A 270,232-nucleotide genomic window follows, 5' to 3' on the forward strand; every position below is an offset into this window, starting at 1 on the left:
GTCTGACTCATGGTTTCCGCTCAGGTCAGGATCTCATGGGTTGTGGGTTCGAGCCCCATTGCTGGCTGGGCACTCAGCACCCAGTGTGCTGGTCTTCTACCCCTCCCTTCTACGACACCAGCTCCCCTCTGGCTGACACAATCTCTCTCTCTAAAGTAAATAAATGACTCTTAAAAAAAAAAAATTCTAAGGGGGTTAGTACTCAATAGCAGTTTCAAATACTAAAGTGAAAATTTACTACCAATTTAAGAAAAACAGCAACCTGCCCAAAATAAACCTGAAAAGAGAAACCGAATCCTGGACTCTTCACCCACTGCCTTCCCTTCCGGCCACGATTTCTTTCCATGAATAATCAGAACAACATCCTCTAGGAGCACGGGTCTGGGGTGGGACCTGACTGGCTGTTGCCGCCGCCCGTGTGTCCCTGCAGCAGCTACGTATTAAAGACGATGTGTGGAAGCTTCTTTCTTGCAGTGGCTGGCCACCATGATGATCCAGTTTCTGAAAGGGAGTTTTTGCCGGCAGGAAATCAGAGTCCAAAGATGATCATCGTCATCTGAACCAGTTCCTAGCTCACATGGCTCTTGACCTTGTAGATGAGAAGATGTGGCTTGTCAAACAACATGCACTTGAAAACCACGGAGTAGTTCAAGGAGTGGTTTGTTTCAGCATTTCTGACTGCAGGTCATAAGAGACTTACTATGCTTCATGACATAAGGCAAGAACACGGAATAAAAAACTTCTTTACTGATGTCTGTGATTTATACATAAAGTTTGCAATGAATCCGTTTTAGGAACCCAATTCTCCTATGGGATCAAGCGCATTTAGCAGAAACGTTCAGTTTCTCGGGAAGAAATACCTTTTAGGTTGAATGCAGAAAAAATTGGACATAAACAATGTCACGACAATGGGGAATTCTCAGAAATGAGTACAGGGCAAGTAGCTTGATTAAATAGCCTGGAAAAATGGAAGAAGGAAGGAAGGAAGAAGGAAAGGAAGGAAGGGAGGGAAGGAGGAGGAATGGAGGGAGGGAAAGAGGGAGGCAGGAAGAAGGAAGGGAAAGAGGAAGGGAGGGAGGAGGGAAGGAATGGTATAAAGCCATTAAGGCTGAAGGCATAGCGGGACGTACCGTATGGGGTGTGAGTGTGCCAAAGAAAGCTTAGTCCCTGTCAAGGCTTTACCATCATCACACACACCGTCCGTGATTTCAGTGGAAATGAACCTCAGCGGGCTTCTTGGGGCAGACTCACAAAAACCACAGAGCAAATCCCTTTGACTCAGATTGCTAAACATCCGGGTGGTAGGGCGCCTGATTGCATGGGAAATAAAAGGGGTAATGAATTATCCTTTGGTATTTGTGAAAAGTGAGGACTAAAAACCTGCAAAGTCTCCCCGGGCAAGCCATCTGACTTCCCTCTACAGGTTTCCTCCTCTTTATGAGGGATCCTCCCCCTAGCGCTGAGCTGTGTGAAATAGGAAGGCGACACTCCATCCAGCGCAGCCCTGGGAGGGAAGAGGTCGGACGGGTGGAAGGAAGCAAGCCCAGGGCCCGGCGACGGACAGAAGCAGGGGCGGTGGGCAGCCCGGTGCTCGCGAGCTCCCCCCTGAGGCCAGGCACACAGTGTCAGGCTGTCCCCGGAGATCGCAAGGGTGGGGAGGATTCCTTCTTCCCACTTTTGTAAAGACTTGTTTCTACTGGACACCCATTTTTAAAGCTTTTTCCTCCCTCTACACTCCATGCTGCTGCCAAAAATTCATTCAGGCAACTTTTCGGATGCCTTCGTGGTGCGCCTGTCTGGGCAGCTGCCTCGGGTGCCGGGTGCCGGCTGCAAACCTGCCCAAACTGGGCAGTACTAAGGCCGCAGAAAGGAATGAGCGTCGGATGGGATGGCGGGGGAGGGCCAAGCACGGACTCCCCAACAGAGAGGGACGGGGACATCCACAGCCAGGAACCCGGTTCCTCCCGGCACTTCTGCAATCAATGGCAGACCTCAGCCGCCTGGAGTCACGGGAGGCTCGATTTCACTGACCTTGTATGTTTCCCTTTCCCTCTGCCCGATGGCTTATGGGTGCGAGAAAGACACCTCCCGAAAAGTCCTGTCAGAAACCATGGAGTCCCGCATTTTCTGTAGCTGAGAAGCATCATCGCTCAGGGCTCCAGCTCTGGGGTCAAACAAGCCTGAGTTCTTACCACGGTTTCATCACTTGCTACCCACAGGAACTTTCGGCGGCACTGGACCTCTCCAAACCTCTATTTTCTCACCTGTAAAATGGGACGATCTGCTGAAGTTTGTGTCTGGAAAGAGAAAATGGGGAGGCAGCGAGGTCAGCTTTTTCATAAGCCTTATTGAAATACCTGACACTTTAATAAACCATGTCCATTTATCATTTTGGTTAAAAGGCAAAAATGATTTTAAAATATTAAAATACTTCAAGAAAGAAAAAGAGAAAGAAAAAAAAAAAAAAAACCCTGAAGGCTGGAATAAGACATTTCTTTCTAACCAAGAAAAGAATATACACAGACACATGGAAATGAAATGGGTATTTGCATCCCTCAAAACAGGTTTTCTCAATTATGTTATGAGGAAAGTGAGAGTAGAAGATAAAATAGAGTGTTAATATTCACATTTCATTTTCAACCTGAGGAGCTCACTGGGCTTGAGCCAGCCTGGGTCTGTTACCTACTGTGTGCTGGTTAGTCATTTCTCTATTACATCTCTGCTTTTCATTACACATATATTTATTTTCTTTATGAAAATGATAATTTCTACACACAGCAAAATATCCATTTTAGTTCTCCCTCAGGTCTCTTAATTCTTTTTTTTCTGAATATTAAAAAAAATCTTTATCAGAAAAAGTTGATTAGATTTGCTTATTAGATGAAAACAAATCCATTTTCCAAGTGTAGAATGAATTATAGTATGAAAAGAGTTATTTGTAAAAAATAGAAATATCAACTCTAGATTTGTATAAAATAGCTTCTACTGCAATTTACTGTGAAAAGAGATTTAAAAGATGGAATAACATCACAGTAACTGAAAATTTCTCTGGGAAAATATTCTCTTGTTCTGAAAGAATTTTGATAAACAGCATTTCAGAGGTAAGTTTGAGTCACATTATAGGACAAAAACAGTTACATGTCCGCAATTTTGTATGATTGAATGTAATGAAGGAGGACTCAGGAAAGTGTCATTACTTTTCTTCTTCGTTATGATGAAAATCCTACTCAGATCATACACTTAAAATGTGTGAATTTTATGGTATGTAAATTATGTCTCAATGTTATGGACTGAATGTTGGTGTTTGCCCCAAATTCACAAGTTGAACTCCTACTCCCTCCATGTGGGCTTTGGGAGGTAATAAGGGTTAGATGAGCCCATGGGGGGCAATGTGTTCATGAATGGGATCAGTGCCCTAAGGAGGGGAAGAGAGACCTTGCTTCCCTCTGCTTCTGCAGGAGAACCTTTCCCAGGACTCTGCCCCTGCCGGCACTCTCGTCTGGGGTTCCCAGCCTCCGGAACTGTGAGAAATAAATTTCTGGTGTTTATAAACCACCCAGTCTGTGGTACTTTGTGATGGAACCCCAAACTAATTGAGATATTCAATAAAGCTATTTAAAAAAAAAATCTACTTATTCATTCATTACTATTTTCAAAACCCTAATCCATAACTTATTGGTGGGAGGTCTCACAGAGTTTCCACGAAGCTAAATGACTTGTCTAACTCATTCAGAGACAGGGAGAAAACCAGGCCACAAGGAAGAGCCCAGACCTTGTCCTTCTTGGCTCAATCCCCTCATTCATGAGACTTGGATATGAAAGGGCCCAGCCTACTGCCAGTGTTTGCAGTACTCCAAGACGAGAGGATAATTAAACCAAGGCCACGGAAGTTTGTAGAAAAAGAACTAGAAACTAAAGTCCACAGTTTCAACTGCTTCTTTCTCTATGGTAGGTTAACCATTACCTGGAGACCAAACAAGGATCTCGGATGCCTCCCTCCTTGACTCTGAAGCACCTGCTTTACCCCAGCCCTACCTCCCAGCTGGCTGCGCTACATGTTATCAGAGGACAGACAGCCTCACTGCAGAGTCCGACTCAACCCAACCAATCCAGGCTGGGGCACTGAAAAAAAAAAAAAAGGAAGAAAGAAAAAGACAACAAGATTTGGGTAGCAACATTCAGAAAGCCTTTTTTGGTGGTTAGTAGCCACATTGCAGGGCTCGAGTGCGTTCCTGGTAGCAGAGAGGACCACTAAGTCTACAGGAACCCCCTAGGTGCGGTGCTTCTCAGGGTAGCACGTGCACCTGAATCACCCGCGGACCTGAATAAAACAGAGTCTTACTCATTAGGTCTGGGGAGAGCGCTGAGATTCTGCATTTCTTTTACTGTTTTTTGTTTTGTTTTGTTTTTAAGATTTTATTTATTTACTTGAGAGAGAGATGGATAATGACAGAGATAGCAAGAGCACCCACGAGCAGGGAGAAGAAGGAGGAAGCAGGCTCCCTGCTTAGCAAGGAGCCCAATGGAGCCGATGGAGCCCCATGGAGCCCGATGCAGGGCTCAATCCCAGGACCCTGAGATCATGACCTGAGCTGAAGGCAGATGCTTAACTGCCTGAGCCACCCTGGCACCCCTGAAATTCTGCATTTCTAAGAAGCTCTCAGGAAATGCTGATGCTGCTAGGATTGGGACCACCCTTCAAGCAAATTCTAGGGCGGCTCTGTTTAGTAGAAGAGTTGGCTGCTGCAAAAATGCAAGCCACATACATGATTTTAAATTCTCGGGAAGCTACATTAAAAAAGCAAAAAGAAATAGAGAAAATTAATTTTAACAGTACATTTTTATTTAAGCCAAAAATTCAAAATACTGTTTCCATGTGTAACTAAGAGGGGAATTTATTTATGAGATGTTCAGCATTCTTTTGTTCCTACTAAGCATTTAAATTCAGTCTGTATTTTATGGGGTGCCTGGGTGGCTCAGTGGGTTAAGCCTCTGCCTTCAGCTCAGGTCATGATCTCAGGATCCTGGGATTCAGCCCCGCATTGGGCTCTCTGCTCTGCGGGGAGCCTGCTTTTTCCTCTCTGCCTGCTTGTGATCTCTGTCTGTCAAATAAATATATAAATTTTTTTAAAAATATATAAATTCAGTCTGTATTTTAGACTCCAGCACATCTCAGTTCCTGCTGGGCATGTTTTGGGGGCTTGGTAGCCCATGTGACCTGGGGCTGCTATGTAGGACAAGCCAGCTCTAGGGCCTTCCTCAAGGTGCTCTGGAATGCCTAGAGAGGCACACCACAAGCTAGGGGAAATTATCCTCACCCTACTCCTTCCTTTTCTAGTGTGAGGTCCGCTAAGGGGTCCTACAGACTAAGAAATGGAGACAAGAAATGTCTAGTCTGTTGAGGTCTACTTACCAAGAACAGGAAGGGTCATGATGGCAAGAGAGGGAAGAGGGCATTTGCAAGGAGGAGCCTTCCCATGGGGAGTGTAGCCAGCACCGTGGGAAGCTGGGGGAGGCCGATTCTGATGGGCGAGCGGCAGGGCAAGTGAGAGGCCCCAGGGCCCCTCCATCACACGCTTGTCTCTGACCCCTCACCACCCATCCCGGACCCCAGACACTTCGGCCACAGCCAAACTTACCAACCCCGTGGCTTGCATTTAGTATCAAAAATGAAGTCAAAGAGGGAAAGGAAAAATATATATATTTAAATGATAATGTAAAGATTTTATTTTTTTTTAAAGATTTTATGTATTTATTTGACAGAGATCACAAGTGGCAGAGAGGCAGGCAGAGAGAGAGAGGAGGAAGCAGGCTCCCCGCTGAGCAGAGAGCCCGATGCGGGGCTCAATCCCAAGACCCTGAGATCATGATCTGAGCTGAAGGCAGAGGCTTTAACCACTGAGCCACCCAGGTGCCCCTATAATGTAAAGATTTTAAAAGATAAAAAATGGAAGGTGAGACAGGGTACCTGGGTGGCTAAGTTGGTTGAGCAGCCAACTCTCCATTTTGGCTCTGGTAGTGATTTCAGGGTCATGAGATGGAGCCCCGTGTGTGGCTCTGCGCTCAGTAGGGAGCCTATTTGAGATTCTCTCTCCTTCTCCCTCTGCCCCTCCCCACCCCCACTCTCTAGAACAAATGAATAATCTCTAAATGAAAAGTGAGGTTAGCGGGACACAACAGAATTCCAAGAAGAAGAAAAACTCTTCTAAACACTTAACCCCTTCTGGTTTCTCACTCTCAGTTCCCAGGCTATAAACAGCAAGATAAATTTGGGAACTTGATTTTCCTGCCTTCACCTAGAGACAGGAGGAGGCCTGAAGCCACAGCCTTTAGCCCTCATAAAATCAGCACGAGAGGCTCACTCTTGTCTCTTCCCCAGATTCTGCTTATGGAAGTCACAGAACCGGAGGGCTGTTGACTCCCAACTCCCTTCCAAGCAGGAATTATTTCAGAAACAAGGACAGCTAGCTTCTCCCTGAAAACTTCCACAAAAGGCTTACTACCTCAAGAAGACAGCCTTTTCCATTTTTGAGAAGTCTTACAAAGTCATTTCTGTCAAGCTGAAGTTTACCTTCATTTAAAGTTCATCCACAAAATAAAAATTAAATAAAAAATAAATCAAGTTAATCCACTAATCCAAGTCCTAGTTCCAGAACTACGCAAACCACTTGTCATCCTTATTCTTTAAGTAATTGAAGACAGCTGTTTAGGCATACTGCTCCTAGATCTCTTGCTGTTCAAATCTGCCAACACCTTTATATCAACCCTAGACCTATATGTGTAAGGTAATTGTCCAGAAAGAGGATTGGTTAACTAAACTGCTGTACACCCACACAATGAATTATTATGCAGCTATTTAAAAATGATAATGGAGATGTGGATTTATTGACACTGGAAGACTTCCTCCATATGTTAAATAACTAAAAGGCAGGCTAGAAAACCATATGTATAGTAGAACCCTATTTTTTTTTTAAATCTATAAGTATAGTCTTACAGTGAGAAAAATCTAGAAGAATACACACTAAAATGTCACGGAGGTTATTTACGAATGAAGGCATTACAGATGTTTTTGTCTTTTTGCTTCACCACATTTTCTAATTCTTCTATGTGAGCATGTGGTACTTGTATAATACTGTTAAAGAATGTTCTGCATAAATAAATAGAAATCATAACTAGTCTTCATAGCAGATAGGGAGCAATGACAAATCATTCCTTGGTTCCCTCAATGAATGAATACTTGCCATATGCCAGACACCGTTTTAGATGCAGCTGTAGGTACAAGACGGAGAAAAATCCCCGCTCTCTGGAACTTACATTTCCACGAAGGAGACAGATGTTAAAAAATAAATTAGTAAAACACATTGTATATTAGTAGTGACAAGTGGTAACAAGAAAAAAAATCTAGGTAGGGAAAAAGTAGCAAGTATTGGGGGAGATTGAAATTTTAGGTAAGATTGTCTGGGAAAACCTCACAAGAAGTTGCCATTTTAGTAAAGACCTGAAGTCGGTAAGGGGATGATCTATATCTAGGTATCTGTGGGAAAAGAGTTCCAAATCAAAAGAGATTTAGTACAAAGCCTTAAGGCAGGAGCATGGCCCACATTCTAGAAGTACCAGAGAACTCAGCACAGCCCCGGTGGAGGGCGTCAAGGGAGTGTCCAAGGTCAGGGTGTTGGCCAGACCAGCCGAGCCTTGCATCAACCTGAGACAGGCAGCCACACAGGTTTCTGAGTGGAGGACTTACGTGATCCCACTTAGGGTCTTAATAGAATCACTCTGTCCCACCTAAAGTGGGACAAGGACAAAATCTGGGTGACCAGGCAGCCACTGAAATAATCCAAGCAAGAGTTGACAGTGGCTTAGACCAGTGTGGTAACCAGTGGAGGTGGCGAATCAGATGAACCACTGGTAGTAGCCAGACTGTATTGTGAGAGCAGAGCCCCCGGGATATGCCCATGAACTAGATGTAGGGGATAAGAGAAAGAGGGGAGTAAGGATGATACCAAGGCGTTAGGTGGGAATAATGAGACAATGGGGTTGACTGTGGAGAGGTCCAACGGGTAGACACCAAAAGCTCAGTTTTGAACACTGAATTTGAAAACCTCTGGACAATCAAAGGCAGATGTCAAAAACACAGGTATATATGTCTAGAAATCAGAAGAAAGGTACTGGATAGAAACGTTAAAAAACGAAATCCAACCGAGTAAGTCTTAAAGATCTTACTGGCTTTATTCAATGACTCATGAATTGGGCAGCATTCAGTCTAGCAGGCAGAAAGGAGTTCCAAGTTGCTGTACAACATGAAAGATTTTATAGGCAGAAGGAGGCAGGAAAAAGGAAGTTACACTAGGCAACACAGTGAATTGGTTATTGGAAGGTTACTTTCCTTGGATGGAAGAGAAGGGACCTAGCAGGCAGATGACCTAACTAGTGGTGACCAGGCAACTCTTAACTGGTTTAAGATGCTATTTCTGGGAGAGCCAAAACTGTAATTAAGTTAAATCCCACTTTGGTGATATGGGCTTAGCATAACCAACTCCATTTGGGGCCTGTTGTCTTGTTTTTTGGGTTTTTGGTTGTTTTTTTTTTTTGTTTGTTTGTTTTTGTTTTTGTTTTTGTTTTTTTACCAGATATAAATCAGGAGCTATCAAATAGATGGAACTTAAAGCCCAGAGATTAGAGAAGTCATCAGATATGAGTGTGGAGAAAAGAGCTGCAAGGTTTGGGTTCCGGGGCATCCCGTGTTACAGGAGCAGAGAGAAGAAGAGGGTCCAGAGAGAGACTGAGAAGCATCAATGAGTAAAAAGCCCAAGAGAATCTAGCATCCTACATGTAAGAAGAGACAAATATAAGAAGAGTTTTAAGATGGCAGGTGTGGTCCCCTATGTCTAGTGCTACTGCTAGGCTAAGTAGAGTGAGGAGCAAGGGCTAACTTAGCAACACAGAAGTATAAATGACCTTGAAAGGACAATTCTGTGGCCCATGGGGGCAGGAGTCAGTGGTGAGGGTCTCACAGGAGTAGGTTTGAGAGGGAATGGGAGATGAGAAACTGGAGATTGCAAGTACATACGATTCTGCTCCAAGGAAAATAGAATAATAACGAGATAAGGAGGCAAGAGAGGCTCTTGTTTTGTTTTGTTTTTTCTTTTAAGATGTGAAACATAGCCCTGTTTGTATATAAGTGGAAAATGATCCAGTACATAAGAAAACAATAGGGAAGTGAAGGGAAAGTTCCTAGGGCCATGTCTCTGGGTAAATGAAAGGAGATGGGATCCAAGTCCAAGGGGAGGGGGAGGTCTTTGCTAAGAGCACAGACACATCACCTACGGTACCAAGAAAGAAGGGGGAGTAAATGAGAACAGAGACATCTACCAATGAGTGGAAGTGTCATAGGAGCATGTTGGACTTGTCTTTGATTGCTTTACTTTTGTTAGTGAAACAGGAAGCAAGGATATCTGCTCACGGTGAGGATGAGGTATGAGGGTTCAAGGACAGATGAGAAAGTATGAACCTGTCCTCTTAGGAAAGGGAGAAGCATAAAGGGAATACTTGTTTGCTAGGCAACATTAAGAGTATGCTTGAATTTAGTGACTACAAGTCATGTTTGAGACCTACTATTTATGATTTCATTTTTAAGAATAACTAGGAATCAATAAATGAAAATACTGACTTTCACAGCTAAAATCAGAATATCCTAGACATTCTGATTTGGAAGTTACTTTAAAATACTATCATTCTATTTCTTTCTTTCATAGAGACAGAAATAGAAGACCAAGGAGGTTAGGACATTTGCTAAACAAGGTCCCTAAAAGAGATCAGTGGCAGAACCTATATGTTTATTGTGAAGAAGAGAATGAAAACTTGATAGGCGTGTCCCCCAAGTATAGAAGACACACCAATGACTGGAATGTATAGGGTTTAACTATGTATGGAACTGTCTTATGAGAGCTGCACAATAATAGGAGGGGTTACCTGGGAGGGGGGGGAAGGTGGAAGATGTCTTTTAAGTGTAGTGAAGAGTGGTTCCTATATTAAGGTGTTCATCTAAATTACCCTTCCACTTCTGATATTCTACACTTCAAAAGGAGTCTTCAAGAATATTGTGCACAGGGCGCCTGGGTGGCTCAGTGGGTTAAGCCGCTGCCTTCGGCTCAGGTCATGATCTCAGGGTCCTGGGATCGAGTCCCGCATCGGGCTCTCTGCTCAGCAGGGAGCCTGCTTCCCTCTCTCTCTCTCTCTCTCTGCCTGCCTCTCCGTCTACTTGTGATCTCTCTCTGTCAAATAAATAAATAAAATCTTTAAAAAAAAAAAAAAAAGAATATTGTGCACAGGGATGCCTGGGTGGCTCAGTCTGTTAAGTGTCTGCCTTTGGCTCCGGTCATGATCCCAGCATCCTGGGATTGAACCCTGTGTCGGGCTCTGTGCTCAGCGGGGAGTCTGCTTCTCCCTCTCCCTCTGTCCTACCCCCACCACCACCCTGCTCATGCTCTCTCTCTCTCTCTGCTCTCTCTCTCGCAAATAAATAAATAAAATCTTTTCTTTTTAAAAAGGAATATTGTGCACAGGCTATGAGAAAAAGAGTATCGGGGCAGCGTTGGGATAACTAATAACTAACGCCCACAGCCCACTTAAAAAGCCTCCTCCAGGGATGCCTGGGTGGCTCAGTCGGTTGAACAATGGACTCTTGGATTTGGCTCAGGTCACCATCTCAGGGTTATCAGATGGAGCCCACGCTCAGCGCAGAGCCTATAGGAGATTCTCTCCCTCCTTCTCCCTCTGCCCCTCCCCCACTCACATGCTCTCTAAATAAATACGTAAACAAAATCTTTTTTTAAAAAAGCCTCCTCCCTTAAATTCTTCAGTTACAACTCTTGACCTATCAGAACCTACTGCAGTGCTCGCTTCCCCTAACCACACCGGCGCTGTGCACACATGCTCATACAGCTGGAATCGTCTGTGGGACCGGTCGCTGGACCAAGAGTAGGGAGACCTCAGGAGCTCGGATAATAAACAGAACAGATAATTAGTCCTTGAATAATTGATGAACTTAGGCTTTAAGGCTATTACTCCAACAAACATTCTTAATGGCACTAAAACTAATCCAAACATCTTTCCAATGCCAACCAGTGAATGGATTATAAATTTGCTCCAAAGGAAACACTGTTTAGAGATCATGCGTGTGTTGCTATTTCGACAAAATAGAATTGCCACAGCAGAGGAGGTGCCTTTAAAATGCAAGCCGGGAAAAAAAACAAAAAACAAAAATAAAAATTAAAAAAAAAAAAAAAAAACCACTCTCCAATCTAGTTTGTGCCATAGCACCTTCGTGCTTTTTTTAAATTCTTCTGCAGCATATTTGGGGACAAATTGAGCGACTAAGCAAGGCGAGATACAAGGTGTCCACAGATGTAGCTGCTGTGTGTCAAGCAAGAGTGCCAGAGGCGGCCAGTAGAGAAAGCAGTGGCCCTGTTAGATTTCGTTTGTTAATTTATACAGACGGCGAAAATGAGCAGGAGCGCCAGCCCCCCATGTCCTCTGTCCTGCAGGCCAGTCCTGAGACAGAAGGCCCTCTCACCTCATGCGAAGCCAGGAAGCAACAAGAAACTCTCAGGGCTCCTGGGTGGCTCAGTGGGTTAAGCCGCTGCCTTCGGCTCAGGTCATGATCTCAGGGTCCAGGTATCGAGCCCCACATCGGCCTCTCTGCTCAGCAGGGAGCCTGCTTCCCCCTCTCTCTCTGCCTGCCTCTCTGCTTACTTGTGATCTGTCTGTCAAATAAATAAATAAAATCTTTTTTAAAAAAAGAGGGATGCAGACTCAGTAAAAAGAGCCAAAGGGCTCTGAGGGGGTAGCTGGGGCACTGATTCATCTGCAAGGGAAAGGGCTCGCAGGTCTAGAGGTGGGGCCTGGGGGAGGGGGGGGCGGGGGGCAAAGAGTTAAGGAAAAACCCATTGGACACCACGTAACAGGAGAGCCCGATCGTCCCCAGTACCGGGATCCAGAAAACCACTTAGAGAGACAAAACCAAAAGCAGAAGCGGTTAAGACTTTCAGAACAAGGAATTTTTCCAAGCTAACAAAACAACATACTTTGAGAATACTATCACGTTAGGGTACATGAATATGCATTTGAAGAGTTTCCTCCGCGACGTGATAATCCCTAATTACCGGACTCAACAGACTTCGTTAAAATTTGGATCTTCCTAATCTTCAAGATTTTACAAAGCTAGAATCTGGTGGCATAAGGAGGGAAAAGTATGATTTAAAAAAAAAAAAAAAAAAGAATCCAAAACAGTTAGCTTGGCATATCTGTACTTCATAGCAAAGCTATTATTTTCAAAACAAAAAAATAAAAGTTGGGGCACCTGGGTGGCTCAGTGGGTTAAGCCTCTGCCTTCGGCTCTGGGGTCATGATCTCAGGGTCCTGGGATTGAGGCCCCCATCGGGCTCTCTGCTCAGCGGGGAGCCTGCTTCTCTGCCTGCTTGTGATCTCTGTCAAATAAATAAATAAATAAATAAATAAATAAATAAATCAAATCTTAAAAAATAAAAAAATAAAAGTTGTTAGAATTTCAGATTTGGAAGGAGACACAGAGACTGTATAATCTGAAGATATACAAACATTTTAAATCTCCGGCTCCAGAACTCACTGGTCACACAAAACTCATGAAAAAAGGAGGGGGAGCGGGGAGCCTTGATGATCCCCTCTCTTCCACGTTGCAGTCCCAACCACCACTCCAAGGGGCCTGGAGGACCTCCCAGAGCAGAGTTCAGAAACCACTCATCTAGCCCAGTGCCCTGTTTATGGGCAGGGACACTGAGGGTGAGTTTATTTTCCCAAGGTCAAACCTCTAGTTTAGAGAAGCTCAGACCCCTGAGCTCGCCTTTCCCATACCGGACTGTTTGCTGAGCAAAGAAAAGGGTTTCTGGAGAGGGAACCTGCTCCCTGCAAAGATGCTGTGAAGATTGTTGAAATGGCAAGAAGGGATTTAGAATATTACAGAAACTCGCTTGATCAAGCAGTGGCAGGGTTTGAAAGGTCGGGCTGCAACGTTGAAAGAGGTTCTGTGAGTGAAATGCTATGAAGCAGCGCCACATGCTACCGGGAAATCGAGTGGGAAAGGAAGACTCAGTCAAGGTGGCAAACTTCACTGTTGTCTTATTTTAAGGAACTGTCACTCCCACTGTCAGCAGCCACCACCCCAGGCGGCCTGCGGCCATCAACACCAAGGCAAGAACCTCTACCAGCAAAAAGATTGTGACCCGCTGAAAGCTCAGAAGATGGTTAGCGCTTTTTGTAAGCGACAAAGTATATTTTAATTAAGGTCTGTACGTTGTCTTCTTGCACATAATGCTATCGCACACTTAATATATTTCACTATAGTATAAACATAACCTTTACAGGCACTGGGAAACCAAAAAATACATTTGACTCGTTTTATTGCAATATTCACTTAATCGCCATGATCTGGAACTAAACCACCAGTATCTCCCAGGAATGCCTGTATGTGGTTTTAATGTTTCAGTACGTTTTCTAGCAAGGTTTTTATTTAGTCTTAGACCCGAAACACTTCCCAAAGGAGAGCATCTCCAATTCGGTAATTTATGTCAACAAGAAAATCTGATTAATTAGTACAGATCAGATTTACTGCCAACTTTTCAGGAATAAATTTATTTTGTCAAGAAGTCTATTAATTAAACAAAAATATGGTAAGAGAAACATGATAAAAATAAAAATACATGATAGCCCCCCCAAGTTTTTTATTATTTTCAGAAAGAAATATTTTATTTTTTTTTAAGATTTTATTTATTTGTTTGACAGAGAGATCACAAGTAGGCAGAGAGGCAAGCAGAGAGAGTGAGAGGGAAGCAGGCTCCCTGCTGAGCAGAGAGCCTAATGCAGGACTTGATCCCAGGACCCTAAGATCATGACCTGAGCCGAAGGCAGAGGCTCAACCCACTGAGCCACCCAGGTGCCCCAGAAAGAAATATTTTAGGTAAGAGCCATGAATGGAAAAAGATGTTATACTTAATTTTTTGTTTGTTTGTTTGTTTGTTTGTTTAAAGCAGGCTCCATGTCCAACATGGGGCTTGAACTCACAACCTCGAGACCAAGAGTTGAACGCTCTGCTGACTGAGACAGCCAGGCATACCAAAGATGTTATATTTAAATATCAAAATTCAAATACAGCTTTAGCACTGCTAGTCCATCGGTATATAAAAATCAAACAAAACCAATATGATGTGCTTTTTAAATGATTACTACTCTGCACATATTTTTTAAAAGATCTTATTTAAGAGAGAAAGTTTGCGGGGTGGGAAGGGTTAGTGGGAAAGGGAGAAGACCCCGCTGAGCAGGGAGCCAAATGCAGGGCTCGATCCCAGGACCCAGAGATCATGACCTGGGATGAGGGCAGACGCTTAACCAACTGAGCCCCCCAGATACGCCACTCTGCATATATTTTGAGGGAGATAGGACATGGATAAGTGAAATGCTGACAATCTAGCATATGCTGCGACCAACGACCATTAGAGACTAGATCCCCAATTTTCCTTCCCCCCCCCTACGCAAAGAGCTCAGCTGTATTATTTAGCTTCCACTGGCGTGATAATGAGCAACAATTCATTGAGGTTCTTCTGTAGGCATTGGGCCACATCCCAAGCAATAAAGATTTTAAGAAGAGAAGTCATTACCCTAACTAATGTTGCTCAGTCTTCCGGAGGAGGCAGTGGACGTAGATAACTATCAGTCAGGGAAGCATGATGTGTAGCAAGTGAATGCTCCGGGCAAGGAGTGTTGCCAGGGAACAGTGACTCAGGGTTCTCTGGAGGCAGAAGTCTTCCTGAGGGCAGAAAGGCTTGAAAGCAGGCTGGAAAGAAGGTAGACTTGGATAAGCAAAGAGACGGTCTACATAGGGGTTGGGTATACCCGGAAGTGCGTGGAGAGAAATTTGGCTGGAAGAGGGGCTGTGAAGGGAAGTACGTTTGCTATCGATGATCACACAACGAAACTGGGTTCAAGCAGGTTATAAAAAAAACATTCTGAGGAACCTTGAAAATCAACCCGTGCTGGGACCCTCCACGAGGGGATGGGAGGAGATTGAAGGAGGTTTAGATCTGAAATCATAAATTAGTCCTGGCTGATTTTGGAGGGTCCTGGGAAGATCAGTCTGGCGGGGTGTATGTAAAGGGCCAATGGGAAGAAGGAGAGGTTGGAAGTAAGGATACCAGCTGGGAAACTACTCTGCTGGTTTAGTCACCAAGTGATGGAAAGCTGGGAGAAACTGGGAGAAATCAGGATGACTGGAGATTCTAGTGTGGGTAACTTGGAGTCTTTATGTTTGCTGAATGACTAAGTTCACAAATGAACAAAGGCAAAAATTCAGGTGAGAACTGGCTTAAAAGGGAGAGATGAGGGGTGCCTGGCTGGCTCAGTGGGTTAAAGCCTCTGCCTTCGGCTCAGGTCATGATCCCAGAGTCCCGGGATCGAGGCCTGCATTGGACTCCCTGTTCAGAAGGGAGCCTGCTTCTCCCTCTCCCTCTGACTCTCCCCTCAACTTGTGCTCTCCCTCCCTCTCTCTCTCTCTCTTGCTCACCACCCACTCTCTCTCTCAAATAAATAAATAATAATATCTTAAAAAAAAAAAAAAAAAAAGGAAAGATGAGCCACTCTGGAAAACAGTATGGAGGTTCCTCAAAAAGTTGATAAAAGGGACGCCTGGGTGGTTCAGTGGTTAAAGCCTCTGCCTTCGGCTCAGGTCATGATCTCAGGGTCCTGGGATCGAGTCCCGAGTCGGGCTCTCTGCTCAGCAGGGAGCCTGCCTCCTCCTGTCTCTCTCTGCCTGCCTCTCTGCCTACTTGTGATCTGTCAAATAAATTTAAAAAAAAAATCTTAATTAAAAAAAAAAAGTTGATAAAAGAGCTACCTTATGTTCCAGTAATCTCACCACTAGGTATTTACCCAAAGAATACAAAAATACTAATTCAAAGGAATACATGCACCCGGACGTTCATAGCAGCATTGTCTACAATGGCCAAATTATGGAAACAGCCCAAGTGTCCATCGACTGACGAGTGGATAGAGAAGATATGGAGTACACATAAATGGAATATCACTCAGCCAGAAGAAAGAATGAGATCTTTCCATTTGCAATGACATAGATGGAGCTGGAGTGTATCATGCTAAGTGAGATAAGTCAGTCAGAGAAAGACAAATACCAAATTCACTCATATGTGTAATTTAAGAAACAAAACAAGCAAGCAAAAGTGAAAAAGAAAAGAGAGAGAGAGACAATCAAGAAGCAGGCTCTTACTACAGAGAACAAACTGATGGTTACTGGAAAGGAGGTGGTGGGGGATGGGTGAGACAGGTGATGGAGATGAAGGAGGGCACTTGTGATGAGCACCAGATGATGTAAGGCAGGGCTCAATCACTATATTTACCCCTGAAACTGATATTACCCTATATATGAACCAACTGGAATTTAAATAAAAACTTTTAAAAAGGGGAAAGATAAGTTTGGATTTAGACAAACTAAATTCATAGCGATGGCCAGCTCTGAAGGTGGAGGTCATCAGGAAGCAGCGGGAGAGGGGAGGCTGAGGTCTGAGACCACCGGAGCTATGGATGTGGGTTTGGAGTTCGTCTCCAGGGAGTCAGAGTTTAAGCCACGGGAGTAGAAGGATCCAGCAGCGGGAGCCTGTGTGCAGGGGAAGAACAACCGGGAGGGCTGAAGAATGGGTTGGAGACGTGTTCAGACTGAGGTCGGAGAAAGAGAGTTGGAATGAACAAGGAACCCAGAAAAGACGTGTGAGAATTAAGTGGAGAAACGGGACAATGGCGGGTTGTCAGGGCTGACTGGTTGGGAGAGGTTAGAGAGAAGGACAGCAAAGGTCACTGGTGGCCCTGGCAAGAACCAGCTTCGGGAAGATGACAAGCTGAAAGCTAAATTGCAGTGGAACCACGAGTAATGGTGGAAAGAGCAAGTACGGTGTTTAGCAGTGGAGAGAAGTTGAAGGGAAAAGGAAGCGCAGGGAAGATGTTAGTCTTAAAGAAATAACCGTGGTCAGGAGGGTCAGTACTGAGGGCGGCTTGTTTAGCTTCCACAGACTGTGAAGGTCATATATGGACTGGCTCTTTATTTTTTTTCTTTTTAAGACTTTATTTATTTATTTGAGAGAGAGCAAGAGAGCATGAGAGTGGGGAGGGGCAGAGAGAGAAGCAGATTCCTTGCTGAGCCAGGAGCCCAACGTAGGGCTCGACCTGAGCCTCCGTCCCAGGACCTGGAGGTCACGACCTGAGCCGAAGGCAGACGCTTAACCATCTGAGCCACCCAGGTGCCCCAGAAACACAGGAGAATTTTTTTAAAGTTACAAAGCAGAAGGCAAAGTTGTATTGCAGTTAACTGGATTTTAGTAACTGATTCCATCCTAGAATATTTTGGAATGTGATTGAGTAAAAGTAACCCCATCTGTATTTATGTCCTCTTGTATTATAAAAATCAACACCCCTCGTCAGAAACTTCTTGCCTAAGCTCCTTATCTATCCCTATCCTCCCCCTAATCTTTGTTCGTTTTCCCCTAGACACTTATTTTAGGAAGGGGCCTATGTTGTTTGTATCTTATCATTTCCTCTAGTTACAAAATGAGCATAACATAAAATTTACCAACGCTCAGTAAGTGCCAGGGACGATTCTCTGTGCTCACCACGGGCTGTGCCCAGGCATCCTTGCGGTGCACTCTACAGAGAAGGAAACCAAAGCAGGGAGAGGTTAAGTGACTCACCTGAGATCACACAGTTCTTAAACAATGGAGCAAAGTTAGAACTAAGGAAGTCCTGTCCAGAGTCCACTGCAGTAGCCAGTCGTGGCGCCACCTCTCACCAGAGGCTCCCGAAATCTGCATTCCTTCTGTTCACAAACGTCCTGAGATTACTGACTCCCTTCAGAAATGTGTACAACATACTGTGGGCAAACACGCCACGCTTGGGGCCGGCGTCTCGGGAGCTGACACTGTAGGCACTGGAGCATACCGTCCGGACGGGGAGGCAAACAAGAAGACCATGGTTCAGATGGAATGTGGGGGTGAGCGCACACCCACAGGCTGGGATCGGGGCATGGGACTGCTGTCCCTCAATGCCGTCGCTCCTGGGGGTGTGTGAAGGAGGCAAGTCAGCTCGCTAGCCTATGCATACCAGCTCCACGTTCCCCGGGTGGGAGACTGTAGGGAAAGTGTTTGCACTCTTTCTGGGCCATAAATAAAATACAGTAAGAGACTGCACAGAGCTGCTCTCCAAAATCTGTCCTTTGCTTTCTTCCTTGATCATTTACATCTGGCTTCCACAAGGAACTCTCTGCCCACAACGTTTCTATCTCTATTTCCAGCTCGAGCCTCCCTTCTGAGCCCTCACCGCACTGCTGGTTGTCCGTGCCCACTGGACGCCCCTGCTTGCAGCTCTGACCTTGTAAGTCTACATCTCACTGGCTCAGGGCACCTGGAGGGCTCAGTCAGTTGCGTGTCCAACTTTGGCTCAGGTCATGGTCTCAGGATTGGGAGGTCACGCTCCCCACTGGGCATGAGGCCTGCTTGAGTCTCTCTCTCTCTCCCCCTCCCCCACTCTCTCTAAGGTATCTATAAACTCATTGGTTCTCTCAAAACCCTTGGCCTAGAGTGGTGCCCCCCACTTTGCCGCTGGCAACAGCACTCTTCTAGAAGCCTGGGGGAGGTCTCTTTCGATTCGATTCCTCATGCTCCCCAGCCTCGCCATTGAATCAGTCTGTTTCCAAGTCTTTGAACTCCTCCCTCCTTTACATTTTACTGCCATGACTAGTTTAGTTTCCACTTCAAGGAGCCTGACTTGCGGGAGCCTCCTCCTCGCTCACCTCTCTACCAAGAGTCTTCCCGAATCCCAGCTGGCCAGCCGTCTTGTGCCCCTGCCTGTTCCGCCTTCCACGCTCCCTACGCAATCACCATTGGCCTCTCCCTCATTCCTCTCCACTCCTTCACGCGTCTCACACCTGTCGAATTCAGCTGCTCCCTGCTCTCCCACGAACTGCTTACACGGCTCCTCCATCTGGAACACTCTGCATTTTCCCAACACGGCTCATCCTTGAATGTGCACACGCACTGTGCTCTACACGTTTTTCTCTCCTTTGGTTGGAAATCATCTCTTTCTGACACAAACGTACAAAGCATGTTATCTCTCTTCTAAGCACTTGGCAATTTCTACCTTGTTTGTATAGCGACGCATCTTCTCTCTTCCACTACATGGCAAAGTCTTTGGCTGTCAAATCCAGGCATGATTCATTTTCTGGTGTTCCACTGCCTCTAACACCAAGTGCTCAGAAATCTAAGTAGGTGAATAAGAAAAGGAGTAGAAGGCCTGAAACACAGAAGACTGGAAAGATGGAAGAACAGAAACGGCACTCACATGCCACCATGGGCTCGACTGAATGCTGAGCGCTAAGCCATAGACATCCCTCCATCACAGCGATTTCAAGGAGCAAAAATAACAGACTACAGTCACATGTCAATTAAAGAATTTTCCAGGAAGCCAGTTAAGTGAAAGGAACAGAATAGTAACACCTTAATGTTCAGATCCACACACTGCGGAAAGGTACAAATTAATGCAGGTAAGCAGATTTTTAAGTAATGTAAGCTTTCCCCCCATCCAAGAATTGATGAGGGCACTGGCTGGCTCAGTCGGCAGAGCAACTCTCGATCATGAGTTCAAGCCCCATGTTGGGCAGGGAGCTTACTTTAAAAACAAAAACAAAATAAAACATATAAAATGAAACAGAGAAAAGAGCAAGGAGGTGAAGACATGCCAACAAAGAGTTAAGAAAATAGGTTCTCCTCTAAACTGAAAATTGATTTTCTAAACTCTATTTTTGCTTTCACTTGGTGACCATAGGCTCTCAACACCAAGATTTTGAAGATGCGGCCTCAACCCAAACATTTCACTCATGAGACTGTCTCCTTCAGGCTGCTCTTCTTAAAAAAAATCAACCAAGTGGGGTGCCTGGAGTGGGGTGCTGGGACTCAATCGATTAAGTGATTGACTCTGGATTTTAGCTCAAGTCATGATCTCAGGATGGGGAGATGGAGACCCACGTGGGGTTCCATGCTGGGGGTGGAGCCTGCTTGGGATTCACTCTCACTCCCCCATCTACTCCTCAAAAAAAGAACTGAGTCAGCACAATCTCCAATTTTGTGATTTCTGCAAGTATTTAGAAAAGGAGCACCCTTAAAAGACATGACAAGGGTTTAAGTTAACTGTCATATAGCCGAAGAAATGGAGTGACCGATTCCAAGCATTCTTCTTCAAATATTGTCAGTTTCGGAAGCAGAGCCTGGGATGGAGGCAGCTGTCACCGCAGGCCATTTTCTTAGTACTGTGGGTGGGCACCTGCTTCTAGTCTCAAAATGTTAACTTCTTTTGGAGAAGCAAAACCAGTCTAAATGCCCCACAAAAACAAATAGTAACTAACAAAAGGAATGTGATTAGATTACTAATTTTTCCTTATGAATTTTATCCTAACCTCTATGCATACCACAAAATCCTTTGGCAAAAGACAGCACAGGAAATGAAAACTTCCAATCTGCATATTAAAAAATAAAGTAACATTTCAATTCCAAGGAGATACAAGGAAGACACTTGGCAATGCTTTAAAGGAAAAGAGTGTTTCTTCGAGGTGTTTTGGCTTTTTTTAAATTTTTGGTTATACAGCATGAAGTTCTATTTAAATAACGAAGTGGGGGAAGGCGCCTGGGTGGCTCAGTGGGTTAAGCCTCTGCCTTCGGCTCAGGTCATGGTCTCAGGGTCCTGGAATCGAGCCCCGCATCAGGCTCTCTGCTCGGCAGGAGCCTGCTTCTGCCTTTCTCTCTGCCTGCCTCTCTGCCTGCTTGTGATCTATGCCTGTCAAATAGAGAAAATAAAATCTTTAAAATAAATAAATAAATAACGAAGTGGCGGGGGGGTGGTGATGGATTTGCAGCTTCGATCTATATCCAGGCAAAGGAAATCGTACGCAAAACAAGGCTACTTCACAGCAAGATTTATTAATACATCCAAAAGAAAGAAAGAAAAATCATTTTGTCACACTATATACAGATAATACATACAGTGTTTTATACACATATTACATCAGTTTTTACACAAGAAAAATATACATAAAAATGTAAACTTTTGTATACAAAAACCCTTAAACAAATTAAACAAGGACCAGATAACAAAAGGAGACCAATCCATTATTATTTCATCAAATTTTTAAAACAGTAATACAGTACATTCATTGAGATATATATGGAAAATGTGAGCCATCTCTTCACGTTTAAAGGGAAATTACAAACCAACAGCCTATCACCTCCCAAAATGTGGTCCCCCCCCCCCCAGCCACACCACACTCAATGCCATAGACCTGCCTTTCTGTCCGAACTGGGGGGGTTCTTAACCAAACCTGCCGACATCCTCATCTGTCTGATGTAGTCTGTGCAGAAACGGGTGGCCCCTTAGCTTTTGTGCATATAACTAAGCTTCTAGCCACTATTCACACAAATGCAGACAAGATTCTCGGTTTGTAAGTTCCCTTTAAGCAGCTTTTTTTTTTTTTTGTAAATATTTTTAACGTATGGCCTGTTAAACATACTTGTGTGCCAAGGTGAATGAGAACACTGAAAAAGAAGGGCTCTGAGAACTGCTAGTCCTTGCTACCGTGCAGTTACTTCGTAAGAAGAGATTTGAAAACTGTGCAACGTGTCTGTCCCTTACTGGATCCAAAGAAGCTACCGCCTCACCTCTGATTTCCCACTGCAACTTGGTTTCAATTTACACCTCTGTACTCCAGTTAGTACGGTAACATGGCCAAGAGGCTTCGTTAAAGGCTGCTTCTGATATCAAGTTCCAGCTCAACTACTCTACGAAATCACTCAGACCCCAACCTCTCTGTTCTGGTCTTCCGGGGGCGGGGGGTTCTCTTCCTTCACTGGCTTTTTTTTTTTTGTAACGTCTTACAATTTAGGATTGTCCATCTACGTTCCTCTCTCTGTAAGGTCTTGAAATGTCATCTGTTGCCAACTCATCACAAAATAAAATATTTCATGTTTCCTTCTTCATAGTCTTTCCTTCAGTGTGCCAAACTGATGTACGGATGAAAACATCTGAAGCTGTAGGGACTAAGAATTAAATCTGTGGCAAGTGCACGCCGACTTGGAATTTTTTAAAAAGAAAAAAAAAAAAAAGTCTGGGAAGACCTTTAACTAAATAAATGCAAAATACGCTTAAGACAAGCTTCATGAGAGCTGCCTTCTCACAAAGTTGAATTTTGAACAAGGCAGAATAACAATTAGGTGATAGATTTCCCTGCAGCTAGAGAGTAGTTAACTTCCCCCAGGCAAAATGATCTCAAAGATCATTATTTATTAATGAAAGGAAGAGGCAAATTGGTGAATTAAGTTGATCTAGAAGATGGTGGTTGACATGCACTAATGGAAATGATAGGATTGTTTTATAACTGAAATAAACAGGCTGGTTTGTGGTACATCTCCATTTCAGAGAGAGGACAAATGCACAAGGTTCCTCAAGTGAATCCCCAGCTCTTTCTCCCATGGGACAGATGGCATTTTTAAAAATGACAGTCTCCCTTTCAGTTAAAAAAAAATGTAACAATAAAAAGGAAAAGGAAGATAAATAAATAATGTGTGGATGTCTTTAGATGTGACTTTTAAATTTTTTTTTTTAAATAATTTTTGATAATGTATTTTTAAATCATTACATACAACTGCCATTGCAGTGACAATATTCCAGTAGGGGCAGCATTTTGCTAAATGTAAAAGATTGCCATTTAAAACTCATACATATACATGTGTATATACAGTATATCAACACTATTTATATACATATATATCTAGAAAGCAACATTTCATTGCCTCTGAATATCTATATATTCACTCCCACAATATATACGAGACATACTGTGTGAGTATATATGAAAGTATATGTACACATGCTCAGACATGTATATATACACTTTTGTCTTGTGTGTGCATAAGAGCTTTAAAGGCACAATATATAGGGATGCAAGTTTTCTAGAGAGCTGCAGCGAAGTTAAAACAGAATGTCACAAATGTGGGAAAAAAGTCGAAAATATAGCAAAGTTCGTTATGTAAGAACTGGTTAGAGCAGGGTCATCATGAGTAAAGTGAGTTACTTCTAGAATTCAGGAGGCTTATGTGTGACTTTGTATGCCTTCCATTAAAAAGAAAATGGTAAATGGATAATTAAAGACACAAAGTAAACCACATTTTTAAATGACAAATTGGTGAGGATAAATGAGAAAATAAAGCTAACACTGTTATCAGTACTAAAATCAGTTATGCTCTTTTCCATTGTGAGTGAAATGTCCCCAAATTATCCAGGTAAAACTTTCAAATTAGTCTTGTTTGAATGTTGGTTTTTTGGTTTGTTTTTGAGACAAGGATGAATGCCCAATCCTCAAAATTACTATACAAACTATTACCCAAAGTGACACCTTCTGGAAAATATCAGAGACAAAGATCTTTAGAAGACAAGACTGAGATGTTAATGAACTATGCTTAAGCCAAACACTTCTGGCTAGAGAGGACATGATAAAGGGGGAAAAACCTACAATAATGTGTGATGAGAGATTGCTTGAGAAGGCAGTGAAGATGAAGGGCAGTGGAACTGGCAAGAAAGAACAGTTCTAGCAGGAATTCACTTATAATAACCATAAATAAGACTATTCATCCAAAGGACTTCCATCTTGGTATGCACCGATAATGGACTCCAGACTGTCCCCTCCTCTTGCTTACAGAATCATTGAGTTTTCCATAGACGTATAATCTTAACAAAGGCTGTTAATCTATTACACACACACATTTTTTAGGGAAATATATGTATATAGCTTTATCTATACACACACATATACATACGTGTATATATAGATTTATACAAATGTATAAATAAACATAATACTTTTCAATCTTTCCATTGACAAGGCAAGTTCACATTCAGCAAAGTGCCACCACATCCCATATACACATCTCTGTACAGATATACACAAAAGGGTCTATTTTCACCCTTCAATCAGGGGGAATTTATTCTAGCAAATCCCATTGAACCAGTTACTGAAGGGAGAAATGGCACCAGTACAAACTCCCTTCTTTCACTTGCATGCATATGTACAAGAAATATGCAGATTTTTTTTTTAAATCCATAAAGCAAGAATGAATGAAACTGGGAGATGCAGAAACACAACTATAAAAGGAACGACCTGTAGAGCTTTCCTAGGTCTTGGCTATACTTAAGATGAATGAGGCTTCAAAGAACTACTAATTCTGGTGTATTCTCAGAAGTTGTTTTGACATATACCCAAGCACATGATCTTTTCATATTAAAAATAATTGTGATTGGAGCATTTAATAACAACTCTAGTTTTGTCTACATTAGACCACCAGTTACTCCAGTAATGAATGTATAGCAAAATGACAAAACTCAAAATACAGGAATGTATCTTTTAAAAATTCCCTATGAATTAGGTAAAAGTCAAGGGTAGCGTAATTTTTCTTATAACCAAAATACGGCGGTTGGGGGCACACTAACTTCATGAGTAATAGCACAACTGAGTGACTTTTTAAAAAAAAATTTGGAAATAACTGAAATCATCCCAGCTTTGAAATATGCATGGTGAAATGATCCCACCAACTCTTCCAAAAAAGCAGTCCCTTCAAAAAAAAAATGGCATTCTCTATAAAAAGCCTTTAATTTTCTTAACTTCACCAAGAAAAGATGATCACTAAGATTTACTAACTTACAATATGAAGAAATCTATTACTAACATAAAAAAAAAGTTTGAAACGTTTCAACTGGTCTGGTCCCATCACCCCAGTAGATAAACACAGCTTGTGTCTGGTTTGTCTCTCTCTTATTTTTATGCTCAAAAGTGAGAGGCTTGTCTTAGAACCTGTTTCTCATGTCATTTGAAAAATATAGCATAATATGTTAATCAAAAGGTTAAAATTAAATGCACATGATATCAGAGCTAGCCTTTTACCATAAGATAGCATAATGAAGAATTTGGTGTATTTATACTACAGAGACAATGAGAAAAAAACTCTGATAGCCTCATCTAAATAAATCGTATTTCTACAATACATTCTGTTACCTTCCTCTATTTTTACCTAAGCACACATTCATCTCTCTCACACACGTGCCCCCAATGTATATTTTTGCATGTGTGTAAAAACACAGACGAGACATGCACACAAGTAATTTAATTCTATTTTTAAGTCACAGTGGGAATTCCTTAGTGAGGAGGGATAAAAAGTTCCTGAATAAGACACTGAGAACATCTAGATTTATTATTTTCTCTATTTTTACTTCCCAACTTACAGAATAAACTGTAAATTAAAGAATAAATCCATAGGAACTAAAAGAGGTCTGAAAAACTTAGTTTACAAATTCCAGCTACAGTAGTTGGGGGAGTTTTTCTTGATCTATTATGTATTTCTATTTACCCTGTAACTAAGCTTCTAGCCATCTTAAGTGTAAACCACAGATCATTTACTAAAGAAACACGATTCCCAACAGTTCTATGAGCAGTAATAAATGGTCTAAAGGTGTTCTACATTTTGAGGCCCCAGGATATCCTTTTATTTTATATATCTGCAAGGTAGCAAAGGATAGCTATACACCTTGACACGGCAGAGATCCAGTGTAAAAAGGTGCTTCACTAGTTTGTTTTGTCAAAAAAAAAAAAAAAGCTCATATATAATTTTTTAAGCTATTAAAACACATAGGCAACATAATTCATTACACTCAATACAGCTTTAGTATAAAACTTATAATTTATGAGGTGATGTTAATAGTATAAATTAATATACCTTTTCTCTTAAAATCTACAATAAGTATTCTGAAAGCTCATTGGGGAAGGAAACTTTTAAATAAAACTTTTAAAGCTGTGCGTGATGGGAAAGGATTCTGTTTGCTGAAGCGGAGATGAGAGCCTGAAGGAGAAAGGAAAAAAATCCTACGCGAGACACGGTGGGCTATGAAACCAAACGTTTTCTCTTTCTTGTGCTCTCTTCAATGATGAGTCACCTTTAGTTACTTTTAAAACTATTTTCTTATTTTAAAAACTGCCCTAATTTCCACAAGGAATCCCTGAGACATACTCAACACTATACAGTGAAAAGAACAATCACTGTGAAGAGGGACTGATTTCAACCCTTCTGAGCAGATGAAGACAATGTCACAAGCATCCAACGTCCCATCACTTGCACACTCATCTGCTGGAGCCGACGGGGTCTTAGCGACACCGGGTAGAGTCAGGTCAGGGCAAATCAGTCTATTCCCCAAGCGAAAGCGATGGTGTGGCATTTCGCTGCACTGAATGGTGAACATCTTTCCAAGGGGAACTCTGGGTGCACATAGAGCTTACTTCAGTGGTCCCCAGCTCAAAAAAAAACAAACAGAAACAAAACAAAACAAAAAAACAAATGAAAGAGGCAGCTTCTATTACTCTTAGGCCTGGATCAGGGCAGATCAGGGGTGTGTGTGCAGACTTGAGGACCTGGGTGGGGGGCAGGGGGGCACCGAGGCCAGCAGGCAGGAGGGAAAAGGGGATGGGGAGCTGGGCTGCCCGACAAAGGTTACCAAGAGTTAGAAAGCTTTTCTCTTACAACACTGTTTTTCAGACTCAATTTTAGATCCCCCCAAACTCCGCCGCTCAAGTAGTCAAACATTCCCAAGATATGGGAACCTAGTTTCCGGTAAAGAAAGTCATACCAAATTTGCTCTCTCTGAAATGCCACCTGTCCTTTATTGGCTCTGTATCACAGTGCAGAGAGAGGGAAGCGAACAGAAATTAGAGCTGAAGGGAGACTTTTTGCTATAGAAATGAGGCTCTCCAAGTCGGCCCCACAATTTTTGCATTAATGACACTGGCTATTCGGAGACATAATTATTCACCTGTATTTTAGGGTTTTTTTCCTAACTTATTGGTCAGGGGGAAATGCTTAACAGACAGATACTCAAATAGGTTCTTCACTGGTATTTTATTTCAAATCTCTTTCAAAATCAAATAGATTTTTCAAATCTATTTCAAATCAAAGATAGCATTTAAAATGTTACTTTAGTCTACTAAGCATGGATTCTGGTTCCCTCCAGAATAGGATATTGGAAAGCTCACAAGGCTCCAGATACTAAGATGTCATTCTTTAACCTTTCTACAGAATGCCAGTGAAGATTCCATATTTTCACTGTATTGCGAGAGGAAAAAAAAAAAAATCTATGTTCTGTCACACATATATTTCCACCTCCCACCTCACCCCCAAGAAATGTATTTCTCATCAGGAATAGATCCTTGGAACGATGTAGGTGTTGGTGACAAAAGGGATACAGATGAAGACTATTCAGTATGACCACATTTTCTTCTAAGGAATCTTTGAAATCGCCTCTTTCACCTGCAGAGTTCTGCAGACCATGGAGAAGACCACTGTATTAGATTAATCTATATATACCAGATTAAAAACAGAATTTAGTAGAATGTTAAAAGGCTAAAAAGAAAGAGGTTGAAGAATCTGAAAACTAGATACCTAGAAATTTTTTAAGTGAATTCCAAACCTATTAAATAATTAGTTTAGTGTTATGAATAGCCTCATCTTTTTGTAATACCAATCCACAACCACCTACAGAACATGGAGAAAAGGTGATCGATCGGCTCACAAGAACACTGCTGACGCAGCCTACCACGACCGCCATCACCACCCCCATGACGCGAGGGCGCAGGAAGGACTGCAGGCAAGGGACATGAGCCAATGGTGTGGGAGTTACCTACACAGGCTCCAAGTCTAGGGCCAACTGATACAAACTGAATGGTACCAGGGTATGTGGCTGGTTCAACCGGTAGAGCATGTGACTTTTGATCTCAGGGTTGTGAGTTCAAGCCCCAAGCTGGGCGTGAAGCCTACTTAAAATATAACACCAAAACAAAACTGAACAGTACAGGTCAAGAGGAACATAAATCCTTTCACATAAGAAGAAAGCTTACAGACTGGGCATGGGGATGGATCACAGACACCATTTCCTTCCAAATCAAAGCACTGTCTTTGCCTCTGGGTTGGGATCATGGATTGCGAATGAGCTCTGATAAGGAAAAGCTTTAGTGTTAGTCACAGAAAGTGAGGATTCTTAGCTTGCAGTTGAGACTGGGCTTGTTGAAGAGATAAATCTTATAAATAATTATTTGGCAAGGATAAAGTATTCACTTTCTTTAGCCTGATGCCACTCGAGACGGTAACTACAATTTTAAGGAAAAGAAACACACACGCGCGCACACACACACACACATTTTCCAACTTTATCTCCATCTCTATTTGCTTCTCATTAAATTATCATCTTCTCGTGGAGGGACACTAGACACACTGCAGTGCCTGCCAGCATGAAATTGCTCAGGAAGTCATTTATAAAGCAGTTCTATCTCACATGGTAGGTTACTAGAGGAAAAAAAAAAGTCCTTCACCTTATAAGCTATGTGACAATAATTACAAAATTTTCCCATTGCATAGTCTGTCATTTGGTGGGTTAAGTGTAATTGCTATTTACTATTGTGAATTGTTTACTAGCTACATAACCTACGCAGATGTGCAAATTACTAAGCCATTTTTACAGAGGAAAAAAACAATGTCTTAAGTACTTTAATTAAAATAATATTAACAATTATGTATAGAGAGTAAAGGAGAGAAAAACACTTCTTCGATGCTCTAAGATCACAGCCAGTATCATTCCTCAGAATGGAATTCAGATTCTCCGAGCAGAGTGTATCCATGAAACTGCAGCAACTGTGTAAGTAAATCACATTAACACAATCTAACTGGCCTTTATATATGGTCCCAAAGAACTACAGAAACGGAGTGAACTTCTCTGCCACTATTTCTCCTGAATTTCACACTAGCATACAAGCTAGTTTCCACCAAACCAGGACCTCATGTGAATTTTGTTTGCGATTCCAGTACTGCCTTATGATAGCGTAAGTGCTACTTAAAGACATGAATTTTCGTATTTCCAGAGTGAAAGATGCTTCATTCCTTTCTCTACACATGAACAGCAAACCTACTACTAACAGACTAGAATTGCCCTGCGTTTGCTAAAAGAAAAACGTTAACAGGTTATCTCTGGGTTCACAGGATGTTCTTCTCTCTTCCGAAAAGGGATTCACAAGAAGCCGCGAGAGCAAAGTAAATTGCAAGCTGGGATGCTGGTTTTGAAGGAGATAAAACGAGAAGACAAATTTGTTTTTTTGCTAATTCCTCAAACCTACAGTGGTACTTCCTACGGGAGCCCCTTCTTCAGCTATCCCTGTGGGCATCTAAACAAAAATGAACTGACTCGAAGTTTTTGGTGTGAAGCTGAAACTGGCAACATTCCTGATCATTTCATGCCTCCTTACTAGAAAGCAGGAAAGGGCTTTTCAATGCACATAAAACAGAAAATTGCAAACAAGAAAATGTGCAACTTACTGCAAACTCAGTTTTGATAACTGAAGAGTTTTAAGCAGCTACCACGAGAGACGAAGAGCCAGAGAAGTTCAAACCGACTACCCAAGACGTTCCCTTTGCTGTCAGAGAAGGGCTGGTAGGTTAAGACAGTCGGTGTGCTGCTCTGCTACAACCTTGAATTAGTACACCATGGAGACTAGATCGGATTGCTGGGAACGGGATGGTTATCTAGGGATGATGAGAACAGGAAGGGAAAGAGTGGAGGAAAACCAACTAACTGATACTTTTGAGCAGAGGTAACTACTCGTAATCACTTCATTACAGTACATTAAAATAAAAAAGCTTACGAACATAGGTTCATAGGTGAGAAATACTCAAATTATCTGTCCTCACCATTCAGAATAGAAATTTATGGTGATACCAAATATAATTTTGCTTTGTGACATAATTTATAATTTAGAAATTTCTCAATCTGCAAAAAAGGCAAAGCTATTCAAAAATAAATCTTCCAATCAATTATCGTGATTAAAAAAAAAAAAAACTAAATATATTACAAATGTATTTTTGGCCCACAGAAAAAAAACGTCAATAAATACAAAACAGGGCATATAATGATTTCATACAGTCATGTGACATTTCCCCCTCCATAATCTCAGGCACGTCGTATCTGCATAATGCCTGCTGATCACCATTATTCCTTTAAAAAGCAGAGAAAGAAAGCTTTCAAAAGAAGGGACTGGTTAGAATTAGCATGGCATAAAGAGATTACATATAGGAAGTAGGAAAATACATCCAAATCTTTACCTATTGAAAAGGAATTAAGATCAAGTATTCCCTGACAAATGAATTATTATATCACATCCTAAATAGATATGTTCTCTCTACTCATCTTTTAAAATATATATATGTAAATTAGACTAGACTCGGGTATAAATAGCCAATGGTATCTCAGGGGACAGTGAGGCTTCTCAGCAAAAGCAGAGCACAGACGCCTTTAGAATCTAGTTCCACCCTGGGGGACGGGGCCGGGGACAAGGCAGGTAAAAAGAAACCTCACAGATTTATTTCATAGTCACCAACTTACTAAACTACCAATATGATTTTTGAACCCTAAAATCCTGGTACTTAAAAAAAAAAAATTTCCCCAAAGTTAAACCTAATTACTTTAATTATTTTAAAAGTACCAAAGGGTGGGTATTCCATATTCTGCTTTGAAAGAAACTTTAAAATGTGTATCCTTCAGATATTACACATCACTTCACAACTGGTACATTGATTCTACAAGTGTCGCCGACATCTTACAAATCTTACCGAAGAACCACTACTGTAAACAGGAAAAAGTCAAAAGGAAAAGACACACCAAGGAGTTCAGAGATCCCATCTTTCCAAACCTAGCTGACCTGTCCTGCTCTTCACATCAAAATGTGGTCTTTCTGTAATTACATCTCGGGAAGGTACTCCGCGAGAGAGGGATGGAGACACCAAATGCGCGTCTAAAAAGGCCGAGTGACCACCAGACCTTGCAATCTCAGCAACCGCGCGGTCGGTGCACGCGAGCTCGCGTCTCGCCGTGATGTCCCCAGAGCCCCGAAGTGAATTCGGCTTTCTGCGTTCCCCGATCACCGAGCACAACGGGGTTGTGCAATTCGCATCATCAGCCTGCCACTCTCTCTATGCGGGAGACCTCACTAATTCAGGGGGAAAGAATGACCAACCCGATGAGGGTTCTGAGATGTGGGAAAGGAGAAGTCAGAGCCTTATCCTCATTAGGAAAAAAAAAAAAATAACAAAACAACAACAACAACAACAACAACAACAACAACGGGACAGCTGCTTCCTGCCCTGCACGGACACACACATGGGCGCGCGTGCGCACACACACACACACACACACACACAGGCGGTCAAAAGACTAATTTTTTTTTTTTTTAATCGAACATGATCACAATTCGGAATGGACTCCTGGCCTCATGTGGTGTCTAGCAGGTGGTGCTGGATCAGAGCCCCGCCCCGCCCCCCACACACCATCTGCTATCACTTACACAGGAACTCAGTGAATAGGACCATTCTATCTAGAACCACCTCCGTCAAGACCTGTTCACAGAATGGAAAGCATTGATCTGAATACTAGGAAATAGTAAAAGGGCACTGGTAATCTGAGGTATCTTCCACTTCTAGGACTTGCTGCTAAAAATCGATTCTATCCAGTCACTGTGCTGAGCCACGAAGGAAACCATCAGGGGAGGGTGAACCTGCCAGGAGGGAATGAGCACCAGTGCGAAGGAGCACACGTGAACACTGAAGCGAGGTCCACCGCAGGCCGACTTGTTGAACTGGAAAAGGGAGTTCCCCTGTAGTCCCCATCTGTTATTTTTAAAATCTCCGTTAGGAAAAGGGGGAGAGGGATGATAAACAGGAAACAAAGATAGAAAATGCCAGACTCCCCACCTGCCTGCAAACACACAGACACGCTCAGTTAGGGGAGGGAAAGGGAGAAGATGCATTATTGGTACTTGTAGCTGTGGCACCTGTTACTGTGAAGCCTGTAGGAGGGGCTATGGAGCTGTGGCTGGGCTGCAGGTCCTTAGGAATGCCACTGTGAGAACTCAGCTGGTGGCCGAAGGCTGCGCTGAACTGAGGGAGCTGCTGCTTGGGGGAGGTGGAGGCCATGAGTTCAGCAGAAGGCCCCATGCCACTGAAGCTGGTCTGCGGTAACCCCGGGAGCACGCTGGAGCTGCTGGGGGTCACAGTGGCGAAGGCAGGCTGTGTGGTCTCTGAGTTTGAAGTGGTGGGTGGCGTGGAGAGGGAAGTGGAGAGAAGATGTCCATCTGCGCCGAGAAGGTTGCTAAATGGAGAGGGCTCTCCGAGGTTGACAGGGAGATTGCCCCAGTGAGTTCTGGGGTTTACGACTCCTCCAAGTGGCACCTCGAGTTGGGTTGGGAGCAAGTGCTGCGCCATGATGGGCATCTCTGCTGAAAAGGTAGCTGCCATATTATCACCAGAGAAAGATGTCGTGTGGGGAGAGGTGATATGGTCACTATAGGGAGACGGCACGTGCTCACTATCATAATGGCTTCCGTGGGGCGAGGAGTGTGAATGATCACTGCTGTATTGCTGTCGTGAGGTGATTAGGTCATCTGCCTTGCTCAGCAGCTGGGCAGGATGTGGCCTCTGGGAGGCATGGCTGCCATCATGTAGTCCATGAAACTGTCCTGGGAAGGCTCTCTCCCCAAGTGCACTCTGGCTGATCAGAGTGGCAGAAGTAAGGCCAACGTTGGCTGGGGCAGAGAACTGCCCCTGGATCTGCCCTGCCAGGGGTGTAGGTGGGTTAGACAAGGTAGCAGAACGGAGCAGGTTCTCATCCAGCTCTAGACTAGAAAAATTATCATGTACTATGCGCCCATTCAATAGCTCCCCTAGGTCCGTGTTAACTTCTCGACTCAGGGACTGAATTCCTGAAGCTCCACTACCTGTGGAGAACACCCCTATTCCTCTATCGGACAACTCCTGGACTGGCACACCATCTGACTGGGTAAGTACCCCAATGGTACTCAGGCACTCAAGAGAAGTTACAGCCTGCAAGGCCCGTTCGAGTTCCTCGGCCTCTTCGGTAGTCGGAAGGAGGTCTCCATTCTTTCCTGAGGAAAACAAAAGCCATCGAGAATGAGCAGAGCTTCCGCTGGTCCTATATTACAAAAAGTAGATGCCTGTATTATTTTTCAACAATATTCTATGTTAAAGGGGCGCCTGGGCGGCTCAGTCAGTTGAGCTCTGACTCTGGATTTCGGCTCAGGTCATGATCTCAGGGTCATGAGATCGAGCCCCACGTCGGGCTCCATACTCAGTGCCCGAGTCTGCTTAAGTCTCTCTCTCCCTCTGCCCCTCCTTCCCACTGCATGCGCTCTCTCTCTCTCAAATAAATAAACAAATAAATCTTGTATAACCTGGATGGCTCAGTGGTTTAAGCCTCTGCCTTCGGCTCAGGTCACGATCTCAGGGGCCTGGGATCGAGCCCTGCATCGGGCTCTCTGCTCAACAGGGAACCTGCTTCCCCCTCTCTCTCTGCCTGCCTCTCCGCCTACTTGTGATCTCTCTCTCTGTCAAATAAATAAATAAAATCTTAAAAAAAAAATCTTTTAAAAATTGGGCCCCTGGGTGGCTCAGTCAGTTAAGCGTCTGCCTTCAGCTCAGGTCATGACCTCAGGGTCCCAGAACAGAGCCCCACATCAGACTCCCAGCAAGGAAATGTGCTTCTCCCTCTCCCTCACCCATGTGCATGTGCGCGCTCTCTCTCAAATAAATAAATAAATATAATCTTTTTAAAATAAATAAATAAAATGGCCACCTGCATAGCTCAGTTGGTTAAGCATCTGACTCTTGATTTCAGTTCAGGTCCTGATCTCAGGGTTGTAGGATCAAGCCCCACATTGGGCTTCATGCTCAGCAGGGAGACTGAGATTGTCTCTCCCTTTGTCCCTCCCCTACACACGTGAGTGCTCTCTGATAAACACATAAATCACTGAAACCAAACCAGTGTTCTAGTAAAGAGGGTCCCTGTGGAACAGAGAAGCTTCCAAGGACTGGACTGGAACCTGTGTCACATCTTCCATTTATCCACAGCACCCTCTACACCCAGCTCATCAAAGCATTAAATTCTTAAGGATTTTGAGCAATACCAACTTAAAATGCACGGTGACCAATCTGACTACACCTATGTTTTTACGTAAAGTTAAAATCATTAAAATAGGAAACATATCCATTCAGACTGGAGACAAAAGGCTGTGTAGGAGTCCCCCTTGGTTCTTCTGCTCTTGAACTGGTTCCTCCAGCAGGAGGGTGGCTGTGGACGACTGGACACAAACTCATGCCTGCGCGTGAGCACCCCGCATTTCCCTCCACTCACACACTATCTTTTCAAATGCTTTTTGTGACCTGCTAATCCTGTTCCTCTCCTTCTAACTCACTTTCACAGAATGGAAGCCCCTGGGCTGCTGCTGATTTCACTTCCAATATAAAAAAATCGAGGGGCACCTGGGTAGCTCAGTCATTAAACATCTGCCTTCAGCTCAGGTCATGACCCCAGGGTCCTGGGATCGAGCCTAAAGTAGGGCTTCTCGCTCGACTGGAAGCCTGATTCTCCCTCTCCTGCTCCCCCTGCTTGTGTTCCCTCTCTCGCTGTCTCTCTCTGTCAAATAAGTAAATCTTTAAAAAACAAACAACAAAAAAAAACTACATAGTTGGGAACTTGACTAATCACCACAAAAATATCCAGTTTTTTTTTTTTTAATGGGAAAGAAACATTCTAAGCATATAAAAGGTTTCCCCTGAAAGCACCAGAGACCTGGTGAGATTAAGCAAACTTTGTTTTGGAAAAATGCACTTCAACTGACATACAGGTACTACGATTGGGACAAGTTCCAAAAGGCTTCAATAAAATCAAGTTTAAAATGTTTTTGTTGGGACGCCTGGGTGGCTCAGTCGGTTAAACATCTGCCTTTGGCTCAGGTCACGATTGCAGGGTCCTGGGATCGAGGTCCTATGTAGGACTCCTGGCTCAGTGAGAAGCCTGCTTCTCCCTCTGCCTGCTGCTTCCCCTCGTTGTGCACACTCCCATTCTCGCTTTCTCTCTCTCTGACAAATAAATAAAATCTTTAAAAAAAAAAAAAGTAGTATGTTTTTGTTGAAAAATAAAGTAAAATGACTCATTGTAAAGCAACAAAGTTAAAAACCTAGCAATCAAATGATCAATCTATTAAGCCTATATAGCACAGTGAGACAAACCACACAGCTCTCACCTGTAACAAGGTAAAGAGCTTTAGCAGTGCTGAATTTTCTGTGAGGCGGGGTACTTCAAACACATCTCAGAAACACTATTTCCCTTTTAAAAAGCTCATTAAAAAAACAAAACAAAACAAAACAAAACAAAACAAAACAAAACGGTCTTGAATCAAAATGTTGACCATACCTTCAAAAAAATCAAAATCTTGTAAGTCATCAGGTAGCCGTGGCAGGACGTCTGAAAAGTCCTCCTGGTTCAATTCCAAGTCATGTGGAATGTCAGTGATCTCATTGGCAATGTCATCCGGCAACTCATCAGCACTCAGCTCTGGCGTGGACGGGCTCCTGGGGAAGAGGACATGGTTGGCCCCACCACTCTCCTTGCCCCTCCACACCAGTGTCCCCAAGACAAGTTCGTCAAACACAAAGATGGGAAATCCTAACCCAAACCTCTACTTTCAGAGAAGGACATGTGAAAGCAAAAGGAAGACCTCGCCATCCACAGTCAGTATTTCTGCAGCTTCTAACCAGGTATTGACAGAAGTTTCAAGATAATAGTTCTACTTCAAATTAGTAGAATGAATTATAATTTTGGGCACTGATTTCTGGTAAATTTCAAATCTAGTCGAAATAATAATTTTTAGAAACGACATAAACAGATAAAGTGGAGATGCTTAGCTGAAACTCTGAGAAGCCTCATTCTTTAGGTGAAAATGCTAAGCCCTGCCAAAACTGGTAGTTCATCAGGATTCTGATGGAATATTTCTGCTGAAGCATATATGGAACTTCTGTTAAAGCAGGAAAATCTGAATGGAAAATTAAATGCTCCATTTCAGCATCTGCTTTCTGCGTTGTAACAAAATGTTTTACTTCACATCTCTCACTCAAACATTCGGTAAAAATTATACTGGAAACTACAAAGCCGAGGCTGATCTATCAGATGGCTTCTGGAGCCCAGGCACAATGCTAGAGAAGAACGTGAAGTTACACGTTCTGAGAACCATCCAACACTAGAAGGAAACGGGAGCTTCCGCGCCGCCACTGACCGGATCTGAACAGCCTCCACTGGCAGTGAGACGCTGGTGGGCATGCTGAGGTTCCCTTGGGGTACTGCAGGGGGGATGGGTTTTTGGGGTCGACGAGGTCCACGCCTTCTCTTCTTCTTGTGTTTTTTGGTAAGTGCAGGAGGCTTGGTTTTTTTCCTGGGTTTCCTCTGCGGCTGGTGCTGAACCTTACGGGAGCTATCTCCTCTCAAGAAATTATCCTTCGGAATGAATAAATGGTATTTTTAAACTGAGACGGTTTGGGAAAAACCTAACAGCTACCTGAAAAAAAGGCATCGCTTAACATTCTATGGAAGGCCTAAAGCATCCTGCATGCCTACAGCTGTGCACAGCAATAAAGGAACGAATAAAGAATTCATGTTTTAATTTAATTCAAATCAATTCAATATACACGTACAGTTCATCCCATACTCATACCCAGACACTGTGAGACCGTGGCAGGCCAAAGGGGAGGTGCAGGTGGGTAGAAGAAACACAGGAAAAAAGAAGACATTGGGATCGGCGTTGTAGAGTAAAAACATAATGAATGAAATGTAATGCACTCTCAAAGAACTTACTCTTCCACAGGAAAAATAGGAATGCAAGTATACATAAATACAGTACAGAGAAAACAAGGTAATAATGATCTTCTATGGATATACAAAAGGAACATCAATTATTTTTAGTTGCATGATTAAAAGGAAATGGCAGAAAGAAGAAAAAAGAAGAGCAAATAACCAAGTATGACTTGTGTTTGGGATGTGGCATATGGAGGACGGACTAGGAAAGTAAGCTGTGAAGTTTAGCACCAGATCATGTATGACTCTGAATGCCGTTAAGGATTTTCAACTTCATCTTCTAGGTAATGGGAAATGATTTTTGATGAAAGGATTAACACAACCTGACAAATGTTCTGAAAGGAGTAACTAGGCTCGTAGCAATATAAAGGGACAGACAGCCAAGGCAAGTGGAGGGAGGCATTATTTCCAATCAGAGGCCTACTTCAACGGTCAATACAAGATAAACGACTACGGCGATGTGAGTGGGATTGGAAAAACAAAGCCCTGTAGGGACAGAATTCTTAAGATTTGACAGCTCCTTGGATGTGCTGTGGATGAAGGGAAGAGAGCACCTGAAGAAGTCTCTAGGGTTTCTAGGGTTTCTAGGGTTGACTGTTAAATGATATCATTAGTGGGAACAGAGCACAGCAGAGTAAGGATTCAGAAGAAAAGTTAAGGAATGCAGTTTGGCTCACAATTTGAGGTATGAACATGTCCCAGGAGATAGGAAAAAAACAGTGTAAGGGATAAAGAATGGGGTGGAGATGTAGCCTCAGAAATCATGACATGGTAAAAGTCCTTCCAGTAATTGACATGGGCCAGGGAGACAAGGTAAAGAGAGAAGGCCATGGGACCGCAGCATTATAGAACTGTTCCAATTAAGTGAGTAGACAGAGGAAGAACCAGCCAGGAAGAACAAGAAATTGACAATATAACCAGCCTTCTTCAGCAGCCACCCTTCCATCTGAATACTGCATTTCATTAGTTCCAAGATACACACTGGAGTGTCTCTGCAACTCAGGTACATCTTACAATAATGGCATCTTACAATTGCTGTTGACCCAGTGATGGTCATGATAGTTGGCATTGCCTACATGCGTGCAAAGATGGTAACAGTTCTTGGTACTGTGGCTGTTAGAGTCTAGGTATGTACATTGTTGCTTTTACATGAAGAAGAAAAACCAAGTGTGCGAAAGCACAAAAAGAAATAGCATATACAACTGTCAGTACTGAAGCAAATACTCATTATTGAAGATCTGACCACAGTTCCTTTTTCTTTCTTTTTCAAAGCAACAACCAAATGATAAAGGAATATAACCACAAAGTAGACCAAACTGTGTTCCAGCTGATGTACGTAGAAAACACTGCCTTTCCCGGTCAAGTAATACAGCAGAAACGTTAGACCAGTAGGATTAGAAAAGATAGAAATTAGAAAAGATAAAAATCTATGCCTGTTTAAGTCTAAAGAAGCTATTTTGATAAATATAAATCAAAAAATTTTAAGTGGTAAGAAATGCACCGTGCCCCATTTTTAAAATCTCTTGGTGGTATATAAAACAATCGTGGCTTTTACAATGGATGCCACCTTTCATTTAATGAATTCATTAATAACTCATAACTAAATACATAAAGAGTACAGACAACAGTATTTGAAAACTAGTAACTAAAACTAGTTATTAATACTTAAACAAATTTAAGACAAGAAAGAATAAGATTAAAGTATCAATTCAGGAAATCCAAAAGGTCAACACTAGCCAAATATTTGGATCGAAACACAAATACAGACTCCAGTCACAAATGTACGAATTTATAAAACAAACAACAAAAAAGAAAGGCTGTTTCCCAGCGTCTACAGTTCTTTGACTCAATATTTGAGGTCTACTTTGACTAGATCCAGTATTTAATTCAACAAACAGTATCCAAGCGACCACTGGTACCCACCAGGGTGCTGGGCACCCATCCCAGTCTCTCCCTCTAGGACCAGTGTTAGGTAGGAGAAAGTCTGTCTAGCCCAAGAGCTACATGTCCACACTCGGTACCACCTAGCTCTGGTTCTAGGTGTGTGTCTTATTCTCCTAAGCTTATGCCTTGTAGCCCAACAATGTCGTTGGTCATGTGCTAGGTACTCCACAGAGAACTGCCCCTGACTGAGGCCCTGCCATGCTCCTGGTAGTCCCCCACACAGCTCCTCTGGAGCACTGGCACCCCCAGGCCCTGGAGGCTTTCCTCATGCCATCTGTTCACTGCCTACACTATTCACTCCCAACTTGTTCACGGCCTCCTTCTACCATGTTCTGTGTGTCAGCCTGGACTTCCTGTAGCTTGAGCTGCTTCTACCAATGGCTGTTCTATCCACTGGTTGAACCTAATTCTTCATTTCAACCCTTCCCAGCCATGTGTCTTACTCAACAGTGACTTCCTGGGCATCTCTGTTCTAAGCACCAGGGATATAGCAATGAACAAAAAATGTTCCTGCCTTTGTAAAATTTACATTCTAATAGAGGGATACTGGCAACAGACAAACTAACTGAAAAATAATATAGGCTAATGCGGCCGGAACTCCAGAGGTGAAGGGGGTACAAGGTGCAGCTGCAAAGACCAGATCAGCAAGTCTCACAGGCCAGGTGAGAATCCTGGATTTGACTCTGGATGTGATGGAAAGCCACTGGAAGGTTCTGACTGGGAAACTAAAATGATCACGTGTACATTCTCAAAGGCCTGCTCTCATAGCCGCATACTGGAGGATTCCAATTATATGACATTCTGGAAAATGTAAAAATTATACGGGCAGGAAGCCATCAGCGGAGACAGCAGAAGGGGCAAACTGCAGGGGTGGGTGCAGCCCAAGAGAATGTGGGAGGTTAGTGGCACATCTGGATTATGGCGATGGTTACAGGAGTGTATGTGTTGTCAAACTCCGAGAACTGCGGACCAAAAAGAGTGAGTTTTACTGCATATGAACTCAAATGTCTGTGGGGCAGGGGAGGGCCACAGCAAGAGGAAGGGAGACCAAAGTCATCCGGGCAAAGGTGAGGACAACTAAGGCTAGAATGGTGGCAGCCAAGCTGGCACAATGTGTTTGGATTCAAGACCGTTTGAGAGTAGAGCCAAGAGATTTGTATATCATCCACCGTGAGCCTCTCACTGTGGGACTGATGGGCTACAAAAGTTTGCTATACTCAGTTGTGACTTTTAACTTAAAACAGTCCTTGATACACATTTAGTGCATGGCAACACCAGGAGCACAGCCTTGTACTGTTACATCCTGGTCCAGTGGCCATTCGGCTACCCTGATGAACCCCTGAAAGTGCAAAATGCTTACAGAGAGAAAGAATGGTCTTACTCAGCTTTTTAATGCATTATACCTTGCATACTACCTAGCAAATAGTGGAACTCAGCAAGTATCTGGGTAAAAACAAAACAAAAAAAAATGTACTTAATTACAGAAAAAATTGGCTTCTGGCTAAAATTTCATCAGGTATCTATGACATTCACTGAATTGTATATATAAAAAAGCAAAAATCTAGAAAAATGGGGCAAATAAAACTTGAAAAATCTGTTAATCTGTTAAGTGTACGAAAATGTACCTTGAGGGGGAGGGAGGTATGGAATAGGAATAAATAGTAAACAAAATAACTGTATATAAGTAACGACTAAATACCTTCTGGAAAAGTTTTCTTTTAAATTAGGCTATGAAATTAATCCAACTGATCAGGACCAGCATATATATATTAACATTTTATATACATATTTATGTATTAACATATTTATTTACGTACACACAGTTTTTAACTAATGCAAACAATACTTTTTACTGTGGATTGCTATCAGAGAAGCTTGAAAGTCTCTGCTGCAGAAAATCAAATCTGAACTCACCATTTTTTTGGCATGTTCTTCACACAGCGGGGTCTGGTGTGTAATGTCGAACACGGGCACAGAGCACTGCTGTCCGTCTGCAAACTTGGCTGTGCAACTTGAGAAAAGCTGCTGAGAGCGGTTCAAGAGGATATCTGTGGTTTTCAAAGTTAGGAATATAACGCACTGAAACTCAAATTATTTAAGTTTTCAATTTTTATATAAAATCTGCTTCTGGGGCGCCTCAGTTGGTTAAGCGCCCGACTCTTGGTTTTCGCTCAGGCTGTGGTCTCAGCGTGATGGGATCGGACTCTGCTCAGCGGGGAGTCGGCTAGAGATCCTCTCCCCTTCTACCTCTCCCTCACTGCATGCACGCACATGCTCTCTCTCAAAATAAATAAATTAGTCTCTAAGGAAAAAAAAAAAACCTTCTTCCCTTATTTGTGTTTCCTAAGTAGTAAATTTTCTTATCTATAAAAGCTGAAGAACCAAGCCAACTACTGATGTGGGAAATGGTAACTGTTGAATTTATCAGAAGATACTTCTAAAGGAGTCTACTTTGCTCAAAGTCTCCTAATAGGAGTCTCCTTTTTAGGCATTCTGATTTTTGTTATTCGGAAAAAGCAGGGTCATTTCATTCTTAACACACTAACTCCTAGAAATTCCACTATAATGGTTAGAAAATACCACTTTCTTTTAAGGAAAACTTTCATATATAATCCTCATCAAGAAGAATAAAAATTTAAAGATATAGTTACAAAAGCTCATCTATCCAAATTTGATTTTTCATTTCCCATTTTCAACATGAAACTCAAACTCACAACTTACAGAAAGTTACTTTTAGATCAAAACTTTATCATTAAAACTAGAAGATCAGCTTTACTTGATCAACATTTTTAAACGTCCAAACTTTTAGCCCCTAGCTGCATTTCCTCAAGACATACTTCATACCTATCAAGGGACTACCTTTGTTTTTCCTTTATACTTTAATAGTTGAGGCTATTTATAAAACCCTGACTGCATAGAAAGTGCTGCTGAAAAAGTTGTGAAAATTTGATGCCAGGTACGAAAGGAGGGCAAAAAGTCAAAGATAATAAAGAAGAGCAAGTAATTGCTACTGTATAAATTTTTTAAATGCTACTCAATTTTAAATGTTTAATAAAAGTGAGAGTAATAAGATTTCAAAACCAGCCTGAAGCCCTTTACCGCATGTTTTCCTCAAGTATATTCTGTCTTAATGTATCTTCTTTCCTAGTCAGTGATGTTTATCTTTCTTCCATTTCAAATCAGCACTATGTTCAATACAAAATAGCAAATTATTCCCAGGGCAAAAGGGACACTGTAAAACTACGTAACTTTCTGGGAAGACTAAAATCAGATTTTGAATAATACAATTTGCCTTCTCCATGAACGGGTGTTATAGTTGCCTCCTAGAAGCTATGCAGAACCACGGCAAGCACAAGATTTCTTGCAACGGAGTGACCGCCACCGGAAGAACCTGCTACTTGCTATCAATTTTTCAGATTCTGATATAATTCTTGAATAAAGAATCACAACAACAGAAGTGGAAAAAAATTACTCGGGAGACTTCATGAAAAAAGTTACACAAAAATTTTAAACATTACAATAGTTAAGATTTCAAAAGTTATCCACTCGGCTTAAGAATGAAAATACCAGCCCTGAATGAGTTAATACTTTTCGGTGCACACTCCATTCAGTTAAGAGGATACGCTGGAAACAGTGTCTGGTGAATGGAAGGGCTTTGTTAGGGCATCGTTCACCCTTCACGGTTCCACTGCATGCGGCTGGCTCTACTGCTCTCAACTTGGTCCGGCTCATGCTGAGAAAGCAAAGAGACAACATTCATTTTTAAAAGAATGCTGGGAGAATCCAGGGCAACTTTACAACACCAGGCTGGCAGGTTGTAACACCAATATTTTACCTTCCTACGTTCATTCAGTAAAAAGGTGACTATGAGGTACAATGACCAGTTCCAGTATTTCCCCAATCTACTGACAAAACCAGTAATTATATATTATCATCGATCTCCACGATGCCTATTTTTTCTTTTTAAAGTGGTATTTTGGTTCCTTTGACGTCAGAAACAGCCAGTGAGGAGACAAAAAGGGATAAAGAACAGGAGACTGGATTAGCAGACCTAATTCGGAATCTCAGCTCTACCTCTTCCCAGCTGTGTGACCTTGGGCAAGTTACTTAACCTCACTCAAGCCTCAACTTCCCCATCTATAAAGTGGAGATAAGAGTACCTTTGGGGGACAGGTAAGCACCAAAAGATATAACACATCTAAAATACTTATCATATACAGTGGATAGTTTAATACCTAGTAAATAGTTAATGGTTGTTAGTTCTTGGTATTATTATCCTCATTAGAGTCTGGTCATGTGAAGCTGCTAAACAGTGAATGTGCAAGAAACTTGACCTAATATAGAAGAAAGGTGTAATGACATGGAGAAATGGTTGATTTGCTCTCATCTTCCAAAATGAACTCATTTTGGATATATGTTTTAAACTTTTCAAAATATGTACAATTCCATCTTTCATTAAATGTTACCTCCCCTCTGTATATTCAAAATTTAAATATTTGATTCTTACTTTTAAATTCATGAGTAGGCAATGTGTTCACAGGGTCCCAGAAAAACCAAAGAATAAAAAGCTAGGCAACAAAGAGTCTACTTTCAGGGTGCCTGGGGGGCTCAGTGGGTTAAGTATCTGCCTTTCGCTCAGGTCATGATCCCAGAGTCCTGGGATCAAAGTCCCGCATCAGGCTCCGTACTTGGCTGGGAGCCTGCTTCTCCCTCTGCCTGTCACTCCTCCTGCTCATGCTGTCTCTCTCACACACACAAATAAATAAATAAAATCTTAAAAAAACAAAAACAAAGAGATTTTTATAAAATAAATAAAATGTTTTAAAAAGTCTTTCTAGCTACCCTTGTCCCAATTTTCCAGTTCCCACTCCCTCTATAGTAAGTATTCGTTTGAATAGTTTGTGGATCTTTCCATAGTTTTTTTTTTACAAACATTAAAAATTAAAAATACATAATATTCAAGTTCTTAGAAGTACAAAATTGTCCTGAGATAATCTGACTCTCTGAAGCATCACAAACTGGTAGGACTTTATACCTATCTGAGGGTAGACAAGGAAATCTACATGATATGCTGAATCACATGTCAGGCATCACGAATAAAATAGCTTTTGAACTGTTTCTATATCTAAGGATGATTTTTTTTAAAGATTTTATTCATTTATTTGACAGACAGAGATCACAAGTAGGCAGAGAGGCAGGCAGAGAGAGAGGGGGAAGCAGGCTCCCCGCAGAGCAGAGAGCCCAATGCGGGACTCGATCCCAGGACTCTGAGACCATGACCTGAGCCAAAGGCAGAGGCTTTAACCCACTGAGCCACCCAGGCGCCCCTATATCTGAGGATTTCAACAGAATGATTTACACTAATCAGAAGGTCATTCAGATCCCAAAGTACATACGAATCGAAAGAAAATCTAAATAAAATTTCTACTCTAACTTTCATATAAAAAGTACATACAAATAGAGAACCAGGTACTGCCATCAAAGGCATTTTAATTAAGGGTTCTGCCAGAGGTGTCAGAGTCACAAGAGTGGGGAAGGGAGCCATTAACTTATGTCTATAAACCGGACAGACAATTTCAAATAAATGAAGCCGTACTATTGTGGCAGCCTACCCCAATTCTCTTGGTCTAGATTTAAATAGAAGGCATTTCTCTATATCGAATAGATTATTTTTGTGGAACACTTCAAGAATCTGCTCAGCCATTCACCAAGCCTCGGATACACTACAGTCCCTCGTTTTTTCTTTTTCCTAGACTTCGAAGGGAACTACCGGTTTCATTTTGTAAAATTGCTGATATGTTCCAACTCGCCAAACCTTCTCTTAAACAGTAACATAAACTTAAAGTCAGAATTTCAATACCCCCCCGGATGATTAAGGTAAAAATGCCTGATGTTAGACAGATTTTTATTATCCGAATAATCTCAACAAAAGGAGAATTACCAAAACATTTTGATGTTTTTAATGTAAAAACACCTACTATGAGTTTCCCTTCATCTAATCTATGATTAGATCCCCCTTTTATAACTAAATTTCTACACAAACAACACTAGTCTCTGCAGGATTGTGGCTACAAGATAACTAGATCTGAGTTTATATACTTAAGCTATTTCAGTGGTTTAGTCCACATATTCACCAATATATATGACAAAGCTCTTAGATGAGAAAGAATAATGTTATTCAGTTTAGATCCAAACTGTATGTTAAAGGATATCTACTAAAAGGCAGTCATCAAAGTTTTAAATTCTAAAACATTTAAAGCCAACTTTTTAAATGTCTTTTGTGGAACCAGTCTTTGAAAGCAAAAACATCAAACAGAGGACATTATCCAACTAACAGCTAATTTTTTGTGAGCCTGAAATACAACGTAAGTTAAGCAGTAAACTACCCATCACCAACAAAGGATTATGGCTCACTGTTATATGATTATCAGTGAGGCACTGACTAATAAACTTTTTACTAATCATGAGTGACAGAAACAAATGACATCAAATTAATAATTAGAGTTCGTCTTTGTATTTGTTTAGTAATATTTAATTACCACGAAATTTTTTTAAAAATCACTAATGAAGGTTTGGGAAATGTTCTGGGAAAAAAAGGGGGGAGTGGGGGGATTCTGCCAGTTAAAAATCATAGATAGATACAGTCTTCTACACAAATACTGATTGTCCCAAACTCAGAGTACAGTCCCTTAGATCTTTGACAAGATCCTAATAATATACTAGATTCAATGTATACAATGCTCTACACATACAGACTGCTTCACGCCAGACAAAACTGAAGTCTCTACTGAAACCGTACACTTGAAAGCATTATCTAATGTAAATGTTAGATATCATTATTTTATTTTATTTTTTTTTTATTTTATTTTATTTTTTTTTTTTATTTATTTTGACAGAGAGATCACAAGTAGACGGAGAGGCAGGCAGAGAGAGAGAGAGAGGGAAGCAGGCTTCTTGCTGAGCAGAGAGCCCGATGCGGGACTCGATCCCAGGACCCTGAGATCATGACCTGAGCCGAAGGCAGCGGCCTAACCCACTGAGCCACCCAGGCGCCCCTAGATATCATTATTTTAAAACCTATGTTAAACCAAGTGAATTCTTTCAACAAATAGAGAACAGACATCTCTTCACTTGTTTAATTCTATCCATTCATTCATCAATACCAGAGACTTAAGAACAAAATGTACATTGTTCCTGCCCTCGCAAAAATGACTGTCTAGCTTGGGGCGCCTGGGTGGCTCTGTCGGTTGTCTGCCTTCGCCTCAGGCCATAATCCCAGGGTCCTGGGATCCAATTCTGTGTCCGGCTCCCTGCTCAGCAGGAAGTCTGCTTCTCCCTGTCCCTCTGCCTCCACTGCCCCTGCTGCTTGTGCTCTCTCTCAAAATAAATAAAATCTTAAAAAAGAAGAGACTGTCTAGCCTGACAGAAATATTAGTATACAACTGGACAGTGAAGCAGAGTATGGAGCACAATAAGCATATGTAATTGGGGACCTAACATAGTGGAAGCTGGGAATGTTTCTCTGAGAAAAGTTAAGTCTATGAGTACAGAAGCTAAGACTTAAAGGACGTTCTAGAACGGACACTACCTCTCCCCTACACAGGAGTCGGGGCTCTAAGAGTGAGTAATATACTGCAGGCAGTGGTCGTTACGTAGTATACGAGACACACACACCAAGTTTCAAACAACCTTAATGTCCTAAGCAGCAGAAAACTCTTAGGGGCAGAGTATCTTTCTGATAAATGCAACTGAAAAATAGGTTATTTTTTTATAACCGATATTAACGAAAACCAAAATATGTAAAACCAAAATGACATTTCAAAAAATATATAGGTACGTAAGAAATATGATCAGAGGCTATAAATAAAGGTTTTTTCTAAGTTTTGTTTTAAACTCCTTTTCCTCAGTGACTCATGATCACTACAGGGAAATTTTTTTAAACTTTCATTTATCAATTATACTACCCTTTTGAGATAGCTACTGCTAATATTTTGATAAACAAACTCATAAAATTGTGTGTGTGTGTATTTCAAGGTTTTATCTGAAAAAAATAGTAAGTAAAAATTGTGAAATAGGGACACCTGGGTGGCTCAGTGGGTTAAGCCACTGCCTTGGGCTCAGGTCATGATCTCAGGGTCCTGGGATCGAGTCCCGCATCAGGCTCTCTGCTCAGCAGGGAGCCTGCTTCCCTCTCTCTCTGCCTACTTGTGATCTGTCTCTGTCAAATAAATAAATAAAATCTTTAAGAAAAAAAAATTGTGAAATAATAAACTCCATAAAAAGCTATGTCTTCTGGGGCATCTGGGCGGCTCAGTTGGTTGAGCATCTGCCTTTGGCTCAGGTCATGATCTCGGGATCCTGGGATCCAGCCCTGTCTAGGCTCCCTGCTCAGCGGGGAGCCTGATTCTCCCTCTGCCCCTCCTCTCCATTTGTGTGCTCTCTCTCTCTCAAATAAGTAATAAAAAATCTTAAAAAAAAAAAAGAACTATGCCTTCTAATCTGAAAATTATTTCCTTAATTAAATGTGAAGATAGGGGCGCCTGGGTGGCTCAGTGGGTTAAGCCGCTGCCTTCGGCTCAGGTCATGATCTCAGGGTCCTGGGATGGAGTCCCACATCGGGCTCTCTGCTCAGCAAGAAGCCTGCTTCCCTCTCTCTCTCTCTCTGCCTGCCTCTCCGTCTACTTGTGATCTCTCTCTGTCAAATAAATAAATAAAATCTTTAAAAAATAAATAAATAAATAAATGTGAAGATATTTTGGAAAATTTTAATTCAATTAAGCTAGTTTTCTAAAAGATTTTATTTATTTATTTGGCAGAGAGAGAACATAAGCTCGCTTGTGGGGCTGAAGTAGAAGCAGACTCCTTGCTGAGTAGGGAGCCCAACCTGGTCCTCGTTCCCACAACCCTGGGATCATGACCTGAGCTGAAGGCAGACGCTTAATGACTAAGCCACCCAGGCGCCTCTTAAGCTAGTATTTTTAAAGGTATATAACCTAAATAAGTAATTATGATTAAAGTTTTCATCACCTAAACTGATTTCCAAAATGATAACACCACCACAATTTCTTCACTGAAGTATTAGGTAACCTCTACATGTTCAATTTATGGATTTTCAGTCAATAACATACTACGCACACATTATAAACCGTGTTTTCGAAACAAGTTTCTGAGAATATAGGTGAATGGCTATATGATATATTTTTAAGGGAAAAAATGGGCACATTGCTTTTAAATAACATAGACCCAATTTTACTTAAATATATACATAAAACAGAGAAAGCCCAAGGACTGACATCTGTATTACAAAGCCATTAAGAGCCGTGTTTTAAAGAATTAGTATCATGAGAAAACGGTTATAATTCAATGTTACATGGGAAAAATTAGGAAATACAATATACCTAGGGCATGATCTCAATTTTGCTTTTTAATACAAATACATGGCTCACTGGAAGATTTCATACACACACAAACACACACATGTACACACACACAAAGAAAAAAGACTACAAGGAAATAATCAAAATATTCACAGTGCTCATTCACTGTTCTGTGCACGGTGATATTATGGAAATCCCCCCCCATTTTTTTTTATATTTTTCAAATTTACAACAAACAAATACTTGGACTATAATGTAAACAGAAAAGATTTTTCCCCCCCAAAGAAATGCAATGTAATGAAGTATTCTGAAGACATAATATGCAGGATAATGGAGATACTAACAGAAAATATGCTGGAAACAAAATTTTTTTAAAAATGTAAGTAAAAAATATAAAATACTATTTCTGTAGTAAAAAAAAACAACCTGTAAATATCACTTTTAAATAATATATGAAATTTCTAAGCATTGTGATTGTTTTAGCATTCTCAAATACTTTCCCGAATAAATTCTCGTCAAACTCGGGCAAAGTGACGGTAACACTTTTACGGACAGCTCGTGGCGATGTTCTCTTACCACGTGATGTTAAATTTTCTCTGAGCAAGGAAAACAAAATGCAACGCTCAAATATTTCAGGCTTAACCGCCCACTGTCCGCTGCGCCTCAACGAGCCCGTCGCAACCCAGAGAAAACGGAGCGGGAGGCCGCGGCGCCGGCGGACCGCGGGGCGCTCACCTGGTGCGGCTGCACGCAGCCCGCTGCAGCTCCTGCATCAACTGGCCGGCGCACTCCGGCTCGCGGCTGGCCGCCTGCAGCAAAGCTTTCCTAAACGTGTGCCGGCATTTCTTTTGACGAGATTCTGCCCGCTCCAGGCGGCAGAGGTGCTTATATTTCTGCTGAAAGTAAGTGCAAAGTTGGGTCACCCTGGAGCTCCTACTCTCCGTATCATCGTCATCGGACCTGGAGAGCGCAGGGAGACAAGGGAGGAACTGATGAAACGTGAGGCTCGGTGTAGAGAGGGGGAAAGCGGGTCAAGAAGCGGGTCGGAGGCACAAGGGTCACAATGTGGGGCAGGTGAGCACATCACAGAATTCGAGGAGAATTCCGGGAGGGCTGAAAGGAAGTACCGGATTTCGACAATGAAGAAGGCAGCAGGGCCCACCCAGCGCTTTCAGACGCTTCACCTTTCCAGCATGTCAAAATCGACACAGTGCATCAGGGTCTTTTAAATGTTAAGGGACTTGGGGGTTCTCGGGAAGAAAACAGTTTCTTTACCTTTACTTACTAAAATGTCTGAGTAAATGACACGGCAGTTCTGAGGAAACACTCAGTGTAATTTCATAACAGATAGGTCATACCAGAAACAGAGCTTTATTTATTTGGCAGACAGAACACAAGTAGGCAGAGAGGCAGGCAGAGAGAGGGAGAGACAGGCTCTCCACTGAGCAGGGAGCCCAATGTGGGGTTCGATCCCAAGATCCCGGGATCATGACCTGAGCTGAAAGCAGCCGCTTAACCAACTGAGCCACCCAGGCGCCCGCACATGTACTGTTTTTAACTCTCCTTTACCTGCTCAACACTTAAGAGAATGTGGATTGTAGGGGTCACAATCATTCTATAATAATTATTTTTAAAGATTTTATTTATTTATTTGACAGAGAGAGAGAGAGGTCACAAGTAGGCAGAGAGGCAGGCAGAGAGAGAGGAGGAAGCAGGCTCCATGCTGAGCAGAGAGCCCGATACGGGGCTCGATCCCAAGACCCTGGGATCATGACCTGAGCTGAACGCAGAGGCTTTAACCCACTGAGCCACCCAGGCACCCCCTTTCTATAATAATTTTTATTATTTTCTTAACATGAGATACCATTTTTTTTTTTTAAGATTTTATTTATTTATCTGACAGACAGAGATCACAAGTAGGCAGAGAGGCAGGCAGAGAGAGAGAGAGAAGGGGAAGCAGGCTCCCTGCTGCGCAGAGAGCCCGATGCGGGGCTCGATCCCAGGACCCTGGGATCATGACCTGAGCTGAAGGCAGAGGCTTTAACCCACTGAGCCACCCAGGCGCCCCATGAGATACCATTTTTAAAAAAGATTTTTTAAAAAATTTGAGAGAGAGAGAGGAAGCAGAGCAAGCGAGAGGGGAAGGGGCAGAAGGAGAGGGAGAAGCAAACTCCCTGCTGAGCTCAATCCCAGGACTCCAGGATCATGACCTGAGCCAAAGGCAGACACTTTAAGGGACTTAGCCAGCCATGAACTTCCCACTTTGCAAATTTCTGGTCTAAGAAATAAGTCCTAAGAAACATGTTCTCTTCAGTATAGCAGCTACTACAAAAACACCAAGTGAAGGATCTTACTTCAATCTTTTCATTTACTTAACATTCAACATTTGCTATTATGTCTATTACACGGAGTCCTACAGGAGAAAAAAATTTAAGCAGTTTGCAATGCAGTTGTACAAGATAAACAGATCCCCAAAGTTAAACAATTCAAAAGACAAAACAATAACTAGTAACAGTAACAATAACTAAAAACAATAACTAAAACAATGGGGCAGGCTGACCAATGACTCAAATATCTGACCTCCAATTAGAAAAATCTAGGAGTTTTTCACATTGAGATCCCAAGACCACCCTAGATCTACTGAACCAGAATTTCCACGGAATGGGGCCTAGGAATCTTTATTTTGAATTGTTCCCTGAAGTCCCACACCAGGTTTTCATTTGGGAGTCCCAGTCGAGCCGGTAGATACTATAAATATCTTCAATGTGAGGCAGAGAACATACGGAGGTCTAGATATGGCTCACGTGCTATTAAAGTTCACGAGCAAGATTGTTGGATAAGAGGCTCGGCAGAGGAGATGCCAACAGAACCGAACTGTGAAGAAAGGGTAGAATTTGAAGAAAAAGGGTACCTCACAAGGATAAATAAATACAAGCCGGGCTTCAGAGATGGACAGGATAGAGAACAGCAAGTACTAAAAGTAGCTTGCTTTGGCTAAGACATGGTGTACATAGGGGAGTGCAGTGGGTAAGGCAAACTTTCTAAACCTAACCTTTATTCTACCAGCAGTGAAGAACCTCGTAGAGTTTGAAGAAAACAGATAACAATAATAGAACCATGCACAAGAAAGACTGCACTGACAGCAGGCAGAAGTGAGGAAGACGGGTGCCTGAGTGGTCATGATCTCAGGGATCTCTGGGATGGAGCACCGCATCAGGCTCTCTGCTCAGCGGGGAGCCTGCTTCCTCCTCTCTCTCTCTGCCTACTCGTGATCTCTGTCTGTCAAATAAATAAATGAATAAATCTTAAAAAAAAAAAAAGAAGAAGAAGTGAGGAAGTGATAGGGAAGAGGGCAGGGAGGAAATTAGTATAAAACTCCAGGAAACAGGTAACAAGACCCCACACGAGGGCAGCAGCAGCCGGACTGCAGAAGAGGAAAGGGATCCTGCATGTATGAAAGGCAGACCTTGTCAACTGGGATGGGAGGATGCAAGGGACACTAATCATGTGGCCATTTCCGTCAGCCAAGACCAGGGAAGAGGAACACGAGCAGACCCGGGGCAGGAAATACATCGCATTTCAGACCTGAAGAAGGTAGAGTGCAGATGAGGTGTCCAAGGCAGCAGTGGGAGAAACTGTAGGAAACGATAAAGAGGAGCACAAGAACGAAGGGACAGACTTCTGAGCCAACAGCTGGCCAACTGAAGGACGGGAGGCACTGCAACTGAAAGGCCACAGAGGTAATAGAAAGAACAAGACCTATAAGGCCATTACCATAAAAGAATTAGCTCAATTTGGTGCCTGGATATGAAGGATAAAAAGTCGATAATGGGGCGCCTGGGTGGCTCAGTGGGCTGAGCCTCTGCCTTCGGCTCAGGTCATGATCTCAGGGTCCTGGGATCAAGCCCCACATCGGGCTCTCTGCTTGGCGGGGAGCCTGCTTCCTCCTCTCTCTCTCTGCCTACTTGTGGTCTCGCTCTATCAAATAAATAAAATCTTTAAAAAAAAAAAAGTCGATAATGACTCCATGACTTTGAACTTGCATAACTAGGAGAATGGAAGGGCTATTAATAGAAAAAAGAGAGGAGAAACTGCAAGTCTTAAAGGGAGAGTAAAGCTCAGGTAGATAATCACTTGCCAAAGCTGTTATTTGGAAAGACTCTCTTACGGCGGGGAGGACACACCAGATCGGCAGTTCTCAAGTTGACAGTGAATGTACAGATGCACCTGGATGTTGAGGCATGCGCCATGATTGTAATAAAAATTTTCAGGGGCGCCTGGGTGGCTCAGTGGGTTAAAGCCTCTGCCTTCGGCTCAGGTCATGATCTCGGAGTCCTGGGATCGAGTCCCGCATTGGGCTCTCTGCTCGGCAGGGAGCCTGCTTCCTCCTGTCTCTCTGCCTGCCTCTCTGCCTGCTTGTGCTCTCTCTCTGTCAAATAAATAAATAAAATCTTAAAAAAAAATAAATAAATAAAAATAATAAAACAAAGCTTATGCAGAAGTTCCACGCTTAACACGCAGTCTGCAGACCCGCACAGGTCCACGGACTGTCCCCGGCATGTCCTTAACTAGAAAATCTCCAACATGCCTCCCACTTCCAAGATGCTCTAACACTCGTATTTCACACCTGGTTGTGGAGGAAGAGTAGCATTCCAGGCAGAGAAAGGCCAGAGGCCATTGTCTACCGGCAGTGACAGGCCTGCCACCTACTGCATTCTCAGTACTCTGTTTCCCCATCTGTGATATCAAGGAGAGCTGGCTCACCTACCTCCCAAGGTTGGGAAGAGAACGAAAAGAAATGACCTATCTGAAATCACAATATAAGCATAAGTATTATTATTAGATACCGAACCCGTATCTATTATCTAGAATCAAATCACTTATTAAATACATACATGCAAAAAACTCTTGGCCTAAACACTTTTACCATGAGCTCTAGCAACAGTCAAAGAAAAAATTAATTCGAATCACACACAAAATATTCCAACTGTCCAAAAAGAGAGGAATATTCTTTTTTTTTTTTTTTAAGATTTTATTTATTTATTTTAGAGAGAGATCGAGCATAAAGCAGGGGAAAGGGCAGAGGGAAGGAAATCTCCAGTTAACTCCACACTAAGCATGGAGCCCAATGCCAGGCTCGACCCCACAACCCCAATATCATGACCTGAGCCACAATCAGGAGTCTGACAATACACCAACTGAGCCACCCACGTGCCCCAAGGGAATATTCTTTTAATTAAGCTAACCTAAACTTGACGCCAAAAACTTATTAACAAGGGCAATATAACAAAAGGAAAATTATAGGAAAATCTTATTAATAACTTCAGAGGCAAAATGTATTAATAAGTTGAATCTAGCAGCGTAGAAGAACAAGAAATATCCAATCTGGGTTAATTAATGTAGGAATGCAACAATTATTTTTCAATCTGATCTTACTAGATCGCTCTCCTGCAGAAAAACAATTTATTCTTCTTTCCTTTCATTTTCCAACTTGCTACTGCCTTGCTTCCTCCCGTTGTTTTCCTCATTTTCTTCTCTTTCTCTCCCCAGTCCTCATGTCAGTATGGAAATTCTTCATGTTCCTAACTTCAACAACACTTAAATACTGAAGACACAAGTTTGTTCTCTAGCCCATACATACCTCACAATTACATTTCAGACACAAGGTATTTATCTGGCGTGCTCATCCACATCTAACTAGCCCAGAAATGCTGGAATTAGGACAGAGAACTGGGGAGGAGGGGCACAGAAGGCAGCACTCTGAAGACCTACAGGGGCCTCTCAGTTCTTCACCTGAGTACTGATCAGTACAGGAAGTGTGTGAACTGCCTGGAAAGAGAAGGCCAGACTCCCACAGAACAGGCATAGTTTGTGTTTTCATCATTCAAGGGGAAACACCTGCAACCTGCCGGGCACTGGGTAGGCCACTCAGGAGCAGACCGCCGCAAAAGTGGGGGTAAAATGAGCCCTCCGCTAAAGGCTGCTATGGCCCTATTTCATGAAATCTAAAAAGCAAGACTCACATTTATTTCTAAGTATTTTAACTATGTCCCCAAACAAAGCTCTTAAAGGAAGACAAAATACCAGAATCAAGTAAGTGAAATTAACAATGTCTGGCATCTAATAAGAAATTATCACATTCAGGGGGGCCTGAGTGGCTCTATGGGTTAAAGCCTCTGCCTTCACCTCAGGTCATGATCCCAGGTTCCTGGGATCGAGCCCCGCATCAGGCTCTCTGCTCAGTGGGGAGCCTGCTTTCTTCTTTCTCTCTCTCTGCCTGCCTCTCTGCCTACTTGTGATCTCTGTCTGTCAAATAAATAAATAAAATCTTTTTTTAAAAAAAATAAATAAAATAAAAAACCAAACCAAACAAAGCAGGAATAGACCCATAAATACAGAGGACAAACTGGTGGTTGCCAGAAGGGAGAAAGGTATGGAGATGGGCAAAATGGGGTAAAAGGGAGAGGGAGGTGCAGACTTCCAGTAATGCAGTAAGTCACGAGAATAAAAGATACAGCCTAGGGAATACAGTCGATGGTAGTAGGGTTGTATGGTGACGGACAGGAGTTACACTTGTGGTGAACAGAGTATAACATGTAGACTTGTCAAATCAGTGTTGGACACCTGAAACTAATCCAACATTATGGGTCGATTATACCTCAATTAAAAAATTTTAAAAGGCATATAGGGACACTTGGGTGGCTCAGTCAGTTTAGTGCCCAACCCTTGATTTCAGCTCAGGTCATAATCTCAGGGTTGTGAGATCAAGTCCCATGTCAGGCTCCATGCCAGGCTCCCTCTCCCTCTGCACCTCCCCCCAACAGTGGCATAGTCAATTATACCTCAATAAAATTTTTTAAAATGAAGGCAAAATAAAGACTTTTCCAGGCATAAAAGCTAAAAGAATTCACTACCAGAAGAGTGACACTACAAGAAATGTTAAAGTGAACCATTCACACAGAAAGAAAATGACATCATATGGAAATATGGAACTAGTCAAAGAAGAACAAACCCGAGAAATTGTAAATTTATGGGTGAAATACAAGAGTATTTTTCTTTTAAATCCCCTTAAAAGACAATTAACTGCTTAAATACAACAGCAATGCATTACGGGGATTATAACACACGTAGAGGGGAATGTACAGCACCAAATGTCTATGGTAGGAAACAAGGAAGATCCCAGGTTTATGCTATCCCCTCAAAAACTTGAAAAAGACAAACAAATGCAACCAAAACAAAGAAGGAAATAATAGAGATAAGAACAGAAAGCGATGAAATAAAGCTGAAAGAGAATCAATGAAACTAAAAGCTGGTTCTTAAAAAAGACCAATGAAAAAGAATAGAAAATGAACAAAGAGACATACACATTCATGCCAAGGGTTCCAATGCAAGATCAACAGTGTTTTCAATAGCGCTGATTCAAGAGAAGATCCACATGGGAAAAAATTATCCTTAGCACCACACCTCACATTATATACAAATTATACAAAAATAAATTTCTACAAAGATTATCAGCAAAACAATAAAGCTTCCAGAAGATAGTATTAGAGAATAGCTTCATGACTGTGAAGCTGTGGGGTAAGCAATGATTTCTTAAATGGGTCACAAATACATTACCCATAAAGAAAAAGACCAATAAATTGTACTCATTAAAATTAAGAACTGGGGTCGCCTGGGTGGCTCCACTGGTTAAGCGTCTGACTCCTGGTTTTGGTTCAGGTCATGATCTCATGGGTCATGGGATGGAGCCCTGCATCAGGCTCAGCACAGAGTCAGCTCCAAGATTCTCTCCCTCTGTCCCTGTCCACACTCGTGCGTGCCCTCTCTCTAATAATAAATAAATCTGGGTTCCTGAGTGACTCAGTTGGTTAAGCGTCTACCTTTGGCTCAGGTCATGATCCCAGCCAGGGTCCTGGGATCGAGTCCCTTGTTGGGCACCCTGCTCAGTGGGGAGACTGCTTCTCCCTCTGCTTCTGCCCGCCCCCATGCTAGTGCACCCTCCCTCTCCTCTCAAATAAATAAAATCTTTAAAAATAAATAAATAAAAATAAATCTCAAAAAATTTAAGAACTATTCTCTATCAAAGACACAATTAGGAATATGAAAAGGTAGGCACCTACTAGAAGTAATTACTATTCATAATATACTTAAGATACCAACTTATTTCTGCTCTTGAGATAGAAATAAGAGCCTGCGAGATCTCCTTCGGTACATGCATCTACAGCTAAACTAAGTAAGCAAGAAATCTTTCCCAAAACAAGGCCAGGGGTGCCTGGATGGCTCAGTCAGTAGAACATGTGACTCTTGAACTCTGGGTAATGAATTCAGGTCTTTTGCTGGGCATAAAGCCATACTTGGGGGGAAAAAAAAGCCAAACTTTCTCCCTAAAATTTCTTCAAGCATAATCCTGGTTTAGCAAGAAAATTCATGAAAAGCACAGGTTTGGGGGGAAGCAGGTGGCAGAGAATGGTGATCAGACTGCTATCAGTTTTTCTTCCAAAAACTGGATGAACTCCTGGAGGAATTTTATTTTATTATGTTTAAAAGATTTTATGTATTTATTTGAGAGGGAGAGAAGGAATAAGTGAGAGGACAAGAGCAGGAAGAGAGAGAAGGAGACTCCCCCTCGCTGAGCAGGGAGCCCAACAAGGGACTCGATCCCATAACCCTGGCATCATGACCTGAGCCAAAGAAAGACGCCTAACCAAATGAGCCACCCAGGCCCCCCTCACAGAGGAATTTTAAATGGTAAAACCTTCTGAGAAATTTTAAATGGCAAAAACTTCTTGAAGATATAATGGACAGGCTAGGTGGGGCCCATTTTCTATAGCTGTCCATTTTCGGCTACACTTCAGCACAAGGTAAAATAAAAGACAGGTAGCTTCAACAAGAAACTGAAACGTGTTCCATGGGTGGTTTCAATACAAGACAAAAGGTTCCCATGACAGGGGCACAGTGGCGGACACAGACATGGAGGCGCAGACAAGGAAAGGATCGGGAACCAAGTCAATCCACGTTTCACCCAAGGGAAACAATATGGCGTGCCCCGTGCCTAGCACGTGAGAGTTCAACGAGAATACACTGAATGAGTGAATAAATCAATGAATAAATGAAGGGGAAAGACTAAAGTGACAGCGGGACAAGAAGTAAGGATAGCCGTGTAAAAAGAGACAAATACCCTGAAGGAAAAGAAGAACTAGGGAAAGTGCATCGTGGTAAGGCAAAGAGCAAGTCAGTTGGCAGAAGCAACCAAGAAAGCAAAATGCTACAGGGAGGAAGGAAAATGAAATGGTTGAAATCTTCTGAAAGTCTGCAGGAAGAGAGGACAGAAACAGAAACTACATCGCTCCTAATAAGAGCAAACCCAACCCATACCGACGTTCAGGTCATCTGAGAATTCCAACGGGAATCTTCGCTACCATTTACATTCATTTCCTAGGTGCCAGGTACTGTGCTAAGCTAAGCTATGTTTCCTCAGTTACAGCCATTTGTAGAATTAACTCAAAATATCCCAAATCATGCTGAGCTGACACGAAGCACCACCTGAGGAAGCATGACTGATCGTATCTGTAACTGTGGGAGTGTTAAGTTCAACTGTCCTTTATCTGAAAAAAAGAATTATGCTAATGGTAAGGACACAGTCTTGACTGATACAAAAAATGCAACCTTGGAGAGGGAAGAAAACGGCAGCATTCTCCAATCCTATCTAGGAGACAGGGGAGGCCGGGCCACCTGACCATTAGTAAATCCAACTAACTCTTCTTCCAGGCCCTAATGAGCTCCCTGTGTAGTTTTGCTTAGTGAACATTTGTACTATTTAATGATTATTTCTGACTATAAACTGGCATTTTGGTGTTTACATTAGTCTCTAGAGAATCAGTTCTCTGAGCCTCATCAGCTCTGGGTGTAATAACGAATCATATTTTAAGCCTAGAAACCAAAACACCGGGCTCTAGAGAATTTATGTCCATACAACGATAGTGTGAAAGTCTAGGAGTCGGCTTGGGGCAGAGAGCCGGTCTCCCCTCTATCTTGCCTAACATCTATCCAAACCACAATAAAACAACAACAACAACAACAAAAAACCAAACAAACAAAAAAACTAAAAACAAACAAACAAACAAAAAAACAAGCTGAGTCTGAGGGCCATCTTTTGGCTCCACAGACAGGGATCTATCTCGGAATGGCCCCACTGTACTAAGTGAATCCCTAGGACAGTTCCCTGAAACAGAAAGGGCTTTCTCACCGTCGCGGAAGGGGTTGTGTATTCATTGATCCACAGCTTTCGGATAAGGCAGATACCAAGCACCTCTAATGACACGATCTTGAAAACCATTTGGCACATTAGAAATACTCAGCACTTAAGAAATGATTAAAGAGGGCGCCTGGGTAGCTCAGTGGGTTAAGCCTCTGCCTTTGGCTCAGGTCATGATCTCAGGGTCCTGGGATCGAGTCCTACATCGGGCTCTCTGCTTGGCAGGGAGCCTGCTTCCTCCTCTCTCTCTGCCTACTTGTGATCTCTGTCTGTCAAATAAATAAATAAAATCTTAAAAAAAAAAAAAAAAAAGAAATGATTAAAGAATGGCTCAATCTTGTAGAAGACAGAGCTGAAGGAAACTGTTCTAGCCACTGCAGGGATCATGCCAAAGAGGATCAAGGGAAGTCAGGCCACGGGACTCAAGTAGCCCTGGGGCCACAAGCCAGTTCCTGAGACTGCCTGGCCCTTGGGCTCCTCTTCTGTAAAATGAAAGGATGGGACTAGGTATCTCAAAGGTCCCTTTCCATTCTAAATTCTATTCCAATCGGTTCCTTCAGTGATAAATGGGAAAAGTACAGAAACAAATTTACCAAGAAAACTGAAAAGTAGCTTTCCTCAAACAATATAGTACATTTCTTCCCAAGTGGAATCTGTTTTACCTCCATTACAATAAAACTAGATCCAATGAGATAAAAGAATTAGCATATAGAGTAAAACATCAGGCTACTACAGGCGTAACTGGAGAATAAAAACAAAAAGGAAAACTTACGTATGTCTCTCATATCTGAGGGTTTCTCGGATGGACCATGCCACCTGGTATGGCGAGGCCTGCTCTGAGTCCTCTGGTTCCTCTCCGCTCTCTTCTGACCAGTCCAACCCTGGGACATATGAGAAGATATTGCAAGTTAGAAAAAAATGCATTTTTATTTAAAATTTAGGAAAAAAAGCTACCCTAAATGTATAACCCAAAACCTACAGTGCATACTACCACTGTATGAATAAATGCCTCCCTATTCTGACAAAGATATTAATAATAATGTGTGACATAGACTCAGGTTTAAAAAAATGACACTGTAACAAAAAAAGCTGTATTGCAAGGATGAACTTCTTTGTCAGACACTTCACAGATGGAGTAGAAACATAAGCAGAGAGTTCAAGTCTTTCCTCCCACCAAAATATCATACATTAAACATTACACGTAAAGTCAGAAAAACTATAGAACAAGAGTAATGTATGCTCAGATAAGAAAGAAGTCGAGGGCGCCTGGGTGGCTCAGTGGGTTAAGCTGCTGCCTTCGGCTCAGGTCATGATCTCAGGGTCCTGGGATCAAGTCCTGCATCGGGCTCTCTGCTCAGCAGGGAGCCTGCTTCCCTCTCTCTCTTTCTCTCTCTCTCTCTCTGCCTGCCTCTTCATCTACTTGTGATCTCTCTCTGTCAAATAAATAAATAAAATCTTAAAAAAAAAGAAAGAAAGAAAGAAAGAAGTCGAAATATACTGGTGGATTCACGCTACACTTCCACAAAGGAGGGCCCTAGGATAAACTGCCAAAGGCAGACACTTCATCCATCCCCTTTCCCGACACCTCCAGAGGAAAAGGACTCCATCCACCAGGCAGGGCCATGCCCCGCTCTTGCCCTCTGCAGGAAGAGGGAAGGGTAAGAGGTCAATATTCTATTTCTACTGTGGCCTGGGCTTTCTTTGAATTCTTTTAAACAAGAGCTGTCACATTTTGCGGCATTTTGAAAGACAAGTTTAGAGAGGAAAACAGAAAAATATAGGATGAACAATGCTTACTTATTTTGTTAGATGCTACTAATTCTAACGATTGGATAATTATTAGCTTCCAACATAAAGGTTTTACCTTCTTGGAAGTTTTGTATCTTGAAAAGGCCTCAATAAGTACCGATGTTGCAGTCTAACATGTGTAACTTTAATATACTGATACTGCTACTACACTTGAATTTGAGAACTAGTAATCAGTTTCCTTCTTGAGACCCTCAAAAATCAAAAAACCATCTTCATTAGACAGTTATGTTAGAAGGGACCTCACAGGTTGGTTCTATAATTTAAATGAGTCTACATGTGCCAAATAGGGAAATTAAGAAAAGGGGAATCGAAATGCAAATTATAAATGCTTAAAATTAAGTAACACATTGCCACTGGCATAAAGAAACCTCAAATCTAGTTCTAAGATGACTATCCAAATGTTAGGTCACCTTAAAAAGTAAGTTTCTAAAAAAAAAAAGTTACTTTCTCTTAAATAATTAGTGGTAAAAAAAAAAGTAAACAAGTAATCAGAATAGCATTAGCTTCAGGACAGGATATTGAAAGGGAAGTCTTTCAAACACAAAGTGACACCTACGGTAGCTTTTAAAATTAGGATATGAATTATTTTTTTATCATTTTTGTGTAATTAATAATAATTTCTACTAAGTCACCTCTATCTTCTCTGAAAAAGTCAAGATCTAAGTTGTAAAAACTAAGATGGAAGTGTTTCTTTTGTGAAATTAACTGTCCAATAAAGCAAACCTTTGATCTTGGCTTCATTATCCCTAGTTTTAATATAACTAACCGAGATAACCAGTGCAGATAAGACTGTAAAACCTGGTTACAAGACTGCATTTTTCTTCAAGTATTCTTTGCTGACATGAAGGCAGACTACACTTGGTCATAACAGTGCATTACAATTTCTGGCTTCTCCAGAGTAACCTTTGTTTTGAAAACCTAGGACACTATATGCTTGAATTAAAATAATTAAAAATAAAAGGGGGGCTGCCTTCAACTTAGGTCATGATCCCAAGGTCCTGGGTTGGAGCCCTGTGTGGGACACCCTGCTGCTCCTCTCCTTATGACTTTCCTCCCTGCACATGCTCTCACTTGCTCTTTCTCGCTGTCTCAAATGAATAAATAAAAATTATTAAAAAAAAAAAAAGACAATACATTTTCTATAAGTTTTCATTCTGTTCAAAATGACAAAAACCAAACCAACAAAACAGTCTGTTTCAAAAGCTAAAAAAAAATTACCAGCGTCCATAAATACACAAAAGTATAAATACTTAATAGATGACATGGGTACATTGTAGACTAAGAGGCAAACATTTGGGAAGAAATAAAAGTTAGAATTTGCCCCAAAACTAGTACCCAATGAATTCTAAATACAGGACTATAATGTAAATAATCAAACAATAAAAGGACTAAAAGAAAATATGGGTAAATTGGGGCGCCTGGGTGGCTCAGTGGGTTAAGCCTCTGCCTTCGGCTCAGGTCATGATCTCAGGGTCCTGGGATCGAGCCCCACATAAGGCTCTCTGCTCAGCAGGGAGCATGCTTCCTCCTCTCTCTCTGCCTGCGTCTCCGCCTGCTTGTGATCTCTCTCTCTGTCAAATAAATAAATAAATTCTTAAAAAAAAAAAATGGGTAAATGTATTTCATTGGAGCCCAAACAAGTAAGAAACAAAATAAAGCAAAACAAAAGTCTGATTCAAAAGGAAAAAATTCTAAAAAAACAGAATGCATAAACACTTTTAAATCCTAAATTCCAGAATCATTATCATAGATATTTAAAAGCAAATAATAGGGAGGCCTGGATGGCTCAGTTGGTTAAGCGGCTGCCTTCGGCTCGGGTCATGAGCCCAGCGTCCCAGGATCAAGTCCCGTATCAGGCTCCCTACTCGGTGGGGAGCCTGCTTCTCTCTCTGTCTCTGCCTGCCACTCTGTCCGCCTGTGCTTGCTCTCTCTCTCTCTCTCTCTCTCTCTGACAAATAAATAAATAAATAAATAAAAGCAAATAACAAATAGGAGGAGAGGCTTTGCAACAAACATGAAGTATGTATAAAAAGATCTTACCAAATCAATTTAAAAAAAGCCCTTCAATAGAAATGAGTGAAAAAAACTCAAAATAAACAAAAAATACAAATGTCCAAAAAGCATTATCAACACATATTCAAAGCTACATTACTAATTCAAAACAGCAATTTTCATTTAAAGAATGGCCCATAAATCCCCAGGGGTCCCAAAAACCCTCTTAGGGAGTTCCTTAGGTCAACACTATCCTCAAAATAAGACGACATTATTTGCTTTTTTCACTGTGTTGGCATTTACACTGATGGTTTAAAAAAAAAAAAAGGGGGGCGTCGGGTGGCTCAGTGGGTTAAGCCTCTGCCTTCGGCTCAGGTCGTGATCTCAGGGTCCTTGGATTGAGCCCCAAATCAGGTTCTCTGCTCAGTGGGGAGCCTGCTTCCTCCTCTCTCTCTGACTGCCTCTCTGCCTACTTGGGATCTCTGTCAAAATAAATAAAGAAAATCTTAAAAAATAAAGAAACAAACAAACAAACAATACAGCAGGTAAACCTGCTGGTACCTCAATATGAATCAGGGCGGTGGCACCAAACTACACAAGCAGTCACTCTGTTTCACACCATGACGTGCAGTTACACGAATAAATAATAAGTAAGTTAGTTTTAATATTATCCTGAGGGCGCCTGGGTGGCTCAGTCACTTAAGCCTCTGCCTTCAGCTCGGGTCATGATCCCAGGGTCCTGGGATGCAGCCCCGCACTTTGGTGGGGAGCCTGCTTCTCCCTCTGCCTGCCGCTTGCCCTGTTTTGCTTTCTCTCCCTCTCTCTGACAAATAAATAAAATCTTAAAAAAAAAAAAAAAAAGAATATCCTTGAAAATCTTGGTGTATTAAAGACTGTTTATTTTATTAAATCTTAGTTCTTGACAACACATCCTCACAGCAGTCTTTGTAACCCCGTGTGAAGTCAGAAGGCCCCCGTGCTGCACCCCGAAGGTGTATGGTGGTTGTCTTGAAGGAAAGCACTGGCGGCACTGGTGTAACTGTGACCTCAACTAGCTGTTTTTCCCATTCAACATCATTTTTATTTGAAAGAGCGACTGACAAGCGCTGGTTATTAAGACTTGGATTTTTCTAAAATGAACACAGTGAAACTGTCACTTCAAGGAAAACAATGGACAGGATTTGCTGCCAAAATTCAGATTTTCACTTGAACGCTTGATTTTTGTTTTTTGAAAACTTGGAAGTCATCACTGAGTCTATGACAACTTTCTCACAGAGTTTTCCGATGAGACTGCTGACAGTATTAACGAACGTGATTCTGTTCTGTTTTTGAGTAGGCTTCACACCTAGCATGGAGCCCAGCCCAGGGCTTGAACTCACAACCCTGAGATCAAGACCTAAGCTGAGATCAAGAGTTGAATGTTTAACTGATGAAGCCACCCAGGGGTCCCACGAATGCAGTTTTTAAAATTTTGTATAATTAAGTATGTCCACATTTGGAACATGTGCTTAACTAGGTAAACCAATATTTTCCAAATTACCAGTGTATGGTGTTACAAAATCACGCGTGGGTAAAAAGACCCATTCAAAGTGCAAAGCAGATCAATGGATTTTAATGTAATGGCTTGCAAAATTCCTTGACATGGTTTCAGATTTCACAACTGATCTTTAAGAAACTACCATTTGTCATATTTTGGCGTAGGATCAAATAAGAATATCCACAATTATTTTTAAAAAGCTAGTAAAATATTCTTCCCTTTTCCAACTACAACGTGTAAGCCATATTTTCACATATTAATCAAAACCACATATCATGACAGATTGAATGCTGAAGCAGACAGGAGAATCTAGCTGTCTTCCAGCAAATCACACATTTTTTTAAGATTTACAAAACAAGGGGCACCTGGGTGGCTCAGCTGTTGAGCGTCTGCCTTTGGCTCACGTCATGATCCCAGGGTCATGGGATCAAGCCCCGTATCAGCTCCCTGCTCAGTAGGAAGCCTGCTTCTCCCTCTCCCCCTGCTTGTCTTCCCTCTCTAGCTGGGTCTCTCTCTGTCAAATAAATAAATAAAATTAAAAAAAAAAAAAAAGATTTACAAAACAATGTAAAATAATGATGCTCTTCTCATTATATTTCTTTTCAGAAAACATAGCTATTTCATAAAAAGAACATGTTACCATGTTTAAAAATGCATTAACATTTTAAAAATTTCTCAGTTCGGGGCGCCTGGGTGGCTCAGCGGGTTAAGCCGCTACCTTCGGCTCAGGTCATGATCTCAGGGTCCTGGGATCGAGCCCCGCATCGGGCTCTCTGCTCAGCAAGGGAGCCTGCTTCCTCCTCTCTCTCTGCCTGCCTCTCTGCCTACTTGTGATCTCTCTCTGTCAGATAAATAAATAAAATCTTTAAAAAAAAAAATGCCATCCTTTTAAAAATAAATAAATAAATAAATAAATAAATAAATAAAAAATAAAATAAAAAATTTCTCAGTTATAACTTCTAATTCAGTACATATCAACAAATGTAACTCACATACACAAAGGCTCTATGGTGTCCTCAATCATGTTTAGGTGTAAAGGGATTCTAAGGCCAAAAATCTGAGAAGCACTGATCTAAGGTATGCAAATTAAAGCTAATTTTCTATCATATTTGCAAAGGTACAATAATAACCAATATCCAGTACTGTGTAAAGATGTAGAGAAACTGTCATTCTCATACCCTGCTGAAAGAAGGGTATTGTGACAAAACAGTTCTGAGGGAAAATTTGACAACATGTATCAAAAAGCTTTTAAAAAAATGCAAAAGCTTGGAATAGCAATTCTGCTTCTAAGAATCTGTTTGAAGGAAAAATTAAAGATGTGACAGTAATTATTTTACTATGAAGCTATACAGCTACAACACTTTATAATAATATAAACTGGAAACAACCTAAATTAGAGAAAGAATTCAGCTGTGACAAATTACACTGTGTATGAAAAATTACTACCTTCACAATACATCATGAAAAATTTTAAAACAGGTTATAAAACGTATGTATAGCAGGAACCCAATTTTACAGATATGAAATATACTAAGGCATTAACAAACGGGTATTAATAAGATTTGGGTGTTTTACTTCTTTTCCTCTATACCTTTTCTCTAATTTTTATTAGTTGTTTTAATTATCAAAAGTCACACATGGTTTAATAACAGGTGAAACAATATAAAACTCTAATATCAGAAGAGCTGCCATCCCCATCTCCATAAAAGCACATCCAGTCTAATTCTGTCTTCCCCTTGATAGTCAGTGTTAACAGCCTGGTCGTGTATAACCACTCACGCTTTAGAGACCTGTGATTATACCCAACAGGCAAACATCTATCTGTCCATATGCCTGATCGATAGATAACACTGATGTCCCTTGTTTTTTTATTTTTTTTAAGATTTTATTTATTTATTTGACAGAGAGAGAGATCACAAGGAGGCAGAGAAGCGGCGGGGGACAGGGGGGAGCAGGCTCCCTGCTGAGCAGAGAGCCCCATGCAGGGCTTGATCCCAGGACCCTGAGACCATGATCTGAGCAGAAGGCAGAGGCTTAACCCACTGAGCCACCCAGGAACCCCTTTTCACTTTTATTTTTATAAAAATGGGGTAATACAATACCTATGGATTTTTTTCTCCTTGGTAATATAACATGTGCACATCTACTTATATTGTTTGAGGATTTTTAAATACCACCAGCAATGCTACAATAAACATATCCTTACATTCTGGTATTTTCTTCACCCATAGGAATAGAGTCCCAAAAGTGAGTCTGTTGGCTATATACACTCTTAATTAGTAAATAATGTCACATTACTCACCAGGAATGTAGACGCTTCCTCAACACTGGATATAATTTTTGCCATTCTGATATTAATTGTTAGTCTAATTTGCATTTCCACACCTGCTATGGGGATTGAGGTTTTCATTGGTTTACTGACCATTTATATTTCTTCTTCCTCTATTCCCATCCTTTTCCTATTTTTCTATTACTATCATGTCATGCAAATGATTTTTCCTAAAGTTAGAATCGTAGCTTACACCATAATTAAAGGTTGAAATAATCAAACACAAAACAATCAAACTATCAATAAGAAAATATAAAATACCTGGATAAACCTGGGATCAGACAGATTTTCTTGAGTAAGAAAATTCAGAAGCAATGAAGGAAAGACATTTCACTACATTAAAGTTTTACCTGTATTTTTTCACTTTTAAGTCATGAATAGGTATTGCTTTGGGAAATTTTTTATTTTTTTACAAGTTTTTTTTTTTTTTTAAACTGTCAGCAGGTATTAACAATGCTATCATTATTCCAAAGTCCTAAGATAAGACATGTCGAAAAGTTCATCAGACACAGGTGCTGAGTTCACAGGGGCAGAGAACCACACAACTGCCTTTTAATACTGCTGGTGCTACCACTAACTTAGAAACTGTGATTGAGGTTCCAAATTTCCCAACTCCTACTTCCATATCCTGTCCACCAAGGATCATCCTCTCCCCCTCAGCGTATTGCCTTTATGATGGCCTCCCCAAACACAGTCCTTCCCAGGACCATGGCGTCTCAGGGTCCCTCCAGCCCCGTGACATACACGGCAGTTCTCAACACAGAGCCTCCCGTGGAAGGGGAGGCACCTTCCGTGCGTGCAATCAGGGAAACGAGAGAACTCACCTAAATGGGGAAACAGATCAGTGTCCAACTGATGTTTCTGGGTGCACAGTTTCACCAGTCTCTGCAGGCGACTTATACAGGAGAAGTGTGGCGAGAAGGCTGTGGCTTTCATGAGGACCCGGTCAGTCCTGGGCGGGTCCGCAGCAGGAGCCCTACTGGATGGCAGGAGGGGCAGCGGCCTCTTGTGGGACAACTGCCTTGCTTGTGCTATAGTGTGCGTGGTGGGGGCCACTCCCTGCATTGGTAGGCTGGTGTTCGGAGGTGGAGGTGACTTGCAGACTAAACCCTGCGGTGGCGGTGGCGCTGGAGGTTTCAAAGAAGTGGATAAAGGTGACAGGTGGGAGTGCTGCTGCGGGGGCTGCTGCTGTGAAGGCGCAGGAGGGGGACTAAAGTGCTCTTGTCGGACTTTCAAAATCTCGGTCTCTCTCTGGCGCTGCCGATTCTGGGCCAACTTGCTCTGCAACTTCTTTCTCACAGTTGCCCCTTTCTTTAGGTCGTCATCTTCCTCGTTGAAAGCGAATGGGTCTTCCAACTCGGTTTCCAGGTAGTGGAGAGGGACCCTAGCCCCGGGTGGAGAGAGGGACATGCCATCCAGTCCATTGGGCATCTTCAAGGCCAACGGGGGCACCGTCAGGCTAAAGGCCATGGTATCCATCTGGTGCCTGACCTTCACCTCATCTATAGGATCATTCTTTTTCTTCCTCTCTTTTTTCGGGATAAAGCCAAGTACCTGCAAGTGGCTGTTGCAGTACCTTTAAAAAGACACACACACACGGGGAAATGTTCATGATGTCCACTAAGAGAAGTCGAATGTAAAACTACGCAGTACAAAATGTAAATCCTACCTAATATATTAAACAGGCATGACTAGAGGAACTTTTGGCACTCACAGATTTAATACCAACCACCTGCACTACTCTCCAGCACGCCTCCATGTCTGCAATTTTCCTGAAGCAAATAGGGGAGTTGTGTGTGTGCAGAGGCCGCCCGACAGAAGCCAGTCGGGCAAATACTGAGCGGCCCTGGATAACCATCCAGCTGTGGCTTCTCACTCTGCTTTGTGACTTTGTATGTGCAGCACAAAATAACTCATCAAGTCTAAAGGATCTCTAAAAACTCTTGTTATGGGGAGGGGGGAAAATATGTACATATATATATATTTATACGTATATATATACTATATATATATATATATATATATATACACACACACACACACACATATATATTCCAATGTCATTCAAGTATTTGCAGATTCCCAACGATCTTATGACATAACCCCTAAAAATATCAAGTGTCTACACTATAGTCTACACACACAGACAAACTGAGAGAGAGAGAGAGAAAGAGAGAATAAAGAAGGGAAGGAGATGGTAAAATAATAAAACTAATTAGAGGCATTATAGATGAAATGAGTTCCTCAGCAGCCAGAGAAGTACATGTTTTCTACCTGCAGCAGGTACTAAAATAATGCCCTTTATACAGATGAGGAAGCTAAACTTGATAAAAATTAAATAACTTGCCCCAAACCCCCATCTGGAAACTGACAGAGCTGAGACTCAAAGGAAGAATCAAAGCCCAGAAGACTCTCCCTAGTCTTCAGCAATGAGGTTACTTTTGTAATGTCAATGGTATTTTCAAAATACTAAAAAGGACAGAATCTTCTACTTAATAAGAAGGCAGAATGCATGTTGTTCCCATAAACCACACTGAAAACCTAAGGAGGCTTTTAACCGGTAGAAAAGTAGTGTTTCCCAGACTGGTACTCTTTACACAGTTCAGAAGGTCAGCAAGTATGCCGTAAAAAGACTAGTCCACACTTAAATAAATTCGGAAAATGCTGGCTTCAACAGAATTAGTAATTTTGTTGTTTACTTCTGCTGAACAACTTCTCAAAGCATTTTGTATGATAATGTGCATTATGCTTCAAGGTGGCAATATACCTGTCTGGCAGTGTTTCCCAAACTTATTTGAAAATGCCATCTATTTTTATTGTAGTGCACCTGTGATATCTCTACAGAACAGGGTCTGCGGGAAAATGGCAATGAAGTAATTAAAGTCAATCCTCAAACTCACTGGGCTGTATCAGACAAATTTTTAAATATTTGTTCAAAATACATATTCACCAAGGAATCAAGAGACACATGGTTTTGTTGGTTTATCTTAGAAATCAATCTCTCAGAAACACGCTTCAATTTTAATAGGACTATTAAGAAAAAGCTTTCAGGGCAGTCAGGAAAATCTGTACCACGTGTGTGTGCACATGCCTGCACATACACACGTAACAGGTTGGGGTTAGGTCTCAGATAGACCTTAAAACAGAATAGATTTATAAAGCTGTAGCCAACAAGGAAAAAAGGTTTCAAGCGGTAACTGCATGATTTTTGTTGTTTTTTCAAGTCATTTTTAAATTAACAAAAGGATTAGTAGAGGAGAAATGAGATGGAATTAAACTTGGAAATGGAATTTTTCTGCTCATTACACGTGGGCAGCCCCCACGGGAAACGGCGCTTCCTCCGTGCCACCGACGGTCACCGGGCAGAGACCTGCAGGTCCAGCCCTCCTTCCACCTCACCCTGGACTCCCGCTCCAGCTGCGCTCTCAGCACTACCACCACCGAGCCTGAGCTGGTAGAACACTTCCTCCTCTAGAAGGGAAGAGCTTTCACAGCTAGAATTACAAGAGCTTCCTTCATTATGATCAGCGTTTAAAAGAAGTACGCAGGGTGTACTGGGTGGCTCAGCCGGTTAAGTGTCTTCAACTCAGGTTACGATCCCAGGGTCCTGAGATCACACCCCATGTCTGGCTCCCTACTCAGCGGGGAGTCTGCTTCTCCCTCTGCCCTGCTCATGCTTTCTCTCTCTCTCTCTCTCTCTCAAATAAATAAATAAAATCTAAAAAAAAAAAAAAGAAAGAAAGAAAGAAAGAAAGAAATGCCCTTTAAAAAAAAAGATATGCAAATATGACTGAATAACTACACAGGGAAGTGACTGCTAATGGGTTCTTTCGAAGGGATGAAAGTGCTATAAATCAGACTGTGATGATAGTTGTACAACCCTGTAAATATACTAAAAAATACTGAATGGACACTTCAAATGAGTGAATTTTATCAGATGTGAATGATATCTTAATTTAACCATCTAGGAAAATAGTAAACATACAAGAAACAAAAAACTTCTTGACGAATATACACTATTAAAAGTATATAAAATTATAGCAAACATATTTAAAGTATTATGTAAAATAACCAATTTAATATAACCACTTATCTCTCTGAGAAACCAAGGCCACAGTAATAAGCCTTAGCTTCCTACCGTATAAGTACATTAGAAAATGAACTTTACTTTTTTTTTTTTTTAAACATTTTTTATTTATTTCACACACAGAGAGAGATCACAAGTAGGCAGAGAGGCAGGCAGAGAGAGAGAGAGAGGAGGAAGCAAGCTCCCTGCTGAGCAGAGAGCCCGATGCGGGGCTCGATCCCAGAACCCTGGGATCCTGACCTAAGCTGAAGGCAGAGGCTTTAACCCACTGAGCCACCCAGGCACCCTGAACTTTACTTTTTTAATTATACCAGTACTCCTACTAAACATAACACGATTCTACTCCAAAGAGGCAGAATCCCATAAGTTAGCATTTTTAATACATACCAGAAGTTAGACATCAGATACTAAAAAGCTTCCTTTAGCTGACCACCAAAATTAGACAATTTTATCAACTAAAAGTCCTTGGGAAATGTTTTCTAAAATAATACATAAAACCATCTCATATTCCTAAGTGTCCGAAGAGTAACTGCATTAACAATAATGAAGGCTTATTTTCAAAAGAATATCACCCTTTCTACGTTATGTCATACAGTGTAGTTATTAACTATCAATATTTACACACATGCTAGAACTTATAGCAATTCAACCTGGATTTCTTGAGGCAACATAAGAACATTACCTCCTACTGACGTCTACTTTAATCTATTTCCTAACAACCCTACAAATAATAAAAATATTAATACCATTTGCATTGGTTTGAACCAATTTTTTTTTTAAAAATTTCTGTAACTTCGTACTTCAGGGTAGTTTCTCTCAACATAGCCACACAAAAGTCCTCCCCCTTCTTTTCTTGTTCTAAAAAGAGGAAGTTACTTTGAATAGCAAGGTGAAGACCTATGATTCAGAGAATTAATATTGTGGAGAAATTCAGAGCAACTCTTATTTTACTTCTCCCTGCTAGCTAGTAAGATAGTACTTGCTTCTGCTAAAACAAAAACAAAAACAAAAAAACCCCAAGGTGGACAATTGCAAAGGTGGTAAACTAAATTTAAGACAAAATTAAATTTTTGTCTTAAAAATTTAATGTCTGGCTGGCTCAGCAGGAGGAGACTGGGACTGTTGATCTCAGGGTCATGAATTTGAGCCCCACATTGGGTGTAGAGATTACTTAAATAAGTAACTTTACACACACAAAAAAAAGATAAAATTATAGATGTGTTTACAGTGGAGCCTGGAGTAAAAAATGAATCCAAGTTCATCAATTCTTCAAATTAAAAAAGGCCAGGGCTGGGGCGCCTGGGTGGCTCAGTGGGTTGAGCCTCTGCCTTCAGCCCAGGTCATGACCTCAGGGTCCTAGGATTGAGCCCCACATCAGGCTCTCTGCTCGGTGGGGAGCCTGCTTCCCCCTCTCTCTCTGCCTGCCTGCCTACCTGTGATCTCTGTCTGTCAAATAAATAAAATCTTCAAAAAAAAAAAAAAAAAAAAAGGCCAGGACTAAGAAATGGACAGGTTAAGTCAGCTAGAAGCAGCTAGACAGGTATGTTTAGCCAAGTACAGTGGTCCCTTTCTCAACAGAGATTAAAATTTTATTCCTTGCCTCACTGAGCAGCTGCTTCTAACTTTCAGGTACTGTAATGTGAAGCTTTAAGTGCTCATTAGAAATTCCAAGGGAGTATTCCCAAATCACCACATGATGCTATCTATACTCATTTTGGTGGGAGCTCTATGAACACAAATTATTTCTTTATTTCACTGTAAAAGTGTAAAAACTGCTCACCATGACATATACAAAACATGACCTCTTTTCAACCAATTTATGCAGGTGACATCTGCTTACGCATAGGAACAAGGACTAAGGTTGTACATACATATTTGAGAGATAAAGGTAAAAAGTTCCCATTTTCTACCTAAAGATAACAGTATTGGAAACTTTTGGGAAAGTAATTGTGCATCTGTCTGTAATATCCTACAATGACCCACATGGTTTCTGGAGAACTGAAGAAAAAGAAATGAAAAAGAGATTATACATGAATTTTCTTGAGAATATGAAAGATAAGTATCATAAGACTCTCTAAAAACATCTCCATGTTTTTTAATTCAGCCTAGTAAAAATTCATAATCCTAGTGATAAAGCCTACTCTTACTATGAACATACCATTTCTCAATTATGTTAAACATACTTTATATGGAACTTTTTTAACCAAAAGAGGCAAGATTACAGAGCAATGCCAAATACTGTTTCAAAGTCTGATAGAACGTACATCATCTTAGTAATTCAAGTAATCATTTTTCTGAATAATTCTTTTTCAGTAAGTACACACCCTTTGCTACCTTTCAAGCACAGATTAAAAAATTCCAAAATCATTACCATTAATTGTAACACCTAAGTAGTTCCTGTAATTTCTGTTGTGTAAGCAGATTTCTATCGTAATCAGGAACTACTTTTTATAAGACAGCAAACCAAACACAAGCAACGATTTTGAGGGGAAAAATTCTTTTCAAGTCTATTAAATCAATAATTTAAAAACAAAAAAACACACTCAAACTTACTTTTCAAATAACTCTTCAAGTTCTCTACTCCATTTTCTAGAATGTTTCAATTAGCCCCATTAAAAAAAAAAAAAGAGAGAGAGAGAGAGACAAAAAAAGGACAATTCCAAGCCTATGGATGAAATCAAAGATGGATTCCCATGATTAGTCTTACCTACGATCCTCTGATTTGGGGATGGGGTTGGTGCAACGTTGGCTGTTATACTTGGCCACATATTCACATTGCTTGAAGGGGGCAGTCTTGTCCTCCAGAACGTGTCTGATACAGAAAGCGTACCCGTTCAGTCGCCGCTGCTTGCACAGTTTGGGGCTATATGAGCACAAGGGCTTATTGTCAACCTCAGAGAAGTGTATATGTTTCCCTTCATACATCACGTGACTCTATTCCTTGTGAACATCAGCTAAAAGACCACCACAAAAAAAGAAACCCAAAGGATAAATCAGAGAGTGTAAGGCACATTTAAGCTGAGAATTTCACTGAGGGACTTCTGGCCCCACAGCCATACCTGATTTTAAATCTTCTGCACCATAGCAATGTTAAGAGAACCCCAAGGATACCACAGTTTGGAATGCTGCAGAATCAAGATGAAGCAGATTGTCTACAAAAATATCAAAAGGCCTAGTTAACAAACAGAAACGAGAAAGGCTTGTTCACCTGGGAAGTGAAATAAATACGAGGATATCACCCTTCCTAACGAGATGGATTCTCCTCGGTAATCCATCATCCCGATATTAAATTAAAATAATAAGAGACATTATAACGTATCAAGTTACCTCACCCCTCCAAATTGCAGGAAGTAACTTTTACTCTGGGAAAGGTCTGTGAGTACCTCAAAGCAGCGGGCTCTTCCACCAAACCCTTGTCGGAAGGCGGCAGGTCTCTGTATTTCATTACTGGCGGCTGAACGCTACCGCTATCTTCGGAACGCACAATCTCTTCACAATACCAATGCAATGAACCTATAGACCTAAAATGTCCCTCAGAAGTTTGACATTTTTTGATGTCAGCAAAATATTTGGCCGTTTGCAACAAACGTTTCTATGAAACACCAAAAAAGGGGGGGCAATCCCTGTTTTAGAAGTCCTTTCCCCCTTATTATTTACCCACGTCGATCCCACCCAAACTGTAACTTCTCGGGCCCAAAGACTAGTCACCCAACTACGCTTCCGCCACCCAGGGCGAGGCTCTACACCACATGCTGCATCCAATGACACTAAATAGTTTAGCAATCGGGAGTGAAGAAATGTTTGGAGTTTTGGTAACAAATGGAAGGAAGAAACCGTGTTAGCACCCACTACTTCTCTCTGCACACAGAATGGCCAGCAGTAACGTTTACATATTTTAACACCAGACAGTCTACCGTGAAAACTGATTTGTCAAGTCAGGCTACTGGGGGTGCATGTGATTTAACCCGCTTTCTCCAGAATCTACAAGTCATCCAGATGGGCTGATGGAATAGCTTGAACACATGGCGACAGAAAACCCGAGAACACACTCCTCTTTACAAAGCTGAATATGAAATTCCTTACATCCATAAATGTCAAGACACATGCTTAGAGGAGTCAGAAGACAAGTTTGCCAAAATCTGCCACTTAGTGTTACCTTGAATAAATAATACCACCTTGGTTTTCTCACCTACAAGGGGATAATAGCAACTGTTATCAGGTTGCTCTAAGGTCAAGTGATACAAGGTGCGCAACGCACCAACTACCTTGCCTGGTGCATGTTAAGCACCGAACAAATGAAGTTATTAAAAAATGTTAACCTTATTACTTTCATTCTACCTGTTGGTGATAAAGGTAGAGAATTTGTATTGCTCTTAAGCATTTCACTGCAGCAGAAAAAACTGTGAAGTATTAGCTTAGTTAACAAACCTAATTAGAGATCAATGTAAATAAAAAAAATAAGAGCTTTCGGGATGCCTGAGTGGTTCAGTCTGTTAAGTGTCTGCCTTCTGCCCAGGTCATGATCCTAGGGTCCCGGAATTAGTCCTGCATTGGCTCCTTGCTCAGCAAGGAGCCTGCTTATCCGTCTGCCTGCCATTCCCCGTCGTGTTCACTCTCTCTTCCTCACAAATAAATAAAAGCTTTAAAAAAATCAAAAGTAAGAGCTTTCCCTTTTTAGTTTATTAGGATATAAGGAAAAAAGTTGTATTAAAAATTTAACTGCCTGGGGCGCCTGGGTGGCTCAGTGGGTTAAGCCACTGCCTTCGGCTCAGGTCATGATCTCAGGGTCCTGGGATCGAGTCCCACATTGGGCTCTCTGCTCGGCAGGGAGCCTGCTTCCCTCTCTCTCTCTCTGCCTGCCTCTCTGTCTACTTGTGATCTCTCTCTGTCAAATCAATAAATAAAATCTTAAAAAAAAAAAAAAAAAGATTTAAAAAAAAAATTTAACTGCCGGGGCGCCTGGGTGGCTCAGTGGGTTAAAGCCTCTGTTTTCAGCTCAGGTCATGATCCCAGGGTCCTGGGATCCAGCCCCATATCAGGCTCTCTGCTCAGCAGGGAGCCTGCTTCCCTTTCTCTCTCTGCCTGCCTCTCTGCCTACTTGTGATCTGTCAAATAAATAAATAAAGTCTTAAAAAAAAAATTAAAAAAAAAAAAGACTTATTTCCTGTTATGTTAAGGAAGTACCAAATAATTCGTTTTATTCAGTTGTTTCTTTAAAAAAACAAAACAAAAAACAAACAAAAAAAGACCCTCAGAATTGATGGTTAATTTTACCAAATTCTTTTTCAGCTTCTTGAAAAAAAATGTTTTTTCTCTTTTGTTCTGTTAAAAACATGGCATTTAGTACTTCCCAATACTGATGTATTAATATTTCCTGATAGTTCATCCTGAGAATGTGGTCATCGTGTATTATTCTTTGCTAAATTACTTTTGCTAATTTTTAGGATTTTTGTAATTTGAAAATGGTCTAGAGCTTGGGTTTTTTAATGTTTTTTCAGAATTTGGTATCAATGGGGCACCTGGGTGGCTCAGTGGGTTAAAGCCTCTGCCTTCCGCTCAGGTCATGATCCCAGGGTCCTGGGATTGAGCCCCACATTGGGCTCTCTGCTCCACAGGGAGCCTGCTTCCTCCTCTGTCTCTGCCTGCCTCTCTGCCTACTTGTGATCTCGGTATGTCAAATAAATGAATAAAAAAAAAAAGAAAAAATCTTTAAAAAAATAAAAATAAAAATAAAACAAGAATTAAAAAGAGAATTTGGTATCAAAATAATATTTCAAAAAATAACTTAGAAAATCCTTTCCCTTTTTCTGTGTTCTGGAAAAAGTGAAAAAGCACTACAGTTATAATGTTCCTTAGCAGGTTCCTGGGCCTCATAGTGTTTTGTGCACATCAGGTTTTGAAATTACCTGTGCACAATTTAGCAATATGATCACTTTCATTTAATTTTCTAAGTATCTGGGATTCATTCTCATATTCTGTGTGCGTTCACACACAGAATTTTTGTGGGGTTTTTTTGGGATATTTGTGTTTTCTCCCTTTGTTCATGATTAGGCTCAACAGGAGTTTATCTGTTTAAAATTGTTACTAACATCTTCAAAAATATAAATAAAGAGCCCAAATCTCTTGGATTTATTAGTACCTCCATGTATATTTTCTAAATTCACCAATTTCTGCCTTTATATCTGCTAATATCTTCTTTCTGCTTTCTTTCCGTTTTTTGTTTTTTGTTTTTTTTGGTAACTTCTTGGGCTGAACTACTTTACTATCTCATTCTTTTCTTGGTTAGTAATTTATTTATATTTATGAATTTTCCTCTGAATACTGCTTTAGTCATATCCCAGAGGTACTAACACAGATGTCTGGCTATCAGTACTTTCTAGTTAATCTGGATTTGACTTTTCAATTTTTCATTTGGCCTGAGGGTTATTTAATTTTCTCAGATAGCAAAGTTTTATACTTTCTTTTGCTTTAGTTCTAGTTAAGAATAAAGAGCACAATCTGCATATATCTCTGCTTTTTGGATTTGACTGATATTTTCTTTTGAGGTCTAAGAGGTATGCTTGAAAAAGAATGTTTCCAGGGTATGTTGTTATTTCATGTATCATGCTATTATATTAACCTTTTAAAGTCTTCTGCTACTGGGTCAGCAAACTGGCTTTCAGGACAAATGTGGCCCACTACCTGTTTTTGGAAATAGTTTCATTGGAACACGGTCCTGTTCATTCATTAACATGTTATCTATGGCTGCTTTCCCACCGTAACAGTAGAGCTGAGTACTTGACAAAAGAGACTATATGGTCACGACACCTAAAAAATTCACTAAATAAGTGAATAAATAATAAACTCACTAAAATATTACTTGCTGGAACCTTTTCAGATACCTCTCTTAATGCATTTTTTTTTGCTCCAATCTGTCATTTTCTTCTAATAAATGAGTTTATCCATTTTATAATTTTGTATTTGTTTATATGACAAAGAGTTTGTCATAATTTTATCTTTTAAAAATCCTTTTAGCTTTTAATTTTTTATAACATATTTCACTATATCGTCTGTTTTTTGGGAAGATTTAGTCTATGTCCTTTAGATAACATCTCTTTACTCCACACTAAGAAAATTAGTATATAGTTTACCCCTGAACAATGCAGGAATTAAGGTGCACCAACACCCTACATAGTCAAAAATCGAAGTATATCTTTTGACCTTACTTACCTACTAAGAGCCTACTGCTGACCAGCAGCTTCACTGATAATACAACAGTTGATTAATACAAATTTCCCATGTATACATATTATATACTATATTCTTACAATAAAGTAAGCTAAAGAAAATCATAAGGGAAATACATTTACACTACTGTATTTACAGAAAAAAATCCAGTTTGGACCAGCACAGTTCAAACCACGCTGTCCAAGGGTCGGCTGTACTTAGCGTTACTGTTAGTGATCTCATGTTATGAATGATGAGAAAAATTTTCATTTTTATAACCATCTACCCAATCCCCAATTCTGAATTTTTCCTTCTATTTCTACATTACCACAATATTAATATTAGTTCTACACTTAAATTTATTTAATGCTAATCACCAATTATTTTAATTCATATTTTTTTCAAGATTTTATTTATTTATTTGACAGAGAGAGAGAGAGACCGTTTGCATGCACACAAGCAGGGGGAAAGGCAGAGGGAGAGGGAGAAGCAGGCTCCCGGCAAAGCAGGGAAAGCCCAATATGGGATTTGACCAGGACTTTGGCATCATGACCTGAGCCGAAGGCAGTGACTTAACCAACTGAGTCACCCAGGCGTCCCCAGATTTTGTCTTTAAGATTTTATGTATTTATTTGACAGAGAGAGAGACAGCAAGAGAGGGAACACAAGCAAGGGGAGTGGGAGAGGGAGACGCAAGCTTCCTGCTGCGCAAGGAGCCTGATGTGGGGCTTGATCCCAGGACCCCAGGATCATGACCTGAGCCGAAGACAGACACTTGCTTAACAACTGAGCCACCCAGGCGCCCCTTAACTCAGTTTTCAACTCATCTCTTGATTCAATAGTTTATAATTACCCTCCCTTCTCCCGCCCTACCACCCCCAAGTCCCCACCTGCAGGGCTGACTTAATGAGCACCAAGCCCTGGCTTTTTTTGGAAATATGTGTCAATTCATATTAAGCTATAGCTTGCCTGGACATAAAATTCTTGGGTCATATTTTTTTCTCTAGTGACTGTGTAGTTTTTTCCACGTTAGAAAAATGGAAAAGTCTTGGGGCGCCTGGGTGGCTCAGTGGTTAAAGCCTTTGCCTTCAGCTCAGGTCATGATCCCAGGATCCTGGGATCGAGCCTCACATCGGACTCTCTGCTCAGCAGGGAGCCTGTCTCCTTCTCCTCCTCTCTCTCTCTCTGCCTGCCTCTCTGCCTACTTGTGATCTGTCTGTCAAATAAATAAAAATCTTTTTTTTTTTTTTTTTTTTTTTTTAAAGATTTTATTTATTTGTCAGAGAGAGAGAGGAGAGCGAGCGAGCACAGGCAGACAGAATGGCAGGCAGAGGCAGAGGGAGAAGCAGGCTCCCCGCCAAGCAAGGAGCCCGATGTGGGACTCGATCCCAGGACGCTGGGATCATGACCTGAGCCGAAGGCAGCTGCTTAACCAACTGAGCCACCCAGGCGTCCCAAATAAATAAAAATCTTTAAAAAAAAAAAAAAAAAGAAAAATGGAAAAGTCTTTAAGTCCAGCCTCTTTTATTTTATAGGAGGCTTGATTTTTTTTTCCCCATTTGACCAACAATAGTCTTTACATTGAAAGACTAGAAACCATTCTAAAATATCAAGTCTTTTATTGTGGTAAACTCTTACTGTCTTGACAAATTCTTTCTGCATCAATGATCCTATATGTCAAGGATATCAATTATTGGTATGCTAAATTCACTGTGTTTCATATCTATTACTCTCTAGTCTTTCTTAATTTTTACTTTTTTCCATTTTGGGTTGCTCAAATCTCTCAAGCTTACCTCCATGATTCCCAGCTAGAGTGTGTATCTGCCGCTTTGAAAGTGACCTTCATTTCTATAATGATTAGATTCTTTTATTTTGTAACCTGGTTCCATCAGTTCACTCTTATCTCTTCCTGTTGTCTTATCATTGATTTCTTGAGCTTTTGGGTCTCATCTTTGGTTTAGACTCCTGCCTCAGGAGCCAGATCTCACTCCCAACCTCATATGCCACCTCCCACCATTGGGAACTCTGTTCGTAATCTTCACTTGCTGTGCTGTTTCTGAAAATGACTCTCAGCAACACTCTTCCCTTGAAGCTTGACTCAGTGTTGAACTCATCGAACTCATGAACTCATCTCCCCAAGTCACAGAGGCCCACATGCCACAGATTTTCGGGGGATGATAATGTAGGCTTTATTTCTCTTCAGTTGACCAAGACTGGCCGCTGTATGGCGGCTTGCTGTCAGTTTCTCCTCCACTCTAAACTCCCTGCAAAATTCGTATGACTGCGCAGTCCCTAATTCAGCCCTACCTCTTACCACTCAGGGAGCGCAATGTACACGCCAGCTTTGCCACTACACATATGCGGCTTATTGGTTTTGTTCCCATGTGGGTCAGCCACTTGGGAGAAAGCTGCGCCCTCGGGAGTTCATGTTCTCCTGTCATCCTCCTGTCTTGGTTTAATTTCCACTGCACTTACCTGCACTAATTCACATACTCTGGTTGTAAGATTTCGTTAGTTATCAAAGAATGAGCTGCTTTTCTGTTTCTCATGCTCCTTATTATTTCTAGTTGGTTTAGAGAGAACAAAGATGTCAGTATTCCACCATCATTAACCAGAAATATATTTTAAAATTCTGTATAGTAAAATATATCAAAATAAAACCCAAATTATAAAACAAATGTATAATCTAATTTTTTACAACAAATACATTACTTTTGTAATCTACTTTTTAAAGAATCAATATGCTATTAAAAAAGTTAATAAACTTGACTCAATTTATTTCACTGTGAAATCCACAAGACTCTAGCTTTCATGGCAAGTGTTTATTAAGCACTTCTGAAAAGCCCATCATTTTCTCAGAGACTGTGAAAAATTTAATAGCAAAAGACAGAATTTTAATTAATGTGTTAAAATTAAATTAATTAAAAACTAATTTTTAGGGTGCCTGGGTGGCTCAGTGGGCTAAGCCTCTGCCTTTGGCTCAGGTCATGATCCCAGAGTCCTGGGATCCAGCCCAGCTCGGGCTCTCTGCTCAGCAGGGAGCCTGCGTCCCCTCCTCTCTCTCTGCCTGCCTCTCTGCCTACTTGTGATCTCTATCAAATAAATAAATAAATCTTAAAAAAAAAAAAAAACAACTAATTCTTAACTGTGTGTTAACTGGAATTTTTTTTAAAAAACTTGAATTAAAAAAAATTTAAATTAATTAAAAAACCTGGAATTTAAAAAAAAAAAAAAAGACACAATTTTCGCCTTTAGAAGATACAGTCCGTAAGATGCATTCGAAAGGAAGTGCACAACTGGAGGACCTCACCCCAGCTCAACACCCAGGCTCCTCTAGTCTCATCAGATCTAAAAGGCTGCCCTCTCCACCCAGAGCAGTGGACATCTTCCCTGTTTGTGTACCCCCAACCTCTGGCCAGCCCAAGGCCAATACTGCAGGACCCAGCTTAGTCATGGCCACAAGCAGATCCCAAAGGCTACGTTAGTTCCCTGCTCCATGCTTTTCCCCATTTTGGCAATCATCACATTCTACTGTAATTGCCTATTCTTCTGTTGTCTTCCCACCTAAAAAAATAAAGGTCCCAGAGGGACAAGCAATTTTCTGTTTATCACTATATCCCAGGGCCTAGCATGGTGCCCAGAAGTTAATAGGTGCTCAACAAATATAGCCATTTACATAAATAGCTTCTGTGACAGTAACTCTTAATTCCAGGTGGTCTACCTAAAACAAATGTTACTAGATTCACTCAGGGATCATTAAATATTTTTCTAAAAAATCGCTAAATTGGAACTTCAGACAGTCTATACAATAATTTCTAAGAGCCACAGTCACACAACAAGAGAAAGTATAATTAGAAACTTGAAAGTTTCTGAATATTCCAGTACATCTCATGAACATCAAACAGGTACCATATAATGTGGTACCCAATGCCTATTCAGCAAATAATGTGTAAAAAATATACAAGAATGCAGGGCGCCTGGGTGGCTCAGTTGGTTAAGGGATTGCTTTGCTCAGAGCCTGATCCCGCAGCATCCGTCCGACTTCCTGCTCAGACTTCCTGCTCAACGGGAGTCTGCTCATCCCTCTGTCCCCCCACCACCCATGTGCGCACACGCTCTCTCTCATAAATAAAACTTAAAAATCTTAAGCTAACTCTGTATCAGTCTTTCCATCTTCCTTTTGAACAAGCAACACTTCATTTTCAAATCCTCTTTTAAATGCTCGATTTAGGGGCACCTGGGTGGCTCCGTCAGTCTAGTGACCAACCCCTGATTTTGGCTCAGGTCATGATCTCAGTTAGGGCTGTTAAGACTGAGCCCCACATCAGGCTCTGTGCTGGGTGTGGAGCCTGTGTAAGATTCTCTTTCCTTGGGGCACCTGTGGCTCAGTGGGTTAAGCCTCTGACTTTGGCTCGGGCCCTGATCTCAGGGTCCTGAGATCGAGCCCCACATTGGGCTCTGTGCTTGGCGGGGAGCCTGCTTCCCACCCCACCCCCCCCGCCTGCCTGTTATCTCTGTCAGTAAATAAATAAAATATTTTTTTTTTAAAGATTTTATTTATTTGTCAGAGAGAGAGGGAGAGAGAGCAAGCACAGGCAGACAGAATGGCAGGCAGAGGCAGAGGGAGAAGCAGGCTCCTGCTGAGCAAGGAGCCCGATGCGGGACTCGATCCCAGGACGCTGGATTTAATCATGACCTGAGCCAAAGGCAGCTGCTTAACCAACTGAGCCACCCAGGCGTCCCTAAATAAAATATTTTTTTAAAAAAAAGATTCTCTCTCCTTTTCCTTCTACCCCTACCCCTGCTTGCGTTCTCACACTCTTAAAAAAAAAAAAAGCTCAATTTAATCTTCATACTTAATATTTCCAATCCTGTAATGTATTCAGACTCACTTAGTATACCATAAAAAGTAACAAATGTTGGAAGAAAATGGCCCTCTGCCTCAAAATCGAACTTCCTACTAAACGAGTATTATTTAATATCAAAATCACTTCATGTATAAACTGGAAACAACTATTCATCTGGTCTTTACGTTAATGCGTTTTTTTTTTTTTTTTTTTTTTTTTTTAATTAAAACAAAAGCACTAAGGCAGATCTCAGGGGGGAAAAAAAAAAACCACAACTTTTTTTTCTTCATTAGTTCATGTAGCTTCCTACAACTGAAGTTCTTTACCCCAACTCCAAAGGTGAAGTTCACAGAGCCTCCTTCACTCCTTAACATTTGTTGTAAGACATAAAAGAGAGGAGAGGCTCCTGGGTGGGTTAAGTGTCTGTCTCCAGCTCGGGTCAGGATCCCAGTGATCGAGCCCTATGCCGGGCGCCCTGCTTAGCGGGGCGTCTGTTTCTCCCTCTTCCTCTGCTCCTCCCTCATCTCGTGCCCTCTCTCTGTCAAATAAATAAATAAAATCTTTATTTAAGAGAAAAAGATTTTATTTATTTATTTGACAGAGAGAGGGAGAGAGAGAGACAGTGAGAGAGGAAACACAAGCAGGGGGAGTGGGAGAAGCAGGCTTCCCTTCGAGCAGGGAGCCTGATGTGGGGCTCCATCCCAGGACCCTGGGATCATGACCTGAGCCAAAGGCAGATGCTCAATGACTGAGCCACCCAGGTGCCCCTCAAATAAATAAACAAAATCTTAAAAAAAAAAAAAAGATATTGGGATGCCTGGGTGGCTCAGTAGGTTAAGTCACTCCCTTAGGCTCAGGTCATGGTCTCTGTCCTGGGATGGAGCCCCGAAATGAATAGGGCTTCCTGCTCACTAGGGAGACTGCTTCTCCCTCTTCCTGCTCTTATCCTCTCAGTTGTTCTCTCTCACCCTCTCAAATAAACAAATAAAATCTTTTAATAAATAAGTAAATAAATAAAATACAAAGATATAAAGAGAAGAAACATAATGCCCACATGATTTTAGTCAAATAGTATTTAAACACTATTACATGGTCTAATCCATGAAGAAGAAAAGCTATACCCTACGCTCTACTTTTTTTTTTATTTTTTAAAGATTTTATTTATTTATTTGACAGAGAGAGATCACAAGTAGGCAGAGAGGCGGCAGAGAAAGAGGGGGAAGCAAGCTCCCTGCTGAGCAGAGAGCCTGCTCAGATGTGGGGCCCGATCCCAGGACCTTGGGATCATGACCTGAGCTGAAGGCAGAGGCTTTAACCCACTGAGCCACCCAGGCACCCCCTAAGCTCTACTTTTTAACACATGATCAGCATCACTTCAAAGAAGAAAAAAATCCTAACCATACTCAACTTATTAACAGCAACTGCAGATATGATCTTCAGCTACGGAAATAACTTGTTGGGAACATAAGTGGATCTATGCTCCCTTAAAGAGAATGCAAGCAATTAAGCACTTCCGAGCAGAGCAGAATACACACCCTTATTTACTACCAAAAGGCAAAAGTAACCATTACTGAGAGTAGTCTCAAAGAATGAGTATTTTCACAGCAAACATGTCCATATACTGGAATTCAAGAGCAGGAAATAATGGACAGGTGTAAGATCTTAAAAACTCCTTCCTAGGAGCATCTGGGTGGTCAGTCAGTTAAGTCAGTTACACACCTGCCTTCGTCTCCTTCAGGTCATGATCCTGGGGTCCTGGGATGAAGCCCAGTGCTGGGCTCCCTGCTCAGCGAGAAGCCTGCTTCTCCCTCTCCCCCTGCTTGTATTCTCGCTCTCAATCTCTCTGTCTCATTCCAGGGTCCTGGGATCAAGCCCCGCATCAAGCTCTTTGCTCAGGGGGAGCTTGCTTCTCTCTCTGCCTCTGCCTGCCACGTTGCCTGCTTGTGCTCTCTCTCTTTCTGACAAATAAATTAAAAAAAAAAAAAAAAAAAAGGCAACCTATCGTTTATTATAAAAAATAAAAATTATTAAAAATATCTGTCTCTCGGGGCGCCTGGGTGGCTCAGTGGGTTAAGCCTCTGCCTTCAGCTCGGGTCATGATCTCAGGGTCCTGAGATTGAGCCCCGCATCAGACTCTCTGCTCGGCGGGGAGCCTGCTTCCCCCTCTCTCTCTGCCTGACTTTCTGCCTACTTGTGATCTCTCTGTGTCAAATAAATAAATAAAATCTTAAAAAAAATATATATATATCTGTCTCAAAAAATTTTTTTTTAATTTTGAAAAAGTTAGAAGAAAACTTAAAAAAAAATCTGTCTCTCAAATGAATGAATAAAATCTTAAAAAACAATAACGATAGTAACAACAAACCTTCCTTGATATTCTATGCTGAATTTAATTGGAAAATAAAATGATTCCTTTCCATAGTTTTTTTCTTTGCAGATACGGAGGAATAAGACATTAGCAGGGAGAAATGGAAGACAAGCTTTTAACAAAAGCAACCTATGGCCCTTTCAGTCTCCCACAGCAACACATAAACCAATCTGACCAAAATATGAACATTATTCTCTTTGGGACTGCCACTGTACCACATCCATGTGGAAACTCTGTGTGTTCTGACTGTTCTTTTGAGTCTCGTGTTTCAGAAGCATGTTCATTTCACTGCCACAGCATTTTCCCCTAATTGCTACCTGTAATTTTATATTCTACCCCCTTTTAAGAGCTAGACCAACAACATACCTTACAATTTTTTAAAATCCAGCACCTAAATTCCCACAATGTTAGCTTTCTAATATATTTAATACAATAAAAAAAAAAAAATTACTTATCCCGAGTCATATACTCGCAGGTCTTAAAAAACTTGTCTCCCCATTTTAACTTACTTCCGAAACAAGTTTTAATTCAACTTCTTGGAGCTCAAACTCATAATGAGATACTAAATAGCTGAGTACACTCATTAAAAAAACAACAACAAAAAAACTAACATCCCACATACCAATGTAAAAAGTGGTAAAATTAGACTCGGAAGTGATGAAAATCTGCCTATTGATGTGATCTGAAAACAACGATCAGGGAGAAAATTGCCTATCACCTGTAAACATAGATAATACTCAGCATAATTAAAGTTCAAAATAAAATATTTTAAAATAAACCAAGTGCTTACTGAATATATGTTTTGTGACAAATACTGTGCTCCAACAGCGCTGTACAAATAAGTCTGCATAATGAACTGAAATTAAATAACGGCCTGTACACTAGTTGAGTTCCTTAGCTGATTCATTAGAAAGGTAAGGACAGTTTCTGCAGCAGCTGGGGAGGGCACTCTTCGGCTCTAGTGGGGATCAGAGATGGTGCTCCAATCTGGTTCTGCTAATTACTAGGTGTGTGACCTTGGGCAAATTATTTAGGTTCCAGTTTCCTCCTATGTAAAGAGAGAACTGTAACAGCATGTACCTCATTGAGTCGTTTAGGAGAATTAAATTAGGTATTTCATGAACCATACTTAGCATGGCACCCAGCACATAGTAATCACTTAATCTTAACTACTATTAAAAGCAGTAAGTAGTAGTTTATTGGTATTATCATTTTAATCTAGAATCTGCTCTCTCCAGCGGCTAGTGCTTTTCTGAATGGTACAGGGTAATTCTCCATTAAGTCAGGCCCTCCCACCTCCTTGGGGCTTGAGTAACAGAACCACTAAGAATTGTTTCCTATAATCTATATTAGGAACCCAATGTTAAAAGTATATTTTTTACATTTTATAGAGCATCTATATAGTGATGGTAAATACCAATGAGAAGCGCTTGATTCGGTTACAGCATTGATGAACTCCATTTAACTATCCTTTACAACAAATGCTGAATTCCTATCCATGCCACAGTCACTCCCCATCATTACCGAAACCCTGTACTGCAGGACCAGAGGAAAAACTAAGTTATAGCTTTAGTCCTCAAAGTTCTTTCCTTCTAAGAATCTGAAACTAATGGTTTCTTTGTTGCTAAATTTCACATACACTTTTCCATCCTTATCTTACTTAACCTCTCTGCAACTTTGACACTGTTGACCACTTTCTCTTTCTTGAAAATCTCTCCTTTCTGGCAGCTCAGTGGCTTCCTTCTTCTTGCTTGCACCCTTAAATGTCCCTGTTCTGCAAGATTTTCTTCTTCTTAGTTTGTAGGGTTGCAAGATGAAATGCCTAAACGTGCCACAGGGGCCGGCCAGAGACAGACCGGCAAACTTTGCTCATCTAAAGGAGGCTCACTCAAACCAGCTCCAGCAAGTTGTCGGGATTAAAAAAAAAAAAAAAAAAAAAAAAGACAAGACAGAAAAAAGGGAAAAAAACACAGACCCAAGGTTTCTAAACCTTAGCCACTTTTCAGAAGTAGAAATCCAGGTTTCCACACAAAAATGCAAGCAGTCCATTAAACTGTTAAAACAAAGATGCCTGACCTTGACCAAGTAAATCTATTTCCTCATCTATGAAATGGCAGTGATGAAGTCACAAACATATAAAAAGTGAATCAAGCAAAACATTTCTACAGCCTTTCATTTGATCTTCCACTCTACATCTACCCCAAGACTATAGGTTATGAACCCAAGTTTCAAGCCACATGCAGAACTGTAAACATGCAAAAATGCATTCTTCTGGAGAAGAATCCACAGAGTTCATCAGATTTCCCCAGAAGATTAAGAACCAGACTAAGCCAAATGTTTCTGCTTCTACGGCTGCAGCTGTCATCCCTGTGAGGGTGATTCCCCCCAACAAGCCACGTCTGGCCAACCTATGCAGACCACTTTACCTCTGCGAGCAGCCTCTCCACTGACTTCTCTCCATCTCCACTGTCAATGCCATGGCCTCAGTTCAAACCTTCCATCTCTCCTTTGCAGCTGCCTCACTGGCCTGTTCCTTCCACTCTGTACAACTTGGATCCTCTAAAACGCAAATAATTTACTTGACCAAAGGCCTTCAGGGTCCACGTAGGAACATAAAAGGAATCCAAACTCCCTTGCCCACCAACACTCCTTAAGATGGGGCCTGGCAGACCTCTCCCCTCCCACTCTTTATTCCTATTCCTACTACTCCTACAATTTGCAACACAGAATACTCTTTTGTCCTCAGGCATTTATTCATAGGAGCAGGTCCCACCTCTTGGAATGCTTAACTCCTCCCATTCGCTTAGGGCAGAAACCCTTATTAAAGTCCAGAAATCCTGGAAAGTCCTTCTCCTCTTTAAGGCTTACCCCTAGGCCAGAATAAATAGGCTTTCTCCCTCCAGGCTAATCTATCCCTTATCATTCAATGATGAATGTCAGCCTTTTTTTTATCCCACTAGACTAAAAACTCCTCAAGGGCAAAGAACGTGTCTTTGTATAACAAGGCCACAGTGACCAAAAGGAAACTGATCTGGTGAGTGAATGGAACGGCCCTGGTTCTGGCAACTCCCATCATGCCTCAGGTAAACATCCCACCCTCCCCGGGTAGGCTGCCAAAGTCAAGAACTAGGGCTTCCTCAAAGCTCTGCGGCTTACACCCTAGCAGGCCTAGAACTCTCAAGTGTCAAAGGAGCAACTAACTACAAGTAAACCCGCCTTTCTTCCCCACGGCACTTACCAATCCTTTACATCTGCCAACTCACAGAATTCAACAGCTAGACCACCATGAGCTGCTGAGACTTCTAGGAATACACTGCCAACTTTTTACTGGCACAAAAACAGTTATTTGCCCCCATGAAGGTAATTATACTATTCTATCTGTACTCAAATACTTACTAGTATTAGTAATATCTGTGGAGCTAAGAACTTACTCACATTGAAAAAAACCTCACACCCAGAATAGTAAAAATCTTTAGAGGAAAATATTATATAAAAGTCATGCACCAGGCACCATTCTAGAAACTATGTATGATTCCAATCATTCAATGGCCACAGCAACCTAATGGAAAAGGTATTACTATCACCCCTTTTCACAGATGGAGAAACTGAGACTTAGTGAAATTAAGCAATTTGTCCCATCACAGGAGCTACAAGGCCAGCAAAAGAGCTTAGCCAACAGAAAACTACACAACACTGTTAAATGGGAGATCCTAAGATTGTGTTGCATGTACACACAATCACACTGAGAGAAAACACAATGAAATATGTTAACAGTGGTGAGTTACCTTCTGAGTGTGAAAAACAGGTCTGAGTGGGATGAATATGAGCCTGTATTAGTCAGAAAAAAGCAAACAAGCCAATAAGAGAGATGGTATTTAAATGGTTTTAATTAGGGGCGCCTGGGTGGCCCAGTGGATTAAAGCCTCTGACTTTGGCTTAGGTCGTGGTCCCAGGGTCCTGGGATCGAGCCCCGCATCCAGCTCTCTGCTTAGCCGGGAGCCTGTTTTCTCCTCTCTCTTTCTCTGCCCTGCCTACTTGTGATCTCTGTCTGTCATAAATAAATAAAATCTTAAAAAAAAAAAAAAAAGATGTAAATTCTTAAAAAAAAATTAAATAAATGGTTTTAATTAAAAAAGGGTAAGGTGGATTAGGGGAATCGTTAACCAGGACCTACTAAGAGCCAAGTTGCACATGGGCTATCTCATCTAATTCTTGCATCACAAATGTTGTATTTCCATTTTACAGATAAAGAAACCTATGATTAAGTAACCCACCCCCGTGGAAGAGCTGGGATCAGAACCCAAAGCCCAGTCCTGATGTGTCTGACTTCAGGATAACACCCTACAAATAAAATTTAACTGAGAAGTTGTTTAAAAACAAAGCACATTCTGGGAAAGAATCAGCCCAGGAAACCTGGCGTATTAAGTGAAGGTGGGAAAAGATAGAGAGGCCTAAGTTTTTAACTTTAAGCTTTAGTTAACTCCCGAAGTGTCTCAAAAGAGCGTTCTCTAGAAAATCAGCCATGACAGTGAGGACTCTGGGACAGACTCGTACATGAGGGGAGTGGGAAGGAGATTCCACTGCTGTTTGTTTTGCAAAGCAGAATGGCATTAGCATAAGTTACAGGGACTTAAATGTGACTCCATTGTATAAACTGCAGAGTATCTGCTTTGGGGACAATTGGCGGCCTCCAACCCAGTCTCACCTATTCATCTATTGTCTACAAGTCACCAGGTGTGTGGGGGGAGAAACGGGGTGTAGCGTGTCCGACAATATTGCTAACTGTATTCAGATATAAATGAACTCTCATTATTCATAACTGCTGTTCCAAACCTGGATAGTGAGAGCTATGAACTCTTGGGAAACATCTCAGGTGAGAATGAATGGATCAGCAATTTTTTTTTAAATGACATATTTAATTTTGAGTGCTCTGACTTCGAAATTTTAAAATCCATATAAACTAAAATCTCATTTCTCTAAAATAGTAGTGTTTCATTTTTCTAAAATGATTTTCTGAGGAAAATAGCTGGGGTGGGAGTATACAAATTTCCTTATACAATCTTTCAGAGGAAATAAAATGATTATTTCAGACTTATAAATTAAAATAAACATCTACTTTTGAAACTAAATATTTAATAGTGAAAAATACATTACCTTTGCAATTTAAAATTAATTCAGTATTTGCCCTGAAAGTCTTAGTTTCAAATAAAATGTAACTTAGAGGGGCGCCTGGGTGGCTCAGTGGGTTAAAGCCTCTGCCTTTGGCTCAGGTCATGATCCCAAGGTCCTGGGATCAAGCCCCGGGATCGAGCCCCGAATCGGGCTCTCTGCTCAGTGGGGAGCCTGCTTCCTCCTCTCTCTCTGCCTGCCTCTCTGCCTCCTTGTGATTTCTGTCAAATAAATAAATAAATCTTTTTAAAAAAAATGTAACTTAGAAAAATATCAAATCCTCCATTCCCTCAGGAGTAAAGTAGCCCACAAGTTGATTAAATTAGGAAATTATGTAGGTTTGGGAGAGGATCCTTTTGAAAGCTTAGAAAACTGAAGTCGACAATATACCTTAAAGATCTTAATTTATGGGGCAAAGAGATCTTCTTTTTAAATCCTAAAATGTTCTAGGAAAAGAGACTCACTGAATCATTTCTTCTATCCAACATGCTCTAAAAATAAGGGCGAGCTATAACAGAAGTAACAATTCTGGGTACACAAGCCTATGAAAATGTCTGAGTCAATACGCAATTTCAATTCATCAATAAAGTTAAACAACCATTAAATGTAATTTGCATTTTTGAATGAAATCCATACAACCTCAAATATCAAGCTTTCCTTAAGTAAAATGCTAACTGGCTGGGTATCTATCATTGTGGAGAAACAGAAGGAGTTTTATTTTAGGCAGACAAAAGGAAAAGAAAGCCACACTTAGTAAGAATCACAGAAGGAGTCTCACTTCCACGCCTGACAGAAGTCAGACCAAGTCATGGGTTATCTCTTGCTCTGCAAGGGGCAGCTTTTCACTAGGTAACAGTGCTCTAGGGTGTGTGTGGTCAGAATGTGGAACACCTCTGCCAGCGAACTACAGCCTGATACCAGGCAGGACACACGCACATACACAGCACATAATACCATAGGTCCACTAAAAAAAGAAAGGGGGGAAAAATAAAAGTGAAAGAGGAAAAATAACCTCCAAACTTGCCCACACCAGGGGCTGGTAGTGGGGCCAGAGGACATTAACATTTCCACTTCCATACTAAAGAACAACCAAAAGGAGGTTAAGTGTAACCACAGGAAACATCCCATCCCTGAAAACCAGGAAATCTAGATTTGGAAATTAAAGTTTTTGACTTTTCTTTTTTTTTTTTCTTTTTTGCAACTTTCAAAGCTCAAGGCACCAAAATAAAGCTAAAATTAAATCCGTTTAAACATAGAAAAAAAATTACCAAAACCACACTGTGTCAGCTATGTTCAGTTCCCTGAGGGGCTCTTCCACCGACCCTTCCGAGTTGTGGCAATAACAAGTTTCCTTAAAATCCCCATTTTCTATCTCTAGGGTCAAATATAAGAATATCACATAAATTCAAAGAGTTATTGTCAGAATAGATAAACTGCTCATCCTTAAACTGTAGACCTTGTTTCAGGAGCTGCCCTGCCCACCTCCTCTCCCTCCTCCTAAATTTTAATGCTTCCAAGCGTGCTGACAACCAGGGTCTCCCCCTTGGGTTCTGTTCGTGTGTCTGATTTACCAGACACTGACCAAATAGGGCAGGAAACTCCTACGTCTGGGGGCTGCTCCAGAAATCCAGCCCCCTCTAATGACAGTCTCCTCGCCGTTCCCTACAGTCTTTCCCTCTGCGGGGACCGTCCAGAAAAGGGGGCTTGAGACCCAAAGGAGTCCGGGAAGAAAGGAGGGGGGACGCTTAATCTGAAATGAACACCCCCGGTTTCTGGAGTAAGGGCTAAAAAGGCGATTAGGAGAGCCTACCCAGGAGAAATACCACCTGAATTTACCTCCTCCTCTCCCGCAGCAAAAGCCCAGTCACTAACTAATACGCTAAGAAAAATCCCTGGAAAACTTTTCCAAACGGGCAGAGAAGGCCCGCTCCCCAGCCTGTGGGGGCTCCAGGGGAACGGGCTGGAGTTTGCAGCCCAGGAAGGGCTCGCCGGGGAGTGGGGTGGGGCGCGGGCGAGGGGTACAGGGGCGGAGTACCTTCAATGGACAGGAACTGGCAAAGAGTTGCAAAATAGCCGAGTGCTCTCCCCCACGCCCTCGGGGGTCGCGGGCGCTAGGACCAGGGCTCCCCGAAAGGAGGGCAACCCCCAATTCGGGCCTAAAAGGAAACTTTCCGGGCCGCGGCTGCACCTGACTCCTCACCGCCCCTCCACCCCACCCCACGCCCGCCAGGCCGCCCGCCCCGCCCCGGCCTGGCCGCCCGGAGCGCATAGAGGGATAAATAAATTCAACTATTACCGGAATCGAGGGGGATGGGGGCGTCTGCGAGAGACCAGGGGAAGGGGGCGGAAGGGTGCCCATTCCCCACTCCTAGGCCCTGCCGCCCCCGTCCCGGCAACCCGGGCCTGCCGCCCCGCGGGGAGCCTCCCGGCCCGGCGCACGATCCGGCCCCGCAGCGCCGCCGTCCCGCCCGGAGGCCCCGGGGGAGCCGGAGGGGCGCGGGGAGGCCCGGGGTGTTGGGGCAGGGCGCGGCAGCCGCGGGGCCCGCCGGCCCGAGGCCTAGCCGGCTCCCCCCCAACCCCAAACGCCCGCCCCGGCCCACACCCCCACCCCGGCCCGCGCAGGCCGCGCTGCTCTCCCGGCTCGGGCCCCGGCCGGACCCCCGCCCGCCCGCCAGCCACCGCCGCCCGTGGGCGCCCCCAGGGCCCCGCGGCCCCCAGCCCCCGCCGCCCCGGCGCCGGCCCCTCTCACCCTTTCATTCTCTGCCCGGGGCCTGACGCGGGCCGGCGAATCCCCGGCCTCACGTAAGCGCGCTCGCCGCCCGCCCTGCCTGCGCGGCCCTGCCCGCCGCCCTACGGGAGCCCGGGGATGTGGGCCGGGCCTGGGGCCGCCTCTGCTTACCTTTCAGCTGCTTTTTTTTTTTCCTCCTTCCCCCCTTTTCCCTCGGCCGGGCTGACAGATCAGAGTGAGAGGCGCTGGCAGTGGACTAGGAAGCTCGGCTGCCGCTGCTACTGCTCCCCCCTGGGCTCCGGCGAGAGCCTTTCCCTGTCAAGCAAGAGGGGTGAGGATCATATTTTTATTTTGGAAACTAAAAAGTGCTCCCAGGGTCGGTGATTATTAAGGGGAAATCCCTGAATATACTCTCCAGCCAAGAAGGCAGGGCTGCCGGGGCTGCACAGAAGAGGCAGCAGCCTCCTACAGCACCACTACAGGCACTGCGAGGACATAACACCAGAGAGCCGCTCCTCTGCCCTCCGAAACGACAACTTTCCTACCATCTTGGAGGCAGAGGAAAGGGGGGCCGGGGGGAAAAGTGCACCCGCTCCCGATAAAGTACAAATTTCTACTTCTCATCTCTGGAAAAAAGTCCACACCGGCCGTCTACACCGGCGCCTGGGGGAAAAGGCGGGGAAGAAACTGGGGGTGCTTGAGAAACGTTTTCATTTGCACCACGGGGCAAAATGTTTCTGCATCTTCTGATGGAGAGAAATCTTTACAAGACACAGGTTTTCCGGTGATTATTGTTTTCTCTTGTCTATTTAATTTTTTTTTTCTATGTCGGGGGCAGTGGTATTTTATTTTATTTTATTTCAGGCTGATCGTGATTTTTCTCCATTGCAGATCCAAGTTCTGGGGCTGGTGGTCTGTTTATAAATTTGTACTTCAAGCGACTTCATAGCCACTTTATCTTCATTTGTCTGTTTATATTTTTTTCATGTATATTTACAGGTTGCCTTATATATAAAAATGTGTGTTATTTATTCCCCTCAAAACTGAGATTGCGAAAAGACAATTGTAAAGGGATGTCTTTTGTCTCCTTTTCTCAAAGCAATGTAAATAAAACCTATTGAGTGTCCAGAAAGGCTGGATACAGCTGTTTATTTTTCACAGTGCAAATAAAGGCAGAGATCACTGAGAGGTTAAATACAACTTAAGGGTAACTGACCAGATTTCTGGAAATAATTCTAATTCTGTTATGGTCTCCCCAGGAAGAAAGGTTACTGTAAAACTGGAAATAGATTTGGATTTAGCTTTAGATTTTCTTTAAGACTGCTTATTAAGAAACTGCTTATTATACCTAGATACTGGATTTTCTCATTGGATTCTTTAGATCTTTGGTGACTTGCACGTGTTGCTGCCCACTTTCTGTGTCACAGAATGGGAAAATGTGTGTTTTTGTTCAAGTTGCTGTGTTGTTCGTTTATAACTTCTAATGTGCTGCCGGCCTCTATAAATTACTTTTAACATATTGCAGTGGATGTCACGGGTCTACTTTTTTTAATGAGCAAAGCTTCGTAGGTAAGTGGGATCAGAGTTGCACAAAGCTGAGGTAGCACAGAGGTGAGAGAAGGGATCCGCCCCCTTGCAACAATTCCCACAGAACTCTTATTGGAGGAGAATAAATTCCAGAGATATTTTTCTATTTTTGCCAAGAAAGGGGAGAGTACCAAAAAATGACTAAAGGATCTTTTTGTGGGTTCTACTGGGAATGATGAATTGAATCTTAGACTAAAAGTTATTTTTCTGACATATGTTTGCTAACCTAGTGGGAATGGATTTGTAATATTAAGTGCCTCGAATCAGCAGAATATTTAATTTCTTTCATTTAAAATGTATTGCAAAGCACTTAGAAATAACTGATGACTCCACTTAAAAATGTTTCTTCTTTTGAGCGTCCAAATTTAGAAATTCCCATGTTAAAGTGAGTTCAGATAATGCATATATCAAATACTTATTATTTTCATGTTTATCTTTATCATCTTTACCATCTTTATCATCTAAATTTGAATACAGTACCTGAATAGTCTGGGTTTTCTTTTGTGGGCTGCTTTTTTTTTTTTTTTTTCTCGTTAGTAGAAAAATCAAAAGTTGTGGGGCCTGGGTGGCTCAGTTGGTTAGTGGCTGCCTTCAGCTCAGGTCATGATCCCGGGGTCTGGGATCTGCTTGATGGGGAGCCTGCTTGGAGCCTCTTTTCTCTCTCCCTCTGCCACCTCCCCCTGCTTGTGCTCTCTCCCTTGCTCTCTTACTCTCAAATAAGAAAAATCTTAAAAACAAAAAAAGTAATTAAAGTAAAATTAACTGATTCTTATCTTGGAAACCTCACTGGGAAGTTGTATTTTATTTACAAGTTTTTAAAAAAACATTTGGAGATCAAACACATTGGTCATGACAAGGAAATTACTTCCCTTAACATGGAACCCTAGTGGACTTGAAAAACGGGTTTCGAACTTGTTCTTCTATATGATGTGACTTTATAGGTATGCTTTGCATTTTTCAAGAAATTAAGATGTGTTCACTTTAAGCTGACTGCACCCTTTTATGCAATCCCTCTTGTGTCCCATAAACTTATTTGCACAATAGGGATATGGGATATGATGCATAATCTTAGTATTTCAGTGTCTTTCTCTTTATAAAGCTTGACTTGTACATGGCTATAATCCATGATACTTAACCACCAGCTGCAGACTTGGGGAATTACAGCCTGACCGAGAAAGAAATCTCATTATGTTTGCAATATCGGTGAATTTGATTGGTCAGTGTTTCAGTTGCTCATTGAACTTGTATTAGGAGGTGTGTCTCCGTAATTCCTAGTAGCTGCAGGTAGTAACAAAACTACTGACCTAACTGGGGCGCCTGGGTGCCTCAGTCAGTTAAGTGTCTGCCTTTGGCCCAGATCATGATCTCAGAGTCCTAGGATACAGCACCCCCCTCTTTAGACTTCCTGCTCAGCAGGGAGTCGCTTCTCCCTCTCCCTTTACCCCTCCCCCAGCTCATGCCCACACTCCTGCATGCTCTCTCTCAAATAAATAAGTAAAATCTTAAAAACAAAAACAACAACAACAACAAAAACTGGGCACCTGGATGGCTCAGTGGGTTAAGCCTCTGCCTTCGGCTCAGGCCATGATCTCAGGGTCCTGGGATGGAGCCCCACATCAAGCTCTGCTCAGCGGGGAGCCTGCTTCCCCCCCCACCCCGCTTCTCCCTCTGCCTACCTCTCTGCCTATTTGTGATCTCTCTCACTCTGTAAAATAAATAAATAGAATCTTAAAAAAAAAAAAAAACTGCTGACATAATTAACCTTAAATAACCCTATTTTTGTGCCCCCCCCAAAAAATCCCAAAACTCAAATTTGGCTAATATTATTGAGCCCCAACTGCATTTTGGTAACCTTGCTGGACACTTTATGTATGTGCTCTCATGTAATGCCCCCAAAAGCTACAAACAGCGTTATTTCTCCTTCTTTGCTCTCCTCCTCCTCTTTCTCTTTTCTTCATTTAAATACAGTTGGGATAACTGTCTATACTTTCAAGGGGGTGTAGACCTTCTTGGCCTTAAAACTTTCTAAGAAGATTTCAAATTCTCCTTGTGCTCTAGAATTGCTGAGGTGCCTACCACAGCTCTGTGTTCTGTATCTGGAAATGCTAGATTTCTGTCCTATGCCCTCTGCCAAAACCAAATTTTGAGTAGCCAGCAATCGGAACCCTCGTTAGTGACAACCAGGGGCCTATTTCACTTTCCTGGGGTCTAGTAACTAAGTCTATGTTATTTTGAGGAATGCAAGTTGTCAGCGAAATAGCACTGTGAATAAGAGAGGAAAAAATTAACAGTGTATGTTGTGAAGTACTAGCATAATTAGAAGTGCTACCTATGGTTATAAGGTTATGCTATTTATTTTTTTAAGATTTTATTTATTTGACAGACAGAGATCACAAGTAGACAGAGAGGCAGGCAGAGAGAGAGAGAGGAGGAAGCCGGCTCCCTGCTGAGCAGAGAGCCCCATGCGGGGCTCGATCCCAGGACCCTGAGATCATGGCCTGAGACGAAGGCAGAGGCTTAGCCCACTGAGCCACCCAGGCGCCCCAGGTTATGCCATTTTATAAAGATCTAGTTAATGGATGACAGTGACCTGCAGGCATGAATGAATGCCAGAGTTTGACCAAAATGATAGTTGAAGCAGTAGTGTCTTATTTATTCTGTTACTGTGCCTTCATTTCACAAGCAGTTTGGCCTCTCGTTGAAATAGAAAATGTTTGACTTAATTTAATATTTTTGCTATATTAGAGTCTTTAACTGATCTATTTAAGTATTAATTATTTTAACCTTGTAAAAATTAGCCACCTTATGATGAACACTTAACTGTGAAGTCATTACAAAAATACCACCTATATCCTTAAAAGGTCTCGTCCATAGATTGTGTGGATTTAAAATGAAAGATTTATGCATGTTTAATAATATTACATGTCTTTAAGCAATAAACCTATGCCTTTGTTGGCAAATGTTTGCTGACAGAATCAAGTATTTAAAAAGACACTGACAGCAGACGTGGTTATACAAATTATACATGGGGTTTTTTTGTGGGGGGGATAAGGGCATGTATATAAACCTCCTCTCATACATTTCCAAAGACAGACGCTAAAGTCATCAGGAGTCCCTAGCCAGTGTAAAAACTCCCAAGGAGGTAAAAAGGTAGAAGTAGGCTATGTGTACAGAGCCTAAAAGTTTTCAAAACCACACTATTATGATGGCCATAGACACAATTTTTTTTTCACTTTAAGCATTTCTGTTTTGGAAACATTTGTTGGTAATGTTTCTATCTAAAACAAAGATCCAGTTTTATTGTGGTTACGGTGCCCTGCAAGAAAATGTTTCTGAGGCAAGCGTAGTTGGCAGACATCCAGGTCATGGTTTTAGATTATTTGAGTATGAAATTTCTGTAATATAGATTTAGCTGTAGTCAAAACACACACGATCAGGTCGTCTTCACGTTCTAACACCTAATCCAGGGGCACTGAGACCTGGAAATTCCTACCTGATGCCAAGACAGAAACCAAGAAAGTCTCCCCCTTGCCCCCCGACAAGCCCCAAAAGATACCCCCTCCAGGAACCCATTGGTCACTGGCAGCACCAGGGGCGGGGTGTGTCCCTAGTGCCATCTAACTGTCTTCTCACGCTTTCGGCGAAGAATGTAACCTCCTAGCCCAGGCTGTCGGCATTCTGGAGACGTTCCGTGGACTACCAACTCTAACCAGAGTTGTGTAAGTAATGATCAGTAAAAAAGAACATCCAAAAGCAGTATTAATAATTGGATTTGAGTACAATTATAAGTGATTATCAACCTTTTCTAGAATTAACAATGAAAAACTGTTCCAAAAGTGCTGGTTAGTTAAAACATCGTAGTAAGAAGAGAAATCCATTGAGTCCTCAGAATAACAGGCAAAGGTCAACACAAAGATTACAGTGTTCATTTCTGCTACATTCCTGGTAAAGCTAGCTTTTGTAGACCCACTGGGAACTTAACCACTATTTCCATGGGAAAATAAATTCTAGGTTCCAAACAGCTAATGGACAGTGATGTTCTGGAACACGTTCATTAATAACTTTGAACTTCCTGTACTGTATGTGATGTCTTTGCCATATATTTGTTATAGACGGCCAGGGTTCAATAGTGAGGGTGGGAAAAAAGGGAAATTCTCTCATTCAGTTAAAGTAAGGAATTACGATTTTTTTTTAATATTTTTTAAAAGATTTTATTTATTTCTTTGAGCTAGAGATCACGAGCAGGAGGAGAAGAGTAGAGGGAGAAGCAGACTCCCCAGTGAATAGGGAGTCGATGCGGGACTCATCACAACCTGAGCCAAAACAAGAGTCAGTCACTTCACCACCTGCGCTGCCCAAGGCACCCCACTAAGGAGTTACTCTTAACACGATTCAAATAGCTTGATTCAAATTCGGGTGAGGAAGATTATCAAATTCTAAAGGGGTAAGGCCAGTTGTACACCAGGAGAGAAGACCTCAGTAACCAAAAATTATACTTTTTACCTTAACCGTATACATTGCTGTTTCTGTTCTGTGCATGTCTGGGTGCTATATGAGCTTACAAGTAGGTATTTGTATTTTTGCTTTATTTACTTATTTCTTTATTGAGAGAAAGAGGAAGACGAGTGAGAGAGCATGAGAGAGGAGGTCAGAGGGAGAAGCAGACTGCCTGTGGAGCTGGGAGCCTGATGTGGGACTTGATCCTAGGACTCCGGGATCACAACCTGAGCCAAAGGCAGAGGCTTAACCCACTGAGCCACCCAGGCGCCCCTGCATTTTGCTTTATTAAGGAAAACCAGAAAGAGAAAGAAATGAGGGGACAGAAGTCGGTAAGATTCTACTAAAAATGATCCAACCTCGTCCTTCTGTTACGCTGATGCTGTTCTTTGCCGCACACAGCAAGTCGTGGCCATTCTTGTCTGGATGCCCCCGTTCCCACTCTGCTTTGATGCCTTGCTCAGAATCGTGTCCCCAAAGTTTTCTGATGCCACCTGAGTCTACAGTGACCTTGTTGTTATTTTAATGCCTTGAGTTGTTTTCTAGGATTTGGGGGGTTTTGTTTGTTCATTTGTTTCCACGTGTGTTCCTCTGGTGCAAAACAGCGTGAAGTGGTTAGGAGCCCAATCTCCTGTCAAGGCCATCTGGTTCGGGAACTTGGCTTTACCACTTTCCTTGGTAGTGTGATGCTGGGCAAGCTTTTAACCTCTCAGTTTCCTCATTTGTCAGAATGAGAATAATAAGAGCACCTACGTTACTGTATTATGGTAAGGATTAAGTGGCACAGTACATGGAAGGCCCAAGGCAGGGTCTCCAGCCGTAGTAAGTGCTGTGTAAAGTCAGCTGCCCTTTTTGGTTGCTTGCCAGTAAACACCTTACCCGCAGTATGGCTCCAGGTCAGGGAGTACTGTTTTGTTACTGTTTTGTTTTGAAACACTACCAAGACAGTGGGTTTAGCAGCACTAGTTACAAGTTGACCTCAACATAGGAAAAGATGAAAGGAGATTAAGATTATGGCATACTAAATATCTACGTTAAAACAGAAATAGTCCATTGATTTTTTTTTTCCAGGTAATCTCCATACCCATCGTGAAGCTTGAACTTACAACCCCAAGATCAAGAGTCTCGTGCTGTAACAACTGAACCAAATGGCCCCTCCAGGTAGCTTTGAATACCCAGATAGTTGACAGTCTACAACAAAGAATTTTAAGTTTAGCTGAGATCTTGGTGTCCCTCAGACTCAATCAAGGTGTTAAATATAAAATGGAGTACAGGAAAAGTACTCACACAATGCACGACAGAATACTGTGACCAGTTAAACCCTCTTTCATTAGCCATTCTAAAGAATGAGAAATGCATCTAAGTTTCAGTATGAGGTATTGAAGAAAGATTGTTCTGACAAGGAAGCATAAAAAAAAAAAAAAGAAAAAAATTTTTTAAGATTTATTTATTTTATTTGAGAGAGTGAGCTTGGGGGGCATGGGCAGAGGGAGAGAGAATCTTCAGCCGACTCCATGCTGAGCCCGGAGCCCCAGGCAGGGTTCAGTCTCATAACCTAACGACCTAAGCTGAAACCAAGAGTCGGATGCCCAACCGACTCCACCACCCAGATGCCCCTGATTATGAAATATCTTCAGAAAGGGCCATCCCATAAAGGAAGCAGTGGATGTTTGACACGTATAACATTTCCAACTAACTGCATTATCAGACAGCTATTAGTTAATTGTTTTTAAAATGCAAATACAGGGGGGCGCCAGGGTGGCTCAGTTGGTTAAACAGCTGCCTTTGGCTCAGGTCCTGATTCCAGGGTCCTGGGATCGAGCCCCGCATTGGGCTCCCTACTCAGCAGAAGGCCTGCGTCTCTCTCTCCCTCTGCCTGCTGCTCTTTTTACTTGTGCTCTCTCTCTATTCTCTGTCAAATAAATAAATAAAATCTTTAAAAAAAATTTCAAATACAGTGTTAGGTTAAAATGTGGGGCTCAGGAAACCATGTGTGACTCCCATAGCTAATATTTGTTTTGTAGCTATAAAAATGGGCAAGTTCCCTAGACTGTAAAGCGTCAGTGCCCTCTTTCTTTTTTTTTTTTTTTTTGACAGACAGATCACAAGTAGGCAGAGAGGCAGGCAGAGAGAGAGGACGAGGAGGCAGGCTCCCTGCCGAGCAGAGAGCCCGAATGCGGGACTCGATCCCAGGACCCCGGGACCACGACCCGAGCCGAAGGCAGAGGCCTTAACCACTGAGCCACCCAGGCGCCCCCAGTGCCCTCATTCTTAAGACAACTGCTTGAATAAGAGAATTTATAGGACCATATGTAGTATACTGTCTGACACTTAACAGCCATTCCATAACTGAACATTTCTGTTTCTTTTCTCTGAATTCATAGAAAGTGACTTTAATCAAAGTAGGCCTTTAATTAGAAAACTGAGAAGGGGCCTTGCTCTAGAATTGATTTTGAAAGTATTGAAGAACAAATAACATATTAGTTAAACCCTATTTACATACTTATTATTTTCTTGGAAGATTTGTGTGAGATTTCTCTGTGATTGAAGAGTACTTGAGTAAATGAAAGTTTAATTTTTAAACTATATATTTTTCCTGTAAGACAGCCTTAGCCAACACAGAGCCACAAGCATGTAGTCACTGTGCTATATGCCCAGACTCCTAGCACTTGGCTCTAACCGAAAATGATCACAGGGGTCTTCTTGTACAGGGTGCTAGGTGATACCCTGCCCGGAGAACTGACCTCAGCTCTGTGGCATATATTGTGTTTGAAACAGGGAACTTAAGAAATCAACTCAGCAGCTAATCACCTACTAAAAAAGAACAGAATGCTATAGAATAGAAAATATCCAGAGTCATTGTGGTCAAAGTTTATTTCATGAAACCGTTCTCTTCAGTTACAAACACATGTATGTGCCTTTATGGCGGCTTGGGACAAAAATTTGAAGAGCTCCCGGTATATCTTAATCAGGCTGAAATTTGTAGGATCCTGCAGTGGTTAAGGAGTGAACCAGAGAGGCCTTGTCCTCTCATTGGCTTTACAGTTGAGATATAGGATAAAGGTCTGAACTGGCCTGGTGGAAGAGGTAGAGCCCAAGCAGAACTTAAGACCACTGGGCTTAAAAATGTTAAGTTTCTTATTTTTTTCTCAACTGCTGGCCGAGCTAAACATGTTGAGGGCAAATCTGGCTGATGAGAACCCATGACGCTGGATCAGTTATGAAAACGCAGGTTTTCTGTGCAAGTTTACCTTGTCATACCTCAAAGGCGTGAAGAGGCCATTGTGTGGTCAAAGAATGAAAGAAAACCAGGAAACAGTAGGACTTCTGTAGTAGGAAAATAAACTGAACAGGGTTTTCATTAAAGTCAATGAAGGAAGTAGATCAGCTTGAACATTAAATTGTTTACCTGTAAGTCAAAGACGCTAAAATCTCAGGTGAGGTATTCAAGATTAAAGGAAGTATTTTTTCACAGCAGTAAGTTCTGACTGTGTAAAACTTAATTCAAAAGCTGAAATTTGTGGGGCACCTGGCTGGCTCGGTAAGTAGAGCAGGTGACTCTTGATGTTAGTGTTGGGAGTTCAAGCCCAACCTTGGATGTACAGGTTGTACTTGGATGTACTTTGAAATAAAATCTTTAAAAGAAAGAAAAAAGATGGAATTTATTGCAAAGATTAACTTGTAACAGTTGAAAATAGGAGACTCAGCCCAAATTGCTTAGCCTTCCTTCAGTCAGTGAGTGCTTGCTGGGCATGGCATTCAGGCTCTGTGGGGAAGTAAAATAGGGTACCCAGCTGGGTACAGGGAGGTAGAGTCTAGCTGCAAGGTGAGTAAGGTCAGGGAAACCCTGGGGAGCAAGCAAGGGCTCATAGTAGGGAACCGAAGGGGCAGAGCAAAGAGTTAAGCTGCTTTGGGTTGTCGTCGAAGCCCGCCTGGGTCGCTGAGGGACCCTGGGCCCCTCTCAGAGCCTCTTTCGCGCCTTCCGAAAACTGGTGAGAGTGCTTGTGTGGAGTCAAGAAGATATGTGGGAATCTCTAGCAGTCCTGGCACAAAGAAGATCCTAGATCAGTGTTTGCTGAATCTAAACGGAGGTTTTTACTTACCTGGGGCAGAGGAAGTGGTGTGAGGTAAAGCAGGAGTATGTCTTCTCTGTAGAATGACAGCGTATGTGCTGGAAAATAGTGGAAAATAAAGAAGTGGGGTAGGGCCCAGTTAAGAGAACTTTGAAAGCCAAGCTGAAAAGTTCGAGCAGATACAACAGGCAATAACCACTATTTATACTTAAGCAAAAAGGATCTGCTACTTAATTATTCAAGGAGTACCTATGAATCACTTATAGAGTGCTAGGCCCTGCAGTTAGGATATTGGGGAAACAGTAACCCCTGCCCTCAAGTGGCTTCCATCTGGCAAGGGAGAGAAGAATTATTGTTTTAGAGATGTTTTATTTTATACAAATCCCACTTTAAAAAATAAAACTTCTGCGGCACCTGGGTGGCTCCAGCCCTATATTGGGCTGGGCATAGAGCCTACTTAAGATATATATATATTTTTTCCATACATATATATTCCATGAAAGCTAGGGGCTTTTTCCTTTTTTAAAAAATGTTTTTAATTTTAATTTTTTTTTTAAACTAGGTTCCATACCCAGCATGGGGCTTGACCTCATGACCTCGAGATCAAGAATCAGATGTTTTACCAACTAAGCCAGCCAGCACCCTTCTTTTGATTTTTTTTTTAAGATATTTTATTCACTAAGCATCTAGAATAGTGCTTGCCGCAAAATCTGCACCGTATTTGTTAAATTAATGAATATTTAAGATTTTGAATTCTTAACCAGTTTAATGTCTTTGAGATGATTTTATAATTAGGATATGGCTCTTTGGGGCACCTGGGTGGCTCAGTCCATAAATCATCTGCCTTCAGCTCAGGTCATGATCTCAGGGTCCCGGATTCAAGCCCTGCTTTGGGCTTTCCACTCAGCGGCAAGTCTGCTTCTCCCCCTCCCTCTGGGATCTCTCCGGCTTTCATTCTCTCTCAGATAAATAAAATCTTAAAAACCAAAAAAAAAAAAAAAAAAAAAAAAGATATGACTAGTCTATAGGTTAAATGAGAAGCGTTCCGAGGAAGCAAATTTGGACTTTCTGTCAATCTCACTGAGAGTCTGAGGTGATTAGTAAAATAATACGTGTACAATTCTAATCATGCTAGTCCCTTGAGCATTATATTCCAACTGTCCATATTATAGTCTAGCTAAAACATCCGGGAGCTGTGCTTTTTCTATTGGCTATTTCTGTGGTACATTCTTTATTACTAAGACCACTTAAAGTGTATGCACACTGTATTTTTAAATGACTAATGTCACTTAATATTGAAAACTCTACAGGTTAAAAAGCAAAAAATACAATACAAGAGAATAGCCTGAGGTAAAAGCAAACATACAAGAGGAGAGAAATATGGTTTTCATTATAGCCTTTTGTGTGGAAACTCTGTAGCATATTTGAGGAAATATCTTTAAGTAGTCCCTCCCCCCATTATGTAGGACATGATCAATTATACCATCTGCTCCTCTAGGTAACTTGGCAGCTGTTAATTGACTAACATTATTCCCTGAGTTTTGCTGTAGCCATGGATGGTTCTAGAACATAAAAACGAGATTTGTGATACGTGATGGGGATAAAGGAGGGCACCTGTTGTAATGAGCACTGGGCAATGTACGGAAGTGATGAATCACTACATTGTACACCTGAAACTAATATTAAACTGTATGTTAACTAACGAATTAAAATAAAAACTTCAAAAATAAATAAGTAAATGGGAGGAAAAAAGAATAAATATTGACTGACTGGGAAGAACAAAGTAAATATTTACATAGTCATAAATCATTTTTGTTTTCCCAGAGGTTTTATGATGTTCTATATATCTGAATGTTTTCATGTATTAATGTATAGAGCAGAAGCAATTAAGTAATTTAATACCAACAGAATTTATACTTCAAATGGCGAAAGAATGGATCATCTCAGTTTGTGGTAAGATACCCAGATGCTTCCTGTTACTCTGTCCAGAACGATGTTAACATTAACCTCAGAGGAGGCCGTTAAGCCGGTCTTGAGCTAGAAATGGCAAAGCATCATGTTTCTGTCTGTGGAGGAAGGGGGGAAGAATCGTGTTACCCAAAATGTATGAGCAGCAAAGTTAGCGTAAGTTATACAATAATCACTGATGATGTGATAAATTATCATTCAGTCCCTACGGTATATGTCCATCTCTCTGAAATAAAGCTAACGAGCAATTTTAAGGACAGAGACTGCCGATACCATTCTTAGAATGCTCATGCAAATACCCCACAGGCCATTTGTCCGTTTCTTTTTCTTCTATTGGAAGAGGATTTCTATCTTTTCTGAGTCAAACTCTTTGAATGGTGTGTTACTGAATTCTTTTTTGCTCCCCTCTCTTTAACCTGACTGGAGTTCAGAAAATATCTGAAATGTTCATTCTTTTAAACTACAAAAGGGGCTTTTGTGTTTGTTGTTTATGCCAACTCCTTAATTTAAAGTAAAAGAAAAAAAGCAAACAGCAAAGCAGCAACCACAAAAAGCCTCCACAATGTGGGGCGCCTGGGTGGCTCAGTGGGTTAAGCCGCTGCCTTCGGCTCAGGTCATGATCTCAGGGTCCTGGAATCGAGTCCCGCATCGGGCTCTCTGCTCGGCAGGAAGCCTGCTTCCTCCTCTCTCTCTCTCTCTCTCTGCCTGCCTCTCTACTTGTGATCTCTCTCTGTCAAATAAATAAATAAATAATAAAATCTTAAAAAAAAAAAAAAAAAAGCCTCCACAATGTACTAAGTTGTCCAGATTTTCATTTTTGGATTATATCCATTAATAGTATTTGGTTTAGGGGTGCCTGGGTGGCTCAGTTTGCTAAGTGTCTAACTCTTGATTTCGGTTCAGGTCATGATCTCAGGGTGGCGAGATGGAAACCCACTTCTGGCTCTGTGCTGGGCATGGAGCCTGCTTAAGATTCTCTTCCTCTCCCTCTCCCTCTGCCTCTCTCCCCACGAACTCCTGTGCAGGCACCCTCTCTCTCTCTTTAAAAAAAAAAAAAAAATAGTATTTGCTTTCATTAATCTGTAACACTGCATCAAAATCATTACAATACTGAAGCATACTAAGTCTTCCAAAACACACCAACTCTTCCAAAATTGAGCTATCTTAAAAGAAAATAAAATGTGCTTTTCGTGTTACCTAACAATTAGAAAAACCAAGTTCTAGGCAAGTAAATTGCTTATAGTTACATAGACTAACCCAATTCTACAGGGAAATAGCTCCAGGTGTTTTGTCATATTTTTTGTTGTTGTTAACTATGGACTTTGTTCAGATTTCATCGGTTTACCACTTATGTCCTTTTTCCACTCCAGACACTCACTCTTTCCTTCTCTTTATGACCTCAACCTTTTAAAAGAGTACTGGTCAGTCATTTTGTAGAGTATCTTCCAATTTAGGTTTCATTTGGGTTTTCTCATGATTAGATGAGTTAATGTAGTTTTGGCAAGAAAATCACAGACACGATGTGTCCTTTTCAGAGCATCCTGTTGGGGCATGATGTTGAGATGTGTTATGGCTAGTTGTATAGTTTTCTTCTGCCACCGGAGTAAATCACCATAGACCCATTTATTATCTTTCCATTTCTAGAGGTGAGAAGTCCAGGCACAGGGCGGCTGGGCTCTCTGCCTCAGGGTCTCCCAAGGGTGAAATCAGGGTGTTGGCTGGGCTGCATTCGGATTTGGAACTTGTAGTCCTCTTGTTGGCTCACTCGGGCTGTTGGCAAAATTCAGTTTCTTGGTTATAGGACAGAACTGTTTCCTGGCTGTCTGGCAGCCAGGGATTACTCTCATTTCCTACAGGTTCCTCTCCAGTTCTAACTGATTGGCACTTCCATCTGTAAGGGCAGGTAAACCTCCTAGATAGCCCCTCTCATACCTCGAGTCTCCGATTTCCAGGCCCAGGTGTAAAAGGCCCTTATGGGACAACGGGGTGGCCCAGTCAGGTAAGCATCTGCCTTCAGGTCATGATCCCAGGGTCCTGGGATTGAGTCTCACATCAGGCTCTCTGTCAAATAAATAAAATCTTAAAAAAAAAAAAAAGGTAAGGAGGATGGAAGGAGTGAACAGGAATCTTAGAATTTTGCTTGCCACACTAGTGATTATTAATCTTGATTACTTGGTTAAGCTGGTGTCTTCAGGGTTTCTCCACTGCAGAGTTACTGTATTGTACTTGTAATTACAAAGTATCCTGGGAGACATACTTTGAACTATGCAAATAGTCTGCTTCTCCTCCAACTTTCCCATATTAATTTTTTAAGCGGTTTTATTTATTTGTTTTTTATTTAAGAGAGTGAGCACGAGTGGTGGGGAGGGGTAGAGGGAGAGGAAGAAGCAGACTCCTCGCTGAGCAGAGAGCCAGCCAGACTGGGGCTCCATCCCAGGACCCTGAGATCATGACCTGAGCTAAAGGCAGGCGCTTTACCGACTGAACCACCCAGGAACCCCTTTCCCATATTAATTTTAACATTCTTCAGTGGAATCGTCCATTCTCCTCCATGTATGTATGTATTTATGTATTAATTTATTTCATTGTGGCCTCATGAGAATACATATTTTATTTGAGGGGTTATAATCCATCATTATTTTGTTGTTCAACTTGTTCCAGCTTTAGCCATTAGTAGCCTTTTCAGATTAGTGTCTGTACCCTTTTGACATGCCCCCCAATCCTTGAGCACTTACTTCTTCACTTTCTGATATCAAAAGAAGCTGTGGATTCATCTTATCTTTTTTCCTGACCCAAACCCGAATAAATCGCTTTTCCAAGGATAACTCCAGTTGTAATCCAAGAGAAGTAGAGGTAAAGTTGCGTTTGTATTGACTTCAGATTAGGGCCTCCATAGGTTTGGTGCCGATTAACTAATGGATTAATTGAAATTTGCTTCCAAACAAAGTACTACAAATTTAGTGACTTAACACAGTTTATTATGTTACAGCTTTGCAGGTCAAAAGTCCGAAAGGGGTTTTACTGGGCTGAAATTAAGCCATCAGCAGGGTTGCATTCGTATGGAGGCTCCAGGGGATAAACTTTTCCCTTGTCTTTTCCAGCTTCTAGAAGCTACTACCTATGTACCTTGACTTGTGATGATCCCCTCCTACATCTTTAAAACCAGTGGGCACAGTGTCTCCTAATCTCCTCCAACTCCTGTCCTCCCGCCTCGCTCTTATTAGGACACTTCTGATTACATTGTCCCCAGCCAGATAATCCAGAATAATCTCCCCAACTCAAGATCCTTAACTTAATCCTATCTACAAAATCTGTTTTGCCATGTTGGGTAATATGTTCAGGGAATTAAGACATGGACATATTTGGGGGCTACTATGTAGTCTACCACATGAATATATTTAGACTAATATATATGGATTAGTGGGACAACCAGTCCACGTTAATCAGGCAAAAGGGGAAAAAAAAACATACACACACACACACATTTTTTTTTTTTTTTTTTAGAGAGGGAGAGAGAGAATCTCAATGCTCCATACCCAGGGCGGAACCAACACCCAGGTATCCAGCACAGGGCTTGATCTCACAACCCCGAGATCATGACCTGAGCTGAAATCAAGAGTCAGACGCTTAACCGACTGAGCCACCCAGAAGCCCCAAGGGAAATATCTTTTATTTATTTATTTATTTTTTTAAAGATTTATTTATTGGACAGAGAGAGACCACAAGTAGGCAGAGAGGCAGGCAGGCGGGGGGGGGGGGGGGGGTGGTGTAGCAGGCTCCCTGTGGAGCAGAGAGCCGGCTGCAGGGCTAGATCCCAGAACCGTGAGCCAAAGGCAGAGGCTTTAACCCACTGAGCCACCCAGGCGCCTTGGGAAATATCTTTTTTTTTTTTTTTTTGCCCATATGTTAATAATGATTTTATTTAACTTGTTATTAATGAGGGAACTTAGTAGGGTTTTTTTTAATTTTATTTTTTATAAACATATAATATATTATTAGTCCCAGGGGTACAGGTCTGTGAATGGCCAGGTTTACACACTTCACAGCACTCACCATAGCACATACCCTCCCCAGTGTCCATAACCCCACCACGCTCTCCCTATCCCCTCCCCCCCACAACCCTCAGTTTGTTTTGTGAGATTAAGAGTCTCTTATGGTTTGTCTCCCTTCCGATCCCAGGGAAGTATCTTTTTTTTTTTTTGGTCAGAGAGAGGGAGAGAGAGCAAGCACAGGCAGACAGAATGGCAGGCAGAGGCAGAGGGAGAAGCAGGCTCCCCGCCAAGCAAGGAGCCCGATGTGGGACTCGATCCCAGGACGCTGGGATCATGACCTGAACCGAAGGCAGCTGCTTAACCAACTGAGCCACCCAGGCGTCCCGGGAAGTATCTTTTTAATACCAGGTCCCCTTTTATTTTTTCTTCATAGCGCAGTAAGTCACCTTTTTATTATTTTATTTTATTTTAAGATTTTATTTATCTACTTGACAGAGAGAGACACAGTGAGAGAGGGAACACAGCAGGGGGAATAGGAGAGGGAGAAGCAGGCCTCCCACTGAGCAGGGAGCCATATGCAGGGCTCGATCCCAGGATCCCAGAACCCCTGGGATCCTGACCCAAGCTGAAGGCAGATGCTTAACGACCGAGCCACCCAGGCACCCCAGTAAGTCACCTTTTTAAAAATTGTAGTATGTTTGCAAATTTGTCTAACTCCTTCATAAAAATAAATGTCAGCAATCTTCCATTGGTAGGACATTGGTTTTGATTTGTCCTCCAGCAGGAGTGAAGAACTCTTGCTGATTTATCTATCCTGTGGATCTGTCTGTCCCCCTCCTTCCTTTGTCACCAAGAGCACAGAATTTTACAGGATCATACCCAGTTGTACAAGCAGTGATTATAATTTCCCGTGACACATTACTCTACGGACCAAAGAGCTCAGTTTATATAAACTGTAGGTACTTTGCTGGTTGGGAATTACTTTGCTGGAGCTAAATGAAAAAAATTAAATATTCTCTTCATACTGTCAGCTGTATCTGTGAATTTACTTTTGATTCATTTATTTATTGAGCAAATGTTTGAATACCTGACTCTGCAAGATAACTCAATAGATATTGGTGATGACTGTTACTGGGCATGAAATAAATTAGGATTCAAAAGAGGGTTTTTGTTTTTGTTTGTTTTTGTTTTTTGTTTTTTTTGGGACATTGCTTTTAGTAGCTAAACCTCAGGGAGCAGTTCGAGTATCTAATACTTATATACTTATTTTCTCTCTGGAAGCATATTTCTAAAGCCAAGCTTTTCCCATTCTTATTACTTTCAACTGACTAGAAATAAAATTTTTGATGTCAAATATTATGTGGAAAAAGCCATAATGCTTTCTATTCTAGTTCTAAACTATAGATTGGTTGCATACAAAATCACAGGTTACTAGGTACACATTTTATTTTTAAGTCATCTCTACACCCACTGTGGGGCTTGAACTCACAACTTCAGGATCAAGTTGAATGCTGTATCAACTGAGCCAGCCAGGCAGCCTTGGGTATACATTTTCAATCTTTCTTTTTAAAGGTGGAAATAACAATAACTAACACTTACTATGCACTTTATTCATGCTTAGTGCTTTACACACACTATTTAGTTAACTCTATGAGGCAAGTGTTATTATTATCCCCATTTCTTTTTTTTTTTGACAATTTGTTTTTGTTTTTGTTTTTTAATAAACATATAATGTATTTTTATCCCCAGGGGTACAGGTCTGTGAATCGCCAGGTTTACACACTTCACAGCACTCGCCATAGCACATACCCTCCCCAATGCCCATAACCCCACCCCCCTCTCCCAACCCCCTTCCCCCCAGCAACCCTCAGTTTGTTTTGTGAGATTAAGAGTCACTTACGGTTTGTCTCCCTCCCAATCCCATCTTGTTTCATTTACTCTTCTCCTACCCCCTTAACCCCCCATGTTGCATCTCCTATCCCTCATATCAGGGAGATCATATGATAGTTGTCTTTCTCCGACTGACTTAGTTCGCTAAGCATGATACCCTCTAGTTCCATCCACATCGTCGCAATTGGCAAGACTTCATTTCTTTTGATGGCTGCATATTATCCCCATTTCAACTGGTAATAATTATAGAGATGACATAGCTGGTAAGTGGTAGAGTCAGGATTTAAATCTGGGGAATTGATTCCAGAACTTTCTCCCTTAACACACAAAGCAGCGTGTACATTATCACATGGTGTTGCCACTCAGTAAATAGTGTTGGATATAATGATTGCCCCAATCCTTCTCATAACTTGATCATTTTTCCCAAATTTGGAATATAGTTAAAAAATTATAATCTCGGGGCACCTGGGTGGCTCAGTGGGTTAAAGCCTCTGCCTTTGGCTCAGGTCCTGGGATCAAGCCCCGCATTGGGCTCTCTGCGAAACAGGGAACCTACTTCCCTTCCTCTCTCTCTGCCTGCCTCTGCCTATTTGTGATCTCTGTCTGTCAAATAAATACATAAAATCTTTAAAAAATAATAATAATCTCAATGGGTTGTAATATGCACAGTGAACAGAACTTTTAGGAACAGCCTCAATGGTGCAAAGACTTAGTAAATCAAAGTCCTGTTGGGTGCACATACATCAACTAGAACCTGGGATCTGGCCAACTTAAGTTCATCACTGAGTTCATTGTCTCTTTGATAGCGTGACTTAGAGACAGTCTATCTCCCAGCACAGTTGCTCAGAGTACAGTAGAACTATATATTAGTATCCGGGGATTGCCACTTGCCACTGGCGATTACTTTCCCGTAACTGAGGAGGACTGCTGTCGATTTAAGTATTTGTTATGATTTGAATGTTTGTGTCCCTTCAAAATTCATATGTTGACATCCTCACACCCAGTGTTGATGATTTTAGGAAGTAGAGCCTTTGGGAGGTACTTTAATTAGGAGGATGGGGCTTTTCATGAATGGGATGAATGCTTCTATGACAGCAGGAGACAGCAGTGTGCAACCTAGAAAGGGCCTTCGCCAGACCTGACCACTCTGGCACCCTGACAGTGGATTTCCAGGCTCTGGAGCTGTCAAAATTCATTTATAAGCTCCCCAGTCTGTGGTATTTTGTGATAGCAACCCAAATGGGCTGAAACAGCATTATTTTTCCAGTTCTTGGAAGAATCCTGAAAGGAAACTCTTCACTAAGTAAATTTCGGCTGTTGACAAATTCTTAAAAATATATACTATTCACACCTAATCAGAAAGAATGTTTTTGGGGCGCCTGGATAGCTCAGTCTTTAAGCCTGCCTTTGGCTTGGGTCATGATCCCAGCGTCCTGGGATCGAGTCCCGCACTGGGCTCCCTGCTCAGTGAGAGGCCTGCTTCTCCTTCTCCCACTGCCCTTGTTTGTGTTCCCTCTCTTGCTGTGTCTCTCTCTGTCAAATTAATAAATAAAATCTTTTAAATAAAAAAAAAGGAATGTTTTTCACGTTTACGTCATTTCTACATTTGACTGTGTACAGGTGTCATTCACAGAAATGTGTAGTTATTCTATTCCAGGACACCCAAGAATAAAACATATGCATATATTTTTTAATATTTATTTGCCAGAGAGAGGGCGTGCCCACAAGCAGGGGAGCAGCAGGCAGAGGGAGAAGCAGTCTCCCCACTGAGCAGGGAGCCTGATGCGGGACTTGATCCCGACTCTGGAATCATGACCTGAGCCAAAGGCAGGTGCTTAATGACCAAGCCACCCAAGTGCCCAAGACTCAGATATTTTCATGTTGAAATTTGTAGATATTTCTCAATCAAGTTTACAAAACATATAAATCTAGGGGCACCTGTCTGGCTCAGTCAGTAGAACATGTGACTCTAGATCTCAGGGTCGTGAGTTTGAGTCCCATTTGGGCGTAGAGATTACTTAAAAACAAAACAACAACTATATATATATATATATATATGTGGCAGAATTGCTGTCTGCCATATATATATATATATATATATATATATATATGGGAGAAAAATGGATTTAATTTATATCCACATTTGTGCAAGTCTGAAATATAGGTATATTCAACAAGAAGGGACATTATTCAAGATAATTGAAAGTTTTAGAAGATGAAATTTATGAAATGTGACTTATATAGTCCAATAAAATGCACATAATCTAAAATATAATTTGGAAGTTTTTGTCAGCAAATATATGACAACATGACTAATTTCTACTAAACAGCTAATCACTTGGAAGTGATTCACAAATACCAATGTCTATCAATAATTTTAAAGAAATAGAAGATAGTATCTGAAAGGACCAATAAATTATACAGCATAAGGGTTACTAATCAATAAATGGATTATTTTCTACATTTCTGTATTTTCCAGATTAGTAGAGAGGCAGTTACTCAGCATATGACAAACTAGACAACTTCGGACTCTGCTCTGCATGATTTGCTTATTAGTTTACCCAAGATCAAATTTTAAGACCTTAAGCCATGTTATGAACATAGTTCTAAAGAAGACATAGATATTCATTATTTAGGGGAAAGATAAAGTACAAAAAATTGTCTTTCGGGGTGGCGTCTGGGTGGCTCAATCGGTTCAGCATCTGCCTTTAGCTTGGGTCATGATTCCAGGATCCTGGGGTGGAGTCCCTCGGCTCCTGTTCTGCAAGGAATCTGCTTCTCCCTCTGCCTCTGCCCCTGTCCCTGCTCATGCTCGCTTTCTCTCTCTCTCTCAAATAAATAAATAAAACCTTTAATTAAAAAAAAAAAGAATTAGCTGGATTCAAATCCCATCTCCACAATTTAGTAGCTGTGTGATCATGAAGAGATTACCCCACTGTGCTTTTGGTTTGCCCACCTGTAATGTGGAGCTAATAACGGAATTTATTTCACTGGGCTGTGATACTTAGAACTGCACCTAGGGCGCCTGGGTGGCTCAGTGGGTTAAGCCTCTGCCTTCGGCTCAGGTCATGATCTCAGGGTCCTGGGATCGAGGCCCGCATCGGGCTCTCTGCTCAGCGGGGAGCCTGCTTTCTCCTCTCTCTCTCTATGCCTGCCTCTCTGCATACTTGTGATCTCTTTCTCTCTGTTTCAAATAAATAAATAAAATCTTTAAAAAAAAAAAAAAGAACTGTACCTAATCCATGGTATAGGCTCAATACATTTTAGTTATCGTTATTGACAGGGGATTGGGATACATTTTGGCAGAGGTGCACAGTGGAACACTAGGTAACTATTTTAAACAAAACGCTCTGTGTACTCTACTTAACCAGAAAGCAATCTCTGCCAACTTGTGTGTCTCCTTCCCTCCAGCACCCAAGACAAAATTTGGCTAAACTTAACTTGGCTAAACTTGGTGCATATATATTGAAGAAAAAAGAGCAAATTCTTTGAATTCTGGTAGAAAAGGCGTTTGGGGGTCTTGGAGTAGGAAGGTGAAAGGCTTGGGAGCATCTGGAGTGTGAGAGTGAAGGAGGATAGCCAACACTTCTCACTTCTTTGTGAGTGCGTTCAGGGAAAGAACGATGGCCCCAATGGGGAACAGATCTGTATCTTTTTGGTTACTAGCTGCGTCCATGTTCTTTCCTGCATCACAGACAATAATTTCTCAACCATTTATTGTGTGTAATCGTGCTCAGTCAGAGGGTGAGTCAGTGCAGCTCTCTGGGAGAGAGGTACTCCCACAGGGACAGGAATGACCTCTTCTGGGCAAATGGACCAATTTAGGAAAACCTTGCCCAGTGTCCTAATCATAGTATCTTGGAGCCCGGAAAAAATTACTTGTTATTCCCAAGGATGAGCAGTTGACTTGATCTACTCAACCTTGAGCATCAGACATAATAACTTGAGTTAACATCAGAATGTTCAAATATAGAGAGCATGGGGCACCGGGGTGGCTCAGTCTTCTACTTGGGTCATGAACCCAGGGTCCTGGGATGGAGCCCCACGTGAGGCTCCCTGCTTGGGGGGTAACCTGCTTCTCCCTCTCCCTCTGCAGCTCCCCTTGCTTGTGTTCTCTTTCTCAAATAAATAAAATCTTAAAATATATATAGAGAGAGAGCAGGTTGGGTACTGCTGTGGGAATAAAATTGAATCGGCATAGCCCTTGCCTAGTAGCCTTAATCATAAAGCTACTAAGGATATTAGGAGGTGGCTGTTAAAAGCATACAAGCTCCTAATAATCTCTTTGGTGGTTCACCTAGCAGAAAGGTTTCCTACCGTCTTAGGGTGTTTTTCATTTTCCTTCTTAAAACTGCTTTTCTTGTACAGGGACTTAATGAATTAAACCATAAAATATGAATGGAAGAACAAATTCCAATCAGAACGTTCACAGTGGAATAAGATATGGATTCTCAAGACTCAAATATATTATTAAAAATGGTTAGGCATCTCTTTTTTGGCCATCAATTGATTGATACATGGCACCACACGTTCCTAAAACAATTCCCGATTATTGTCCTAATACTCCAGCTTTGAATGAGAATTGTCCTAGTTTTGCCAAAGGGCAATGCAGTGAGTCACAGTGAAGAAGAGGTAGAGTCCATGGGAGGACAACGATAAATTCGAACTGGTAGGAAATGTACCTCACCAATGTGTGGAAATGCTGTGAGAGGGAAATACTAGGTAGAGCTAGAGATAGAGAGAGTGAAAGGAGTAAGGAACACATCTCATCTTCGGTGGAACAAAAGGTTTCGACAGATGGACACACGCATTTGGCTAGGAAGGTGGGTAAACACGGGGAGGGCATAGGTCACAGAATGAGGACCTACACAGGTGTTACTGAGGAATAATCCCCACTTCCCAAGGGAATGCTGCTGCCCAGGGATACACTACCCTTCCCTCCTCATTCCCTCTGGGTTGGCAGGTACAAAACAAGCCCCATCCCATGATGGGGTGTGGCTGTTTAGTTCCTGCTACTAAGCAAACAATACATTTCCACTTCATGCTTTATGGGAATTGTAGTTTGGGGTTTGGGGAGCTATATAGGAAGGCATATGTTATCCTATTATTTAACTTTATCAGGGCGCCTGGGTGGCTCAGTGGGTTAAAGCCTCTGTCTTCAGTTCAGGTCGTGATCCTGGGGTCCCGGGATCAAGCCCCGCATCGGGCTCTCTGCTCGGTGGGGAGCCTGCTTCCCTTCCTGTCTCTCTGCCTGCCTCTCTGTCTACTTGTGAGCTCTGTCTGTCAAATAAATAAATAAAACCTTTAAAAAAAAAAAAAAACCTTTATCTACATAATGTTGTACCTCAGACAAAGACCAGGTTGCTTCTAGTCTTTTTTTTTTTTTAAGCTTTTTATTTATTTGACACAGTGAGAGAGAGAGAGAGAGAGAGAGAGAGAGAGCAGGGGCAGCAGCAGGCAGAGGAAGTGGGAGAAGCAAACTCCTCACTGAGCAGGGAGCCCAATGCAAGGAGCAATCCCAGGATCCTGGGGTCAGCAGTCAAGCCAAAGACAGACGTTCAACTGACTGAACCATCCAAGCACCCCTACATTGCTTCTAGTCCTAAAAAAGAAACAGAAACAGGCCAAATAAATAAATAAATAAATAAAATGTGGCCTTTATTCTCCTTGACAGGGGCAATTGAGATTAATGAAATTTAGTCACGCTTCATTGCTCCCTTTAGGCTTTCAACATTATCCCAGGACTTCCCAGCAGCAAAGTGGATGCTGCTGTTCTAGAGCAATGGGACAAGGTCACCCTACCCCTAGGAACATGAGGAAAATCCCAAAATCTTGGGAGAGTTTAAAGATCCCAGTAGGCTCAGTTCCTGTCCAAGTTTTCCCTTGTAATTAAAAAAAAAAAAAAACAAAACTTACTTTTTTTTAAAGGTTTTATTTATTTATTTGTCAGAGAGAGTGAGCACAGCAGGGGGAGCAGCAGGCAGAGGGAGAAGCAGGCTCCTGGCTGATCAGGGAGCCTGATGTGAGGCTCAATCCCAGGACCCTGTGATCATGACCTGAGTTGACGGCAGACACTTAACTGACTTGAACCACCCAGGTGTGCCCAAAACCTTTCTTTTTTTAATTCAGGAAAAAAAAAAACATATTAATAATGTACAGTACATTGTTTGACAGGGAGGTTACTTATCCTGCTGAATAATATATTAAATTTTATAAAGCGGAAATGGAATGGAAGACCTTAGAGAACTAGTTTGGGTACCACTATGGTACTCAAACTATGATACTAAATATGTTCCATGAGGAACACTACTTTGTTAGGACCTAGTGGTTACCCAATCTATAGCAACCCAAGCTGGACAATCGGTAAGCAACCTACCAGAGACTCATTCCTCCTGTAAACAGCTTTAATCCCACAAAGAACATTTCCCTTCAGGAAGGGCTTCAGCTCTATCCTATATATGATAAAGGTCTTAGCAACTCTATTCTGGATACAAAAGCAGTGGAGCTGTGTATGTGGCAATTAGAAAAAAGCTACAGATTAACTGGTATATTATAGAAACTTCCATCTGGGCTGCCTGAGTGGCTCAGTCAATTAAGCATCCAACTCTTGATTTCAGCTCAGGTCATGATCTCAAGGTTGTGAGATCGAGCCCCAAGTTGGACTCTATCCTGGGTGTGGAGCCTGCTTGGGATTTTCTTTCTCCCTCTCTCTCTGCCCCCCTCTCTCTCAAAAACAAACAAAATATATATAGATATATATTCTCTCTCTCTCCCTCCCCCTCAACCCTGTGCTCTCTCATTCTTGCTCTCCTTCCCCCTCTCTAAAAAATAGTAATAATAATAATATATTTACATATAATAATAATTTAAAAATAAATCAATAAAAAAATTTATAGTTGGTCTGTCTTCTTTTCTCTCTGTGTCTCCTTCTTCGTTGCTGTGGTACAGATAAAGGGCCTGTGGCAGAAACTAATTGTCCCCCAGTATCTACCCTTGCAGTGGTTTTAATTCTTCGACACTCCTCCCATGGGATATATGTTTCCTCCCCTTGAATCTGGGTGGGCTCTGGCCAGACTGACTTGACCAGTAAAGGATAGTGCAAGTGAAGCTATATAAGTTCCAAGGTTAAGTATTAAAAACCTTCCTCACTGGTCTTGCTCTTGGAGCCCTGAGCACTCTGCAAGCACAATTGTCCTGAGACTGTCCTGCGGAATAGGCCACAAGTAGATGCTCTGGAAGACAGTCCCCTCTGAACCAGTCTTTCTATCATTCCAGCCCAGGAGCCAAACGGGAGAGCAAAGATGCTATCTGGGAACTGGATCTTCCCACTAACAGCTGCTCCAGGCCCCAGCTGTCTGAGTCAACCTCCAGTACCGCAGCCATCCAGCTGGGGTTCTGGCCTGCCAGAGATGACTCACTCCCATCTCTGCTGTGTCCTTTCTGTATCTTGAATCATCTCCTGAGTGTAATAAGACGGTTGCTGTTTTACACCATTACGTTTTGGGTTAGTTTCTTACACAGCAAAAACAAAACTAGAGCACTTCTCTTAGAATCTGTTTCAGTTAGTTGGGTAGATGACTACGTGACTAGAAGGTCCATTTCCCAGCTTCCTCTTTTGCAGGTGAATGTGGCTGTAATTCTTACCTATGATATTTGAGTGGAAGTGACGTAATTTCCGAGTCATGTCAATAAAATGTTTAGAGCTTGTTCCCTGCTTCCTCTCGCTCACGAATGTCTTGCTGGCCGAGACAGTGATATTTGGAGTAGCTCTCTAGGATACATAGATGTTCTGGATGGTGATCACGGATTGGATTCCCCAGGTAGCAGACTCTGAGAAGAGTGTAATGTACAGAACATTTATTAATGAGTTCCCTGGAGGTCGACACTGTAAGGGAGGGAAAGAAAGCAGGAATGAGCAGAGGGAAAGCTAATCTGCGATTGCAGCCCCGATGACAATCTCAGCCAACCCCACAGAGAGCTTAGAGCTCAGACAGCCTTCCAGAGTTGTCGCCCAGTGGGTCTAGAAGGTCAGGTCTTTGTATTCCCACATGGATCAGGCATTGTATGCGGGTCATCCTGCCACATGCTTTTGCTGTTATAGTTATCTATTATTACATAACAAAATAACCCAAAACCTAGTGGCTAAAAACAACAAACATTTAGCATCTCGGTTTCTGTGTGTCGGGGATCTAGAAGTGTACGGGTTTGAGTCATCTCAACGGAACTGGGGTCAAAGGATTCAGCTCGGTCACATGGTCGCTGGGAGGTAGTCCTCTTCCTTACCACCTGGTCCTTTTCCGAGGCTGCTTATGTGTCCTCACAACATCCCAGGTGGTGATCCGAGAGGGAGAGAATCAGAGAACGTCCAAGATGGAAGCCAGTCTTAAAAACCCAGCAGGGACATCCCTAATGATTACGAGTGAATCAGTAAGTCCAGCCCACACTCCAAGAGAGGGGATTACATAAGGGCGTGAATCCCAGCGGGCAACCATCACGCGGGCCATCTTAGAGGCTGCCTACCACACGTAACATACACAGAATTTTGTATCCTGCTATATTTAGTTTTCATCAGCCTATATATTTTGGTTTGCTACATAGTCATTTAAACAATGTGTTTACAAATTATAAAAGCAAAATATTCTTGCTGTAAAAACTCAAATGTTCAAATGATACAGGTGTAAAATCCTGTTCTTTATCCTCACTTTAGCTGAACTACCCAGAGGTCACATTTTTTTTTCTGCTGAACTACTTTTTACATATAGGTAAACATATATATCTAAGTACAGATACGTATTATTGCCACGTAATGTTCTTAATGGGGGCGCCTGGGTGGCTCAGTTGGTTGGACATCTGCCTTTGGCTCAGGTCATGATCCCAGAGTCCCGGGATGGAGCCCTAGCAGGAGTGCTTCTTCCTCTCCCTCTCCTTCTGCCCGCTGCTTTCCCTGCTTGTGCTCTCTCACAATTTTAAAAATATTTAAAAAGATTTAAAAGAAAATCTTTTTAAAAAATTAAAGTTTTTAATGTATCTTGCAGTTTTTTCCATAATAGCAAGTGGAGATCTAGCTCAGGCTTTTAACCATGTGTATATATATATATATATATATATATTTAAAGATTTTATTTATTTATTTGTCAGAGAGAGAGAGAGAGAGCGAGAGAGCGAGCGCAGGAGAACACAAGCAGGCAGAGCGGCAGGCAGAGGCAGAGAGAGAAGCAGGCTTCCCACTGAGCAAGGAGCCCGATACGCTCAATCCCAGGACGCTGGGATCATGACCTGAGCCGAAGGCAGCGGCTTAATCAACTGAGCCACCCAGGTGTCCCACCATGTGTATATTTTATACCAAAAATATTTTATGTCCTCCATTGATGGACATTTAAATTTTTTTCATTTTATTTGATGACCAATGTGAATGTGCATTCTACTTAAGTCTTTGCAAATTCCTGCTAGTAATCTTTGCGGTAAATTCCTGGAAGTGGAATTGTTTGGTCTAAGAAATGGGCATTTAAAATTTTGATGGGGTGGTACCTGGCTGGCTCAGTCACTGCAGCATGGGACTCTTGATCTCAGGACCGAGTTCGAGCCCCATGTTGGGTGTAGAGATTATTTAAAAATAAAATCTTTAAAAATGTTTTTGGGGCATGTGGGTGGCTCAGTCGGTTGAGAGGCCAACTCTTGATTTCAGCTCAGGTCATGATCTTGGGCTCCTGAGATCAGGCCCAGTGTTGGGTTCTGTGCTCTGCAGGGAGTCTACTTGAGGATTCCTTCTCTCCCTCTGCCTCTCCCCCTCGCACTCTCTCAAAAAAAAAAAAAAAAAAAAATCTTAAAAAATAAATAAGAATAAAATTTTGATGGATATCATACAGTGTATGAGTTTATCTGTTTCTCCAGATAATGGCTAACCCTGGGTATCACTAAGCTTTAAAATTTTGTCAGGTTCAATCATGGCCACCACTCTTATGTATACCTGTATTCAAATGTTGACATTACTATAATTGATGTTTACAGATCTTTTACTACACAGTTAGCTTCTTGAGGACACAAACTGAAGTGCATTTCTCCTAATATTACACTTGGCACACAATACTCTGCAAATGTTTCATAAATCTCAAAGCTGAATTTAAGGCTTTGAGATGTCACTGAACCAGGAGTCAGAAGAGCTGGTTCAACCCAAAAAACCTGCCCTAATTTTTCTCTAATTCTCTCTGGCTTCCATTTCCACAACTACAAAATGCACATGTAACACTAGATTTCTTGGGACACCCGGCTACCTTAGTCAGTACAATGTCTAGCTTTTTTTTTTTTTTTTTAACATTTTATTTATTTGAGAGAGAGAGACGGCGAAAGAGAGAATACAAGCAGAGCGAGTGGGAGAGGGAGCAGCAGGCTTCCTGCTGAGCAGGGAGCCCGTTGTGGGGCTCCATCCCAGGACCCTGGGACCATAACCCAAGCTGAAAGCAGACGCCTAACAACTGGGCCACCTGTGTGCCCCGAGTATCTGGCTTTTTTTTTTTTTTAAGATTGTATTTATTTATTTGACAGACAGAGATCACAAGTAGGCAGAGAGGCAGGCAGAGAGAGAGAGGAGGAAGCAGGAGCCCTGCTGAGCAGAGAGCTTGATGTGGGGCTCGATCCCAGGACTCTTGAGATCATGACCTGAGCCGACGGCAGAGTCTTTAACCCACTGAGCCACCCAGGCGCCCCGAGTATCTGGCTCTTTTTTTTTTTTTTATAATTTTTTTTATTTTTATTTTTAGTATCTGGCTCTTGATCTCAGTTCAGGTCTTGACCTCAGGGTTATGAGTTCAAGCCTCATGTGGGGCTCCATCAGCATGGAGCCTACTTAAAACAAACAAACAAAAAAAAACACACACACACAGAAACACTAGGTTTCTTTCTACGGTCCTTTTCAGACCTCAAATTATATGCTTCTAAGGACATTAAATTTTTTTAATTAATTATTTTTATTAACATATAATGTATTACTTGCCCCAAAGGTACAGGTCTGTGAATCGTCAGGCTTACACACTTCACAGCACTTACCGTATCACATACCCTCCCCAACGTCCATTACCCCACCTCTCTCTCCCTACCACCCTTCAGTTTGTTTTGTGAGATTAAGAGTCTCTTATGGTTTATCTCCCTCCTGATCCCATCTTGTTTCATTTTTTCCTTCCCTAGCCCCCAAACCTCCCACTCTGCCTCTCAAATTCCTCATATCATGGAGATCATATGATAATTGTCTTTCTCTGATTGACTTATTTCGCTCAGGATAATACCCTCTAGTTCCATCCACATAGTTGGCAAATGGCAAGATTTCATTTCTTTTGATGTCTGCATAGTATTCCATTGTGTATATATACCACATCTTTTATCCATTCATCTGTTGATGGACATCTAGGTTCTTTCCATAGTTTGGCTATTGTGGACATTGCTGCTATAAACATTTGGGTGTACATGCCCTGGGAAGGACATTAATGTTTTCATCTTGTGATCTCTTTACATACCAATTAAAAATTCAATACTGTAGGGGTGCCTGGGTGGCTCAGTGGGTTAGGCCTCTGCCTTCGGCTCGGATCATGATCTTGGGGTCCTGGGATCAAGCCCCACGTCGGGTTCTCTGCTCAGTGGGCAGAGAGCCTGCTTCCCCCCTCTCTCTGCCTGCCTCTCTGCCTACTTGTGATCTCTGTCAAATGAATAAATGGACTATTAAAAAAAAAATTCACTAATCACTAGTCCTAAACCACACATTCACCATTTTCCAGTACCAACATATGCTTTCCAGTATAGGTTATTTTTCAAATATTAAGATATCGAAGATTTTGAATGTCATAGGCAAATCAATCTTTAGAATTTTTTAGTAAAATCTACAAACACTTCAAGTAAAAGGTATTTGGTTTCAAGATCCTATTCTCTTAAAATCTGGACCTGAGTTCTAGTCATAATTTTCTCATTGTCTCTTGGGGCTAAATTAAATAAGCAAGCTAATTAAAGTACTATGCAATTATTAAGATATTTTAAAGTCTCAGTTATTAAAAAATTATTAGGGAGTTATCAGCTACCTTCATCATTATTAAATGGTGGCCATATATATGTCTATACACAATTTTTTGTTCCAATAGATCTTTATCAGATTATTTTCCTTAGAACCCAACAGACTCAGTAAATCTTCCTACAACCAGTAAAAGTTCCATCAAAATATTATCCTAAAGATACAAACATAGTGATTCGAAGGGGCACATGCACCCGAATGTTTATAGCAGCAATGTCTACAATAGCCAAACTACGGAAAGAACCTAGATGTCCATCAACAGATGAATGGATAAAGAAGATGTGGTATATATACACAATGGAATACTATGCAGCCATCAAAAGAAATGAAATCTTGCCATTTGCAACGACGTGGATGGAACTAGAGGGTATCATGCTTAGCGAAATAAGTCAGTCGGAGAAAGACAACTATCATATGATCTCCCTGATATGAGGGAGAGGAGATGCAACATGGGGGGTCGAGGGGGTAGGAGAAGAGTAAATGAAACAAGATGGGATCCGGAGGGAGACAAACCATAAGTGACTCTTAATCTCACAAAACAAACTGAGGGTTGATGGGGGGAGGGGGGTTGGGAGAGGGGGGTGGGGTTATGGACATTGGGGAGGGTATGTGCTATGGTGAGTGCTGTGAAATGTGTAAACCTGGCGATTCACAGACCTGTACCCCTGGGGATAAAAATATATTATATGTTTAAAAAAATAAATAAAATTTAAATTAAAAAAAAATTCCATCAAAATAAGCACAGAGTTCTGCTTAATACATTTTCACAGCTTTGGTGGATGTACATATATATAGTAGCAGTGTTTTGTTGATTAGGTTGACCTTGAATAAGTCATTAACTCTTTGGAGCCTTAAGAAAGGAATGCATTTCATTTTATTTATAAAAATAAAAGCTGGTGGGGCGCCTGGGTGGCTCAGTGGGTTAAGCCGCTGCCTTCGGCTCACGTCATGATCTCAGGGTCCTGGGATCGAGTCCCACATCGGGCTCTCTACTCAGCAAGAAGCCTGCTTCCCTCTCTCTCTCTCTCTGCCTGCCTCTCCGTCTACTTGTGATCTCTCTCTGTCAAATAAATAAATAAAATCTTAAAAAAATAAAAATAAAAAATAAAAGCTGGAGGTTTTATTAGGCATGACTTTCCCTCACAACCATAGTTTGAGTTTTTCACTTCATTTATTTAGAATGGGGACTTTTAATTTTAGGATCAGGAACTCCCTTGGGGGTGCCTGCCTGGTTCAGTCAGTAGAGTGACTGCTGATCTCTTCTGAGTTTGAGCCCCATGTTGGGTACAGAGCTTAGTTTAAAAAAACAGTAACAAAACTCCCATGGATGGTTCCCTGCAACCCCGAACTGTTAGAAAAATTTTGAATACACATTTCCCTATAATGATGGTCTTGTTATTGAGCACATTGAACATGTACTGTGTCAGGAAGTAAGCTAAGAGTTTCATAGGTTTTCTGACCTAATCCTCGTAATAACAGTATGGGGTAGAGGTAAATATAAGTATTCTATTTTTATCCCCATTTTACAAATGAAGAAATAATCTTCAAATTTTTCTTAGTAACCTTTCCAAAGTTCTGGCCCAGCAAGAAGTGGTGTTTAAATAACTCAGCAACAAACAATAACAAATGACTGTATACTGGGTATTACTAAGAGGGCCTCACACTTTTTATTAATGTATTTGTTATAATACAATTCATAATAAAATTGGGAAGCATTTTGCATAGAGCTTAGGCTTTAAAATCTTTCTTGCACATCTACTCAATTTTCATAGCTGTCCGAGAGGTTTATATTTGAGGCAACGTGGGACAATCAGATATCTCTAATTAAACTCCCTTGCCTTTGTCTCGAACTCTGCAGCTTTAGGCAAATTATTTGGTATTTCTTAGGTCTCAATACCTATTGTTTGCAGGGTTTTTGTGAAAATTAGACATAATGTACTTAAAACTTTAGTGATACATATTTAGGTCCGCTTTAAATGAGAGGGTATTTCCACATTGCCTTCTTCACCCAAAGGAATCTTGAGCTCTGTAACTTTCTCATTGTTTCATTACTTAGAATCATAATTATATCAGCCAGGTTATTCTCACCTTTATGTATTTTTCTTCTATTTGGGGGCTCTTCTTCAGAAAGCCTTTTCCCCCCTAGCAACCACCTTTAATGTTTATGTTCACAATAACCTTAATATTTAGTTTTATAGGATTAATAAGTGCCCCATTAGACAGACTTTCATGTTTATTTTATGTAAAAACCAGCCAATTTTACTGGGCACTACTTACAGCAGACAAGGTATTCTTTATAGAATTACAAGTTCAACACATGTTGCCTAGATGGCAGCCCAAGGATTCTGAACCATCTTGGTCATATAATCACCTTTTCTCCATTTGAACACAATATTCCGTCACCAACAGGTCTATGAAGTCTACACACATTCACTGAAAATTACTGTGTAGAATACAAAACTGGCAGCATATGGCCCCTTGAGGTCAGCTACAGTGCTAAGGGGTAAAGAAAGTAGAGGGGGACAAAAAGTTTGTACTGAATTCAAAGACTTTCAGAAAGAATTTGTACAATTTCAGGCAACTTAGAATTTTAAGTACTTTAAGCAAAATATACTTCATAATGTATCTCTATTGAAAAAATAAACAGTTTGGAAAAAAATTACAGGTGACATTCTGTACAGTTTATCTTTTTGAAGATAAAGCATCAAAGACCTACTACTATTTGAAAAATCTTATTGTTGTATCAAGAATATCACATCCTATAATTGGGCTAAGTCTTTAGGGAAAGCAGGAATAAGGGTTACAGAACAAAAGGATTAGGATTCTGACCATAGATTTTGAAAAACATTTAATATGGCTTTAAATTATCTCCTGATTAATTATAAACGTTTACCTCCATTTTGTTTTAACAACTGAAAATTATAAAAGCTGTTAGTTTTGTGTTCTATTACTGGAGTAATTTAGTTGATTTAAAACTGCAGATGGTTAATATAATGAATACGGAACATCAACAAAGACCGAAATTATATCCCTTAACTCCATCACTCCAGTGGTACGTGTGTGATAATCTCTTATACAAAGAAAAATTTCACAGAAATCACCGTGGCATATAAACAGGTTCAAGAGAAAACATGAAGATGTACTATCCATTAACCTTCTCACTGCTAATTCTTAGAAATAACAACCTAAGATCTGTATTAATGGGAGGGAATTATGTGTAGCAGGTAAGAACAATGAGCTCTGGAACCACACTAGAGTCCTTAACTATTTTTCTGTGACCTTGGGCAAGCTACCAAATATCCCCAGGCTTCAGTGTCTTCGTCTGTAAAATGAGATAGCACTACCTCACAGAGTTGTAGCAAGGACAAAACAAGATAATGCATGTACAACCAGAGTGCTCAGCACATAGAAAAAGCTGAATAATCATTACCTATCATTATTATGATTATTATTAGTTATAGCTGTCCAAGATACATATCTGATGTGTGATTATGTTACACATACTTTTTCTATTTACCCTGTTTGACAGAATGCTCAAATTCCTCCTTGAGCATTAGAAGCCAGTGGGTTCTGATGGAAGCTCTTCTTATTTCATCCATTTTTACAAACATAAATACCAACGAAAATAAACAAAAACTCATATTTTAAGAATTTTCTTTTTATGTGTCACAAGGACTGCCAATACTTTTATGTGAAAGAGCATCTGTATACACTTTTTATTGAACAATTTAACAATGTTTACACACAATACATATATGTCTTTGAAACCTCAAAGTTCACTGATAACTGCAGCATCATTTTCAAATAAGCAAGGTACGACCTTGAGTATTACATCATTCAGATTATTTTTTAAAGAGATAAACCTGTAGGAGATCACTCCAACATAACTGTCCATTAATTATCTGTAAGAACATGGGGCTCCTAGCAGAAGTTTCAGCATATGGATGGTTCCTCTACTGCCTGGGCACCCTCCGTGACAGCTTTGACACATTTGGCCATTGTCTGTGAGGCTCTGCTAATTGAGTCTGAAAGATATTAAGAAAATGTGCATTTTGATAGCACAATTTTTAAATAAGCACACAGTATAACTTTCTTGTTACACACATTCAGGAACAACAACAAAAAAGACTGTAAAATTCTATGTAACTGTATCTAATGTGAGAACAACAAATCCAGAAAATAAGCCCCTTCTATGCTAAATGGTTTTAGTAAGTACTCCTAGGAATGATTAAATAATTATATACAGTTCTACAATATGTCAGTATACAACCATTACAATTATAATAGAGAAGTACTAAAGATAGGACAAATATGCACACAATACTATTACTGAAATAAAGTTTATAAAATAGTATGTGTACTAAAATCCACTGAATCTAGGGGTGCCTGGGTGGCCCAGTCAGCTCAGGTCATGATCCCCAGGTCCTAGAATCTAGCAACAGGTTGGGCTCCCTGTTCAGTAGGGAGTTTGCTTCTCCCTCTGCTTCTGCCCTTTCTCCCCACTCCTATATGTGCGTGAATGCACTCTCTCACTCTCAAATAAATTCTTTAAGAAAATAACAACAAAAATCCACTGAATTCAGTGAATTTTATGGTGTGTAAATGGTATTTCAATGAAGCTGTCAACCCCTCCCACCCAATAAATGAATAATCATATATTTTCTTTAAATATATACGTGTATATCCCTGTATGACAAAATCTTAGGAAAATGAAAGTAACTATTTCTGGATAGGGGGATCATAGTAACTATTCTTTGCTCGTTGGGCTTAGGTATGTATTCTACAACAAACAACTTTTATAACATAACTAAAAAAAACCCAAAATAATCTCAGATTAATAAGCTTAAAAAAATTTTAAATATACCATCTGCTTTTAGATAGAGTATTATTTAAAATCATCTGTCAACTAGCTCAGAACACAGATGTTATATATCAACTGTTATATTACATTATAGCAAATGTAAGATCTTCAGTAAACAAGTTTCAGTAAGTCCACATTCCTTAAAATCATCCCTAACAATGTCCATCAGAAGCACTCTTTAACATACTTCACATTTAAGTGTTTTGATGTTTCTACTGTAATTCTCAGAAAAACCTTCACAGCTGTCACTTAAAAAAATTCTCCCTAAATTGCTATATGGTGACTTTATACACAACAGTAAATTTTATACTTAAAATCTGCTTACATTTCAGAAAGAAAAGAAATTTAGAGTCAAATCAGAAAATATAAATTACATTACTTCTGATGTTTCAAAGTCTTCAAAAATTAAATAGAAAATATCAAATATTCTCATAAGCAGGTTGGAATCATAATGCTAAACTAGGTGATCTTATTCCCTCCCTCCCTTATACCTGGCAGTGAGCACTAACACATGCATACCTGTCATGTAGAAGTCTTTTATTGTTAGCTGAGGCGGAACAAGCGGATCAGCAAGAAGTTGCTGGTTCACCAGCTGCAAAAAAGGATTATGAGGTCAATAATACAACTGAAAACTAACATCAGTGAATACGCTAGTATGAAAACTGAACACAGGCAAATTTTTACCTTAGAAAGCTCATTTGCTTGTTGGAAATAATTGGCTCCTTCGACATCATCATATCGGACAAGATTCGGAGAGACTTCTTCCAGTCTGTTCCTTACTTGATCCAGAGTATCATATGGAAGAGTCATACCTGCAATCTATAAATAGGTCTTCAGAATCGACATAAAGCTTTAGTACTGAAAAAAATTAAAATCAGGGCGCCTGGGTGGCTCAGTGGGTTAAACGTCTGCCTTCAGCTCAGGTCATGATCTCAGGGTCCTGGCATCAAGTCCCACATCGGGCTCTCTGCTCAGTGGGGAGCCTGCTTCCCTCTCTCTCTCTGCCTGCCTCTCTGCCTACTTGTGATCTGTTTGTCAAATAAATAAATAAAATCTTAAAAAAAAAAAAATTCAAATCATACGTAACTGCTACTATCCTGAAATAATGTGCTAGTGTAAGTTCTACTGGTACCCATCCGCATGTACGTTAAGTGGTTAAGTGGAAAACCCAACTGTCAAAAATTCTAATTCATAAGGAACTGTCAGTACATTAGTAATTTCTCTTCAGAAATTAGATTTAGTATGAAATAAATGAATAAAGAGATAATGCTATGCTAAATCTGAATGTTTTGCTAACCCAATATTGATCATATACAAAGTTTACAGAAAACTGTATATTATTTTAAATCTCATGCTTTTTTTAATAATAAAAATAGTTAAAATAAGTGTTTTTAGGAAAAAAAAACAAGCCAAAAATAAAACTACCAATATCTAACACGTATTTTCTGAATACATTTGTCTTAAAGAGGTTATTCAATTACCTCTCTGCACATTAGACTTGCATCCTCCTTGACTCTGAAAATCATTTTGACAAGCTAACAAGGCAAACATCCCATTAGCAGCATCACTTAGAATAAATACCTCAGAGAGGGCTCTTAGAATTTTCCAATCTTCTCTTGCCAAGCCAGGAGGTGTCACTGCTACTTTAGTCTGCTGGGCTCGACCCTCAGTATTGACATAAGTAGCAGACTTCTCTGTGTAAGCAGCGCCTGGGAGAATAACATCAGCTATTGGAGCGCCGATGTCACCATGATGTCCTGAGAAAAGATGGAAAATGGCAAACTATATTTTAGCAAAAAAGTGATTAGGTTTCATACATGAACATCAGATAAAAAAATAAAATCTTTAAAAAAAAAAAAAGCCTACTACAAATTTATGGTGTTTGTATAAAATGAAGTGGAGAATTATGTAATACTCTTCTTTGTAAAATATCCAGGAATATTCTGGACTCCATTTATTCTAAGGAAACTTTATTATATTTACAATGAGTGAGAGTTCAAAAAAAAGGAAGTCAAACACAAAAAACCTGGAGAAGTACTATCAAATATATTTCTTTTCTTCTTTTCTTTAAAAGATTTTATTTTTTATTTATTTGACAGACAGAGATCACAAGCAGGCAGAGAGGCAGGCAGAGAGAGAGGGAGAAGCAGGCTCCCTGTTGAGCAGAGAGCCCGATGTGGGGCTCAATCCCAGGACCCCGGGATCAGGACCTGAGCCGAAGGCAGAGGCTTTAACCCACTGAGCCACCCAGGTGCCTTATATTCATGATTTTAAAACTTTCTACCATTTATGTAAAAGTGCTTTCCTCTGATTATATAATAATGCCAAATATTCTTTGAAAAGTTGAATTTTAATAACATAAACTAACATTTAACTGTATAAGTAAATCATATTACATAACATTTAACTGTATAAATAAATCATTATTTAACCATTCCTATTACTGAGGTATTTAGGTTTCTTCTCAATCTTTGTTATCAAATATCATCAGGTAATCATTCTTTTTTTTTTCCCTTAGATTTTGTTTATTTATTTATTTGAGAGTCCCCATGTATTTGGGCGGGGGCAGAGGGAGGGGGAGGAACCGGCTCCCTCTGAGCAGGGAGCCCGATGTGGGGCTCGATCCCAGGACTCTGGAATCATGACATGAACCATGAAGGCAGATGCTTAAAACTGACTGAGCCATGCAGGCACCCCACCAGGTAAATTCTTAACAGCACTATCAGCTATATAACTAATAAAACCTATGATTTAGTTTAAAAAATACTAAGGTGTGTGTGTGTATAACTCCTGAATGGAAAATATTCATTTGACTAAATGTATTGCCGTACAGTTTCTAATCTACACAATGTAGGATTCTTTTCTGTTTCTAGTGTCACAGACACTACTTACCTTGATAAATAATGAAACAATCCTTTGGCAAATCCTGCCGAGTGATACAACCTCCATCTGCTCCCAGGAGAAATAGCACTTTGGGAGGGTTCTTACGAATTGCTTCCACCCCAGGTTTATAGCCAAGGTCCAAAGCAGCTACCTGGCTTGCAATCCTGTTAAACAATTACGGATTTTTAGCACACCTGTAGTCTTATCGTTATAAAAAAATTAAATGTGACTCTTGATACTTAATCCCTTTTCAATTCAGTGCTGACAAAGACCTTACCTCATCATCTTTTTTTTTTTTTTTTTTAAAAAGATTTATTTATTTATTTATTTGACAGACAGAGATCACAAGTAGGCAGAGAGGGAGGCAGTGAGAGAGAGAGGAGGAAGCAGGCTCCCCGCGGAGCAGAGAGCCTGATGTGGGGCTCGATCCCAGGACCCTGGGATCATGACCTCAGCCGAAGGCAGAGGCTTTAACTCACTGAGCCACCCAGGCGCCCCCTTACCTCATCTTCTTAACCCATTTTAAAATAGATGTCAAAACCAGAAATAGCAATATTTTAGTTTTAAGGGTGGGAAACAAAGAAAGAAAATGCTCAGAACACTGTCTTCATGAAATATTTACTTATTTATTTGTTATTTATTATTTGGGGGGGAGAGGCAAAGGGACAGGGTGAGAGAGAATCCTAAGCAGGCTGCATGCCTAGCATAGAGCCTGACGCAGGGCTCAATCTCATGACCATGACATTATGACCTGAGCCAAAATCAAGAGTCAGATGCTTAACCAACTAAGCCACTTAGGCACCTCACTTCATAAGATAATGGTTAATGGAATAATTCTGGAAACTTTAAGCCAGTTGAAATTGTCCTAAATTGATCTTATTCAATACAGCAAGATATGAAACGTAAGGCAAAAACAGTTATTAGAGCAAAGTCATATGATTTTGAAAACCAAAAGGGAGAAATTAAAACACTGGTCATAGGGACGCCTGGGTGGCTCAGTTGGTTAAGCAGCTGCCTTCGGCTCAGGTCATGATCCCAGCAACCTGGGATCAAGTCCCGCATCGGACTCCTTGCTCGGCAGGGAGCCTGCTTCGCCCTCTGCCTCTGCCTGCCACTCTGTCTGCCTGTGCTTGCTCTCTCTCTAATAAATAAATAAAATCTTAAAAAAAAAAAAACCACTGGTCATAAAACTGTAATTTGGAGAAAACAGTAAAATTAGTACATACGTGTTCTATGAGCATATATTACTCTTATAAGTAGAAAATAATCCTTTAAAAAGAGGTCTGGAGGCACCTGGTGGCTCAGTCGGTTAAGCGTCTCCCTTTGACTCAGGTCATGATCCCAGTATCCTGAAATTCAGCCCTGCATCAGGCTCCCTGCTCAGTGGGGATCTGCTTCTCACTCTGCCCTTCAGCCCGCTCATGCTCACTCTCTCTCTCTCTCAAATAAATAAGTAAAATCTTAAGAAAAATAAAAATAAGGGGTGCATGGGTGGCTCAGTGGGTTAAAGCCTCTGCCTTTGGCTCAGGTCATGATCTCAGGGTCCTGGGATCAAGCCCCGCATCAGGCTCTCTGCTCAGGGGGGAGCCTGCTTCCTCCTCTCTCTCTCTTTCTCTCTGCCTGCCCCTCTGCCTACTTGTGATCTCTGTCTGTCAAATAAATAAATAAAATCTTAAAAATAAATAAATAAAAATAAAAATAAAAAAGGAGTCTGGAATAACTATACTCTGAACGGAGAATCTGGTGCAGTTCGCTATTGCTAACTTTCTAGAAATAGCCATTCTGAGTACCTACTGTATATAAAGCAAGTTGGTGTTTTACCTATTTGTTAGGGGAAAAGAGCAGGTCAAACCAACTCCTACTAGATGCTATTATTCTGTCAAACTCTGGATAATATCAAAAGCATAAAATGCTTTTTTAAAAAAAGTAACAACATAAGATTTATATAATGAAAACTGCAAAACAACTTTGAAAAAAATTAAAGAACTTATTAAATGGAAAGATATCCCAAGTTAATGGATAAGAGGACTTAATACTGTTAAGATGGCAATACTCCCCAACTGAGCTTACAAATTCAGTATGATCCCATCAAAAATCACAGATGAATACTTTACAGAAATGGACAAGCTGATTCTAAAATTCATATGGAATGCGAAGAACCCAGAATAGCCAAACCTATCATTTAACAGTGAACAAAACTGGAGGACTCATACTTCCCAATTTCAAAACAAATCCCTCTGCCCCCAGTGTTTTTTTCCCTTAATTTCCCTCAGTTTAAGTCTTGACATGTCTCTCTCAAAGATCTGTGCAGAGACTCACATTAACTTATAACACAGTCCTCTTCATCCTAGAAAACAAATTGAGTATGCTTAAGTTTGCCTTTACAATAAAAGGTATGTCCTGGGGCATCTGGATGGCTCAGTTCATTGAGTGTCTTGACTCTTGGTTTCGTCTCAGGTCATGATCTCAGGTTTGTGGGATCGAGCCCCAGGTCAGGCTATGCTCTCAGCGCGGAGTTGCTTATCGCTCTCCCTCTGCTTCTCCCCCTGCTCATGCACCCTCTCTCTCTCTCTCTCAAGTAAATGAATAAATAAAATCTTTTTTTTTTTTAAAGATTTTATTTATTTATCTGACAGAGAGATCACAAGCAGGCAGAGAGGCAGGCAGAGAGAGGAGGAAGCAGGCTCCCTGCTGAGCAGAGAGCCTGATGCGGGGCTCGATCCCAGGACTCTGAGATCATGACCTGAGCCGAAGGCAGCGGCTTAACCCACTGAGCCACCCAGGTGCCCCATAAGTAAAATTAAAAAAAAAAAAAAAAAAAAAAAAAGTCCTGGTTCGCCTGGGTGGCTCAGTGGGTTAAAACCTCTGCCTTTAGCTCAGGTCATGGTCCCAGGGTTTTGGGATTGAGCCCCGAATCGGGCTCTCTGTTCGGCAGGGAGCCTGCTTCCTCCTCTCTCTCTGCCTGCCTCTCTGCCTAGTTGTTATCTCTGTCTGTCAAATAAATAAATAAAACCTTAAAAAAAAAAAAGTCCTAATAAACTAACATGAACTTTCATAAAAAAGAAATCTTTTAAGAATGAAATGACAAACAGGGCTAATAAATTAAAAATTGTAACAATGTCATGCTCTCCAGAATGAAAACTCACAAAATGATGGAACATAGTTTAAGAAATTTTCACTAAACCCAGAAAAAAGGATATGAGAAAAATTATGAGAGAAGAGCCAAAAGTCTGAAGGCCTATCAATGCATAACAAAACAAGTTTCTGCATAAGAGCAAAGAACTAAGTAAAAGTAAAGCAATAACCTTTTCTGAGCTTAAAAGAAAAAAAAAATCAAAACATTTCAATTTGATAATGGAGAGTATCTATGATATTCCCAGGTAAAAGTAATGACATCTAAGTGTCACCTACTTAAAATCTGACAGAATTTTAAATTTTAACACCAAAAATAAGAACCCAAAGGGTGGGGGCACCTGGGTGGCTCAGTGGTTTAAGCCTCTGCCTTCGGCTCAGGTCATGATCCTGGGGTACTGGGATCGAGCCCCGCATCGGGCTCTCTGCTCAGCAGGGAGCCTGTTTCCCTTCCTCTCTCTCTGCCTGCCTCTCTGCCTGCTTGTGATCTCTGTCAATTAAAAAAAAAAAAAAAAAAGAACCCAAAGGGTGAGCAGGCTGACACTGATACATATACAAAGTCAGGTCATCCTCAGTGACAAAACTGAGAATACATTAGATCCTCTCTAAAATATCGAATGAAAATGGGGTGCTTGGGTAGCTTAGTTGTTAAGTGTCTGCCTTCGGCTCAGGTCACGATCTCAGGGTCCTGGGATTGAGCCCCGCATTGGACTCCCTGCTCAGCAGGAAGCCTGCTTCTCCCTCTCCCATTCCCACTTCTTGTGTTTTCTCTCTCTCGCTGTGTTTCTCTCTGTCAAATAAACAAATAAAATCTTAAAAGAAAAAAAAGATTAAATGAAAGAAGGATGCAAAAATACTTAGTATTAAAGGAAAAAAGACTATCATCTTTGTACCACCCAAGTAGTCATTTGTGAGAAGGAAATAAAAAATACAGTATTAGACAATTGGGAATTTTTAAAAAGTTATTAATTTTGGTACCCATTCAGAAAAACAAAACTGTATAAATAAAGACACAGATGGAAAAGTGAACTAAAAATACATAAAAATTGTGGCTAGAAAGGATCCAGAGGCGATCAATGCAAATAAACTCTACCTAAAAACTATAAAGTTTTAAAAAATGTTTTACATAACGATCTACAAGGCCAAATTAAACCAATCAAAGAGAAACATAACACCGAAACTGAAATTAATGTTTAAGAATTTATTCAAGGGCACCTGGGTGACTCAGTCAGTTAAGTGTCTGCCTTTGGCTCAGGTCATGATCCCAGGGTTCTGGGACCAAGTCCTGCATTAGGCTCCCTGCTCAGTGGGGAGTTTGCCTCTTCCTCTGCCCCTGCCCCCACTTGTGCTCTTTCTCTCTCAAATAAATAAAATCTTAGAAAAAACAAGTATTCATGGGTACCTGGGTGGCTCAGTTGTTAAGCATCTGCCTTTGGCTCAGGATGGAGCCCCCATCAGGCTCCCTGCTCAGCAGGAGGCCTGCTTCTCCCTCTCCTACTCCCCCTGTTTGTGTTCCCTCTCTCACTGTCTCTGTCAAATAAATAAATAAAATCTTTAAAAAAAAAAAAGTATTCAAGTATTTATAAATTTAAAAAATTTGCCTATCACATTTAAAAGTACTTAGCCTCAATCCTTAAACAAATCTGAAAAATAATACTTTTTTAAAAAGATTTTATTTATTTATTTGAGAGAGAGAGGTGGGGAGAGAGGCAGAGGCAGAGGGAGAAGCAGACTCCCTGCTGAGCAGGGAGCCTAATGAGGGGCTTGATCCCAGGACCCTGGGATCATAACCTGAGCTGAAGGCAGATGCTTAAATGACTGCGCTACCCAGGCACCTCCGTAAAAATAATTCTAAAGGTAGAAAGGATTATGGGAAATGGGAAAACTCATTTACTAAGGTAAAATTGTTACATTTCTTTTTTCTTTTCTTTTTTTTTTTTTTTTTTAAAGATTTTACTTGTTATGGGGTTATGGGCATTGGGGAGGGTGTATGCTATGGTGAGTGCTGTGAAGTGTGCAAGCCTGATGGTTCACAGACCTGTACCTCTGGGGCTAATAATACATTCTGTTAAAAAAATAGAAGATAAAAAAAAATTTTTTTAAAAGATTTTATTTGTTAGAGAGATAGAGAAAGAGAAACATGCAGGGAGCAGCAGGCAGAGGGAGAAACGGGCTCCCCACTAAGCAGGGAGCCCAATGGAGGACTCAGTCCCAGGACCGAGGATCATGACCTGAGCCGAAAGCAGATGCTTAACGGACTGAGCCACTCAAGCATCCCTGTTACATTTCTAAAACAAGTTGGAAATATGCACGGAGAGCCTCAGAAATGTTTATCCTGTTTACCTTAAGAGCTCTACTTTTAGAAAGCCACTGTAAGAAAATAATCTAAAGTTCATTAAGTATTTGTGGATCATTGCATTACTTATACTTTACAGACTAGTATCAATTTACATGTTAACAAGAATGAAATGACTAAAAAGCTGCACATATTCATGATACTCAATTGCCATTGAAGTTTATATTTATATGAAATTTCTAATTACAAAAAGAAATTTTATCTGGTAATGAAAATTGATTAAAAACAGGATAGAAAACTGTTTACACAGTAGGATTTCAACTATGTAACTAAAAAAATATTTACAGAGGAAAAAGAGAACCAGAAGAAAGTAGCAACAGTAATTACTGTAATTTGTAGAAGAATAATTTCCATTTCCATATTTTCTTCTCTTTCCAAGTTCCTAAAATAAACGTATATTGTTATATGTACATATATATTTTAAAGAGAAGTATACGCAGGGGTTGGTGGGAAAGGTAGGAGGGGGAGAAAGACCTCAAGCAGGCTCCACACCCAGCATGTAGCACAAGAGGGGTTCAATCACTGACCTGAGCCAAAATCAAGAGTCAGACATTTAACCAACCGAGCCACCCAGGTGTCCCAAATTGTATTATTAATATGGTCAGAAAAAAACTTCCCTTACATTGAATTCTCCCGTTAGCTTATATTTTTATCATTCAGTCAGAGGCCTTGTTGCAATTTTTGAACCAAGGTATACTAATACACTACAGATTTTCAAGATTTTCTCAGCACTATTTCAAATTTTTATTTTATTTTTTTAAGATTTTAATTTATTTATTTGAGAGAGAGGGAGAGAACATGAGCAGGGGGAAAGGCAGAGGAAGGAGCAGATTCCCTGCTGACCAGGGCGCCAGACACAGGCTCTATCCCAGAACCCTGGGATCACGACCTAAGCTGAAGGCAGACACTTAACCAACTGAGCCACCCAGGCACCCCTCAAATATTTTAAATATTATCATCTTTGGTTCTTTTCACACAGAAAATAAAGGTATCTCTCACATCTACTACTGAGACATTGCTAAATATGAAGCTATTTGTATATGTAAACGTGACAGTGTAACAGTAACACATGTACACGGAATTACTTGAATCTTACAGTATGTAGAACAATGACTCAACATACCTATGAAGGATATTCATAACTTTCCAATCGCCAGAAACAGCACTACTCATCCGAACCTGGTGGGCGATGCCGGAAACAGACGCAAGAACCGCCGCGCCGTCGTCCCTCTGCAGCGCAGGGCTGCCTAAAACCACCATTGGTTTCTTAGCTTCATGTAATACCTGTGCAAAAACAGAACTCCAGTGAAAAACTTTTTAAAATGTGCATCTACAATATGTTGTCCCAAGTTTTAGTTTTAATGCAGACTATCTTTGATTTTTAAGAGTCAACATATACACATTTATACAACCAGATTTAACTTAAAAAAACACCTTGCCAATGCTCTTATGAAATGGCTAAATGAGTTATCAGATAAAATAGATTTTCTAAAAGTAAGTACTGAGAATGAAAGCCTTTCCCAAATATCCTTTGGTCAGAATGATTATGGGTATGTTCCAGGAAAATCGGGCAATGTCCCTACAGAGATTGAGTTGGTACTTTCTAACAGAAAAAGCCACATTCAACTATCATGTCTATAGTCTTCTAGCTACTCACCATGCTCTAGACAAGGAGGAACAGGTAGGGAAAACAATGAACCTAGCATTACAACAGAGAATACCTAAAACTTTAAGGGCTCTGCTTTAAATCATAGTAACTTCTGAATGCCTAAACCGGAGGGGAGTGCATCTCAAAATCAAAGGAAACTACATATTTAGTGGAGGATGGAAAAATTAAAAGTAAAGAGGAAGAGCGTAGAGCTCACTCTCTTAACCACTCTCTGCATCATTCTTCAATAAATAACTGGCCCAAATCAAGGAATCCACCTGAGAGTTATGCCTATACACTACAGAGGAGAGTAAACGTCCTCCTAGGGAATTGCCCAAGAAAATGTGAAGAGTTCAGAAAAATGGTTTTCTTTCTTTCTCTATAACACAGTTTATTTATTTATTTGACAGAGAGAGAGAGAGAGCACAAGCAGGGGGAAAGGCAGAGGGAGAGGGAGAAGCAGGCGCTCCACTGAGCAGGGAGCCCGATGCACGGCTCAATCCCAGGACTCTGGGATCATGACCTCAGCCAAAGGCAGATGCTTAACCAACATGGCCACCTAGGCGCCCCTTGTTAGGAGTTCTTAATGAAGAGACCACCACTTACTAACTGAAAATACATTTAGGGGCGCCTGAGTGGCTCAGTGGATTAAAGTGCCTGCCTTCGGCTCAGGTCATGATCCCAGAGTCCTAGGATCGAACCCCACATCGGGCTCTCTGCCCAGCAGGGAGCCTGCTTCCACCTCTCCTCTCTGCCTGCCTCTCTGTCTATTTGTGATCTCTGCCTGTCAAATAAATAAATAAAATCTTAAATAAATAAATAAATAAATAAATAAAAAATGAAAGAAAATACATTTAAATCTAGTACAGAAAAAAACTCCCGAAAAACACCGATCATTTTCTGGGGCATAGAGATGGGAATTAGAAAAGAAGAATACTTTTCATTAAGTTTTTTTTTTTTCTATTTTTGATCACTGCAATGAAAATGTTTTTCCTATTCAAAACAAAGGAACTGGGCTTAGCTATTTTGTACCACATGATTACACCTAGGGCCACACCAACTTGGAACCATAAGGAGAAGCTCACTCAAACACATGGGAGCAAAGACACTGAAGAAGTAAAGCAGTAAGGAATAGCCTTCCTAGATGACATCCTTGGACATTTATCAAACTGCCTATCCTCCAAAACTGTTACGTGAAGAACAGAAACCTCTTACATTTTTTAAATAATCAGCATTCCACCACACAGGCACAAATACTAAAATAAAAAGAACCTTGAATTTTCACAATGAATGGCACACCATGTCCCATAAAAAAGTGACAGAGAACCACCACCATTAAGACATATTCTGAAGTTATTAAATTTTAAAGATAAAGAAGCTAGTATAAAGGTTCAAAAAAGTACCTAGATAGTAAAAAAAAAAAAATCAGGACAGGGTTGGGAGAAAATATGACTGACATCAGGCTTCTCCATAGTAACAAAAAGCAGTGTCTATAAAGTTCAGAGAGGAAAAAAGGGTGACCCCTATACTTTGTATTCTGCCACGGCTCTCTTCAGGAATAAAACAGACATTCTCAAGCAAGCAAGAAATTAAGGAACAGTGTACTTATGAGCCCCTCTTGGAAAAGTAAATAAAAACCTATAAATACCAGACAGCAACGAAGTGAATGTAAATAAAGTACTTGGTAATGAAAATGTCATTAAAAGGACTGGTGAAATTGAAGAATAACTCTTGTAGTACAGAAAGATTTCCTTTAACTTCAAATTCCTTCAGTTTCACTTCAGCTTGGAGGGGCTTGAACTCATGACCCTGAAATCATGACCTAAGCTAAGATTAAGAGTCGGACACTTGGGGCACCTGGGTGGCTCAGTGGGTTAAGCCTCTGCCTTCGGCTCAGGTCATGGTCTCAGGGTCTTGGGATTGAGCCCCACGTCGGGCTCTCTGCTCAGTGGGGAGCCTGCTTCCCCCCACCTCTCTCTGCCTGCCTCTCTCTCTACTTGTGATCTCCCTCTCTCTGTAAAATAAATAAATAAAATCTTAAAAAAAAAAAAAAAAGAGTCGGACACTTAAGGGATTGAGCCACCCAGGCACCCCTTATATCGATTTCTTTTCTGGTAATTTCAAGTAAAATTAAATTCTGGTACATAAAAATAGCACATATAATAAGATCTCATTTTTGTCTATCTATTCATCCATCTTGCTCTATATATGAAGAGAGAAATTATTATGATATTTCATCAATATTTGGGGGCGCCTGGGTGGTTCAGTTGGTTAAGCCTTTGCCTTCAGCTCAGGTCATGATCCCAGGGTTCTGGGAATGAGCCCCTGCATTGGGGTCCCTGCTCTGCAGGGAGCCTGCTTCTCCCTCTCTCTGCATGCCCCTCCCCCTGCTTGTGCACATACTCTGTCAAATAAATAAAATCTTTAATAAAGTAAAAAATAAATTCTTGTTTGGGTTGGTGGAACCTGGGGTAATGTTCTACTTTTTTCCATTTTTCTTTTATTTATGTATTTGAGAGCGAGAGAGATTAAGAGAATGAGTAGGAGGATGAGCCGAGGGAGAAGCAGAGTCCCCACTGAGCAGGGAGCCTGACATAGGACTCCATCCCAGGACCCCGGGATCATGACCTGAGCTGAAGGCAGATGGTCAACCAACTGAGTCACCCAGGCGCCCCCCCCATTTTTCTTCTCTATAGTGGTACAATTTTTAACAGCAATCATATATTATTATGACAAAAACAATAACTCTCAAAAATAGTAATACTTAGGGGTGCCTGGGTGGCTCAGTGGGTTAAGCCTCAGCTCAGGTCATGATCTCAGGGTTCTGGGATCAAGTCCTGCATCGGGCTCTCTGCTTGGCAGGGAGCCTGCTTCCTCCTCCTCCTCTCTCTCTGCCTACTTGTGATCTTTCTCTGTCAAATAAATAAATGAAATCTTTAAAAAAAAAATTAAAAAAAATAATACTTAAAAATCAACAAAAGTGGATACATAGAACTTGAGAGCACCTGGCTGAACGGATGGCTACCGGAAGCAATGTCTTGAAGAACTTTGGGAGAATCTCCCAGGTGGTCATATTTATAAGTGAGATCCACTGGGCTGCCAATAAGGGCCACTTTTAAGTCATTGTGAAGCCAGCTGAAATAAAAACAACAAAGATTTTAGAGTTAAATTACTAAATTAGCATAGCCACCAGTCTTAACAATGTAGCCTAGAGGCTACATCTATTTATGTTACAAATGTTAAAGCACAAAGCAGTCACAGAACATTTGGCCTTCACATACATAATTTACTGTGTACCTTTCAGAATAACAGTGTTGTAAAAATGCACACCAAGGTAAGTCAGTGAATTAATCTGCTGTGTAAGAATGCCAAACCTAAGCAAGCTACAAAAACTTTAATTTTAGAATAAATGATGTGTAATTTTTATTTTACCATATTTACATAGCAGAGTCAATTATCTCCTAATTATCCACTAAGGTGATTTAAATATAGTTAATGAAAATAAACTACATCATTCAAATTTATTCTCTTTGCCAGGGAAGTAAGGATCCAGCTCTTCTAAAACTAGATACAAACATGGTGACCATATATTCTGTTTGAGACAGTGCTGGTTTTCATCTGCCTCCTGCGGCATTAACAATTCCCCTCTCACTCTCAACAGTGTCATAGTATAGACAATAAATTATACCACCCTATTCTAAGTGTCTAAGATATGAAAAGATGGAGGTATTCTACAAAGTAACTGCCCGTACTCTTCAAAAAAATGTCAAAAAAGAAAACTGAGGAGTAATGACACTAACTGCAGTATATGACTTGAGACTGAATCCTGAGCAGGAAAAAAAATCATGATAGACGAAATTATGGAAAAACTGGTGCATCTTGAGTTATTTCAAAATAAGAGGACGAAGTATTAAGATCAGCAGCGAGGGAGGGAGGGAATGGACCTTTGGACACTGCGTTCCAATTATCTTTTGGAGTCTCATTCCCACTAACACTATTAGGAATTAGCTATTTTTCAGACTTAAAATAAATTATTATATAAACATTTTTAAAACCCTGAATATTACTACTAACCTCTTTCGAATTCTAGCATTAAACAGTGGTGCCTCAAAACGTGGATTTGTACCAACCAGAAGGACAAGATCTGCCTCTTCCACACCAGCAATTGTAGTATTAAGAAGATAGTTGGAACGCAAATCTGTGCTAGAAATACAAAATTAAAAATGCAGGTTTACTTCAAAACTAATACATAATGAAAATCCAGGCAATATTTTCATGTCAGCAAGCCCATGGTATTCCCAGACAAAAAAATTCCTATGAAGTATTTCTAAATTACATCAAAGTTTCAGATATGTTTTTTTGTAAGATTTATTTATGTGAGAGAGAGAGAGAGAGAGAAATCATGTGCATGTGAGCAGGGGGAGGGGCAAGGGAGAGTGAGACAAGTAGATTCCCTGCTAAGTGGGGAAGCCTACTCAGGGCTCAATCCCAGGACCCTGAGATCATGACCTGAGCCGAAATCAAGAGCTGGATGCTTAACCAACTGAGTGACCCAGGCACCATTCAGATACTTATTGATCACTGGGATTCTCGAATAGTTCCTGGGTTGACTTTGGTCTCTGTGTGAAAAGAAACTGGTGGGTATGATGGAAAATCCAAGCTGTCAGTCATCACTTATTGATGCCACAGATGTACTTATTTATTTAAATTTTTAAAAATTAAAAAAAAAAAAAAGATTTTATTTATTTGACAGAGATCACAAGTAGGCAGAGATGCAGGCAGAGAGAGAGGGAGGAGGAAGCAGGCTCCCTGCTGAGCGGACAGCCCAATGTGGAGCTCGATCCCAGGACCCTGGGATCATGACCTGAGCCGAAGGCAGAGGCTTTTAACCCACTGAGCCACCCAGGCGCCCCCTAATTACTTATTTATTTAAGTAAACTCTACCACCAATGTGGGATCAAATTTAGGACCCCGAGATTCAGAGTCAGCCACTCTACCAACTGAGCCGGCCAGGAGCCCCAGATGTAATGATTTATACACAACTTTATAACCACAACAAAGCAGGCCTAGATGCTAGCTTCGTAGTTCTCACCCAGCTCCTGCAGTGGGGAAGACCTCTTCCGTGCACAGGGTGTCAGAGTCCACCCTATTAAGCAAATCCTTGAGAGCTACCAGGGCTTCAGCATCCACCAAGCCACCTGCAACTGCTGCCACATCACTGCCCTGAAAACTTTGCAACTGGAAATGGATGAAAAGGGCGTCACCAAAAACCTCCATTCGGCAAAGACCACTACTCAGAAAACAAAACAAGTCATTTTAAAGTATTAAAAAAGCAACAAACCTTAGACTAGAAAGGCTTACACTAACTATTAACTAGAAGTGACAAAGGTGTCTGCAAGGCCAAGGCTAATAATACCACCAGCTTGGAGGGAAGGTATTTGTTTTAAATTAGAAACAAAGGGGGCTCATGATGAGGTTTGGAGGATGAAGACTGAATTATAGTTAAATTTGACTTCTTCCAAAGTATCTACTACTCCCTCAAGCCCTTTGCGTACATTTCTCGGACTAGAAAGCCACTCCCCCCCATCTTTGCTCTGGCAAGTCTGCATTCATTCTTAGACTTTGCCTAATTGACCTTATATAGGAAGGCATCCTTGACATGCTAGCCTGGTTAGGCACCCCTCCCATGAGCTCTTTCGTATTCCTGCACAACTACCTGAGCACATGATACCTGACTGACTACGGGTCTTTCCCTACTATAAGATTGTGGGAAGTAGGGACCATGTGTTAGCGGTCTCTACATCCCTACCTCCAGCGTGAATATCTAGCATACGGTTCTTAATATATGTTTGTTAAATGAAAGGCAATCATGACAAGAAAAAATGAAGAGAAACACATTCCCCACTTTGCTACAAAGATGTTCCTTGAAAATCACAAATACTATTTATTCTATACTTCAATGTTTTACCATTCCAGCTACACGAGAGAGTGCATCCTCCCAGGAGGTATAGGTTAAAAGCCCCTTTTCATTTCTGACCATCGGCTCCGTAAGTCTTTGACGTTTTAGCCCATCATAGGCAAATCTAAATAACAGAAATTACACCATTTGTGGAATCCTGCTGAAGAGGCAACTAGTTTTCAAGTTCAAAATCTAAAAAAAAAAATGCTATTTAAACATTGTACCAGTTACAGTGTCAAACAGACTGATGAACACTTGGATACAAATACTTACTCCCGGTTTTTGGAAGATGAATAAATATTTTATGCGCATCATCCAAAACTAAAACATTATCTAAAGAGTTTGAGTTCTTGTAAGTTGTTTTCAGCTAAATGAAATTACAACACAAAAAAATCTGATAGCTGAAGAAGCAAAGCCATTTTTATTTATAAAACCCGAATACTTTTAGATATTTTATCAAAATTATGATGTACAGGCCCTAACTTACATGTAGCTTTTCTCTAAAGAACAAACTGGAGTAGATTAAGTACCTTAATCCACTTCAAAATTGTAGGATGGATATTTGTCAGTTAATATGAAAACCAGTGATATACCTAGACTACTGTTAATTTTCTCCAATTCTCCATATTAACAGTCTAGATTTTCAGTAGTCTACATTTATTAACTAATTTGCAAGTATAAAAACTATTTTAAAATTAAAATTACCATAAAATATACTTCAAATCAAGTGCAAAAGTTAAGAAAAACAATGCCGCATATACCTGGTTTTATCAGAGATCCACTCTTCATTGATGTCCTCGTGCATCCTTGGCAAAATCCTCATCACCTCTCCTGTTCTTGTGCTTACCACAATATTACTTCCAACTGCATCCATGACATCAATGGATTCCGTCTTTCTGAGAAAATAAGCACATGTATTTACTATGCTGATTTTGGCAATAAGGACAAAGTTTCTGCTATATGATTTATCCAAAACAAAAAATTTTACAATGGGGACGCCTGGGTGGCTCAGTCAGTTAAGCCACTGCCTCCGGCTCATGTCATGATCCCACGGTCCTGGGATTGAGTCCCCCATCAGGCTCCTTGCTCAGCAGGGAGCCTGCTTCTCTCTCTGCCTCTGCCTGCCACTCTGCCTGCTTGTGTGCTCTCTCTCTGATAAATAAATACATAAATAAATAAATAAAATCTTAAAAAAAAATTTTACAATGACTTGCCTTTCTGAATTTCTAAAAATAATGGCACCCAGAGAAATTGCAATAAAATAAAAATACCCTCATGTGTGACTACTTCACACAAATTCCTACTGTAAAAATAAAGCTTTAGGGACACCTGGGCGTCTGACTGTTGATTTCGACTCAGGTCATGATCTCAAGGTAGCGAGATCAAGCCCTGTGTAGTATGCAGAGTCTGCTCTCCCTATGTTCCTCCCCGCAATCGCACATGCATGAGCTTGCAAGCTCTCTCCATAAATAAAATCTTTAAAAAAAAAAATAAATAAATAAAGCTTTAGAGACTGTTAACTAATATAAAAGCCAACGGTAAGGGTTCCAAGTGGCCAAATCTGGGAACTATGATTATCAAAATAAATAGCAAGAAGGTAAGATTTCTGGGTATGGCTGATTAAAAGAGCCTGAGAAATCCTCCCCCCAAAAAAGCAAAAATAAAGCTGAACAAAATTAACAAAAATAACCACTTTGGGGGCACCTAGGTGGCTCAGTGTGTTAAAGCCTCTGCCTTTGGCTCAGGTCATGATCTCAGAGTCCTGGAATCGAGCCCCGCATCAGGCTCTCTGCTCGGCAGGGAGCCTGCTTCCTCCTCTCTCTCTGCCTGCCTCTTTGCCTATTTGTGATCTCTGTCTGTCAAATAAATAAATAAAATCTTTAAAAAAAAAATGTAAAAAAAAAAAACCAAACCCAAAAATAACCACTTTGGAAATCTAACAAAAAGGGACACACCATCACAAGAAGCTTTTATGCAGGGAAAAACTACCAAACTTCAAGTAAAAAGGCTGGAAATCAGTGGTGATGTGAATTGGCCTGTTCTCATCCCCTTGCCCACCACCTTGAACAGGTTCTGCCAGGCTGAGGTAAGCTGTGGAGATGGAAGCTTCTCTGCCTGCATTATGGGAGTCTCAGAAGAAAAACAGAAAAATCTCTACTTACGTCATCTCAGTTATGTACTGTGCCTTATCCCCCAAATCCTTTTTATACATAAACATATGGTTTAAAACCTAGAACTGTAAAAAACTCCCATATATTCTAGTGGAAGTTTAAAAATGGGAGGGCAATTTAATGATATGTTTCTAGAACCTTAAAAACACTCAAACTTATTGCAACTACCTACTCCATTTCCCGGTTTAGTAAGAAAAATCAGATATATAAGAAAAAAAATTCATTTGTAACAATTTTTTAAAAAGATTTTATTATTAATTCACTTGAGAGAGAGAGAGAGAGAGAGAGAGAGAGAAAGTGTATAAGCTGGGGGGAGAGGGAGAGAATCTGAAGTGAACTCTTGTGCTGAGCACAGAACTATATGTGGGGCTTGGTGATTTCACGACTCAGATCATGATCTGAGCCAAAACCAAGAGTTAGATGCTTAAGTGACTGAGCTACTCAGGCATCCCAATAACAATTTATATCATAGGTTTACAACTATACAGAAACAAACTAAATGCCTGATAATAGGAACTAACAAAATAAAGTATGATATATCCACATGGTTGAAAACTTAATATACAATGAGAGGAGACTATAAATCTTAAAAAATCAAGACAATTTTACTCTTTGGAAATACAAGTGACTAAAATAATTATATGCTTAAGTACTTTGGAATTAATTTCCAAGAAAATCGTAATTAATTTGCACAGGTTCATCCTATCCTTTAATCTATCTTCTTACTTTCCAGTAAGAGGGCTTAACTTAAAGCAAATACCTAAAAACTTAGCAGACCAAAACAATTAGAATACAGCAAGAACACGAATCTTCAATTTTCTTCAACAGCAGTCAACTAAAGGACAGAAAACAAACTGTCAGAAAACACAACAATGAATACCTTGTTTCCCAAGGGCGGGCAGTAAAAGCATAGGGCTTAGAGGTCAGGGCACCTACAGGGCAGATATCAATGATATTTCCAGAGAGCTCAGACATGAACATCTTTTCAACATATGTGCCAACTTGCATATCATTCCCTCTGCCTGTTGTTCCCAAATCATCTACTCCTGCAATCTCACTTGCAAACCTGCAAGATAAAAATGTACTGTCAAATGGTCAAATCCAGCAAAATTATCTCCTTTCCTAACTATGCTCACAAGAAATGATTTTCAAAACACTAAAAAGACATGAGTATATTTTCAATGGTGAGCATAGTCCTTGAATAAAAGAGTTCAATAAATGTTTGCTTTTAAGTTAATTGCAATGTAACACACATATAGAAAATGGCACAAATCATGTGTAGCTCAACAGGTTATCACAGAGTTAATGCTTATAGATTTTGATTTGTAAATTCAGCGGAAGTTGATATTCACTGAAAGTGAAAAATTTCATTTTATTCGTGTGTGCAGACAACGATAAAAACATCCCTTTCCTACAACCAAAAAAAAGTTGCCCTTTCTTCCAGTGTTATTATTCCACCAAATTTGTGAGTATTAGGTAAGTATGTGAATGATATTCCAGAAGAGAGGAGGAAAAACATTACCTGATGCAGCGAGTACACTGTATACATCTAGTCATGATGGTCTTTACCAATGGCCCAATGTTCTTGTCCTCCACAGCACGTTTCCCCTCTAAAAATCGGCTCCTATCACTTCCGAACATCATGGACTGGTCCTTAAGTAGATTAGGAGAGTTAATTTAATGCTGCTAGTAAAATTAAAACTTGAGACCGCCAAAAACGATTTATGAAGTTAGACTACATACCTGCAGATCACATTCACCTCCCTGGTCACAAATAGGACAGTCCAGTGGGTGATTTGCTAGCAAGAACTCCATCACACCTTCTCTGTATGGATAATTTTAATATATAAAATGATATAAATTTTTGGCACTCAAAATGGTTTGGATATAGGCTATCTAGATAACCTCCAGAGATGTATCCTTTCACAGAGCATTAATTTTACACTTATTATCAGAAATGCCAATGCAACCATCATTCTAGTATTAGACACATGATCTAAAAAAATGTTTATAGAAAACTAGGAATAAAATATCATTTATAGAATCTAGAAAACTATAACTTTTAATAATACAAAACAACCAAAAATTGCTAAATGATCGTCAGAAAACATTCACATTAATTCAAAACAAAAACAAAAACAAACACACAAATGCACAGCAAAAAACAAGTAACAGTGCCTGTATAATATAGTAATACGTTACTGAAATAATCTCAGTTCAGTAAGCCCCAGATTCACTATTCATCACAAGTTTAACAAGTTACTGAAGAAGAGCTTGTAGTGCTAATTCCATTCTAGGCTCAAAACCATAAACCTCTGACTTCACCTCCTCAATGTGTACTTACTTCTACAGCTCCCATGAGCTGAACATGCCAACTTTTTCAGAGCTTGCTAGAGTTCCTCCTCTAGGAGAGGTCTAAATACTGAAATGAGCAATTTTCTGCTCTAAGAAAAGTTACTATGCTAAGTTGCACTAAAGTACCTGGCTTTCTTAGATTTCTCCGAGTTTGTCAGGATATTCCAACCTTTCATCACTGGCATGGCGCAAGCAGCTACAACCTGCAATTTCAATGGAAAAATCTTTAAGTTCCTATATCTATAAGCAACCCAACATATGAAAAGATCAAGTCAGCCATCTAAAAAGAAACAAAGAACAGTATTTTTGAAGACATAATTTTTCAGTTTTCATATTCACAATATGATACCTGACTCTTTCTCTTAGAAAAAAATAAGATATCAAAAAAAAAAAAGAAAAAAAAGAAAAAAATAAGATATCATACTTCTAAATTCTATTCTCATAGTTAAAGCAACTTTAGACTCAGAAACAGAACATCAAATAACTCTGTTTTGATTAGCACGTACTACTGAATTAAAATGACATGAGGCAAAATGAAATTAAACTGAAAGTGAACCTCTTCATTACAATCCTTCTCTAGTGAAACTGGAACAGCAGAAGAGCTTTCAACATGATGCTTGGCAATTCCACATCCTAGCTGTGTGTCTTATCACATGGAAATACTGGCAGGTGTAAGAAGTCACCTTTAATTTCCAAATCTATTACATTTATATAGTGCTTGCATTTATAAAGCACTTTCATCAATGCTTTTCCAGTTTTGAAATGAACAGACTTAACTGCACACAAAAAAATAAATTTCTAGAAACAATTAAACAGGTCTAGGTTTCTCCACTACAATAATGATTCTAAATAAAGTTTGCTGCAAGATTTAAAGTTTTCTACCTTCTACAGCATGGTGTGGAATTTTAGGTATCAAGTACCTTAGGAGCTTTCTCAATTTCAACCAGGCACATCCTGCAGTTTCCAGCAACAGACAATCTTTCATGATAACAGAATCGAGGGATCTGCATGCCAACCTTCTCACAAGCCTAGAAGACAAAGTAAACATTTTTTTGCATTAGGATAACCTAATCTAATCCCTTTCTTGCCTAAAACACAGAAGAAGAAAAAAGTCATCCCCACCTACCTTATTACACCTATCTATAAATATCTATACCTTCATTCATTCTTACTCCATTCCTGAACAGATTTCCCTCCTTCTTTGCTCTTGATTACTACCCCTATCTACTCTTAAGCTGCTTCTTTAAGAATCCTCAGCATACCTATACCTTATGTGGAAGAAACGAATGAACCAACCTCTCAGATTGTGCTAAGGGTTTGACTCCCCATTTCTACTCTGAACTGCTGTCTACAAAGACACCCCTTCAAACTCTGTCCCAGTGGTTTCATACTGGGATTTCTTCTTTGCTTAGGTCTCCCCCTTTGATTTGACTTCAACTCACACTGTCTAGTTGGCTATGATCTGCTTCTATATTGGCTCCATATTCCCTACCTAGGACTCATACTCCCACTGTCATTGACACTCTCCTCAGTTCCCATTTACCTACTAAGGGGGATTAGCCCAGCTCTCCTAATTATCACTCCTTCTTCTTGAGGCCTACAAACCTATTCAAATTTCCCCTGGAGTTAGCTCTTCCATCTTTAGCCCTTACCTTAAAGCAGTTTCCTCAAATGCCAATGTTTCAACTACTTAGCAAAAATGTATTAAGTCTTCCTGTGTGCTACATACAGAGGATATAGAAAGTAACAAGCAAGATCTGGTCCCAACCTTTATATGAGGCCACATTCCAGACAATGATTCTATCTAAACCCTCATTTGTAGCCCTGAGAGTCTACCACTCCTCTAAGCTTTAGACTTAAATAGGCATGCACATGTGTGTGCTCTATAGACAGCTAAAATTCAACCTTTTTCTGTCTCCTATGATACATCCCCAAATAAGCTAACAAAGCCAGAAACCACAAAAATTCCCCTGCTCTTCACTGTTCCCAAAGGCCTATATCTTACTCTCCCTGAATCTATCCTCTTACTTTCATTCCCATTGCTACTATCTATTTTAGGCCTTTCATTTTCTGCTCTACTAATGCAAGATATTTCTCCTTTGTCTCTCACACTAGTCTTGTTATTCTCCAAACCAACCTCCTCTCTAGTCACTGTCATACTGCTTAACTGCCATGAAAACTGCTGACAGGTCAAACTCCAAGCTCTTTAGCATGACACATATCTTCTTTCGTGACTGGACCTCTCTATCAGAGTAATGTGAGATCCTGCTATCTTACCTTCTACATATACCTTATGTCCCAACAATACCAACCACTTGAAGCTTCTCCAAATATAAACACTTACTTGGCCTTTAAAATCTCCTCAGGGATCACCTGAGATACCCCTAACATCTCTTTCTATCACCTCCTGTACCTGGCAAAAATACTCTCCACCGCAAGTCTGTGCTTGGCAAATAGACTAGAAATGACTGCTAACATGAATGAAGAGCATTTTAGCTTTCGATAACTTGCAGATGGAATGAAGCTTCAGTTCTCCATGACCAACTCTGTTAGTTCTGAAGGAATCTGGAAAAATTACATGTTCCAGGCACAAATTCAAGAACAGACTACCTGCTTTGTAGGACACATTCCTGGAAATATTACTAAAAATTGATAAGTTACATGAAGTGAAAAGCATCAAGCAGGTTCACAACAAAGATTACCTTTTCCCCAAACTTACCCATATTAATTTATAATTTATATTTGGTAACTTCAAATTTCTAGTAGGTATTTACTTGGAAAACAGAAGTAAAACAATTTACTACCATAATCACTAAGAAAGTCAGAGACAGATAAATGATAGCTCACTTTGAAATGCCAAGATTTTAAATCCAATTTATTTTCATATCATTTTACTATCTATAGTTCTTTTATGAGCATTTATCAAGGAATCTTAAAATTTTTAGAAGTAGATAAACGGTATAAAGGAAGCAAATTGATATTCCTTAAAAAACCAGAACATATGCAAAAATAAAGAATTAGAACATATGCCTACTTGGAGGACGGTAGTTCCTGGTTCCACCATGACAGACTGACCATCAACAAATACTTCAATTAAGTTGCTTGCTGCTGTGGCAGTTGTTCGAACTGACCATGAAAAATATTGAGAGAAATAAATTAACAGAGTTAAATTTATTATAGCAGAGGATAGTGGATTAACTCTAACCTACGAGCCTAAATGTTTGCTCATTTTATACTATTCCCCTCTACTTCTCTAGATGCAAACCTATGAAATACAGAATTAGACAAAAGCTTTTCCAATCTTAAATACCAGCTAGAATATGGCTATCCACTTTTAATGGTAGTTTAAGTTGAAACTTAATACAACTGCAAATATGTTCATGGAAATACCATTTTTCAAAAGCAGCATAACTGCTTTTTCCATTCTGGCATTGATAGGCAGTTCCTACTACTTTCTATTTCATGACACCTTCTAAAAACTATTCAGTTATATTTTAAAAATTACTCTAGGGGTGCCTGAGTGGCTTAGTCAGTTAAGTGGCCTACTCTTGATTTTAGCTCAGGTCATGATCCCAGGATTGTGAGATCAACCCCTGTGTCACGCTTCCTGCTCAGTGGAGAGTCTGCTTCAAATTCTTTCCCTTTGCCCCTCACCCTGCTTGTGTGCTCTTTCTCTCTAAAATATATAAATAAATCTTAAAAAAAAATTATTTTATTTGACTAGGATCATTTGTTTCTATTTTACTTAAAACAAATTACAGTTTAGGGTCTTTCAAGAAACATTCCATAAACCAATGAATTTACAGAGATAAAAGGCTAGTACCCACAAGTGCAAAAAAAAAAAAAATACTCACCACATCCTTTGGAAGACTTATTAGAAAGGCCTACTAAGGCCCTTCTTAGAGGTATCCTTAACATATTGCTAAGAATAAAACAAAGAAGAGTTACATTATCATAGGAAAAAATAAAACCCTAATTACAAACGTTTTGGTAATAGTTCATAAGTTTTAAACACTTCACAAACATTATTACATTGAACATTCATGAGTCCTGATTTTTCCCCTCAAATTCTAGAAATGAGAATACCCAGTCTCAGGAGATTAACTGATTTGTACAATCCCAAAGAGCTAAGAAGGAACGGCTAGCGTAAAAATCTATGTAAAGGGCAGTTTTGTGTTGTTTTTAACTATCAACAGATGATCAAATATAAAACACTATGGAGTGGGGCACCTGGGTACACAGTGGGTTGAGCCTCTGCCTTGGGCTCAGGTCGTGATCTCAGGGTCCTGGGATCGAGCCCCACATGCATCGGGCTCTCTGCTCAGTGGGGGGCCTGCTTCCCCCTCTCTCTCTGCCTGCGTCTGTACCTACTTATGCTCTCTCTCTCTCTCTCTGTCGAAATAAATAAAGAAAATCTTAAAAAAAAAAACACTATGGAGTAAAATAAACTCGAAGAACAACAGTGAACTTACCATTAATACTATGTAAAGTGACATCTACCTTCCTGCCTTCATTTCCTGCCAATACTCACTCTAACATTCTATGTGCTACGCAGTGATCTACTAAATGCTCCTGAGATTCTGAGCTGGCTCACAAGTTCAAGCCTTTTAAGCGTCTGGAATGCCATTTTCTGTGTTTAGTACATTTATCTTGCGGATTTGCAATTATATGTCTGTTCTACCCTCACCGTATTATGAACTGCTTAAATTTTTCCATCTTTAGGGCCTATTTCCAAGGCTGGTACGTAGTAAGCTCTAAAACAGTGGTTTTCGACCAGGGACAGTTTTGCTTCCTATGGAACATCTGTCAACATTTGGACACTGTTGTCCCAACTGGGGGAAAGCTACTGGCCTCTAGTGGGTAGAGGCCAGGGTTCTGTTAAACATCCTACAATGCACAGGACAGTCTCCTATAATAAACGTTTGCTGAATTACTAAAAGAAAAATGGCAGTGAATTACATAAATAACACCAATTAAAGATATACACAAGCAAAGAGAAAAGCTATCTGAACTTTTAGAGTTTTCATCCATTCACTTGGTCATAAGGTCTAAGCACTGAGCTTTTTGTCTATTCACTCGATCAAATGGACTAAGCATCTGAATTATAATTTTTCACTTAGAAAGTCTAAAAATGGAAATTATGGGATCAGACTGTATCAACGTAATGACTTTCAAAGGTAGAGAGTGGAAGACAGTCCATATACCTAAGATTTAAGCATGAAGTTTCACTTACTTATTACAGAAGAGGTATAACAGAAAATGTCCTTAAATCAGACTTTAGTTAATTCATAACATTCATTAATTCAGAACTTGTGATTCTAAATTTGCAGACATGAAGTCTATCACCCATAAGTGAGTGATTTTTGGTAAATCGAGTTTCTGCTTCTCTATCTATTGATAAGGAAGGAAACAATACTTCCTAGGCTATGCATTATTAGTAGTAGTTCAATAAACGTCAATTAAATCTAAATTCAGTTCAAACAGTACTAGCCACTGAAGAGCAGTTTCAAAATCCTCTTCGTTTGTACTTCCTCTGTACATACTGTGTATACAGCTTTAGTATTCCACCTACTAAATTACAAGTTGGTCGTCAATTTTAGTACCTACTGAAGTGTAAGCTCCTTGAAGAAAAATGGTATAATTTGGTCATTTCCCTTTTCTGAAGACCTAGCCCTTGAAAAAAATAACCACCAAACAATCTTATCACCAAGTTCCAAAATGAGTAACATGTCTTACTAAATTCTACTGATGATATAAAGGTAAATCTGAATTTGCTGAATCAGTGCAATGACAGACTGAAAATCAACAATCAATATTTCATACAACAATGTAAACACTTTCTTATATTTTGTCTCCAATACAATCTAAAAGTACTGTCCACTTTAGCTAGGAAATCAACCAGAACTAGACTGTCTCTTGAAAATCCAGCATCAAAGGGAGAAGACAGTTATACAAAATTTCAATGTGTACTTTACACATATTTATCTATCACATAGGAATGGAAATAGTCATCTTTAAATGGGAAAATGTTAATGACCAAACATTTCTAAAACCAGAATGGACACTTTTTAGAATGAGAACAGTACTATTCCACATTCCCCACCGTATATCCTGCATCATGCACTTCTCTCCCTCCAAGGTATACCACTCTACTGTATGCCACCATCATCTATCCTGGACTATTACAACAGCCCACCTACAGGTCTCCTAGCTTCCACTGTCCCCACAGCTTCTCCCCTCTCCTCACAGGCTGTGGCCTCAGATTGAAATGCTTTTCCTTCAGATCTTTCTGACTTCTTGCCCTTGAAATTTGGGCTTAACAGACATTCCTCAAAGAGGCTTTCCTTGATCAGCCTATCTTAAAATTTCCTAACTACTCCCCAGTCATATCACCCATTTTATTCTTCTTCGTAGACTCATTCCTCATTTATAATAGACGTTCAATAACTATTTGCTAAACGAATTTGATCTCGAATCTCTGGCCCAAACTTCCACTTCCCTGGAATTAAAAAGGGCAGGTGCTCTGACAGCCCTGTAACACCCTGCTTAACGATGCACATGCAATTCGGTGGAAAAAAGAACACTCTCTAAGGAAACAACTTGGGATCAGGAACAGTTCAAGCTACATTTGCAATGTCCTCAAATCGTTCTGGAGCAGAGCTGTGTCCGATCTACGGATCCCATCTAATGGATCCCCATTAGATCCCAACATAGCTAAACAACGTAGCTATGTCATTAGCAGTGCGACCTTGAGCAAACTTTTTAAACATCATTTTCTTCAGTTTCCCCACCAGAGAAAAGAATAAAAAATACTGCCCAATGCACTCAACGGAAAAAACAAAACAACAACAAAAGAGAGGTGTGGATGGTTGCTAAGGCAACAGGGGCCAAACAATGTACTGTACCAAGGACATCCTAACTTGGGGGGGAAATGCTCAGTCTTTAGGCCTAAGTCACTTGACATACGTCCTCTCCCAGGGAACAAAACGGCCTCCGCTCCACAAAGGGGAATGTCCTGCATTTCCCCTGCAGAATGAAGGTCACCCACAAGCCTGCCACCGGTCCAGCGCTCCTAGGGCCTCCAGGTTCTCCACCTGATTTCCGCTCCAAGAGACCTGAGACCACGGCCAACAGCCCTCACCTACCGGCCCTAGGGGCTTTCGGGGGAGGCGGGGTGGGACGTGATGTCCAGTCAAGGACAAGAGTAGAATAAGTCACCTGGGCCAAAAGTCTCATCAAGAAATCAACTCCTATGGCAAGAGGAATGTCAGTCTTCTCACGCTATTCACGGCCTCACCTTCTCCTCGGAGCCACCGAAGCCGCTGCACAGAACTGTCTGTACCGCAACAGCCCCCTCAAAGGCCAGATCGCTTATTCAATATGGCGGCCTCGGCTCATCTCGCCCGCCGGGCCCGGAGAACGGGAAGCCAGGAGGGACTAGAAACCCCGGATTCGACAATTTCCGTTCAGCAAGAGTTCGGCAATTTCCGTCGCCCGCACAGGGGGCGGGGCGGAGGGCGAGCCGCCTAGAGCGGGCGGGGGCGGAGGGCGGGGAGACAGTTTGGAACCGCAGTTCCGCCGGAAGTAGCTATGCGCCTGAGGCCGAGCGTCTTCGGTCATCTCCGGCGCTTCGAGGGGTGGTTCCTGTGATGTTCCGGAGCCGCGGAGGTACTAATTTAAGAAATACCCCTTTTATTAATTTATTTGCAAACACAAAGAGGCCCGCAGACAATCGGTGGGCAGTTCAGTTCAGAGCCCCGGAATTTTTCGTGGAGGAATGAGGCGCTTAACGTACTTTGACCTTTAACCTTCGACCCGGTGCGGCAGAGGGAAACGCCTCTGTCTCTATATAAGGCATTTTCCGGCCTTTTGCGGCCCTTTTTTTTTTTTTTTTTTTTTTTTTTTTTTTCCCTCTTAGCTCTAGTCCGCGGCTCCCTCCTCTTCTCTTTTCCTTCCTTGCCGCCGGGTTCCTAGGATCAGCCGACGCCATGGGTTTTGGAGACCTGAAAAGCCCCGCCGGCCTCCAGGTGCTCAACGACTACCTAGCGGACAAGAGCTACATCGAGGGGTGAGGACGGGCCCGGGATGGGGCCGGGCCACGTGGCGCGGCCTCTGCCGCCGCTGGGGGCAAGGCGGCCGGGCTACGAGGGGCGAAGAGTTAAACGTGCTTGCTTTCCCCGGACTTGATGCTCCCAGGTTATCCCGCGAGCACTCGGTTTGTGGAAGCAAGCCTGTAGGTCTTCGTGAGATACTGCAAAGTTTGAGGTCCACGAAGTGGCAGGGATTCCCAGGGTGGGGCGGAACCCCAAACGCATGGTCCCTGATCTTGAGCTTATTTTAAAAAAGAAATAAGTACAGCAGCTTAGGCTTCCCAGTAGCAAATGGGCCATTTCGCAGTAATTAGTTTGACAGAGGTGCCGTTTGTCATTTATTTGCTGGTGTTTGTAGATTTCCTCTTAAAGGCGTGTGCAATTTTGGTATCCTCGGCAGGTATGTGCCGTCACAAGCAGACGTGGCAGTATTCGAAGCAGTCTCCGGCCCCCCACCTGCCGACTTGTATCATGCCCTCCGTTGGTATAATCACATCAAGTCTTACGAAAAGGAAAAGGCCAGGTAAAATCACCTTTGTCTTTATCTGCAGAAGAGAACGTTTTCTAAGCTTAAACTCAGGGTTTTCACATGACAGAATTGGACCCAGGCTACTTTAGTTTTGTTTGGGATATTGTGAGCTTAATTATCTTTGTGACTTTAGAAGGCCGAGAGACTGAAGCCCTCCATTTTTTCACAGAACAATAGGTAGCACATGGACAGCAGCAGTTCAGCTTTTCCCCATAGTGCCCTGACAGTGTGCCTGGACCCTGACCTGAGGGGCCCACCTCTGGGGTGAGAGGGTGGCTCTTTCCCTCAGTCCTTGGCCATTCTTCTGAAACTGCCAGCAAGGGTGGAAGTTTGGGGAAGTGGACTCCAGTTCACTAAGAATGGAACTGAGCATACTTAATGAAATCTCAAAAAGAAATACTCATACAGAAAGAGTAAATCATAGTGAATATTGAATGTCACGTCTCACGTGCTCCTAATGCTTGTTGGGTGAGGAGTTAAACGTGGAAAAATATTTGCCTGGGAGTGTTTAAGGGTAGATTCTTAGTACAAAAGGGATCTGTTGGTAAAGAGTGATGGAAACACATTCTCATGTGCTGTTCAAAAAAGAGCATACTGACCTAGGGGTGGCTGAACTTAAATTTTTTTTCTCAAGCCTTCCAGGAGTGAAGAAAGCTTTGGGCAAGTATGGCCCTGCCAATGTGGAAGACACCACAGGAAGTGGAGTTACAGATAGTAAAGATGATGATGACATTGATCTCTTTGGATCTGATGATGAGGAGGTATGGCACAAATTAATATGTGTATCAGTGAGCTTAATCATAGGCTCTGTGGTGAAATTGCCTGGATTTGAATTCTGGTTTCACCACTTTATTACCTGACTTTTTAAGTTCTCACTGGTTACGTGATGAATAAAATCAAATCACCATCTTTCGGCTGAGCCCCTGATGGATTTGCTTTTTTCTGATGAAACTGGTCTTTGTTGTGATGGTTCCACTAGCTATAAGCTAAGACACAACCAACTTTGTGAAACGTACTTAATTTTTCTTTATAGGAAAGCGAGGAAGCAAAGAGGCTAAGAGAGGAACGCCTTGCACAGTATGAGTCAAAGAAAGCCAAAAGTAGGTCATTTTATAATTTGTGCTGCTTTATTTCATAATAATGTGAGTGATCTTTTTTGATTTCTAAAGTAATTGCCTCTGCATTTGTTGACGAGGTCAGTATTTAAAAACCTTTATAGGTGGTTCTTCCTAAAACTTCCACAGCTACTGGTCTGCAGCTGTTCTTCCAGTAGCAGTTGTGGCATTCCTCTGTGGGACAGAAACTGTTATACAATTAAAACACCTCTTTCTTAGCACAACAGAAAGTGGGCATGTGAGTAACAAACACAAGATGTATTCTGTAGTTTTGTTTGGCTGAGGAGATGATCCATTAGGAAACAGATTGAGATTTCACAGGTTTTAGCAGTGTCTGAATAATGCTGGCTGTTCCTTTCCTTAGAACCTGCACTTGTTGCCAAGTCTTCCATACTACTAGATGTGAAACCCTGGGACGATGAGACGGATATGGCAAAACTAGAAGAGTGCGTCCGAAGCATTCAGGCAGATGGCTTGGTCTGGGGCTCTTGTGAGTTCAATTTTTGCTTTTTCAAAGTGGCATCTGGAAGTTGCATAGTTACAATGTTTGTCAATCAATAGGACTTTGCTAACTAAGACTTTTCTTGTTCTTTTCAGCTAAACTAGTTCCAGTGGGATATGGAATTAAAAAACTTCAGATACAGTGTGTAGTGGAAGATGATAAAGTTGGAACAGATATGCTGGAGGAGCGGATCACTGCGTTTGAGGACTATGTGCAGTCCATGGACGTGGCTGCTTTTAATAAGATCTAAAAAAACTACATCATAGATCATTGCCCTTAAATAAAAGCTTAAAAGACAACTGTTGGCTCTAGACTCTTACATAGGGTGGTTTCCATTTTGAGGGAAGAAATTCAGTGGACATTGTATAATCCATAAAAATAAATTTGGGTGTCAGCATTGTTAGATATTTATCACAAATAACTATGAATACAGGTGGGTGTTGAGTAGATTTTATAAACAAATTCATTGAAATGGACTCAATCTTAGTATAGTTTCTGTACCCAATGCGCAAGGATACATACATACCCCTTGTACCACAGCATTTCAAGTTTTGTATTTGCTTTTTTTTTTTTTTTTTTTTTTTTTAAGATTTTTCTTGACAGAGACACAGCAAGAGCGGAAACACAAATGGCGGGGAGTGGGAGAAGAAGAAGCAAGCTTCCAGCTGAGCAGGGAGCCTGATGTGGGGCTTGATCCCAGGACCCTGGGATCATGACCTGAGCCGAAGGCAGACACTTAACCAACTGAGCCACCCAGGCGCCCCCATATTTGCTTTGTTTTCAAAAGAAATCAGATAAGCTTTGCTTGTGGAAATTTTGGATTAAGAATTTTCAACTAGATTTTTAGCCCTGTAGATTTAAAATGGTTCAGACCTTGGGCTTTTTGCAAGGAGTAACAAGCTAATACCTGGACTGGTTTTCTGCAATGGAAATGTTCAAAGTACCTTGACGAGAAATGGGTCAATATATGTAAAGTGCTTAAGATAACTGGACACAGTGAATGTCCTTTATTTACTGGACTAGTTCATGAAACACTGGGGAAAAAGGGAGTTAAATGTTGAGATTGACCAATGACTAATGAAGTAATTTGTTGTCACCTATGGTCTTCCAAGTTGGGGGTTACTCCAGGATGAAAAATCACACGAAAATCCCACTTTAGGGTCCCATGGGCGGCTCAGTCGTTAAGTGTCTGCCTTTGGCCCCTGTTGGGATCCTGGGGTCCTGGGATCTAGCCCTGCATCCATCTCCCTGCTTGGCAGGAGACCAGCTTTTCCCTCTCCCATTCCCCCTGATTGTGTTCCCTCTCTTGCTGTCTCAAAATCTTTTTAAAAAATTTTATTAAAAAAATCCCTCTTGAAAGCAATATATGAAATGGGGTGTGCAACCTTACTAAAGGACACCTAACCCAGAGGAGGAAAGTTAGGTCAAAGAAAGGATTCCCAAAATTTGTTTGGGGCTTCTAGGTGGCTCAATTGGGCCTCTGCCTTCAGCTCAGGACTTAATGGGTTGGGAGGAGGTCCTGGGATGAAGCCCCTGCATCAGGCTCGCTGCTCATGGGGAGTGTACATCTCTCCTCACACTGCTTGTGGGCTTCTCTCAAATAAAACCTTGGGAAAAAGAAAAAAAAAAATCACAAGGGGGAGGGGCAGAGGGGAAAGTAGACTCCCTGCTAAGCTGGGAGCACCACTTGGGGTTCAGTCCCAGAACCCTGAGATGACCTGAGCAGAAGGCAGATGCTTAACCAACTGAGCCACCCAGGTGCCCTGATGGAGAGAGCTTGATTTGTGTTTTGGGGAATGCGATTTTTGAGTAGCACTGTGTCATGGAAAGGTTATAAGGTAGTTGGTTCCCAGGCTATGGTTCATAAACCTGGCTAGGGTGTGGAGGTGGGGACTGAGTGGGACATTTTACTTGGATTTGGATATCAGAACCTATTGGTGAAGAGACTTCTATAATGGGTTTGCTGCAGGTAAGTAGGCGAAGCCTGCTTTTTGTTTGAGTAGGTCCACACCAAAGTGTGGAGCCCAACAAAGATCTTGAACTCAAGATCCTGAGATCAAGGCCTGAGCTGAAATCAAGAGTCAGATGCTTAACCAACTTAGCCATCCAGGCGCTCCAGGAATTACTGACTTCTAAAAATCTTATTTTGCGGTTTATAATCTGTAGACCAGAGATTAAATGATTTGTTTGAAGTCAGAATTTTCCCAGCCAAACCAGACAGTACTATTTTTTTTCCTCTCAATGTGACTTTGTTTATATGGGAGAGTACCTTAAATGTGGGAAATTGTTTAAATCTGAGATAAAACCTATTTAATTGGTGTATGTATGTACTTACAACTATGATCATCTTAATTAAGCAGTATTTCCAACGTCATGAGAAATTTTCCGGTTGTCAGCGTCATGAAAGCCGGCAGAGGGCAGCACTTCATTTTCTGTGGAACAGAGCTGCGGGATTCTGGAAATGTTGCCATGGAAAGATCGAGATGTAGCAACTAGTGAATAGCAGCCCCAAATTACTCACAATGATCGACATGTTAAAGGGACTGAGCACCAGATAGCTGGAAGAAGTATTAACAAAAATGATAAACTGTTGATTAAAAATGTGGTTCAAAGTAAAAGGAGCTAAAAAATTTAGAATGGTCATTTCAAACCACAGCTGTCTTATAAATCTTAAAATGATAAATGAAGCACGTGACTTTAAAAATCTTGACTCCACAGCCTCCTATAGATATATTTAGTGGTATATTTTCATTTTATATTTAAAAAATAGACAAAACAGTAACATAGTACAAAACGAGAGGCTATACAGTGAAGTCTCTGTCTTCCCCGCCCCTCTTCCCCCTTGCCCTGGCTTCCCATTTAGCTCCATAAAAGCAACCATTATCAACAGGTTCTCAGCAATTTCCAGAACTAGTGTGAGCCAATGCGTGAAGTAATTGTAGCATACAATGCAAACTGTTCTGCACCTTTTACTTTGTCCTTAAAAATAGACTAGGATGTCTTGGAAATTATATCTTGAATATTCCATGGCAGTACTTATAAAGCTTTCTCATTTTCTAACAGTTACACAATCCATTGTCTCATATCTTATTTAACCATTCTATTTATTGGAGCTTTAGATTGCTTTCCGTTTTCCGCTGTTATAAGCAATGCTCACATTGTATACCGAATAACCTGTTTTTGAACCAATGGGCTGTATATATATACTGTATATATATGTATATATATACTGTATACCGAATAACCTGTTTTTTTAACCAATGGGCTCAGAAGGCATGGGTAGACAGGGAGAAAGAGAGATTTTTTTGGTTTGCTTCTGACTTTGGAGTATTAACAAAAGATAAAAGAGGCCAGGTTTGGGGTTTTTTTTTTTTTTTTTTTTTGTATGCCCATAAATGATTACAGTAACTCAGACCATACTTATTTTTCATTATTTGGCATCCCTCAGACAAGGCTGAGAACAGTGTGGGAATTAAAAATGATTCATTCAGGGGCGCCTGGGTGGCTCAGTGGGTTGGGCCGCTGCCTTCGGCTCGGGTCATGGTCTCGGTGTCCTGGGATCGAGTCCCGCGTCGGGCTCTCGGCTCAGCGGGGAGCCTGCTTCCCTCTCCCTCTCTCTCTGCCTGCCTCTCTGCCTACTTGTGATCTCTGTCAAATAAACAAATAAAAGCTTTAAAAAAAAATAAAAATAAAAATGATTCATTCAGTATCACCATGTTAGAAGCTACAAAAATACAAAAGAAGAGTTAAGAAAATTACAATAGGGAGGTGGCTCAAACACACGTAAAATTGTTAAAAATTAGTCATTTTGTGATTAAGCAAGTAATCCAAAAGTTCAGAAGGTTTGGGAAGGCTAGAATTGAAGAAAAATTTTTTGGAGAAGTTGGGACTTGAGCTGGGTGGACCTTGACCGGTAATTTGTTAAAAGAAAAAAAAGAAAAAAAGAAAGAAAGGAAAGGAAAGAAAAAAAAAAGAAAAAAGTATTCCAAGAGGGGATAAAAGGCAGGAATAAGAATAGACAAAGCGATATTTACCAGGCGACCAGATCAGTTGGGCTGGATTTTGCAGTGTCTGTTTGGGATTAGATGGGGTGGGGCCAGGTTGCACATCCAGGCTGGCTCCTTCAAGGGCAGTGTGTGTGTGTGTGTGTGTGTGTGTGTGTGTGTGTGTGTGCGCGCGCGCGCGCGCACGCATTGCGGGGTGGGGAGCCTTGTAGGCTTCTGAGCCAGAAAATGACACAGGCTGACAGCTCTGACCTGGAGGTGTTATGGATGGAAGCATGGGACTAAAAGGATTGTTACAGTCCGAACATGAATGGAAATGGCTAAATTATGGCACATATACTCAATGAAATACTTTATAAACAATATAATTAAAAAGTGACAGACTAGAACAACGTTAGAAAGTGCTGGAGTTTTTCCCTATTATGAAAAAATAAGCTTATGGGCAAAGACAAATACAAAAGGAGTTGCATTCATGTTTTGGGATCTCTGTGTTGCCCCCCCCCCTCGCCCCCCGAAAAAATCCAATTTGGCTGTTATCGTCCTTAGAATAAAAAAGTAAAAAAATACAAAAATACACGCCTCATACACATTGTCCATTTTTTTTTAAAGATTTTTTTTTTATTGATTTGTTTGTCAGAGAGTGAGCACAGGCAGGCAAAGGCAGAGGGAGAGGCAGGCTCCTTGGGAGCCAGATGTGGGACTTGATCCCAGGACTCTGGGATCACGACTGAGCTGAAGGCAGCCAATTACCCGACTGAGCCACCCAGGCATCCCTCACTTTTGGACACCATGATAAGCTATGAGATAAGCAAAGATGACACTGTTATCCCCATTTGGATAAGAAAACTGAACTCTGAAAGATGATTTGCCCAATTACTCACCTAGAGAGAGAGAAATGAAACCCGGGCCCTTGGCCAGGTAATGTTGTTGCCAATAGAATGGAAGAAGTTCTTCATCCCCGCATTTAGACAATTTAATCCTATTTTATCAGTGTAACCCTTGCTTCTTACCCTCAATTAGGGAACGTGAGAAGATAAAGTCACATACGGGTAAATTTAAAATGTTATTAAGACTGATAAAAAACATTTTCTCATTACACACACTGTATGGATGGTAACAGATGCATTCAAGAAATGACCCAAATGAACATCTGTTGTTTGGAATGCCATTGGCCTGCCTAGCTTTCAGTACATTAAAAATCAAAAGAAAATGTTCATGGACTTCTTAAACTCATACCCCGAGAGACCTGCCCGTATGTAAGAATATTGAGGAACTATGGAGTACTATTCAAGCTGGGCTCCAACTTGTGAATCTTCTACCCTCATTCTGTCCCAAGGAAATGGGACTATTTTTCTTTTTTTCTTTTTTTTAAGATTATTTATTTATTTATTTGACAGAGATTACAAGGCAGAAAGGCAGGCAGAAAGAGGAGGAAGCAGGCTCCCTGCTGAGCAGAGAGCCAGATGCGGGGCTGGATCTCAGGACCCTGAGATCATGACCTGAGCCGAAGGCAGAGGCTTTAACCCACTGAGCCACTCAGGCACCCCTGGGACTATTTTTCTAAACAATTTTTTCTGATCATAGCCTGTTTCCCTTTCGTACGTTTGCCCTTCCTGGGTCACCTACCTGAAAAGCCTCTTTTCTCACCTGCACTTGTGAAAATGGGGGCCATTCTTCAAGATGCACTTCAAATACATCTTCCGAGAAAACTTTCATTCTGCTTCACAGCCTCTAGGCACATAGTCTTTTATAGATACTTATAAATTATCTTGTTTTAAGCTTTTCTGTGTAGCTCCCTTATTCTTCCTATGTTGATACAGGAGGAAAGGAGCTGACATTTTATAAGCAATTAGTAGGTTGGAAGATGCCAAGAATTTCACTGATTAATACCAGCCAGGATTGGTCAAGTTGTTTCTAAAGCCAAGTACCCCTCGAAGTGCTTTTGCTGCATCTCCTTTAATTTCCACAACAGCCCTGTGTAGCATGTACCACTATTGTTATCCCCATTTTGCAGATGGGGTCTAGAAATCTGAATTGATTTAGCCAAGGACACAGACCCAGGATGTGTGGGAGCCTTAGTTCAAATCCGGATCTCCTGCCTCTGGAGGTCTTGGGACTTGCCCCCTTCAAAGAGCTGTTTTCCATTCAAGAGGCAGGTTTGTCTCCTCGTGTCTGTGCCCCAGTCCCTGAAAGCCTGGGATTCTTCACTTTTCTGCCCACTGGGCACTGAGCTCCCTCACTCCTTCCCTAATTGCTCCAGCGCTGTCTGCTCTTCCAGCCTCGGTCCTCTTGGTCTTGTTATTTAGTCATTCATCCCGCTCTTCTTCAGGACACCCCTGGAAAGCCCCACTAACCAAATTCCAACTGTCGGGGGAGGAGGCTTGGGGTCCCCAGTCCTGGACCCAATGCTACTCTTGGGATCTTCCCTCAAACTGAGAATAAAACATTAACTCCCATCCGTGCTGGGGAGTACTTGTACTGGCAGCTACTTTCCACTAGCAGATTTCTGTGACATCCCCACTATCGGCTATTTTTTTTTTTTAAGATCTTTGTTTATCTGAGAGAGAGACAGCAAGAGAGGGAACACAAGCAGGGGGAGTGGGAGAGGGACAAGTGGGCCTCCCATTGAGCAGGACTCTGGGATCATAACTTGAGCCAGAGGCAGACTGAGCCATCCAGGCGCCCCCCTACTATCAGCTATTTTAAAAGCCACTAAAACTAGTCTTTAGCCCAGGGTCTAAGATCTCTCTGATATTTTATTTAAAAGCACGTTTCTAGGGAGGGGTGCCTGGCAGTCACATGTGATTTGAGTCTTGATCTTGAGGTTGTGAGTTTAAGCTTCAGGTTTGGGCGGAGACTGATTAAAAAAAAAAAAAGTTCCTAAGGAAAGGACTCATAACCTTCCTTAGATTCTCAAATGAATCCAGAGTTTCTTTAAGATTTGTAGACCTTGGGTGGCTCAGTCGGTTAAGCGTCTGAATTCGGCTCAGGTCATAGCAGGAGCCTGGGATTGAGCCCCAAGTTGGGCTCTCTGCTCAGAAAGGAGTTGCTTTTCCCTCTGCCTGCCTCTCCCCCTGCTTGTGCTCTCTCTCTCTCTCTCTGTCAAAGAAATAAATAAGATTTTTTTTTTTAAGACCTTTGTAGACCTTCCTTAAAACATTTTTTTTTTGTCTTGGAACACTGAAAAAATAAAATTAAATTAAAAAAAATTTTTTTGGAAGCCTCACTCCTCATATCAAACACTGAAACACATTGAATGTCCATATTAAGTATAAGCTTTTTTTATAACTATGAAATATTTCATTTGACTCATTGACATAAAGACGTATTTTATAGACATGTGATTAAGTATTTATTAATTTTGACTTTTCAAGTTTCCCTTTCTGTATTCTAGACCCAACAATATTTTTTTAAGATCTCAAATATTTTCATAGGCCTTTGGTAATCTCTTGCTTCCTAGGTGGTAACACCACCTGCTCCATCATTTCCTTCTGCCCTTGGTTGCTTAATCCCCTTCTTGCTTCCTCAGCCTTCCTCTTTCCCCAAAGCCCTGAGAATCTGTCCATCTGCTCAAACTAAGGATGAGCCTAAGATATTCTCTTTGTCTTCCATCCTCCAGCTTTTCTCCCGAACCTGGGAAATCAGAGCCTATCCCTTGAGGGTGACGGGGAACCCAGAGTGGAATTTCTTTTTTTTTTTTTTTAAAGATTTTATTTATTTATTTGACAGAGAGATCACAAGCAGGCAGAGAGGCAGGCAGAGAGAGAGGAGGAAGCAGGCTCCCCGCTGAGCAGAGAGCCCGATTCGGGGCTCGATCCCAGGACTCTGAGATCATGACCTGAGCCGAAGGCAGTGGCTTAATCCACTGAGCCACCCAGGCGCCCCCAGAGTGGAATTTCTTAAACTCTGGTCATGGAGGGACAGACACACGCAATGAGCCCTTCTCTCCTTGCCTTCCCTCCATACTGGGTGTGGCAGAAGCCATGAAATTCAGGGATGACCAAAGTTTGGGACATAATGAGTGATGCCACGCATTTTTGAGGAATAATTTCCAAAATCAGATCTGACTGTTGCTATGGACTACTAGTAAAGAACATAGCCAGTAAGCGATCAAAGATTGGCATTTCCAGAAGCTGAGAGATGAAATTGAAAATGGATACTGATTCAATAAATAACATGGCTCCCTTCCCAACTTTCAAAATAAGATTAAGAAATTACAGAAAATTAAATGTTTTTTAAAATTGAAGAGGTTACTGACTTAAAGGCATACTTTATTATTCTTGTACTGGTGTCTACATACATGTACACAGTTAGAGGAATAGAAGGTAGAAATATATCAATGTCATATGTGCTTTCTTTTTCTGAAAACATTCTGAGATTGGGCTGGCCTATCCACCATCTAGATGCCAGAGTTTTATGTTTATAGCCATCTTATACATACTTGCACATACCCAGAATTTTCCAAGAATCTTGATATTTATAATGATTTCATGAGGGATTAGGGATAGGAGCATATCCCCATTGGCAGGTGGGGTCTATGTTGCCTCCCCTTAACCCTGAGCTGGACCAGGACTACTTTGACCAAAGAGTACAGTGATGTGATACCGTGTCAAGGGTGGGCGTAGGCTTTAAGAGGGCTAGAAATGCCCACTTTGGTCTCTTAGAGCCCTAACCTGCCATGTAAGAAGTCTGGCTACCCTGAGCTACCATACTGGAAGAGCTGTGTGAAGAAAAAGAAAAGAAGGGACAGTAGGGCAGAGGAGACCAGCTGTTCCAAAACTCGGCCATTTGGGACATCCCAATCGAGCCCATGCTGCATACCTGTGAGGCTGACAGAGATGAACCTCCATTCTGTGCCTTGAGTTTCTGACTCAGAACTGTGAGATGTTAGGACAATAAATTGTCATTTTAAGCGACTAGATTTTGGGACACTTCACTAAGCATGAAGAGTTTACAATGTTTTAAACTACTGTAATCAACTATTACTTTAATTTATAAATGTATGTACATAGATTTCATGAAATAATGAAATTAAGTACATGTCGCACTTCAAAAATATGTCTAATAGGTTACTGGTGCAAAATAAAAGTGAACTTAAGCACATATGTTAACATTTCTGAAATGAATTAATCATCTACTTAACATTAAGATCTAGGACTTCAGAGTCATTAAGATTAAAAAAATAATAGCTGATATTGCATCAACAGTGGTGACTAATCCACTGCAGTATAATTAGCAAGGATGACAGATAATTTAATTTGCAGGGGAAAAAAATGAAGATCTTTCCTACATTTCAGACCCACACAAGAATGTAAAACCACCAAACCGCTTAACAAAAAAAGATGGTTATTACCATACCTGGGAACCAAATAATCGAAAGCGTGTGTCGGGCCCCTTACCCCCTGCAAAAGCCTTCTATGGATAACTCACTGAGCTGTTTCCAGCAGACACAAGTTCTTGGTCTCAGAGTTCCTGAGCTGTTCGCTCACTGTGCTGGAACAGCTGACCTCCCACAGTGTGTGCTTTAGGATCTCAGCAACTGAGGCCCGAAAGCGAGTTTGGAACTTCTTACTAATGAGGACGTAAAGGATAGGGTTTAAGCAGCTGTTGAGGAATGCCAAGCCAGTGGAGAGGGGGATGCCGGCCTGAAGCACCTGGTGGAAATAGCTACTGTGGTGGATTGTGAGCTCCCAAATGTTAAACAGGTGATAAGGAGTCCAGCAAATCAAAAAGGCCAGGACCACAGCTAGGATGGTCCAGAAATGCTTACTGGAGACCAGGATGCTTCGCTTCTTCACCTTGAAGATGAGACACAAGTAGCAAATGCTCATTGCTAGCAAGGGGAAGAGGTACCCGACAATAAATTTCACCCAGGTCAGAACATGGTGCCTCATCAAAGTAAGGTCAGGATCATGCTCATGGAAATTGTTATAGCAAAGAGTGTGGTTATTGAACTCCAGAGTGTCCCGGAAGTAGAGGGCGGGACCACCCATTAGAGAAGCCAAAAACCAAATGGAAACAACAACAATCAGGGAGTTCCTTAGGGTTCGGTGCCGATGAGATACGACGGGATGGATCAAGTGGATGTAGCGGTCCACGCTGATCACCGTCAGGAAAAAAACACTAGCAAACATGTTCAGCTGGGCAATGAAGGAATTGGTCTTGCACAACCAGATGCCGAAGGGCCAGTGGAAATTCATGACCACATAGGAGATGTACAGAGGTAGGAAGAGAAGAAAAATGAAATCTGCGATAGCCAGGTTGAGGAACCAGAGAGTGGTGACTGTCTTCTTCCACTTGAACCCTGTGAACCAAATGACAGTGGCATTTCCTGGAATGCCCAGAATAAATGCTAAACAGTATAATACCAGTGAGACCCAATGAGCAACTCCCAGGTGGGCTTTCTCCTCCAAATCGGACTCTGAGGAGTAATATTCCAGGTTATTGGAGTAGTTCTCGAATTCTTCAAATACTGTTCCCTCTAGATCTTCCATGACCTTGTCAAGTGGAGGATGAGGATATCTATAGAAGCAAATTTAAAAAGAAAGAAAACAATTCTTAAAAGAGGAAATGCTCGGTGAACAAGGAACATTAGGATAAAAATATTTCATTTGATGAACTGATTGGAAATAGTATAATTTTTGGTAAGTTCTGTGATTATATTCTAGATATCCAAATCTTGGGGGTACTTCAGTTTTGCTCTGGTTACTCTCAAAGCTGTGAGAGCTCATTTTTGCAAAATATTCAGTAAGTGCTAAATTAAAATGATTTGACTCTACAGGTGCAATTCCTCTATCCATAAGGCTTGTAGACCTGACTAGAGAGAATCTAACATTCAGGGCCACCTGGGTGGCTCAGTGGGTTAAAGCCTCTGTCTTCAGCTTCAGGTCCTGAATTGAGCCCCGCATCAGGCTCTCTGCTCAGCAGGGAGCCTGCTTCCCCCTCTCTCTCCGCCTGCCTCTCTGCCTACTTGTGATCTCTGTCTGCCAAATAAATAAAATCTTAAAAAAAAAAAAAGAATCTAACATTCAATAGGCACTGATTAGGTTCTGACTCTGCATTATTATTTTATGGAAGATACAAAAGAAAACATGAATACTTATGTGGTGATGACTTCAAAGCCCCTAGTTATACTCTGACTTTCTTTTTCTTTTTCTTTTTTTTTTTTTAAGATTTTATTTATTTATTTGACGGACAGAGATCACAAGTAGGCAGAGAGGCAGGCAGAGAGAGAAGGAGAGAGGAGGAAACAGGCTCCCTGCTGAGCAGAAAGCCCGATGCGGGGTTTCGATCCCAGGATGCTGGGATCATGACCTGAGCTGAAGGCAGAGGCTTTAACCCACTTAGCCACCCAGGCGCCCCATACCCTGACTTTCTAAGCCAGACAAGAGTCCCAAATATTTCTTCAAACCACACCTCCAGATGTTACAGGCAAGCACTGGAGGTTCTGACACACTGTTTTGCACCACAGATGTTTTGAGTCTATGTGTATAAAGGCAAACATGTTTGTAAGAATTCTATCAGTGTGGAAGACTTTTAAACTGAAAGGTATCCTTTGGAGTAAAATCGACTCTGACCATTTAATTTCTGTATCAATTTCCTATAGAGTGCCACTAAATTTTATTTCAATATTTATCTCATTGAAATTCCTTTGTTTTGAATTAATTTGGATTAATTATGTTCCACATTTACAACAAAAGTGTGATTTATTAATCAGCTTTATTTTGTCTCTTTTTGCCCTACCAAAATTTATCTATTATAATTTCACCCAAAGTTAAGTTTTCTTTTGTGACCTTTTTTCTCCTTCCTATCAGGACCAGTTTTTCTGGGTTAAGAAGAGGTAAAAGTCATTTTTACAATTAAAAAAAAAAGTTTACTGGGTACATTTTTATTTTTTTATTTTAAAAAAATTTTTTATTTTTTTATTAACATATAATGTATTATTAGCCCCAGGGGTACAGGTCTGTGAATCTCCAGGTTTACACACTTCATAGCAGTGTCCCCAATGTCCATAACCCCACCATCCTCTCCCTGCCTGCCCCCCTCCCGCTAGGTACAATTTTAATTACATCAATTTTATTTCATATTGTTTCTGTTTGTTAGTATTCAAAATCAAGAAGAAAGAAGATTAATAGTTATATTCATTTCATGGAGCTGTAATAATTAATGGGGCAAACATACAAGATACGGGATTATAAGGAAGCCTGGGTGGTATGGTCAGTTAAGCTTCTGACTTCAGCTCAGGTCATGATCCCAGGGTCCTCGGATTGAACCCGAGTGTGTGGAACTCCCTGCTCCCACGCTCTCTCTTGCTTTCTTTCTCTCTCTCTCTCAAATAAATAAATAAAATCTTTTAAAAAATGAGATTATAGTAAGGGTAAAATGAAAAGGTCAAAACATGTAGTGTTGCTCAGAGACATCTCACATTCAATTCTACTAACACTGAATTCATCATCCTACCTCAAAGTGTTTGAGGAACCTGGCAGGGCATAATTAAAAAATAAAAGAAATTCATTAGCCTCCTCCCAAACCCAGGCCCAGCCACCTTCTCTTTGTTTTTCAATATTCAGCTTAAATGCCACCTTTTCCTGGAAACATTTTCTGACATTACCTTTGCCCAGATAATTATACTAATAATCACTATTATTATCTTTTAAAAAGTCAATGTTATTGGGAATTATCTAGGTGCCAGGCACCTATGGTCTAATTTGATCCTCATGAGAATCTTATAAAGAAGGTAAGTAGTACTATTATTCCCACTTACAAGAAAGGATACTGAAGTTTGAGGAAACTTTGTGACTTGCGCAGGATCACACAGCCTTTAACTGGAGTCAGGATATGAACTCAAATCTACTGGACCCAGAGCTTGGACTCTTAGTTACTATGATTTCGTATGACACTGTATTCTTATTGTACTCGATACACTAAATTGTCATTGGTTTATCTTTGATTTCTGCCCTACCAAATTCTTTCTTTTTTCTTTTTTAAGATTTTATTTATTTATATGACAGAGATCACAAGTAGGCAGAGAGACACGCAGAGAGAGAGAGAGAGGAGGAAGCAGGCTCCCTGCTGAGCAGAGAGCCCAGTGCGGGGCTGGATCCCAGGACCCTGGGATCATGACCTGAGCCGAAGGCAGAGGCTTTAACCCACTGAGCCACCCAGGCGCCCCTGCCTATGACCTTTCAAGCTATTAGGAATCCTGAAGCCAAATGGCCCAGGTGGCAGTTTAAATCACCTTACAAAATCCTAAGCAGTAAGTAGAAGGACCCTCATTCTCCAAGCACAGAATGCCAAAGGAAGACCCCGAGTTACACTAGAACCATTAACCTGACCAAAAGTCAGAAACCTCCCCCTTCTAATGCCATTACTGACCCTGCTGGGCCAGAAGGATCACAGGGCCTGCTGAAGGACACCAGCCACCAGTCTTCTCTGTTCTTTTGGTAGGGGGGAAGGTACCGCAAGGATGAGTGATCTAGTTTGTCCGTTTCAGAATCCCTTCAAACAGGAAACCCCGTATCAGAGAGGTCCCCAATCTTTCAGAGAGCAGATGAGGTGATTAGACACAAGATCCAGTTAGCTCAAGCTTGGAGAAAGATTGTGAAGAATTGCTGAATGCTGCCCAGCTGAAACCTTCACAGGAAATATAATCTAGGAATTCCTCTGTGACTTAGAGCAAATGTTTTTGTGTGGTGGCGACGGTGAGGGATATGGGTAGGACGGAGAAAAGAGAGAAGTAAGGCAGAATTCAGCAACTGTCCCCCCTAGTCCTTGGACAAGCACAGTTAACCTTTAAGGACATAGTCTCATTTAATTATCACAGCTTGTTTATATGCTCCTCCGGATCTAATTAAGTTTCCAGATCTCATACTTACCCACCTACCTAGAGGCTAACTATATTAGTTTCATAGGGCTGACGTGACAAAGCACTCTAAACTTGAAATTTCTTTTTTTTTTTTAAAGGGTGGTTTTCTTTCTTTCTCTCTTTTTTTTAAAGAGATTTTTATTTATTTATTTGACAGACAGAGATCACAAGTAGGCAGAGAGGCAGACAGAGAGAGAGGAGGAAGCAGGCTCCCTGCCGAGCAGAGAGCCCGATGCGGGGCTCGATCCCAGGACCCTGGGATCATGACCTGAGCCGAAGGCAGAGGCTTTAACCCACTGAGCCACCCAGGCGCCCCAAACTTGAAATTTCTTAGTAACAGAAATTTACTGGCTCACAGTCCGGAGGCTAGAAGTCTGAAGTCAGGTGGGAAGTCAGAGGGAAGTCTTTGAGGGAGACTCTGTCCCGTGCTAGCTTCTGGTGATTTGCCAGCAAACTTTGGCCTTTCTTGGCTTGTACATGTGTTATCCTCAAACCTGCCTTCATTGCCTCATGGGGCTCTGCCTGAGTGTCTGTCTCTGTGCCCAAATGTCACCCTTCCATAAGGACTTGTATCCTACTGGATTACTGGTGGATTACAACCCACCCTAATGACCCTGTTTTAACTTGATGACCTCTGTAAAAACCGTAATTCCAAATAACATCACACTGTGAGAGGCCGAAGGCTTAGATGTCAACGTACCCTTTTGGAGAGGCGCAATTCCACCCGCAGCACAAACCCGGAGCCGGCAGCCACCTCCGAATTGTAATCACTCATTCATTTAGCACGTGTTCAGTAAGTGCCTGCATTTCTCAGGCGCTATTCTAGTTAATTGTGCTTCTTCACTAAATGAGACAATTATTTCTTCCCTTTTAGATTTTAGAGTCTAGCAGGAGATAGTAAAAAATAAACGTAATAGAAAAGCAAATTACATAGCGTGTTAAAGTGTGTTAAAAGCTGGTAAGTGCTGCAGAAAAACGGGGGGCGGGGGAGGGAGGAACGGAATAAAAGGGACAGGAGAGCAGGTTCTAATTTTCAGTGAGGTGGTCAGAGAAGGGCTCACTGGGGGGCCAGCAACCACAGTCGGAGGGACGTAAGGGAGTTAGTCATGTGGATATTGTGGGCAGGAGGGTCTAGGCAGAGGGAACAGCCAGTGCCTTAGGGCAAAGTGTGTCTAACGTATTCCAGAAATAGTGAGGATACCAGTATGTCTCGAGTAGGGTGAGCACTGAGAACAAGGGGAAGAGTAGAAGGAAAGAAGCAGCAAGGTTGTGTGAGAGGTCAGATATATAGACATTTGTAGGCCACTGAAGGACTCTGGTTTTCACTCTAAGGGAAATGGGATGCCCCTGAAGGATTCTGAGCAGAGGAGAAAAGTAATCTGTTTCTATTATCGTATAGTCCCTCCTTCTGTTAAGTTGAGAAGAGACTGCTGTGGGTAGTGGTGACGGCGGCGGTGGGGCACCCAAGTGTAGAAGCAGCGAGACTGATTCCAAGATTACTGGAATAATCCCGGGCGGAGATGAGGGTGGCTGGGACCAGAGCGGTAGCAGAAATGATGAGAAAGGCCTGAATTTGGGGTACCTGGGTGGCTCTGTCCATTGAGCATCTGACTCTTGATCAGGCCGTGATCACAGAGTCGTGGGACTGAGCCCTTGGTCAGGCTCTGCGCCCAGTGGGGAGTCTGCCTGAAAGGCTTTCCCTCGGCCCTTCCTCCCACTCACGCACATGCGCTCTAAGTAAATAAGTAATAATAAAAAAAAAAAAAGGACAGACTGAATTCTAATTTATACGTCGAAGACAGAATCAATAGGTTTCTTAGAGGATCTGACGTGAAAGAGAAGAGTTAAAAATGACTCCCAGGCCTTGGGGTCTCCTGTACCAGGTATCTCCTGATACCCCTTGTTCCGTCTAGTCATTGGCTCGAATATAGATACAGCCATGAGCTATCTCGCACTGCGTGGATGAGGAAAACATGTGTTTCATAAGATAGAAGAAGCTTGGGTCCTCCTTAGCCCTCGTTGAGCACAGCTGCCCTACCTCTCTGGACTTCCTCCTTCTGGATTGCTTAGTGAGAACATATTTGCCCTGCTATTCTTTGGGGCTTTTGTTAAAGCAGCAGGACCCGTACCCTAACTCACTTAGCTTCCCTGGGCCTTGCCTTTAAGCACTGTGGCGGACCCCTGGCCATGCCCACGTCTTGTGAGAAGATGCCATGAGAAACCCTTGAGGAAGGAGCTCTTCCTACCAGTGGCCGTGGCTTCAGGAAGCTTACTGGGGGAGAGAGTGGGGACCTTCCCCTGGGGACAACAGAAAGAGAAAGAAGTTGACCTTGTAAGGGAAATCTCTGTACCCCAGCAAGAGTCATTTAAGGAACACCCTTCTCAACCATGGAGGCCAACTATGAGGGGGGTTTTGCAAGTGACCATGGTAAGCTGATAAGACTCCTACTTTATAAGGAAATGGGGGGCAGACCTTGAGTTGCGCTGATATTAGACCTATACTCTTTTGGCAGAGGCTAAACATCCTCTGCCCTCTATTTCACATTTAAATGTCCCAGGGGCAGGTAACCATAAGAGGTTCAGTAGTTCAGGCTGGGGAGACAATGGGATTCAAGGGAACGGAGGAACAAGAGGGCCGCCCCCAGTGGGCAGCAGCTCCTCTGTCCTAGCCAACTGTTTCCATGCGGGAAGTGAGGACTTAGTGTTGCCAGAGTTTTTGAAGAATGGCTGGATATCTATATTATTAATGTGAAAAGCTTCTACTTTCTAAACGACTGTTTCAGGACAAAACAGCTGCAGACCACATTCAGCCTGTCCACAGACCTGTGACCCCTGGGGTGGGCCAACTCTTGAAAAGTTTGAGCTTTTAACAGTGAAGGAGGAGGCTGTGCATTAAAATGGAAATAGGGGCGCCTGGGTGCCCCAATGGGTTAAGCCTCTGCCTTCAGCTCAGGTCATGGTCTCATGGTCCTGGGATGGAGCCCCACATCGAGCCCCACATCCTGCTCTCTGCTCAGCAGGGATCCTGCTTCCCACCACCCCACCCCACCCCCGCCTGCCTGCTGCTCTGCCTACTTGTGATCTCTCTGTCAAATAAATAAATAAAATCTTTAAAGAAAGTAAAATGGAAATAGAAACTCTGAATTGCCTCTGCAGATGACTTGCCCCTTGGTCCCTGGGAGGCGACTGTGATTCAAGGCTACTCGAGGCCTCTGCAGAGACCCTCACTTTAACTTTCTACCAATTAATACAGCAGATGAGCTATAAGTTGGGACAAAGGAAAGGGAGAAGGACAAGCAGACTTTGCGCTGAGTGCGGCGGAGCCTGACACAGTACTCTTATCTCACGACCCATGAGATCATATGACCTGAGCAAAAATCACAAAGTAGGACGCTCAACTTACTGAGCCTCCCAGGTGCCCCCAGAGATGACTTTTTAATTTTTTTTTTAGAGATGAATTATAAAACTTGTGAAAACTGATATTCTGCTGTATCATCAATCGTGTTGTGTTAAACTTATCTGTTCATCTGTGGTGGGATAAGAGAAAAAGGGCAAAAAGGAGATAGAGAAAGAAAACATGAGAAAGTGTGTCCTCAGTTTAATCATGTGGACACAGTGCACACACACACGTGCTTATATACACATACACATATGGCTCGGAGAAGGGAGGGAAGGATGGAAAGCAGACGTCGCGGTGAAACTAGAGAAACATCTGGGCAAGAGAAATGAGCCTTGCTGGGCAGTCGCCCGAAATGAAGATGAATGGCAAGCGAATTAAGTCCTTCAGCCCAGGCCCGAAGGAAACCCTGTCATTTATTAAACAGGCAGAGTCAATCCGCGTTGGCCGGCAGTGACTTTCCATCGGGACCTCATGGAGCTTTCGTGATGTGGAAGTGCTTGCGGAGCGCAAGGGCAGCGCCGGGATGAGACTTTCAGACTTGACGGAAAAGAGGAAAGAGCTACTGTATTTGTCTTAGACCATATGTGCTGCTGAAAGGCAAATAAATTATTCTGACTGAGATGAAGACTAACAGAGGTATACGTGACCGTAACCGCTGTTGAGGGGCCCCTTAAGTAAGCACCAGGCTGTGCCCCGTGTGAGAACACACGCAGGCTCCCCCAGGCCAGGTTAGAGACGCGTGAAAAGCCCCCGGTGTGGAGCAAAGGTCAGAGCACTGTCCTGAAGGGTATGGTTTGTTTCCAAAGAATGTGAAGAGGTTTGTTTACCACAGGGATTTAGATTTCAGGGGGGACACTCCCGTTATCACATTCCTGGGTTATGGCTACTCGAGTGGCAAATGTCGAGTCCGGGTGCACAGAACTGTTTTTAAAAGTAAATAAATTGGTTTCTGAGCCATCCAGATTTAATAGATCGTAAAGCCTAAACCCGTCTCTGAATAAACAGATTTCACTGCGAGAGTTCTGGTGGAAAGAGTGATGATAAATTGTCTGCAAAACCCAGATGACTTTGGGGAAGGACATCTGGTAGAAATGTGTATCATTAAACTTTTAAAGGTGGCTTTCAACTTTTAAACTTTTAAATGTGGCTCGGCTATAGAGGGAAACATTTTGTTCATCTACCTTGACAAAACACAAAGATTCCTTCTGGCAGAACATTTGGTGAATGCAAAGGGGTTTCATTTAGTTCCATAGTGAGGAGTTAGATGGATTTTTATGGACAATCACAGAAGTCTTAAGAAAATGTAGTCTCCACTCTACTTGGAACAGAGAGAAGGATTTGATGTTGCTGATCTTTGTGTATGAGGATTGCCTGTGTAGAGCTCCCCCGTAAACCATGGTTAAAAAATTCAAGAGCTGAATGTGCCTCTTGAGAGATCCTTGTGGAAACTTGAGGGAATGTGTATTTTGCTTCAGAATGAATGACAGAAATGAGCAGAAAGAATTGATAGACATGACGGAGAAAACCTGGTGAAAACCACAGATCCGTGACCCAGCAAACTTGAATTTCCAAGGGCTGTCTTCTTAGGGAAGAGAGATTTTTTTTTTTTTTTAAAGAATGTGTGTGTGTGTTGTTGCGGGGGAGGTTGTTTGGAGGCATTGCTCAGTATTTTCCACTAGCTATCAAATATAAACTCTATACCACACCCCAGACTGTTCTCAAGATCTTTGACACCAGCAGAGTATTTTGCTGCCCTCTGGATGAACAGCCTCTACTTGGAAGCTATCACAGTACAGCAATGCTTATAAAGATACTCTATTGATTCAGTCAAGGGAAGTAAAGGAGGTTTAAAGAACGAAAGTTTGGGTTGTTTCAATGTTCCAGCAGATGCTTCCTGCTGGTTGGGAGGTGATGGAACCATGACTGTCCCATCGCTTCTCCTGGCTTCACTTATCCATTAATAGAAAAGCATCTTGCCTATCTACAGTTCCTATGTCATTTATTACTTAATTTCAGACATTAAGATAAATAACAACAGTCCTTGACATACTAGAAAGGTGGAAGTATTTTGGTTTGGCTCAAAAAAGGCAACAAAAAAAGGGGAGCGCCGGGTCATGAAGCCCTTGAATGTCATGTTCAAGTATTTGGATTTTATTCCATTGCCAGTTGGGAGCAAATAAAAATGTCTGTAGCAGGGAGGGACACCATTGAACCTTTGTTTTTGTAAAGATCATCTGGGAGTGATTTGGGAAAATGTTGCCATGACTGAAGCCAAAGATGGAAGGGCCTTAGGCATGAGAGTGAGAATAAAGATGAGGGAGATATCTTTGACAGATATCATCTAGGAAATTAATAGACGCTTTCAGGAAGCTTAGCTAAACTGAGTATAACCTTCACAATAACTTTTTTATTGAGTTGGCATTAAAATCAACCTCAGGAAAGCTAACTAATTTTAGGCATACACATGTTTTGTTCACTTTTAAAGGCGATGGGGTTGGGAGAAAGTTCTTCCCCATTCAATCAAGTGGTAATGAAATGATACCTATTTTTCACTCTGTTGGGGTCAAGGTCTTTTCATTAAAAGGCACCTGCAGGCTGATTGCGAGTCTTAAACCCCGGGTTTCATTTGAACAGTTGGAAAGGACCCAGCACGTATTTGCAAAGTCAACACCTACTTACGCTTCAGTTGTTCCAGTGCTTCACTCAGAAATTAGGGTCCGGGTTTGTACAATCTGTATGGCTCTGTGGATTGCTGGGAGAGAACAGTGAATGATTAACCTCGGGTCAGGGAGCAACCTTCAGGTTTCATTTGTTTGTGAGACTTTGAGCTAATGAACACACAGGTGTAATTGAAATATCCAGCAATAAAGTGGTCCATGGCTCTGGAATCACAGTGCCTGTTATCAGATCCCAGTCCCACCTCTTCCTGGCTGTGGATTCTTGGACAAGTCGCCTCCTCCCTCAAAACCTCAACTTCCTCGCTTATAAAATAAGTGTAGTAATAGCACTAACTCGTAGGGTTGCTGTAGTCATCACATAAGGAGATCTTCAAAAAGTGGTTTATTCAGGATCTGGCCCATAAAGCGTACTCATGATTTGATTATTGATTATTACCAGTTCAGGACTAAATGCGGCACACGATGGAGGGGAAGGTAGAATAGAAGAGGACTTGTTTGTGTTACTTCATGAACAGTGTGAGAAGAGGGGCACCTGAGTGCCTCAGTTGGTTAAGTGTTCGACTCTTGATTTTGGCTCAGGTCATGATTTCAGGGGGCCTGCTTAAGATTCTCTCCCTCCCTCTCTCCCTCTGCCTCTGTCTCTAAAAAATAAAATAAAATAAAATAAAATAAAATAAAAATTTGTTTTGGGGGTGCCTGGCTAGCTCAGTCAGGAGAGGAAGCCACTCTTGGTCTTGGGGTCATAAGTTCAAGTCCACATTGGGAGTAGAGATTACCTAAATAAATAACTTTTAAAAAAATTCTTTTAAAAAAGATTTTATTTATTTATTTGACAGACAGAGATCACAAGTAAGCACAGAGGCAGGCAAAGAGAAGGGGGGAAGCAGGTTCCCCGCCGAGCAGAGAGCCCGATGCGGGGCTTGATCCCAGGAACCCGGGATCATGACCTGAGCCGAAGGCAGAGGCCCCAACCCACTGAGCCACCCAGGCGCCCCCTAAATAAATAACTTTTTAAAAGTATAAATAATGGGGCGCTTGGGTGGCTCAGTGGGTTAAGCCTCTGCCTTCAGCTCAGGTCATGATCTCAGGGTCCTGGGATCGAGCCCCGCATCGGGCTCTCTGCTCAGCAGAGAGCCTGCTTCCTCCTCTCTCTCTCTGCTTGCCTCTCTGCCTACTTGTGATCTCTCTCTCTTTCTGTGTCAATAAATAAATAAAATATTTTTAAAAAAATAAATAAAAGTATAAATAAATACTTGCTTTGCTTTGGGAGGCCTGGGGGCTCACTCGGTTAAGTGTCTGCCTTCTGCTCAGGTCATGGTCTTAGGATCCTGGGATTGAGCCCCACATTCGAGCCCCACAGCCAGCTCCTGCTCAACAGGGAGCCTGCTTCTATTTCTCTTCTACCTGCTTGTGCACACACACTCACTCTCTCTCTCTCTCTCAAATAAATAACTAAAATCTTTCTTTAAAAAACTTGTTTTGTGGGCTTCATATTTTTAAAAAGATTAAATCTGTATGGGGTTCACACATTGTTAGATGCTGCCTTCTGACGGTGTTTGAGTCGGGGGGCCCCTGTGTCTAGCCCTCAGATACCATTATTATCCCCAGATCTGGCCAAGAGTGGTGAAAAATGGAATACTGTAGAGCATTTTAGTCTTCTTACTTCTCTCCTTTAAATAAGCTACTTATTTATTTTTGAATAAGGATGTGGTATAGGCCTTTTTACTTTTTTCTTTCTTTTTAAATGTAAGCTTTATGGCCAACATGAGGTTCGGACTCATGACACCAAATAAAGAGTTCCGATCAAGACGCACATGTTCTACCAACTGACCCAGCCAGGAACCCCAACATAGTCTAGGTCTTTATTTCACTTCTTTCCATATTTTACTGAGTCTGGGAAAATCACCACCATCAACAACGTATGTTTCAAAGCCTTGGTCATAGCAAAGAGAAATCCCCAAATCAGCATTTCCTTGAAAAGAGATTTTTCAAGGAATTTTTTAGCAGAAGGGATGTGGGTACTGAATTTGAAAACCTTGATGGCACAGGACTTGTGTGACTTTATTTTTGTAGGGCATATGACCGCACAGCTGCTGGAGATCCGAATTTTTCCAATTTACTTTCTGAATATTTTCATTCATACAAATGGTCCACACTAAAGCTTTAATCCTTTTTGATGTCTCTGACAGTGTTATGTCTCCTGAAGAACTGATTCTGGAAGCAGGAGTCACAACAGGGACTTCACCGATTACATGACTTCTCAGAAGTAGACACCACCCATGGTTTAAATTCTGAAAAGCCAGGGGCACACAGTATAATGCTGTGCAGCCTACCATAGCGTACCTGTTTTCTATTTCATCATTACCTGGACTGAAGATGTCTTGTTTCTCAATCATATTTTGTCCATGACATTTACAGAAGTGTAAGGGGGAATAGCCGATTTAGGGTGAAAACTGCATGGGCAGCCATTTGAGTCTTACTTTAATTTATACTAAGACATTTCCTTTGTTAAGGAAAGAGAAGGCCTGGGTGCCTGGGTGCTTCAGTCGGTTAAGGGTCAGGCTCTTGGTTTTGGCTGAGCTCATGATCTCATGTGTCCTGAGATGGAGCCTTGCATCAGGCTCTGCTCACAGTGGGGAGTCTGCTTGGGTCTCTCCCTTTGTCCTTGCCCCACTTGCGTGTTCTCATGCTCTCTCTCCTAAATAAATAAATCTTAAACAAAAAAGAAGAAGAAGAAGAAGAAGAAGAAAGAAAAAGAGAGAGAGGCTATTCTCCTAAAGGGGAAGTAACAGAAGTCAAGGGACTTGCAGAATAGACTGAATTTGTAGCCACTTCACAAAACAATACTGTGTCTCTCTCAGAGAAGTAGTAAGTGAACTTGGTCAAGGAGGTGGAAGGGAAACTTGTTTTGGTTGCAAGAGTAATGTTTTTTCAACACAGCAGCAAAAATGTGCGGGGTGGAGGGAAGGGCGACAATTCTAGAACTTCCTCCCATTCATGTAAGATTATGCTTGACAATGTGTTTGCCTTTCTCCAGCCCTGGGAGGACATGGGAGGGGGTGTGGTCACAGAAATGTAGTCACAGAAGATAAAACAAAGCCTAAGTCGAAAGTCTTGCCAATCGATCATTATCAAACAGTTGAGTGCCAGAACCATTATTTTGATGGTTTCCAGCCTTTCATCATGAACATTTAAAATTATTTTATGGTAATGGAAACAAAGCTGGCAGCTTCATCTCCATCTTGTCATGGTCAGTCTGCGTCAGGAATAGTTTGTTGAGGTCGTCCAAACAGATTTTGAGAAGACCACTGGGAAGCGAAAGCAGTGTAAGGGAAGGACTCAGGGGACTGAAATGACTTGACGTTGTCTTTGTTGACATGTTTGAAGCAAACCAGCGAGAAAAGGAACACTGAAGGTGTTTGATATCTGTCTTCAGATACTCAAAGATGAGGAAAAAGTGAGACATTTATTCTCTGTGTTTCTCATGTTGGAGCTATGGCAAAAAAAAAAAAAAAAAAAATGTTGGCATCGCAGCCAGGAAAATTTTGGCTTAGTAGAAACAAGAATTTATAGCTGTTCAAAACGGAGAATGTTAAAAACCAGCAGCCAACAAATTGAGCAAACAGATGCATAACATTGGGTGGGCACTGAGGGGGGTTCAGGCACAGGCTGGCTGCCGGATGGGGAGGCCCCAGAAGGCACAGAAGCACGCGCGAAGGGGGTCTTAAACTTGGTCTTCTAAGAGCAAGAATCTATCACAACTTTTTTTCAGATTACTTTTGAGCCCTTATTTTCTATCTACTTGATTAGGAAACTGAAGATGAGGAAAATTGCAAAACTTGGAAAAACCATTTGGCTGGCAAGCTGGCATGGTCCGAATTCTTATCCAAATATGTGACTGTGCGTGCTCTTAACCTTTAGGCACCCAAGGCACAAGAAGCCTTTCTCAAGCAGGAGATATTCTTTTTTTTTTTTCTTTTTTGATTTTATCTATTTATTTGATAGGCAGAGATCACAAGTAGGCAGAGAGGCAGGCAGAGAGAGAGGAGGAAGCAGGCTTCCTGCTGAGCAGAGAGCCCGATGTGGGCTCGTGGGCTCGATCTCAGGACCCTGTGATCATGACCTGAGGCGAAGGCAGAGGCTTTAGCCCACGGAGCCACCCAGGTGTCCCTGCAGGAGAGATTCTGAGAATGACACCTACTTAGAGAATAATTCGACGTTCCTGTACTAGAGCTATCCCCGTGGTTAAATGAAAAACAAAACAGAACAAAAGGAAACAAAAAAATGAAGCCCTCTTCCCTACACATGAGGACTCCTAGCTAGGACCAAGCTGAGAATGACAGAAGAGAGCTGCTTGGGCTCTTTCTTGGACTTCCTCACCACTCACCACCTGCCACCCGCACCCCTTGGCCCAGGGGACGCCCCTGTGAGCACAGATTGTAACTCTGAGCTCCCGTCACAGAGGCGTATTAATCCTGCTTCATAGGCCCCTGTTTGCCCAGAACCTATTCTGTTCCTGGCGCTGGTTCTGACTCTGCTGTTAAAGTCTCTGCAAAATGTAGAAAAGTGAAGAACCAAACTGTCTGACCAGGACCCTAGACCACCTCCTATGTAGCTTTCCGGCAGCTGGGTTTGCGAGGACATTCAGACAAATGCGTATTCTTACTGCTCTGGAGCAGAGGTCTGCCTTGGTGAACTGGACCACACGTGAACCTGGAGGACAGAATTTGCCAAAGGCTTCTCCTTTCCTCCTGGATTCACTGGGATTTCTTCTTGGCTTCCTAAAGGCAAGGGTACTTTCAAATAGTATATACGTATCCAGGTCCTAGCTTACCACTTCGGGCATAGGACATGGATGAGAGAGAAGAAAATCAGAAAAGGGAAAGAAAACTTTTTTTTTTTTTTTTAAGATTTATGTATTTACTTGAGAAAGAAAGACAGAGAGAGCACAAGCCAGGAGAGAGGCAGAGGCAGGCGAGAGAGAATCAGACACCGTGCTGAGCTGGAAACCTGACGTGGGGCTCCATCCCAGGACCTGGAGATCATGACCTGAGCCAAAAGCAGATGCTTAACCATCTGAGCCACCAAGGCACCCGGGGAAGAAAACTTTTAACCCAGTTTCTACTTCTGATCAAAGCCCTCCGACTAAACCTCATCTAAAGATACAAGCGTATTCACTTTGAGGCTCCATTTTGTCCAGAGCCTTTGAAGGGAACCAGGTTCATTATGGAAACAGTGTTCTTTAGAGATTAGCATGACCCACTGTCACATCTCGAGTTTCCCCCATGCTCTTGTCTCTTTCTTTTTTCTCTTTTAAAAGATTTTATTTGTGTTGCCTGGGTGGCTCAGTCGGTTAAGCTGTCTGCTTTCTGCTCAGCGGATGATCCCAGGGTCCTGGGATCGAGCCCTGCATAGGGTTTCCTGCTCAGCAGGAAGCTTGCTTCTCCCTCTGCCTGCCACTCCCCCTGCTTGTGCACTCGCTCACACACTCTCTGACAAATAAATAAATAAAATCTTTAAAAAAAAATAAAACAGGGGCGCCTGGGTGGCTCAGTGGGTTAAAGCCTCTGCCTTCAGCTCAGGTCATGATCCCAGGGACCTGGGATCAAGCCCTGCATAGGTCTCTCTGCTCAGCAGGAAGCCTGCTCCCCGCCCCTTCTCTGCCTGCCTCTCTGCCTATTTGGATCTCTGTCTGTCAAATAAATAAAATCTTTAAAAAAAAAAAAAACGTGAGCCATTTTGCCTCAATATACTACTGTGGATACTTTGTGATCTATCTCTGAACATCTGGGCCTCTCACTCTATATATTCAATGATCCCACTACAACTTACAATTATAATAATAATTTGCTATTATCCCAGACATGGGAATTATTTCCTTACTGTTTGTCCCCTTAGCTCCCCCAAGAGTCAGATTGCATGAAGGCCCAAGATCAGGGTAAGGCAAGTGAGGCAGGGTTATATAAGAGCAAGGCCGTATCCTGACTTTGCTTAAAATTTTGGTGTTTTGTTTTTTTTTTTTTTTTGTCCAGCAGATGTTTTACATTCATTTTGATTAATGAGATTTTGGGTACTTGTGACAATTTTGTGTCAATTGCCTCACCCTAGTGTTGACCCTCCCATAACACTTGACCCCATCTTAGTCCGCAGGTAACTGAGTAGCTGGGTGTGTTGAACAAGTTTCGGAACTAATTACAGGTGGTTCTAAGTCTTAGTTCTGCATGTCACTACTGCACGTCTTTGGATGAGTCCCCTTCCTACTGGGACCCCATGGGTCTCCTCTGAAAAACACAGGGGACATTTAATTTTAAACTTTTATGAGAAGCACCAAGATGGCAGGACAATGTATTCTAGCTCTTTAACTATCCTCCCTGCCTCCAAATAGCACCAAATCTGGTGCTTTGCACAGAGTGGGTATTCAAAAAATATCTTCTAGTCAATGCTTTTTGCACATTGAAACAAAATTATAGACCAAGGTCCCAAATGAAAAGCCTGCACAAATTAGAAACATTCTGCAAACAAAACAGAAACCTCCCCAAACAAAAACACTGTCCCTCCCTCATTCTTCTCAGAAAAAAAAAAAAAAAAAAAGAATTTAAAATCCTTGCTCTCTGATTTATTTAATTATGGCAAATTCTTTTTTTTCCGGGAAATATTCTATTCAAATATTTCAGGTTTTGAGTGAAGCAGACTTGTGTAATCACCCAGCCCTCAGGGATTTCTTTCCATCTAAAGATACTAGTACCACCCTAATGAGTCAGATTTCATAAAATGTAACATCTGTGAGAAAAGGTTATAAACATGCGATGGTGCCCAAAACAGCTGTGGAACTTCCGAAGAAATAGAATCTCCACTTCCTAACTAGTTCTTCATATTTTAAGTTTGCATAACTAGAAGGTAAGGAGAGAGCGTATTCATATGCTCCCCTCTTCTTTCCTTAACTAAGAAAAAAAATAAATGAAGGAAGAAAGGAAGGAAGGAAGGGGGAAGGAAAGGAATATCGTCAGATCCTGGTTCAGTGGTAAAACATCGGACTGTATTTTAAGAGCTTTCTTTTATTCTTAGTTCATTTTACAATAGGCATCTTATCCATTTACCTACTGTCTATAGTGGTAGCAATGAGAGAGAAGAGCCACTTCTGAGACCTCTTAACCATATTATTTTGTAAATTGGTTCTGGACACAGTAACTATACAATAAAATAATCTGCATTTATTTAATATCTTTCTTTCATCTTTGATACGATTCACCTTGTCCCAGAGGCAGAGGTCTGGTACTTGATGGAAAGGAAAGAGATCTTGTGAAAGTCATTAAATACAGTGGTGCGGGAGAAAGAATGGATTTTTGCATATACCGACCGCACTGCTTCTATCGCTTTCGTACTTGGAGAACTCAAAAGCCAAGGGCTTCACCAGGTGCTCAAATTAGAAAATATCTCGGCATCTACACAAGTCCTATAATATATCTTCAGATAAACATAATATAAGCAGTTTGCTTCCTCTCAAGGAAGTTGGAAGGAACTCAGCAACAAACCACTTGATAGAAGAAAAACAATTTTTAGTTTTACTTTTAGCAAAAGTTCCTGCATCTTTTCTGTTCATCATAGATTTCCACGAATGAGGCAAAGTTAGACAAACCGTTTTAAGCCTAAAGTCCAATTACAGAAAGTTATTAAAAGCAGAAAAAGCATATGCCTGGGTGGTGGCTCAGTCGGTTAAGCCTTTGGCTAAAGTTGTGGTCCCAGGGTCCTGGGATCAAGTCCCACATCAGGCTCCCTGCTCAGCGGGGAGTCTGCTTCTCCCTCTGCCCCTCCCCCTGCTTGTGCTTTCTCCCTCTTTCTCTCTAATAAGTAAATAAAATACTTAAAAAATATAAAAATAAACAAATAAAAGCCAAAAAATGGCAATTCTAAAATCATCTTTAAAACCACAATACAGGGGTGCCTGGGTTGCTCAGTCTTTAAGCGTCTGCCTTTAGTTCAGATTCCAGGGTCCTGGGATCGAGCCCTGCATCAGGCTCGGCAGGAGAGCCTGCTTCTCCCTCAGCCTCTGACCTTCCCCTTGCTTGTGTGCTCTCCTCTCTTTCTCAAATAAATAAATAAAACCTTAAGACAAAAATAAACCACCATACAGAGTCATATTAAAAGTAACCATAGAGAGCTTGAGTTGAAGACACTTTAGTTTTGCTTGCATTCAAGATAATCAAGTTTTGAAAAAAGATATTCAGAATGGCCTTCCTATTACTTCTTAAAAAAAATCTAATTTCACCATACTAACCTGGAAAATAGGACTTCACGGGAGTGTCCAGAATGTTCGTTAGAAATTACCTGTCTTCTCTCACTTCAGAATTCACTTGTTAAGCAACATCTGCATTGAACTTTATGCCAGTTACTGTATAAAACAAATCATCTCCTGACAGGTTCTCCTGGTTGGTAATGTGCTTAGGCAGCAATTACAGGCCTTGAATTTTTTTCCTAAGATGGATTTGGTAAGCCTACATCAAAGAGATACAGAAGATGGGCTAATGGCTTACTCAGTGCCTTTTTATCATCCAAGAGAAGGGTATTGATGTGGTCTGCCTGGGCAGGGTCCCAGCCCACCACCTCCACTCACATTTCCATGATGTGCACTCTTCAACAAAGGCACTGTGACTAGTGTCCTGTGGCAATCTGTTCTTAGGTTTAGATGTGCTAAAATTTCTGCACCAAAGTAAGACTTCTCCTTGACCATGAGCTCTATGTGAGTCCACAAAGGGATGTGACTGCTTTAAAAAAAAGGAAAGAAAAAAAAAGGTGAATTTGTCCTTGAGCTGTTCTAATAGAAAGAAGGGAGTGTTTGTCCAACTCTGCTTGAACCGGTCAGATTGTACCTGGGAGTGTTACACTGTTTTCTGAGAATTACAGTTTTGGAGGAACAATGATAAACTAGAGCACGACCAGAAGAGAGACAACAGGACAGAGAGAAGGCTTGAAATTATATCATGTGAGGAACACTGAATGAATTTGTGGAAGCTATTTATTCCAGAAAAGAAAGGACAAGATAATCTTTTTTTAGAATTTATTTTTTTGGTAATCTCTGTACCCAACATGGTGCTCGAACTTATGGCCCTGAAATCAAGAGTCACATGCTCTTCTGACTGAGCCAGCCAGGTGCTTTAGGGGAGGATAAATTTTTTCAAATGGCTCATGGTCTGGTATGCAGATGAGGGAGCTCTTACCTGACCAGAGAGCAAAACTAAGGAGAGAAAGACACATTGTACTTCCAAAAAAGGCAAAATTTTCTAAAGATGAGAGTTGTTTAAAATCGGGGTTTATTTGTTTAAAAAATATTTATCAAAAAATATTTTAGAAAGTATTTATTAAGCATCTACAGTATGTTCTAAGCCCCAAACAGTAGTAAGTAGCAGTGAACAGAACCCACGCAGCTTTCCTTCTTGTGCAAAGCTATGTCAGATAATGGCCCACTTCTCATGAATGGAGGTGCTGAATAAGGCAACCGAGAACTGAAGGTTTTTATAGGAGGAAATCAGGAATTAAGTGTGACCGGGCTTGATGTTGTCTAAAGTTCTGCTAACTCTGAAACTCTACTATTTTGTTTTTTTTGTGGGCACCTGGGTGGCTCAGTCCTTAAGTGTCTGCCTTCAGCTCAGGCCATGACCCCAGGGTCCTGGGATCGAGCCCCACATTGGGCTCCCTGCTTGGCGGGAAGCCTGCTTCTCCCTCTCCCACTCTCCCTGCTTGTGTTCCTTCTCTCGCTGTCTCTCTCTCTGTCAAATTAAATAAATAAAATCTTAAAAAAAAAGACTTTTGTTTATTTATTTGACATAGAGAGACATAGCGAGAGAAGGAACATAAGTGTTGGCAGCGGGGGGTGGGGGTTGGTGGCAGTAGGGGCGGTGGGAGAGGGAGAAGTAGGTTTCCTGCTGAGCAGAGAGCCCAATGCAGGGCTCAATCCCAGGACCCTGGAATCATGACCTGAGTCAAAGGCAGATGCTTAATGACTGAGCCACCCAGGAGCCCCTGAAACTCTAATGTTATACCTGTTACAGTTGGCTGGCTCTTCTGGCCCCTGGTCAGGATGTACAGTCTGATTCTGTGGCTTAGCCATAATGTCCTACCAAACCGTGCCTATACGCAGTGCCTGCTTCACTAGGGGTTTTGGAAGGATGGGGTGCATGAAGGATAAATGTATGCCATATAATGTACTGTGAAGGGAAACAATTTTCACTCCCAAAGACATGGCAGCCATTTCTCCTCATTTTCATCTTTTTCAACTTGCCTTTAGTTGGGGGAAGGGGAGTTCTCTCTTTACAAACCGATTTCTATTCTTTAATCTCTTTGAAAGAGGGTAAAGTTAGTATGGCCAAAGATTATGGAATTATTGGGGCGCCTGGATGACTTAGTTGGTTAAGTGCCAGACTTTTGATTTCGGCTCAGGTCATGCATAGTCTCAGGGTCGTGCTATCAAGCCCTACATCGGACTCTGTGCTCAGGGGGAGTCTGCTTACGATTCCTCTCCCTCTCCCTCTGCCCCTCCCCCTGCTTGCACACGAGTGCTCTCTCTCTCTCTCTTTCAGACAAATAAATCTTTAAAGACCATAGAATTATAGTCTGTTAAAGTGAAATGGGATGTCAGAGACAACTTAATCTAGTCCCTTCATTTAATACATGAGAAAGAGAGTTAGGAGAACACATAAATACCTGAATACGGAGTGGTGGGGACAGGAAAGAAAAAAGAAAAATCCCTGAATACCTAAGACGGAAGCACTAATAATTACTAGCATTTTAGGCAAAATATCGACTTTGGGCCCAGAGAGTTTTATAAAGAATCATGCAGAATTTCTAGAAATTACAAAGTTGATATTGGAATTTATTTTACTGGATGCATAAAATAGTAGCTTAGACCCAGTCAAAGGGAGAATGTAAACTAGAAGATCTGAAGAGGATAACTAAAATGTAGCGCAGCGAGACAATGAGATGGAAAATAGGAAAGAAAGCCTAAAAAATAAAGGACAGAGAGTAAAGCAGTCTAACATATTATCAAATCAACATGGCAGAAGGGAATAAAGCCTTGTGCTAACTAGGTGGTTAAAAGTAGGACCCCAATCAAAGTCTAGTTGATATGTGGGTGTTTTGAGCATCTAAAAATAGGACTATAAAATAATGAATGCCCATAATATCCCTTTTTTAAAAAATGTTTTTCTATTTATTTGCCAGAGAGAGCACAAGCAGGGGCAGTGGCAGGCAGAGGGAGAAGCAAGTTCCCCGCTGAACAGGACCCTGGGATCATGACCTGAGCCGAAGTCAGACACTTAATGAACTGAGCCACCCAGGTGCCTCCAAAATATTCCTGATCAACACAGAGGGTGATTGATTTGGGGATCATTCAATCTGGTGATTCTGAAGAGGACAGGGACACCTTTGCTCTGCTTTGACATGGGTAATGTTCGAAAACAGGATCCCTTTGGCCTTGACCAAATATGGAACAACTCCCTAAGAGAATAAAATTGGAAGACAAAAACTCATTCTAGAAAGAAATCAAGACCATGCTTCTAAGACCTTTTGTAAAATTATGGAATGCCTGGAAATTTTTCATACTGATCGTGTTTCTAGTATCTACTATTCTCCCCTGGTGATTAGCAGTAAAAGATTTAAGGTAAAAATAGATGTTTGTGGAGCAAAGAATATGGCAGTTGGACAGATGCACAACAAGAGAAGTGGGTAGAGTCAGCTACTGGGGGAGAGGGAGGTGTCTGAGTTCCTGAGGCCTCTCACGGATGAGGAAAGAACACAGGAGGTGCTTGGAACCTCACTCTGGGGTTGAATAGCAGAGAGAGACAAGTGGGACTCTCCAGCAAGGCGGTCAGTGGAATCTACATGACTCCTTGCGCCTGCCTATCTATCACCTATCTATCTATCATCTATCTATGTATCTATGTATCTATCATCTATCTATCTATAAACGACAGTGTATGTGGATCCCTCCTAATAGCCCAAAAGCTGGGGGGAGTTATGTTTCTGGCAATATGGTACTCTAGATACTCTAGATATTCTTTAAACATCTTTCACTACAAAACCTTGAAAAACACTGGATTAAACATAACAAAATCATCTTTTTAAATGTATGGCTGAGGTGGCAAGAAGGTAAGGAAAATTCTTAGAGACTTGAACGGAAATCGGGGGGGGATCAGGAATACAGAGAGACATCAAAGCCATGGCTTATGCAACCTTTCCTTTGTTGTTACCACCATGCAAAGCTCAGAAAGTATAATGTAGGACCTGAAAATTTCCTTAAACTCCTGGAACCCGTAAGTCTCCCAGTTCCTGGTGAGGGGCGCTGATGCATGCTGGGAGCACACTTTTAACTCAGCCTTAGCCTTCATTTTCTGCTTGCAGAAACTTCAAGGTCATCCAAAGTGAAAGATTAAGGCCTTTTCCTGCCTCTCTTGGCAATGCACAGGACCCTGGGCACCAGCACAGCTCTATACTTATTCTTAGGTATATGTCAGAGCTTTTCAAAGCCTCTCTGTACGTCTTATTCCTCAGTCTTCCTTTTAAAACTTTTGCTTAGGGGCACCTGGGTGGCTTAGTCAGTTAAGTGTCTGACTCTTGGTTTTGGCTCAGGTCATGATCTCAGGGTCTTGAGACTGAACCTGGCATTTGGCTCCCTGCTTAGAAGGGAATCAGCTTCCTCTTTCTCCCTCTGCCCACTCCCCCATGTGCATGACTGCACACACGCACGCTCTGTCTCCCTCAATAGGTAAATAAATCTTTAAAAAAATTTTTTTAGTAAAGCTTTTGGTTAGTCTAATGCTTTCCCTTAACTGGTATCGACCTCCTCAGGCAGCTGCAAAGCTACTAACTGCTGTTACTATTTTCGATAAATGCTTACGGGGGAAAAGCTGTTCACCGTAGGTGAGCGGACTCAGGTCAAATACAGATGTTTTGCAAGTGAGGCTTTGCAGGAAGCCACCAGGCAGGACACAATAATTTTCTGGGAATGAAGCTTTTAAGGAGCTCCAAAGCTATTTTCTGTTCCTTCCAGTTGCTCCCAGGCTGCTGGTCTTCACGGGGAATGCAGGTTGTCAGCTTTCTAGAAGACTGCTCCGCTGGGTAAGACTAGAGCAAGTTACAAATGTCACACAGCTCACTTCTTTTACTGAGATGAAGCCGTTTTAAATTTTGTTTTTTTAAATATTTTATTTATTTATTTGACAGAGAGAGAGCACAAGTAGGTAGAGAGGCAGGCAGAGAGAGAGAAGAGAAAGCAGGCTCCCCGCCAAGCAGAGAGGCCGATGCGGGACTCAATCCCAGGACCCTGAGATCCTGACCTGAGCCGAAGGCAGAGGCTTAACCCACTTAGCCACCCAGGCGCCCCTGTTGTTTTTGTTTTTGATGAACACTCCCAGATTGTTGCAAGCCTTTGGATAAATATCAGAGTTCTGGAGAAGTGGATTCAGACCATTTTGCCAGCTTCTTGTTGCTTTGTGGGGGAGAGAGTTTTCTGAGGTCCTTGCTCTGCTAGTTTTGCTCCTGGCACCTGGATGGGGAGTTTGACTAGGCATATTTTGCACATATAGGAGCCTCGTGGCTCAAGCAGCATGTGTTCTTTAAAAAATTAGGCTTAGGGGTGCCTAGCTGAAGCGTCCAACTCTTGGTTTCAGCTCAGGTCATGGTCTCAGGGTTGTGAGATCGAGCCCCGGGTGAGGCTCTATGCTCAGCTTGAGATTCTCTCTCTCCCTCTACCCCTCTTGCTTGCCCTCATTCTCTCTTGCTCTAAAATAAATAAATCTTTTAAAGAATTAAAAACAAATTAAAAATTACGCTTATTGGGGCGCCTGGGTGGCTCAGTGGATTAAGCCGCTGCCTTCGGCTCAGGTCATGATCTCAGGGCCCTGGGATCGAGTCCCGCATCAGGCTCTCTGCTCAGCAGGGTGCCTGCTTCCCTCTCTCTCTCTCTCTGCCTGCCTCTCCATCTACTTGTGATCTCTCTCTGTCAAATAAATAAATAAAATCTTTAAAAATTACGCTTATTAAGTCTAAGAATAGCAATATAGCTCACATACTAATTAAACTCCTATGGAAACACATATATTTTCCCAACACCTTCTTCTCCTTCCTAAACATGCTAATGGTAGAGACTATAAAAGTGAATGAATGAATGAATGAATGAGTGAATCGATCAGTCAGTCAAATTTGTGACTCATCAAAGGGTCTAGTATGGGACTTAAACACAATAAATATTCAAGGAATGGTGCTGAATCAAAACATATTGGCTCCAAATAGGCAAAATCAACTGATACGCTATTATATTTTATCCTCACATAACACTAAATTTTTTTTTTAAGATTTTATTTATTTATTTGACAGATAGAGATCACAAGTAGGCAGAGAGGCAGGCAGAGAGAGAGAGGAGGAAGCAGGCTCCCTGCTGAGCAGAGAGCCTGATGCGGGACTCGATCCCAGGACCCTGAGATCATGACCTGAGCCGAAGGCAGCGGCTTAATCCACTGAGCCACCCAGGCGCCCCACATAACACTAAATTTTTAGCTTTATATTTTTCTCATATAAAGTTGTAAATTTTATGTTGATGATTTCCCACTTCCCTTAATGTTTATGGGATATATCTTGGTTTGGGTGAAAAATAAGTACTAGAATAAAGTTTTTTTTTTAAAGATTTTATTTATTTATTTGACAGACAGAGATCACAAGTAGGCAGAGAGGCAAGCAGAGAGAGAGAGAGGAAGGGAAGCAGCAGGCTCCCTGCTCAGCAGGGAGCCCGATGCGGGGCTCGATCCCAGGACCCTGAGATCATGACCTGAGCCGAAGGCAGAGGCTTAACCCACTGAGCCACCCAGGCGCCCCTAGAATAAAGTTTTAACAATAAATTCTTTCCATAAAAGCAAGGAAAAAAAAAAAGAGAGGAAGGATGGAGGAAAGGAGAGGGGAGAGAGGAAGATCCTCCTGGCCCTTGTCAAGGTGGTGGCCACTGACAAATTTGGAAAGTATTTGACTAATACCTAGCAGAGATAATTATTTTCCATAAAAAAACTTATAACTAGCTCAATTGAAGGACATTAGTTAAAGGAGCCTGTCTGGAAATAATCTCGAAAAGATCTTTGTGTCTCATGTCTTCCTTAATTTGTTATAATGAATGAGTCATAATATTTTAAGAGGATTAGAGCTGCTTATAATGAGTGCTACATTTAAAGGACTAAAGAAGCTTTAGTAACAATATAATATAATATGATTATGGTACAAGATAATATGATGGGACAAGATAATATGATTCTTTCATTTCCTGTTTTCACTAGCAAATTACCAAAAAAAAAAAAAAAAAACCCACAAAGCAGGTTTTTGTTTTGTTCTTTGCTAGAGAAGAAAATGTGAAGGTTAAGTAGTATCTGGCTATGCATACACACTCACACACACATAAATACTGAGTTAACTCAATTTTATAAATGTGTAATAAAATTGGTGTCATAAATCATTTTATCTCTTTACTTCTCTATGACTCTCCTTTATTAATAATGAATATAAAAGCAGGCCTTCAATGACTATGCTAGCGAAGACAGTCCACATCTTTGAAAATTGTTTTATCTGTATTAATACTTAAAATCATTGCATTAAAAGCAAATCATATTTTCCTCAGTTCTTGTGACATTAAGTCGCAAGACTCAAATTTGAAAAACACTGAAAAAATAGGAAGGTTCTTCAAGACATCAAACCTCTCCCATTTAGCCTTTGTCAAGGGAGTGCAAACAGAAGGGTAGTTCCAGATTAAAAGGGACAAGAGGGTGCCTGCCTGGCTCTGGATGGAGCATCCAAGTCTTGATCTGGGGTTACAAGTTCAAGACCCACGTTACATGTAGAGCTTTCTTTCTTTCTTTTTCTTTTTTTTTTTTTAAAGATTTTATTTATTTGACAGAGAGAGATCACAAGTAGACGGAGAGGCAGGCAGAGAGAGAGAGAGAGGGAAGCAGGCTTCCTCCTGAGCAGAGAGCCCGATGTGGGACTCGATCTCAGGACCCTGAGATCATGACCTGAGCCGAAGGCAGTGGCTTAACCCACTGAGCCACCCAGGCGCCCCTTTCTTTTTCTTTTTTAAAGCTTTTATTTACTTATTTGAGAGAGAGAGAGCACAAGGGAGAGCATGAGCCATGGGGAGGGGCAGAGGGAGAAGCAGTCTCCCCGCTGAGCAGGGAGCCCACACAGGGCTTGATCCCAGGACCCTGAGATCATGAACTGAGCTGAAGGCAGATGATTAATCCACTGAGCCACCCTACATGCCCCTAGAGCTTGATTTTTAAAAAAAAGAAAAGAAAAGAAAAATGTAATCTGTGACGATTGGTTAGATATTGATTTTTTGTATTTATCTTTTTTTTTTTTTTTTAACTGAGGTAGAGTTAGTGCATAGTCTAGATCCCAAACTTGTTGCCCTAGCTCGAGGGAGAACCATCAAGAGACGGTGTCTAATTAGCAGCCCTTCAGAGGCTCCCGCTACTACACAGAGCTCCCTTCCTGGGGCCTTGCCTTCGAGAGTGGTTCACCTCTAGTGAGGACTGGAATAGAAGCAGAAAGGCCTGGCCATGGTGGCCCAGTGGGGGACGATTCTGATGGGTCCATTTTAGCTTCGCGGGTCTACCTCTGGCTAGAGTTGCCGGTCCTCCCTTGCAGCTCAATTTCTCCCCCTGCCCAGTTGTCTTTCCACCTTCCATACAAAGGTATTGATCCTAAGGGCACAACCTAATATCCGATTATTAAACTCTGTCTCTGAGTTTTCTTCTAGAAGAACTCAACCTGTGACTCAAGATGGATACCAGACAACCTCTAAATGAGGAACTTTTATTTTTTTTAAAGATTTATTTACTCATTTATTTGACAGACAGAGATCACAAATAGGCAGAGAGGCAGGCAGAGAGAGAGGGGGAAGCAGGCTTCCTGCTGAGTAGAGAGCCCGATGCGTGGCTCGATTCCAGGACCCTGAGATCATGACCCGAGCAGAAGGCAGAGGCTTTAACCCACTGAGCCACCCAGGTGCCCCCCGCCTTTTTTTTTGAAGTTCTGTTTTCTTTGAAAATGTTAATGTCATCAAAGACAAAGAAAGGCTATGGAAATGTTCCAGATTAAAACAGACTGAAGACACATGGTAACTAAATGTACTATATGATGCTGGACTGCATCATATACGAGAGAAAAATAAAAGGCCAAAAAGAACATTATTGAAACAATTGACAGAATTGGAACAAGGATTAGAGATTGATTAAATATTGTCTCAACCTAACATTTCCCTTGATTATTAGGTATACAGCAATTATGTAGAAGAATGTCCTTGCTTTTAGGAAATAGGCAGTAAAGTATATAGGGAGAAGAGGGCATGGGGTATGCAGCTTCCTCTCAAATGATTCAGAAAAACTACATACACACATACACAGGCAGAATATCAATACAAAGTAACAAAAATTTAACAATTGGTGAATAGAGGTAAAAAGGGATTTGAGAGGATTCTTCAAATTTTTCTTGTAACTCTTTTGCAAGCTTGAGATTATCTTCAAAGATTTTATTTATTTATTTGAGAGAGAGACAGTGAGAGAGAGCATGAGCGAGGAGAAGGTCAGAGAGAGAAGCAGACTCCCCGTGGAGCTGGGAGCCTGATGCGGGACTCGATCTCGGGACTCCGGGATCATGACCTGAGCCAAAGGCAGTCGTCCAACCAACTGAGCCACCCAGGCATCCCTTGAGATTATCTTCAAATAATAAATTGAAAATATATAAATATTACAGGTCAACCAGCTATGGTAAAATGTTAATAACGGTTGAGATTACAAGTATGTAATTGTTCTCTGCACTATTCTTTCAACTTTTTTGAACGCTTGGAATTTTTCATAAAAAACTTTGGAAAAATACATAGGCCAGGATATTTGCTATGTTTTGACTCTTTAAGACTTGCAAGACTACCCTTTGGAACACTGGACCCTGATTTCAGGTAGGGGCCACTAATTTAACTGTTACTTTATCTGTGATTAACCGAAAGCATATATTAGCATACCAATTAGCCTCTGAAAGCTTCCCCCTTTCTCAAGGAGAGCTCTTTTTTTTTTTTTTTTACAATTTTATTTATTTATTTGACAGAGGTCACAGGTAGGCAGAGAGGCAGGCAGAGAGAGAGGAAGGGAAGCAGGCTCCCTGCCGAGCAGAGAGCCTGACACAGGGCTCGATCCCAGGACCCTGGGACCATGACCCGAGCCGAAGGCAGAGGCTTTAACCCACTGAGCCACCCAGGTGCCCCAAGCAGAGCTCTTTAAATCATTAATTATTTACCTCCTCTCTCTACGAAACCCCATTAGACGTACAGTGTAAGCTCTGAGTACCCAAATTTGATCTTTTTTAGTCTCTGCTATATCCTTAGTTGCTAGAACAATTCCGAGAACATGGAATATGACCAATAAATACCTGTTTTAAGAACAAGTGAGGAAGATCTTAAATTAATAAAGACTTGTGTGTAAGTCAATAATTTCACCTACGAAACATCAACTTCTGTCATTATCGTCAAAATTAAATTTGGCTTTACTTTTTTGGCTTACTTTCTCTTTCTTACTGCAAGTTAGGAGCATCAGAATTCTGGAATTATCAGCAACCAAGTAGTTTATCTGGACAAACCTGAGCCAGGAAATAGCTTGAGGTAGTGCTGCTGGGCTCCTGGAGGGAGCAGCAGAGCCTTGAGGAAGCAAGCCCGCCAGGGCATGAAGTGTACAGTGACCTTGAGGAAGGAGGGGCAGCTGCGGCTCCTGGGGACCCACAAGGGGAGAACTCACCACGCAGGACAGAGCGAACTCGCATCCCAGAGAACCGATGTGCCACCACATGTGGAGGCATGAAGGCAGCCAGTGAAAGGAAACCACGCGTCCGAGAAAGTAGCTTAGTTATTAGCCAAGAATCGATACTCACTCAGTAAGACCAGAAACTAATAAAGCTGCCGGAACTGGATCGGCCAGAAGTCAGAAGGCAGAAATCAGGACTGGAGCAGGAACTGAGAGAAACCTAAACAGATGTGGAAATAGCAGGAGCCTGCCCATCGGTTTTGTCTCATTTGGATGTTTGCCCACACGGAGCTGGCTGGAAGTGTTAACCACAACACAACAGCCTCCCCATGATCACGTCCCCCTGGCAAACCACTGGCACTTGCTGGTGGTGCGGTGGCTAATGGGGGCTCGGTCCCAGCTGGCAAAGGTCACCCTGGGACACACGACGCTGTTGTTCCTGGGCATCCTCTCAATTCTACTTGACTATACGGTACGGACTATTTCTACTCCCAACTCAGAGTTAGAACCCACTCAGCAAAGTATAACCAAGAGCCTTCAGTGTTTCATCCTTTATCCCCCTGTCCAGTCCCCACCTTCTCATTTTCAAATCTAGAAAGTTGCTTGCTCCCTCCCTAGGCAACTTTTATTTAAAATAATTTGTTTAGGGGCGCCTGGGTGGCTCATTGGGTTAAGCCTCTGCCTTCGGCTCAGGTCATGACCTCAGGGTGCTGGGATTGAGCCCCGCATCGGGCTCTCTGCTCTGCGGGGAGCCTGCTTCTCCCTCTCTCTCTGCCTGCCTTTCTGCCTGCTTGTGATCTCTCTCTCTGTCAAATAAATAAATAAAATCTTTTAAAAAAATAATAATTTGTTTAGGGGCGCCTGGGTGGCTCAGTCCGTTAAGCGTCTGCCTTCAGCCCAGGTCATGATCTCAGGGTCCTGGAATCGAGCCCCATATCAGGCTCCCTATTCAGTGGGGAGTCTGCTTCTCCCCCTCTTTCTGCTGCTCCCCCCAAATAAATAAGTAAAATCTTTTTTTTTATAAAGATTTTATTTATTTATTTGTCATAGAGAGAGAAGCAAGAGTGAGCACAGGCAGACAGAGTGGCAGGCAGAGGCAGAGGGAGAAGCAGGCTCCCTGCCAAGCAAGGAGCCCGATGTGGGACTCGATCCCAGGATGCCGGGATCATGACCTGAGCCGAAGGCAGCTGCTTAACCAACTGAGCCACCCAGGCGTCCCTAAGTAAAATCTTTTAAAAAATAAAATAAATAATTGGTTTAAAATTTTAATTAGTTATTTTACACTGAATAATAAAGAATTATCCATTTAGGGGCGCCTGAGTGGCTCAGTCGGTTGAGCCTCTGACTTCAGCTCAGGGCGAGATCCTGGAGTCTTGGAATCAAGCCCTGCGTGGGGCCCCTTGTTTAGTGGAGAGCCTGCTTTTCTCACCGCCTGCTGCTTCCCCTGCTTGTGCTCTCTTACTCTTGCTCTATCTCAAATAAATGAATAAATAAATCTTTTAAAAAAATTATCTGTTTAACTGAAAGACCCAGTAAATATCTGGAGTGTTTTCCAGGTGACATCTTACCATACTATTTACAAAAACACACACACCTACTCCTCAACCTCTTGACACATTGAAGTGGAACACTGGAATTAAAATCTAATTAGAATTTAAATTAGTGAAAAAAAATCAGTACCGTGGGCTTAATACAGAAGTATAATGTAAGACATGCTTTATGATATGTAGGTGTCCTGAAAAATATGATTGAGTGGTTGTTGTGGGTTTTTTAAAGATCTTTTTAAAACATATTTTAAGTAATCTCTCCACCCAACAAGGGGCTTAAACTCAGAACCCCAAGATCAAGAGTTGCATGTTCTTCTGACCGAGCCAGCCAGGCCCCCCATGCTTGGGTTTTATTTCAGATATTTTACCCTTCTACAGTGACAGTACTACATAATGTTTCTTTGATCTATTTCATTAGAAAATACTCAGCCTATTGGCCTGTAAGAGGACTTTCCTAAAGATGTCATCAGTGTGACCAAGAGCTGAGTTGTTGTGGGAGGAGTTATTACTCCAAAAGCAGACAAAGTTAGTATACCTGCAAAACAGAGGTAGTAAAACAACAAAACGGTTTAACTTCTATGGATTAATGTATAATTTTGCAGTAAGAAAACTCTGGAAAAAAACCTATTTTACTTTCATTAATAAATTTATGAGTTTGGTTTAGTATATATATATATTCTTTTTTTTTTTTTACATTGAATTACATATGAAGAGGGATATAATGTCTTCAGTATTTAGGGTCTGTCAGGAAAACTTTTGAAGATACTGAAAGGGGAAGACAGATTCTGAGTATCTTACCTAGTGTGTGTTTTTGGGTTCTCTGCCTATTACTGTCTGAATATTTCACAATGGTGCACATTGTCGACAACTTATAATAATGCAAATGATCCTTGTCCACAGAAATATGAATGAATTGTGTCCAGTGGAATGCAACTGATTATTGCCCTGTGAATTACTAACCAGTTTCACCAATTTTGCAACTGTTTGTAAACTCATTTCAACATTCCTGGTGGCCTATATATGTGTGTGATACTTTGATTCTCTTTTTAATCCACGGTAACATCTTACTGATTCTATCATTCATTACTGAGTTAAATAAGACCTTTGAGAGGGGCGCCTGGGTGGCTCAGTGGGTTAAGCCGCTGCCTTCGGCTCAGGTCATGATCCCAGGTCCTGGGTTTGAGCCCCACATCGGGCTTTCTGCTCAGCGGGGAGCTTGCTTCCTCCTCTCTCTCTGCCTGCCTCTCTGCCTACTTGTGATTTCTCTCTGTCAAGTGGATAAATAAAATCTTTAAAATAAATAAATAAATAAATAAGACCTTTGAGACATGTCAATTTTATATTTGTATGAGAGTCATGATTTATCTGTTTGAAAAATTATCTTTTAACAGATCATTAGTCCAAAAGTGTTGGTCTTTTTTTTTTTTTTTTAAAGATTTTATTTATTTATTTATTTCACAGACAGAGAGTACAAGTAGGCAGAGAGGCAGGCAAAGAGAGGAGGAAGCAGCCTCCCTGCTGAGCAGACAGCCCGATGCGGGGTTCGATCCCAGGACCCTGGGATCATGACCAGAGTTGAAGGCAGAGGATTTAACCCACTGAGCCACCCAGGCGCCCCCCCAAAATTGTTGGTCTTAACTTGAGAGGACAATGAAGACGGGGAGAAGGATGAGGGTGTGATAAGGTTTTTAAGAAAGATATATGAAGTTTCTTTCTGGTCCTCTCAATTTCCAAAACCTAAATTTACTCCTAGAGTAATGATGGTGTTCACATCAAGATGGGGAAACAGTCCCTCAGAGGAAAGGAGGGCTAAGTGGAATTCCAGACAACCAGGGAAGGGCTTCAGGAGAGAAAATTTCTAATGGCACCCCAAGTTTGGTACTGCGGATGCAAATTCCTTCTTGAGGGATCCCAGACTCTCTTCCCTGAACCCCTACCTGTCCTCTTTAAGGACTGTGTGTTAGAAGCTCAGGTCCGTAATAGGACTGTTGGAATCGAGAGACCAATAAGCAAGATTAATAGAATTGCTTTGCACAGCCAAAACCTTAACACACTATTCAAATAGGTTCAAATATGTACGGCTTTCCTTTTATCTCTTTTTTCTTTTTCTTTCCTTTTTTTTTCCCCCAGTCAGACTGAGGCTACTTTAATCATTGCTGCAGCTACTCAAACAGAGGAAGGGGCCAAGCCCATGCTCTAGCCACCCCCAAACTCCAGATAATTGGTTAGATGTGCGTTTTGCCTGATGGACACTGCGGTTCCAGAACAGAGAATGTCTTTCTTGGCCCAAGAACATGTATCTGGCTCTCCAGAGTGGGATGAAGAGAAGTCATAGCAGCCCCCCAAACCCTCCAGTTATGTTTCACTGTCACCCCCCCTGTTCCCTACTCTCCCTTGAGATATCTAAATACATGTGGGATATTTACGAAGAGTTGAATTTTATTTTAGTTTTGTTAATTTTTAAAAGGTTTCATTTATTTATTTTTGGCTCAAGCGCATGAGAGCGAGAGAGTGAGAGAGAACTGGGGGAGAGGGGCAGAGGGAGAAGCAGACTCCCAGCTGGGCAGGGAGCTGGATGCAGGGCTTGACTTGGGGACCCTGGGATCACAACGCAAGCCAAAGGCAGGTGCTTAACCAACTGAGCCACCCAGGTGTCCTGAGTTGAATTTTAGTTCTCTGTTTCCTTTCCAGTCTTCTATGTTTGTCTTCTCTGCCACCTTTGTCTCTTCTGCTGTTAAACTGCCCTCTTTCCCACCAGCCCATCCTTACCAAGTGCTTGGATGAAACCCACAAACAATCACAAGCATTTCTGGGTGGTATTTTAAGGTAACGAAGGACTAGAGCCCGGGAGTCAGGCAGACCCTGGTTTCAAATCGCAGTTCCACTTATTACCTACCCGTGTGGCCTTGTGAAGTTAGTCAGAAGCTCCAAGCCTCAGTTTCTCCATCTGTAAAAGAGGGACAATAATAATATCTACTTGATATTATGAAATGAGGCAGTCAAGTGACACTGAGCATCATGGACACAGTCATCTGCTACTATTGTAATTTTTTTTTGTGCCTCCAGACTCTCGTTTCTCATTTTCCCTCTATTTCTAGTGTACTTCTATTTCCCATTGTCTTATTTGTAGGTACCATTTCACACTTTTTTCTCAGTCTACCATAAATAAGGCACAGGACATGCTACCCCGCAAGATGGCACCTCGGTATATTGAATAGTTTAAGCGGAAGGAGTTTGAGAAACAGCAGGTTCAAGAAGGACTCTCTGACCTTCCTGGTCTCCTTGAAGCAGGTCCTATGAGTCTCATGTGAGAGGCGCCCTCCACATACCCCAAGGAAAGTATCCTTACCTCCGAGGAAGGTAAACAAGCCTTGCTGTTTCCCACACTCTACTACTCTCTGCTCATAAACTTTTGTCCTAGCACATGTTCCACGAGTCCCCATTTTTGGTCAAACATGGTATAAAAACATTCAGACTTAACTGTTTCCTTAGGTCATTTCCTTATGAAGACTCCTATGTCATGTAAAATTTACATTAAAAAATCTGTACGCTTTTCTCTTGATACTCTGTCTTTTATGACAAGGGCCCCAGCTGAGAATTTAGAAGAGGAGAAGGAAAAGGTATTTTTTTCCTCCCCTGTAATGGCAAATCAAAGACAATGATCATACATATCACATCGTTTTCTTATTACAATTGACTTCTGTTTCTTCCTCTGTGATCTGGAGAGAAAGCCCATCAGTAAACCATTGTTGGGTTGTTCTAAGAATTATACAAGATACTTTCCATACAGCACTCTCACAAACACGGTGACCGTTCCTAAGACTGCCAGACTTTCTGTAAGAAGGGTGGCAAACACTGCCCCTACAAAGTGACACATTCCAAGAGGGGCAAGGAGTCTCCGTATGCCCAGGGAAAGCAGCGTTATGGCAGGAAGCAGAGTGGCTATGGTGGGTGGACAGATCTTGTGGGAAAAAACTAAAACTATAAAGAACATTGTGTTGAGGCTTGAACGTGTTGATTCTAGCTGTGGATCGAAGAGAACGCTAGCAATTAAGAGAAGAGAGCGTTTTGATAAGAGAAAGGGCTAAATGATCTAGTTCTAAGTGTCCAATTTTGTTTTATTATGAAGACAATATAATCTTGAGGTTATGTTTCACTTACAAAACTGATGTAAGATACATACGTAAATGTCTCTCACAGCGCCTGGCTTATAGGAGGAGCTCAACAATTGTGAGCTTTTATTATTATCTTACTTTAATTAATCTTTTTATTAGGGTGTATTATGAAATAATTCACATAACATGGCTTTGTTGAAAGGTAGCAAATTTGTAGGCTTCCAGCTCATGTAATGATCGCTGGCTATAAGCAGGGAGCTCATTTGATATTTGTGATTAGTTTAGCTAACATTTTGGATTTATGCTTCATTCTAAGAAAACATGGGCTGAAACATACCACTGTGAGCAAAAAAATAATGGTTTCCTGCTGTTACTGTAAAGCTACATTGTGTTCATTCCTTCCTTTCCAAAGTAGGACATTCTGATCCTGTGATAATGTTCTACTGAAGGAATTTATTTATTTTGCACCAAATGATTCGTGTAGATGAGTTCATTTCTTGTGATAAAAATGAGTACAACATAGCTGGGCTTCTTGCTGTGATCTCACTGACTTGCTATAATCCAACTGGCTAGAAAACAGAGTAATTGCCTGGCTCAGCGAGAAGAAAACCAGCTTTTCCAAAGAAATTCTTTTGGGGGATTCTCTCAAGTTTGATGAACAAGTTACTTACCGTTTGCTTGAAAAAAATGTAAAAGGAAGAAATGGTCTTTCTTTAGGAAATTACCAAAGAACACTCAGTGGATTTGAGATTCCACTGGACCTGGCAAACAATAGAGCTAATTTTTAAAAATCAAGCTTTTGTTTATTTGAGGCTGAAATAAATGAATGTGAATACTCTTTTTTTTTTTTTAAATGATGTTTAAGTAATCTCTTTACCCGACATGGGGCTCGAACTTGTGACCCTAAGATCAAGAGTCACATATTCTTCTGATTGAGCCGGCCAGACACCCCAGGATGTGAATATTCTTGGAAATATGTTGTTTGTTTGGGGGGAGGAGGGGGAGAGGAAGAGGGAGAAAGAATCTGAAGCAAACTCTGCACTGAGCGCAGAGCCCGACGCAGGGCTCGATCCCACAGTCTGAAGATCATGACCTGAGCAGAAACCAAGAGTCCACTGCTCAACTAACTGAGCCACCCACGTGCCCCTGTTAATATTTTAATAAAAAGTTAAAATGGACAGACACTCTCTACAATCATTCCCCCCCCCCCCCGGTGTTCTGGGAGCCACAATACCTTTCTTTTTTTTTTTTTTTTTAAAGATTTTATTTATTTATTTGACAGAGAGATCACAAGCAGGCAGAGAGGCAGGCAGAGAGAGAGGAGGAAGCAGGCTCCCCGCTGAGCAGAGAGCCTGCTTCTCCCTCTGCCTCTGCCTGCCATTCTGTCTGCCTGTGCTTGCTCTCTCTCCCTCTCTCTCTCTGACAAATAAATAAAATCTTGAAAAAAAAAATTAAGGATGACATCTCTGTAATCACCTTGTTCTAACTCCAGTAATACAACTTTATATACAAATTATTTTGCACGCCCTTGAAGACAATGTGGTCTTAACGAAAATTCAACCCCAAACATATTTATTAGACTTGACTTGACATTTTTTCTAAGCTGCCAGTTTGCATACTTCCTTTCAAAAATCCTTCTCCATGAAGTCTTCCCTTTTTTAGTAGCAACTCGGCCTTTATCCCAAGCCCTGATACACCCCCTAGTGTTCCTTAAACACTTTTGTAATGATTACATTACATGTGTTTGTAATGATCACTTTTTGTTGAATAATGAGGTCTTTTGCATGCAATTATGTAAAACATTGGAAATGGCAGAGCTAAACCCAACTGATTCAGTTATTATACTAGATGACTGACTGGTTGACCATAGACAGGTCTTTAATAACTTTTTTTTTTTGCATAAAAGGAAATGCAAAATTAAAGCTTCGGAGAGTAACCCTGGGAGCCATTTTAAGCACAAGTGAAATCTGTTTGCTTCCTCATGATTCCTGAGGGAACACTATGACCTCTCTTCACTGAATTCTTTATGTGTGAAACTTTATGAAATGAATTACTTTCTTTGTTTCACCTCACTTGGAACTTTGTAATCATGAGTGTGCCTTTCGACAATAATACCAACAAGGCCTCTATGTTTGGTGTTCTAAAATGGCCGCCTAAACACTGATGGGCCTGAATCCTTTTCCTACTTCCACCTTCAGTTTAAAAAAGTACACTCAAGGGGCTCTTCGTTGGCTCAGTTGGTAGGGCGAGCGACTCTTGAAGTTAGGGGTGTGAGTTTGAGCCCCATGTTGGCTGTAGAGAGGACTTAAAAAAAAAAATAAAATCTTAAAATAAATAAAAGGTAAAAAAAAAAAAAGTACACTCAAAAATAAAAATTCCGCTTGGGAATCTCTTGGTCCCAGTTGGGATGGCCTGACTTTGAGCCCAGCTATTTTACCGGAATGGCTGAATTCCGAAATACTTCACACAGCTGGGCCACACTGGTAATACAGGTTTCCAGGACTTAAGGGAGAACCTTCAATGCAGAATTGAGTTAGATGTGGATTCCCAAGGACAATAGTCAGCAGTGTTGCTGAAGATAGTGAAAAACATCAGGTGTTACCTAAATATATTCCTACTGTAACCTGGAAACTTCCCGAGTGGACAGTGGACACAAACGGGATGGTATAAGCTTTAATTCAGGATTCACTGGGGTGTCTTCATTGACTGATGTGGAACCTACTGTGTTTGCCCACTAAATACATCCCACGTGAGAAGAGTTCACCAAAGAGTATTTCCGCGGCCTCCCGGAGGTGAATTGCACGTGTTTATTCCAAGTTTGCACTTCCAGGGTGCCGCAACTCCCTTAGGTGTGGGGCCAGAGCCCAGGGCCGCTTGCCCTGCCAAAGCTGGGTGGAGCTTTGCCATGAAGTGAGGGTAGTGGGACGGAGAATTCTCTTTCATGAGTATTTTTTTCTTAGAGGAGATCCCAAATAGGGCTGCTATGTCCTGACATTTTAGTGGAAACAGCTCTTTGTTTTTCACTTGCTGCTGCTCTCATACGCCTTCTCCTCTCAAGGGTCAAAGGTCTGTGCTCTCCCTCCTAGAAAGTTCTTCTGCAAGCTCCTCAGGCTAAGGAGGACTTCTGGTGGGTATACCCGTCAGTTCCTCCGTCAAGGCCAAATCTAGTCATCTCACTTCGACTCATGATGGGACACGATACCCACCTCTCTCACTGTCTCACCTCCTCCGTGAACTGTTAACTTGCATGTTCCTGTCCATGTCCCTCCCTCCCTTTCATGAACTCCACCTTCTGGAGGCACTCCATACCTCTAAACCCTTTTTTTTTTTTTTTTTTTTAAGATTTTATATGAGAGAGCGAGTGAGTGAGCATGAAATCACAAGCAGCGGGGAGGGGCAAAGTGAGAGGGAGAAGCAGACTCCCACTGAACCAGGAGCCCCATGTGGGGCTCGAGCCCAGGGACCTGAGATTATGACCTGAGCCCAAGGCAGGGGCTTAGCAACTGAGCCAGCCAGGCGCCCCACTTCTAAACCTTTTTAGTTTAGGGCTGGCTCAGTCAACGGAGCAAGTGACTCTTGATCTCAGGGTCCTGAGTTTGAGCCCCAGTAAGCATAGAGAATCTTAAAAAAAATAAAGTTTTTTAGTTTAATAATTTCATTCTGTCCCCCAAGCTGCACAACTTTAAGCTTACCGAGGGCAGGGAATATTCCTTTAAAATTCTTGTGTCTTCTACCACCAGACCTGAGGGATCTGTTTGACTGAATAAGACATGTACAGGGAACTTTTCTTAGTTAATGATAAACAAGTACACCTCTCTCCCCCACGAAATGAAAAATAGTAGACTTCCAAATAAATAACCAAAATTTCCAGCCTCTGTCTTCTTTTTTTAAGATTTTAATTTTTTTTAAAGTAATCTCTACACCCAACGTGGGACTCAAACTTACAACCCTGAAATCAAGATCTTGGGGTCATGAGATGGAGCCCTGCCACACGCTCAGTCCTTAGTGAGGAGTCTGCTTGTCCCCCACCGCTGCCCTTCTGCCCCATCCCCCCTTATGTGTGTACTCTCTGTCTCAAATAAATAAATAAATAAATAAATAAATAAATAAAATATTTTTTAAAGATTAAAAAAAAAAGAGTTGCATGTTCTACCAGCTGAGTCAGCTAGGTGCCTACCCCCCGTCCCTGTCCCCCCATCTTCCATCTTCCACATGGAGGTGACATGGAGTAAGACACAACAAAAGAATATTTAGACCGTTCATTAAGTCCTAACACATTTTATTTATTTGATTTGGTGAATTCCTTTATCACAAACCAAGTCTTTATTTGCGTGGGTCCTGCCAAGAGCTGTGTATGCAATATTGCATATACTTGAGTTCGCATGGGCTAGTTGATTGTTGTTTTAACAATGAACAAGGACCAGTGAGGCCAAGATCAGAAGGTTGGCTCTCCCCGGGGTCAGTTCCCTGCGTGGAGAGAAACGCTTCCACAGTCAAAGCCAAACCCTATTTAACATCTGCCTCCACCCTCTAATCAATCATCTGACCAATATATTAGTTTGGCTGAAGGGATAACTGCATAATTTCTAATAAAACGTTTGTGCCTAAATCATGTATACTTTGTTCCAACTGACACTATCGTCTTTAACAATGAAGAGTGTTTTCCATCTTATTTGAGTATCAATGGAATAATCAAAACATACTATAATAATTGAAGAATATGAAAAAACATTCTGAATGAAAGAGTTGTCTCAACTAAATTTTTTAGGTACCTACTATTTGTGTGAGGTACCCATTATATATGTCACGTTCAGAAATGACTTAACCAGAGATTTAAGAAGAAAGGGAGGTGGGGTTCCTGGGTGGCTCAGTTGGTTAAACATCAGACTCTTGATCTCAGCTCAGGTCTCAATCTCACAGTCACAAGAGTTCAAGTCCCACATTGGGCATGGAGCTTACTTTAAAAAAAAAAAAAAAAAAAGGAGGTGGGAGGAGGTAGATTGTGGTGCAGGAAGAAAACCTAGCTCATCAGCTTTATTTTGGAGAAAGGGAAACTGAGGTCCAGAGAGTTTTTTCTGCCTCAAGCAATGAAAAAAAGCTAAAAGCAGAGTTGGTATTACAATCCTTCAGGGACAGGCAAAATCAAAATAGTAATTGTAAAGATATTATGCAATCATAGATTTGAACATTGTCCGATTTAAGAGAATGCTGTTAGTAATCTTCATTTAACTAGTTATGTTTTTTCTAGCTATTAAGTTTTATACTATCAGTTTTTATTGTACTCTTGGCTTTCACTACTTTCATTAGAAGTTTTATGAGGCAGAAACATTTACTAAAGTTAATGTTATCAAAGAAACCAGGTGAATTAGAAATGAAGAGCCCCCATGAGATCAAAGGATTTAACTTTTGTGGTTTTTATGAAACTTGAGGACTGAAGAAAAAAATAGAAATTTTCAATATGATAGAATTTTTAAATGATAAAATTAATAGACTATTAGAGAAAGTTTAGGAAAAAAAGAAGAGATGTATCACATAAAGGGTCCAGCACACACCACTGTGGCACAAAAATTATTTTGAGAAGAAGGCATTTGAGGTCCCAAATAACTCAATTGTCATAAAGCCCTTCCTAGAAAGCAATCAGGGAAGGCTGACTCCTAACTAGAGGTAAGAAGTCTTCACACCACACCTAAAGAGAAAACAGTCACATCTATTCTTTTAAGGGCCCATTTATCTTTCTAAAAAGTCATTTGTTTTCCCTTAAGTGTCCTTTCTTCCCCTCCTTTATCAAGATGGTATGTAAACCCCAAATTTTGGGGTATGTAAACCCCAAAAATCTCTTTGAGTCACATTTTTCTCTGAACTCCCCTATGAATGTTAAGACAAATATGTGATTAAATTTGGTCTTTTTTCTTACTAATTTGTCTCTAATGAGTTTAATTCGTAGAGCTTCACAACTGAACCTAAGAGGATAGAGGAAAAGTTTTCTCTGTCAACATACCATCAGCTCACAATCATAAAGTCACTTTTGGCTTAAAATAACTGTTTCAATTGTCATATTTTCTTCAGTTTTTTCTACTGTGTTTACTTTTTTTTTTTTTAAGATTTTTTAATTTATTTTTTTGTTTGACAGACAGAGATCACAAGTAGGTAGAGAGTCAGGCAGAGAGAGAGGAAGGGAAGCAGGCTCCCCGCTGAGCAGAGAGCCCGATGTGGGGCTCAATCCCAAGAACCTGGGATCATGACCTGAGCCGAAGGCAGAGGCTTAATGCACTGAGCCACCCAGGCGCCCCTCAACTGTGTTTACTTTTCACTAGTAATAATCATTGTTAATATTATAAGCACCCATTCATGATACAACATAATCCTCCAAATTATGATTTCTGGATGCCTGCAAAATATTTCAATGAGATGCTATAAAGAGGTTCCTTAACTGGCCTCTTACCATTGGATATTTGCTTCAATTTTTTTCCAAATTATAAATAATTTAGAAAAAAAAATTTTAAGCATAAAGCTTTTCTCCTTTTAAAATTACTTCCATGGGTTATCTCTGACTGCTGCAGCCTTTGAAAAGGGAACGTTGACTTAAATATCCATCTCTGACAGATGACAATTAGCAGTAAAGTAACAGAAAATATGTTATAAATGAAACGCCTAAAGTCTCATGTAAAATTATAAATAAAGGCCATAAAAAAAGTAGAAGGCATTTAGCATTTAGTGTCTGAAAGATGTGCAAACATGATGAGAATTTATTCCGTAACGGGAATTACTTTAACTAGATAGACACCCAGAGAAAGATCCCTTGGCATCTTTGGTTTTTTTCTTCCCCCTACAAAACAAACAAAAAAATAGTGGTGGATTCATTGAGCAACAAGTCTGTGGAAGCTTGGACTAAAAAGAGTTTCAGTGAAAACGGGCCAATGTGGGAGAATAATTGCTGGTGAAAGTTATCAACTTTTCATTTGGTTTTCATTAGCTTTCACTTGGAGGTAAGGATCAGCTATTAGACAGAAAGCAATTGGTGCTCACAGTTATCTGCCTCCCAAAAGAACACTCAAGTTCAAGGAACCTTTTCTCCCGGCGATTTCCCTGCATTTAGCCATTCGTCCTTCATTAGGGGAGCCCAGGTACCAATTATTCTCACAGGCAATTGATTATGAGATTTCAAAAATGCAGCAGCAACAAAGAAATGTTTGCTTTGACGAACCACAAGCCATTCATCTTTAAAAGAGGGGAAAAAAAACAACCAAACCACATCACAGCTCCATTTAGAACTTTTCCCCTACCTTGTCATCTAAGGAGGGCAAAATCAATTTTCATTTGAGAGCACCATTTCCTCCTACTAGTTTTCTCTAAGTGGCCTTTCCACAAATGATGTTTGATTATTTCTGAGTCACAACTACTTAAAATCCACATTTATGAGCTGTAATTTCCTAGGTAAAAGCCGAGGGAATTACTGAAAGTTCTTTGTGCTCTCCCCCCCCAGCCCTCCCCCCAGCAACATCCTCATGTTCTCTCTTTCCGCGTTGGAGGCTTTAATCCGCAGCTGTAGCAAGTCCGGTTGTGACCTTCCCTAAACACTCTGACAGGACCAAAAATAGGAATCTGCACACAGAAGCTTTTCCTAAACTATCAGGAGTCCTTTTCCTCGTTTGCCAGCTGGTAGTTTGTCAAAATACTGTTTTGTAAATAAATCATCTGCAGAAAATCCTCATCAGGTCAGCTGCAAATGTGTCAGATGGAGGAAAACAAACAAGAAAGCACTTACCAGTTAATTTACTTTGAGGAGAGAAGCTATTCTGATGCCTGGGTGTGACCTCCCGGCTCCAGAATGAAATGGAGGGTGGTTTTCAGAACCGCTACGTTGGACACTCTTTCCCAGCCTCCTCATTTGGCTTTTATCTGGCTTTTGAAATGACACTGTAGAAGGAAAGGGATGTTGGGTTTCATTTGAATGTGGTTCTTCCCCTCCTCCACCATCCTCCATAAAAATTCATCATGTATTCCAGGGGAAAAGTAAGCAATGAACATACTGCACAAATTAATTCTTTTGCTCAGCGTGTTTGTGTGTATAACTGAGGTTTGTTTTTTGAATGGAAATCATTGCTATTGGCTGCGGTGCCGCAGTCTGAAAAGTGATGGTGGGGGGCACCGATCCTTCCTTTGTTTGGTGGGCTTTTTGCTTATGAAAAGTCAAGTTAAACGTCTTTCCAACGAGGGAATGAAAAGAACCTTAGAATGTCAAAGGATAGCTCTTCAATTGCACAGCAAATTCTGTAGGGCTCATTAGAAGAGAGATTTCACTCACTGGATTTTGGGGTGTTTCTGAGAGTGAAGAATTGTAATCACACGTTAATTATGTCTTTTAGTTTTCAATTCTTTGCCTAGGTAGGTTGAGAGAGAACTCTCTGGGATCCGAGGCAATTAAAGGATTGATTTTTTTTTTTTTTTAAATCCCTCATCTCCTCCTGGGGTTCTGGCAGATGTGAGCACATCTGTGTATCTGAAACAGGGCTCAGAATTCAGAAATCCACAGGATGAGAAACATGGAGGCTGAAGGTAAGCAAGCCTTGATGTGGTTAGCTTCTCGCTGCAGAGCTAACTTGATTTTTGTACGCTCTAACATCAGCTCTATCATGTGATATTGAAAATTGAACATTATTAGGTCATAAAACATGGTTAGGCCGGCTAATTGAACATCGTTAGGTGAGCTGGCAGAGAAACACACAGTTTCGTATTTGACTGGAGGGTAGTCGAATATGCCAGCCCAAAATACACCTCTTCGGCATAACGATGATTTTGAGCTGATTATTTTTAAGAAACGGCGGACACGGAACAAGCTCCGAAAACAGAATGCAAGTTGCCCTTTTGTGAGGGAAATCTATATTTATAAGGGAAATTAACATTAGAAAGGGGGCCTGTTACCAGAAAGAGAGCTATTACCAGAGATGACTTTTTCACCTGAGAGACTGATCTGCTCGGCAAGGCAACCTTTGTTTACCAAACATTTCCTCTTCTCACCTTCCCGAGAATTGGTTTCCGGTAAATGGCCTTCTCCTCCTTCCAGCCCCAGACCCCTAGCCTGTTCCTTAGGTCTGGATGGTACGTAAGCCTCCATCTTCTGGGCTTTTCAGTCTCCTATTCTACTGGGGCTCCCTTATGTATGTAATTAAAATAGGTTTTTTTTCCTCCTCCTGTTAATCTTTTGTTGTTGTTGTTGTTTAACAGGAGGGGGTCTTAGCCAAGAACAGTGAAAGGTAGAGGGAAAATTATTTTTCCTCCCCTACATAACCAAATCTAGAAAATCTAAATCATTGCGTGGGGGTGGAGTGGGCTGGGGGGGGGGCGCATAGAAGAGTAACTCTGGGGGGTCGTGTGCCCACACCTTTTCAAATACAATATCCCTCAGCCTCCACTCCTTGATTCCACAGAAAATAAACCATAATTAACAATCTTCTCATATTTCTTCTCAGTATTGTCTTTTTTTTTTTTTTAAGATTTTATTTATTTATTTGACAGAGAGAGATCACAAGCAGGCAGAGAGGCAGGCAGAGAGACAGGAGGAAGCAGGCTCCCTGCTGAGCAGAGAGCCCGATGCGGGACTCGATCCCAGGACTCCGAGATCATGACCTGAGCCGAAGGCAGCAGCTTAACCCGCTGAGCCACCCAGGCGCCCCTCTTCCCAGTATTATCTGAACACAGAGATGGTCCTTGAAAGAGGTAGTAGGACACTCTGTGGGAGACTCCTGTCTGGTCACCAGTTCCTCTGTATCAGCTGTATTAGGATTTGTTAATAATCATATGTAATCGTCTGTAATCACACCAAAGCACGATTTCATCCACAAAAGACATTTTGAGGAGAATTTCAGGAAGTTTGGGTTACTTACATAGTTCTGACTTATTTTTCGGTTGTAGAGAGGGAAGCATTGAGTAGCAAGGGAGAGAGAAAGAAAACGAGAGGAAGGATGGCAAACATTTACTGCGTACCGAGTGTAGTTTAAGCACTGAAACTGAGGGAAGTGTGAGCATTTTTTTAAAAGAGATTTTATTTTGGGGGCGCCTGGGTGGCTCAGTCAGGTAGACATCTGCCTCCCACTGGGGTCATGAGCCTCGCATGGGGCTCCCTGCTGGGTGGGGAGCCGGCTTCTCCCTCTCCCACTGCTGCTCCCCCTTCTTGTGCTCACTCGCTGTCTCTCTCCCATGCTCTCTGCCTCACTCAAATCAATAAATAAAATCTTAAAAAAAAAAAAGATTTTATTTAAAATAATCTCTACCCAACGTGGGGCTCCAGTTCACAACGGAGATCAGGAGTTGCATACTCCACTGACTGAGCCAGCCAGGTGTCCCAGTGTAACCATTTTTATTTTAATGTTTTGGTTAGCACCCAAACTAACAGAATTGAAACATATCCTTACTTATCTTTGATACTGGTCCCCCCAAACTCAGGAACAATAGATAAAAATCTCTCAGCTAATGAACCCTATAGCTTGCTGTGCATTTGAAGGCCTCCCCTTGAACACTGTAAGGTATGCCTTACAGTTGATCCGTCATTCAAAAGTCGTTGCAGCTGCAAAGCTCAGAGGTAGGAGAGATAACTTACTTGCCATCCCGGGCGTACAATAGCGCAGTGGACATCAGCTAAGACCCTGGGAGTGTTGGTTAAGCGGGTGAGTTAGTTCACTGGAGACGGGTCAAGAGAACCTCTCCTGTAAGTTGCATAGTTGTTCAGTCCTGGGCATTCTGACTCCAAACAGAGACTTGACCCCGGGGTGGGGGTGGGGGGGAGCAGTTGGCTGGTTCCGTCAATAGAGCACGTGACTCTTGATGTCAGGGTCGTGAGTTCAAGCCCACGTTGGGCGTGGAGCCTACTGAATTTAAAAAAAAAAAAGAGAGAGAGAGAGACATAAGCATTAGACTATCTGTCTCTCTATGAGAAGAGATGTTTTCAGAATTGCGTGAATGGGAGGAAGGGGCAGGAATAACTTCTGCCAGATTCTAGGATTTCGGGATAGTTCCACCACTCTCTAAATCATTGCAAATTCTCTGAGGCCTGTTGGGGTCAGGATTTCAAGGGGTCCTATGTGTAAACAGGTTTGTAGGGCGAACTGAGCCCAGAGGAGAAGGTATACAGTGCTTCTATCCTATTGCTTTGGGTAACAGTATGTCTCTCTCTAAAAGTAGCTTTTCGGGTGACTGGGTGGGGTGTCTGGCTCCCTGCTTAGAGGGGAGTCTGCTTCTCCCCTGGCCCCTCCTTCCTACACATGTATGCGCTCGCTCTCTCTCTCTCTATCAAATAAATAAAATCTTAAAAAATAAAATAAAAGGAACTTTTCTTCACGGATGCTTGGAATTTCTCTATTAGAGAGTTGTTCTTTGGAAGAGACTACATTTTAAAGGAAAAGATTTGGGGCTCCTGGGTGGCTCAGGTCATGTTCTTCTGAGCCCCGAGTTGGGCTCCCTGTGTGGAGGACAGTCTGCTTCTCTCTCTCCCAGTGCCCCTTCCCACTCACAGCTCGTGCACTCTCTCACTCACTCTCAAATCAATAAATAAAATCTTTTTTAAAAATTTAAAAAATAAAAGAAAACCTTTGTATGAATCTAGTGAAGCTCTAATAGTTAGAATGGATTCAACAGTTTTAAGATAGTCACCCCCTCTTCCCATCTCAACCCCACCAGAAAAAAAAAAATGGAGTCAGCAGCTCGGCCTCCCCTCTTTTTATATGATTAAGATCATTATTCTTCTTTCTCGTTTCTTGTTAAAATAGCCTATTTGCCCCAAACACTTGAATACTCCTGATGATAGAACTTTTAGAAATAGATATTTGGGAAAATACAGTCCAGTCACATGGATCTTTGTTAATGATCATCCTTTCTAATCTTTTTATTGTCACTTGTTTAGTTAAAAGAAAAAAGAAAAAGAAGAATGCAGCCTCGAACGCTGGAAAAGAGATAACGTACAAGCAGACATTTTCTTATTCAAGAAGCCGGTGTGTGAACAATGGGAAAACTTCACTTCTTTTCATTCCCCCCCACCTCTTGTCATACAGGGAGAAGAAGCTCGCTTTGTGTAAGGCCCTTCCGAGGCCGGTCTCTTCAGGGTCAGAGATTAAACTTTGGGGCCTTTATTGGGTTGAACAGTGCGGCTGGAACCATGCAAAGCTTTTCCTAGACACTGAAACGGACTCCGGGGCGCAGACCAGGCTCTGGGAGGTCGCATGAGGGGCAGGCTAACCAGCTCGGACAGGACGGCTTGCCTGCCACTTAACGCAGACCGTTCTGAAAGGCCATTGAGGACAAAGCCCGTCTCCAAATTCTTGCTTTTAATTCTGTATGGCCCCTGCAAGGAATGGAGCCTTGAGGATGCTCAGGAAGTCTGTTAGAGGATTTAGCTATACATCTTTTTAATTAAAATACACAAAGCTCTAATTACCTGCGGAAATGTGGGGACCGGCCTCTATTGTTATCTCTAATTTGAATGAACCTTCTCTTTTAATATGGCAAATGCCACATCAAATGAGAGCTCATCAGAAGGATTTAGACCGGTTTTCTTAACTACAAATCTCAGAGGCTCCGGGCCTGAAAGCTTTTGGAGGGCAGAGCAAACACCTCTCCAAAGGTTCCTGTGCCCGCAGCTGCAGGGAGGCAAGGGGGCCTACAGGGCTGTGTTCTCTCCATCATCTTTACGGTTAATAATTTTGGGACAGAACTGCTCGCAGCTCCCCTAATTCTTGGAAGAAGTATTTCCTTTTTTTGTAACCAAGGGAAGTAAATAACCTTTTAACTCACTGCCCTGGAAAAAGAAATGTGGTTTGCCAGTGGTTAAATAAATCTGCTGTATATCACTTAGTCAACAGGCATCTGGGTGACACCATCCTTGGTCCTCATTCAAGAGAAAGGACTGCTCTGGGAATTCAAGCCCCTCCCGGCTATCTACTCTAATGACGCTACTTTGCTCGTTAAACTGCTGATTATGGGTATGATGTAAGTGCATCTGTATTTTTCTAAAATGTCACATTTTGGGAAAGGAAAAGGATCAGAGAATAAAGCCTATTTTCTCGATTTCTGTAACTGGTTCAATCACTATTTGCATTTTTCATTAGGAAATTGGTAGCCTAGGGGCGTACTGCAGCTGGAGACGTGTTTTGTTTGCGCTGCACAGTGTTTTCTAGAGTTTGAATTAATTTCCATCATTTAAAAATCAGGAGATCTCACACAGCCATCCTGATTATCATCTCATAAAAAAAAAAAAAAAAAAAGGCCTGATCTGGTAACAATGGGCCTGCATCCCGGAAGGATACAGTTGCAGGTCCGCCTGCTTCCAGAACTGTCTGCGCCGTGCACTTGGGGCAGAGCACTGCTGCCCATTCCATCCTTTCTCCTCTGCACTCCTGACTCTCGGACAATAGCCCATCTGACCCTCCAGGAATTTGCCCTTTCAACCCTTGTGTTCGTTTCTAATTCTTTTCCTGCTGAATTTCTTCAATTTAGGAAAATGGAGTACACACAGAGAGAAGTCATAGGGTAGTCATGTTTATTACAGGAGGACTGTGTGTGTGTGTGTTTAATAAAAAAATGAATCCTCTGCATTTCCCTAGTAAAACCTGAATGCATTGTAAAATATGATGAAATTAACGAAACCAACTTGAGCTAACTTAGCTGTGCAATGGCGGTTGTAGAAGGAGGTACATTGGGGCGCCGTCTGCCCAGGTGCAGGCAATAAAGGAGAGCACTGTCTATAAGAAATTTAAAAACAATAATAAAACCAATTAAAGTTCTGCTTTTTTGTGTGATCACCATGTGCCAGCAATTCTAAACAAGGTCAGTGATGAAATGCTCCTCCCCTCAAAAAATCTTTTGTGGGCTTGAGGTCTAAACAGTTGCTTTGAAAACTAGGAGTTTTAATTTTGTATATACATTAAGTGTAGTGGGGTTTTTGTGTTTTTTTTGTTTGTTTGTTTGTTTTGACAGAAATCACAAGTAGGCAGGGAGGAGAGAGGGAAGCAGTCTCCCGGCTGAACACAGAGCCCGATGCAGGGCTAGACCCAGAACCCTGAGATTATGACCTGAGGTGAAGGCAGAAGTTTTAACACACTGAGGCACCCAGGGGCCCTAATTCTGTGCTTATGTATTTATATATATATTTTTTATTTCACTAGGTGTTTCACATGAAACTTATTCTTACTTATTCTCATTTTAATTTTTGTTCCTTGTTTTTTAATAGACAATATAGTTTACATGGAAGTTAATTTTAAAAATTCCCTATTGGAGGCACACACCCTTCCATGGTGTGCTTCCATGGTGCTGCTTTCTTTGGAGATTAAGTTGGTAATGTTTCCAAATCATTGGTGGTTCATGTTTCCCCTATAATATTACAAATGCTTGTATTTCAACTATAGATTTGAAACACACAGTGATAGCACATGGTAAAAATGAAGAAACGGAACTTAAATCATTTCAGTTTCTTCATCTCACTGTACCACTCCAAGTTTGTCCTTCTATTTAAAATGTGAAACAGTAGGGGCACCTGGGTGGCTCAGTGGGTTAAGCCTCTGTCTTTGGCTCAGGTCATGGTCTCAGGGTCCTGGAATCGAGCCCTGCATCGAGCCCCACATTGAACCCCACACTGGGCCCTCTGCTCAGCAGGGAGCTTGCTCCCCGCCCCCGCACCCACCCCACCTGCCTCTCTGCCTACATCTGATCTCTGTCTCTCTGTGTCAAATAAATAAATAAAATCTTTTTTTTTTTAAGATTTTTTTATTTATGTATTTGACAGACAGAGATCACAAGAAGGCAGAGAGGCAGGCAGAGAGAGAGGAGGAAGCGGCTCCCCGCTGAGCAGAGAGCCCGATGTGAGGTTCGATCCCAGGACCCTGGGATCATGACCTGAGCCGAAGGCAGAGGCTTTAACCCACTGAGCCACCCAGGCGCCCTGTAGGAAGATGTTTAACTGACTGGACCACCCAGGCACCCTTTGAAAATCGTTTTTTTAAAGTCTTTATTTTTTTATTTTTTTTTTAAAGATTTTATTTATTTATTTGACAGAGAGAAATCACAAGTAGGCAGAGAGGCAGGCAGAGAGAGAGGGAGGGAAGCAGGCTCCCCGCTGAGCAGAAAGCCTGATATGGGGCTAGATCCCTGGACCCCGAGACCATGACCTGAGCAGAAGGCATAAGCTTAACCCACTGAGCCACCCAGGCACCTCTTGAAAATCATTTTTTAAAAATTGTTTTAAGGGATGTCTGCCTGGCATGGAGCATGTGACCCTTGACAGTGGGGTTGTGAGTTTGGGCCCCACATTGACTATAGACATTACTTAACAAATAAAATCCTCAAAGCATAAATAAAATGTTAGAAAAATTATTTGAAAACAATTTTTGAGAAACTGATTCAAAAAGTAAAAGCATTACAGCATTAATTGTACCTTCTGTAGACAGATATGTTTCATTAAAATTCAATTATTAACTGCTGCTGTAGGAGAGGAAAAGTGTGTTTTTCTCCTATCCTTTTAAGTGGGGCCCTTGTAACAAAAGACAGATTATCAAGAGAAAAGCATACAAATTTATTTAATATAAGTTTTACATGACCATGGATGTCTTCATAAGGACATGAAGACCTGAAGAGTGTTTTATGCCAGGGCTGGTGAAGAATGAAAAGTTGTGAAAAAACATGGTAGGACAAAGAAGGGTCTGAACTAAGTGTATAAACTGGCGTACCAGCCAGGCCTGTTTGTTCAGATTCCTTCCGGCATCGTGTTGTGGATATAAGGATACTCCTTTCCTCAGGTGGTGTAGGGAGGGCACCGCGCACATGAGGGTTTTAGGACGGCTTTAAGAGAAGGTCAGAAGGCTCTTCCTGCACACACTCTTTCTCAAAACCTTCATGGTTAAAATAGTCAACAGGTCAAGGTGCCATATTTAGGGGTAGCCTGTCCTGAGCCTTGTCACTGGATAATTATGTGCATAAAATATTATTATGTCAGCCTGCAACCAGGGGATCTATAGTCCAGTTGTTAGATAGATATAAAAAGAAGCAAGAGTGCCCCAGTGACTCAGCTGCTTAAGCGTCTGACTCTTGATTTCAAGTCATGGTCTCTGGGTTCTGGGATCAAGCCCTGCGTTGGGCTCCACACTCAGTGTGGAGTCTGCTTGGGTTTCTCTCTCTGTCTCTCTCTATGCTCTCTCTATCTCTCTCTTAAATGAATAAATAAAATCTTAAAAAAAAAAAAAGGAAGCAGTTAGGCTTGGGAACATGTATGCCATTTTAACAAAGGGTGTTACATTACAGAGAAGCAATGGACAAAAGAAAAGGGGGAAGTGGGCTGCTTCTTTTTTTTTTTTTTAAAGATTTTATTCATTTATTTGACAGAAAGAAACACAGTGAGAGACAGAACACAAGCAGGGGGAGTGGGAGAGGGAGAAGCAGGCTCCCTTCTTCAGACACGGGGATGAATCCCAGGACCCTGGGATCATGACCCGAGCTGAAGACAGATGATTAATGACTGAACCACCCAGGTGCTCTGGGAGGTGGGCTTCTAGGGAGGGGTGCTAAATTTGGGGAAGTCAACAAGGAAATATATGATAGATAAGGGTTGTTTCATAAGTGCTATGGTCTGAATGTCCGTGTCCCCACCAAAATTCATGTGTTAAGTCTTAACCCCCAAAAGTGATAATATTAGGAGAGGGGGGCCTTTGAGAGGTGATTGGTCATGAGGTGGAAGCCTCATGAATGGGATTCATGCTCTTATCAAAGACCAACAGAGAGCTCCATTACCCCTGCTACCGCATGAGGACATAGGGAGAAAGTGTACTTGTGGCCAGAACGCAGACATGTTGGCACCTGCTTTGGACATCCCAGCCTCCGGAACTGTGAGAAATCAATTTCCATTGTTTAAACACTCCCCAGTTTGTGGTATTGTCTTACACAAGCCTGAGTGGACTAAGGCAGACTCAAGTTAGTGCCATCACACGTGATAAGAGGCATTCTCCTCTACCTGATATACAGAGGGGCGACCCCTTTTCAAGTGAGAAGTCATTTATGCCTTGCTTTTAGGACGAAGGAGGAAGAGCAGAGAATTCCTTCTGGGTCTGGTTGTTATTATTTATTTATTTATTTATTTTTCTCTCTCTCTCTTTCTTCTCCTTCTTTCCTTCCTTCCTTCCTGTCTTTCTTAGATTTTATTCATTTATTTAAGAGAGAGAGAGAGAGAGAGAGAGCGTGCGCATGAGCAGGGGGAGGGGCTGAGGGAGAGGAAGAAACAGACTCCCTGCTGAGCAGAGAGCCCAATGTGGGGCCGGATCCCAGACTCTGGGATGGTGACCTGAGCCAATGGCAGATGCTTAACCGACTGAGCCATCCAGGCACCCCATGGGTCTGCTGTTTCTTTATTGCTTTCAGGTCAAAATAATCCTTATGCCAAAGTGGCATATTTGGGGGTGGGGATGCCTAAGTTTCACTAACCTCATGGACTCAGCAAGATGTATTGAGAATCACTGGGCTTATTCTGTTGTTGGAGCTCTTTGCACTGATTTTTCAACACTTTTTCTCTTTTTTTTTTTGAATTTATGGTTAAAAAAACATGTAACACAAAATTGACAAGATTAACCAGTTTTACATACACAATTCAATAGTTTAGGATTTGATTGGGGCATTTAGCCCATTAACATTCAGGGTAAGTATTGAGAGATATGAATTTAGTGCCATTGTATTGCCTGTAAGGTGACTGTTATTGTATATTGTCTCTGTTTCTTTCTGATCTACTTCTTTTAGGGTCTCTCTTTGCTTAGAGGACCCCTTTCAATATTTCCTGTAGAGCTGGTTTGGTATTTGCAAATTCTTTCAGTTTTTGTTTGTCCTGGAAGCTTTTAATCTCTCCTTCTATTTTCAATGATAGCCTAGCTGGATATAGTATTCTTGGCTGCATGTTTTTCTCGTTTAGTACTCTGAATATATCATGCCAGCTCCTTCTGGCCTGCTAGGTCTCTGTGGATAAGTCTGCTGCCAATCTAATATTTTTACCATTGTACGTTACAGACTTCTTTTCCCGGGCTGCTTTCAGGATCTTCTCTTTGTCACTAAGACTTGTCAATTTTACTATTAGGTGATGGGGTGTGGACCTATTCTTATTGATCTTGAGGGGGCTTCTCTGAACCTCCTGGATTTTGATGCTTGTTCCCCTTGCCATATTGGGGAAATTCTCTCCAATAATTCTCTCCAATATACCTTCTGCTCCCCTCTCTGTTTCCTCTTCTTCTGGAATCCCAATTATTCTAATGTTGTTTCGTCTTATGGTGTCACTTATCTCTCGAATTCTCCCCTCATGATCCAGTAGCTGTTTGTCCCTCTTTTGCTCAGCTTCTTTATTCTCTGTCATTTGGTCTTCTATATCACTAATTCTTTCTTCTGCCTCATTTATCCTAGCCGTCAGAGCCTCCATCTCTATGGTCAACTCATCTTCGACAAAGCAGGAAAGAATGTCCAATGGAAAAAAGACAGCCTCTTCAATAAATGGTGTTGGGAAAATTGGACAGCCACATGCAGAAAAATGAAATTGGATCATTTCCTTACACCACACATGAAAATAGACTCAAAATGGATGAAGGATCTCAATGTGAGAAAGGAATCCATCAAAATCCTTGAGAAGAACACAGGCAACAACCTCTTCGACCTCAGCCGCAGCAACATCTTTCTAGGAACATCGCCAAAAGCAAGGGAAGCAAGGGCAAAAATGAACTATTGGGATTTTATCAAGATCAAAAGCTTTTGCACAGCAAAGGAAACAGTTGACAAAACCAAAAGACAACTGACAGAATGGGAGAAGATATTTGCAAACGACATATCAGATAAAGGGCTAGTGTCCAAAATCTATAAAGAACTTAGCAAACTCAACACCCCAAGAACAAATAATCCAATCAAGAAATGGGCAGAGGACATGAACAGACATTTCTGCAAAGAAGACATCCAGATGGCCAACAGACACATGAAAAAGTGCTCCACATCACTCGGCATCAGGGAAATACAAATCAAAACCACAATGAGATATCACCTCACACCAGTCAGAATGGCTAAAATGAACAAGTCAGGAAATGACAGATGCTGGCGAGGATGCGGAGAAAGGGGAACCCTCCTACACTGTTGGTGGGAATGCAAGCTGGTGCAACCACTCTGGAAAACAGCATGGAGGTTCCTCAAAATGTTGAAAATAGAACTACCCTATGACCCAGCAATTGCACTGCTGGGTATTTACCCTAAAGATATAAACGTAGTGATCCAAAGGGGCACGTGCACTTGAATGTTTATAGCAGCAATGTCTACAATAGCCAAACTATGGAAAGAACCTAGATGTCCATCAACAGACGAATGGATAAAGAAGATGTGGTATATATACACAATGGAATACTATGCAGCCATCAAAAGAAATGAAATCTTGCCATTTGCGACGATGTGGATGGAACTAGAGGGTATCATGCTTAGCGAAATAAGTCAATCGGAGAAAGACAACTATCATATGATCTCCCTGATATGAGGGATAGGAGATGCAACATGGGGGGTTAAGGGGGTAGGAGAAGAGTAAATGAAACAAGATGGGATTGGGAGGGAGACAAACCGTAAGTGACTCTTAATCTCACAAAACAAACTGAGGGTTGATGGGTGGAGGGGGGTTGGGAGGGGGGTGGGATTATGGACACTGGGGAGGGTATGTGGTATGGTGAGTGCTGTGAAGTGTGTAAACCTGGTGATTCACAGACCTGTACCCCTGGGGATAATAATATATTATATGTTTATAAAAAATAAAATTAATAAAAATTAAAAAAAAATAGTTTAGGATTCACACTGTCATGACATAGTTCTCCAAAACTTTTTCCACTTTTTTTTTCCTTTGAAGTGTAGTTGACACATAGTGTTACATTAGTTTCAGGTGTACAACACAGTGATTCAGCAAGTCTAGGCATATGCTCTGCTCTGCTCAAGTGTCACTCCCGTCTGTCACCATGCCACACTATGACAGCGTCACTATGTTCCCTAGGCTGTGACTTTTATTCCTGTGACTTTTTCATTCCGTGACTGGAAGCCTCTACTTCCCACTCCCCTTCATCCTCTTTGCCCATCTTCTCCCCTCCCCCATCTCTGGCAACCACCAGTTTTTTCTCCGTATTTATGAGTCTGTTTCTGCTTTTTTGTTATTTGTTCATTTGTTGTATTTTTTAGATTCACATGTAAATGAAATCAGATGATATTTGTCTTTCTCTGTCTGACTTATTTCACTTAGTGTAATAACCTCAGGTCCATCCGTGTTGTCACAAATGATAAGACTTCGTTCCTTTTTTATGGCTGAGTAATATTCCATTATATATATATATATACACATCATATCTCCTTTATCCATTCATCTATCAATGGACACTTAGGTGCTCCCATATCTTGGCTATTGTAAATAATATGGCACTAAGCATAGGGGTACATATATCTTTTCAAATTTGTCTTTTCATTTTCTTTGGTTAAATACTCCATGGTGGAAAAGAACTTTTAAATCTCCCAAATATGCAACTCTATAACCCATTACAGAATTGAATTTTTACAAGATATTTCAAAAAGGGGCATCTGGCTGGCATGTTACTCTTGACTTTGGGGTCATGAATTCAAGCCCCATGTAGGGCGTAGAAATTGCTTTAAAAAGTTTTTTTTTTTAAAGACATTTCAGGGGGCGCCTGGGTGGCTCAGTGGGTTAAAGCCTCTGCCTTCAGCTCATGTCATGATCTCAGGGTCCTGGGATCGAGCCCCACATCGGGCTCTCTGCTCAGCGGGGAGCCTGCCTCCCCCCACCCCTCTCTGCCTGCCTCTCTGTCTACTTGTGATCTCTGTCTGTCAAATAAATAAATAAAATAAAAAAGTAAATAAAAGGCATTTCAGTGGACAGGTTAGGCAGAGAAGGGTCCTCAGGCTAAGTAACCAGCATGAAGAGAGGCAGGGTGAGAGGCCACCTCAGCAGCAGTGTGCGTAGAGAAAAGGATGTCAGCAGGTCCTACCTGGGACAGCCCGATTTGCTGGGAGAGTAGGAGGTCCAGGTGGAGTTCCTAGAGAGGACAGAAAGGGGCCCAGGCCATTATTTTTACCATAGTCTTTGAAGCTTGGTATCCTTGGACTGAAACTAACCGTGGAATGAGTTATTAGCTGCTTTGTTTAAGCTTTATTGCTCTGTAGTCAACATCATGTCGCAATACCTTCCACCCACCCATTTGAAGTAACTGCCAAACTATTAACTTTTTTTTTTTTTTTTTCAATTAAAGAAGCAGAACTCTGGGGTGCCTGGATGGCTCAGTCAGTTGAGCATCCGACTCTAGAGATCAGCTCAGGTCATAATCTCAGGGTCGTGGGATCGAGTCCAGTGGCTGGCAGCTGGCCGGTGGGCTCGGCACTCAGCAAGGAGTCTGCTTCTTTCCTTCTTCCTCTCCCTCTGCTCCTCCCCCCTCACATGCATGCCAGTGCTTTCTGTCTCAAATAAATAAACAAATGTTAAATAAAAAGTAGAATGATTTGCTTACCATAGAATTTTCAGAAAATAGCAAAGAACATAAAATGATAATTAAAAATCATCACAATATTCACCATTTATGGAACCAAACCCATGATGTTTTAGCATATTTCTATACTTTAATTAATTTGTTAATTAACTGATTAATTAATTAATTTTTGTAAGTAATCTCTACCCCCAATGTGGGGCTTGAACTCACCACCCTGAGACCAAGACCTGAGCTGAGAGGAAGAGTTAGATGCTTAACTGACTGAGCCACCCAAGGGACCCCCAAAACATATTTTTAATGACAGATGTCCTTTAAGGCATTTTAAAAAGTGGCAATTTTATTGCCATCCTAAAACACAAAAGTTGTGATGCTGTCTCCAAAGCAATTCCTGGTATCTTATGCTGAAATAAAGCCTATCAAGCTGGATCCCAAAGATAAGCACATTTTATGAAATACTGAAATGAAATATAAAATCCTGGCATAGGGGAAAAAAAACAACCCACAAAACCCTAACACAGGCTGCAATTTAAGCAAATGGAAACAGAATCTGGTACTTTCTCTGTCAACAAATAACTCAGAAAGCTTTTCCATAAAATTAAATAATGATGTGATGTGTTATCCACTACATTTGTAGCAGCATAATTACAATAATGAGACACATTTAATATAATGAGGCTCCGTGTTTTAGAAATGCTAAGTCACGCCAAGCATGCTATTTGGTGTTGCCTAGTTATTAAACCATTTAATATTTCCATTTAAATTTTATGAGGTCTAGGAAGCAAAGTGAGAAGAGATTTTGTTGAATTATAAGCATATTAGATGGAAAAATGAAAGCTTCTCCTGCATTCTCCAGAGTCAGTTAGCAACAGAGTTGTAAGTTTACAGCTTTAGTGAGAGTCCAGGAACCCTCGCCAAAGAATACAAATTTATGGCATGTTAAAGAGCATACTTAATATTTTATTTTCTTTCCTGTCATTTCGGTTATCAACATGTTGCAGTAAATGTCACCCTTGGAAACTTACCTGGAAAACTGCCCTCAAATCATTATGGTACCAGGACACATAAGGGTGATCAATGCGAAGAGCAGGGCACATGTGGCCAAAACAGAATATGGCAAATGTGTTGACGAAATGATTCCCTGGGAGAAAAAGCAGAGTCAGACTGATGAAGTAACATTGCCCTTTGAGAGAAACGGTCCTGGGAAAGGTTTTCTAGAAGAGGGCTCTGGTCTCTAGAACAGACTCCTGGTTCTGTGATTGGTCACTTGGTTCAGGGCAAGAAGGGAAACCACCACGTACTGATGGGGAAGTCTGGGCTCTAGCACCTGGATTTGAGCTCTGGCTGCTCTCCCATGGACAGGCTGAATGGCTTTAAACAAGTTCCTGAAATTCTCTAAGCCCTGGTTTTCTTGTCTGGAGAATGATAATGTCATTACCTATATCCTTGTAGGCAATGATCACAACATCACTGTTGCGAGGTTTGCATAAGAGAGTATACGTAAGGCACATAACATAAAGAGCGAGGTCGCCACACACGCTTGTTATGATTACCTGCCCCGCATCGCCCAAGGTACTTTCCAGTTATATTATCTGTTGATGAGGTGCTATTACCACCTATTTAGTTTGTAGCGGTGATCACAGTTGCCTACTCAAAATGCATTTCTGCCTCCTTTCTCATCACCAGAACCACTATTTTATTCAGGACAGCAGCCTATCCAGATAAAACACCACGCTTCCCAGCTTCCACTGAAGCCGAGAATGGCCACAAGGATTTATGTGCAGAACTTTGGCTGGGGCTTCAAGGAAAACTGGCTCTGGTTTGGAGGTATACCTTGGAAGGTCAACAAGATGACTGAAGGTTCAGCAGGCTTTTTGGAACTATAAAGGAACAAGAGATGTGGGGCAGAAGCTACGAGTTTAAAACCCTGGAGATCTCAGCCTTGAAATTCTCGAGGCACTAAAATGAAGCCGGCAACATTCTAGCTCCAGAATTACGGTTTTGTGAGAGATATAAGCCTTTAGTCAGTTTGGGTCACGATCACTTTGAGTTTGTTGTTACAGGTCACCAGAATGGATTGTGACTCACATAAACCACACCATATTAGACTCCCTGAAAAATGATGACACCCTCATCATTCAAGGTATCATTATAACAAAGTCTCAGTGTATAAGGTAATGCTGGTAGGTTTGTTTGTGAAACAAAGAGAAAATCCAGCTGACTGAGAATCTACCTCCCAATGGGGCTGTAAGAATGGAAGGAAAAGGAAAAAAGCACATAAATTGAGTCGTCCAATACAGTCCCTGATAATAATCACTACATAGTGATTATTTGGCTAATAGGGGCCACCGGTATAGGGCTATCACTAAAGAAAACAAACTAGAAAAAAACCTTGCTTTGTCCCTGGAATAGAAACCAAGCATGATCATTTTTCTAGCTCATCAGTTGACATTCTATATTATTATTATTTTCCTAAACTCCTTGTTTATACAAATTCATTATTCAGGAGGATTTCAGCTCAAAAGTGATTGAAAAGGCAAAGCATAAAGGAAAAGTCAGGGAACTTTCCTCATGAGAACTAGAAGCACAAAAGAAATAACCTCACTTACCAGGCAACAACATATAATCTCCTGATGTTTCTGGAATATGAGAGGAATCATATAATTGTACCCTATCTCTAAGTTCCAAACTGATGATGTCAGGTGGGATGTATATTTGGAAAAGTACAGTTGTGCCCAGTCCTAATGGCTCGGCTCATCATTTCCTGATTCTCTACTCCTATTTGCTGGTGTTACAACTACAATATCACAACACAGAATCGGGATGAACTCAAGGGCTCTGGGTGAAGTTTTTGAGTTGTGGAAACACATACATGGACCTTCGCCCCAACAGTCAATGTGACTAAATGGGTGACTTTGAAACCTTCAGGTGGGTGTCACTGTCAAGAGCCCTGAGTGAGGTCACAATTCATATGCTGAGGCACATTTTTGTCTTGGTCGTGCCTGTGTTAGCATCAATTTCCTTTTGGTTAGGTTGTCAAAGAGCAGTAAAATGTCAGAGACAGCTCCCAGACAATGTATATTTATCTCATCTTAAGTTTAGTCTTGTAGAACTCTGGAGAGGGGTTTCTCTGAAAATTCTTGGCCCGGTCCTAAGACATCTCCTTGTGAAGCCCCAGTGTCCACGAGGATGTACAAAACACATACAGGATAAGATTACTGCTTTCCCAGCATTTATCCAGACTATGACCTAACTTAAGTGGAAGGAAACATTTTTGATGGCAGTCATTCCTAGAAACGTCATACATACATAGTGTAGGATTGGTAACCACATTCTAAAATTATAAACCATTTCAGGACATTTTGCAAGCCAGCTCAATGCTACACTGTATGTAAAACATACCTAAATCAAAGAGATGATGCTATTTCTGCACGGTGGAGCCTTCTGTGGGTGAAAAAGGGTGAAAGAGTATCTCTATATACTGACAGTGAGTGTTCAGCAAGATAGATTTGAATACGAGAAGATGGGTCCGGAACTGCATTAGAGTGTGTTATCTTGTGAATAAGACAGGGTGTGCGTGTATGTATGTAGATGTGTATGTATTGACAGAGACTCTTTGCTTGACTGAACTTGATTCAAGCTCCACTGAACCTTCTCCTCAATACGGATTCTTCTTTGTAGAAGTCAGTTTTAGCAAGAATCCTGCTAAAATCAACTCAGGAGAATTCTCCACCATCATAAATAGCTAGTACATATGTGAAGTTAACAAACTCTTCTCCAACCATTCAAGAAACCCGAGCAGTTTCCAAGCCTTGGGACTATGCCCCTGAGTCCCATTTCAAGGCCCTAGACCCTTGGCTGGGATTATTCACCCTCCTCAGGGAAGAGAACTTCATTAGGATGACCCTTAGAGAAGTCATAAAAGAGATCTGCAAGACCCAAGTAACAACTTCCTATCTATTCAGAAAGAATTGGATAGGAAAGGACTTTGGAAATACCAAGATGTCTGCTTGGTTGCTTCTAAGTCTACCTCTCAATTTCTTGTGTATGGAATTACCCAAACTGACTCATCATAGAAAGAACCAATTAAAAAGTTGAAAATAGAACTACCCTATGACCCAGCAATCGTGCTACTGGGTATTTACCCTAAAGATACAAATGTAGGGATCCTAAAGGGCATTTGCACCAAATGTTTATAGCAGCAATGTCCACAATAGCCAAACTATGGAAAGAACCTAGATGTCCATCAACAGATGAATGGATAAAGAAGATGTGGTATATATATATATATACCATGAAATACTATGCAACCATCAAAACCCCCGAAATCCTGTCATTTGCAACGATGTGGATGGAACTGGAGGGTATTATGCTAAGCGAAATAAATCAATCAGAGAAAAACAATTATCATATGCTCTCTCTGATATGAGGAATTTGAGAGGCAGGGTGAAGGGTAGGGAGGGAAAAAATGAAACAAGGTGGGACCGCAGAGAGAGACAAACCATAAGAGGCTCTTAATCTCAGGAAACAAACTGAGGGTTGTTGGGGGCTGGAGGGGGGAAGGGGTAGGGTGGCTGGGTGACATTGGTGACATTGGTGAGGGTATGTGCTATAGTAAGTGCTGTGAGTTGCATAAGACTGATGATTCACAGACCTGTACCCCTGAAGCAAATAATACATTATATGTTAATAAGTAAATAAGTAAATAAAAGAATAAATAAATAAATAAATAAATAAATACAATCCTATTAAAAAAAAAAGAAAGGACAAATTAGAGGATATATTAGACAAATAGTGGTCTGGACCCTTCCCACAGAGGTTGGGGGACTCTCACTAAGCTGATTTAGCCTGAGGGTTCTTGTCAATACCAGATTTTATAAGGAAGTACACAGATGGGTCTAGGAAAAGTTTCAGGAGTCAAACTAAAGTTTGATCAAAGAATCTTTGTTAGTAAATCTATTTGTTTTTTATAATGAATTGAATGGAATCAAATGAAAAGAATATTAGGCGGGGAAAAACTATCTTCTTTGGGTCTCTAGCAGGGTCCAAGAATTAAGCTGACATAATCCTGAAAGATTAACAAGAGAAAAATATAAAATTTCATTAAGTTTTTGCATTTACACGGGAGCCTACGCAAGGAAATGATGACTGGATGTGACCATAGCAGGAATTTTTATACCTTTTAGATAACATAACTAGAAATTTGTGAAAAACTGGCAAGACAAAAGGTTTGGGCTAAGGGTGGGATATGGTGAAGAATTAAGTAGGAAGGTAAGAGTTAGTTTACAAGATTTGTCTGTATAGATCTCTGGCCCCAAATTCCCTGTGTCTGGTAGGAATGTCTTCCCTTCTCCCAGCACAGGGAGGGTATCTCTTACATGAGAGAGGGATCTCCTGTTCTGAGGAAGAAAAAGGAGGGTCAGAGGGTTTGTCTTGCACTGGCTCCTTCTTAAATGCCTTCAACTCAAATTATTCAATATGTCCACATGGCCTATTTTGGGGTGACATATTCTGGTTTCCTTCAAGAACAATCCTTAGAAATGGAAAACTATTGGAGTGCCTGGCAAACTCAGTAGGCAGAGAATGCGAATCTTGATCTTGGGGTTGTGAGTTCACATTGGGCATAGAGCTCACTAAAAAAAAATTGAAAACAAACTAACACTAATAAACCTAATTATATATCAAGTTTGTAGCATATCCATATAGAGAAGAGCAGTACAGCACTTTAAGAGACTTTTTAAAAAAAAAGATTATTTACTTATTTATTTGACAGAGAGATCACAAACAGGCAGAGAGGCAGGCAGAGAGAGGGGGAAGCGGGGTCTCCACTGAGCAGAGAGCCCGACGTGGGGCTCGATACCAGGACCCTGAGATCATGACCTGGGCCAAAGGCAGAGGCTTATCCCACTGAGCCACCCAGGCACCCCGAGACTTTAAAATATAATATTTTGCCTTCTCAAAGGCAATATGTGGGAATATAATTTATGGGGAATATAATTTAAGAACTGCAAAGAAGTGTTTTTAAAAATTTTTTATTTCTAAAGATTTTATTTGCTTATTTGTCAGAGAGAGAAAGAGAGCAAGAGAGCACAAAAGCAGGGGGAGTGGCAGCCAGAAGGAGAAGCAGGCTCCCCGCTGAGCAAGGAGCCTGACATGGGGCACCATCCCAGGACCCTGGGATCATGACCTGAGCTGAAGGCAGACGCTTAACCGACTGAGCCACCCAGGCACCCCCAAACCTTTCCTGTTTCAAGCCACTGACATTTTGGTGTTGCTTGTTCTTGTAGCAGAACTCAGCCCATCTGACTTCGGAATACTTTTCCTTCCTTCTACTCTCTCTCTCTCCCTCCTTTCCATCCCTTCCTTTCCTCCTTCCTTCCAAGTAAATTCTACATCCAAGGTGGGACTCGAACTCACAAGCCATGTGCTGTACAGACTGAGCCAACCAGGTGGCCCATGGTATACTTTTTAATATAATAAAATATAAAAGATGCTGCATGGTTTCTTTTTTTTTTTTAAAGATTTATTTATTTATTTATTTATTTGACAGACAGAGATCATAAGCAGGCAGAGAGGCAGGCAGAGAGAGGAGGAAGCAGGCTCCCTGCTGAGCAGAGAGCCCGATGCGGGGCTTGATCCCAGGACCCTGAGATCATGACCTGAGCCGAAGGCAGCAGCTTAACCCACTGAGCCACCCAGGCGCCCCTGCTGCATGGTTTCTGATAGCAGCTTTTCTCAGTGAGACATTGGTGACAACACCCTCCCAATGTGGCTGGGGGAGGAGTTCCTGTCATCTACGGTGCGTCCTCTGTCTCTGTGTCCCCTAGTTGTCTGTGTCTCCTGTTCTGGGACCAGTGGCAGGTAATTGTTGACTTGTGTTTATTGATGCCAGGAACAGCCGTATTTGTTCCTTGAGTACCGCACCACTGTTCTACATTTTCGGAGAAGGTTTTTACATATCTTTTCACCAGAATGAAAGCAATCGTCAGACGAGGCACTCCAAATTTTAGAAAGTCTCTAGAGGACTTGGTAAGAATTCAAAGAACATGATTAACGAAAGGCAAGTTTGGAAAATCTGACCCAGTCCAGGCCTGGAAACTCTGAGAACCAAGCAGGACGGAATATTAGGAACTCCTTCCCCATCTTCAGGCAGGATCTGGAATTTGTGACCTGCCTTAATCTTGCTGACGTCATTCAGGCACTGCGGTGGTAACTTAGCAACTCTGCCCCTTTTCCCTCCGTGGAGCCCACTGTGCAGGAATGTGATTAAGTCGCCTATGGCACAAAATCCCGGCTAATGCTTCAGAGGACCAGGCTTTGTCTTAGAAATATTTTCCAGTGGCTAGAAAAACAGCTCTTTCTGGCTTGCTGCAGGGTCTGTCTCTGAGCACTGACGGTACTGATCGCCTGGTTTGTCTAGGCCTCCGCGAATGCCCGCGGCTGGGAGGCTGAGCCGGGTTTCCTCACAGGCAAGTTTGCAGACAGGTAGCGGGGATCCCTCCTCAACAGCCGAAAGTGGGTTCATCCAGGATTCGGACTCAGACTGTGGCTGATCTGAGGGGGCTGACCTGTGCCAGGAGGCCGGTCTTTTTGCATTAAGAGCCCCATGGAAAAGAAATTCCTGGATTCGGTTCAAAGACAGGGAGAGGGCAAGTGTTGGGGGACAGGGGCTTCTGAGGACAGCATGGGGTAGGGGGGGTGGCTGCCACTCAGATTGTCCTCTGCCCTGCGGCTGCTCCCTGGGCTGCACGCCCGAGTCCTGGGAGGGGAAGGAGCTACAACAGGACATCAAGTTCCAATGCAAAGAGTGGTCCCATTTCTAACCCCTGCAAGATGCACGAAGGCTCAGGAGAAATCACCTCGAAGCCTCTTCTGAGAGCACCTGCTCCTTTGATGTCCTGTGGGCTGTTCCCACGGCCGCCTCTGACTCGTGCTCCCGTGGCACTCCCTACCCACCCCCCACTTTGGTATCCAGTCACCAAGCAGGACCTGCTCTCTCCCTGAAGGCCCTAAATGCTTGGGTGCTTAAAAGGCTTTCTCAGGCCCAGGACGGTGGGCTGGGGGCGGTTAATGCACCAGTGCCCACCCCCAACTGATGAAGGGCATCAACAGGTAGATAAATGCTACCGCTTGCCAGTGCTGCGATGGGACAACTCGGCCCGTTGAGCACAGCTGCTCAAGGGTCCCCAGCAGGACTGCGACAAACTTGCCCACGCCGGTCATGCCCTCATTAGCATATCATTCCCTGGCTCTCACTTTCCTCCTGCTGTCTCTTCTGCTGCCTAGCAACACCTCCCAAACAAACTGCCGGCACCTACGCTGCTCCCCAGGGGCTGCTTTTTGGGAGAATGTAAACCAAGACACCCACTCTCTGTATTTTCCTGCCTTGCCTCCAATTTAAATTCTCTAACCTCTCTTCATTCCGCAAGCCTTTCTTCTTGGAGCTGATGCCGCATTCATACCTCCGCTAAAGCAAGGCTCCGCCTACTTGGTAACACGCCGCTTAGCAACCTCGAGATGCCCGTGGCTTTGAAATTTCAGTCCTGCTCTTCCTCTCTCCCCCACCCGCGTCTGCATGTAGAAAGAGGCAGCGAAGACATTCCTTTGTCTCTTGATAGGAACTGTGCACGTACAGGGCCCCTGGGAAGGCAGAAGTCACTGCTTTAAGCTTGCTTTTAACTATTTTGACTCCCACCCAAAAGGATATTTTATTCCTCATTGGATGCTGTTGGCGCTGGCAGTGGACACAGTGACTCACAGATGAGAGCAGGGAGGACATCAGGCCTGGGCAACATTGCAGTGGCTTCAGAGGCCCTGGCCCCCAATTTAAGTGCCGCTCATGGAGGGTTTCTTCGAGAATATGCTGGTGGCACCCACCAGAGATGAGCAGCACCCTTTGAGAGGAATTTGAGGGAGGGCTGGGATTCCCACAGCATTGGCAGGAATGGAATCAGGGCTATCCTTCTAGAAGATGTCTATTTTGACTGGTGTGGTCCGGAGAAGGATGCATTGTGCTAAGACAGCTGTGATTGCTCCCCACGTACTGGACATTGCTTCGCTCGGCTAAGTGGATATACACGAATACGTTCACTGATGAAGCAGACACAAGGGGATAGATAGTTCCCCATAAAGCAAAGCGTGATGACAGCTATGAGTGGGAGACTAGAGACTCCATCGTACTTGATCTTAGGTAGAACCTTGTAAGTCAGAATGTCCCAGAAGTGAGGGGTCCTTGGCATCTTGAAGAAAGCCTAGTATTGGGAACGATTTGAAGAGGTCAGTCTGCTACGAAAAATTCACCGAGGAGATAGTGTGACTTAATTCTTCAAAGGAATCAAATTCATGCAAACTCCCAGGACCTTAAGACTCAGTGAAACGCAAAATAAATAACATTTGTTGAATGTGTTCCTGATGTGGGGACATAAAATCCCTAAAATTGAATGCAACTTTTTCTCAGGAAAGGATTGGTCGTGAAGGGGGCCTAGCTGGCCCAGTCGGTGGAGTATGTGACTCTTGATCTTGGGGTCATAAGCTCAAGCCCCACATTAGGGAAAAGAGATTACTTTGAAAAAATAAGAAATATAAATCAAATAAGAAAGGATTTGTAGGACGCCTGGGTGGCTCAATTGGTTAAGCTACTGCCTTCAGCTTGGGTCATCATCCTGGAGTCCCAGGATCGAGTCCTGCATCGGGCTTCCTGTTCTGCAGGGAGTCTGCTTCTCCCTCTGACACTCTCCCCCCTCATGCTCTCTCTCTCCCCTTCATTCTCTCTCTCCCAAATAAAATCTTAAAAAAAAAAAAAAGAAAGAAAAAGAATTTGTAATTTCATCAGCTTCTCATTGGGGGAATCTGACCACCCCCCAAAAGACTAAAAACTATTGGTGTATTTTTTTTTAAAGATTTTATTTATTTGACAGAGAGACATCACAAGTAGGCAGACAGGCAGGCAAGAGAGAGGGGGAAGCAGGCTCCCTTCTGAGCACAGAGCCTGATGTGGGGCTTGAACCCAGGACCCTGAGATCATGACCTGAGCCAAAGGCAGAGGCTTAACCCATTGAGCCCCCAGGCGCTCCACTATTAGTGTATTTTAAGAAGAGAAGTACCAGCAATCCTACACAGCCACCTACATGCAACCTCTGTCTCCTTACGATTCTTGCATGGATTTGTACTTAAAACAATCATGATAACAGCAACAAGCAGCACCATCACCTCCTAGTGAGTCTGACAACAGTGACTGCCAAGCAGACTTATGTGCCACAGTGTGTATGGAAAGCATGGGTTTTGTGCTCAGATGGTAATGGGCTCACATTCTGGTTCTGCTATTTAATAATTATATGACCTTAACCTGGTAACTTCATCCCTTATTCCTGTTTTTTTTTTCTCTAAAATGGAAATGCCACCTCATACATTGATGCGAGGATTACTACGAATATATTTGACCTCCCTGGAATTCCTTCTTTACTCTCAGAGTCCTTTGTGGGTTTTTTTTTGTTCTTTGTTTTTTAAAGATTTTATTTATTTATTAGAGAGAGAGAGAGAGAGAGAAAGCATGAGAAGTGGGAGAGTCAGAGGGAGAAGCAGACTCCCTGCCGAGCAGGGAGCCCGATGCGGGGCTCGATCCTGAGACTCCAGGATCATGACTTGAGCAGTCGCTTAACCAACTGAGCCACCCAGGCGTCCCTCTGAGCCCTTTGTTATGGGATGTTGACAGATTGCTGTAACAACTGGGGTTCATTGATAGAGCAAAAAATCTGTTTTAGCTAATTTACGTAGAAAAGTAGTCACAGATCGTAGGGCTGAAGAAACAGGTTCTATGTTGAACATTTAGAAGGGAATCTCAAAGCCACAGTGCAGAACCAGGACGCCAAGGAAGCTGCTGGAGACTCTAGTCAGGAAGCCATTTACTAAGATGGGAAGCCGCCACAACGATTGTTGACCATGAAGTCACACCATCATGACTTCCGTCGGGAAGGCATCATGAAGGGACCTCTGCCTCCCCAGCTACCAGCTTCAGATCCACGCCACACCCGTGAGAGTAAACCTTGTCTTCTGACAGCGCTCTCTGTATCTTGGGACCTTGGCTCATGTGCCTGCCGATAAATCACACCCCTCGGCAAACATTTTATTATTTTATTTTATTTATTTATTTTAAAGATTTTATTATTCATTTATTAGAGAGAGGGAATTCATAATTATTCATAATAATGAATAGTTATTCATTATTAGAGAGAGAGAGAGAGAGAGGAGAAGAGGGAGAAAGAATTTTCAGCAGTCTTCCCCCTGAGTGCAGAGCCCTATGCGGGGGCTCCATGCAAGACTCAGCATGGGGCTCGATCTCATGATCCTGAGATCATGACCTGAGCTGAAACCAGAGTTGGACACTTAATGGACTGAGCCACCCAAGCACCCCCCTTTTGCGACCGTTTTGTTTTTTTTTTAAAGATTTTATTTATTTATTTGACAGAGAGAGATCACAAGCAGGCAGAGAGGCAGGTAGAGAGAGAGGAGGAAGCAGGCTCCCCGCTGAGCAGAGAGCCCGATGCGGGGCTCGATCCCAGGACCCTGAGATCATGACCTGAGCCGAAGGCAGAGGCTTAACCCACTGAGCCACCCAGGCGCCCCTTGCGACCGTTTTTAAAACAGAAACATAGAGGGGTGCCTGGGTGACTCAGTCCGTTAAGCATCTGCCTTTGGCTCAGGTCATGATCCCCGAGTCCTGGGGTCGACGCCCACATCAGGCTCCCTGCTCAGTGGGGAGCCTACTTCTCCCTCTCCCCCTCCCCCTGCTTGTGCTCTCTCTCTCTCTGTCGAATAAATGAATAAAACTTTAAAAAAACAAAAAAACAGAACAAAACAGAAAACAAAAAACCTCAGAAATGTAGAAAAAACTAAAGCAGAGCTCTTACCTCATGATCCGATTTGAGGAATTTAAGTCATATCCAAGGGGTATGGAAATGCAAGGGGGTTTGGAAAAAGTGGGATTTTATTTCCTTTAATCTTTTTATCGTCTGATATCAGAGGACACACTAGAAAGAGATTAGAATGTCTACTGAGCACTAATCTGCCATATGCACTCTAGTATGGTTTGTCAAGGTATTATTATTTTTTACCTTTTTATTATTTCAAATTATAAAAGCAATACATGAAAATATTCACTTTGCAGAAGAGAAAACAACACAGAAATCTGTAGAGTAAAAAGTGAATGTTCATCTCAGTTCCCACCGTATTTTCCAGGGGAAATTACTGACATCACTTTACCTGCTGTCTGCTTGGAAAAAAAAAAAACCCTAAGTATGGTAACCCCAGTCTGTAACTTTGCTTGGAAATCTTTCTATGTCAGAACATAAAGATCTAAGGGTTGGGAAATGTTTTATGAAGGGCCAGGTAATAATAATTTCAGGACTTATGGGCCACATGTAGTCTCTGTCCTTTCTTTTTTGTTGTTGTTATTTAATTAAAAAAATTTTTTTACAATCATTATGAAATATGAAAAGGCTTCTTGGCTTAGAGGCCACCTAAAACAGGCCACATAACAAATTTGGCCTGTGGGTCATAGTTTGCTGACCCCTGAGCAAACCTCATTCTTTTTAATGGTTGGATAGTGCCTTGTGGTATGAATATATCACAGTTTTGGGGCGGGGGGAGGTCAATTTTCTTACTGAAGTCATTTAGAGACTTGATAGTTGGGTTTTTTTTTTTTAAAGGTTTTTGTATTAGGGTGCCTGGGTGACTCGGTTGAGTGTCTGACTCTTGATTTTGGGTCAGGTCGTGATCTGGGGGTTATGGGATCAACTCCCTCATCAGGTCTGCACGCAGCATGGAGTCTGCTTGTCCTTCTCCCTACGCTCCTTTTCCAGTGCACTGTCTCTCACAAATACATGAATAAACAAAATCTTAAAAAATTTTTTTTTTTAATTTGAGAGCGAGCAAGTGGGGGGAAGGGCAGAGGGAGAAGGAGAGAGACTCAAGCAGACTCCCCGTTGAGCGCGGAGTCTGATGCAGGCCTCGATCTCACGACCCTGAGATCAGGACCTGAGCTGAAACTAGGAATCAGATGATTAACCGACAGCACTGCCCAGGTGCCCCTATTGTTTTTTGTTGTTGTTTTTGTTTTTTGATGAACTGTTTTAGGGAAAAACACCAGCATAAATTTCTCAGTGCATGTGCTTGTAACTGGATCTCAGAAGTGGAATTTCTGGGGTGCCTGGGTGGCTCAGTGGGTTAAGCGTCTGCCTTCAGCTCAGGTCTTGATCCTGGGGCCCTGGGATGGAGCCCCGCATGGGGCTCCGTAATCAGCAGGGAGCCTGCTTCTCCCTCTCCCTCTGCCTGCCTGCCTGCCACTCCCTCTGCTTGTGCTCTCTTTCTCTCATTATCCTTCTCTCTGTGTCAAATAAATAAATAAAAATCTTAAAAAAAAAAAGAAGTGGAATTTCTTGTTCAAAAGGTATATTCCACATAAAGTTTCACATACACCCTCAAATTCCCCTTCAGGAAGGCTTTTCTAATTTAGACTGACACCAGCATTATATGAGAAGGCTTGTTTTCTATCACTTTCCCCAGTCCTCAGTATTATTCCTTTAAATTTTCATTAATTTAGGGACGCCTGGGTGGCTCAGTTGGTTAAGCAGCTGCCTTCGGCTCAGGTCATGATCCCAGCGTCCTGGGATCGAGTCCCGCGTCAGGCTCCTTGCTTGGCGGGGAGCCTGCTTCTCCCTCTGCCTCTGCCTGCCACTCTGTCTGCCTGTGCTCGCTCTCTCTCCCTCTCTGACAAATAAATAAAATCTTTAAAAAAATAAATAAATAAATTTTCATTAATTTGATGGGAAATAAATCACATTGAAAGAGGAATAAATATTCTTTTTCTCTGTAGTACATTGAATTCTTTTATATTTTTATTTTTTATTTTTTTAAAGATTTTATTTATTTATGTGAGAGAGAGAGAGAGAGAGAGAGAGCACGCACAATCAGGGGGAGGAACAGAGGGAGAGGAAGGAGCAAAGGGAGAGGGAGAAGCAGGCTCCCCGATGAGCAGGGAGCCGGACGTGAGGGGCTCATCCCAGGACCCTGGGATCATGACCTGAGCCGAAAGCAGTTGCTTAACCGACTGAGCCACCCAGGCGCCTCTTGAATTTTTTTGTAGATTTTTGATTGACATTAGGGGCGCTTGGGTTAGTCGGTTATGCATCTGCCTTCAGCTCAGATCATGATCGCAGGGTCCTGGCTCCCTGCTCAGTGAGGAGACTGCTTCTCACTCTGCCTCTGCCTGCCTCTGCCTCTGCCCTTGCTTGTGCTCTCTTTCTCTGTCTCTGTCTCTGTCAAATAAATGCATAAAATCTTTTAAAAAAAAAAAGAGACAACTTCATTGAGGTGTAACTGATATACAAAAAAAACTACAAATATTTAATATATACAATTTGATGAGTTTGGACATATGAACACACCTCTGCACTGTAATAAAGGTAGCTAACATACCTACCACCTCTAACTTTCCTTATGCCCCCTGCCTTTTTCGGGGATTCAAACATTTGACATGACATTTACCCCATGTTTACGTGCACGATGCAGTGTTGTTAACTATAGGCACCATGTCGTACAACAGATCTTAGAACTTACTCACCTCACGTAACTCGAACTTTTTCTGTTGAACAACAGCTCGTATCCCCGCCTGTCCCCTGGCAACTACCATTCGACCCTTTGCTTCTATAAATTTAAAGATTTTAGGTACCTTATGTAAGTGGAATCATATAGTATTTGTCCTTCTGTAAGAGAATTATTTCACGTGGCATAATGCTCTCCAGGTTTATCTATGTTGTTACATATTAGGAGATTTCCAGTTGTTGGCATTTTTTAATGCTGAAAAAATATCTCTTGGTACGTATATACCACATTTCTTTATCTACTCATCTGTCAGTGAACATTTAGGTTGTTTCCATATCTATTGTGAGTAATGCTGCTATGAACACAGGGTGCACATATCTCTTCAAGGTCTTGATTTCAGCTCTTGGATATATACCCAGAAGTGGGATTACTGGATCATATGGTAGTTCTATTTTTAATTTTTTGAGGAACATCCACGCTGTTTTCCATAGTGGCTGCACCATGTGACGGTGTTCAAGGGTTCTAATTTCTCCAAATCCTTGCCAACACTTGCTATCTTTTGTTATTTTGATAACAGCCATCCTGACAGATGTGAGGTGACATTTCGTCGTGGCTCTGATTTGTGATGACTGAGCATCTCTTCATACACTTGTTGGCCGTTTGCAGCTTCCTTTGGAGAAATGTCTATTCAAGTCCTTTGCCCATAAATCAGGTTATTTGTTTCTTTTGTTATTGAGCTGTGGGAGTTCCTTATATATTTTGGAAATTAACCTTTTCTCAGATTGATGGTTTGCAAATATTTTGTCCCATTCCACAGGCTGCCTTTTCATTCTGTTGATTGTTTCTTCTGCTGTGCTGAAGCTTTTTAGTTTGATGTTAGTCCCATTTGTTTCTTTTTGCTTTTGTTGCTTCAGCTTTTGTCATCATGTCCAAAGGGTTTTAGTGTCATACCCAAGACCAATGTCAAGGAGCTTTTTCCCTATGTTCTCTTCTAGAGGTATTATGGTTTCAAGTCTTACATTTAAGCCTTTCATCCATTTTGAGGTAAGTTTTGTGAAGATAGGGGTGCAATTTCATTCTTTTATGTGAATATCCAGTGTTCCTGACACCATTTATTAAAAAGATGATCTTTACCCCATTCAGTTCTGGACTCCATTGTCAAATATAAATTGACTATTTATGCTTGGACTGATTCCAGTGCTCTTGATTTTATTCAGTTGGTCTGTGTATTGGTTTTCATGGCAGTACCGTATGATTACCAGAGCTTTGTGGCGTAGTTTGAAATCAGGAAGTGTGATGCCTCCAGCTTTGTTTGTTCTCAAGATTGCCTCAGCTATCCAAGGTCTTTTGTTCTGTATGAATTTTAGGATTACTTATCTTGTGAAAAACAACATTAGAATTTTGATCAGGATTTCATTGAATCTTTAGATGATTTTGGGGGTGCCTCCCTGGCTCAGTTGTAGAACATGTGACTCTTAATCTTGGGATCATGAGTTCAAGCCCCATGTTGGGTGTAGAGATTACTTAAAAATAAAATCTTGGGATGCCTGAGTGGTTCAGTTGTTGTCTGCCTTTGGCTCAGGTCATGATCCCAGGTTCCATGATTGAGCCCGGCATTGAGCTCCTTGCTCAAAGAGGAGCCTGCTTCTCCCTCTGCCTCTGCCTGCAGCTCTCACTGCTTGTGCTCCTTCTCTCTCTCTCTGTCAAAAAGAGAAAGGGAAGGGCAGAGGGAGAGGGAGAGAGAGAACCTCAGGTGGACTCCACGCTGATCCTGGAGCCTGACTTGGGGCATGATCCCATGACATTGATATCATGACCTGAGGGGAAACAAAGAATCAGATCTTAACTGACAGAACCACCCAGGTGCACCTAAAATAAAATAACATCTTAAAAAATAAATTAAAGTCACAGATGATTTGGGGTAGTTTGGACATTTTAAGATTTTATTTATTTATTTGACAGACAGATCACAAGTAGGCAGAGAGGCAGGCAGAGAGAGAGAGAGAGAGAGAGAAGAAGCAGGCTCCCCACTGAGCAGAGAGCCTGACGCGGGGCTCGATCCCAGGACCCTGAGACCATGACCTGAGGCAAAGGCAGAGGCTTAACCCACTGAGCCACCCAGGCACCCAGTATGGACATTTTAATATTATTATTTCTTTCTATCTATGACCTTGGGATGTTTTCCATTGATTTGCATTCTATGCTCAATTTCTTTTATCAATATTTTATTGTTTTCATTGTATAGATCTTTCACCTCCTTGGTTAAATTTATTCATAAATATTTTATTCTTTTTTAAAAAGAATTTAATAAGAATAAAATATTCTATTTGAATCTATTGTAAATGAGACTGTTTATTTTTCTTTAGATATTTCATTGTTAATGCAAAAAATTTTCATACATTGATTTTGTATCATGCAACTTTACTGAATACATTGATTAGTTCTCATAGTTCTTTCAGCGGAGTCTTAGGAGTTTTCTACCTATAAGACCATGTCATCTGGAAACAGAGACAATCTAACTCTTCATTTCTGACTTGGATGCCATTGATTTATCTATCTATCTATTTGTCTATCTTTCATCTATTTATTTTTACCTCATTATTGTGATTAGGACTTCTAGTACTATGCTGAATAGGAGTGGTGGGAGTGGGCACCCTTATCCTGTTCCTTATTTTTGAGGAAATCTTTCATTGTTGAATATAATATTAGCTTGGGGGCTTATCATATGTGGCCTTTGTTATGTTGAAATATGTTCATTCTATACACAATTTTTAAGAGCTTTTGTCATGAAAAAGTGTTGAATTTTTGTGAAATTTTTTTTCTTTATTGAGAGGATAATATTATTTTCGTGCTTCATCTTATTACTTGTGTACATCATGTTAACTGATTTGCATACATTGAAACATCCTTTTATCCCAAAGATAAATCCCACTTGATTCTAGTGTTTGATCTCTTTAATGTGCAGTTAAGTTTGGTTAAGTAGAATTTTGTTGAATTTTTACATCTGTATTCATCAGGGATATTGGCCTCTAGTTTTCTTTTCTCATAGTGAGAACTGGCTTTGGTATTGTGGGAATGGTGGCCTCATTAGATGAGTTTGGGAGTGTTTCCTCTTTAAATTTTTGGAGGAGGGGCGCCTGGGTGGCTCAGTTGTTAAGTGTGTGCCTTCAACTCAGGTCATGATTCCAGGGTCCTGGGATGGAGCCCCACATCGGGTTCCCTGCTCAGAGAGCCTGCTTCTCTCTCTCCCTCTGCTGCTGCTCCCCCTGCTGTTCTCTCTCTCTCTCTCTTTCTCTCTCTGTCAAATTAATAAATACAATTTTTAAAAAAATAAAATAAAATAAATTAATTTTTGGAGGAGTTTAATATGGATGGGTATTATTTCTTCTTTAGATGTTTGATGGAATTCACCAGTGAAACCATCTGGTTTGCGCTTGTCTTGGTCAGCAGGGTGGGCATTATTGCTTCAATCACCTGATTTTTTTTTTTCAAGATTTTATTTATTTATTCCTGAGAGATAGAGACAGAGAGAGAGGGAGAGTGAGAAACAGGCTCCCCACTAAACAGGGAGTCCGATGCAGGACTCAATCCCAGAACCCTGGGATCATGACCTGAGCCGAAGACAAAGGCTTAGCAATTGAGCCACCCAGGCGCCCCTGATTTATGTGGTATTTAGAGGAAACTTTGGACTTAGACATTTGAGCTGACATTTGGTAAAGATGCGGATCTTTGGGGTCCAGAGGCAGAATGCTATGGACTGAATGCTTGTGGCCTCCCCAATTTGTAGGTTGAAACCTAACTCCCAATGAGCTGGTACTTGGAGGTGGGACCTTTAGGAGGTGATTAGATCATGAGAGCTAAACCCTTATTAATGGGGGTTAGTGCCCTTAAAAAGTTGCCCCAGAGAACTCCCGTGCCCCACCTCTGACATGTGAGAACAATAGAGAAAACATGACCATCCAGGATCCAAGAAGTGGGCTCTCATCAGAGACGTAATTGGCCAGCACCTTGATCTGGACTCCGCCACTTCCACGACTGTGAGAAATACATGTCTGCTGTTTACAAGCCCCCCAGTCTATGGCCTTCTGTGACAGTAGCCTGACTGGACTGAGACAGGAGTTGCAATGTTTTCCAGTCCGAGCTGCCACCTCCATTCTCTCTTGGGATGCTACAACGTGCCGGAATGGTCAGAGCCTGAAGATTGGCAGGCAGAAGCTGGTCTTTGGGGAGCCCCCTTGGGAAACTTGAGAGCTGGGCAAAACTGGAAGCTATGCAGCTTCTTTCTGATCATACAGCATCGTACTGAGGGCCAAGTCTCTGTCCTGAATCTCCTCACCAGCTTTGAGGAGTGTGGCCTTATTTTCCCCTGGGGTGGGAGCCTTCACACTAGTTTCTGATTTCTCACAAAGGGCATTGTTGATGAGCCAGTGTCTTTTGTGGGGAAGGAGGTTCCACGGCTTCTAACTCCTCCATGTTGCTGAGATGACTTCCTCATTTAATTTCTGAATTGTGTTGCGAATTTGATAGGTTCTTGATCCTCTTTGAGTCTCATTTCTTTTTATAAATGTACAAAGGGGAGGTTGCGAATCTTAAGTGAGATAATGCATGTATTTCCTGCGGGTGTTACTGCCTCCCATTTCCAATGGGGCAGATGCCCAGCTCGACTTCATGGAGCAGCGAAGGGTGTGGACATTTGGTTAACAACCAAACTGATTAATTAAAACTTGGCTTAAAACACAACAAAGCAAAACAAAACAAAAATCTTGGCTTTAGCCATGGTCTCCTTCTCCTACTTTGGGCAATCTTTTCTGAAAACCACCACTTTGGCTCAGAACTGCTGACCTTTCTCCAGCAACTACTTCCTCCTCTGTCTCCATACTCTAGGCATAGGCTTTCCTCCAGGCACACCTGCTGTCCTGTACCAGGATGGGAGCCTTGCCCTAAGCCACAAACAGGCACTCTCCCAGGAGCCGAGAGGTCTGGTCTGTGTGAAGCGGCGGGTGGAGAGAATGCTGCCTCTGTCTGTTAGGGGGGATGGTAGGAAAGCAGGGCTACTTATGTGCCAGATCTTCAAGCACATATCAAAGCCCCGTCTCCTTAGTCCTTCCAGCTTCCTCAGGCTCCTGCCTTTGTGAAGCTATAATTCGACAAACCTCATCATCTCTGCTCCCTTCCTTATTAGGATCACTTTTCTCCCAGAAGCCTCTTCACTGCCTTCTGTATCCATTTTCTGGAAAGAAGTGCCCCATGGTTTTCTAGATACGCACAGGCATGTATGCATCAGGGCAGAAAGGCACTGAAGGGGTGACTCAAATGGTGGGTGAATAAGTAAGGCATCCAGCCTTCAAAATTGGTAAAAACAAAACAAAACAAAAACAAAAAACAAACAAACAAACAAACAAAAAACACTAGTCCTGAGTTTGACTCAAATCATCTCTCGCTGAGGCACTCGGAGGAGGGCCACTTTGAAGTCATTTACACCTGAATTTGGACGCCAACTCTAGTGATTTCCTGATTACATACTCATTAATTTCTGATCTAGTTCTTAGGATTTCTTCTCTTCTGCTTACCTTGGATTTCATTGGCTTTTCTTTTTCTAGTTTCCTAAAGTGGAAACTTAGATCACTGATTTTAGATCTTTCTCTTTTTCTAACTAATGCATTCAACTGTATACATTTCTCTCTAAACTCTGCTCTCATTGTATCTCCCAAATTCCGGTATGTTGTGTTTTAATTTTATTCCGTTCAAAGTATTTTGAAATTTCCCTTGAGATTTCTTCTCTGACCCATGTGTTTGTTAGAAGTGTGGGCTTTTTGTTTTAATTTTAGAAACAGTTGATTTGGGGCGCCTGGGTGGCTCAGGGGGTTAAAGCCTCTGCCCTCGGCTCAGGTCATGATCTCAGGATCCTGGGATCGAGCCCCACATCGGGCTCTCTGCTCTGTGGGGAGCCTGCTTCCTCCTCTCTCTCTCTCTCTGCCTACTTGTGATCTCTGTCTGCCAAATAAATAAATAAAATCTTAAAAAAAAAAAAAGAAACAGTTGATTTTTCTGTCAACCTTAGTTCCATTCCCCATTCAGGAGTCTGTGCAAGAACAGGCAAAGTAGCCTCCATGGCTCTTCCTGCCCAGTCAGTGGTCCGAGCAGTGGGAACTGCAGACCAGTCCCCCGTGGGCAGCTGAGGGTTCCAGTCTTCCTGAGGGAAGGGTTGAAGGGGCACAGAGGGCACCTCAGATCCATTTGTGACCTTAGGTTCAACAGCAGCAAATTCAGGACCCAGAGCAATCTATTCACCCAGAAATTTCTCCTTGGTCACAGCCTTTCTACCAGGGGCCTGCTTCTCCTTTTCAATCCCTTCAGGATCTCTGTAGGCGTAGAGATCAAGCATGACCTCGCATGGGTGTTCATGGGAGGTGATTAGAATTTCCTGGGTCAGCATGCACCACATCAGACCCATGCAGGGAGCTCTCTGGTTCTTAAGGGGCGGCAGCACGACTAGCTCAGAGGAGAGTCTGTTACACAGAGTGGTGGTAGGCAGGTGGACATAACATACCTCTGTGTTGGGGCGCCTGGCTCAGTCAGTTGAGCTCTGACTCTTGGTTGCACCTCGGGTCATGATCTCAGGGTGGTGAGATGGCACCTCCAGCTCCACGCTCAGCTGGGGGTCTGCTTCAGGATTCTCTCTCTCCCTCTGCTCCAACTCAACCTCTTTCTCTAAAATAAATAATTAAGGGGCGCCTGGGTGGCTCAGTTGGTTAAGCAACTGCCTTCGGCTCAGGTCATGATCCTGGAGTCCCGGGATCAAGTCCCCCATTGGGCTCCCTTCTCGGCAGGGAGTCTGCTTCTCCCTCTGACCCTCCCCCTTCTCATGCTCTCTCTCTCTCTCATTCTCTCTCTCTCTCAAATAAATAAAATCTTTAAATAAAATAAAATAAAATAAAATAAATAATTAAGCCTTAAAAAAAGGAAAAAGACAGCCCATGAGAGGCTGGTGATCAGCTCTGGAATCAGTAAGCACTGTAAGTTATGGCTTCCAGAAGGCTGCCTGGATCTCGATAGTGAATTTTCCAGGAGTGAAGCTTCCAGCAACAGGGATGGCTCTGGTCAGCAGCAACTCGGGCACAACCCACTGGCCAGGATTCCTGGATGTTATGACTTGGACATCAGGTGGGTCTTCAATGGCACAAGCTGCCCACAGAAACTTCTCTCAGCTTCTCTTCAGACTTAAGATGAAGATGCTGTTGCTTTTCCTTTTATAGATGTACTGTTCCGTTTGGAAGGCATGGTTGGTGCCACCTAAGTGGGTTTGTGCTGCAAAGAATCTGAGGACATCCTCTCCCTCATTTGCAGGACATGAAGGGCTCCACACACCGTGAATGTTTCCCTCTACATTATAATGGAAACCCAGAACAATGCTGTATGGTCCCTTACACTGGGTAGCACAGAAAGGTTAGAAGTGTATTTTTTTTTAATCTCCCCACACTTCCTATTTTTCCATTTATCTTTGTAACTGATTTCCTGTTTAATTCCATTGTGATCTGAGAGCAGACACTATATAATTTCTATTCTTTTAAGTGTAGTAAGGTATGTTTCATAGCTCAGAATGTGGTCTATTTTGGTCACTGCTTCATTTTATGTTATTTTATTTATTTGTCAGAGAGAAAGAGAGAGAGAGAGCACAAGCAGGGGGAGCAGAGGCAGAAGGAAAGGTAGATGCAGACTCCCCACTGAGCAGGGAGCCCCATGTAGGACTGGATCCCTGGACCCTGGGATCGCGACCTGAGCCTAAGGCAGACACTTAACTGACTGAGCCACTCAGGTGTCCATCTTGGTCAATGTTTCATGTGAGCTAGAGGAGAATGTGTATGCTGCTGTTGTTGGATGAAGTTGTCTATAGATGTGGATTATATTCTGCTGATTGATGGTGTTGTTGAGTTCAACTACATCCCTACTGATTTTCTGCCTGCTGAATCTGTCCATTTCTGATGGAGGGATGTTGAAGCCTCCAACTATGATAGTGGATTCATTTATTTTTCTTCGCTGTTCTATTAGTTTTTGCCTCACATAGTTTGATATTCTGGTGTTAGGTTTATACTCACTAAGGGTTGTTAAGTCTTCTTGGAGAATTGACCCCAGCACCCTTATCTATCCCTGATTAATTTTCTTGCTTTGAAGTCCATTCTATCTGAAATAAATGTAACTACCCTTGTTTTCTTTTGGTTAGGATTAGCTGGTATACTTCCTCCATTCATTCACTTTAAAAAAAAAAATCTTTATTTTTTAAGTGATCTCTATTTCCAACGTAGGGCTCAGACTCACGAACCCGAGATCAAGAGTCACATGCTCTACTAACTGGGACGGCCAAGTGCCCCTATTTGAAAATTTTTAATTAATGGTTAATTAATTATAGCTTTTTCTTATGAGAAGTTTATTGACCAGACCAGTCATTGCATAGAACCAAATTTTGTTTCTGGGATGCTATCTTAAATACTGTTCAGATATAAGTAAGAAAGTACCCCAGCTCCTGAATGCACAATAGAAATGGGTTGACCAAGGTGGAAAGAGAATGGAGGAGAATTAAAATCGTCAAACATTTTAGAATAAGAATAATCAACAAGCACATGAATTTTTCATTCATGCAAGTGATTATCTAACTCCCTCAGACTGCGTTTTTATTTACTCAGTCAATAAGTATTTCAGATCTGTTACTTCCGGAACCACATTTCTATTCTCATAGACACCTCCAAAGACAGACAGTCTATAGCTTTCCTTGCAAACTCAAGTAAATTTCAGTATCTAGCTTGATTTTTCTTCACTCATTTGATTTTTTTTTAAGTTTTTAATGATTGCCCTAGAGTTTGTAATAAACATTTACAATAAATTCAAGTCCACTTTCCAAACACTCCCTACAACTTCCGGGATAGTTTAAGTATCTTATATAAACAGAAGAGTCCTAATTCTTCCTTCTTGTCCTTTGTATCATTGCTGTCATTCATTTCACTTACACATGCATAAGTAAGCATATATATATGTATATATATGTACTGAAAAAAATATATAAGCATACATAGCTTAATACATTGTTGATATTAATATTGGGTACAAACTGTTACCTGTAACTTCAATCATGAATAAGAAAAATAAAAGTTTTTATGCTACCTTCACTACTCCTTGGATGTTTTTCCTCTCTTTACGTTTATCTCTGAGTTGCTAGCTATATATATTTTTTTCTCTCTCTCTAAAGAAAACATTTTTTTAAAAGATTTTATTTTTAAGCGATCTGTATGTCCAGCTGGGGCTCCAACGCACAAATCTCAGATTAAGAGTCGCATGCTCTATAGAAGGAGCCTGCCAGGCCTTCCTCTAAAGAAGACTTTTGACAATTTTTGTAGTCAGGCCTACTAGCAACAAGCTCCATTTCTGAGTGTCTTTATTTCTTCATAAATAAACCCTCTATGTACCGCTGGGCTGGAGTACCAATCCTGACCAAGGCAGGCACCATTTCCTGAAGAGTCTATTCACCAGCAGAGCAATCCTCCCAGACACTTGAAGGAATTGGGGGGGAGGGCATTCCCTCACCTCTTGGCGAAGGCTGGTATTTGACTCAGAAAAAGTCAGAGAAAGTGGAAAGTGGTTTTTCAAGTGCCCCCATAGAGTAGAGAAAAGATTGAGCACCCCTACGCACGGAGTCTCAGACTCCTGACACGAAGCCTCTTTGCACCACGTGTGACCATGTTCCCGGCACCTTAGGCAGATGCGCAGATGCGCGCGCAGGACTGGGGGCGGGGGAGCACGGGGGCGGAGAGCATGGGGGCGGGGAGCACGGGGGCGGGGGTGGGGCACTCTAAGCGGCTCACGCAGTCAACTTTTGGAGCTCCTCCATTTTAGGCTGGGAAATCATGGCATTACTCCGTAAAAATCAACACAACGCCCTCGCCACGAAGTGACAAGGGTGCCAATGACAGGCGGGTCCCTTTAGGCAGCGGCTCCTGCTTGTGGGTCCAGCTGAAGGACCCAAGCGGTCCAGGTTCGACGTATCGTGTCTGTCTGGTGTGAACTACTCGGCTCGAGGCACCAATTGTTCTAAACACGTCCTCTGGACTCACTTTGAAAAAGTAAGGCACACAAACCCCAACATGATTGCAATTGAAGTAAGACGTTTTCTGTTAGCCTCGTGGTCCCCTAGAAGCAGGAGACACTGGCAATCCACGCAAAGTGACCAGAGGAGCATCCGGTGGGCAGAGCGACACAGGACAGAGCTGTTGCTGGGACCTTAGCGGAAGTGTTTCTTGGGAAGGAATGGCTGAAGCAGGTGAGCGAGGGGTAGCAACATAATTTATCCATTTCTTTTAGGTATCTAATTTGTGGACATATAATTGTTTTAGTAGTCTCTTAAAATCCTCTATTTCACTCATACCGGTTACACTGACTCCTGTTTCACTTCTGATTTTGAGTCCTGCCTCTTTTTTTCTTTTAGTTTAGCTGAAGCTTTGCCCATTTTGTCTCTCTTCAAACCATCAACTCTAAGTTTGTTGATTTTTTTCCTTTTGTTTTTCTAGTCTCTATTTCATTGACCTGTTCGAATCTGTATTGTTTCCTTCCTCTGTGAACTTTGGGGTTGGTGAGTTCCTCTCTGTATTGTTCCTTGGATTACAATTAGGTTGCTTATGTGAGATCTTTCTTTTTTCCCAACGTAGGCATTTAGTGTTAGAAATGCCCCTCTTAGGACTGCTTTTGCTGTATCTCATAGGCTTCGTTATGTTGCATTTTTATTTTCATTTGTCTCAAGATACTTTGTGATTTCCCTTTTGATTTCCTCTTTGACCCATTGGTTGTTCCGGAGTTGGGGCTTATTTTCCACATGTTTGTGAATTTTCCAATTTTTCTCCCGCTAGTAATTTTTTGGCAATACCCGACGAAAACAACAAATGCACTAGCCATTAAGCAGCAAGCGTGCCAACAACCAGTGGTGCCCCTTAGGCTGTGGCCGCAGCTGTTGGGTCCAGTTGCTGAATCCAAGCAGTCCAAGGGCTTATCATCTCCTTCTGGGGAAACCACCTGCTGACTGTACCAATTGTTCTCATAATGTACTCTGGATTTGTTTTGAGCAGAAACAGTATGGGACACACATATGAACATGTCTGTCGCGAAGGAAGAATATTTTTATTATAATCGTGGGCTGGCAGCCTTGCAGACCATGAAGGGCAATCAGGGAAGTAGCCTGCAAGCTCAGCAAGCAGAGAGAGAGAGAAGGGAATGTCTGGTGGGAAACTTACTGGAGGTTTTTTTGGGAGGGAAGGAGTGAAGCAAGATAGGCAAGAAATAAGAACTTATGACCGGAGAGCATGAAAAGATTGGGCACACTGGGCTAGGCATGGTTCTCCTGCCATGTAAAATCTCTTCCCACAGAGTCTGAAGATCTCTTAGGAAATCTGGAATCTCAGGACTCCCACTGTGGTGGCTACTTGCTTCTTCTCCATGGCACTGATCTATAGCTTGGGAGTCTGTGATACAGTCTTCAGAGTCAGTTATCCCATCGTCCTATGTCCTTTGTGATTTTCTTCTTAAAAAATTATTTTTCATTGTGTAAAAAATACATAGCTTTAAATGTACCATCTTAAGTATTTTTAGGCATTTGGTTAATCAGTGTTAGGTATATTTACATTGTTATTCAACGACTATCTAAAACTTTTCATTTTGTAGTCCTATAACCAACTAATATCCCCTTCCTTTCCCTTTTCTTTTTTTTTAATAGATTTTATTAATTTGTCAGAGAAGGAGAGAGCGAGCACACAAGCAGGCAGAGGCGGAGAGAGAAGCATGCTCCCCGCCGAACAAGGAGCCTGATGAGGGACTTGATCCCAGGACCCTGGGATCATGACCTGAGCCGAAGGCAGCGGCTTAACGGACTGAGCCACCCAGGCATCCCTCCTTCTCCTTTTCTTTCCAAAATTATCACTACTTTGATATTTCATAGTGGTGAGATAATGTAGGATTTGTTATTTTCGTTACTGGTTTATTTTTGGTAGCACAATCTTCTTGATGTCCATTCATGCAGTAGCATGTGACAAGATCCATCCATCCATCCTCCCTCCCTCCCTCCCTCCCTCTGTTCCTTCCTTGCCCTCCCTTCCTTCCTTCCTCCCTCCCTTCCTTCTTTCCTTCTTTCTTTTTCGACAACAAATGTTGGTGAGGATGTGGAGAAGGGGGAACCCTCCTACACTGTTGGTGGGAATGCAAGCTGATGCAGCCACTCTAGAAAACAGTATGGAGGTTCCTCAAGAAGTTATAAATAGAGCTACCCTAGAACCCAGCAATTGCACCACTGGGTATTTACCCTAAAGATATAGCTATGGGGGCTCCTGGGTGGCTCAGTGGGTTGAGCCTCTGCCTTCAGCTCAGGTCATGATCTCAGGGTCCTGGGATCGAGCCCCGCATTGGGCTCTCTGCTCGGCAAGGAGCTTGCTTCCCCCTCTCTCTCTGCCTGCTGCTCTGCCTACATGTGATCTTTCTCTCTCTGTCAAATAAATAAATAAAATCTTTTTAAAAAGTTACTGATGTAGTGAAAAGAAGGGGCACCTCCATCCCGAAATTCATAGCAGCAATGTCTGCAATAGCCAAACTGCGGAAGGAGCTGAGATGTCCTTCAACAGATGAATGGATAAAGATGTGGTTCGTATATACAATGGAATATGGACTATTACTCAGCCATCAGAAAGGATGAATATCTACCATTTACAACAATGTGGATGGAACTGGTTGGTATTGTGCTAAGTGAAATAAGTCAGTCAGGGAAAGACAGTTGTATGGTTTCATTCATATGTGGAATATAAGAAATAGCACAGAGGATCATCGGGAAAGGGAGGGAAAACTGAATGGGAGGAAATCAGAGAGGGAGACAAACCATGAGAGACTCTTGACTCTGGGAACAAACTGAGGATTGTGGAAGGTGTGGTGGGTGGGGGCATGGGGTAACTAGCTGATGGGCATTAAGAAGGGCATGTGATGTGATGACCACTGAGCATTATATGTAACTGATGAATCAATGAACACTACAACAGAAACTAATGGTGTATTATATGTTGGATAATTGAATTTAAATTTTAAAAGAAGATTTTAAAAAAGATTTTGATAGAGAGCACAAATGGGGAAGCAGGGGCAGGCAGAAAAGCAGGCTCCCCACTAAGCAGGGACCCTGGGATCATGACCTGAGCCAAAGGCAGATGCTTAATTAACTGAGCTATCCAGGCACCCTGTGACGAGATTTTTTCTTAAGGCTATATAATATTCCATTGTATGTGTATACCTGATTTTCTCTGTCCATTCATTTAACAATGGACATTAGGGTTGGTGCACCTCTTGGTATTGTGAATAATGTTGCAAAGGACATGGGGGTCCATATATGTCTTTGAGATCCTATGTTGAGTATTTTGGATGAATACTGTAGTAGGGTTATAGGATCATATGGTATTATCTCTTTTTATATTTTTTAGTAACCTCCTTACTGCTTTCTATCATGGAGCGCTGTTTACATTCACATCACAGTGCTCTTGTGTTCCAGCTTCATTTCCCTGCAAAAATCACCATTTTCTGTTCTTTTGATAATGGCCGTCCTGATGCATGTGAGGCATTATATCGTTGTGCTTTTGATATGCATTTCCCTGATAATTAGTGATGCTGACAGTCTTTTTAAAAATTTTTGAATTTTAGGGGCGCCTGGGTGGCTCAGTGGGTTAAGCCTCTGCCTTCCGCTCAGATCATGATCCCAGGGTCCTGGGATCGAGCCCCGCATCAGGCTCTCTGCTCGGCAGGGAGCCTGCTTCCTCCTCTCTCTCTGCCTGCTTCTCTGTTTACTTGTGATCTCTGTCTGTCAAATAAATAAATAAAATCTTCCAAAAAAATTTTTTTTTAATTTTAATTTTTTTTTAAAGTAGGCTCCACCCCAAACATAGGGCCTGAACTCCCAGCCCTGAGATCAAGAGTCATATGCTGAGTCAGCCAGGCCCCTCATGTTGACCAACTTTTCATATACTTGTTGGCCATATTTATACCCTCTTTGGAGAAATGTTTATCCAATTTTCTGTCCATATCTTTTTAAAAAATATTTTATTTATTTATTTGAGAGAGAGTGAGCTCATGAGTGGTGGGGAGGAACAGAGGGAGAGGGAGAAGCAGAATCTGCACAGAGCACAGAGACCAGTACGCTGAAACCAAGAGCTAGACAATTATCTGACTGAGCTACCTGGGAGCCCCTCTTTTGTCTATATTTTTAATCACATATATTTTTAAAGTTTTTATTTAAATTATAGTTAGTTAACATACAGTGTAATATTAGTTTCAGGTGTACAATATAGTGATTCAGCGCTTCCATCCAACATACGGTGCTCGTCATGACAAGTGCACTCCTAAATCCCCATCACCTATTACACATGCACACACACACACACAGACACACAAACACACACACTCCACCCTACTCCCCTCTGGGAACCATCTGTTTGTTCTTTCATTCTTGGTTTGCCTCTATCTCTTCCTCCACTTGTATTGTTTGTTTTGTTTCTTAAATTCCACGTACCAGTGAAATTATTTGGTGTTTGTCTTCCTCTGACTGACTTGCTTCACTTAGCATAATGCCCTCTAGCTCCATCCATATCATTACAAATGGCAAGATTTAATCACTTTTTTTTTAAAGATTTTATTTATTTATTTGACAGACAGAGATCACAAGTAGGCAGAGAGGCAGGCAGAGAGAGAGGAGGAAGCAGGCTCCCTGCTGAGCAGAGAGCCCGATGCGGGACTCGATCCCAGAACCCTGAGATCATGACCTGAGCCGAAGGCAGAGGCTTAACCCACTGAGCCACCCAGGCGCCCTAATCACTTTTTTTGGTTTGTTTCTTTAGATTTTTACTTGAAAAAGTTCCTGAACTATGCTGGATAGGAAACAAAACAAAACAAAACAAAAACCTTAGGAGTGCCTGGGTAGCACAGTCAATTAAGCATTGGAGATCTTGGTTTTGGATCAGGTCATGATCTCAGGGTTATGAGACAAAGCCCTGCGTAGCGCTCTGTGCTTAGCAGGGAATCTGCGTAAGACTCTCTCTTCCTCTGCCCTTACCCCCCACCCTAGCTCTCGTTGTCTCTCTCTCAAATACATAAATTTTTAAAAACAAAACAAAACAAAGAAATCACCTTATTTTCTATAGGATTTGCAATTATCTCCCATTCTAGTAAGTTGCCTTTTACTCTGTTGATTGCTTCCTTGGATATGCAGAAGTTTCAGAGTTTGATGTAGTCTCATAAGCCATTTTCTCCCCAAAATTTATAAGAATAATACATGGTATATTTCTTATGCAATGAGTATTGTAATTGATTTCACATTTATTACTGTAATAGTTTTATATTGCTGTGTCACAAATTACCACAAAGTGAGTGGCTTAAAGGAAACCCATTTGTTCAAGTTCTGTGGGCAGAATTGTGTAGGTTGTATATGGAGCTCAGCCCAGTCTCTCCCCCAGTCTCAAATCCCAAATGGAAAGGTTCCTATTGCTGAGGTGCTGAATAACACCTTACTTATTATCTTAGCAAGTGCTTCAGGGCTCCGGGCTGGCTTGGTCAGTGGAGCAACTCTTGCTTTCTCGGTCATGCATTCGAGTCCCACATTGGGTGTAGAGAGTACCTAAAAGAAAATTAAAGAGTAAAAGGTGTCAGCGAATACATGTTTTCTGTGAAGTGGCACTGTATGCGACACTGTACGGTGGACCCGCACACAGCACCAACCTCTGCGTTTTTGCAGAAGTACCGGGGGACTCTGCGCAACACTATGAGGGAGCAGCCTGCACAGAACTCTTCACACCTTAGGGCACCATACCTCAACTGTGACAAAGTTTTTTCGGTTTCCCATACCTTAGGCTCCTGAAATTTCTCCTGAACTCACCTCTGCATGTCCTTGTAAAATCTAGTTTCAGCAAGAACCATGCTAGGTTAGCTTTGGACAGAACCCCCACCATCTACCACCAAACTCATTACCTGTTTTCAGGAGGGATCCTTTTCAGTTTCTTTAACTGGAATACCCCTTCCTTTCATCTTAGGAATTTCCCATCCACTGTCCCTGACCTTCCTCTTTAGCCATAATTCTAACTGGCCTGTGCTGTGGTTGGAGTGAAAGGCGCTGTCTCCCCCGGCGACGTCCCCGTTTGAGGGTCCCTCTCTCTGTTGCTACGATCCGAGTCATGCCTGCCTCACCATCCTAACAGGGGTCAGGGAATCTTCTTCATATCTGCGGAATCTCGTCGTGGCCACAGCGTGCAGCCCGAGCGCACCGCGACGCTGTCCTCAGCCCCATCAGCGGTCCTCGGCGGCCCCCTCGCGGCACCGCACGCGGCGGCGTTTGGGGCTCCGCTGGGTCCAGTGTGGGGCTCTGCGGGGCTTGGTGCTCTTCACCGCATCTTTGAGGCTGTTTACAGGGACCCCACTTCCCGAGCTCCTCAGGGTTATGTGGGGCATCGTGACCACACGCGACCGTAGTCAGCACCGCGCGGCAGCCCTCTAGCAGCAAGGGAGCCCCAAGCATGGTTTCCCTTCAGGGGGCAGCCGCTGCCCTTGGGTCCCCTCTGTATGTCCGAGCCATCCGGGGCATGTGTCCTCAGCCCCGTGTGGGGATACACATGCCTGCAGGTCCGTCGTCCCACCTACATGGCCTGATGTTGTTTTGGGCAGAAAGAGAGAGGAACACAGACAGGAAAAAGATTGGCTTGAAGGAAGAAGTTCGTATTCTGTTCTTGGTCCCCGAAAACAGAGGAGGAGGCCGGTGAGCAGAGCCAGGAGGGAAGCAGCCTACAAGGTCAGTAGGCAGAGGGGGATGGGACCCTGCGGGATGGAGCCTGGATAGATTTGTCAAGTAAAGCAAGGTCAGGGAGAGGCACAGACCAGGATCTAACCACTTCTTGGAGGCTGTCCTGTTGTGGGTGCGGAATTGTTATAGTCGTCTCTTCTGCTGCTTTGTCCTTCCGTGGTAGGAGTTGAAGTTCCTGTCTTTCATTCCAGATTGTACTGAATGGAGGCCTCCCTCGTTTTCTCTTAGTTCATATAGTGAAAATTGTCAATTTTGTTTATCTTTGTTCAAGGGAACCTGTGTCCATTGGCCTTTCTATTGTGCTTTCATCTACAGATCCTCGAGTTCTCCATCTGTATTATTTCCTTCCTGTAGCTAAATTTTGATTAATACGTTGTTCTCCCTATTGTTTTCTCACACTAAAGTTATGTTGTTATTAGAGATCTTTCTTTATTCTTGGGGTAGTAGTTTTCTGTAGAAATGTTCTCTGAGAACTTCATTTGCTGCGTCTTATAAACCGTTACCATGCATTTTCTTTAGTGTGCACATATGTATGCGCTCATGATTGATTTTTGTCATGATAACTCCCGTTCTGTGAGTTGCCTTTATTGCAGTGATTGCTTCCTTGGCCATCTACGTGTTTAAAATCTGTTGTAGTCACATTTGTCTATTGTTCATAATTCATAAGTATAGTGTTTGTGTATTGGTTGTATGTAAATAGACTAATTGATTTCACATTGATTACTGTCATATTTTTTATTACTGGTGGTATATACCAGTATTAACAAACATACACACACACACACAAACACACAAATTGCCACAAACTCAGTGGCTTAAATGAAACCCATGTCCTTGTAGAAGATGTGTGGTCAGAACTGCGCAGGATCTATTGGGAGGTGAGCCCAGTCCCTTCCGCAGTTGTAAATCCCAGGCGCACGGGTCCCTATATGCATTGCGAAGCCTTTCTTACCATCTTAACAGGTGTCCTTACGCTTCCTTTTCTTCATTGCAGTCCTTGCATGCCAAGTGGCTGTGGAGTTCCCTGTAGCTCTGAATCCAGGCTCCTGACCTGGCATTACCTTGGGGCCTTCCCCACCCCATCCCTCAGCTCTGCACTATCCCCTACTTCGCACAGCACCTGGGTTCAGTAGGTGGCACCAAATCGGGATGGTTCTTCTTACCATACCGCAGGTCTATACCAGGTATTCATTGGTGACAAAGGTTCCATACCTCAGTACACTTACTCAGGTTTCTAAAAGGTCACGTAGGGCTTGTGTATGCACTCGTTTGTGAACCACGTATGAAGGAGCCCTACTAAATGGTTTTCATTAAAATGTCCAATCTGGGGGCGCCTGCGTGGCTCAGTGGGTTAAAGCATCTGCCTTCAGCTCAGGTCGTGATCTCACGGTCCTGGGATCGAGCCCTGCACCGGGCTCTCTGCTCAGCAGGGAGCCTGCTTCCCTCCCCCATCTCTCTCTGTCTGCCTCTCTGCCTACTTGTGATCTCTGTCTGTCAAATAAATAAATAAAATCTTTAAAAAAAAATACCATCTGAGCGCGCTGGGTGTGCAATCAGGATCCTCGGGCGTCTTCATCCCGCAGGTGACATTCAGCAACGCCATTGGGTCTATGCAAGCCTCATGGTAGATGGTTTAGCCCGAAGCCCCCTTTACCGTGGCGTTCCCTCTTCATAATCTCTCCGTATAGTCCGCATGGTCTCCTCGTGTCCATGCACATGTCCCACGTTGTATTTGGAGTTGGTCCCAGTCAGTCCCGCACTTAGAAGTCCGAGCGGGAGGGTCCCTAGATCTTATGCGGGGGTCCTGAGGAAGGTCTGCATTCCCTTGTCCAAGAAGGTCTCTGAATGCTCCTTTCCTTAAGCAGCGTCGCTGTGACCCGCTTCCGCAGGACAAGGTGGACGACATCGCTCCTCCGCACTGGGCGCGGCTCCGTGAGCCGCGCGGTCCACGGCCCCGCGGTGCGCCCTGGAGCGGTTCTGAGGCGGCATCGTACCTCGGTACAGAGGTCAGCCCCTGCCTCGGTGACTTACTGTGGCTGCACCTCTGCCCGGACCTCTCACCAAGCTTCCAGGCCTTTCCAGGCACTGTTTGGGGAGGTGAATTCTTTGTTCACCATACCAGATCAGCCTTGAACCTTCTCTTAGACACCGCGCACGTCCTTGTCAAATGGAGCTGCCACTGCCATGTTGTTGAGTGTGTTTCCCCAGAGCCTGTACCCTCCACTGCTGATCGCTCGGACATGTGACTGTGTGTTTCATCCTCACCATCTGCCCATGATTTCACATCACGTTGACCTGTCCTCTACAAGGGTCCACAGAGGATGCTCATCCAGAAACCTCTTTATTCTTGATGTTTCCCCTTAGGAGTTTGGATCAATCCACTGTCTTCCTCTGCTCTTTGGTACAATTGCTTACATGGACAAATAAGGAAAAATCACCGAAACGATTGCACATTTGTTCTTGCCATATTCAGAGTGAGTCTTGTCTTTTCCCCATGTGGAGCCCAACTGCAGAGTCCCTATATGCATCACTCATCGAGTGTACTTTCTTCTGACCGTGGTTCTGGGTAGGAAACCACGTTGCGTCACCTCTATGTCCTGACCCCATTCCCTGCACTGGCGAACCTACCAGTGGTACCATGCTTTAAAGAAGTGGGGGAAACAGAGTTATCTTTCCTGTGACAGGGTTATTTTACTGAATAAAATGTCCTTGATGTGCGTTCATGCCACAGTATCTGAATGGTTTTTGTTTTTGTTGTTGTTTTCCTGGAGGCCCAGGGTATGGCGCTGTATGTACGCACCCATTTCCTTCTCCATTCTCCTAGCGATTTCTTTTGGGACAGCTCTATCTCTTCCGGATTTGAACAATTCAGCAACGAACGTTGTGGTCCAAATGTGTTTCTAACTCTACCTTAGTGGTTCTGGTAATACCACAAGTGGGATTCCTGGATCGTGTGATATTTTCTCTTTGCATATTTTTTGGGTAACTTCTATACTGTTTTTATCAAGGAGGGCACACAACTCACATTCACACCAATAGCGTCTTGTGTTCTTAACTCTCCATTCCATCTCCCCCAGCAATAGTCATGTTTTGTTCTTTTTTTCTGGTATTATAGTTTTTTTAACACGAAGATGACGGACACAACAAGCTGTCTCTTCATTTTCTTTGCTGCGCAGTGTGGCGCTGCGTCGGGGACGCTGATGGTCTCTGGGCTGCTCTTTCCAGCACGGCTGTGCATTTCTTGGAGGAGACGTCGTGAGCAGTGACTGCACAGGGAGATTTGTGGCACAGCAGCAGCACTTCAAGCTCCTTGACGTGGACTAGGAACTTCCGGATGCCCCTGTGCAGCTTGTACTTTGTTTTCTTGTTGGTCCCAAAACCAACGTAGGGCACAGAGCTCTGGCCCTTGAATCTCCCGCGCACCGCGCTCTCAATGCCCCTGGGTCTCTGCCAGTTGCGCTTCTTTTTGACATTCGGTCTGACTGGTGCCCGATGAACTTCTTGGTCCTCTTGTCTGAGGGCAGCCGTGATGCCCGGTAACCGAGGGGTGCCACCTCCACACCCAGCTCCAGCGGGGCGGGGGGGGGGGTGGCGAAGAGAGCTGCTTTTTTGTTTGTTTGTTTTAATACTGGCTCTTCTGATACTGTGAGATAAGGTATCACTGTGGTTTTGATATGCATTTGCCTGATGATTAGTGATGCTGGGTGTCATTCATATGCTAGTTGGCAATTTGTATACCTTCTTAGAGAAATGTCTGTTGAATCTTCTACCCTTATTAATGGGGCTATTTGATCTCGTTGAGTTGTAGAGGCTCCTGAATTATGCTGAGTAGGAAACTCTGTCAGATATCTGATTTGTAATTATGTTCTCCTTTTCTGTATTTTGCCCCTACTCTGTTGATGCAGGCAATGACGTGCAAGAGTCTTAAAGGTTGATCGAGTATCATAGCTCAGTTTTTAGAAAACATTCGTAAGGGTAAGGCAGCTGAGTGGCTCATTCGTTAAGCATCTGCCTTCGGCTCAGGTCTCGATCCCAGGGTCCTAGGAACAAGCCCCACATTGGGCTCTTGGCTCTGTGGGAAGCTTCCTTCTCTCTCTTCCACTCCCCGTGCTTGTGTTCCCTCTCTCACAGTCTCTCTCTCTGTCAAAAAAATGAAATGTTTTTAAAAAAAATTGTAAGGGTAAATTTGTGTATTTCTTGTGTAATAAATATAACGATTGATTTCTAACTAATTACTGTAACTTTTATTGCCCTGAAATGGCACAAACTCAGCGGCTAGAGGAAACTCATGTATTGCATCAAATACAGTTGCCCAGGCTGTGCTTAGAGCTGAGCCAGTCTCTCCCCATTCCAGGAATCCCAAAGTCACCGTTCCCTATACTTACTGCCAAGGTCCCTTATAAGGTGTGTCTCACCATCTGAACGAGTGTCAGGGACTATTTGTTTTCGGTAAAGTGGCACTGTATGGGACAGAGTTCTGCCGCTCTGCACGTATCACTAACGAGTGCACTGTGCGCTCAGGACAGGGCACCCTGCGCCGCACTCTCCGTGGTATCCTATGTGCACAGCAATCCTTAGTTTCCCTGGAACACATGCTTCTCATAGGACGTGGGCCTCCCCCATGACACCGATGCTCCTGTCCCATGCCTCAGTCAGGCTCCCGAGCTTTCTCCGAGGGTCATCTGTGCACCTCCTTGTCAATCGGTTTTAGGAAGGGTTCTGCTGGGTGAGCTCAGCCAGAACCCCGTCTATCCATGCGGGGACACCTAACATATCCCCTCAGGATGGCCATCCTTCCCCAGGTGCTGCCTGATCCCTCTGGGCTTTCATCAGCAAGAATCCTGTGTGGTCTCCCTAACCAGCATCCCCATTAGTTTCTTCTGCGTATGTTCCTTCCACCGTCCACTCTGGAAATTGTTCGCGCTGGCCTGCGCAGTAGTTAGAGTGAATGGCGCTGTGTCCCCCACATGATGAAGTCCCAGTTGGAGGGGTCTATCTATTGCTATGATCCTTGTCATGCCTGCCTTACTGTCCTAACAGGTGTCATGGAATATCCTTTCTCTTTGCGGAGGCTCTTCTTGGCCACAGCGAGCGGCCCCTTCCTCAGCTTCATTGTTGCTCCTTGGTGGCCCCCTCGTGGCACTGCACGCGGCGGTGTTTGGGGCCTGGCTGGGTCTCGTGCAGGGCTCTGTGGGGCTTGGCGCTCTTCACTGCACTTCTTAATTCGCTTGGGAGGGACCCACTTTCTGAGTTCCCCAAAGGGGCCACACGCGACTGTAGTCAGCACAGCGCGGGAGCCCTCAACTCCAAGGTGCCACCAGCAGGGTTTCCATTCGGGGGAGACCATTGCCCTTGGGTGCCGTCTCTGCTTCCAAGAGGTCTGGGGCTTGTGTCCTCGGCCCTGTGAGGGGATCCAAACGCCTGCAGTCCCATTGTCTCACCTGCATGACCTGTAGGTTTTTTGCGGCAGAAAGAGGAACACAGACAGGAAAAAGATTGGCCTGAAGGAAGAAGTTCCTATTCTGCTTGCGGACTCCGAAAACGTGGAGGCAGCTGGCGAGCAGGGCCAGAGGGGAAGCAGGCTGCGACGTCAGCAGGCGGGGGACAGAGGTCCCTGCGGGACTGAGCTTGGATGGTGGATTTGTCAAAGCAAGGTCAAGGAGAGGCGCAACGTTAGGATCTAACCGCGTCTTAGAGGCTGTCCTGTTGTGGGTGTGGAATTGTTATAGTCGTCTCTTTTGCTGCTTTGTCCTTCTGTGGTAGGAGTTGAAGGTCCCGTCTCTCGTTCCAGATTGTACTGAATGGAGGCCTCCGTCATTTTCTCTTGGTTCATATAACGAAAATTGTCAATTTCGTTTATCTTTGTTCAAGGGAACCTGTATCTTTTCTATCCCTTCTATTGTGCTTGGGTCTATAGATCCTCGAGTTCTCCATCTGTATTATTTCCTTCCTATAGACAATTTTTGAATAATACGTTGTTCTCCCTATTCTTTTCTCACACTAAAGTTATGTTGTTATTTGAGATCTTTCTTTATTCTAAGGGTAGTAGTTTTCAGAAATGGAGGACATTTCAGACATTTCAGAAATGTCCTCTGAGAACTGCGTTTGCTGGGTCTCATAAACCATTACTATGCGTTTTCTTTAGTGTGCACGTGTGTGTGCGCTCATGATTGATTTTGTCACAATAACTCCTGTTCTGTGTGTTGCCTTACTGCAGTGATTGCTTCCTTGGCCATGCAGATGTTTAAAATCTGGTGAAGTCACATTTGTCTATTGTTCATAATTTGTAAGTACAGTGTTTATGTAGTGGTTGTGCATAAATAGACTAATTGATTTCACAATGGTTACTGGCATATTTAAAAAATGTATTTAAAAAATATGACAGTAAACAATGTGAAATATAGTATATATGTGAAATATAGTATATAGTAAAATATATACCAATATATATGAATATAAAATATATACCAATGTGAAATATTGTATAAATACTATGATATATAGTATATATCAGTATTAACAAACACACACACACACACACAAATTGCCACAAACTTAGTGGCTTAAACGAAACCCATGTTTTTGTAGAAAATGTGTGGTCAGAACTGTGCAGGATCTGTTGGGAGGTGAGCCCAGTCCCTTCCGCAATTGTAAATCCCAGGAGCACGGGTCCCTATATGTATTACGAAGGACCTGAGCAAAGCCCTTCGTACCATCCTAACAGGTGTCCTTACACTTCATTTTCTTCATTGCGGTCCGTGCATGCCAAGTAGCTGTGGAATTCACTGCAGCTCTGAATCCAGGCTCCTGACCTGGCATTACCTTGGGGCCTTCCCCGCCCCATCCCTCAGCTCTGCACTGTCCCCTACTTCCCACAACACCCGGGTTCAGTAGGTAACACCAAATTGGGATGGTTCTTCTTACCTTACCGTAGCTCTGTATCACGTAGTCATGGGTGACAAAGGTTCCATACCTCAGTACACTTACTCAGATTTCTAAAAGGTCACGTAGGGCTCGTGTATGCACTTGTTTGTAAACCAGGTATGAAGGAGCCCTACTAAATGGTTTTCATTAAAATGTCCCATCTGAGCGTGCTGGGTATGTGATCAGGATCCTCGGGCGTCTGCATCCCGCAGGGACACTCGGCCACGCCCTTCTGTCTCTGCAAGCCTCATGGTAGGCGCTTTGGCCCGAAGCCCCCTTTACCGTGAGGGTCCCTCTTAGTAATCTCTCCGCATAGTCTGCACGGCTCCTCGTGTCCTTACACACGTCCTACGTTGTATTTGGAATTGGTTCCAGTCAGTCCCACACTGAGATGTCCGAGCGGGAGGGTCCCTAGATCTTATGCTGGGGTCCCGAGGAACGTCCGCAGTCCCTTGTCCAAGAAGATCATTGAATGCTCCTTTCCTTTAGCAACGTCGCTGTGACCCGCTGCCGCAGGACAAGGCGGGCGACATGGCTCCTCCGCACAGTGCGCGGCTCCGTGAGCCGCGCGGTCCACAGCCCCGCGGTGCGCCCTGGAGCGGTTCTGAGGCGGCATCGTACCTCGGTACAGAGGTCAGCCCCTGCCTCGGTGATTTACTGTGGCCGCACCTCTGCCCGGACCTCTCCCCACGCTTCCAGGCCATTCCAGGTGTACTTTGGGGAGGAGAATTCTTTGTTCACTATACCAGGTCAGCCTTGAACCTTCTCTTAGACACCGTACGCTCTCTTGTCAAATGGAGCTGCCACTCCCACATCGCTGAGTGTGCTTCCCCAGAACCTGCACCCTCCACTGCTGATCGCTCGGACATGTGACCGCGTGTGTCATCCTCACCATCTACCTGTGATTTGTCATCAGGTCGCCCTGTCCTCAACAAGGGTCCATAGAGGAAGCTCATGGAGAAACCTCTTTCTCCTTGATGTTTCCCCTTAGGAGTTTCGATCGAACCACTGTCTTCCTCTGCTCTTTGGTACAATTGCTCACACGGACAAATAAGGAAAAATCACCGAAACGATTGCACATTTGTTCTTGCCGTATTCAGAGCGAGTCTTGTCTCACCCACTGTGTGGAGCCCAACTGCAGAGTCCCTATATGCATCGCTCATTGAGTGTACTTTCCTCTGACCGTGACTCCGTGTAGGAAACCATGTTGTGTTACCGTTTTGTCCTGACGTTATTCCTCGCACTGGCGAACCTACCGGTGGTACCATGCTTTAAAGAAATGGGGGAAACAGATTTATCTTTCTTGTGACAGCGTTATTTTACTGAGTAAAATGTCCTTGATGTGCGTTCATGCCATAGTATCTGAAAGGTTTTTGTTGTTGTTGTTGTTTTCCTGACGGCCTCAGAGTATGACGCTGTATGTATGCACCTATTTCCTTCTCCATTCTTCTAGCGATTTCTTTTGGGTCAGCTCCATCTCTTGTGTATTTGAACAATTCAGCAATGAACGTAGTGGTCCATATATGTTTCTAACACTACCTTTAGTAGTTCTGGTTAATACCACAAGTGGGATTCCTGGATCGTGTGATATTCTCTCTTTCCATTCCTTTTCGTAACTTCTATACTGTTTTTCTGAAGGAGGGCACACATCTCACATTCACACCAACAGTGTCTTGTGTTCTTAACTCTCAATTCCATCAACCCCAGCAATAGTCATGTTTTGTTCTTTTTTTCCCCCCAGGTTTTATAGTTTTTTAACACGAAGATGACGGACACAACAAGCTGTCTCTTCATTTTCTTTGCTGCGCAGTGTGGCGCTGCGTCGGGAACGCTGATGGTCTCTGGGCTGCTCTTTCCAGCACGGCTCTGCATTTCTTGGAGGAGACGTCGTGAGCAGTGACTGCACAGGGAGATTTGTGGCACAGCAGCAGCACTTCAAGCTCCTTGACGTGGACTAGGAACTTCCAGATGCCCCTGTGCAGCTTGTACTTTGTTTTCTTCTTGGTCCCAAAACCAACGTAGGGCATAGAGCTCTGGGTCTTGAATCTCCCGCGCACCGCGCTCTCAATGCCTCTGGGTCTCTGCCAGTTGCGCTTCTTTTTGACATTCGGTCTGACTGGTGCCCGATGAACTTCTTGGTCCTCTTCTTAATGACCTTGGGCTCTACCAAAGGTCTGAGGGCAGCTGTGAATCCCAGTAACACAGGGCTGCCACCTCCACACCCAGCGCCAGTGGGGGGGGCAAAGAGAGCTGCTTTGTTTGTTAGTTTGTTTTGATTCTGGCTCTTCTGATACTGTGAGATAAGGTATCACTGTGGTTTTGATATGCATTTGCCTGATGATTAGTGATGCTGGGCGTCATTCATATGCTAGTTGGCAATTTGTATACCTTCTTTAGAGAAATGTCTGTTGAATCTTCTGCCCATATTAATGGGGCTTTTTAAAAAAAATCTCGTTCAGTTGTAGAGGCTCAGAAGTTATGCTGAGTAGGAAACTCTTTATCAGATATTTGATTTGTAATTATGTTCTCCTTTTCTGTATTTTGCCCTTTACTCTGTTGATGCAGGTCTAAAGGTTGATTGAGTATCATAGGTTAGTTTTTAAAAAATTTCTAAGGGTACGACACCTTAGTGGCTCAGTCATTAAGCATCTGCCTTTGGCTCAGGTCATGATCCCAGGGTCCTGGGATCAGGCCCCACATCGAGCTCCTGGCTCTGAGGGAAGCCTCCTTCTCTCTCTTCCACTCCCCATGCTTGTGTGCCCTCTCTCAGTCTCTCTCTCTCTATGTCAAAAAAATAAAATCTTTATAAAAATTGTGTAAGGGTAATATTTGTGTATTTCCAGTGTAATACATATAGCAATTGATTTCTAACTGATTACTTTAATTTTTTATTGCCCTGAAATGGCAGAAACTCAGCAGCTGAAGGAAACTCATGTATTACATCAAATTCTGTCATCACAATTGCCCAGGATGTATTTAGGACTGAGCCAGTCTCTCCCGATTTCAGGAATCCCAAAGTCACCGTTCCCTATACTTACTGCCAAGGTCCCTTATAAGGCATGTCTCACCATCTGAACAAGTTTTGATGACTGTTTTCCATGAAGTGGCACGTTTGCGACAGAGTTCCGCTGCTCTGCATGCATCACTAACGAGTGCACTGTGAGCACAAGACAGGGCACCCTGCGCCGCACTCTCCATGGTATCCTATGTGCACAGCAACCCTTTGTTACCTGGTACTTGTGCTGCGCATTGGATGGGGACCTCTCCCATGACACCGATGCTCCTGTCCCATACCTCAGTTCAGTTCCTGAACTTTCTCTGAGGGACATCTGTGCATCTCCTTGTCAATCAGTTTTAGGAGGGGTTCTGCTTGGTGAGCTCAGCCAGAACTCCGTCTATCCATGTGGGGACACCCAACATATCCCCTCAGGATAGCTATCCTTCCCCAGGTGCTGGCTGATCCTTCTGGGCTTTTGTCAGCAAGAATCCTTTGTGGTCGCCCTAACCAGCATCCCCATTAGTTTCTTCTGTGTATGTTCCTTCCACTGTCCACTCTGGAAATTATTCGCACTGGCCTGCGAAGTAGTTAGAGTGAATGGTGCTGTGTCCCCGACATGAAGTCCCAGTTGGAGGGGTCCGTCTATCTATTGCTACGATCCTTGTCATGCCTGCCTTACTGTCCTAATAGGTGTCATGGAATATCCTTTTCTCTCTGCAGAGGCTCTTGGCCACAGCAAGGAGCCCGAGCACACCGTGACGCCTTCCTCAGCCTCATCAGCGCTCCTTGGTGATCCCCTCATGACACTGCATACGGCCGTGTTTGAGGTTGGCTGGGTTCCCTGCGGGGCTCTGTGGGGCATGGCGCGCTTCACTGCACCTCTTAATTCGCTTGGGGGGACCCACTTTCTGAGCTCCCCAGGGGCCACATGCGACTGTAGTCAGCACAGCGCAGGAGCCCTCCAGCACCAAGGGTGCCACCAGCAGGGTTTCCATTCAGGGGGTGACCATTGCCCTTGGGTCCCATCTGTGCTTCCAAGCGGTCTGGGCTTGTGTCCTGGGCCCTGTGATCCAGGGGGATCCAGACGTCTTCAGTCCCATTGTCTCACCTGCATGACCTGCCGGTTTTTTGCGGCAGAAAGAGAGAGGAACACAGACGGGAAAAAGATTGGCCTGAAGGAAGAAGTTCCTATTCTGCTTGCGGACTCCGAAAACATGGAGCGGCTGGCGAGCAGGGCCAGAGGGGAAGCAGGCTGCGACATCAGCAGGCAGAGGGGCAGAGGTCCTGCGGGACAGAGCTTAGATGGCAGATTTGTCAAAGCAAGGTCAAGGAGAGGCACAAAGTTAGCATCTAACCGCGTCTTAGAGGCTGTCCTGTTGTGGGTGCGGAATTGTTATAGTCGTCTCTTCTGCTGCTTTGTCCTTCCGTGGTAGGAGTTGAAGGTCCCGTCTTCGTTCCAGATTGTACTGAATGGAGGCCTCCATCGTTTTCTCTTGGTTCATGTAACGAAAACTGTCAATTTCGTTTATCTTTGTTCAAGGGAACCTGTGTCCATTGGCCTTTCTATTGTGCTTTCATCTACAGATCCTTGAATTCTCCATCTGTATTACTTCCTTCGTATAGACAATTTTTGACTAATACGTTGTTCTCCCTATTCTTTTCTCACACTAAAGTTATGTTGTTATTAGAGATCTTTCTTTATTCTAAGGGTAGTAGTTTTCAGTAGAAATGTCCTCTGAGAACTGCGTTTGCTGCGTCTCATAAACTGTTACTATGTGTTTTCTTTAGTGTGCATGTGTGTGTGCACTCGTGATTGATTTTGTCACGATAACTCCCGTTCTGTGAGTTGCCTTACTGCAGTGATTGCTTCCTTGGCCGTGCAGATGCTTAAAATCTGTTGTCGTCACATTTGTCTATTGTTCATAATTTATAAGTACAGTGTTTATGTAGTGGTTGTGCATAAATAGACTAATTGATTTCACATTGATTACTGTCATATTTTTAATTACTGGTGGTATATACCGATATTAACAAACATACACACACATACACACACACATCTACACACAAACACACAAATTGCCACAAACCCAGTGGCTTAAATGAAACCCATGTCCTTGTAGAAGATGTATGGTCAGAACTGCACAGGATCTATTGGGAGGTGAGCCCAGTCCCTTCCGCAGTTGTAAATCCCAGGCGCACGGGTCCCTATATGCATTGCGAAGCCTTTCTTACCATCTTAAGAGGTGTCCTTACACTTCCTTTTCTTCATTGCAGTCCTTGCATGCCAAGTGGCTGTGGAGTTCCCTGTAGCTCTGAATCCAGGCTCCTGACCTGGCATTACCTTGGGGCCTTCCCCACCCCATCCCTCAGCTCTGCACTGTCCCCTACTTTGCACAACACCCGGGTTCCGTAACTGACACCAAATCGGGAAGGTTCTTACCGTACCGCAGCTCTATACCAGGTAGTCATGGGTGACAAAGGTTCCATACCTCAGTACACTTACTCAGGTTTCTAAAAGGTCACGTAGGGCTCGTGTATGCACTTGTTTATAAACCAGGTATGAAGGAGCCCTACTAAATGGTTTTCATTAAAATGTCCCATCTGAGCGTGCTGGGTATGTGATCAGGATCCTCGGGCGTCTGCATCCCGCAGGGACACTCGGCCACGCCCTTCTGTCTCTGCAAGCCTCATGGTAGGCGCTTTGGCCCGAAGCCCCCTTTACCGTGAGGGTCCCTCTTAGTAATCTCTCCGCATAGTCTGCACGGCTCCTCGTGTCCTTACACACGTCCTACGTTGTATTTGGAATTGGTTCCAGTCAGTCCCACACTGAGATGTCCGAGCTGGAGGGTCCCTAGATCTTATGCTGGGGTCCCGAGGAACGTCCGCAGTCCCTTGTCCAAGAAGATCATTGAATGCTCCTTTCCTTTAGCAACGTCGCTGTGACCCGCTGCCGCAGGACAAGGCGGGCGACATGGCTCCTCCGCACAGTGCGCGGCTCCGTGAGCCGCGCGGTCCACAGCCCCGCGGTGCGCCCTGGAGCGGTTCTGAGGCGGCATCGTACCTCGGTACAGAGGTCAGCCCCTGCCTCGGTGCCTTACTGTGGCCGCACCTCTGCCCGGACCTCTCACCAAGCTTCCAGGCCTTTCCAGGCGCATTTTGGGGAGGAGAATTCTTTGTTCACTATACCAGGTCAGCCTTGAACCTTCTCTTAGACTCCGCGCACGTCCTTGTCAAATGGAGCTGCCACTCCAATGTTGCTGAGTGTGTTTCCCAAGAACCTGCACCCTCCACTGCTGATCGCTCAGACATGTGACCGCATGTATCGTCCACATCATCTGCCCGTGATTTCTCATCACATCGACCTGTCTTCTACAAGGGTCCACAGAGGATGCTCATCCAGAAACCTCTTTATCCTTGATGTTTCCCCTTAGGAGTTTCAATCTATCCACTGTCTTCCTCTGCTCTTTGGTACAATTGCTTACATGGACAAATAAGGAAAAATCACCGAAATGATTGCACATTTGTTCTTGCCATATTCAGAGTGAGTCTTGACTCTCCCCCCATGTTAAGCCCCATTGCAGAGTCGCTATGTGCATCAACCATCGTGTGTACTTTCCTCTGACCGTGACTCCGTGTAGGAAACCACGTCACGTTACTGCTATATCCTGGGGCCATTACCTGTGCTGGCGAACCTACCGGTGGTACCATGCTCTAAAGAAGTAGGGAAACAGATTTATCTTTCTTGTGACAGGGTTATTTTACTGAGTAAAATGTCCTTGATGTGCATTCATGCCATAGTATCTGAAAGGTTTTTGTTGTTGTTGTTGTTTTCCTGACGGCCTCAGAGTATGACGCTGTATGTACGCACCCATTTCCTTCTCCATTCTCCTAGCGATTTCTTTTGGGTCAGCTCCATCTCTTGCGGATTTGAACAATTCAGCAACCAAATGGGTTTCTAACTCTACCTTAATAGTTCTGGTTAATACCACATGTGGGATTTCTGGATTGTGTGATATTCTCTCTTTGCATATTTTTTGGGTAACTTCTATACTGTTTTTATGAAGGAGGGCACACAACTCACATTCACACCAACAACGTCTTGTGTTCTTAACTCTCCATTCCATCTCCCCCAGCAATAGTCATGTTTTGTTCTTTTTTTCTGGTATTATAGTTTTTTTTTAACACAAAGATGACGGACACAACAAGCTGTCTCTTCATTTTCTTTGCTGCGCAGTGTGGCGCTGCGTCGGGGACGCTGATGGTCTCTGGGCTGCTCTTTCCAGCACGGCTGTGCATTTCTTGGAGGAGACGTCGTGAGCAGTGACTGCACAGGGAGATTTGTGGCACAGCAGCAGCACTTCAAGCTCCTTGACGTGGACTAGGAACTTCCGGATGCCCCTGTGCAGCTTGTACTTTGTTTTCTTGTTGGTCCCAAAACCAACGTAGGGCACAGAGCTCTGGCCCTTGAATCTCCCGCGCACCGCGCTCTCAATGCCCCTGGGTCTCTGCCAGTTGCGCTTCTTTTTGACATTCGGTCTGACTGGTGCCCGATGAACTTCTTGGTCCTCTTGTCTGAGGGCAGCCGTGATGCCCGGTAACCGAGGGGTGCCACCTCCACACCCAGCTCCAGCGGGGCGGGGGGGGGGGGTGGCGAAGAGAGCTGCTTTTTTGTTTGTTTGTTTTAATACTGGCTCTTCTGATACT

The 270,232-nt window shown here is 42.1% G+C and overlaps 5 protein-coding genes, 2 non-coding genes and 2 pseudogenes across 24 annotated transcripts; 4 read left to right on the top strand and 5 right to left on the bottom strand.

Annotated features, from left to right (window-relative positions):
- Nucleotides 1-21,037: 21,037 nt before the first annotated feature.
- Nucleotides 21,038-92,863, bottom strand: INO80D (INO80 complex subunit D). 8 transcript variants are annotated; one of them, XM_047720856.1, is made up of 11 exons: nucleotides 92,729-92,863; nucleotides 73,299-73,391; nucleotides 72,947-73,193; nucleotides 66,977-67,728; nucleotides 59,258-59,366; nucleotides 48,966-49,190; nucleotides 42,477-42,586; nucleotides 40,768-40,901; nucleotides 36,335-36,552; nucleotides 35,476-35,633; nucleotides 21,038-33,148 (listed from the first exon to the last, which is right to left on the bottom strand). In XM_047720856.1, exons 3-11 carry the CDS (start codon nucleotides 73,162-73,164, stop codon nucleotides 31,983-31,985), a joined length of 3,090 nt encoding a protein of 1,029 aa, XP_047576812.1. In that variant the 5' UTR covers nucleotides 73,165-73,193; nucleotides 73,299-73,391; nucleotides 92,729-92,863; the 3' UTR covers nucleotides 21,038-31,982. The 8 variants fall into 8 exon arrangements, with proteins under 8 accessions (XP_047576812.1, XP_047576811.1, XP_047576813.1 ...); XM_047720855.1 differs by having other exon boundaries at nucleotides 92,579-92,793; XM_047720857.1 differs by lacking the exon at nucleotides 92,729-92,863 and adding an exon at nucleotides 92,126-92,222.
- On the top strand, nucleotides 86,922-93,689 carry LOC125095510 (collagen alpha-1(I) chain-like). The gene is made up of 5 exons (XM_047722008.1): nucleotides 86,922-87,029; nucleotides 87,621-87,694; nucleotides 91,612-92,631; nucleotides 92,787-93,341; nucleotides 93,449-93,689. Exons 1-4 carry the CDS (start codon nucleotides 86,922-86,924, stop codon nucleotides 92,794-92,796), a joined length of 1,212 nt encoding a protein of 403 aa, XP_047577964.1. The 3' UTR covers nucleotides 92,797-93,341; nucleotides 93,449-93,689.
- A 31,065-nt stretch (nucleotides 93,690-124,754) lies between these two features.
- NDUFS1 (NADH:ubiquinone oxidoreductase core subunit S1) lies at nucleotides 124,755-155,434 on the bottom strand. Of its 4 annotated transcripts, none has more exons than XM_047720864.1 (20): nucleotides 155,279-155,385; nucleotides 153,585-153,654; nucleotides 151,836-151,903; nucleotides 151,016-151,107; nucleotides 148,902-149,009; nucleotides 148,108-148,184; nucleotides 147,370-147,451; nucleotides 147,149-147,279; nucleotides 146,507-146,692; nucleotides 144,217-144,351; nucleotides 143,465-143,579; nucleotides 142,589-142,734; nucleotides 141,571-141,699; nucleotides 140,502-140,631; nucleotides 136,972-137,132; nucleotides 130,370-130,524; nucleotides 129,059-129,234; nucleotides 128,162-128,296; nucleotides 127,997-128,069; nucleotides 124,755-126,641 (listed from the first exon to the last, which is right to left on the bottom strand). In XM_047720864.1, the coding sequence occupies exons 2-20, from the start codon at nucleotides 153,629-153,631 to the stop codon at nucleotides 126,550-126,552; spliced, it is 2,238 nt and encodes a 745-aa protein (XP_047576820.1). In that variant the 5' UTR covers nucleotides 153,632-153,654; nucleotides 155,279-155,385; the 3' UTR covers nucleotides 124,755-126,549. The 4 variants fall into 4 exon arrangements, with proteins under 4 accessions (XP_047576820.1, XP_047576822.1, XP_047576821.1 ...); XM_047720866.1 differs by having other exon boundaries at nucleotides 153,589-153,654; nucleotides 155,279-155,378; XM_047720865.1 differs by lacking the exon at nucleotides 153,585-153,654 and having other exon boundaries at nucleotides 155,279-155,434.
- Nucleotides 155,435-155,557: 123 nt separating this feature from the next.
- On the top strand, nucleotides 155,558-158,516 carry EEF1B2 (eukaryotic translation elongation factor 1 beta 2). Its single transcript, XM_047720868.1, has 7 exons — nucleotides 155,558-155,649; nucleotides 155,900-156,049; nucleotides 156,472-156,594; nucleotides 157,235-157,361; nucleotides 157,634-157,700; nucleotides 158,080-158,205; nucleotides 158,313-158,516. Exons 2-7 carry the CDS (start codon nucleotides 155,970-155,972, stop codon nucleotides 158,465-158,467), a joined length of 678 nt encoding a protein of 225 aa, XP_047576824.1. The 5' UTR covers nucleotides 155,558-155,649; nucleotides 155,900-155,969; the 3' UTR covers nucleotides 158,468-158,516.
- LOC125096656 (small nucleolar RNA SNORD51) lies at nucleotides 157,476-157,554 on the top strand. The gene has a single exon (XR_007126319.1). It is a non-coding gene; the product is annotated as a small nucleolar RNA SNORD51 (small nucleolar RNA).
- Nucleotides 157,837-157,970, top strand: LOC125096662 (small nucleolar RNA SNORA41). The gene has a single exon (XR_007126325.1). It is a non-coding gene; the product is annotated as a small nucleolar RNA SNORA41 (small nucleolar RNA).
- A 6,873-nt stretch (nucleotides 158,517-165,389) lies between the features above and the next one.
- Nucleotides 165,390-210,571, bottom strand: CMKLR2 (chemerin chemokine-like receptor 2). Of its 8 annotated transcripts, XM_047722773.1 has the most exons (5): nucleotides 210,410-210,567; nucleotides 206,337-206,403; nucleotides 201,426-201,476; nucleotides 178,166-178,238; nucleotides 165,390-168,743 (listed from the first exon to the last, which is right to left on the bottom strand). In XM_047722773.1, the coding sequence occupies exon 5, from the start codon at nucleotides 168,713-168,715 to the stop codon at nucleotides 167,648-167,650; it is 1,068 nt and encodes a 355-aa protein (XP_047578729.1). In that variant the 5' UTR covers nucleotides 168,716-168,743; nucleotides 178,166-178,238; nucleotides 201,426-201,476; nucleotides 206,337-206,403; nucleotides 210,410-210,567; the 3' UTR covers nucleotides 165,390-167,647. The 8 variants fall into 8 exon arrangements, with proteins under 8 accessions (XP_047578729.1, XP_047578730.1, XP_047578735.1 ...); XM_047722774.1 differs by lacking the exon at nucleotides 206,337-206,403; XM_047722779.1 differs by lacking the exons at nucleotides 178,166-178,238; nucleotides 206,337-206,403 and having other exon boundaries at nucleotides 210,410-210,571.
- Nucleotides 210,572-245,037: 34,466 nt separating this feature from the next.
- LOC125095511 (40S ribosomal protein SA-like) lies at nucleotides 245,038-254,726 on the bottom strand (annotated as a pseudogene).
- Nucleotides 254,727-264,271: 9,545 nt separating this feature from the next.
- Nucleotides 264,272-265,725, bottom strand: LOC125095512 (60S ribosomal protein L32-like; annotated as a pseudogene).
- Nucleotides 265,726-270,232: the final 4,507 nt, after the last annotated feature.

The sequence above is a fragment of the Lutra lutra genome, chromosome 3, assembly GCF_902655055.1.
Source record: "Lutra lutra chromosome 3, mLutLut1.2, whole genome shotgun sequence".
Lineage (NCBI taxonomy): Eukaryota > Metazoa > Chordata > Mammalia > Carnivora > Mustelidae > Lutra > Lutra lutra.

Bases quoted from the DNA above. Each gene is read 5' to 3' on its own strand.
- LOC125095510 (XM_047722008.1), top strand. From the start codon at position 86,922: ATGCATTCTTCTGGAGAAGAATCCACAGAGTTCATCAGATTTCCCCAG. The intron at 87,030-87,620 runs GTGAGGGTGATT...TTATCCCACTAG, and splicing joins CGGCTGCAGCTGTCATCCCT to ACTAAAAACTCCTCAAGGGC. The intron at 87,695-91,611 runs GTGAGTGAATGG...TTCTGGAGTAAG, and splicing joins ACCAAAAGGAAACTGATCTG to GGCTAAAAAGGCGATTAGGA.
- INO80D (XM_047720856.1), bottom strand. From the start codon at position 73,164: ATGTATGAAGGGAAACATATACACTTCTCTGAGGTTGACAATAAGCCC. The intron at 42,587-48,965 runs GTGAGCGCCCCG...TTGCTTTCTCAG, and splicing joins GCTGCGTGCAGCCGCACCAG to CATGAGCCGGACCAAGTTGA. The intron at 40,902-42,476 runs GTATCCTCTTAA...TGAAAACCACAG, and splicing joins CACCAGACACTGTTTCCAGC to ATATCCTCTTGAACCGCTCT.
- NDUFS1 (XM_047720864.1), bottom strand. From the start codon at position 153,631: ATGACCAAATTATACCATTTTTCTTCAAGGAGCTTACACTTCAGTAG. The intron at 151,904-153,584 runs GTACTAAAATTG...TTTTATTCTTAG, and splicing joins AGGAGCTTACACTTCAGTAG to CAATATGTTAAGGATACCTC. The intron at 129,235-130,369 runs GTAAGTAGTGTC...ATCTTTTCTCAG, and splicing joins TTGTTTCATTATTTATCAAG to GACATCATGGTGACATCGGC.
- EEF1B2 (XM_047720868.1), top strand. From the start codon at position 155,970: ATGGGTTTTGGAGACCTGAAAAGCCCCGCCGGCCTCCAGGTGCTCAAC. The intron at 156,595-157,234 runs GTAAAATCACCT...TTTTTTCTCAAG, and splicing joins TACGAAAAGGAAAAGGCCAG to CCTTCCAGGAGTGAAGAAAG. The intron at 157,701-158,079 runs GTAGGTCATTTT...TCCTTTCCTTAG, and splicing joins TGAGTCAAAGAAAGCCAAAA to AACCTGCACTTGTTGCCAAG.
- CMKLR2 (XM_047722779.1), bottom strand. From the start codon at position 168,715: ATGGAAGATCTAGAGGGAACAGTATTTGAAGAATTCGAGAACTACTCC.